The sequence below is a fragment of the Adiantum capillus-veneris genome, chromosome 12, assembly GCF_014529385.1.
Source record: "Adiantum capillus-veneris isolate H3 chromosome 12, ASM1452938v2, whole genome shotgun sequence".
NCBI classification, from domain to species: domain Eukaryota; kingdom Viridiplantae; phylum Streptophyta; class Polypodiopsida; order Polypodiales; family Pteridaceae; genus Adiantum; species Adiantum capillus-veneris.
The window spans coordinates 34,927,963-35,177,911 of NC_140942.1; the positions used below are offsets into that span (position 1 = coordinate 34,927,963).

The 249,949-nt window shown below is 43.4% G+C and overlaps 3 protein-coding genes across 3 annotated transcripts; 1 reads left to right on the forward strand and 2 right to left on the reverse strand.

The window, feature by feature from the left end:
• Nucleotides 1–34,655: 34,655 nt before the first annotated feature.
• On the reverse strand, nucleotides 34,656–35,234 carry LOC147445565 (dirigent protein 2-like). The gene has a single exon (XM_086524602.1). The coding sequence runs from the start codon at nucleotides 35,232–35,234 to the stop codon at nucleotides 34,656–34,658; it is 579 nt and encodes a 192-aa protein (XP_086380728.1).
• A 41,023-nt stretch (nucleotides 35,235–76,257) lies between these two features.
• On the forward strand, nucleotides 76,258–210,005 carry LOC147445566 (aminopeptidase P1-like). The gene is made up of 16 exons (XM_086525037.1): nucleotides 76,258–76,446; nucleotides 130,049–130,112; nucleotides 161,932–162,071; nucleotides 162,150–162,434; nucleotides 162,544–162,666; nucleotides 162,749–163,072; nucleotides 163,390–163,476; nucleotides 163,570–163,637; nucleotides 203,308–203,374; nucleotides 208,348–208,482; nucleotides 208,553–208,633; nucleotides 208,709–208,763; nucleotides 208,844–208,948; nucleotides 209,069–209,140; nucleotides 209,424–209,548; nucleotides 209,686–210,005. Exons 1-16 carry the CDS (start codon nucleotides 76,357–76,359, stop codon nucleotides 209,848–209,850), a joined length of 1,986 nt encoding a protein of 661 aa, XP_086381163.1. The 5' UTR covers nucleotides 76,258–76,356; the 3' UTR covers nucleotides 209,851–210,005.
• A 5,596-nt stretch (nucleotides 210,006–215,601) lies between these two features.
• On the reverse strand, nucleotides 215,602–223,833 carry LOC147445567 (uncharacterized). The gene is made up of 4 exons (XM_086524603.1): nucleotides 223,590–223,833; nucleotides 217,295–217,443; nucleotides 216,995–217,209; nucleotides 215,602–216,541 (listed from the first exon to the last, which is right to left on the reverse strand). Exons 1-4 carry the CDS (start codon nucleotides 223,831–223,833, stop codon nucleotides 215,887–215,889), a joined length of 1,263 nt encoding a protein of 420 aa, XP_086380729.1. The 3' UTR covers nucleotides 215,602–215,886.
• Nucleotides 223,834–249,949: the final 26,116 nt, after the last annotated feature.

The window sequence follows — 249,949 nt, forward strand, 5'->3', positions numbered from 1 at the left end:
CTGCTTAAATAGGCATGTCTGCACGCATCCAAAGGAATGGCGATGAATGTGCTTGGCCGCCCCTTATTGTGAGAATCACATATTCGTCATGCGATTGCCATTTTCTGCGCGGTCTAGAGAGTAGAAGAGAGTGGTAGTCGGGGCTGCCTTTCCCATGTGATGATCTCAATATATTCTCGCTTCCATTAGGCAAGGGCTTAGCCCCACTATAAGGAAAGTTTTTATAAAGTCAGAGCAAAGAAAGCTCTACAATGCCAATGGGGGGGGGGACCCAAGGGGGGTGAGAGATTGAAATGTTGCAAGCATTATCTAGTACTTTAGTGTGTGTGTGTGTGTGTGTGTGTGTGTGTGTGTGTGTGTGTGTGTGTGTGTGTGTGTGTGTGTGTGTGTGTGTGTGTGTGTGTGTGTGTGTACCCGCCCTAACCCAGGCACCACACACAATGGGTCGGTAGTAGGCCCATTGTGTATGGACATACTACCTTATAAGAGAGATGAGATTCTCTTTCTAAAATAATAGTCCAAGCCAGTCATGCCGAATGAGAGCCTGTATGATGATGTTTCGGATCTGATTCCGATTAAAGCCGTTACAGCAATATTTCTCAAATAGTAAAAAGACCTCTTCCCAGGCCAAGGAAGGGGTAGAGGAAGAGTAGCAGAATAAGTAAAGAAGGCCAATACAGGAGCTAGTAGCGGCTTTGTATGCCCTTACTGCTATGTCTTTTAATGAATTCCAAGCTAGGTATAATAGTGGGACAGTTTGAGTTTTTGTCAAGCCTGACCAAAACCCACTTATCAGAGATTTCTTAAGCATAGAAAAATAGGAGTGATCCTCAAAAGGGAACATTTGTCTGTAGATAAAGTCCTCAAGGAAGACATTACTCCTGTAGGAGTTTTAAGGCTTTGTTAGCCAGTTTGAAGTAAGTATGGTTGTCATTGAGTAGCTGTTGGAAGAAAAACATAAGGCAAGTCATCTTGATCCGAAAAGTCATCTCGTTCCATATATGAGTAGCATGTACCTGTAAATAACAGTTCAAGAACCCAAATTGCCAAAACGTGAGCAGTCCTGAAACAGAGGTGACATAACAATTAGTAAAGTGTCAAAATTGTAATGTTTATTTGGGCCTGCAAACCTTCAACAGGCAAAGTCAAAGACTATGGTAGCCCTGAGCAGGGAACCAGAAAAAGAGTCTAAAAGGGGCCACCTAACACCAGTCTACCAATAAAGGATTCACAAACTCTGGGTCCAATTTAGAGCTCAATTTCAAAGACAATTTCCCAGGCCAGCATCCCGGTTTCCCCCAGAAAGGAAAAACCTTATGTATAGGATGTGTGTGTAGCTGTTTAAATCTTAATTAATAAGACATAATTGAATTTTTACATTCAAAATACAGCTAGCCAAGGAACAATGAACAGATAAGTACAAAAATAACTCAGTATCAAAATTATTTAGGTACAATGATTGTAGGAAAGAGATCCTCTTTCAGCTAGACCAATAGTAAAAGAACTTCCACATTCCTCAGTGAATACTTCATTAAAGTAAGGTTGCTTGCCAAAGAAGAGAAAACCCTCCAAGATAGGATAGAGTCCTTACCTGCATTCATCCAAACAAGACAACAATTCAGTTAGCCTTGGATGTGTTTTACAGGTATCAATGGACCATATCAATTGTTATCCATGTCCATCTTATAGGTTTTAGTTACTTTAGACAAGCTAGGTTATTCATTAGAACTGGTATGTTAGCAGTCTTTTCTTATTACATCACAAATGAGTGTTACATTCTACTTTCTAAATGGTGAAGTCCATCAAGAGTCAAACTATTTCAAGAGCCATAGCTCAGTAGCTATGGCTCACAAATGAGTGTTACATTCTACTTTCTAAATGGTGAAGTCCATCAAGAGTCAAACTATTTCAAGAGCCATAGCTCAGTAGCTATGCTTAAGCCAAAAAAGCAGCCATATACTTACCTTCAGAATTAGTAATCCCATGGTATCAAAGGTACCCCTTTAGACAAAGAGATGTGAAATCCGACTACTTTTTGTCAACCAAAGGTATCAGATGAGGGTGATGACTACCTCATTTTTTATAACCAATAAGACACCAGTATAACCAGTCAGCAGAGCAGCAAGACTCCTTCTTCTTAATGTGGAACCTCATTTTTAAGAGCAATAGCTTGGAAGCTATACCAAAGCAGAAAAAAATCGGCCATATACTTACCTTCATAATCCCAAGATATCCATAAGTCATTTAGCAACTTTTAAGAACAGTACTGTCCGGCCCTGCCTGAGTAAGATATCCTACTTATCCCATAACCAAAAGGTACTAGATGAAATAACACCCCAACCAATTGCTTCATATGAAATTTCAAAGGTGAGACTGGTCTTAAGCCTAGTTGTGATAGCAGTTTTATCAAACCAAAATAACAAAACCCAATTACCTTCAACTCTGCAAACCTTACAACATGTCATACTACTAAATGGTGAGATTAAATTAACGTCCTTCAGCGGCAAGGAACCGAACCCATGTGACATCCAATATGCACATAGATGTAAATGCTACAACCAGCAGCGCATAACCTATAGCGGCTGAAAATAGAGCCATAACATCTAGTAACAATAACACCTGCAATGGCTTGAAAAAAACCAATACAACCACCTGATAGCTCCAAACATTCCATGCATGTGTCTGACAACACGTCAGCCCCCCCTTTTTTTTAGGCATAAGAGGTAACAAGGCATAATGCTAAACCTACTTGGTACAGTAGTATAATTCAAGACCATTAACCATGTTTATACCAACTGGCTCCTAATCAAAGACAACCATGCTTATTACCACAACCGAATTAGTCAAAAACTGGTAGAACAAAAGCAACTAAGATGTTTTGAGCAGCAAGCTCCATCACTCAGCAAAATCAAAACGACACACAGTAGAGAGAGAAAAAACCTAAACCAAGGCTAAGTGAGGGCCAAGGTGTGCCCTCACCCCTACTTAAATAGGCATGTGTGCACGCATCCAAAGGAATGGCGATGAATGTGCTTGGCCGCCCCTTACTATGAGAATCACATATTCGTCATGCGATTGCCATTGTCTGCGCGGTCTAGAGAGTAGAAGAGAGTGGTAGTCGGGGCCGCCTTCCCCATGTGATGATCTCAATATATTCACGCTTCGATTATGCAGGGGCTTAGACCCACTATAAGGAAATTTTTTATAAAGGCAGAGCAAAGAAAGCTCTACAATGCCAATGGGGGGGGGGGGGGGGGGAACCCAAGGGGGTGAGAGATTGAAATGTAGCAAGCATTAGCTAGTACTTTAGTGTGTGTGTGTGTGTGTGTGTGTGTGTGTGTGTGTGTGTGTGTGTGTGTGTGTGTGTGTGTGTGTGTGTGTGTGTGTGTGTGTGTGTGTGTGTGTGATTTATTTGCGGCTATGGCGTATGCTACATAGCGAGGCTCTGTCACGCAAGAATAGTATATACTTTTATATATATATATATAAAACCGAGCGTGCTGCGTTTATACACGTGTGTTAGTGTGTGTGTGTGTGTGTGTGTGTGTGTGTGTGTGTGTGTGTGTGTGTGTGTGTGTGTGTGTGTGTGTGTGTGTGTGTGTGTGTGTGTGTGTGTGTGTGTGTGTGTGTGTGTGTGTGTGTGTGTGTGTGTGTTTTGAGATGCCAATGCTTCAGGCTACCTGGTTTGTTAAAGGGCATCATTAAGCGGAGCAGCCAAGTGCAGTCGTTTACGAGTTTTTATTAAAAAACAAATTTATGCACTAGTTCCCACATGATCATATTCAACTAAGCTAGGGAAGAAAGTGTAGCAGAAAACCGAAACACCCCGGTTTTGAGGATAAGGGTACTGGAAAAATTTCCTAATTTTCAAAGAGCTTCTTTAATGTAGAATTAAAAAAGGAGTATAGCTCCTCTCTAAAGAATTGTCTGTTTGACGGGCTTTACAGACAAATTTGCTATGTCATTTAGGGCCTTAAGCGATCCCCTTATCTTTGCAAGGTAAGATCTTACCCTTAACGAAGGCGTCCAAATATTTCGGAATTATTTATGAGTAGTCTAAGTATCGTGTATCCTTGTGTACTTTTGTTTTAGCATTTTAAAATTCGATGTAAGAATAGGAGTTATCTTACACTCTGTGTGTGTGTGTGTGTGTGTGTGTGTGTGTGTGTGTGTGTGTGTGTGTGTGTGTGTGTGTGTGTGTGAGAGAGAGAGAGAGAGAGAGGTGCACGTTGTGGAATTGCTGGAGTCGGAAAAAATTGGTGTGGTAAGTTGTCTGTTGATAGTGTGAAGCATGTGTGCATTTGTATGCGTGCAAATGATGATGTGCTTGTTGTAATGTGTGGTTGTGATGGTGATTTCTAGTGGACGGGGGTGTTGTGAGTACCCTGGGCTATAGAGAGGCATTTGTGTTGTGTTTTTGGATGTGTTCTCATTCCCCCTCTCCAACGCCTTCCACTTGACTGATGTGGAGCAAGGTGGGAGGAAGATGTGGGAAAGGAGGTTCAGGATTCTACCAACAAGGACGTCTTCATGGAGAGGGACATGATATTGACCTCTTTCAATCGCTCCAAAGACTAGCATCTTCCTTCCTGATGGTTCCTCTTTGATGGTTTCACAAAGAGGCTAGGATGACAAATCCTTTGTTGTTGAGTCATCTTGGAATCTTTATCCAATAGAGATCAACAAAAAAATTTGTAAAATGGGGTCCCAAGGACACCATAGAACTATTTTTCTAGTATCTGGTCTTTTCATCCCAGATGAGTGTGGAGGTAGCTTTGCAACATTTTCCAATGAATTTAGCAAAGTGAAACCTTTGAGCTCTAGCTACACTCCTTTGGGTGGCAAAAGTCTATTTTGCATATTAAGATCTAACCATTTGTCCCCTCTAACCTTTGAGCTCTAACTACACTCCTTTGGGTGGCAAAAGTCTATTTTGCATATTAAGATTTAACCATTCGTCCCCTCTAGATTTCAAATTTGAATTCATCACCACTTCCCTAGCCATATAAGCTGAGCCAGATTCAACCAAAGTCCAAAACAATTTTGCACAAAGGGCCTCACTGTGAATGGAAGGGTCAAGGATGCCCAGACCTCCTTGACTCTTTGGCTTGGCTATGGCCTCCCACTTACCCCATTGCCACATCCTCCTTCGAGTTGTTGTGTTTCTCCATAGGAACTCCTTGATGGGCTTGAATAATGCCTTCCCATTCATGTGAGATAATTGGAGGAATGAGAGGCAAAGGTAATGTACGGTATTAGGAATGTTTTGATGAGTCTTGCGTGACAATGAAATAGGAGGATGAATTCCCATATTTTCATCTTTTGTTCAATCCTATCTTGAAACCAATCAAAATCTTGTTTGAAGGTCATCCCCTCCCCCACAGGTACTCCCAAGTGTCTGAAAATGTTGTGCCTCTTAACAATCTCTTTGGTCCACCTAACATAGTCAAAATTTTCATCCTCAGAGACAGATCAATCTCGACTTCTCAATACTACATTAGGACCCAGATGCTATAGCAAAATATTAAACTAGTTCCAAGATCTTTCTAGCATTGTTCAATTTAGATTGCAAAAATAGTGTTGAGTTGTCTACAAACATCTCAATTAGTAGTTGGTTACCATTTTGGATTTTCAATCCTCCGATCTAGCCTCTTTCTACTACCTGCTCCAGCAAATCTATTAGGGGATGGGTGCATGTAGCAAACCAAAGAGGGGCCAAGGGGCAGCCTTGACAAATGGATCTCTTGACATCATATGAACTGACCAATATTGAGTTGAAGAGAAGCTCAAACAAGCTACCTTTGCCAAGGGTGAGAAAAGCCTAGAAAATTGTCCAAACCCCAAGTGGCTCAATGTTTCTTACACAAAGGACCACATTATTCAGTCTTTAGCCTTGTCCAGATCTACTTAATTTTGTATACATTCTTACTTAGAGAACCTGGCATAGTCCATTCCAACCATGGCATAGATTGATCTTCTCTTAATAAATTGAGAGAATCATGTAGAGTCCAGATGATTATGAGAGCATTATGGCATTTGGGTCTCGATGATTATGAGATCATCATCATCATAGATTTCATCTCTAAAATGAGTACCAATGTCATCTATAGAGTCAGTAGCTCCTGCTCTACTACGCATTGTCTCCATGATGCTCTCATAATCATTTGGACCCAAACGCCATCGAGTGGTGCTCCCTTTCTTCTTTCTAAAAATCCTCTCGAGCCGTAGCTTCACAGCAAGGACAAGATGGGAGTAGTGTATGGCCACCTTCTGCTAGTCATATTTTACAAAATGGATATAATGCCCACATCCATGCACCTACTAAAAATAGTACCTTAAGACAACCATACTATGAGCATCATATACCTCATCCATAATGAAGCACAAAATTTGCCTTGGTGCATCTAAGAATATAGTGGTCAATTCGCCCTACATTCCCCTCCTCAACAATAATTGCAAAATTGTCTCCCGTCACCGAGTAATCTGTGAGAGTATCAACATCATCTTTGAGGACTGTGTGATCTTGCTCTCAATGGAGCTACACGATGTGATCATAACTTGTGATGGGGTGAAAGAGGCTGTAGTGTCCACCTGTCACCCCACTTTGTCATGGTGCAATCTACCCACTTTCCATGTACGCAGACATCGCAGAAGCATGAGTAGCACCAAGTAAAGATTGTGGGATCCCTATCTGCAATGCTCCAAATAATGTGCAACTAGTGTGTACTTGCTACAGTGTTAAAATCCCAGATGGTGAGATCAATATCCTGACTATCCACACACCAAAAGAACCTCCTCACTCATCGGCTAGAGATGAGTAACATGCCATGTGTTGTGAGCACCACTCCATAATCTGTCTAGCATCTCTAAATTAGTCATTGACCTACCAAAGCAATGCATTTACATCATGTGACTAAAAATGCTAAGGAAATGTAAATTTATCCAACTGTTATCATTTGTCCCTGCTTAGAGAAGTAATATTCGGACTAGATCTCCTGCTATGGGAAAAAGGTGTAGTTCTCTGCAAAATCCACGACAAAGATCACAGTGACAATGGGGAAGGAGGCAAGGCAAGCACGAAACTGACAATCCTTCCACTTTGTGTGATGCACATGCTGCACATATGGATACACAAAGGACCTAGAATCCTGCATGAAAAAGGGATGTGGCGCACTATGAGATGTAAGCTACAACCTATAAGATGTTCTATCTCAAATCCCTATGTATGTTTGGTAGTCATGATTCTTCCATGTAACTGTCTCATCCGCATCACTCCCCATCTACATGTTTACATAACAAAGAGTAGATAAAGACTCGTGGTCCCATTGGTATCTCTCCAGCACTCCTCAAAAGAGTACGAAACACATCATACATCATCTGAAATTGCACATGATATCTGCAACAACATGTCTCTCTCTCGTGCATGAATCGCATGTATTAAGGCTTGCATAACTCGCACTGACCAATGGTGATCTTGGGGTGGCCATCCTAGAATGCATGAAAGAGATGACTCTATGAAATCTCTAGAATCATAGTACCATACTCTATGTATTGCTTGAGGCCAATCCTATGTTGAATTGCCTTTTTGAAGTCTACAAAGGCCCGACAATTTGCCTCCCAAAACTGTCCTATGAGCTCCCTCATGAGTGAATCTAGAATGGGTGAGCATCGTGGAGCACACCCACTGCTTGCCCAAAGCTCCTCACTATATCCCAAATCAATTCATCGTCTCCTGAGATGTTTGGCATGTAAGGTGGGACGATGAATACACAACACACGAGAAGTGGCCCAAGAAATACTTGTGATGGATGTAGCTGCCACCATTGCGGTGATTGTGTGATGAGGTGCAAGTGCATCCCTGGAGCCCCATTGGGATAGCGCAATGTAAGAGTGTCTGACATTATCTTCAATTGCCGTTGTAGCTTAACAGGTTCTCAGACTATGGATCTCAATAGATGTGGGGGCCTCAACGATGCAAGGGTGTCACGACAAATGCTCAAGCACTTGAGTATGTGAGGGAAGATCAATGACGTTGAGGTAGGTCTCCGCAATGATGAATGCACGATATCTGACTCCAGATGTGCTAAGTGAGCATCCCATCACCAAAGGACCAGGCCCTAAAGCTAAAGTAGGGTCCACACATGCCTCCATGCCAAATTAAGAGGGTGCTCCAAGAGCAAGCGAGGGAGATACACTTGAAGAAATGGGGTGACTGTGTTGCATTGATAGATTGTTGAAATGCTCCATAGCTAGTGATACCATGTGAGACTTGCTAAAGGGACCCACTGTGGGAGGTCTGAGCTCACCAGTGGGTGACGCCTCTCTTGGTGGGACTGTAGATGTTGAGACCAATGGTAGAGGGACCGAGGAAGGGGAAGAAGGCGAATAGCTAGGCGATAGAGGGAGAGAAGAAGTGTCACCCTCATACTGTGATATATGCATGTGAACATCCCCAAAATCCTCGATCATAGGCACGTCCACATGTTTTGAACTTTGTGGATGGGGTCTTTGAGATGTCTATTGTGCTTTTGAGACCTTCGTGATGACTGTGAACCCATGCTTAGTTATGGAAATGAGTATTAGAATAGTCAGTGATTGAATCAAAGAGACATACAAGCTCTAAAACTCACTCACGCTCAAATTCTCAAATGAAGTGAACTCAAAATAAAAGGTTTATATACAATTGCTCCCTAATGTGATTTAAAAAGGGGTAAATCTTGATAAGATCACACCAATCAAATTATAGAAAACTAATTTACATAAAATTTAATTATCTCTTGAGCTATATGACTCAAGTGAAATTATTTTCTGTTGAAAAAAAAACCTAATGTTTAAGTTATCATCCAATAATAATTTAATTAACTAGAATTTTATTAATAATTTATTATCTTATAAAATAAACAACTAGATAATAAATAAAAATTATTTTTCTTTGAGTGGAACTTTAAGAAAAATGAAATATAATCTATATTTTTATTCATTTATATTAATTTCTTAAAGTTAAAAATAAATGATGTGGTTGTTGAGGTGGCCATGCATGGATGATATGGTCGTCTATGTGGTGGGGTGATGTGGATGATTGATGACATGGACTCCAAGGTGGAAAGATGATGTGGTGGACGAGATCCTCCTCATTTGCCATGTCATATGATGACATGGCAAAATGGTGACATGGAATGTTTAGGTGAAAAAAAGATAGATGGTAAGTTGGAGAGCTGATGATGTGGCATGCTTAGTGGCTGGTGGGGTGTTGAGTGATGTGGCAAGTCATGCAAGCACCACGGACAAGTGCACATGAGGTGTTGAATGACATGGCATCTAATGTGAGATGGCACTTGAGGGTGGTGGGTGAGGTGGCGGTTAGGGTGACGTGGCAAGCCAAGTGTAAGGTCAAACTTTTGATTGTGGTGATGTGGAAGGTGACATGGGGTGATGACATGGACTTTTGGTTATGTGGTAGACTCTTTGTATGAGGTGGAATAGACAAGTAGGATTAGGAGAGAGAGACCCAGCCATGGTATATGGACAAGTGTCAAAATTTCTACGCTTGACACTTTACCAAACCTAACAGGGCACACCTTAAGTGAATTATGCAAGTGAAAAAAATTAAAAAGGTGGAAAAGTGCCTTTCCCTGACTCAAATTGACTCACATTTTTTTGCCATGAGGACATTATGGTAAAATTCATAAGATATATGAAAATAAAATTGAGTGATAGTGTACATTATTTATTAAAATTTTTAAAAAACTCTCTCAAGATCCTTTAAGCAGTCTTTGTTATTTTTTGAGCTAGATCTTTTAAAAAATGAACCGTTAAAGATTCCACCTTTTGCATGGTCACACTCCTTGGGTCATAATCTACCAAATGATCATTAGATCTTGCAAAATAATCTACAAATAATTAGATATCTGGTGTAAAAAATTAAGGCTTTTCTAAACAATGATTCTAACAAAGAAAAACAAAAAATAATTACATAAAGACCCAAAAAATTATCAAAAAATAAAGTTAGATTTCTTGTCACATGAATAGTTGATATGAAAAACGGCAAGTCCATATAAAGATATAGGCAAATATTCATTAAGGTCACAGTGTTGTAACAGGGTATGACAGGTTGAACTAGAATAGTCCTTGCACACTAAAATTTCCATTTTAATTTGGAATCGAAGATCAAAACTTTTCATATTGTTTTGTGTGGCCACCAAATCTTGTCTCTTCAAAGTACTTACAAGTCAAATATACATAGTACTATCAAAAAACTGACTGTTTTTTGGTAATTCTAATGGGGGAGACTGTTAAAAGTGGGTACACCTTATCATGCATACACCCTGAACCTTTTGTCTGGGATCAGATACTAGCTACTCTAGATGTGTGCATAAATGAAATAATGCCTACAAAGTTTTGTAATGAGGAAGGCCATGACATATCTCCCTACTTTATAATAAAGGTGCTAAAAGAAGCTAATGAACATTTAGAGAATGAAAGTAGAATAGGTGAGACAGGTAGCTACGTCATGGAGCGTGATGCAAAAGCACAAAGAAAGAAATAAGAGTGACCACGATACTATGTCATCATTGACATACCTGAAGAAGCAACAAAAGTTTCTTCAAAGAAGTCGACTTTGAAAAATACATGAGTGAAAGTAGATGAGAAAGTAGTGTTTCGAAGTTCCACATCAGATGTTCAACAAAGTCAAGATCAAGAGAAAAACAAGGATAAGGCAAAAGATCAATTGTCTCATACATTGATCAAATTCAACATACGTGGAGAAACAGGACTCAAGTTCACATGTTTAGTTGTGATAGATCCTTACACTACAAAGAATCTGATGTCTTATGGCACATGGATAATGGTGTAAAAGCCATTAATCAAAGAGCTAGAAGAAACAGTGTACACAAGTTTGAAAAGTCTGATTCCTAGCTTTTGAGTGGCACAAAATGTACTCACGTTGAGTACTGAGGAGTATAAGGACACATTCTACATAATCAACTCCCATCACATCAAAGAGATTCTAGTCTTGACAAAAATTTGGATGAACATCTTTTTTCAAAAATAAGAAAAAACTTCAACAACAACAATTGCAATAGTCCCAGAGGCATCTCAAATCCATGCAGAGAAGAAACAACCAACCATAGCAGAAATGTAAGAAATGCGGAATACAATAAGGATCTAGTAGCAAGGAGAGTAGAGAGAGTATGATGCAAAGTAGATTAGTGACAAATCAAAAACTTTAGATTAGCACACTATTACAAAGTGATGGCGTCATCCACCCATTCGCTCTCAAGGTAGAGCTTAGATGGCAATTTAGACCACTAGAGCAAGTAGGAATACAAGGGATTAACAATCCTTCAACAAGGATGTGTTGTGTGCGTCAAGTGTGCACACCATTCTACTGAGTTACTCATGGAAAGGTCTCCTTATATAGATGCAAGGGAGCCTCTAAACGCCCATGTGCAGCGACCCTTAGATATCCAAGTCCAAGTAGGACTCTCCCATGCGCCCATGTGTAGCCCCTTTTGGGTAGACAAGTCCTCCTAGAACTCGACCACCGGCCGTCGATCATCACCGACCAAAGACCACGGACAACCGGTCACCGAATGGCCATTTTCCGATTGTCTTTCGATCATCGTCCGCCGGCCAAGATATTTCGACAAAAAGGAATATTCCGGTGATGAATTTGCTATGTACCATCCATGATCACAAATAGAGATCTCATTAGCGTGCAAAGCTAGAATCCACCAAATATATGTGCAACATTGGCTTCTCCTCATATAGGGGCCTTAGAAACTGTGCAGCATATATTGTGGTGGAAAAGCTGAGAGAGGTGGGCATTGCAAGTATACCAACACCCCCCCCCCTCAATGAACACCCAAAGATGCTCTATATTGGTTATGTGCCAACTCCAAGCTGATGAAGATGTCGAACTAGTTGGTCTTTCCCTAGAGCTTTGGTGAAGATATCTTCACAATTATCTTCAGTAGGAAAATATTCTAGCTCCACAATTTCATCCTCAATTAGCTCTTAAGCATAATGATATTGAACCTCAATATGCTTTGTGCGTGCATGGAAGATGGGTTCTTGGCAATCGCCATGCAACTCTGGTTGTCGCATTGAAGTGTTGTTGTTGAATCAAGAGAAACACCTAAGTCCATGAGAACTCATCTTAGTCAAACTACTTCACAAGCTATAAAACAAGCAGCTTTTGATACTACGCTTCCATTGAAGAAAGAGTGATGGATGGCTGCTTCTTGCTGATCCAAGAAAACACTCTAGAACCAAGTGAGAATCAAAATCCAGAGTTACGATCTCCTGCCCAATCGGAGTCACAATACCCACTAAGACTATTTGTGCCAATGCCATAGGCAATGCCATGGCCCAAAGTACCTTTGATGTACTTAAAAACTTGCATACCTGCCTTCTAGTGAGATTCTCTTGGTCGGTTGGAAAACCTACTTAAATCACCTACTGCAAAAGAAGTATCTGGCCTAGTGTTGCACAAGAAAATTAAGCTTCCCACAAGTTTTTTGTACTTTTTAATGTTGACTAAGGGAGAAAAATCTTCCATGGAGAGTTTTGCCTTTACCTCCATTGGAGTGCTCCACAGGTTTGCAATCCATCATGCCAAAAGCTTTTCGGATCTATGTTGCATACTTTTGTTGAGAGATGAAGATGCCTTTTGAGGATTGCCAAATGTTAACCCTCACGGCACACGGACACCGATCACCTACGACGGACGTGTATTATGTATTTGGTAGAGTCAGGTACCGGGCTTGTCGGACCAATAGGGAAAGGTAGAGTGATCGCCGATGAGAGGCGCACTTTAACTTGGACATTCAAGGGATTAGTTGGTTAAGCATGGGCGCCCAAGTGTGAATGGGGTGAGCTCCTATAAAAGCCAACTAAACCTAATTTTTACTCATTCTCTCATTTGTGCAATTGAAGAGTGCTCTTGCTCCATCTCCATCTTCTTCTTCTTCACCTCCTTGTGTGTGTGTGTGAGAGAGAGAGAGAGAGGGAGAGTGTGTGTGCGATCGAGCATTACGAAGGCACGACGGCGGCGAAGCGGTTGAGCGCGGCACGACTGCAGCTTCTTCTTCATCGCGGCGAGGAATCCACCACGAAGGCGAGCGTAGAGCGGTGAGTGACACACCCTTTGTTTTCTTGAGCTTGCTAGTTTAGGCTTGTTGTGTGCTTGGAGCCGTTTGTGGCTCGCATACGGTGTATTGGCAAGTCCCTTGCTTCGACAGTGCGGCAAGGAGCGCACATTTTTGGCGCCGTTGCCGGGGATATGCCCTACACTAAGCTCGGTTAGCACTTTACGCTTCCTTGTGGTGCAATTTCTATCATAGGAAAGGCAGGGAAGGAGTGTGTGGAAGATTTCTGTTTTTTGCGTTTTTTGCAATTGCTGTCAAGTTTCAATTTCTGCTATTGTCTGCGTTTTTTCAAGTTCGGCGTTTTCAATTTCTGCATTTTCTGTCAATTTGCTGCAATTTCTGCGTTTTTTCTGCAATTTCTGCAATTTTGAAAAAAAAAATTTAAAAGGAAAAAAAATCGGAAATTAAAAACGCGAGCGAGTGGGTGGCGAAATTTTTCGAAAATAAAAAACGTGACTCTTAAAACGGACGGGTTGGTTTGTATAAAAGATAGATCGGGATCGTGACTCTTAAAACGGACGGGTTGGTTTGTATAAAAGATAGATCGGGATCGGTTTCCCAAGCCCAAGCCCAAGCCCAAACCCAGGCCTCAGTCCTCAGTCTTATGATATATACTAGACTCACTTTTATATATATACCTTACTCCCTCAAGAGAGAATGAGAGCATGTGGGACAAGTCCTCCACTCTCCTCCTTTCTCTTCCCACTTGCACCCTTAGACTTTCTAGTTTGGGCCTAGTTCCCTACTGGAAATTGACAGTTTTAGGGATTCCGAGGGCATAGAGTGACCAAACGGAGGGCTGTAAAGCACGGCACGACCCTCTGACCGATACGCTCGTTTTGAGCTATCACCACGGCCCATTCCACGACATGCTCTAAAAATTCTAGCAAAAAAACAAACAAAAAACACGCTAAAAACTAGTCACAAGGCCTCCTAGAGCAGCTTTTTGACACCTTAGGGTATCAAAAGCACATGCACTTACGCTCTGGGCGGGTGCTAGAACACGAGCATATTGAGGGTGCCTCTGTTCATACGGACACCCATTACCCATCCACGATAAGCTCTATACCCTCAGCGGGGACACAAGGTAGCACCACCCAAGACCCTAAAATAGCCGCTAGTGATTCCTCCTCCGACTCAGAATTCATGGAAGCATACCCTACCCAAAACACTGAGAGAGAAGGCCATGCACCTCCCGAAGCTCCACAGCCTAGTACTAGTATGTTTAGCCGTTTCATGGAAACATTAGGTAGAGCTACTCGCTCGGAACCTGATGCAAATGAAGCACACGAAGGGGGTGGGGAAGTGGACTCTCCTTTCACATCGCACGTGGACCCCACACCCCCAAAGAGTGTCCATGTGGATATCCTACCAACTTCTTACCAAGAAGGCCCTGTTGAGCTGCCTCCTTCAGAAGTTCCCTCTAGAGTACCGTTGGTGGCAAGTAAAACCACGGGGAGCAACATTGCTTCTACCTCACAAGAAACCATTAACACGTCGACTCTAGAAGGATTGTTCATTAATGATCATTGGACATACGACCTCCACACTGAGGTGTTGACGGATCTACACTCTGGCCACGCCTACCATGTAGGATGGATAGAGATCGTACAATCCACCTCTAGTGCCACGAGCATCGAAGATCAACAGAAAATGATCTGTAATGTTATCCATGGCATTATTCAATTAGAAAGGCAAAACCGAGGGGTAAATATACTCTCTAATGGCCCCATGAGATTTCTGGATACGAGCAAGGCTCAACAGCCTACTCTATCACAAATGGAGACTCCTCTAATGAGCCCCATGGACCCATCTTACGTCATTTCACCTGGGGTCTCTATGCAATCTGAGCCTCCGAGCGAAAGCTTTAGCTTCCCTAAATTGGCTCAACCCTCTATCAAGGAAAACACAGTGCTCACTCCAGGGATAAGCCTGACAGAGAATGTACCGATGACATCTACGGTTAGTGCAGTGCCACTACCTAGTGTCGTAGTACCTAATATGGGGCCTCGACCATATGTGCCTCTAGCCCCTTATGCACACATGGCCCCCACACCTCCAATTGTACCACTTGCTTATGCTCCTCGAGTGCCGCTCCCTAGCTCTTATCCGAGTGGACCTATGCCCGGTTATGTTCCATATCCTGCATCATCCACACATATGCCAAGACCGGTACCCGTTCCTCTCCCACATATGATTCCAAGAGTACCTCCACCGGCCCTACCTCCTCACATAGGTGACTTGGCAGCGTTTGCTCAAACCATAGGTCGATCTATCGCGGAAAATATGCGTCATGCATCTGATAGAGAGCCTAGAAGTAAGGCAGTACAAATTGCCAAACTCACGCAAAAATTCAATGGGGACGAAGATGCTAGAAAACACATTGAAGTGTTTGAACAAGTATGTGATTCCTTAGGGGAACGCAACGAACTACATAAGTGCAATGCCTTAAGCTTGACATTAAGTGGGAAGGCTGGAGATTGGTATAGGACCCTAAGGGTGGACGAGAAAACAATCTACCCTACCCTTCGAAGGTTGTTTCTAAAGGAGTACATACGAGAAGGTGTGCTTTGGGGTGTAGCATCTCAGCTACAGAAGGCCGAACGTAAGGAAGGAGAGTCAGTAAGGGACTTCATTAGTCGTCTAAAGCACTTAAACTCTCGTTGCCCTGTAAATGAGCGCTTCAACAATAACCAACTGCTTGATCGATTCATTCGAGGGTTGAGGAATGAAGGAATCTATAATGGACTAGTGATTAGAGGTATCATAACCTGGGAAGATGTCACTGCCAATGCAATCCAATTAGAGGACAACTTGATGATAGCAGGCATGAGGGTGTCTACTGACACGAGATCCACTAGCTCACAAGCCATTGAGTATGAACCCATGACTGCAAAGCCCATTGCCAATGAGCCAAAGATATTTGAGACATTCTTGACAGACCTCACCAAGGCAATCCAAGAGTCTCTTAAGGATAATCGACCCCCTCAAAATAGTCACATGTATCCAAGAAGGGAGCAACAATGGTGTTCCATTTGCTTAGGTCCACATAGCACTAGTGAGTGCCCTACGTTTAGAGTAAAATTTAATGGAACTTGCAACGCATGTGGTAGGTATGGTCACCAAGCTAAGGATTGTTTAATGATCAAACGTATGATGGCAAATAGACCACCTGTAGCCTGGACGGATGCGCCTCGAGCTCCTGTATTGATGCCTACTCCACCTGTTGAGCAACTACCGCAACACATGGTCCCTAGATCTCAAAATGTTGTACAAGCTACACCGCTACCACCTCCTGTGCTAGGACCGCAGCCCCCGCATCCAAGAGTCGCCCCTATGAACCAAGTGGGTTGCGAGCCATCAAATGCTTATGCAGATGGTTGTGAGGAGGAAATAGACACTAGTATTGCCTACGGACTTGATACATTGGAAGAGTGTCCTATATACTACATGGAAGATTGTTGGGGACAAGTCAAGCCGGTTTATCAAGCTGCTGCTCTCGCACCCAGAGGTCAAAATATCAACACCCAGGCTAGGAGGCCACCTCTTCAATGCTACGAGTGTGGTGGACCACATCGAGTAGCGGAGTGCCCTATTAGGCTGCAAAAGAATGCTGCACAGATGCAAGTGAATCAAGGGAGCACGTCTGCAATGCCAATACTCACATGTAATCGTTGTGGCATAGATCACTTGATTGCCCAATGCCCCTATAACCCAAATGCGCCTAAAATCACACCCCTGAATTTGGTCGAAATTGCTACTCTGACATCACCAATACCACCCGTCACACCCGCTTATGCGATTACACGGTCCATGCTTCAAGGGCCAGGACATATCCTCGAAGAGAGAGATACCGCATCAATTATCCAAGCAAAGAAAAAGAAGACACGAAGGAAGAAGTCGCAGAATACGGAAAATTCAAAGCCAAGTTCCAAAACAAACATAGGAACAGGAGATGACCCCGTGTATATGAATGACCTCGAGGATGATTCAGATTCAGTCGAGACAATGGAGACTAGAACCAATACCACAAAGGGAAAGACCGACAAAGAAAACCGTAACATGGAACCAAATGAAAACCGAATAAGAGAAAACCATAAAGAGCCTCTGAAAACACCACAAGTGTTTCCAAATCCAATCCAAGACCCCCAAGATAAATCGCAGGGGCAAAAAGGGAAAAATCGTAAAAAGAAGATTGGGACGTACCCAAACCCAGTAGACGAGATTGAGCAGGTGAAACATCTAAGAGGTTTAGTGGAGGAGACTCAAAGGAAACTAGAACCAGAACCCATGCATGTCAAAATTCATGACACAGTGTTTCCCACGCAAGTTCATCCACCCCACATGAACCATAGACCGTTAGCCATATCTAGTATCATCCACGAAGGGAGTGAGGACAGGACATCAGAAAGTGAGCATACACCCTTCTTGTTGGAAAGGATGTTTAACGAAGGAATACCTGATCCCATTGAGGAATATGAGATTCCATCCTCACCAGTTCCTAGTGAAGGACCTACACCCTGTAAAACGCCAATGAATGTTGCCAAACTAGTGGACTTCATGTCTTCTGAGGTCCGAACCACGATCATAGCAAAGCTGTATGGAGATCCTGAGTTATTCCTTGCACTTCGAGCATTCCTTAACGGAGAGCTACGAACGGGATTACCGCAGTTTGCGCAACCAAATAGGCCTGACTCGATTATGATTGATGAGGAAAATCATGTGCAATCACTTGACTTAGATGGACACGAATCTGTGATCGAGGTACCCATTAACGAATTAGGGCAGTATTTTGAAGGCGACGAGTCTAATGCGACCCTACCCATCACTACCAAGGGATTAACTATAAAGGGAATTCTTGATGGTGGTGCGGGAGTTAGCATCGTTACAAAAGATTGTTGGGAATCCATGGGAAAACCCCGCCTCAGTGTTACTAACATTGTGGTAAAGATGGCAAATGGTACCATAGCCAAACCTATGGGGATGCTCAAGGATCTTAAGATCAAAGTTCTAGGACACAAGGTACGACATACGTTCATTGTAATGGATTTCTCTAAACACCTTATGTCATATGAAATGATTTTAGGACGACCATTCATGAGGGAAGCACAAATGGTTCACGATTGGTCTAAAAATCATGTCTATTTGCAATTCCAAGACTCTGTCCTTAGAGTGGATTTGGTGACTGGTAAGGTACACCCCTTAGGGAGTAAAACCATTATTGATCATCGCTCTGACACCACAGTTCACTCGGCCCCACTACAATATTGTTACACTTGTAAGAAGGATACAGACATTGGCCAAGATTCTCCTTATATGGATATCCTACCGGGTATGACGGAATCAGACAATGTGGATTGGGTCCACCTAGCATCAACCATAGACACTTGGGGAAATAGGGGGACGACCTGGGTAACACCTGAGGGGGATGAAATGACTATACCCTTAAATATGCTACAAGCAATGCATATCGCTTTCGACAAGACTCATCCTAATGTAAGGAAGAAAACATACAAGTGGGTCCCTAAAGCTTCTTTAGCGACCATAGCTAGTGCTAAAAAACAGAAGCCTTGTAAGAAACGTACCACTCGCTCCAAGAAAAGTAAGAAAATGTTGCGATGGATCCCTAAACGACTATTGGAAGCCCAAGGCTACTATCAAGGAAATGATCAAATCTGGGTGCCAAAACGTAGATTGTGCTCTTACCTATCACCTGACCCAAGTGAGCCCAATCCCGTAGCTCCAAAACAAATTGAAAATCGCGGAAAGAAAAAAATCACAGAATGTTACACACCCGCTCCCGAGCTAGTTTGGGTACCAAAGAAAGAACGATTTGTTCCACCTAGCTCAAGAAGGGGGGAGTCCCATGAAGATTCTAGCTCATCATGTAATACATCCATAGAGGTAAAAGATTCTACACAGCCTCCATCTATAGTAGTGGACCTCCATGAAGCTACAAAAGAATCCACACCTCCGAGTGTTCAAGAATCACCTAATGAACCACTTCAAGTTCAATCCTGGGAGAGTACCTTACCACCGTTGCAGCTTGACAAGGCACCTAGGGTAATAGAAAACTACTGGCAAAAATCCTCACCTATTACCAACTGGAACAATTGGTTTCAAAGGGTGACAAGCTCATTTCAAACGGTATGATCTACCCAAGGAAGGGGGGAGTGTTTGCTGACAGTCATCATTCATTTGTTTCCCTCTCAACCTTTTTCCCTGACCTCTTAATCTCCGATCTTAGGGAATGTATATATATAGCCTTATACTCGCAAAAAAACAAAAATAGTAAAGAGCAAGAGCGCCTAGCAATGAGGGAGCACCCTATCAGATCTTACATATAAGTCCAAATTCACCGTGTCAAGTCAAGCAACACACAAAAACAACTCTTATGTTTTAAAGGCCTAACCAAATCTATCTGTCTTGTCAGAAATGGCTACTTCACCAGAGGCATGCACTTCTATTTTTGATGAAAGGTACCCCTTGTCTTTTCAACAAGTGTTCTACGTATGCTACCCTATACTTTCTTGCGAATGGGATTTGATAGAGAGCCTTGCATGTGAGAGAAATTTTGAGGAGTTAGAATGGCTGATACGTCTATGGCTAACTAGTGATCCCTACCCAGTGGCGAATGTGTCTCCAATGGCACATGCTTATTCTTTTGCACAAGATGAGTATCCACGCATCACGAGGTTCTTGATTAGCATGCTTGCACAAGAGGATGATGAAGAGGAACTAATAGAGACCGAGGAAGACTATGGTCTCACGGACAACGATTTTATTTATCTAGATGATGAGGATAGAGGCCTAGCCTTAGGGTGGCCACCCGGTTTATATAATATCCTCTTTCGTTGATTCTAAAAGGGGTGACAGATAGGTAGGTTAGGGGTCTAGATTGTGTTTTGAGTTTGTTTTTTAGGAGTTTTAATTTTTCCCACTGATGTGCCTCCTGGAGGTATTCCTTTTGTTTCCTAGTGTGTACAGGAGCGTGTTTCTATTGATAGTATTTGGACCTTCATGGAACCTTCAAATCAAGCGCGACCATCAACACAAACAGGTGTTTCTTGTCCATTAGCATTGCCCTTATCTTTTTGCATCTATGATTGTCTGCTTTGATTGTGATTGGTAGCATAATATTCAGCGCATTTGCTTAGTATCCAACATTTAATTCAATGTAATGTTTTGTCATAATCACTTGTTTAGGTGTAAAAATCAAGCAGTCCGACTAAGCTAGTTTGACCAAGCTAGGTATTAGAGATCTTCTCTTAATACCATGGGGAATGCCTTCCTAATAATCAATGGTTACTTAGGTTCTTAATCCGATTTAGGCAGCATTGTATGAAATGTACTAGGGCTTTCTAGTGGGCTTAACCCTATTGACCTTTCGCTTAAGTATTATAAAGGGAGTTTACTAATGTGATGAGCCTGGGGAGTGTAACAATGTTATATGACCCCCCAAAGTTACAAATTTAAATGCTGAAAATGAACAAGAAAAAAATCAAAGTGCCACAATGTAAAATTTTAAGCTGGAAGAGAAATCTCGGCTTGATTTGGTACTTCACTCACATGTATCGCCTATGGTACTAGAGCCCTAGAGGTTCCCAGTGTGGGCGCTTTTCCTTGAAAAGCAAAAAACCCAAGGCATACAAAATAAGCACACGCATCAAAATTGAATCAATGTGAAAAGACCTTGGGGGGTCAAAGAAAAAGTAATCAGTCAGGCGATGATTTCATGAGAAATTCCTTTTATGGTAGCTTAACTACAAGGTTTTCTAGATATAGCCTCTAGTCAGCCCTCGAACATGAATACTTGGCTCTCGCGATTAAACAACTTAATTGACCACAGAAAATTAAGAAGCTTACCCACGGTATTAATATTCGATCTCTAGTGCTTTTCGACCGTCAAATTAGCGACCCCAGACTTGTTTAATTTTTTACCTTTACATCTGTTTATGCATTTGATTACATTGCAATTTAATGTTCATTGCTAACAAATTGTTTGAAATTCTTTTACCAATCAATGTGTCTACCTAAAACTGCATATGCTTTTTAAGAGAATGCAATTACTGTGCCAATGTTGTTTGATTTTGCAGTGACTGAAAAAGGCTAAGGACATTCATCTCAAATGCTCTTCCACCTCGACGAACCAGCTTCAACTCAATAGCTTCCGAGGACGGAATCTACATCAAGAAGGGGGGCATGTTAACCCTCACGGCACACGGACACCGATCACCTACGACGGACGTGTATTATGTATTTGGTAGAGTCAGGTACCAGGCTTGTCGGACCAATAGGGAAAGGTAGAGTGATCGCCGATGAGAGGCGCACTTTAACTTGGACATTCAAGGGATTAGTTGGTTAAGCATGGGCGCCCAAGTGTGAATGGGGTGAGCTCCTATAAAAGCCAACTAAACCTAATTTTTACTCATTCTCTCATTTGTGCAATTGAAGAGTGCTCTTGCTCCATCTCCATCTTCTTCTTCTTCACCTCCTTGTGTGTGTGTGTGTGAGAGAGAGAGAGAGGGAGAGTGTGTGTGCGATCGAGCATTACGAAGGCACGACGGCGGCGAAGCGGTTGAGCGCGGCACGACTGCAGCTTCTTCTTCATCGCGGCGAGGAATCCACCACGAAGGCGAGCGTAGAGCGGTGAGTGACACACCCTTTGTTTTCTTGAGCTTGCTAGTTTAGGCTTGTTGTGTGCTTGGAGCCGTTTGTGGCTCGCATACGGTGTATTGGCAAGTCCCTTGCTTCGACAGTGCGGCAAGGAGCGCACACCAAACCTCAATCCCCAAACAGTAATGCAACAAACCCAAGTTTGTCATTTCAAATTCAAAACTCAAACTCTCACGAGTTTGTTGGATGAGCTCTTTGTGGTCACCTGTGATTGTCAAGTCATCGACATACAAAATAATGATGACTTGTTTTCCATTCTCTCTAAGTACATATAAATTCACTTCAGAAGCACTTCTTCTAAAGCCAAGTTTTATAAAAAAACTTATCAATTCTGACATACCATGCTCTTACAGATTGTTTGAGGCCATATAAAGCCTTATTCAATCTACAAACCTTCTGTTTTGAATGAGGCGTCTCAAACCCTGATGGTTGCTCAATATACACGTCCTCCTTGAGAAGTCCATTCAAAAATACAGACAATATTTATTTGGTAAACAACCCACAAATAGATAGCAACAAGAGCAAGCACAAGACGAATAGTTGTCATTCGAGCTGTGGGAGTGAAGGTGTCACTAACATCAAACCCTTCGACTTGAGAAAATCCTTGTGCTACTAACGTGGCTTTGTACTTTTGCAAAGAACCATCAGCTTTATGCTCGAGCTTGTACACCCATTTTGTGCCAATGACTTTCTTCTTTGGAGACGGATAAATGAGCGAGGCACTAGTCCCAAAGCTTCACGTAATATTATATGTGGTCTAAGAATCTTAGGTATTCTAGGTAATGCTCAAGCTGGAAGAGTTGGGCATATTTATGTTTTGTCGCTCATGCTTGAATAGGTGAGCATAAGAGTCAAAGTTTAGGTATTTTAAGTCTGGTGAAGTGAAAGAGGAAGTCCAGAAGACACTCACACTCTGAGCACAGTGAGGTAAGAGTGGAGAAGCTTCTACATCAAAAACCCTTTTTGGAAATGTAAAAGCTATTGTGATGTCCTTTGATATCACATGTGCTACATTTGTTCCTTGAACCACCCATCAACTCCATCTTTCACATTGCATGCTTTTTCTTTACAAATTTCTCGTGTGTATATAGAGTGTCCCATAATTGGCAGTTGTATTAGATAATCAATCTTCCTTTGTTTCTCCCAATCACTCACCTTGCATGAACAGGTACTTCAAGTCCAATGGCTCAACTCCAATAAGAGTGTATACCAAAGGCACTTTTTCCCACCGGGTTTTTTTCCTTTGGTCATCCAAGTTTTAGACCCTAGTCTAGAAACACTCATCACTATCTTCTTATATATATTTCTTCTACATTAGCAATAAGAATAATGATACACATATCAATCATAAACATATCGGAGCAACGGTTGAGGATCTCAACCATGCTTGTTGTAAGCAACTCATATTTTCAAACGAGGACAAGTTGAAGAAGGACATACAAAAACCACGGACAAGCAATGACAAATTCAGCCAGAGAGCTACCAACAACAATCATAAGGAGCTCATACATACATCAAAGTGGTGATATGTTGCAGCAGAATATTACAGTGGAATCCGCAGGCAAGACCCAGCATAAATTCAACAACCCAAAGAATCTCAATTTTCGACAAGATAGGTAACATCAACTCATTGCCAAAAGTGGCAACCAAAAGGAGAATCCACAACAAGATGCAAAGCTATGTCAACAACAACCTTAACAACAAGATTTCACTTGGTCGTGTCAAGGGACGACATGAAATAGGAAGGGGAGAATGTTAACCGGATTCACTATACATATGCCCACCTAGCCAAATACCACATTTTTAATGAATTTGTACTCCATTATTTTTCCAAGCTAGTGTAGCTACATTGTGTAAATCTTGATTTGAGAGTCGTAGGTCAATTCTCTAAGTTGTAATCTGTCATGATATCTATATGTGAGCCGGCCATTGGCCATTTAGAAATCCCTAGGTATAAAAGTCAATAACCTTAATGTGAAAGGAGGGCTTGTCTTTTGGAGAACAAAGAAGTTTGTTGTACGTACGCTCAAGTGGCCAAGCAGCTTTGATTTGTAATCAACATAACTAATGATTGGGTAATCCATTGAGCATCTCCGATTTGTAATCAACCTAACTAATGATTGGGTAATCCGATTTCAATTCCAAAACTTGCATTGTGTTCCTCTTTCCTTGCTTTTTAATTAAGTGTAAGCATTGCAAGCTCCATTGTGGTTTGTGACTACGTGTCTACAAGCCTAATGTTCATATTTGAGTGCTTAACTAACTTTTTATGACATTTTGACCTTAGGAGAGTGTTATTAGACCTTAGGATGACCTATCTGGACTATTTTGTTGCAATTTTTGTGACCTTGATCATGATGGATCATGATTATGGTGCCTTGCCGGATTGCAACCAAACTTTGTATACATATCCCCTTAGTCCTAACATAGCTTCCCTTAAAATTTTGTGACAATCTAAGTCCGTTTAGTTGACAAAATGGCATGATGACCTAGATCGGTGAGAAAGGACATATACAGGTTTTACTATCATTGAGAAGTGATTTTCTTGTCGAGTTGATGTGTTTTCTTGTTAAGTTGATGTGTTTTCTTGTTAGGTTCACTTCTTGAGGACTGACAAACTCAAAGATTCTCCATGCCCCATCCGAGTCGCTTCCCTCAACATTGACATTATGTTAGTGCCAGACAACTATGTTACAGACATACATCACGGTGACCATCTAACAGAGTGCCAGATGTTATCTAGTACATGGCTCCATTTGATCATGCTTCACATTTTGGACAAAGTTTTGTTGAGATGTCCATTCCACTGCTCAAAGAAAGTGAGCTTTTTGTAAATGCCCTTTGTTGAGGGAGAAGCAAATGACCTTCCCACAGGCCACTTCCACGCTTTCCATTCATCTATCGTTGAATACAATGGGAGGAAAATGTGTGAGATTGCATCCAAGAGTCTACCCATAAAGACCTCTTCTTGAAGGAAAAGGTTATCGATCTCTTTTAAACTTTCTAAAGGCTTCCATCCTCCTTCAGAATGGTTCCATAAAGAGGCTAGAGTATCAAATCATTTTCTGTATGGTGGTCTTGCAATCTCGGTCCAATGGATATCAAGAACTAATCCTTGAACAATGGGCCCCAAAGAGACCAGTGTAGAGCTATGTTTTTCCAGTATCTGATCTCTTCATTCTAGAAGAGAGTGGAGGTGACTTTGCAACAATTACCTATGTGTTTGGAATTTGATGGATTATCTTTGATCTCGGTGTGTGAATGACCATTTGATAATTCAACAAGACTTTGAAAACACTAGCACTCTCTTATCAAAAAATGTGATATATTCTAGGCCAACTCATTTGCACATGTGAAGTTGGCAAAAGGGTGGCACTAAAGTTTCTTTTGTCAAGACCGTTAGAACTATTGTGGTATATGGCTACCTACAATAGACGAAAGAGGGGTAGCATGCTAGCATGGAAAGGATCCCAACTAGAAGGTAGAGACCTAGAAACAATTTAGTGCTTAGCCCATTTTTTATGATTTGAGCATTAGAACCTAGTTGTGTTTGATCTCCCACACAAAGGGGTCATTTACATGAATACCTTAACTCATCTTTGTAGTCAAAGTAACTTGCATTCGAGTAGCACGCTAATATGGAAGATGGCCACGGTGTCAAACAAGATTCTAGCACTTGGTCGGACGTCCCTCAAGCTTGGTGGCTGCACAGGGGAACTAGCGCAGAAGTGTAACAAAGCAGCCTCAACTTTGGTATGGGGAGAGAATATCAGATAATTCAAGGATACCTCCCACAATTGGTCCCCATGGCTCTCCAAACTTGGAAGGGGCTCCTTGAACCCCTTCTGGAGGGAAATTGCACGGCAGGTGAACAACAAAGGAATCACTAAGCTTTCGCATCTCTAGGATGACAGAAGCTTTTGCTGAAAGGTTGTGGAGGTCATGGTGATGCAACATAAATTGGGGATTTACGAAAGGCTTTTGATTTTAGACTCTTGGAAGTGTTGGCATCCTCATTTCCTTATGTTTGCGGATTAGAAATTGATTGTAGAACCTGGCATTATCCAAAAGACAAAGTGTTCTCGCTTCCCAAGTCCTGGGGATTTACGAAAGGCTTTTGATTGTAGACTCTTGAAAGTGTTGGCATCCTCATTTTCTTATGTCTGCGGATTAGAAATTGATTGAAGAGTTTGGCACTAACTGAAAGACAAAGTGTTCTCGTTTCCCAAGACCCGGAGTACATATAATGTGCCAGTGTATAAAGTTAATTGGTTTGCCCCACTCAACAGAATTTGGAAGAAAAACTGGTCAAAAGAATGGTGGAAAAAGAGGGTTACTACCATCTGGAAGACTAAAGGATCGGACTACATAAAGGTATTCATCTAGAAAGTGCTCTAGGGAGCTTTGCCCACTGGGATTAAGGTGCAAGATAGAGGGTTTGGCTATGGCACTTGCTCAGGCTGCAAGTCAGTCTCAGAAGACCCCTTCATTTGTTCTGCAAGTGCCCTAATTTGCGGCGAGGACTAGTCGCTAGGGTGTGCAAGTGGGTAAGAAGGACTTGGAAGATCATCTTTTTTACGGATGACCTGATCTTGGGAGGGAGTGGTATCCAAATCCGGGCAATTTTGGTATGCACTCAAATAATCAAATTCCGCTACCTAAACCAAGTATGGAAGTCCAAGAACCTTTGAGTCTTTGAGGGCAAGTTGGAGGTATCTCTTTTTGATGATATTGTGCGGTTGAGCACTGAGCTCATTCACATGGTAGGAGCAAGAAGAGGGGTAGTTGACAAAGATGAAGGATGGATGCATGCTTTGAGATGTTTAGAACACTCAAGAGGGTAGGAGTAACATACCTAGTAGGCTTTCTCTATGTACAAGTCTCTGATGGAACCCTAGCTCCCTCAAGGCACATGTAGTGCTTGAGGGATTTTTTTTTATTTGCTGGTTAATATAAATTCTCTCAAGTCACAATTGTGAGTGCTAAGCTTTGCCACCACCGATCGTGATCCATCCTACAGATCACGATCGATTACCTGAAGGTTGGGGATCACGTGAAGGTTAGGGAGTACACAGAGGTGACCTTGCTAATGTGCTTACAGACAGTTGATCGATCATCGCCTAGGAGGGGTGTGCCTGCATTGGATCGCGATCCATTTGATTGCCTTGAGATTTTTTTGTGATCGATCATGATCGATTGTTTCTAATACTTTATCCAAAGCCGACTGCCTTGTCACTAGATTGGAGTCCATTTAGTTAGGTTTAAAGCCCAGCCCAGCATGGATCGTGATCCGTGGGGAGGGAAGAGAGAAGAGAGAAGGGAAAAAAAAAAGAGAAGAAAAAAAAAGGGAGAGAGAGAAAAAAAAGGGTTAGGGGTTGGGTTCTTTCCCATGGGGCTTGCAAGGTGGCTTTAGCTCGGGAGCCCATGGAGGAAGTGCACAAGCCATCGTACGCGGAAGCAGTGATGGGGAGCCGGGGTGAGGCCGAGGTCTCCTCTTTAGGCAGGAATGGTAAAGGCCTAGGAATGGTCGAGGGCGATCTAGGCGGAGGAGGTTGTAGTCTAAGAAAACGGGCTTTACAAGCAACAATAAGGAGCAAGGGAAGTGGCAAAAAGGTTTTACTAGGAAGAGTAGGTCATCCAAGTAGAGTCCAAAGAAGGGTGTTGCCCTCAACTTTTCACACTTGGCTACCACAAAAAGTCAAACTTCTAAGAATATTAGAAAAAGTTTGGACTCAAAAATGGGCCTTGTAAGAATTGTTGATGTGGCATAGCTTTCAAAAAGTGGGGATCGGTAAATTTTTTGCAAATAAGATCCAAAATTTTCGGAGGTTGGATATTTAGAATCTACTCTTCAAATGCTATCTATTGATATATAGCATGCATGTATCAGACATTGCCTTCATGTAGATCTAGAAAAAGGTGATTTTAGATTACCGTAACGGTAACAAAACCTGGCTGATTGAAAAAAAATGGCATAACTTTCATAGAAGTCATCCAAACTTTTCGAACCTTGGCTCTTAGAATCCAATTTTCAAGAACTTTCCAATGATAGGTCATATCATGGGGTTCTAAGCAATATTTAGAGGGGTCTACTGGGTTGCTTTCTTTTGTACAACTTTGATGATGTGGCACTCTTAAAAGGCCCAAAAATGAGTTCAAAATTTTCCTAATGAGGAGATTACAAGTCCCCCAAGCAAACTTGCAGTGCCAACAATCAAAGTCCAAAGATTTCAAAATCCACAATCCGTACAAATTCTCAGTTTAGAATGGGAGAAAAGCATCCCATCAAAGGCAAAAAGAGCATGCAATTTCCACCAAACCACTGACTAACCATATATTTCCCTCTTGTAAAACCTTTTGTGTAGTCCATGTGGTGCTAACCACCAAATTAAATCCACTTGGAGTAGACTTTGCATGTAATTCAAAAGAAAGCTTCTCTTTATTCGTTCTTATCTATTTGTCAATGGGCCGAAAATTGCAATGGAAGCAGCACACACCTTGCACAACTGAAAGAAATCGTGGACTTCTTCCAATAGTATTTCTTCAAAACTTAAATTCAAATATAAAAGTATAGTCAAGAAAATAGTTAGTCTCTAACATAATTTCTTCGTCTAATTTCCATTAACAACCAGTTTCATAGACACTTCAATAAGGATATTGAAATTTAAAGCTGAAATTTGGGAAAATTCTCCTAGGAAACCAAAGGGGGACTCAGGTCCCGTAGGGTTCTTATCCATCACTTATAATCATACCCAAGAAAGATGGGTTCCCTCCCAATATGGTATATAATAAAGCAAAGATATTGGGGTTAGTTTGGCATCGGAAAGAGTAACCAAGAAATAGCACTCTTACCATTACGTTGGTAACCTAACAAGACATAAAAGTGTCCTTTGGAGGATTTAGGAAAAAACTCAGAACTCCTAAATCCTGGGTACATATTGTATTGGGTACATTCTCATCTCATTAATTAATTCGTAGTCGGTATTCTCTCTCGTTAACCTTAGGAAATGTAAAGGTTGCCGCTTATGTCCGGTTCTCGCGCCCATCGCTCCTGCCCGATAGGAGACCTCTCGACGAAGATGACGATGGACGCACGCCAACCTTCATGTCTACCCTGCACTTCCTTGAGCACATCATGTCGTCCATGCTCCATGCTCATCTTGCAGTTCCTGTCTCTACGCACAGTTCTCCCGTGGGGCCTTCAGTAGATGTCCTATCACCAGGCGTCTGCATTGAAGGGGTCGCCACTACTGGTGAATCTAACGCAGCAAGTCCAACAGCAAGACAGTGTGATGGTGGAGAGAGAGAGAGAGAGAAAGTCGCATGCGTGCACTCTATCCCATTGCAAGCCATCGTGACGCTGCAAGCATGATATCTCTCTTGCGGCACCAACCCCGTGTCCATGTAGTCTAGCCAGCGGACCTGCAATCTGCGCAGCCTGAGGGAACCGCCCAACTGGAGAACACCCATCTAGAGAGAGAGAGAGAGAGAGAGAGAGAGAGAGAGAGAGAGAGAGAGAGAGAGGACACCTGCAAAGAGACCTCTACACATGCCAGCTCCTCCGTTTTTCTCCTCAAAGGTTTGAGAGGATCTTGCTAGATTCCTACTAACGAGAGCAGCTTGCAAAATCGTAGGGACATACTCCTTGCAAAGGACTTCAGTTCCAAAATCCTTCATTGAGTGTATTCACAAGACCCATGTGCTTTAGGGAAGATTATAAAAGAGTGCTTTTGTATAGATGAGTATCTATAGCCTCAAAAAATCTATTACAAGTGTTACCACATACATGTGGTAGTGATGTGTGTGAACACAGTAGGACCGTTGGGGCATTTTTTCTCTCTTTAGGAGGTTTTTTCTCCATGCATCGTATATACACCCATCACTCTAGGGCTATCTATCTTTCATTGCGCACTAAGTAATACACTCTTTGTTGTGTGCATTGAGCTTCCTTCATCTTCTCCAAGCTGTGTGTGTTTCCCCCCGCAACCCTAATTGGTATCAGAGCAGGTTGCATCCTCTCGGGCTTAGTCGCCAGCAGCTCCAGCATTTGCCTGCTCACTTTCTCCGATTTCAGTGATCTTTGGCGAGCGTTTGCAGGTCGACAAAAATTTCAAGAGAGCTCGTAGAGATTAGGGGTCATTGCCGCCAGACTTACATGCTTTTTCGGACTCAGATTGGGATGATGTTTTGACACGCGAGTGTCCACAAGTAGTTTTTGTTTCATGCTTGGCAGTTCATGTATATCATGGTTGAGCAAGAAGCAACCTACTATGGCCACTTCTAGTTGTGATGCTGAGTATAGGGCAATCTTCACAGCTACTATTGAGTGTGTATGGTTCAGACGTCTTATGGCTGATTTGGGTGTTGGACAAGACATTGCCAACGAGCGCATTGGCAGTTGCGAGAAACCTAGTTTTTCATGCTCGCACAAAGCACATTGAGGTGCATTACCATTATGTCAGGGAGAGGCTCTCAGCAGGAGAGATCAGCTTGGCTTATGTGCCAACACAGGACAACCTTGCAGATCTTTATTGTCTCGTGATCAGAAGTTCGAAGCTTTCCGCAAAGCTTTGGGCTTGCTCTCCTTTGTGGACTGATTCTGTTCTCAGGTCCTAGTACTTCTCTTTACTCTTTGTGCCAGCCCTCATTCACCGCATCACTCCCAAGGGGGATTTGTTACCATATACGTGTGGTAGTGATGGGTGTGAACACCGTCGGGGAATTTTTTTCCCTCTTTAGGAAGGGTTTTCCCCCGTGCATTGTATATATGCCCATCACTCTAACGCTATCTATATTTCCATTGTACACTAAGTAATACACTCTCTGTTGTGTGCCTTGAGCTTCCTTCGTCTTCTCCAAGCTGTGTGTGTTTCCCTGCAACCCTAATTCCAACAACAAGTTCTACATTTTTGTCAATATTAGCATCTTAGACAAATTGGGGTAGAAGCATATGAAAGACTACAAGTAACAATATTAGATTTCAATTTACCACACCAAACACCACAAGTCCTTTCTAGTTGTCACCAACACAAAGAAGCCACTTATTGCCATTCTCCATCCATCTCATGAGAAGGAGAGCATTTCATGACCCAATATTTCCAATTTACACATCACTAATGCTAATAAGTTATACCATGGATTGCCAAAATTTTGTGTTGAATAAGCCCTATGAGAATGAAGTTTTAGAGAAACAAGCGGTTTTGTCCAAAGCCAAACATGCATGTGCCAACAAAAAAGGCAAGGCATAAGCACCTCCTACACTAGAGTTCCAAAAATTCATCTTAAAGAAGAAGATGAAACAAGATATGAGATTGAAAGCAATTCCTACCCTCCACATGCTACCTGGTAATGATGATGTGGGATCATCTTTAGGCTTACAAATCGTCACCAAGATTTCTACGTTTTAATTATGGCCTTTCATAGGTAATTAACAAGGTAGTTTTTATTATAGTTGATTGTGAGGTAAACAAACAAACTCAAAGCTAATAACATTGCCATAATAAATTTTGGCCAATCATAATATATAAATATCCTAAATAGAGATCAACATTATATGGCTAAAGATTGCCATCTATAGAGACAAAGCAATGTCATAGAGCATGTTTGAGATGATATAAGGACACATTGATCATCTTCATTCTTCCTAAGATATGCATAGAGACCACAACCATAGCCATACTTGTGACAAAAAGAATACAATGACCAAAACCATACTTGAGATGGAACATCCCCATAACAGCACTTTGACCAAAAGGATTGCCATAAACAAAAGGGCAATGAGCAACACCTCACTCTTGAAATTGCAAATCAAAGCCTTATGGTAAGTATGGGCTACATGAATATCAGCATCACTATTGAAGGTCATCAATGCCCACATCAATTCCATATCATGGTAAACAAAGATATTAATGAGGCCATAGTTCTTGGATTACTTTGGATGTGCACCTACAAAGCTACACCAATGTGCTTCAAGGATTCCCTACAATTTAGCAACAATGGCCAGACAAATGAAGTTCCCTTGACAACAACAGACTATGAATGCCTAGTACTTCAAGACAAACCCCCTCAATCAACTCCACGACAACTACAACCGCAACAACTTCAAGTATGCAAGAAACCATGCAAATTTTGGTTACCCAAAAAGATACTTCAAACATCCTCTGCGACTATTTAGGTTCCCAAAAACAAACTCAACCAATCTCCTCACACAGCCTCGCCATATTCAATATTGCAACTTACCTCACAAATCTTGAAATTTTAAAAGTTCCCCACAAACTCCAACAAAACAATGGATTTGGTGATCCAAACACCAATTGCATCCTTGCATGAACAACCACAGGCTCAGAGAGTCAAACAAATATGGAAATCCAAACCTCGATGTCACACTAAATTGCCAAAACAATTCACCAACCATCAAAGAACACGCTATATACTTGCCAACAAAAGCAATTGAGTGCATCGCTCACAAGACCCGCTTCTTAGACTACATAGTGTTACCATGTGCATTGACTTCATTCGCATAATAGGACCACATTACAAAGCCTTGCAAGAGCACTTTTTAAACGCCCATGCACGCACCCCCACCCTTGACTCACTATCGTTCAAGACGAGTCCCAATAGGAGTGAAAGAAATGCTAGTAAATCGTGAAATCAATGTGTAGAGAGTGTAAAAAGTGTGTTTTCTTTTGACTTTTTCTTAGTCTTTTGCTTGTTTTTGTATAATAATGGGCCATATAAGGCTAAAACTTCATCACCAAAAAACCATCAAGAATTAGAGTAGTTAGGAATTAAGAGGATGATTTTGACCAATTCTTGGGCCAATTATGATAATGCTTAGATTTATTTATTTTATTTTTTGCATAATAATAATAAATAAATGTCAAAATTTAATATAATTATCACTAGGAAGGTCAAAAGCAAACATAGAATCTACAATGCAAGCACTTCAAGCATGTCTAATTTGGGGAAAAATGGAGGATGCCAAAATATTGGGCTCAACCAAATTTGGCACGGACGGCCAAAATGTCGAGTCAAAATCATGAATCGTTTGAATTGCGGGTAATGTAACCCATGAAATGAAGCCAAGATGGGTGAAAAGCATAAAGTGACGTCCAAATAAGTGGAATAAATATAGGCAAAAATGGGGATTGGCCAAGCTCATTTGCAATTTCTCTCTCTCTCTCTCTCTCTCTCTCTCTCTCTCTCTCTCTCTCTCTCTCTCTCTCTCTCACACACACACACACACACACAGCGTTTGTGCCTTTGAAAGATGTATTTGCTCTACGTTCTCTGGACAACCCACCAAATCAAATAGGTATGCTCCTAATACAATACTTGTTGAAAGCTACATGTGTTCTACTTCCTATGAACTACCTAGGCCACCACCACCCACCACATTGGATATGCATGAAGGGGTTAGGGACATCCAAACCCTTCTCATATAGCATAATTACCAAGCCCATCATAACGCCTACATATTGCCATGGTCAATAGTCCAAAATTTGTAGGTACATGGATTGCGATCCATGTACCTCTGCAAAGTGGAAACAGCAGAGTGCCAGGAACAAGATGGAGGTATTTAAAATGCAAGTCACTGATATCACCCAAGAAAAATCCACCCCAAGGCTTTCAAATTCAAAAATTCTAGGGAGAACACCGCGAATTTGGGCAACCAACTTCCCAGATTTAGGACCACCCTAGCAAGAACTAATCACCAAGGCCGAGAAAGTGCACGGTACAAGTCTTGTAAAATTTGGCCGAGTAACGTGAATCACAATTCATGTACCTTGCCATCACTCACGAGGAAAATTGCTATTTGGTCCAAGACCAAGCCATAAAGAGGCCCTTATTAACACTAACAGATGCTAGAATTGCCTGGAAAAGCCAGTAACTTTTTGGCACTCATATCAAAGAATTTAGGAGTCCAATTGCCAAGCTGAAAACTGGTATAGATGAAACTCTAGCACACCTACATAAAGATGTCAGGAAAACTATATTCATAGAAAGGCAAAATATTATGGAGATAGAGAAGGACAACAAACAAGCTCGTGGGACCTCTTCAATGACAGGGACTTAGGCCAAGAAAGGCCCAAAGCATAATCCGAAGAAATGGTACATTTTGTAATTATAAAGACCTCCTCTTCTTTGTAAAGAAATTTCCTCTTAATAGACTTAGGCAATGTTCAGACGGCATGCCAAAGAGGTGAGATTGTGGTGCACTTCCCTTGTAGATTGGGTAGCAAAAGAGGATTTCACTATTTTCGGGCCAAGTAAAAGTATGGGTGCCATTCCCCCTCAGAACGTGTGTTTCACCATTCCACTGGGCAGCAAAAAGAGTATGAGAGTCAAAATCTGCCCCACCGATAACAACCAATGCGTGGATCTCGATGGCATAAGCTGATTGGTTTATACACAATTTGTTAGCTTTTTTGTTCATGGAGTCCTTTTGGCTCATGCATAGTCAAAACAAGCCCATGATGTGTTGTGATGGGAAAAAAGTGGAAATTCATTGTACAATTCGTAAATTTGAGGGTGGGAACAAAAAAAGAGAGAAACATTTGAGTGTTGATGTGTGAAATTTCCTAAGCATGAACATTAGCTAGTTGTGAGAGTGTAAGGAATTGTGAAGATACTTAGGAGGACTTGTACTTGGGAAAAAGATAAATTTGGGAGCTTTTGTTTTTAGAGTTTCTCATACATGAAAAGATGGGGGCTCAACTTAGAGAGAGCATGGTATGAAGAGCTAGAGATTTTCTCAAAATAAAAGACAACAAGGCTGAGACGAGTTATATTAGTTTCGGGGGAGAGGAGAAAGAAAGAGTTGGGGAGCTACCACTGAGGGAAGGAAGGCAGGCGACGAGGGCACAGGAGGTGGAGGGAGAAGCGGAAGACGGAGTTGAGGGCGCCGGTGAGCTGGCAGGTTTGAACGCGGGCCGCCCCACGGCACAAATAAAAGCGAGAGGTGCCGGCCACCAGCGGCAGGAAGCGGCGACGATCGGCAATCGCGTCCTGCCCAAAAAACGCCAGATTGCTGCCATTCAGCCGCCCCTCCGTAAACCGCACCGTGAACGCCATCAGCACGCTTATTGGCTGCCCATCCGCCGCATCCTCTACGAAGAAGCCACGTGCTCTCCCCATCTCCTTTGATTGGTATTCCTGCCCACGCGTCACCTTGTCGTCGAACACCACCACTGAGCCGAAGAAGCGATTACCGTCCGGTCCCCCCGCCGGCCCCGCCACTGATTTTGCCGTCGGCTTGCTGAAGTTCGTCGGCGTGATTATGTCGTGCATGTAAAATGTCATCCGTTCTACCCTCATTTTACTGCCCTCCACCACCACAGCGCAAAAGCAGAGAAAAGCAAGCGGTGGGCGAAAATGCAGAGAAAACGTCCGGTTGGCTTTAGCCATATCTCTCTCTCTCTCTCTCTCTCTCTCTCTCTCTCTCTCTCTCACACACACACACACAGCTGGCCGCTACCACCTAGGCGGCTCTCTTATAGGGCCCCGGACCAGCCTTTAACTCGTGCTCCCTCTCTCTCTCTCTCTCTCTCTCTCTCACACACACACACACAGTATAATTCGACACACTATCTTCCATTTTCAAGTTCCTACCCATCTGCTTTATTCCTCGCGTGAGCGCATTAAGTAGTTGAATCTTCCATTTTCTTTTGCTAAAAGACAATTTGAATCAACGACCACTACAGATTTGCATTTTCCATATGAATCCCACGTGGCACATTTTCAGAAAATTGCCACACCCAAACTCGCCTCCACGTGGCTTTTATTGATTTCTAATAAGGTTTACATTCGTATTTCTTAGAGGGGTTTTTTTTTTTTTCAAAACTCACAATTGTGAGTGAATTATATTGAACATCCCAAAAAATTACAAGGTCTTGCCATGCTCTTGTTGAGCCATGACATCATCCAGGAACTTCAATTACAACGGCTATCAGGGCAACCACCCCCACCAACCCGCCCTCTCCTCCTCGAAACACAAGGTCCATAAACTTGTCCTTATGAGATCTTTTATTTACCGATGGCCAAGACTTTCCCCCGTCCTAGGCATTCCATCTGCTGACAACAAGGCACACGTAGTCGTAGACCAATCCTTTGAGTGTTGCTTGCGCCCTAGCATCCACATTAGCAACTTGCTTTCTTGAGTGATTTCTGCAAAGGTTGCCACCTCATAACCTCCTTCAAACACACGGCGGTTCCTTGTCTGCCATACATTATGTAAGAAGAAGTATCTGACGATTTGAGTGCTGACGAGGAGGGCAGGACTTCCTGAATTCTTACCTCCAAGGAATAGGTCAGTCTTGAAGAAACTAATTTTCCATGTTCTTTGGACCCACTTGCATATTTTTCCTACGAGGCCTTTAATAGTTGGGCAATCCATGAATAGGTGGGCCAAATCTTCACTAGCCATCCTGCACCCCAAGCATCTATCTGACCCAATCCCTCTCTCTTGAATCTTCACCCCCATCGGTAGAGCACCCCAAATTACCTTCCATAGAAAAACCTTCATGTGTTGCGGAGCCTTTGGCTTCCATATGGTCTCCATTACTTGCTCCCACCTTTCCTCCGGCCATTGCTTTTTCCATAGCTTGTTAAGGGGGCTAGACCAATTCTTCTTATGCATCATTGTCTGATAAATTCTTTTAGGATGGGGTTTCCATAAGAGACTGCTTCCGGGCCATTTCCAGGCATTCCAGTCAACCTCCGAATCACAGATTGGCATCACTAAATTGTCAAGCTCTTTCATCACTTTGTGGACAAGCAAGACCTCCAAGCTATTGAGTTGGTACTGGGTAACCATATGGTCAATGGTTTTCCAGCTCTTGTTGCCACTGTCCCAGAAGTCCCCAAGTCGCTTCAGACCCTTATTATTCAGTTTCCTCGTTGTCTCAATCCAATAGGGAGTTTGTGGCGGATCTACAACTTTGGACAGCCAGGGGGACCAATGTAAAATGGAGTTCTTGAAGTATCTGACTTCTTCCCCCCACTTTAGGACTCATGCTGCTCTATTGCATTTTCTTATCAATTCACCTGAACTGCCCCCCAGTTTTAAGGTAGACCACGCCAGGGCTAATAGTTTGTCATGAACCTCCGCCCCTCTCCACTTTCCACCATTCAAGCCAAGTTTAGCTGCTTCTATCATATCTCTGACCATGACAGCCCAAACTTGATCCTGTTTCGCCAAGGAAACAACAAACTTGGCGCAACAAGCTTCTGCATGGGCCACAGGGTTGAGAATTCCGAGGCCTCCTTGATTCACCGGCCAAGCAACTAATTCCCACCGGGCCCATTTCCATGGCCTGGAGGATTTCGTGTTGTTTTTCCATAAAAACCTTTTTACTGGTTTTAAGAACTCTTTCCGGTGACACTTAGCCATCTTGAGAAGCGGGCTAGTGAAGGCAATATATGGAATCATAAAGGCCTTCATCACTTTAATCCGACTTGGGAATGGGAGAAGAGCATACTCCCACCTACTCATTTTTGTTTTGACTTTTTCCAGCACCCACTCAAATCTTTGCTTGTGAGATACGTCCACCCCCAAGGGGGGTCCCAGATGCTTGAATATATTCCCTTTTGTGACAATCTCCCCCGACCAGATAGAAGGGTCAAATGAGTCATTTTCCGATAGGGAGATCAGACTTGACTTCTCTATATTACACTGGGACCCCGAAGCTACTGAGAATATTTGTACAATCTCCAGAGCTTTTCTGATGACCTGGGGGCACGCCTTCAAGAAGAGAAGAGAATCGTCTGCAAAGAGTTTTGCTAGGAGTTGGCTATTTCCTGGCAAAGCAAGGCCTTGCAACTCCCCTCGTTCCGCACTAGCTCGAGCGCCGTGAGTAAAGGATGTGATCCTATGGCGAACAGTAGGGGGGCTAGGGGGCATCCCTGCTTAAAAGACCTTTTGACCTCAAAAGATCCCACAATTCTACCATTGAATAGGAGCTCAGACTCGCTTCCAGCCCCCAGTACGTGTACCAACCGACATAGGCAAGGCCCAAAGCCCAGAGCTTCCATGACGGCTTCTATATATGTCCATGTTATTCTGTCATAAGCCTTGTCCAGGTCCAACTACAGCAGAATACACTCCTGCTTTGTGATAGTTGCGTATTTGATGCCCACCATTGCTGCGAAGATGTTATCGTATATGGACCTTCCTTTTATGAACCCATGTTGATGGGGAGAGATGATTTTGGTTAGTAAGGGGGCTAGTCTGAGGGCTACTGCTTTAGCTATAATTTTGTAAGCCACCGACATCATCGTTATAGGGCGCCAATGTTTCAGTTGAGAACAGCAGATGTGTTTTGGTATGGGTTTGATAAGCCCTCTCTTTACACTTACCTCCAACGACCCTTCAACCATGGCTTTATTGGCCAACCTAGTGATTGGGCCCTTGAGATCATCCCAAAATTCTCTATAGAATTCCACCGTCATCCCATCCCAGCCAAGGGGATTTTCCTTGCCAAGGGCTTGCAATGCTAGTGAACATTCGTCTTCGGAGAATGCCCATTCCAAGAAATTAGCTTCTGAGTGGGGGATATCCTTCTTGACACTCTGCAGTAAGGTCCCTCTGGCTTCTTCCACTTCTTGGGACTGGATCTCTAGCCGTCCAATGATTTGACTAAGATAGTTCAACATCAGACCAGCCATCTCATCCTGGTTATGAACTGCTATCCCTTTCTCATCATAGAGTGAGCGGACATGGCCCCGGCTCTTCGTGATTTTTAAAGCCCTAAAAAACTGAGTTTGATTGGAGGCTTCAGGTTGCAGGAAAGTCTCCCTCGAGAGAAGCCTTGCCTTTTTGATATCTTCTAACTGCTCATTAGCAAGGTTAGCTTTGGCTTCGAGCCATCATTTGTGCTCCTCCTCCGTAGCATGCCCATTGGCTTTTATGGAGGTAGGCAATTGTACCTCCGCTTTAAGATGCAGAAGGTGTACCTCCCTAGCTTTCTTGAATCGGGGGCCTGAGGTTTTGATTGCTTTCTGGATGCTCCGAGCAAAGAGGTCCCACGCATTGTGTTTGTTGAGGTCAACATCTTTTTTGAGCTTACCCAGTGCCTTCTTGGTTAGATTCTTGAAAAGAGGGTCTTTGAATAGGTGTGCCCCTGTTACTAACAGTTTTTTCTCACCTCTTGGGTCTGCTCCTCCCCTTTATTCTTCTTAAAATGTATGTGCAGAGGAATGTGATCCGAAAGGCTTTTTGTTGGGACTACCTTCATCTCCATCAACGACGGTATCTAGTCAGCTTGGTGTGAGCAATAGCATTTGTCCAGCCTGGAGGCAGTGCGGGCATACTTGAGGCTTGTGTAGGTGAAACCAGGCATGCTGTTCCATGGGCCAACTTCCCATAAGTCGATCATCGCCCACTTTTCTCACAAACTTTTCCATTTGGACCTTTCCGAGCCAGCCAACATACTGGAGGATCCACTTCTATCCCTACTCTTTTCTACCATATTGAAGTCACCAACCAACAACCACTCCCCTTCAATAGAAGTATCCCTAAGATGCATCCATAGTTTAGCTCTTTCTTTTGCATTGCAAGGGCCATACACATTCACAATGGTGAAGGGATGTCCTTCCCATCTGATTCTAATCCCTAGGATTCTACCGGATGGGTGGTTGAGAACCAACTTCGGCTCCAATTCTCTGTCCGCAATGCTAAGGACGCCACTGAAACCGTTACTTCCTTCTCCATAGAATGCCAGTTTCTTTCCTATAATTTGCTTTCTCTTGCTATGGGCATCCAAGTGGTATTCTTGGATGGCCCAGCAGTTGACTGCCTTCTCCTTTTTTACAGGTTTTCAACCCCTTTACGTTCCAAGATTGGATAGTGAGAGACTCCATCCTTAATGAGGGGTTCATTGGGATAGAGGAACGAATTCTTCAGCATCCAAATCATCCCCCCCCCTCCCCCCTCCCCCCTCCTTGGTCGCAGGAGAATTCGGGGGTTCCAAGTCAGGGGATTTCTTTTCATGAAGTGCTGCAAATGGATTGTGCATTGGGACAATGAAACCCCCTCCTTTCACCTCAAGTGTTCTCACGACTTGAAGCACTTTGGAGTCTCTTGCCACTGACTTCACTCTTATGGCTCTTTTCAGACAAGGGACTTGGACATCCGTCACCGTTGTCACTGTGATAAATTTAGGGGTGGCAGCGGGAGTGATGATCCTCTTATTATTGCCTGCACCTTCAGAAGTTCATTGTATGGGAATCAATTCCTCCACAATCTTATCTTGCATCATAATATCCATTTTTTCACATACCATACCTCCTTTATCCTTCTCTGCATTTACCCCTTCGTTACTGCCCCCTTGCTTCTCCAGCCCTTCCATCGGGGATTCCATTTTACTGGGGGCCTGTGCTACCGGAGCTGCAGTATCATTAGACTTCAAGGGGCAGTCCTTGGCGAAGTGTCCAAAGTTGTTGCATTCAAAACATGCCCCAAAGTATGTTCCAAAGTTTAGCGGAATAGTAACTAGCCCTGCTCCGACATTCATAACCATGCTCTTAGGTGGCGTTTTAGACACATCCGAGCCTATACAAACCCTGTTTGAGGTTCTGCCAAACCCTCTCTTGCTAGGTATAAATAGGGGAGTGCCCAGTTGGCTAGGAAGCATCTGGAGATTATCCCACAGCCAGTTAGGCAGACCCACAAACTCAACCCAGACCGGATGAAACCCTTGTAGAGATTCAGCTGAGTCGAAAACTGGCTCCCAAGGCACCACACAAACCGTAGTCCTATTAAATACTAGGGGCCCTTTGTCAAGGATTTTTTCCACATCGGAGGCCTCTTTGAATCTCACTGAACAGAATCCTTTAGCTAGGTAAAAAGTACTTTCAATTGCTCCTCCATGCCCAAGAATTTGAGGGCCCTGAAGCCATTGAGTCATCTCAAACCTGTTCGGGATTCTTCCACTGAACCCAAATACAAGCGTTAGCTGAGCTTGCCTGGCTAACTGTTTTTTGATAAGTGCTGGTGGAATCGCTACAGTAATAGCCTCGGCAACCTCCACTTGCTGGGGCAAAGACTTTTTTAAAGCAGAAAAGACCCGATCTGCCAACCCGTCTTCCACCAGCTCACTGTAGTCTGTTTGGGAGCTAGTTCTTTTGTTGTTGTTAGGGCCGGACTCAATCATTTTGTTGACTTCCTTGAGCTCTTGCTGAAGTCTAGCTCTTGTATTCTGCGGTTTTTCGATATATCCTTCAATTGACAACCCTTCTGCTGAGCCTTTACCACAATCCTTAGAGTTAGGCCCCTTGAGTATGCTAGCAAACGAGATGCCTGGCCTGCGAGCTGCAGATGCACTTGATGCCTTATTTACATTCGTACAGATGGGACCCTGAGGAACCCCGTCTTTGAGGGATTTAACCTCGAATTTGAACCCTTGAGTTGAGCCCATTCTCTCTCTTGTTTCCTCAGAAGGCACTTTTCCAATCGATACAATTTTGTCCTCTTTCATGGTTGAAGCCTTTGGCAAATTGGGGCTCGACATTTCCGCATCATATAACGGTTTCGAGACCGAGCTGTCGCCTTCCTCCATCGGCACTACTACCTCCATTTCGGATAATTTACCCGCTGCTAACATCTGCGAAAATTTTACAATATCTTCGCCTACGACTAAAACGTCGGGTTCCATTACCATCTGTAAAGTTCTAAGGCCCTTAACAGTAAAAGGGTAAGGCCCTTAACGGCAAAAGGGTAAGGAGAGCTTGAGGTGTAGGTCTCAAAAAATAAAAAATAAAAACCTTACGTGGGTGACATGAAGACTAACACGAGGAAGCAAAAACGATTATTGTCGGATAATAATCGCGATTTAGGCAAAGGAAATAATCGCTTGCGAGAAAGATGCTAATGTCACTCGCAGCAGAGAGCTTTGAACCAACAAAGGCTCACAGTTGTGGGCAGGGAGGGAAACACCAGGGTTGGAGAGTGTAGACGACGAAGCGAACAAGGGAAGGAGCTGGGGTGGTAGTACAAGTAGCCGAAACATAAGCTCAGCTCGCCTTCAGATGCCAGTCTTGTGGCATAGCTCGTACCTTGCTTTACCCTCACCCTCACACAGAAGCGAACACAGAACCAACAGAAGCACACCCCCTATTAAGCAAAACTCCCCGTGATGAATGTGTGTGGACAAAAAATCACACTCGCTCGGTGAGGAAGTATACAAATACAAATTACCTTCGGAATAATTAAACTAAAGGAAAAGTCAAGAAAGGATGATGTAATAGACACAAATTACACACATTCTGGAGAGATTCATTATATTGTTGTGTGCACCAGTCATAGAGTAGATAGGACCAAATGAGAGTGTCTTTCCCAAGAGAGGCCACCTCCTTATATTAGGAACAAAGAATACATGCCAAGATGGCTACACATCAAGATTTACTAGGTGTCCTCGATCAGACACACACACCACACCTCCCGCCTTAGGGAGAAAAAGATGGACATCTATTTATAAGCTTGTGCTAAGGAATCAGGTCTGATGCCTCATCCGACGGGAGTGATTATACAACGGCTTAAAGACTTGGGACGGTACTTGGGGGTTAGATTCGACATCATGTCGAACATTATCAAGGCATGGAACTCGTACATCTTGCTCATGTAAACATTAGGTCGATATCTCAATGTAATGGACAAGACGAGGAAGAACTAACTAAGGAATGGGCACGATATTTTTGTGACATACATCCATCTCCATAAGGGGCTCTGTGAGCTTGAGTTGATGCTTTATTGAACACAAACCACTACTAAGAGCTAAATTCAACAAGTGTTCAAAGAAATTAGTAATGAGTTAAGGCACCCGTACAGTGGTTTCCGTAAGGCTTGCAAGAAAGAACCTTGACATACAAGTGATGTCTGGTCCACTTTCTCTCTAGTTACTGGCGTGGAAAAGCAAATACATCTCAACCAGCTAGAAGGCCCAAGCAATGAGTAGAAGTAGCGACACATGCCAACACATGGGAGAATATTCTGTGATTAGCATTTGCATGTATTCCTGAAACTAGAACACTAAAAGATGAGCGAATCATGTAGCTGCCATTGCGGCTTGTCCTTGAAATTGAGCATTCATTGCCCCAGCTTGGGGTTTGATTAAAACGAATATACTCGGTCGGGACTTTGAGGGACTTGGAACACGCCTTTGGACTTGTGAGCCTTCTTGACAGGCGGCTTTGTAGGAGTTTCCAACTTTGGATGTGCAACTTTTGCAGCAATTTTAACTACGTCTTTGGAAACAAGTGGTTGAGGGCCTCTACAGGTGTTGACAAGGAAGACTTAATGTAGGTAAAACCAGAAAACAACGAACCCAATGGCAATAATAAAGCAAGGTTTTGGAGAAACAAAACAGTAAGGTATCACTGATTGGCGATTGATAGCGACCATAAGATTGCATAAGATTTTGTGGCACCATCATGCAAATGAATGCAGTATGGGTGACCGAACAACTTGGATTCTTCCAAGCGCATGTATTGGCACTCAAGCTCCCAAGCTAGTGGACTTCCCCCACCACCCAAATGAGGGTAAAGACGAGCATGAGAAGGATCTATCTTGTTTCAAAACAAAACGCCATGTCTAGCCTAAGGAAAATTCAAGAAATTAAAGAAAATTACCCCAAGAAGATTGTGATGCCAGTCTCCTCCACTAATGTGGTGTACATGAGTGAGAGAGTAGATAGGACCAAATGAGTGTGCCTTTCCCAAGAGAGAGAACCTCCTTATATTAGAAACAAAGGATACATGCCAAGATGGCTACACATCAAAAACTACTAAATGTGATCAAGTCGATTAGTAAGACACTTTTGTAAAATCAATTCAAGAAACCATCAAGTTTCCTCTTTTTTTGTAATAAGGCATCTAGAGACAGGCATTGGCATTGCCTTTCACTTCGATTGAAGAAAGAGAGAGAGAGAGAGAGAGAGAGAGAGAGAGAGAGAGAAAGAAACAAAGACAAAGAGAAACTATAGATTAAAGAGAAGAAAAATAAAAAAAAATTCTTCCAAAATTTAAAGGGTGCTCCATTGTACATGGGCTAAAACTCCCTTGACATTTACCCTCCCTTTCTACCGAAAGGCATTGCCAACAAAGAAATTGATGAGAAGGAATAATTATATTAATTAGCAAAGTTTACATCAAAGGCATTGTCGATTGCATTTACATTACTACAAGCAAAACTCAAAACAAGTTTATACATCATCCTTAGACATAGACAAGTCATGAATTGTTGGTATGGAATCAACTCACCACCCAACCTTATTTACTCCTTTGGATGACCTTCTTGGACCTTGTTCTCACCATGTCTAACCACCCCTTGAAATAGTACCCCCGAGCAATTGATAATTTATCCTCTAACTTGCCATGCCCACTCCTAGTTATCAGAAACCTCTAACAACCTTTTCTATTTAATACCAATGTTGTACACCTCATCCTTTATCGACACATGCCTGAAGCAAATCTTGTTGACCATCAAGACTCGATCCTCATATTCAAGGTCTTCTTCATTTAACATTCTCTCCTCCTTCAACAAAATCATTGTCCTCAATAAACAATGGAGGGAATTGTTGATGAATGAAGTCCTCGTGTTGCCAGGTAGCATCAATACATGGGAGACCTTTCCAAGAAGCAATAAATTCTTGGATGATCTCCATCGTTTTTTTTTTCTCCTATCTAGTGATAGCCGTTTTTCGGCTCTCCATAATTGCCATAGTAAGCTACCTCACCCTACCAAAATCACCCAAACACTATGGCTATCCCTACCATTTCACTGTAAATAGGCGTGTGTGAGTTAGGGGGCTTTTCCCATATCTTCTTAAAAACCCTCAGCTAGCTAGTCACTGGGCTAGGTGAGCCAAAAAATTTAAAAAAAAATAAAAAAATAAAAGTATATTATGGCCTCTTTGTGTGTAAATATTTCATTGTATATATGGCCTAAATATAGGGATTTTTTATAATTATTTTGGTATTTTATTTAAATATTTCTACTTAGGTGTGTGTTTTATTAAACCTATGTACACCTTCTTTCATTCTCTTACACCATAATTATATTTTTTGCCAATATGTACATACTCTAACCTCATATTTTTTCTTTATACAAATCACTCCCACATTTTCACCCTCACCCTCGTGAAAACAAAAAATTGATTTCTACTCATTGGTTACTTTTATTATATTATTTACTTGCATACCTTTTCCTCTTTCACCCAAAATAATTCAAGGAGGGACCATATCATATGATTCCAATATCTTTCCATATCCATAACTCCTCCATATTTTTATTATTATTTTTACTCATTATTCTAACACCATGTGCTCATTGAGCTAAAGTCCATGAATAGTCCATACACTAGTCCCACCATGTATATATTTCTTATTTCACCAATAATCCTCCTCCATGCATGAGTCAAGGGCAACTTGAATGCTTTGTATTATAATATGATAAAGGAGGGGCTCACTTTTGGATGCATTGTACAAATTCAACAAAGGAGGGGGCCACTAAAAGACTTTTGCAGGCATAAAAATAGGCTTTTTGGTGAGAATTTTGGCACCTATCTCCACTCTGAATTTGGAGCGGTGGTCAAAAGAGAAAATGTAGCCCACGCTTTGAATAATCACCTCAAATTTTTTCATGATTTTTGGAGCTACCAGCGGTGAGCTATGATGTTTTGAGTGGACCCCAGCCTGCCCACTTTTCTCACAAGTAGCCCTTAGTCTTCTCTCACCCTTCCACACACCTACTCACTCTTACACATCCCTCCCTCTCCTTCCCTCACTCAAACCTGCAATTTCCATGGCTTCTCCCACCCTCTTCACCATTACCCTTCTCTCTCATCCCTATAGTTCTTTTATGAACCTCTACATCTCCATGTCTCTCTCTATTGCTTCTATGTTACAATTTCATTTACCTCTCCTAAAATATCTAAAATTCAGCATCTTAACCATGATAACTTCTGCAAATTGAGGATTTTTCATCAACAAATCCTCTTTTCATCGTGGTGGTCAACCGTGGCGGCGGCGTAAAGAAACGAAGAAGAAGAAGAAGAAGACCAGCGGTCATTTTTTCCACAATCTACACAAGGGTGAGTTCAAGCTTCTTCAAAGCTTCACCATCTCAATGATTCTCTTTTAATTCACCCCTCTTACGCCAACCATCCACCCCATTCTACCCATTGTAAATATATCATTAACTTTCTAGTGATTACTAACACTAACCACTAACATACTAACACAAAATAGTATTGACCTAACCATAAAAGACACCTCACCTCAAGACATGTACAAAGTAACTCTCTCTCTCTCTCTCTCTCTCTCTCTCTCCCCTTGATTAAAACTCTACTTTCATATTATTTACCATCAATAATGCTCTCTTTTGAGCCCACATCCATGACTCAAGCAGACAAAGAAGGCCCGCAATGTTTTGATATTCAAAAAAATCATAATCTTGATTTGTTAGCTTGTAAATTAGGATTTCTAATAATCTTAATGAGGGGTATCCAACCTATAAATAGGCCCCTCTCCTTCTTGTAAAACAACCTCCAATATCTCACATAGCACCCCAACACTCTATGCGTGAGGAGAGACTTAGGTGTAGCAACCACTTGTGAGCTTCACTCTTGGTGTGAGAGAAGCCTTCAAGCTACACATTGCAAGTGAGAGAGCGTGAGTTCCACAAATCTCAAAACCACTATTGTACATGCTCCTTCATCATCAATAGATTGAGGTTTGGTGCATCAAAGGCGTGATTCGACGTTCAAATCTTCGTCCTTCCATTTGTGCAATACGGTTTTGTGAATTCAAGGTGACTTGTGTATTTTGAGTTTTTATCGGTTGATCTTGATTTTAGAAAGTGTTTTAGTGTGTTTTTTCATTGCCAGTTTTGTGTCCATTGTAAGAGGGTATTGTGGTGAGAGGTCTCCCACACCCTAAGACAGTGTGTGTGTGTTTTGGCAATGATTAGCAATCACTAAGCATTGAGTGAGTTTTGTACAAGTTCTACGATAGCATCATAACGAACCATCTCCATTTGCAAGTCACAAATAAGGTATTACGCAAGATCCTTTCCTCTCTCTCTTCCCTTTTCTCTAGCTCTCTCTGGTCCATTTCGTGTGTGTCTTGGTGTGAGGTTGCTTGTGTGTGTTGTGTGGTGCATCTTCTTGGTTGTGCCAAAATCTCTCTTGCGTCCTAGTTCGCATACCATAACTAGGTGGTGCCCCTATCTTGTTTGGGTTTGGCTGTGGGTTTGTTGTTTTGTTGTGCTTGTGGTTGCCCCAGCCCCAATTGAGCATCACGGGAGCCTTGAGGGGTGTTTAGAGGTCGCCTCTCTTGTTGCCCGCCCCGGACCGCCTCACTAGCATCATGTTTAGACTATCGTCATACACGTGACTCATTCCTATAAAAGAACAATTCCATCAATAGTTTAGGTTCTTAGTTTAGCTCAAAGTTATGAGCATAATTCCCTTCAATTCTTTGCCAATAGTAGACATGTTTTCTTGCTAGAAGAAAAGGAGGTACCTCAATCTTTACTCATATTTTCTATGGAATTTTTTAAGTTGTATGACGATAATGAAGTCTTGTTGTGTTACTTGCTGCCTCATTCTCTTTCAAAATTTTCTCTTTCAAATCATGGACTTTCCTTAGTGATGCACTCTTACTCTCTCTATGGCTTCTCACACGAGCACACTAAGGAATAGTTTTTGAGCATGTTACACATCTACTCTTACACGAACGTTTCCTAGAGATTTTCTTATAGCGTTACCACTAGAACATTTAATGCAACATGGCATTGATTTGGTATCTAGTTGTAAACGTATAAGTAAGCCTCCTTACAAGCTTAGTCACACGGAAGCCATGGAAGTAAAATAGTAGCCTGCCGACTACTTAATCATTGGCCTCATGTGACCACGTCCTTCATCGTGGGCAACACCAATTCTATTGGTTAAGAAAAAAGACGGTTCTATTTGCATCTCTATAGATTATTGTGCTTTAAATGCAATGACTGTTAAGGACCAGTATCCTCTTCCAAGGATGGGTGAGTTAGCTAATCAATTAAAGGGGGATAATTCTATCTCTAAAACAGATTTAAATTTTACGCTTAGCAAATATTCTGAAGATTGCTTTGTGTACACAATATAGGCATTATGAGTTGTCAGTTATGCCTTTTGATTTAACTAGCTCTCCTGCCACTTTCATGGCCACGATGGATGATATGTTGAAAGCATAATCAAGAAAATTTGTCATGGCTTTTGTGGATGACATTTTGGTCTATAGTGTCATTGAAGAAGATCACTTGCATCACTCAAGTCGGTATTTGACTTTCTAAGAGAGCACAAGTTTTATGCAAATCTCAACAAGTGTGATTTTTTAAAATTTGAAATCAACTACTTGGAGCATGTTATGTTCTATGTTAGCCTTCAAATGGATCCCGTTAAGGTAGATTTCATCTTACAATGGCCTCATCCAACTAATCTCAAAGACCTTCAAATTTTTCTAGGTATGGCAAGCCATTACCATAAATTCATCAAGGATTATACTAAGATAGAAATTCCTATGACATATTAATCAAAGGTTAAAGGAGAGACCTCTCTTAGGGCAAAGCGCAACAACGTAGTTTAATTAAGCTGAGAAACCATTTTAGCTATTATTGATCCTCCCAAACCATTTGTGCTTGAAACAATGCAAGTAACAAATCTATTAGAGAAGTGGTATTGCAAGAAGGATTGCATGTTGCTTTTGAAAGGAAACCACTGCATTCTACTCAACAGAATTATTAGATACTTATGAGTGTGAGCTTTACGACATCACTCATGCTTTAAGCAATGGTGAAATTATCTATATGGTGCTCAATTTGAGTTTTTTAAAATCATGAAAGCGTCAAATGGTTTACACAACAGAAAGATTTGAAGGCATGTAAGGCCATGTGGATAGAAATCCTTCAAGAATATCACTATTGAGTTACAATATTGTAAAGGTTGATACAATGTTGTGACCAATGCTTTAAGTCACATGAGGTGTGGAGTCGTGTTATACATAGAGATGTCACCCTCTAGTGTTCAAGATGACTCAACACAAAGTTCCGCTTTAACTAGTGATAAACTTAATCATTGGAAGCATTTTTCCATGTATAAGGGGTACTTACCCCACAAGTTGAGAGTATTAGTGATGAACTTAACTGTTGAAAGCATTTTTCCATCAATAAGGGGTACTTACCCCACAAGCCAAGAGTATGTACAACCAAACACTGACATTAGGCATCAAATCCTTTACAAGTGTCATGATACTCCTATTGCAAGTCATTTTGGGGGATAAGAAATACCTATGCACTTGTATATTATCAATTCTACTGGCCACACTTGCATAAATATGTACAATATTATGTGATTAATTGCCAAAAGTTCTAGCTTAATAAGGCAAAATGTATAAAAGTAGCACAGCTACTTTATCCTTTAGAGATTCTGGCTAGTCTTATTAAATTTATATGATTATTTCTACAAGACTACAATCAAAACTCTAGAATTAGCCAGGCTATTTGTGGAGAACCTTTATAAGCGGTACGGCTTACATAACAATATTGCAAGTGTTTGCAATCATAAGTTCAACATTCATTTTTGGCAATCAGTATTCCAAAAGTTGGGTACTAAGTTAAGTTTAAGTACGACTAATAATCTTGAGTTGTTGGTCAAATTGAATGAGTCAATCAAGTCATAAACAAACATTCATATCAGGAAGATTATCTACCAGTAAGATATTTGCTTACAATACAACCAAACATGTTTCTACATGGTTTGATCCCTTATGTTATGTATGGCTTTCAACCCGTTCACCAATCTGCTTATAATAGTGCCAAACGTGTGCCTACAAGGTTCAGTCTCTCATATGGATTTCAAACTTGTTCATCAAATTTGGTTCCCTTTTGGTTTGGTTAGCCAATGAAACGATCCAGCAAGCCAAGAATTCCTACAAAATGACATGTCCATGTTACGTGATGCTCGTTTAAATGTTAAACAAGCACAAGATAGATATCAAAAGTAATCTACTGAAAACTGAAGGCTTGCTACTTTTGGAAAAAGATTATCAAGTTTTTCTACATGTATCAAAACATTTTGAAAGTCTGAAGACTGGTCTAGATTGTCTCCTTGTTATTGTTATCCATTCAAGATCATAAAACGCATTGGTGAAGTTGCTGATAAGTTGAAATTGCCTTCCTCTCAAGTGTGCATCTAGTTTTTCTTGTTAGTCTTTTGAGGAAAAGGCTAGGTACCCATGACCATATTGTGGACCCACCATAACAAGGACATCTCATGCCATCTATGAGCAAGAGTAGGAAAACACTCTATTTGTGGCTTGTACAAGGTAAAGGTTATTCCCCCTTGATTATACAATTTTTCATAAAATAATTTTTTATACCCAAATTTTAAACATAAAGTAATGTATGGTCTCTATGTGGGAAAATATGAGCTATTAAATCACAAATTATGATTAAAAAACTATATAACTTCTATTTCGGTACAAACTCAATTTATAATTGGGTTTGATAACTAGTAGAAGGAGAAAGTGAAGTAGCATTCACAAAAAAAAACTTTGATAGGAGTTTTTATGATCCTTTATCTTTCGCTTTGCATTTTGCATAGAAAATTCACCAAAGAAAAATTAAATAAATCAAGTGCAATTTCAAAACCACATGAGAAATTATTTATACACTACAATAAGTGCAATGTTTGATTATCTCTAATAAAATAACATTCCACTATTGTATTATTGAGCACATTTGAAAGTGGTTCTCTCTCTTTTTTAAGTTTGGAAGGGGGGGGGGGGGTAAAATTGTTTGGGGCTACCTGTAATGTATTGCTTATATGAACTTTCAAAACTCCTTCCAAGCTTCCACCCTAATTAATATACTTATTTATTTTTTTAGAAAACTCCCCTCCCTTGTAGTTATGTGATTCAATAAGTTTTCCATGGTTGATTTGAGAAGAGGAGTCGGGAGCACAGCGGAAGAGGAAGATGAATTGTACACACACACCACCATAGCCACACTCACAGGTTGGAGAGGGAGAGCCAACACACACTGTGTGCCCCTTTTCTTTTTTCTCTATCTTATGCACTAAGGCACAATACACATTGTACTTAGTGTTAGTGGCTCACACAAGTGTATAGATGTACACTTAGGGTTAGTAGCAATTAGTGATGGACGGTCGGCCACATGGCCATTAAACCTAACATTTCTGATACCAGATGAAGGAGAGGATCCGGGAGCACATCGAAAGAGGAAGATGAATCGCACACTCTCTCTCTCTCTCTCTCACACACACACACACCACCATAACCACACTCACAGGTTTAAGGGGGAGAGCCAACACACACGGTGTGCCCCCTTTCTTTGTTCTCTATCTTGTGCACTAAGGCATGATACACATTGTACTTAGTGTTAGTGGCTCACACAAATGTATAGTTGCACACTTAGGGTTAGTAGCAGTTAGTGATGGGCGGTCGGCCACATGGCCATTAAACCTAACATTTGTGAAGATAATGAGGATCAAATAGGTGATATCCATAGCATCAAACCATGCTTGGTCTAGAAGAGACACTTAAAAAGGTTTTACCCCACATATAGGATATATAGTTTTAACCATAGGAAGATGAGCAAGAGATTGTTGTGGAATTGGTAGTTCTTGATTTTGCTACTTTGATCATCTAAAGTGACAACCAAGGATTGATGATTAGAAATGTAAGAAACATGGCTAGGTTTGACCTTTTCTCTATCGATACTTGAAGAATGGGGACAAATCATATGTAAATACGATGAGCTTTTCTAGCATTTTTCTGCTACCCTTCGCAAACATGATGTTGGATGAGATAGCTCCTCATGAAATGTATAGCTTTTTGGATGGGTAAATTGGGTATAATCAGTTGAAGATAGCAGTTGAAGATTGAGCAAAAACAATGTTAGTTATTGAATGGGGAGCTTTTATGTCGGTTGATCTATGTAATGCTCCAACATCATTTCGACGTTGTATGAGGGAGATTTTCAATGAGTTCTTGCATAAATTTTGAGAGATTTTTGTGGATGAATTCACAATATTCTCATCTAAAGTTATGCATCTCCTATTTTTGGAGATGGTATTCATAAGATGCAGAGAGAAGAAGAGCAATCTGAATCCCTTTAAGTCAGTATTCATGGTATGGAAGAAACTACTACTTGGACATGCTGTGTCCAAAAATGGTATTGAGATGGATGAAGATAAGATTCAAAGTATCCAATAGGCCAGAGCACCAACAAATGTATCTAAATTTAGTTCATTTCTAGGATACATCAATTTCTATTAAAGATTTATTCACATGTTGCAAATTCCATTTCATCATATGAAGTAACCTAGAAAGAAGTTAAGTTAATCTGGACTCATGAATGTGAAGCCACTTTCTACACTTTAAAAAAGGCCATCAATATGAAGCCGATTCTTCGCTAGCCAAATTGGGATATCATTTTTCATGTTCATGTAGATGCTTTTGGCATGGCGATGGGAGCATTTTGGCTCAACCCAATGGAAGAACTAATTTGAAAGGGTTAGGGGGATAGCAAGGCTAGCAGTCATCTTATCAAACTTGGTAATCATTAATTATTCCACTATTTACTCAATGCACACGAGAGAGAGAGAGAGAGAGTAGACTCAAATGATAATGATAAACTAGCAACATTCTTGAAGTGTACAAAAAATGGCTACTTATATAGTAGCTGCAAGTGGCTAGGTGCACCTCTAAAGGGTCACATAGGTATCTTTCCCAAGGATCAAGGGGCAACTTCCAAAGGGCAAGAGTGGCTCCATAGAATGTGGAAAACTAGGGTGATTGGGATACCTTTTTGGAATCTTGTGAAACTCACCGACCATTTGTGCAAGGCCATGTGCCCTCACTTGTTCATATGATCATTGGGCTGCTAACTAAAAAAGAGTTGGTTCATGCACCAGCTGTCATTATAGGCCAAAGGCCATAATCCCAACAAACCTCCCCTTGGGCTTTAGACTAGACTAGTGATAAACTACAAAGAGCTCATCTACCACACAGGTTATAATGACTCAATGGATTATGGTGCCATGAAGGCCAAGGACACCTCCCCTCAAATCATGAGTCTCTTAGGACCAAGCTATCACATGCACCAAGCTATTGTCAAAGATGACTCCAAAAATGAGGTTGGGGTTCAACCATATTTTGCCGACAATTTGTCACTATCACTACCAAGTCACAGGACACTGGCTTTGCATCCATCCCTTCTACAACACTACTCTCTTGATTTTGTTGCTACTTCTACGCTTGGAAGCGGGATGCACCATCTTTCCACAATGTATACACTATTTAGATCTTCAGAATCCTTTGCTAAATGTCCGGGCTCGTAGCTTTTCTTAACGCTTTTATTGGATAGATATGCACTGCTAAGAATTTCTAATGGAAAAGATCTAATGTGGTTGCTAATGCTAATTCTCCTCCGCTTGAATAGAATTTTCTCTTTTCTCTCTCTTTTGTGTGCATAGTTGTACTCCAAGAGCCCTAGCATGCACCACTTGTTCCTTCTAATGGCAAGAGATTTGATCTAATGTGGTTGCTAATGCTAATTCTCCTCCGCTTGAATAGAATTTTCTCTTTTCTCTCTCTTTTGTGTGCATAGTTGTACTCCAAGAGCCCTAGCATGCACCACTTGTTCCTTCTAATGGCAAGAGATTTGACATACATATTATTCCCCTCACTTTCCCCATTGTGTGCTATGGAGCGTTCTTAGCATGGGGTTTATATGTATGAATCCCATACACTTGCACAATCACCTCTAAAAGTGCATGGCGGTCTATATTTCTTTAGTTGTGATTGAAAGCGAGAATAATTAAATTTTATGTGTACAAGTGAGAGGGAGACAAAAAAAATTATTCCTTTGCTTGAGTCTTGATTTGATGAAGAAGCTTTCAAGCTTTGGAGACTAAAGCCCTTTGATGCTTATGTGTTACATTTGAATGCCCTTTTGAAGCTTCTTATTGAAGTCCCCTTGAAAATTTGCAAATTCTGCTACTCTTTTGCTTGCAAGAACTCCCCCTTATAGGAGCATGAAGCTTGTGCTCTTCTGCTCGCATGGAATTGTACCCTTGAGGCTTGCACTCTTTTGCTCACATGGTATGGGACCCTTGAGAGGGAGGTGCCAATGAAGAGTAGCAGTAAGAGAATGGCCCGAGATTACCTACTTGTAGACCCAACAGTGAGATGATGAATTAGAGTTAATCGCTTGGGTTGAGGTCCGCTTCCAAAAAAGGCATGGAAATTTGGTCTACAAACCCAAAAATGAGTTATATTGTAGCTTGGCACCCACCCTTGAGATCCACCTACCTTGCCCTTTGATACGGTACTCATTTGAACTCACAACCATGTGCTACCCCACAAGAATAGGTTCAATGAGCTAGCCATTGGCCTTCCTTGTCCAATGCTCTAGAAAACGAATTTAAAAACCAGCTTTGGTAGTGTTGCACACACATACACACCTATTAATAGCAAACTTATTGGATAGGCATATGGCATTGGATTGGGGGTCTTGAGCGCTCGTCAAAGAGACCTCGGAGAGCAGTACCTCCTCATGCAATCAATGTAATGATTCGATGCTTAAGGAGTGAATAATTAGGAGAAATAATAGAGAAGCAATAACACACATAATATACAATCGTGTACACTAAATGCAACCTAAATGTGATGCAATAAACACACACTAATTTCTATTGATCGTGTTCTTCTCTCATAGATGCCTGTAGTGGCTTGCAATGACTTGCCCAAAATCTATGCACCTTGCAAGATGATCCTGTAGCTACTAGCACTTATAGGCAAGGAGAGATCAAGTGAGTAATTAATGAAGATCAAGTGAGTAATTAATGAAAATCAAGAGAGAGATTAGGGAATGCTAATCATGCCAACCTGGTGCTCTAATACCAATTGAAAGGGTTAGTGGCTAGCATTCATCTTAGCATACTTGGTAATTACTAATTATTACACTAATTACTCAACACAAGAGAGAGAGAGAGAGGGAGAGTAGGTCACATTATAATTTTAAAAAATTCATCACTCTTTCCATGAGAAATAATCCATGACCGAAAAAATTCATGAGACCCCAATACCAATCCTTAAGCATTTTATATCACAAAAAAGAAAAGTTGTTTCACAAAATATAGAGCCAAAGCAGAGAGAGAGAGTGGTGGATTTGAGTATTGGTGAATATGCATTAGAAAAATGTGTCCCCTATTGCGTGCCACTATCACCAAAAACACAACATGTAATGGAAATGGCCTATGAACTTTGAGAGTAGCGGAATTAGGAAATTAGGTGAAACACTTTTGTGAGATTACTTTGTGAGCATAGCAGGTGAACTTAATTGATGGTAGCAGCATAAACATGGCACTTAGTTACTTGGCATGAACAATACTTTTGCAAGAGAGAGAATCTAGAGAACATGACAACAGTTGAGGACCAGATTCATACAGAGCCGGTCCCCCCTCCAATAGGCATTTGTATTATAGTTTCTCCCATCAAGAGAGACTTGGTACAATACAATCTTTGTGTTCCTTGTGACCTAAGTGATGCAATGAAGATGGAAAGCTTCATGCATCACAAGCATAACATAAACTTTGTAGAAAGCATTAACTATCCCAAGCCTCAGTCCCAAGGCCTCAAACACCTTCGAAGGTGGAAAGAGCTAGCGGGGAATGAGGGTAGGGAAGAGGAAGAAGAAACATTCCATAGGAGAAAGAAATAGTTCCTCACTTGTCATCACTCTTCTTGCTAGCATATATAATAGCATAGTAATGAAGATGGAGAAGATGGCAAGCTTAAGCATTGAAGCATGGTTCTTGGTTGGATTTGCATTCCATAGCCAAGAGTGTTAGTGTAGGCTCTCACTTCTCACAAGCTTGAAGAAGGAGGTGGAGTTCCTCAACTTTCACCAAGTGAGAATGAATCCACAAAATGAGTGTGTGTGTGTGTGTGTGTGTGTGTGTGTGTGTGTGTGTGTGTGTGTGTGTGTGTGTGTGTGTGTGTGTGTGTGTGTGTGTGTATCCCCCCCAGCACCCCCTTGCTTGCTTGGGGCGAGTTGTAGCTTTTACACATGTTTCAAGCTCATTGGACCCCTCTACCCCTAGCCAATCACATTCAGCATGCATTCAGGTACATGGGTAGTCTTTTGACAAGTGTCCTCCTTACCCCTTAGAGAGAGAGAGAGAGCTTGAAAATATCTAGATATTTGCTGGATGGAACTAGAATCTCATTGGACCCCTCTTTAGCCCAACCAATAGCATTCAAGCACACCATGCGGTTAAGCATAGGGAGAGTTTGACATGTGTCCCATGTGCCCTTTGGGAAAAGGGATGCCCTTTGGGTGAGTGGAAGGTTAAGTCAAAGATTCCCCTAACTTTGGGACTTTCATGCATAGGAAGCTTCTCAAGCACCTTTCTCATTAAGTTTGTAGGGTCTCTTTTTGACTCAAGCACCCTACCCCACCATGCATGGGAAGCCTATCAAGCACCTTCCTCATTAAGTTTGTAGGGTCTCTTTTTTACTCAAGCACCTTACCCCCCATGCATGGGAAGCTTCTCAACCACCTTCCTCATTAAGTATGACAAGCACCTCAAGTACCTTAGTCATCAAGCATGACAAGCATCTCAAGCACCTTAGTCATCACGCACCTTAGTCATCAAGAACCTCAAGCACCTTAGTCATCAAGCACGCAGCTTAGACATCAAGCACGACAAGCGCCTCAAGCTTAGGTCAGGTTCCCACCTCGGGTTCCCACCTCAAGCTCAGCCCTAGCTTGCCTAAGGTCAAAGGACTTTTAACACTAACCATTGGAGGTCTTTAATGAAGCTAACCTTAAGGTCTTTTAAGCTCCATTAGATGCACATTGCTCTTTGATAGACTACCTCCTTTTGGACCCCTATTGAGATGTAACCATCTCTCATCTTGTTCTCCTACTGAGGTAAGTCTAGAAGCACTTATTGCACATTGCTCTTTGATAGACCATCTCCTTTTGGACCCCTATTGAGATGCAACCATCTCTCCTTTTGGTCGTGTGTTGAGATAGGTCTAGAAGCATATGTCTCTATTCTAACTCTTGTTTCCGTTTATTCTCCCACATTAAATGATCAGTTTGGTATGAGAAAATCATTTGGTAAAGTTAGATATTATATTTTATGACATTACCTCTCTCTTGAAATCATAGTCGTCCTCGACTATGAGGTAGAGAAGATAAAGTTGAGTCATTAGTCCATGTTTCTTAGCGGGTAGAGGATCCCTTTCTACCCTACGACATCATTCCAAGATGGATGACTAGTCCATTTGGTGCTTGGGAGACGTAGCTGCCGCAAGCATGTCTGCTCTTTAGTCCATATCATACTTCCAAAGTAGAGTGACAAGTTCTACTTGGTGTTTGGGAGACGTCGTCACCAAAACATGGTTCTAAGCATGCATACTATCTCTCAATGTGTGCCCATTACATGACTTAACAAAAAAGGATGTTAAGTATTCATGGACTGCAAAATAGCAAGAAGCTTTTGAGAAGCTTATCTCCCAATGTGTGCTCACACTATTAAATCTCTCAACGACATTTGAGGTCCAATGTGATGCTTGTGGTGATTGTCTTTGAGCTATTTTGCTTCATGAAGGGCATACCATAGCATATGAGAGTCAAAGACTCGACTTCGATAAGTGAGTATTGGGCAAATAAGAAAAAGAGCTACTAGCTATTCTATATGCCCTAAACACATAGAAACACTATCTCTTGGGGACTCCATTCATCCTACGAATGGTCACAAAGCCTCAAGAACTTCATGACGCACACCAAGCTCTCCGACAAAAAAAAGAGGTGGGCAAGTTTTCTTTTGCAATTTAAATTTCATATTGCTCACATTGTTGGCAAGCACAATCAAGTGGTCGATGCACTTTCACAACGACCAAGGGTAAATGTGTTGTCTATAGCATCTCACAATGATCTATCTTTTATGATAGATGAGTATGCTACTGACCAAGACTTTAAGTATATAATTACAGCCTTTGCATTAGGGTAGAAAATATAACCATTCACCTTGAAGGATGGTTATCTTCCAAACGGCAATAGGCTATGTGTTACTCACACATACAATAAGAAAGTCATGTGTGAATGCCATACTTCTCCTTATGCGGGGCAAAAAGGAAATCCATACTCTACTCTTCAAGGAGTAGAGATGTATTTTTGTTGGTCTACCATGAAAAGTAAACATACTAGAGTATGTTTCAAAATGCGTGGTATACCAAAAGTTGAAATTTGATCGGGAGGAAGCAACTTGGATTGTTTGAGTCAACAGGCTTAACAAGAAAACACACCCTATGCCTGTCAAAAAGACTATTAAGGCACATCAAATGGCAACCCTCTTCAGATCTCAAATTTTCAACCATCACGGCTTTCCAACATCCACATTGTTGGACAAAGATCCTAGAATGACCAATAATTTCTAGAAGGGTCTCTTTTGGAATCTAAGAGGTAGATTAAATTTCTCTTTCGGCCTATCATCCACAAACGGATTACCAAAGCTAAATAACGAATCTAATGATTCTTGAATCTACTAAAAACCTATGTCATGGAAGTAGATCAATGTTCTCAATGATAAAGGTACCTACCTCTTATAGAGTATGCGTACAATAACATTGTACATACTTCTATGAGAAAAGCACCTTTCGAGGTTAAAGAGGGAAGATCCAAAAGTCCTTTACTACTTAAAGTACATGGGAAGATTTTCGCCTGCTGATGAATATAGCCGCGACTCACAAGAATCTTTTCCAAAGATCAAAGAGGTTATATCCATCTCAAAGAAAAGGCAAAAAGGGTCAAAGATTCAAGCACCTTACCCCCCATGCATGGGAAGCTTCTCAAGCACCTTCCTCATTAAGTATGACAAGCACCTCAAGTACCTTAGTCATCAAGCATGACAAGCACCTCAAGAACCTTAGTCATCAAGCACGACAAGCACCTCAAGCACCTTAGTCATCAAGCACGCACCTTAGTCATCAAGCATGACAAGCACCTCAAGCTTAGGTTGGGTTCCCACCTTAAGCTCAGCCCTAGCTTGCCTAAGGTCAAAGGACTTTTAACACTAACCATTGGAGGTCTTTAATGAAGCTAACCCTAAGGTCTTTTAAGCTCCATTAGATGCACATTGCTCTTTGATAGACTACCTCCTTTTGGACCCCTATTGAGATGTAACCATCTCTCCTCTCCGTCCCCTACTGAGGTAAGTCTAGAAGCACTTATTGCACATTGCTCTTTGATAGACCATCTCCTTTTGGACCCCTATTGAGATGCAACCATCTCTCCTTTTGGCCATGTGTTGATATAGGTCTAGAAGCACATGTCTCTATTCTAAGTTTTGTTCCCATTTATTCTCCCACATTAAACTGATCAGTTTAATATGAGAAAATCATTTGGTAAAGTTAGATATTATATTTTATGACACAACACAAAAATGTAAGTATTAGCTAGTGGAAGACAGGTGTCTTAGAAGATTCCTACTTGTCATAGATTTCCTTCTAATGACTAAACTCTAAATTAACCATCACTTGTATAAAGGCATCCATTAGGAATTTGTAGGGGGGGTGGTGTTGGTAATTGTGCTCCCTTGGAATTGGTGGTTTGATAAATGCCATCTCTCAAGGAGCCTCACCTATTATACTATGACCCTTTGTTTTCAAAGACCATGTACGATCGGTTTGGTTAGAGAGGAGTGGGTTAGTGGTAAGGCTTCTTGCTATATTTTTTATAAAAGGAAAAGGGGTAGTGCTTAGAGTTAGTTATGAACCCCTTCTCAAGAAGGCCTTTCTAAAGGGGAGTGAGCCCCCTCCTCATCTTTTTGAATTTTTTATGGGAGGGGAATCTTTTGGGGTGCTCACAACTTTATTAGCTTGAGAAAAGGTGGTTCTTTGAGAAAGAGGCCCTCCTCCACCCACGCTAGGATAAAGAGATATATCCTCCTTTGGAGGCACTAGGCCCCCAAAGGGATCCTACTGCCCTTCAATTTTTATGAGGTTGAAAATGTGAAGACGGTGACATGCATATTTAGAAGCTACACATTATCATAAGAAACCTCTAACAAGTCTCCATAATTTGGCTCTTTCAAAACCATTGGTGCAAAAAGCATTGATAAATGTTCTGATTTCTTTGTAGCTTCATGCGGATTGATAATACAAAATAGAATGGGTTTTAGTTGGGATATGATAACCTTGTGAGCCCATTCTGAGGGTTTTTTGCTAGATCTTCTAATGCATTGAATGGGAGTCTGTCAAAGGTTTTCCTCCTTTTTGGCCAAGCGTTTGATGATATGAGCATTTTGAATGGATAAGAATAAGTTAAGAAATTTGGTATGTGTTCCTCTGGGTGTGACTTCCAAAGAGAGACAACTGGGATACATCCTTTGTTGATCTATGAAATAAGAAGGGTCTTGAGAGTTGATCAATAAAATGTCATCAAAATGTATGTTCCGAGTCTAGAGAGAGTAAGTTGCGGATTAGGAGATCTCAAAGTTTTTTTGATAAAGTCAAACTCAAGGGAATGGAGGTAGAGATTACACCTCAACTGGAAACATGCTAATCCCATGGGGATCCCATTGATTTTTTTGTAGACCATACCTTGGCATTGTATATACATATCAACTAGCCAAGTGTTGAGAGGGATTACTTCTTCTAATTTGGATGTATATGGTTGGGAAGACCAAGTGCCTTCAATGCATTGAGATGGGATTTTTCTAAAAGAGATGAAGGTTTTTTTGGGTGGACGAAAAACCATGGGTTATTAGGTTGTTCAAGTGATGTAACAAACCTTGCACTCCTTGGCGTGGAATATTTTCATAACATCTTTTATGTCCCTTGAAAAAAGTGGTGGCGTCTCCTTTGGGCAATCATATATGGACTCTACAATCTAGGATGATTGTAAATGAATGTTGTGGCATAACAGGGCTTTTTGATTTGACCATTTAGCCCAAGCCTTAAGTTGGGGAATGCAAATTTTCAAAAGACAAGCCATTAGAAGATAAATTTCTTAGTGGCAACAAGAAGAACCACAAGTAATCCATCAAAAAGTTGAATTATGACGCTTGTAGATAGCAGTGAGGTAAGGGAGGGATGAGCAAACTGGTGTCACAAATCCCTTAACAACATTGGTGATCATATTACTAGTTTCATCAATCCCTTTCTGCACTTGGGGTAAAATGTGCTTCTTGTAGACGTTTATTTGCTTCCACTAAGATGAGTTCTCTACAAATGAGAATCACATTATTAGGAGCTTTGTCAACACATGTGATGAAAAGTTTTGAATGAAGATTTTCAATCTCTAGAGTAAGATAAGGGTGGGGTTGGTGTCATCTTTTGGGTGGTAAGTGAATCACAAAATATGCATAAAGAAGTCAAGATATTTCTTGAGAAGAGATATGCAGGGTATCACAATACACCCCATTTCGTGTAAAGAATTTGTCACATTGTTTAGTTCCAAGAAATCAAACATCATGTTAGGAGGTTTTGTGGGGATGTGCCCTAACCCTTGTTTGCACAAGAAAGCAAGAGAGGGACTCATAAAATCATCAATCTTAGTGGAGATTATATGCTCATTCCCATGGCCGTGGTCTTGAAACATGGCACGAAAACATTCTTGATTGTCTTCAGAGTTGAATACCTCTTTGGCATTACATAATGTTACGTTCCGAGGAGGGTCAAAATACCAACTGAAAATGAATCCCAAATAGGTGTGGCTTGGTTAGAAATAGATTTTGCTCCAAGACGTGAAGTTGAGGGTTGGGTAAGAATGGTGGGATAAGTAAATGAGGTTTGAGGAGTACGATTGCTGCTGGATGAATCCACAGGTGAAGTGATATTCCATTGCATTGGGGGAGTTCAGCTTGTAATTTGTTATGGGGTGTATTGACATCCCTGCCCTCTTCCAACTCAATTTCCTTCATTGTGAGTTTTCTTGTATTGTCGAGTATCATTTCCTTCTTTGCCAGGTTCCAAGGAAAGCTTAATGAAGTTATCACAGTTTGAACGGGGATTGAACGATGGTGAAGCTTGATTAAACAACACTTAGTGGGTAATCTTTAAGTTTCTACCTGTAGTAGGATTGCACAAGCATGGCCTTAATGGCTTCTTTAGCTATCCAACTCATAAAAGCTATGGTAGATCTCTTGAGACTAGATCTTGAGAAAAAGGTGGGAATTTGGTTCAAGATCAGCCACAATGCATGACCAAACCAGAGAACATTATTATCTCGACAATGGTCTCCTTGACCCACATGTTCACGCCCACACTTGAGAAAAGGCCGATGCACATTCTAGGTTTGAGTGGTGTAGCGAAGGGGAGGAGTCGAGAGCACAGTGAAAGAGGAAGAGGAATACGCACACACACGGCCACCATAGCCACACACACAGGTTGGAGGGGGAGAGCCGACACACACTGTGTGCCCCCTTTCTTTCTTCTCTATCGTATGCACTTAGGCACAATACACACTACTTAGTGTTAGTGGCTCACACAAGTGTATAGTTGTACACTTAGGGTTAGTAGCAGTTAGTGATGGGTGGTCGGCCACATGGACATTAAACCTAACATTCTCCCACATGATGGCCAATGTGGGAGACCACAAGAATGGAAGAGAACCACTCTTCACCCAATGCCCATCAACTCACGACAATGTTGAAACTGATGGCTGAAGAGACTTTTAGTGAGTGCATCCCTTGTGTTCTCTGATGTAGGAATCTTCACTAAATCAAGGCTCTTGTTTGCCCGGCATTCATGAGATTGAAGTGATAACGCACATCAATGTGTTTAATTCTAGAATGAAACAGTGGATTTCTAGCCAAGATAATAGTACTCTGACTGTCACAATGAAGAACTGGTGTACACTGCTCCAATCCAAGATCTTTCACTAGGCGAGCAAGCCAAATAGCTTTGCATGCCTCACTCAATGCAACATACTCTACCTTTGTGGTAGAAATGGATATACAGTCTTGAAGAACGGATCTCCAAGAAATAGCAGAACCAACAAATGTGTAAATCCAACCTGTTGTTGATTTACGATTGTCAACATAGCCTACATAATCACTGTCTACAAATCCCTGAATGGTGACTCTCCACAACCATAGAATACTTGTCTATCTGCACTGCCACTCAAGTATCTAAGAATCAACTTGACAGCATCCCAATGCTTTTTACCAGGGTTAGACATAAATCTACTGACAACTCCGACTGCATGTGCAATGTCAGGTCTTGTAGCCACCATGGCATTCATGAGACTACAACAAGCTGCAGCATAACGAACCTTATCCATTGCAGCTTTTTCCGTAGCAGATTTGGGACAGTCGTTCTTGCTAAGTTTCAAATATGCAGGCCATGGCGTACTCAAAGTCTTCCCCTTCTGCATGTTGAAACTATCAAGAACCTTGTGCACATACTCTTTTTGAGAAAGATACAACAACCTCTTCCTACGGTCACAAGTAATGAGCATACCCAAAATGTGATTGGCTTCACCCAAATCTTTCATGTCAAATTGACTTTTCAGCTTGGTTTTCAAGTCAGCAATGTCCTTTTTGGAATGACCAGCAATAAGCATGTCATCGACATAAAGGATAAGCATAATAAGTTGTCCATTGGGTTGTCTTTTCAAGTAAAGACATAGATCCTCATTACTGCGCTTATAGCCTAGGGAACGCATAAATGCATCAAAAATTTGATACCATTGTCTGGATGATTGTCAAGCCATAGAGACTTTTCAAAAGCTTACAGATCAAATATTCCTTGCCCTTTAGCACAAACCCTTTAGGTTGCCGCATATAAATCACTTCCTCGAGATCACCATGTAAGAAAGTTGTAATGACATCCATTTGATCGAGCTCCATATCTTCAGTGGCAACCAAAGCAAGCAACATTCTCAGTGTGGTCATCTTAACCATTGGAGAAAAGATTTCCTGGAAATCGACACCATATTCTTGCTTGAAACCTTTAGCCACTAAACGAGCTTTGTAATTGTCAATCTTCTTCTTGTAAACCCATTTACAAGGCAATGCTTTCCTACCTTTTGGCAATGGAACAAGTTCCCATGTTTTGTTCTTTGCAATACTGGACAGCTCTGCATGTTCCCACTGAACCTTGTTATTGGCTAGCATAGCCTCTTTTAACAAGAAGGCTCACCATTATCTGTCAACAAAACAAAATCCAAGTCTGGAGCAAAACGTTCTGGCGGATGTGAGCCTCTTTCATATCTCCGCGGTTGATCAGAACTCATACTAGCATGTGTAGTAATTGGATCGGGAGTTGTCTGGACAGGAGGTGATACATCAAAAAACATCACTTTTCAAAATTCAACCTCTTTCACTGGTTGTCTATGCATCTTAGTCTCCATTAAAGACAACATCACTACTACGGATCACTGATCAACTTTCCAGATCCCATAAACGATAGCCAAATTGACCATCTACACCATAGCCAATGAGATGCATTTCTCTGGACTTAGGATCTAGTTTAGCATGCAACTCCTTGGGTACCTGTGTATAAGCTTCAAAGCCAACTGTGCGGAGTTTACACAAGCTTCACAGCCAAATGTGCGGAGTTTTTCATAAGACAGTTTATATCCTGACCATAACTCCAAAGGTACACGAAACTGTAATGAAGCATGTGGTGATCTATTGATCAAGTACATAGCTGTGTATAATGCTTCAGCCCAAAACGCTTGCGGTAAATTAGCATGTGATAGCATAGACATAATCCTCTCTTGGATGGTCCTATTCATTCGTTTCACAAGACCATTTTGTGTAGGGGTATAAGGAGCTGTAAACTCACGCTTAATTCCCCTACTTGAATAGAAGTCTGTAAACTCTTTGGAGACATATTCTCCAACATTGTCTGAGCACAAAGCTTTCAACTTATGTTCAGACTGAGTTTCAACACTAGATAAGAACTTCTTGAAGCAAGAAAAGGTCTCATCTTTAGACTTCATGGCGTAAAAAACATGCCGTGTTGCATCGTCAATGACTGTAACATAATAGGACGCACCACCATGGGATTTAGAAGGCATAAGCCCACATAAATCACTCTGCACAAGCTCTAAGGCTTTTCTTTCTTTGTCAAAAGAATGTGTACAATGTGTCTGTGTTTTCTTTCCATATTGACAGTGCTCACAAAAGGGAAAATCAGAAAATGACAAAGACGGTAAGTAGCCCAAACGAGAGAGTGTCTCCATTCCCTTCTTTGACATATGTCCTAACCGGCTATGCCACAAAGAAACAGTTGGCAGCTCGGTTACAGAAAGAATACTGTTTTTATCAGATACATAAAGAGGATAAAGTGAACCAACTTTAGAACCATGGGCTATAATAAGATGAACCTTCGCATGCTAAGACTGCTAATGAAAAGTGACTTTGTAACCCAAGTCATCAAGATGTCCAACCGAAATCGGATTGCATGTCAAGGTTGGAACATGACGCACATTATGGATGATAAAATTCACCCCATTTGCCATAACCATGGCAATGTCACCTACACCAACAATGTCACAAGAGTAATTGTCACCAAGTGTAACAGAGCCAATGGTTTCCTCGTATGTAATAAACCAATGCCTATGAGGTCTGACATGCAACTAAGCACCCGAAGCAAGAATCCATGTATGGGATACTTCACCACTAAGAAGGAGTTCAACTGGCATAGAACTCTGCAAGGATAGAGTTTCCTGTGCATCATAAAAGACATCATTATTTTCAGTCAACATATTAATGTCTTGTGCATCACTGTCATCCTGAACTATGTTCAGCTCTTCAATCTTAACCGAACTCTTTGGTTTCTCCTCTTTATCATCATGATCTTTGCCTTTACCTTTGCCCTTCTCTTTGTCGTGCTTCCAAGCATAACAATCCTTCTTTATGTGACCAAACTTATCACAATAATGGCATTGAACATTGCTGCGACCACGAGACTTTGATCAACTCTTTGATGCATCTCTATTGCCCTCTTATCATCCCTTTCCACATAATGAGCTTCGCCATAATGCGAGCTAGTCATGGTCGTCCGACGCATCTCCTCTGACAAAAGTGCACTAGTAACATCATCGTATTTTAGCATACCATTAGGAGCAGAGTTACTAATATCTGTGCAAAAGATATCCCAAGAGGATGGCAACAAACAAAGCAAAAAGATTACTTTCATCTCAGCATCAATGGTCATAGAATCAAGATCATTGTTATGGCTGGCAACACTAGATGACTTCTTCATACGAAGGTTGAAAAGTTTTCGCATCATGAAAACCTTATTGCTAGTCGTATCCTTTTTGTAAATGTCCCATAATTTTTGCCATAAAGCATGAGCAGTCTCGCATTCTAACATTGAAAAGTACATCGACTCACCAAGGTGCAGTCTAATCGTAGACCTGCATAGCTCATCAAGCTCCTCCCACTAAAACTGAGTCATTTGCATATCTTCAGTTCTATCTGCTTAAACAATAGGCAACTTTTTCTTCTTTTGGACAAGCACATCATGCATTTTGGTTCCTCCAAAGCTGAAAATTAGTGCCATCAAACTTCTTTATGTCATAAATGTCACAGTCTTTGCTAGTAGACATGGTGACAAAACTACCAAAAGATTCTGGGAAAATTTTCGCAGAGTCTCCTTTGTATATGGGACTATGTCAACCGAAATACAAAACAAAATGACCAACTATGTCACTCACAAAGCATAAAAGAGGGCAATGCCTCTCAAAACACAATGTATAAAGACCAACTGAGGCGCATAAACTGTCAAACTGACCATAGACTACCAACTCGGCGTCAAAAGCACCTATACCACTCTATACATGTCCTATGGAGAGGCCTCATAAGGGATGCTCCAGCTACCTGTATCACCGAAGGTATCTCCACATTTGAGAATACACCAACTCAATGAAAACCTCATGCTATCGACCCTCAACAATGTAGGTTATGCAAAAAAATGTATAGCCAAGTCTCAGAAATGGCTATCATTCGGACCAAGTCTCAAAAATGGACGAGACTGCCGTACTAGTCAAAAGATGGCTCCACAAAAGCGTATAATAGCAGTATCCACAAGAGACGTACAAGTCTGTCATGACGCTCAAACACGCACCTAAAGCATGTGCATGCAAAGAAATATCCCTGCGAGGAGTCAAACTGCTCCCAAAAGAGTTCAAACACTGTCAAAAGTGCCAACATATACATATACGCCAAAAGAAACTGCTCCCACTGGAATCAGAATATCACAAGCACTGAAACCTGTAGTTTGTGAGTCGATGCCGATGCCGTAGTTGAAGCCAAAATCAAGGCCGAGAAGCATAGAGGAAGCTAACCAAGCCGCTCTATGTACCTGTATCAGTACCTATAGTCGAAGAAGACAATGGCGTCAAACTCCCACTCTATGTGTGTGTATGAGGCCACTCCAAAAGAGGCCACACACTCCCGAATGGACCGTGGGCTCTCGTAGATGGAAGAGACTGTAACAATGGTACCTATAATGGTTATGGAAGCTCTACAGCACAAACTACCAAAAGAGAGCTGAAAAATATAGCTCCTAATCCAGAGCTCGAATACTGTTTCTGATGGCATGAATGGATCCGAAAGGGGGGTAAAACCAAAGACAACTGATAAAAACACTCTCGAAATGTTGAATTTGCCGATGCCAAAGTCGGAACCATGTTTACACTCTTGGAAGTGCACGCACGCGAAAGCGATTTTGGGAATGAAATAGCTCTGATACCAGATGAAGGAGAGGAGCCGAGAGCACAACGGAAGAGGAAGAGGAATACACACAGACATTCACACACCACAACCACCATAGCCACACACACAGGTTTGAGGGGGAGAGCCGACACACACTATGTGCCCCCTTTCTTTCTTCTCTATCTTATGCACTTAGGCACAATACACACTACTTAGTCTTAGTGGCTCACACAAGTGTATAAATGTACACTTAGGGTTAGTAGCAGTTAGTGATGGGCTGTCATCCACATGGCCATTAAACCTAACATGTAGTTGGTGTCTCTTCCTATAGTGGATATGGCACCCTTAACACCAACAATGCAACCAAGAGTTACATTGCACCGCTTAACCTCAAAACAAGACATAGTGAATGGGGTGGCTATCAAGGTGTTTTCAAAAAGACTAGAAGTGTTTGCATCAAAAAACTGGTGTAGGACAATCTTAATAGCTCCCTTGTCCACATCATTGAGCAAGGTGAGGAGATGATGCTCAGTGAGGGGGCTAGATGGGTGAAGTTACTAAAATCCCAAGATCTGTGATGGGCTTCTCTTAAGTATGCTTCCGACAATCTACTTGGTATGAATGGGTTATCTATATCTCAAAAGGCTTTTTGGTAGAGAGACCTTGAAAAGAAGTTTTGACAAAAAAAACCTTTGTTAGCAATTAGTTCCTCTTGTTCATCAAGATCTACTGGTAGTAAGGGGTTGTCTATGGTAGAGGGAGGAGACATGCAGATTTCAAAGAATCCATTGAGTAAGTGGTGCTTCCTTTGTCGAGCCATGGGGGGACATTTTGTAGCTTCCTCCCATGCCTATCCATAAACCTACGCATGATGTTAGGAGTGTTTCTAAGCCATTCCTTCTATTCCTTAGTATCATTGTCCACAATGGCTTGTAGATTAGCATTAATCTCCCCCAAGCGTTTCATGGAAACATTTGGGTTTGCCTCCGCCATTACGTATAGCCGAAACCATGTTGTGATATCCAATGTTGTGATATGAGCATCTCACTTTCCTCTTTCTCCAGGGTTGCATTATCAAATTGCACAAGAGTACTATGGAAGGAGGCATGGATGATGCATAGCACCAGGCCTTGTACAACCGAAGCATGTGATGGTGTAAGGAGTTCATACCCAAGTGCCCAAAGGTCTAAGTCTCGTCCTACCAAATTCTGTGATGATCAACAGAGTAAACATTTGTTATATTTTAGGACTATGTAAAAGCGTATGCAAAGAACCTTTGGCAAGAATAGAAGTGCTTGCATGAAAGCTTTTTAGAAGCGAGTAAGTAAACAAGAGTGTAGCTACATCTTGGTGGTACCTTACAAAGAACATCATAAACATCACAGATCATGGTTATAGTCAATTCTTAGAGTTTTACAAGAAAAAAACTTCATGATAATGCTCCAACGGATTTCAATTAGGGTAACACTCCTGCAGTGATGGTAGAACTATGCAAATCAGGTGTCTCCATAAAAAGTTCTCTTAAGACTTGAGATTTTTACTAAAATACAACCACGGTATTTTCATGGTGTGTAAACAGAGCAGATCTACAACCAAGAGGCATAAGCCACAAAAATCAACAAAAATCTAAAGTTTCTAATCTTTCCAATGCACAAACTTTCATGGTAATACACTTGAGGTTCAGAGAAGACAAGATTCAAGATTAGTCAGTTTATAATCCTCTCCAATGCACAAACTTTCATGGTAATACACCTGAGGTTCATAGAAGACAAGCTTCAAGGTTAACCAGATTTTTGTTGCCTTTAAAGCTCAACAATCAAAGATATTATTGCGTATGTATATTGATGAAAGAGAGTCACATAATATCGCGATGTAGTTAAGAAGGCGAGGATTCATGTATACTAAGGAGTGTACCCACCGCTCTATGATATGGGCCTACCAAAGTAATGTAAATTGGTGAAAGAGAGTCACATAATATCGCGATGTAGTTAAGAAGGCGAGGATTCATGTTAAATACCGAGGAGTGCACCCACCGCTCTATAATATGGGCCTACCAAAGTAATGTAGTGCCAAGGGTGTCACTTGCTTTTGTTTGTGTGCAGTCGTTGCAAGCCATGTTGATCAATAAAATGCACATCTCTCAAAAAAACTCCATGTTGAGAGAGTAGACTTAAATGATACCTTGATTAATGACAAACTAACAACATGATTGAAGTGTACAAGAAATGGCTACTTGTATAGTAGTTTGCAAGTGGCTAGATTCACTTCTCAAGTGTCACATAGGCATCATTCCCGAGGGTCAAGGGGCAACTCTCAAAGGGCAAGAGTAGCTGCATAGAATGTGGAAAGCTAGGGGGCTAGGATACCTTTTTCGACTCTTGTGCAACTCACGTACCATGTGTGCAAGGCCATGTTCCTTCACATGTTCATATGATGACTAGGTAGTTAAATGTATAAGAGATGATTCACATGCCAGCTATTGGTATAGGCCAAAGGACACAATCTCATGGTTACCCAATATAATTTGCTAGTCAACAAGGTAGACCAAGGGGTTTAAACCATAGAAAGAGAGGCATTGCAAATAGTACTCAAGGCCACAAAGTTCAAAGCATTATTTGTTGGGGAAGCTATATTATTTCTATGTTTGTTATCATGATTAATTTATCTGATTAATAAGGTCATCATCCAAGGAAGATTGATGTTTTCATCTATAATATGATTTTGAGATCTTCCATAAGCTTGGCAAGGCTCACGGTGGTGCACATTTTCTATCTAGAAGTATATACGGTATCTCATTGATGTCATGATAACAAAGAGCTTAGCAAAAGAACAACCACATACAACAATTTCATATCAAGATATAGACAGGTACTCCTTTAAGGACAACGAAACAGAACTGCTCCAAAATTGGGGCATGAGAGTCCTAGGTAGCAAAAATTCCAATTGACATGGCTATCATAGGCAGGTAGTCAACACATTCAATGCTGACACAATCATAGTAACAATGAATGAAAGACACATCTAGTTAACTAAAGTAGCAATCTGCCCCATCTTCAAATTAGCCTTTGATCAGAAAGTCCAACCTTGTATAGAATCAACAATTTTTTGAATGAGACACCCGACTCAAGAAAGAAGAGGAAATCAAGAGCCAAAAAACTCCAAGTTAAAAAATCAGCTAACTAATTTGCAAGCTGAAGCCATTAGTATGAAGAAAGATCCCACATATGTGTCAGAGAAACTCTTCACCATGCTACTGGTCAGAGCCCTAAACAAAAAATTTCCAATCAATCTAATTTTTATTCTATACCACAATGTAGTGATGAAAACAACCAAAGTGGAAAACCAACACTTGTTGAAAGCCTGGTACATTTGGAAATATTTTTACTGAATTTCCTGTGTACCAGACTAGATCATGCAAATGTAGACTAGGACAACCAAAAGATCCAAAAGGTTAGACACTGTCTTTAGCAACACCAAAGGAACAAAGAAATGGCAACACAGCTAAGCAAGAAGCAGGTTAAACCAAAAGTGTAGCAGAGGTTTTTGGGTTGTCTAAGAAACCCAGTGAAGTTTGGGACTAGCTAACTATCAAGACCAAGAAAGAAACATGAGCATTTGAAGAGAAAGAGTCTGAAGTAACCAATACACACACTGAGGGAACATTCATATCCACGACCACGATACTGCTAGGTACTACCCCAGAGACTGCTATTGATCTTCAAAAAATCCCAACTTAGACAACTGAAGAGATAGAGACCTTTGGATAGGCCACCACTCGCATGAGACAAGCAACAATAGTCACCACAGTGGTGATTCAAAGGGCACCAAACCGACTATAAGACATTCAAAAGCAACTGTTGATGGGTGATCTGATCATAGATACTTCTAGACAAATGTTGGTGCCATACACCGTCCCAATAGTTAGGTATGAAACTGAAAAGAATAATCTAGAAACCATTACACATGGCTATACAACCACAACCAAATAGGGTGGAACACCATTGTCAATGCTATGGGGGCAAATGATGGAGGTTTAGGCCAACATTCACGGCTTTGATATGGCTCGCCTTGAGCAACAATTACTACAAGAGAGAATAAATGCCAACCAATATAAAACACATGCTCTCAAACTCAAAGAAATTTTGATTGAAGAAGAATTTGAAGAGCACAACATACCAAGGCTATTAAGGAGTTTCAAAAAGAATCGATCATTTGAAGATGATCAATTCCAAACTCAATGGTGAGAATTGGAAATTTAGCAAAGGGCACCAAGAACACGTCTCTGTTAAATAAAATATAAGCCATCAATGATAGTCCAAAAGAGGTACACAATGTAATCAAACATTGTATTATGGACAAATATATCTACTAGTCTTTGGTAGACATTATTGATTGTGAAGGCAACCTCACTTTGAACCTAGAAGATCTACAAAATCTAGTTGCAAACATGAAAGAAGATCTAGCGGATAAAAACACCAGATATACCAGTGCCTTAGCTAATCAAGCACTATTGGAGCATATTAAACAAGCTAGGACAAAGATGATGAAGAGGATGATGATAAGAAGGATGACGAATAGGAAGATGATACCATAGAGGGAAACCCAAATTCAAAGAAAGATGAAAACGACGACGATGATGATGATCTTGTAGATGCTGCAAACTAGATCCAGGGAGGGGGTCAAGCCGTTCAAACGCCAATCAATCACAATACCCACATGATAGGACCCCAAACAACGAGCATGATTAGACACTTAAGATCCGCGCAAACCAACCCCAAGAACAACAAACTAAATTTAATCGATAAGGGAGAGTCCATTCAAGTGGAGCCAAACTCAGCCCATAACTCTAAATTTTCAAATCAATGTTTGAGTCTCAGCAAGTCGCTAAGGAAAGAGAAGCAACTCCATATTTGAACCTACCTACATGATGATGATGCCTATTCAGACCTAGAGAGGTACTAGATACTCTTTGTTGGTGCCAAGAGGATGGTACAACAGTGAAAGGCTATGATATCATGATCATTTAACTCTGCCAATTTCCTTCACATCTCAATGTATTCCACGTATAATTGAATATTTGAGTATATACTCACATAAGATGACATTGCAATAAGCCCTTAGACACAAAAGCTTACAATGATGCATGTACAAAGTCTGAAAATTCAACAGGAAGTGTTGTTGGGCAATAGACCAACCTAACCATGCATGCAATACATCAGGAATGAAGTCAAAGTGGTCCTATTGAAGTTACAAATTGCTAGGAAAAATCTAGACCATTGAGTTGTTTCTCTTTTAGAAAACAATGCGTTTGACAGCAGGGGTGCCTCAGCAAAATGATGATCAAATAATAAGATCAAGTTCAGAGAAGTTTATTCCATTTAATTTGAATCCTACAAATATGATGCAACAAGAGAACCGGATTGTATTGAACTACATTGAACAGACTCCCCAATCCTCATTCATGTATGCAATACCAATGAAAGAGGATAAACTATCCAAGTTCTATTTAGCTTTATACCTAGTCTACAATAAACCCATAGATCAAATGAGATACATCCACATAGTAGACCAGGCCAAGGCGTGGTACGGTCAATGCAAGGCCTTATGGGTGGCCTAGAAGTATGTACTCTTACCTTGAACAAAAAAGTACACTTGTAGAGCTCAAGAATGGCCTTGTCAATTTCAGAGGAATGATGGGTCAATGGAAATCTCACATCAGCCTTCTAATCAAATACACAAATGAGCTATTGAAATTGTCAGCTGAAGCTTCAAAAATTCCTAAAAAGGATTTTTCCAACAAAGCGAGCTCAGAACCTAAATTCAAAGAAGTGTATGAGGTCCTTTATAATGTCTGGATTAAAGCTAACCAACCAGCTTGAGCTAGGTGGATATAGACGATATCTATTTGCCATAAGTTGGCCAAACACGACTAGCAAAAGGCAAGAATACTTTCTATGACCTCGACACAAAAACCTGACATGCACTAACACATTACAAGGTGGAGATGCTCACCGAAAGGAGGGAGCAACTAGAGCAAGAGGCCATCTAGAGAATTATCTAGAAGGGGAGCACAACCTCCAGTACTCCCCAACAACAAGTGATGGCCAGAGCCGCTCAACCCCTAGTTTAAAAAGTGCAGAAACCTGAGAAAAAGAAGGCCCTAGATAGACCAAAGCGCAAGCGGAAGAAGTAATCTTAAAATTTTGTACATGAAAAATTTCAAGAAAAGGGACGAGGATGTAAAAGGTGGGAATTGTTTACTCTAGGAATACCTTGAACGAGGGTTTACCTAGACAAGTTACCTAACAGAGTTATCGACAATTATGTGACACTGTATGACTATACGATTAATTAGACCCCATTGTGGATACCTATAAATAGAACCCATTAATCCCATTTTGGGAATTGAAACTTTTGTATCTACTGGAACTCTAGCCGGTAGACATCCTATAGAGCTTGCATGAGTAGTGAGTGATGTACCAATTTTACTTTTGAATTTTGTACTTCTGAACTAGTTTATAAATCCGAATCTATATTTTTAGTTGTCTTAGTCCATGTCATCTGAAGTATTTCATTCCAATTCATTGTCCATCTAAGTTCTCAATCTGGTCCTCTTAAAGTCTGATTCTGTTCATCTAATCTGGTCCTTTTAATTCTCAATCTGGTCCTCTAAAGTTTGATTCTCTTCATCTAATCTGGTCCTTCTAAGTTCTCAATCTGGTCCTCTAAAGTCCAATTTTTTTCATCTAATCTGATTTGAGATTTGGCATATGACTCTGAATCTCTAACTCTAGAATGGCTATCAAGTGACCAACTCATTGCATTGTTTCAAATGCGGGGATAATGGAAATGGTCTTTAATTTTGCCCCTACCCCAAAAGAAATGTGCACGATAGAGGTCCTTGGGAGCAGGTGTCATTGCCAAGCATGGATGCAAGAACCAACCTTGCAAATGTAGTAAGCATGACCTCCAAGGCTGCTACAACCATCTTCGCAATTGTTGCCTATGCCTACACTAGTACCACCTTTGCCAACCATGCCTAAAATAGCGTTGCTGATGTGATCAACCTAGAGGACAAAGGTAAAGCCAAGGGGGATGGAAAGTATACAAACAATGACACAGGTAAGGCTAAAGTGGTAAAAATGGATGCTGTGCCTATTTAGAAAGCAATGCAAGAAGAGAGACTGGATAACAAAGTGGTTTATAGAAGGAAGAAAAATGAATTTAACAAGAGGGAGGCAAAGCTATGTTATAAAATTGGCATTAAAGACTTTTCTTTATGCGAGTCGTCTCAATCTAATGACTTGATTGATAATGTGTCTCGTAGGATCCAAAGATTTTGTGGCCCCAATTTCTTCATCTAATGTGAAAAGTGCTTAAACAATGGTCTAAAATGGTAATCATGTGTAAAAACAAAGGGTATGGATTTTATCTCTGAGAGGATTCTAAAGGATATCATCCTTGTGATAGATGTGCAAGTGAAGGGCGAGTGGGTCTTGAATGTCTACATCAACAATGGAGGGAAGAATTATGTTGTGTGAAACAAGTGATTCATTGGTTTGGGAGATTAGTGGACAATCACCTCACAAAGACAAGATGGCCGAACAATGTAAAGGTAAAGTGTTTAGTAGTTGGGAATATGCTGAAGGTTAAGGTGTGTGAAATGGAGGTTGTGATACATATGTATGTGATTTCCACTGGGGGGGGGGGGGGGGACTGCCCTTTAATTTTGGGACATAGAGTTGAACCCACACAAGTGGAGTGAACAATTAAGATTTAGTCATCACTTTGCATCCTTTGATGACAAAGAAACAATTCTATGCCCTAGCCCTTGCCCTTCCCATGCCTTTGTCGGGCAATCAATGCACTCCATGAGATGACATTCCAAATAGAAAGCACCTATTGTGACATCGGTGCATTTGGCATACATGTAGACCTAAGCATTGCTAATCCCAATGTTGTTTTCAAGAGCCCTTGCCTTATAATTTTACCATGCACTTGTTCAATAATGTCCATTGTTTGTGCAAGGCCATAAAACTTCAAGATGCAAACATGAGTGCAGTCCCCGTGCAATCATAATTTGCCCTAATACCTATACACGACAAAATCACTTATGTTGCATGCTTACAATTATGTGGGCCTTCTTACATCATTTGCGTCTCAAGTGCCCTACTAGGACAAAACTCAAGTGCTTTCTCATGATACTGTATTGCCCATAGTGAAAGAAACTATCCCCTCCTTGCTCAATTACTAGTGTAGCGTCATTCGTCTGCCAATCTTATAATAGAAATGGAATTGTTATTGCGTGCAAGCTTTTCAAAAAACTCTCTTAGACAATCAAGGTAATGCTTTTTTTTTTTTTTTGGAAGAGAGAGCTACAACTTGACTCACACACCCGACTCCATGACAAGGAGCATCCCATCTGGATAAGGTAGGCCAACCAATCATGTAGACTGGAGGAACAACCCCAAAGGCTACATGTCACACGACCTATCAAGGGGGTTTGAACCCAAGACCTTGGATAGAAGAGGCTCTTGCACTATCAACTGAGCTAGCACTTGTTGACAATTTTATTTTTTTTTGGTTTGGGCGAGCATTTTGTAGATATAGATAGATAATTTATAATTCTTTCACACGGAAGGATAAAAAACGGACCCACAACTTACAAGCACTCGGTGGGACGGTGCTCTAACAACGAGCTGCTTTTTTGTTAGCACTGTGAATCTACGCTAGTATTGCGTTAGCAGACATATTGACCGGAACAGGACAAAATAGCAGACGAGAAAGCCATGGATCCTCTTGATGCTCTGCGGTCTCTGATGCTCTCGCACTGCCCCCCACTCGACGCGCTAATTGTGCCATCTGAAGATGCTCACCAGGTAGAGAGAGAGAGAGAGAGAGAGAGAGAGAGAGAGAGAGAGAGAGGAAACTATCTAAAGAGACCTTAAAGACCTAGCCGACAAGGAGGAGGAGGAGAAGAGAGAGAGAGAGAGAGAGAGAGAGAGAGAGAGAGAGAGAGAGAGAGAGAGATAGAGGGGCGATAGGCCAGCTGGTAAAGTACTGTTGAAATATGAAACCGGTGAACTAGGTAAAACCTACAAGTCCAAGTCAAACATTTGAGGTTGTATCCGTAAGGCTTGTTTTAGCAAGCCACAACATAGAATAAAGCAAGGAAATAAAGATATGGAGCTATAGATAAATGTGCATCCTCCTTCCTAAGAGTATATGTTGTTGGAATAGACATTGAACATTCACGGATACTCATAATAGCAGTTAGACATAGAAATATGACTTGACGTATATAAATCGCACGGTTCGGTAGCATGTCCAATGCACATACCCTGCTCAAGCATGTCCGTACATTGTTAACACATCTCATGATTGCAAGAGTATGTCTAGAGCACGGTCTCTTCTCTTTTTTTGTAAAGGAGGACGACTCTAGGAAGATACGGGAAGAAGCCATGAAAACTCAAGAGAGAAGCAAGCAGATTGAACTTCAAGAACTGCAAGAAAAGCTCGTAGAGTTGGAAATTATTTTCTCTTTGCAAGAAGTCGACAAGACATGGATTCTTTGAGAAGGCGACGAGAGCATGATGCTCAAGAACCTCGAGAATTTGAGGAGTGTGATGCGCGAGATTCTTCAAAATCAATTCCGAGAAGTCCGAAAGAACTTTCTCTATCATCCACAATTTCACCTCACTCCTCTTTCAGAATACCATGAACATGCAGCTCAAAACCATAGCCAAGAAATCCCACCATTTTGGAAAGGATATAAAGAAGGTCTCTCGACCTGAGAACACTCCAATCATGTTTGGTACTTTTGACGGAAGAAGAGATGCCCCGAAAGCTACCTCTTCCATTCAACAGTTTGAAGTTGCCTTTGCAAACGGCGATTTCCCACGAGTCTTGAAGATGAGGCATGTGACCAAGCACCTCAAGGGGATTGCGAGAACTTGGTGGTATACCAAAGCTCTACAAGGAACTCAAGAAAAGACCTTCATTCAATTCAAGGCTGAGTTTTTGGATAAATTTTGTCCTCTAAACTTTGAGAAAAGTATTAGAGAAGATTGGGATTAGTTTTCCCAAAAGGAGCACTGTCACGTGCGTACTTCACTTGCGCTGCGTACACATGTTCTGCCACAGTCTAGCATAATCCAGTAGCTTGGGACCGAGCCTGGCACCTTTGTGAGCCTCTAGCAGGACGTGCATGCCCATGCCGGTTACACTTTCTTACCCTCTCTTGCACAAGAACAGTCATTTCACCATGCAGGTTTTTTGACCGTGTGAACCACCTCTTATGAGGAACTTAATTAATAAGTGACAATTGGGGTCAATTTAATGAAATCGTGCGCTGCCCTTGAGCTTGCTCGATCCAGCCTTCTGGCATCTATAAAGGGGGCAGCCTTGGCGCTTGTAGAGGTAGAGAACCCAGGGACTTGGCGAGGCACGAGACCGTGCCGCAAGACCAGCCAGTAGCCTAGAGGCTACTAGCGTTTTCTCAGATGTATGGCCAGTGTTTTCAGTAAAGCATGGCCAGCGTTTTCAGTTTTAAACAGCTAACGTTTCAGCTTTGAAGTGTTGCAGATTCCAGCATTAGCTTCGTTGTGGTTGCATTCCCCTTACGATCGACATAGATAGCAGATCCCGCATTCGGCCATATAACCGTCGTCGTCGTTGTCGTCTTCATCACCATCGTCGTCGGCATCACCTTCGTCGACATAGACCCAGTAGTACCCAACACCAACATCAGTAGCATCAATACCCATTAGCATCAGTATCTCAAAATTTAGTAATTGTATGAGTATTTGTGCAAGAATAAAGAAAGTACTTGCTCTGGCAACAGAGAAAGGGGGCCCTTGAGGGTTGGGACCCGACAGCGCGTGTCGTCTCTCCTCTCTCTCTCTCTCTCTTGTGTCTCTTTCTATTAGTTCAGTTCAGTTCTTTCAAGTGCAGTAAAGTGTCCCTTGTGTTTGTGCGGAGTACTAGATCGGAGCTAAATCCATAAAGACTTCCGTTGCACTTGACAAGGATGAGCAAGTCATGGATTACGTGAACATGTATTGGTCCACTCTTTCCAAGGTGGCTCCATTCTTAAACCTCTTTGATGAAGAAAAGATGAAGAAATTTAATGGAGGACTTCTACCCGAACTTCACAGAAACATGCAGATATATCGACAAGATACTTTGCGGCGGATGATGGCACCAACAACATGTATTTTCCTTAGTGTATAAAGAATGTAATAATGTCCTTCTGATATCTAGCCGAATCAAATCCTGATGTACGAGTCTTAGTGATCTCTGTTCGTGTGAGATAGGGAGGGGGTGCATCTACGGAGTACTGGAACGGAGGCAATTTGTCCATGTTGAAACCATGTAATTGAAACCATTATGTCATCTGTCCATACCTGCATGTATCACCGTGTGGCGTGGTGTTAGGAGGACTCAAGGGCTAGCCGAACATATGTGTCTTTGGGGAGGTCCCCTAAATTGTGCATAAAGGAGACTGATCTAGTAAGTGCCTCAACGACGTGGGGAGGGGCAACTAGCTCGACTTGAATAATCTCATGTGGCACTGACGCCTTGGCCCGAATCATTCATAGAGGCTAAACTTGTTGCTAAATTGGCTTTATCTAACAGAAAAATATTTCTAAATGAATTATTGGATTTATAAGTGAGGGTTTTCTCGCTTGGAACACCAAGGAAAAATAATTCTAAATGAATTATTGGAATTTTGAGTGAGAGGGTTTTTCTCACTGGAGACATCCGAGTACAGAGTATTCCTAGTGCGTCATTCAAAGTAATGACGGGAGCACTGAGAACGGGAATATCTGTAAGGCCACACAAGGAACGGGTACTTCTGATGCACTCACATCGGATGGGTGACAAGAAGCATCGGAAAGAAGTGTCCGACCATCCGGGAACGGACATCTTTGATGCGTCATAGGATGGGTGACAGAGCATCGTGAAGGAGATTGTACCGTAAGTTCGGTAGGAAAGGATCAGGTGATGGGTATTCTTGGTGCGTCACAAGGTGGGTGACGGGTGCATCGGAAAGGGAATATCCATAGTCAAGAGGAAATTCCGAACTGTGTTAGAATTGTGCACAAGGAAAAGCAAGCACTTGAATGAAGATGGGTTCAGAGGAAACTTTGAGGAAAAACGGATGCTTTCTGAGAAAGCGAGATTGCTTTTCGTGAAAGCAGATGCTTTCCCGTGAGGAAGTTTATGTCTGCATTGCAATTGTGCATGTGATTGCATCCAGGGACGCCTGGGAAGTGCTGTGAAAGCATTGTTTTTAACTTATAAGGTTTTATTGAGTTTTTGGGCAGATTCAGACTATTTTTAAAATATACCGGCCGTCCACTTAATAAGTGGGCAGACATCTGATAAATAAGGCAACAGATGAGCCAGCGTTTTCTCTCTCTTTGTTTGGTAGAATAGCTGTTAGGTGCAACGGAATGAATGTTTGCGCTTTGCTCAAGATGAGTGCTCCGAACTGTGCTCAAGGTTCCTTTTGTTCTTATGGAAGGTAGAGCCTTCTGTTCTTAATGAGAGAATGCTATTCTCACAAACATAGTGAATGGATATTGTGTGTGCAAGTGAATGAGACTGAGAGAAGGAGAGAGAAGAGATACGACACCGAGAGGTTGTAAAACCCTCCTCCGAAGGTCCCACTCTCGTCGGCGAGAGTGGTCTACTTTGATTGCACAAAGGTGTACAATGCGTATGCAATGGACTGATGTAATGGGACTATGCTGCTGACGATGACGGTGATGACGATGGCGACTTGATGGCTGAAATCTGAGTTCTTCTAATCGCTGAATTTCGGGACTGTTTTGGTGGCTGAAAATGATTGTTTTGGCTGCGTTTTTATGGCTGAAAATGGGGGAACATCTGCAACCGTCTAGGGGCTGATCTGCTACTGTGTCATAGGCTGAAAACTGTGAGAATCCAATTGCTGAATTCTGCGTTTTTGCTACTGTTGAGCTGGCGTTTTTGACAAGGCTGAAAAAACGGTGAATCTGCAAGTGATGCTGGCGTTTTTTTCAAGGCTGAAAAATGCTGGCTGGGATGTATCTGTTGAGGTTGGAAAACCCCAGGCAAGAGGACTTGTAGGCGATGGCTTGCTGGGAGGAAACACCAAAGGGAAGGAGTGGATGGCGAGGGTCTACTGCTGAGGGGGGTATTGCTGAGAAGTTGCCTGTTAAGCGGGAAGCTCCTGCTGCCTCTTCTACCATTGAGTGCTAACTTGGGTTTGCTTATATATTAACTTAGCAAAATTGCCCTACCTACTTTTGTTGGAAAGTCACTTAAAAATAATAAGTGAAAAATACCAAAAATAGGGAAAATAGGCTAAATGCACTGGGAAATTCCCCTAACTGATTCTAATGGATTCTGATGATCATGCTGTGTGCAACCGGAGGATATGCATCTATGCTAAGTGACTGGGCATGCACGGTCTACGAATAGACTCACAAAAGTGTCAGATCACTGCTAATCTAAACTGACTAAACTGACTGAACCCTGTTGTGGTGTAGCTTGTCCACGGACACATAGGGTTGGGATGTGTCACGTGACAATAGCGCAAAAAAAAAAAAAAAAACCGGCCGCGATCTCAACGCGAGCAGCTATTCGTGCCCATGGCGAGGAGCTATAAAAGCATCACATGCCCTCACTTAGAGGGGAGGATCAGTTTTTGCAAGGAGATGCTGCTGCAGAGTTCACCCGTAAAGAAGATGTTTGCCGGTGATGCCCATGACTGTCCCAAGTGTACCCGATGTCGCCAAGACGCCTATGGAGCGCTCGAGAACACATCTCTTTTGTGTGTAGGATTGGAAGAGAGGATTTTCTACGTAGAGATTTCTTCCGGGGAGTTGCTTTTCGAGAACCGAGTTGCGTTTCGAGCGTCGAGACTTTGAAGGTAACGATTTTCATGTTATGATCTCTGAGTATTTGATTGCAAGTGTACTTCCTCTTTGTGAGGGAGTAGGAGCATAGTAAGGCATGAGCCTCTGTAGGAGAAAAGCGCTTTGAGGAACTAGAGCCAGATCATCCCAAGGGTTTCGTACCCGAGTTTGGGAAATAGATCCACGGATCGGAGAGGGGTAGTCTCTCAAGTTGTGATCCGGAAGTTGGGATTCCCAAGTAAGGACTTCGTGTCCGGGAAAGCAGAGTTGTTCTGTGGGAAGAGGACTCTGGAAACAGAGTTGAAAAAGAGAGTTGCAGGGATGTCATGCCGTGAGTCTGGAAGGTGAGATCCAGAGGCGAGAACCTTGGTTCTCAAGGATTTGGAATAAGGAACGGACGTTCCTTGGAATAGGGTTTTGCCCTAGGAATCGGAAGCTGAGGCTTTTGAGAACCATCAAGTCTTTTTCTAGAACGAACGTGGTATATGTTCGGTTCAAGTGCTTGTATAGACTTCTCGTTAGTAATAAAGATACTATCACCGGGGGAGGACCAGCCCATCTCCTGGTTCCCAGTACTGTGTCGATCTTCTCACTCTCTCTCTCTCTCTCTCTCTCTATTTCTTTCTAAATCCTTTGGCTTCAGTAATAAGTGATAAATCCTATTTATCCGAATGTATTTTATATTGCTATGCGCTCCCGATTGTGATAGTGGTATCAGAGCATTGTCTCCTCTCTTTCTCTGTAAAGGAGGACGATTCTGGAAAGATACGGGAAGAAGCCATGACAAGCCAAGAGAGAAGTAAGCAGGTGGAACCCTAAGCCGTGCAGGAAAAGCTCGAAGAGTTGGGAGAAAAAATTTCTTCTGCAAGAAGTCGACACAAGACTTGTGATTCTCTGAGAAGGCGACAAGAGCATGATGCTCAAGAACCTAGAGAATCCAAGGAGCGGAATGCTCAAGATCCTTCAGAATCCTGAAAATATCCATGAACATCAATCCAGAACCATAGCCATGAAATTCCGTCATTCCGGGAAGGATATGAAGGTCTTTAGACCTAAGAACACTCCGGTCAAGTTTCATACTTTTGACAGGAGGGAAGATGTTCCGAAAGCTACCGCTTTCATTCGACAGTTTGAAGTTGCCTTTGCAAACGGCAATTTCTGAGAAGCGTCGAAGGTGAGGCATTGTGACCAAACACCTCAAGGGGATTGCAAGTACTTGGTGGTATACCAAGGCTCCTCAAGGAACTTACAACAAGACTTGGATTCAATTCAAGGCTGAATTTTCCGACAAATTTTTTTCCTCTACGCTTTGAGAAAGGCATCCAAGAAGATTGGGATTGGTTTGTCCAATAGGAACATGAGTGAGTCAAAGCAAGTAGTGGTTCACTCTTGCCAAGGTAGCTCCACTCTCGACCCTCTCTGAGGGCGGAAAGATGAAGAAATTCAACAAAGGACTTTTGCCCGAATTTTGTAGACGCATTTGCAAAATACTTTGCAGCAGATGGTAGAGTCAGCAATAAATGTTGAAAGTGTACAGCTTAGTGTACATAGAATCCAATCCCTGTAGTGGGGCGGTAACCATTGAACACAGAAAGTTTGGAGTAAGGGAATTCAATCTAACTCCTGAGTTCTTGAATAGAAGACCCTCGAACTTTAAGTTAGAGGGCAGGTTTTCGATCAAAGTTACATCTCTGCGGAAATCATAAAGTGCATTGTTCTTGTTTGCTCTTTTGCATGAGGTATGGTTATGTGTAACCGGGACCACTCACTCTTGAGTGTTTATGAGAGCAGGATCAAATTGAAACATTGTTTTCTGAGATGACTTGGTTTGCTTAACTAGCCGGAAGGTCAACTATTCATCTGGTATCCAGTAATTCTCAAGCAGATTACCTGCTACTACGGGTAGGAAATTATGAAGGAACCATTCTGAGCTTTCCAACAAAGAAAAGCTTTCATTAAGCTTGAATACTCTTGCTTTCATTAAGCTTGAATACTCTTGCTTTCATTAAGCTTGAATACTCTTTAAGCCCACACCCCCTACCCGGTAAGGGAAGATATGGTAGTGCTTTTCGCACAAGTGAATGAACACTCTTTTTACGAGGGAAGGAACAAGCGACGACTACGGCTTGTGCTCGAGGAATCCAAGGATTGAAATCCTAGATTATTTGATGAGCGGGTATTGCTCTAAGATCGAGCCAAGGGATCGTCAAGTTGAGCGTCTATGCCCTAAGGATCTTACGAAGGGAAGGTAATTTTCCAGGTTCATTGAAACTCTAACACAGCTTAAGAATTATGTACACTTTTGAGTACATGGATAACACACGAAGATGCAGACCTATCCAAGGAACTGGACGAGAGTTTGTTATACTCTCTTGAGCGCCTTTTTGCGCGCAAGGATATTCCGACACGAGAATCTCTATTTGAGATGTGTTCGGTAGAAGGAATTTGAGTTTCTCTACGGAGAAGAGGTTTTCTGATGGTCGTTGATCATTGAGTACGCTATGTGCTTTTACCATTACAGTAGCAACTTTTGGTTGCAATATATGTTTCTCCATGAGCAGGTCAAGTAGCATTTACACGCTGCTGGAATAAATTCGAACTAATATGTTCGTAAGAATATAGTTCGCCAACCGTTTCAAAATGGTAAGAATTACATATGGGAGAATATCCCTGAGAATCAAAGAGGGTTCGCTCTATTGTGAACTGGGTTTGAACGTACGTTCAGAAAATGCTATGGCTAGAATCCTATCTACCTGAGATTTTGCAAGGCGTCATTGATGCTGCTCGGAAGGTGAATCATTTGTTATGATTCTGTAAAGAAGAGACTCTTAAGGGCGTCTGGAAAACACTGCTGGTGGTAATAACTCGCAGGAGGAAAAAATTGGAAGGAAGTGCCGCTGTGCACAAGGAATCGTCGGATTGGAACTGTCCGCCTACGTTGAGCGACGGTCCCAAACAAGAACCTTCTTTAAGGTGATCGCAAATTGTGAAAGAAAGACATCGAGCTTAATGCTCTATGACTTGGGCATTCCCTATGTGGGAGGACACAAGAGGTTTAATACCCTCTGGACTAACAGCGCAGGATTATGCGCAAGGACAAATACCTAGATTGATTTCTAGAAAGATTATTCTTCTAGACGGAATCAAGTTAATAGTCTCGGATAAGGAAACTTTGGATCAGAACAATTGGCCTACCCAAAGCAAAGGCCCGAAATAAGAACTTACTTTGGTAAGATGATAAACTTTGTCTGCCGTAGGAAGATTCACATGAGCTTAATGCTCTCGACATGCCCTATGTGGGAGGACACAAGAGCTTTAATATCCTCGGGACTAATAGTGCAAGGTTATGCGCAAGGACATAGACCTAGATTGATTTCTAGGAGGATTATTCTTCTCGGAATTGAGAATGTAGAATTGAGTTAACAGATTCTCGGATGAGGAAACTTCCAATCTGTTGGAAAGACGCGAATGACAAGTTCTTACATGGCTCGTAACTTTAATGAAAGGTGAAGGATATCCTCGAGGTATTAGAGGAAAGACATGAGGTAAGGTAAGTATTGAATTATTGAATTTTTGTTTAATTTCATTTTTAAGTTCTCTTTTGAGAAAGGACTTAGCTCAACTCACCATTTAGCAAGATTTGGAAGCTTTCCGGTTTCACCCCGATAGTTCAGTTGGACCTCTACAATTGAGGACAACTGTTTATAAGTGAGAGGATGTTGCTAAATTGGCTTTATCTTACAGAAAAATAATTCTAAATGAATTATTGGATTTATAAGTGAGAGGGTTTTCTCGCTTGGAACACCAAGGAAAAATAATTCTAAATGAATTATTGGAATTTTAAGTGAGAGGGTTTTTCTCACTGGAGACATCCGAGTACAGAGTATTCTTAGTGCGTCATTCAAAGTAATGACGGGAGCACTGAGAACTGGAATATCTGTAAGGCCACCAGGAACGGGTACTTCTGATGCACTCACATCAGATGGGTGACAGGGAGCATCGGAAAGAAGTATCCGACCATCCGGGAACGGACATCTCTGATGCGTCATAGGATGGGTGACAGAGCATCGTGAAGGAGATTGTACCGTAAGTTCGGTAGGAAAGGACTAGGTGATGGGTATTCTTGATGCGTCACAAGGTGGGTGACGGGTGCATCGTAAAGGGAATATCCATAGTCAGGAGGAAATTCCGAATTGTGTTAGAATTGTGCACAAGGAAAAGCAAGCACTTGAATGAAGATGGGTTCAGAGGAAACTTTGAGGAAAAATGAATGCTTTCTGAGAAAGCGGGATTGCTTTTCGTGAAAGCAGATGCTTTCCCGTGAGGAAGTTTATGTTTGCATTGCAATTGTGCATGTGATTGCATCCAGGGACTCCTGGGAAGTGCTGTGAAAGCATTGTTTTTACTTATAAGGTTTTATTGAGTTTTTGGGCAGATTCAGACTATTTTTAAAATATGCCAGCCGCCCACTTAATAAGTGGGCAGCCATCTGAAATAAGGCAACAGATGAGCTAGCATTTTCTCTCTCTCTTTTTCTGGCAGAACAGTGCGGGAAAAAAAAAAAAAAAAACTAGTTGCGATCTCTACGTGAGCAGCTATTTGTGCCCGTGGCGAGGAGCTATACAAGCATCACATGCCCTCACTCAGAGGGGAGGATCAGTTTTTGCAAGAAGGAGATGCTGCTGCAGAGTTCACCCGCAAAGAAGATGTTTGCCGGTGATGCCCATGGCTGTCTCAAGTGTACCCAATGTCGCCAAGACCCAGTGCGCGAGTTCCCTCGCGAAGAAGTGCCTACGGAGCGCTCGAGAACACACCTCTTTTGTGTGTAGGATTGGAAGAGAGGATTTTCTATGTAGAGATCTCTTCCGAGGAATTGCTTTTCGAGAACCGAGTTGTGTTTCGAGCGTCGAGACTTTGAAGGTAACGATTTTCATGTTATGATCTCTAAGTATTTGATTGCAGGTGTACTTCCTCTTCATGAGGGAGTAGGAGCAGAGGAAGGCACGAGCCTCTGCAGGAGAAAAGCTCTCTGAGGAACTAGAGCCAGATCAGCCGAAGGGTTTCGTACCCGAGTTTGGAAAGTAGATCCACGGATCGGAGAGAGGTAGTCTCTCAAGTTGTGATCCGGAAGTTGGGGTTCCTAAGTAAGGACTTCGTGCCCGGGAAAGCAAAGTTGTTCTGCGGGAAGAGGATTGTAGAAACAGAGTTGAAAAAGAGAGTTGCAGGGATGTTATGCCCTGAGTCTGGAAGGTGAGATCCAGAGGCGAGAACCTTGGTTCTCAAGGATTTGGAATAAGGAACGGAAGTTCCTTGCAATAGGGTTTTGCCCTAGGAATTGGAAGCTGAGGCTTCCGAGAATCATCAAATCTTATTCTAGAACGAACGTGGTAATACGTTCGGTTCATGTGCTTGTATAGACTTCTCCTCAGTAATAAAGATACTATTACCGGGGGGGGGACCAGCCCATCTTCTAGCTTCCAGTACTGTGTCGATCTTCTCACTCTCTCTCTCTCTCTCTATTTCTTTCTATATCCTTTAGCTTCAGTAATAAGTGATAAATCCTATTTATCCAAATGTATTTTATATTGCTATGCGCTCCCGATTGTGACAAAAGTCCTCTTCATACATCTCCAGCCATTAATGCTACCAGATCTACCAGAGGGTCCTCATATCTGAACTCCGTAAATCATAGCTAGAGCCACTAGAGTGTCAAAAAGTCTGAGCTTTGTTGGTTCCTGAAACTGAACGTGCGAACACGTTCTCTCTAATCCTCCCGAGGTTCCATAAGCTCTTGTCAATCTAGTCTTTGCGGCTCTCCTCAATGAAAACACCGGGCCACTGAAGACTACCAAGGTTGCTGTCACAAACTGTTGACGTGTCAACGCCCTGTAGAAGAGAGCCAACTTGTTGATGGCGGCCGAGGGGCCTAAACCCTAAGAAGAACAAGTAACAGAAGAAGAAGTCCTACCAACTTATGGGGCACCCATCTGAAGGGGCCCCATGTCACGTGACACATCCAACCCTATGTGTCCGTGGACAAGCTACAGCATGAAAAGGTTCAGTTCTATCAAGTCAGTATATAATAGGAAGTGATCTGGCACTTTTGTGAGTCTGCTCGCAGACCGTGCATGCCCAGTCACTTAGTGTAGATGCATATCCTTTGGTTGCATACAACATGATCATAAGCATTCCCATCAGAATCCTTCAGGGGAATTTTCGAGTGCATTTAGCCTAATTTACCTATTTTTGACATTTTTCACTTATTATTTTTAAGTGACTTTTGTTGAAAAGTAGGTAGGGCGAATTGAGTAAGTTTGTATATAAGCAAACCTAGACTAGCACTAATTGGGAGAAGAGGCAACAGGAGCCAAGCTCAGCAGACAACTTCTCAAGCAAGACCTTGGCGGTTCTCCCCTCCAAGCAAGACTTAGTATCTGGTGTTTTCTTCATCAAGCACCATCGCCAAGCAAGTCCCAGTCCTTGGCATTTTTGCATCAGGATATCATCGCCACATACCCCCCGACCTAGCGTTTCCAGATTGCAGCCCTGGCGTTTTTCATGAGGATTAGCGTTTCCAGATTTGCAGCAGTAGACATGGCGATTTTCAGCAATGAAAGACCATCAGTTTCAGCCGTGAAAGAGTAGCAGATTCAGCCCAAGAAACCTTAGTTTTTAGCCTAAAGTAGATGCAGATTTTCAGCCCTAAAGACCAGCAGAATCAGCGTTTTCCTTAGCGTTTTCGGCAACAGCAGATTTCAGCCATAGCGTTTTTGGACAGCAGATAAAAGATTGCAGATTTCAGCCCTTAGGTCGGTGTCACCATCCTTGTCGTCATCGTCGACCTACCCTAGACTTGCATCAGTCACATGCATTCAATTTGTACCTGTTTGTGCAATCATAAGTAGACCACTCTCGCCGACGAGAGTGGGGCCTTCGGAGGAGGGTTTTACAACGTCTCTGGTGTCTTATCTCTCTTCTCTCTCTATCTCTCTTCTCTCTGGTGTCTTATCTCTCTTCTCTCTCTCTCTCTCAGTCTCATACACTTGCACGCGCAGTGTCCATTCACTTTGTTTGTGATTATAGCACTCTCTCATTAAGAACGGAAGGCTCTACCTTCCATAAGAACAAAAGGAACCTTGAGCACAATTCGGAGCACTCATCTTGAGCAAAAGCGCAAACATTCATTCTGTTGCACCTAACAAATGACCCTTGGAAATATTTGAGCTAACTTGAGTTGTTTTGCAGATATGCTGTAATCGCGGACGATTACTCTTTCAAGAAGGGGAGATGTCACAAACTGCTGACGTGTCAAAGCCCTGAAGAAGAGAGCCAACTTGCAGATGCCGGCCAAGGTGCCTAAACCCTAAGAAGAACAAGTAACAGAAGAAGAAGTCCTACCAACTTATGGGGACCCTGTCCGATGGGGCCCCCAGAGACATAAAGGATTTAAATAAAGCAGGACCCACACATACAGAGAAAGACTTGCGTCCATACTGATGACGTGGCAGCTGTATGGTCAAAACCCGAAAATTGCGTTGACATGATGACGTGGCAAGCTGTACGGATTTCCGCGTTTGCGTTGACTGATGACGTGGCATGCTATACGGATTTCCGTAAATTACGTTGGCAGCTTTTTGGCATTGCTTTTGGACCAGATGCTTTTGAGTTTGAAGGCTTTTCATTGTAAACTGCTTTGGGGGCCTAGGGCCTTTAAATATGAGGTTAGGGCTCATTCTCTGGCATGCTTCTTGGAGAATGTGCAGAGTCTGGAGGACCGGCTTGTTGTGTTGATGCAATATAAAGAAATACCGAAAGGGGCGCCAAGGTTTGGGGCCAATACTCTCTGGGTGGAATTCGGCCACTCCGTGTCGCGTGTCGTCTCTCTTTCAATTCGGTTGTTATTGAAGTGCTAAAAGTCTGTTCAGTCTGTTCTTTCCTATTGGCACGTGGTGCCCGTCTTGTGACAATTGCATAAGCTTTGGTCAATCTAGTCTCTGGTGCACTCAATGAAAACATCAGTCCAAGATAGGTGTATGCGTCTGTATACACTAGTGTCTCTTAACCATATGTAAATGTGGGTGCTGACCTCGTGACCCACTACGGTGTGGTGTTAGACATCATAACCTTGGTTTGGCCAAGGTTAACAAACAATCCACTATCATGGGCAAATGTTTATAAAGCATTTAACTGCAGCTGCATCCCCTTTGGAGAGCTAGAAATCAACACAACATAATCAACATATAACAATAGCGGGATCCATGTCCTTGCTAACAATGCTCCTCTATCACCATCCCTCTCAATATAGTCAAAAACCTTGTCACAAATGAAAAGCCTTCAAACTCAAAAGCTTCTGGTCCCAAAAGCAATGCCAAAAGCTGCTAGCGTAATTTACGGAAATCCGTGTAGCCTGCCACGTCATCAGCCAGCGTAATTTTCGAAAATCTGCCACGTCATCACCAGCTACGCAATTTCTTGTGTGTGTGTGTGGGTCCTGCTTTATTTCCTTTATGTCACTTCGGGCCCCATCGGACAGGGTCCCCATAAGTTGGTAGGACTCCTTCTGTTACTTGTTCTTCTTAGGGTTTAGGCCCCTTGGCCGGCATCTACAAGTTGGCTCCATTCTTCGGGACTTTGACACGTCAACAGTTTGTGACATCTCCCCTTCTTGAAAGAGAGTAATTGTCCGCGATTATAGCATATCTGCAAAACAACTCAAGTTAGCTCAAAAAAATAATCCGAGGGTCATTCCGAGAGACATTTCGAGGGACAATCAATTTGCTCTTTTTGTTAAGGAGTTAGCTTCTCCTTTCGGCTCTTTTGATCAAGGAGTTAGCTTCTCCTTTCGTCTAGATCGGAACTCTTGATATTCCGGCGTAGTAAAATTAGCCATCACACCTAGACCGTACTGATCTTCCCGGGTGTCTTGATGCACTAAAATTACATATCCAGGCAATCTCATCCAATTAGGAACATTCAATAGTTGACACATCACAATGCAACACAAATGCTTACATATGCATATTACAAGACACAACAAACAGCGCCGTTGAGCACTCCCTCGAGACAAACGGTCTGCGGTATGAAGCTGTCACCAGCTAGTGGCAATTCCATTTCTGTTTATTTTCTCTTTCTTTGGGGAATTTCGTTTGTTTTACCTTTTGGAAACACCCCTCTGGAAATCTAACTGCCCTGCATTGCATAGCCAGTGTGGAATTGTTCAGGTCCAGGCCTGAGGGCTAAAGAGCACTAAGGTTGGACAAGGACTATGGTTAGCCAAAGTGGGGTCATTGGCCAGCCAAAACGGAATCCTTTGCTACATAGGCTACATTTCAGTTCTGGGTGTGGCTGCAGTGTACAAAGAGGGTCAGATGACCTAGAAGAATGTAATGGTAGAAACTCCTAAATTTTAGGGATTGCTATTTTTGGATGGCAAAATGTCTTCACGTCATTACGTGCAGTTTGACATGGGGATCATTTTGTTACTCTGTGGCCAAGTCAACAGAGGCTGCAGGTGAGATATTTTTAGACCCGAGGGTCTAAAGCGGGAAATACACAAATGAGTGATACTTGGCACTCCGAGGCCAGTTTACTACTTAAAGAGAAGGCAAAAACGTGATTTTCAGCTGTGAGCTCGTTTTTGAGTGCTGTCACAAGTGGGAGAGCTTCAATGGAGTGCTGGCTTACCCTCTATGTACAGTGAGGTGCAGGATGTCATGACCTGCACACCTCTCACTAATCTCTCTCCCCTATTCTTTATGGTTATGCCCCTCTAGTGGGCTTTTCATTTGACCAATGTACAGTTGTGTGGGTTCATGCGCGATTGCCGAGGCAAGAGCCTCTTGCACAGGTACTGGATTAGCTAGCGGCTAATCCCCCGCAGGTACAGGTGAATTCGGAGAGGTTTCACGTGCGAAATCCTGTCCGATTCAAAGGGCAAGTAGCTCTACAGGTGCGGGAGCTCGAGGACTTGCTACGGATGCGACCGGCACGCGAAACGGAGCCCGAAACAGTGAATTACAGCCTGCTGTGTATTTTTGCAGGTTTAGGGTTTTGGCCCTAAACGGACCCTAATACCCCCAGGAGGTTCGGGGACGCAAGGGGACCGTTGTACAGGTGATCTGGCGCATTTTCAGGGCAGAAAACAGAGAATTCAGCGTGCTGCAGATTCTCGCCAGGTTTTGCAAAGTGTCTGTATGCGTCGGGAAAGTCATTTGATGCGTGGGAATACTGACTGTGAAGGGTCCTAGTACAGTTATGTTGCTGAAATCGGGCCAGAACAGAAGAAATTCAGCCCAGATTGTGCGAGGCAGCTTGTAGGGAACCACAACTTTTATTCCCTCTTTTAAAGAATAAAGAAATACCGAAAGGGGCACCTATTTAGGGGCCAATCTAGTGTCTGACTCGCATATAGATGCATTCTAGCATCTGTATCCCATTCCCCTCTCTTGTGTCATTATAGCACAGGTAGAATAGACGACTAATAATGGGTGAAAGCTAAATCAAGGTTTGAAGTAAAGTCTACCGTCCTATTTGAAGTTAACAGGCCGGTTACATGGTTCCATCGACGGGATTAAATCACTTTTTCCTCAAGAAGTGAGCCTTGGTCAGTTTGGGTTAAAGACACAGAGAGAGTTTGGGATAACCTTGAAAACACAGAGAGTTTGAAAGTAGATCGAGTGGATTTATAGGTGCGAAAGGCTACGAGAGTCTTTCTTTGGATACAGGTGAGAAAGGCTACGAGTCTTTCTTTGGATTTAAAGGTGAGAAAGGCTGCGAGTCTTTCTTTGGATACAGGATGGATGGCAACAAGGAAGAGGGTTCCTCTTCAGAGGATAGACAGCCTATTCCAATTGCACATGAAATTGGCGAGAGTTCAGGCCAAGCAGAGAAAGCTTTGCAAGTTGTTACTGCTGTGATCATGTTCAAGCAATTGATGGAGAATCCAAGATTTATGGAGTTCATACGATCTTCATCAATAGCAAATCAAGTTCAAGGCAGTTTTGGCATGCTAGGAACAGTGTTTAGGGGTATGCAAGGCATGATGCCCAACCCCATGTATGCAAACATTGGTTTGCACCCAGGATGTCAGGGCACACAAGGTCTGTCTGGGGTGTCACAAGGCAACTTGGGTATGGCTGGTTTTTCAATCCCATCAGTGAATATGAGACCTGGACATCAACATGTTATGGCCAGGGAGTACAGATGGCTCCCACAGGTGTACCCATTATGCAAACTGTCTCTTTTGACAATTTGGAGTCAATGGATAAGCTAAAGCCATACAAAGAAGATGATCAGTGAGTCCATTGACACATTCAATGGCTTTGATGAGAGACAAAGATTTCCTCTTTTCTCGAACAGTTTGACAAAGCATTTGTTGGAAGGAGCATTTAAAGTCAGGAAAGCTGCCACTTTTGTGAAAAAAATGCAAGTCAGTGGTGGAATACACTGTTGTTACAAGGACAGACTCCTTCCACTTGGAATGATTTCATACAGGTACCGAATTAGCTAAAGGCTAATTCAAAATAGGTACAGGATGATTTAACAAGATTTCTTGCGAGAAATCTCGTGTAAATCAAAGGGCAAGTAGTCCTATTGATGTAGAAGATCAAAGGCTACGAATTGGTGCGATTGGCACGCAAAACAGAGCCCGAAAGAAGAAAATACAGCTTGCTGTATTTTTTTGCAGATTTAGGGTTTTGACCCTATTTGATGCCTTTTTGTCCCAAGAGCTTCGGGGAAGCTAGAGGACAGTAATACAAGTGATCTGGAGCATTTTAGGAGCTAAAAACAGAGAATTCAGCATGCTGAATTTCCAGGATAGGTTTGCAAAAGTGCTCTATTATGCGTGGATAATCACTTGGATATGTGGATTTTTGGTTGTGAAGGTTTCTACTACAATTATGCTGCCAAAATTGGGTCAAAAAGAGAATTCTCAGCCCAATAAAAGTGACAGCATAAGGGTAGATCACAAGTTAATCTCCAAAGATCAAGATGAAGAGCAGAGAAAGATTGTTTTCGATGCTCAGTATGCAAATCAGTGATATTGCATAAAGGCTGAAATTGCCTGAGAGTTGGAAGATTCACAATGCGTTTCACGTGAGTCTTCTCAGACCCTATGTGGGTGATGTGCCAGAAGATATGCCAGCTGAAGATCAGCCGGAAGTCGAGGAACTTGACGAGATCTTGGTCCCGGAATAGATTTTGGCACATAAAGAAAGAAAAGAAAAGGCAAGGTTGCAAGGTGCTGTTTGGTAAAGTTCAAAAGCTATTCACCTCTGGGCGTCAAGTGAATGGAAAAAAGTGAACTTGCAGAGTCACTAAAAGTATGGGAACATAAAACCTTGGTTTGCAACCTACCTTGACCCCTTGAGATTCAGAGCTACATGGATTGTCAGTGTGACAATGGCTTCTGAAAGAAATGATGTACATGTTACTTACAGTGAGCTCAAATGAAATGCATGTTACATGAATGTTAGAGCTGTACAGATTGTCAGTTTGGCAATCGCTCTTATGGAATGTCCAAAAGTTTGTTTAGTGCTATAGAAGTGAGTATTTCTTGTCAGTTTGTCAAGGGTACAACAATTATTTCTATTGAAGAGTACATGTGTAACTGCATTCTTAAACTGTCGGTTTGGGTATGCTCGAAAGGTTACTGGATCCAACGTGTACTAAAAGACAGTGGCAAAATGTGACGCTTCCATTTTGTCATCGGAAAGTTATTCCAAGTCAACAGAGGCTGCAGGTGAGATATTTTTAGACCCGAGGGTCTAAAGCGGGAAAATACACAAATGAGTGACACTTGGCACTCTGAGGCCAGTTTACTACTTAAAGAGAAGGCAAAAACGTGATTTTCAGCTGTGAGCTCGTTTTTGAGTGCTGTCACAGGTGGGAGAGCTTCAATGGAGTGCTGGCTTACCTCTATGTACAGTGAGGTGCAGGATGTCATGACCTGCACACCTCTCACTACTCTCTCTCTCCCATATTCTTTATGGTTATGCCCCTCTAGTGGGCTTTTCATTTGACCAATGTACAGTTATGTGGGTTCATGCGCGATTGCCGAGGCAAGAGCCTCTTGCATAGGTACTGGATTAGCTAGCGGCTAATCCCCCGTAGGTACAGGTGAATTCGGAGAGGTTTCACGTGCGAAATCTTGTCCGATTCAAAGGGCAAGTAGCCGTACAGGTGCGGGAGCTTGAGGACTTGTTACGGATGCGACCGGCACGCGAAACGGAGCCCGAAACAGTGAATTACAGCTTGCTGTGTATTTTTGCAGGTTTAGGGTTTTGGCCCTAAACAGACCCTAATACCCCCAGGAGGTTCGGGGACGCAAGGGGACCGCTGTACAGGTGATCTGGCGCATTTTCAGGGCAGAAAACAGAGAATTCAGCGTGCTGCAGATTCTCGCCAAGTTTTGCAAAGTGTCCGTATGCGTCGGGAAAGTCATCTGATGCGTGGGAATACTGACTGTGAAGGGTCCTAGTACAGTTATGTTGCTGAAATCGGGCCAGAACAGAAGAAATTCAGCCCAGATTGTGCGAGGCAGCTTGTAGGGAACCACAGCTTTTATTCCCTCTTTTAAAGAATAAAGAAATACCGAAAGGGGCGCCTATTTAGGGGCCAATCTGGGAAGCTACTCAACGACTACCTCGTCACCCCCCCCCGCAAATAACTTAAAAAGGTCCGGGCCATGAGCTCAGAGGACTGTAGACCGCAATCTGCGTCGCTTGGAGGTTCAAGCATACAACCAAATGCTCCCGAGGCATCGCCTTCGTCGTTCGAACGTTTTCTAGCATACAACAGAACGCTCCCCAGGCATCGGCCTGCGTTGTTCCGCGGTTCAGACAATACCAAAATAGTACTTCTCACTTCTCCACCCGGGAGTAAAATCACCAATTATTGAAACCAGTATTAAAACCAGAGTCAAACAATTCAAATCGGCACCAAGACAAGTTTAAAACAAATAGCATCCATTTTAAACAAATCAAACAATACTTTCTTAAACAATGTTCAAAAGTATCTAACTAGAAAACAACTAGAAAGGTCATTCAGGGTTTTGTTCGGACAACCGAACTTTGAGGACAACAGGCTTGCCCTTAGGCATCATGGTGATGGTTCGGTTCCGGACCTAGGGCATACGTTCAATACATGTCTTGAGCGAGCCTCGACGTCCTCAGTGCAACCTTTTGCTCCCACATCAGACAGATCCCTTGGGCCATCTCCGGCCAAGAAGGCTAGACCTGCTATTAGTATACACCTCAAGAGTTTTAATGAATTATGCAGAGCTTATGGAAAAGTCAACGGCTTGAAAGCCCTTATTTTCTTTGACTCCGGAGCTATGGAGAACTTCATCCATCCAAAATTCTTGACGCAGATGCACTTTGATTATGATGCGGAGGGTGGAGAAATTGAAGCTGAGCTAGCCACGAGGCAAACTCAGAAAGTGGTACCGCTCATTGGTGCACTTCCAGTGACTATACAAGATTATCATGGAAAAGCCGATTTCCACATTATGAAGTTGGACAATTGCGACGTTCTCTTGGGCAGGCCCTGGCACTACAAGAATGATGCAACTCTCCGTTTGGAAACATTTGAAGCATCGACCTTCTTGTAACAAGGTGTCTCGTTGACGTTGTGTCATACGAGGCCGTTGAGGTTGGTTTTCACGGGATTCCCAAGAATTTGTTCGTTGTTGCCGGGAGTTCTGGTTAGTGGCCGGAGGTTCTTCTGTGGTAAACTTCAACTTTCCTTTCATGAGCTTGTAGATGACCACGGCATGGTCCATAAGCTCTTGCATGGTAGAGACTTGCTTGGAGAGACAATATTCCTGCAACGGTGATGGTAGTCCAATGGTGTAGCGCTCGCACTGGTCCTCCAAGGGAATGAACTTAAAGAAGGACACCGGAAGGTATACGTCAAGAAACCTTTGGTTATAGTCGTCCATGGTTTCGGTGGCAAGCATTTTCAAGTTGCCCCACTCTACCAAAATTCTGGCTTTAAACACCAAAGTCATATAACTACGTGCAAATATTGTCTTGAAAGCTTGCCAGGTCCTTGGCGCATGCGGTTGTGTCGCGATTGAACTCCACCATTGCATAGCATTATCTTTAAGAAATCGTGCTGCTTGAGAAACCTTAGATTCTTCTGTATAGTTCCCCAAAGCATAGATATTGTCGAATTGCTATAGGAACTGCAATGCTTTCTTGCGATCTTTCACCTTGGAAAAAGTGAAAAATTTGATTGTCATGCCTCCATCTTTGAAATCTTTGGGTTGTTAGGCGCATATCCCGGGTATGGATAATAAGGGTATCCATATAGGCTCCAACCATTGTAGCCTGGTGGCGGTGGCGGTGGCGGTGGAGGTGGGGGCAATGGCGGTGGCAAAGGTGGTTGCACTGGATCAGGGTCAGATGGCTGCACCATATTCCTGAAGACTCCCACGATCGGAACAGACGGTTGAGAAGATTGCCAGTTGGAAGCTCTCGTACTTTCTGGTGCCGGAGGAGGAGTTACCACCAGGGGCATCAGAGGGGGTAACATGTAGCTCAAAAATTGTTGAAAACTTTGCAGCATTGGAAGCTTCTGCTGAGGATGCCATGAAAGAATGTCGTGAAGCTCGTTGAGCAAAAAATGCAAATATTTTGCTGAATCCATGAATTCCAAGTGTTGGGTTCTTTATGGCTTATGCCCTGTAAGACACAACGATGAAGACGGGAGCACGCCCGATGCGCGATGAAGTAAGGGTGGGAGTCGCTAATAAGTCCGGGGTCGGAACACGAAGATAAAATTCCAATAGCTCTGTCTGCTCTTTTGTAGGACCGGTATGCTTTCAGAAAAGCACACGCCTGATGCTCTGATACCACTGTCACAAGACGGGCACCACGTGCCAATAGAAAAGAACAAACTGAACAGACTTTTAGCACTTCATTAACAACTGAATTGAAAGAGAGAGACGACACGCGACACGGAGTGACGGAATTCCACCCCAGAGAGTATTGGCCCCAAACCTTGGTGCCCTTTTTCGTATTTCTTTATATTGCATCAACACAGTATAAGCCGGTACTCCAGACTCTGCACCTTCTCCAAGAAGCATGCCAGAGAATGAGACCTTAGCACATATTTAAAGGCCCTTGGCCTATGAAAAGCAGTTTATATAAAAAGCCTTCAAACTCAAAAGCTTATGGTCCCAAAAGCAATGCCAAAACCTGCCAACGTAAGTTACAGAAATCCGTACAGCCTGCCACATCATTAGCCAGCGCAAAACACTGAAATCCGTACAGCCTGCCACGTCATCAGCCATCGTAATTTTCAAAAATTTGCCACGTCATCAGCAATTGGCTACTCCTCTGTCTGTTCTTCTGGGTGTACAATATCTAGTGTAAAGAAATTTGTGATCTGTCTCTGGGGTTGTCGCTCTTCAGCTCTCCTCAGTAAAGTTTCTCTATGCCTGTGTAACTCAAGTAGATATAGCCCAAGACATCTCTGGTCCTCATAACTCATGACCCTAGATAGAGGCCCAAAACCTTCTCTGAATAGACAATGAAAACGGCCTCGTATCTCATAGTACACTGTGCAATGACATATGTAATGTACTTCTATCTCTGGCTCTAGATGACATAGGTGGCATATCCTGCTATCTGCTGGTGTCCCTCTGAATCTGCCAGTCTCAATCTCGAGTTGATGTGATGACGTGCGTATCTGGCCAATGGCACAGCGCAGACCATGAGAAAGATGCGTGTCCATATAGCTAGGTCGAATCACAAACCCATCCCTCGTGAGGTGGAGAAGATGCTCTCTGTAGAAAGCCATCTTTGTGCCCAACTCCTGTAACGGCTCTATCCACGTCCTCCTCGTGTCCAATTGGATCAGATCCTGACGAATAAGTCTATTAATCTCTACCCGTGTCAGAGACCTCAAGGGTGCCTGTAGAGAGTATTGAAAAGGAGGCAACCTGTCCATGGTGAAACCATGTGTCTGAAACCATGATGCCATTTGTGCAAACCAGCATGATGTATCCCCATTAAGAGCTAATTGTCTGGAGGACTCTAGAGCCACTTTGGCATATCTGTCTCTAGTAGTATCTTACAGACTGTGTACAAAGGAGACTGATCTGGTAAGCGCCTCAATCTCCATAGGGGGGACAGCTAATTCCGCTCGAATGATATCATGCGGTACGGAAGCCTTGGCTCTAATCAGCCGAGAGATCATAGACACCAGGGGCTTCTCCATACGCCTCTAGCCATCTTGGCCTATAGAAGGTCCCCAAACCTGCACCCCATATAACATAGTAGAAGCAACCAAAGTATCAAAGAGCCATAACTTTGTCCTAGGTTCCTGGAACTGAACCTGCGAACACATCCTCTCCATTCCTCCCAGAGCCACACCAGCTCTAGTTAGTCTAGTCTCTGCTGCTCTTCTCAAAGAAAATCTCGGCCCAGTAAAGACTACCCCCAGGTAAGTGTATGCATCTGTATACTCCACAATCTCCTGACCATATTTGAAGGTAGGTACTGATCTCCTAATCCATTGCGGTGTGGCATAACCTTGGTTTTACCTAGGTTTACACACAGTCCACTATCCTCTGCAAAACTGCGTAGTGCATCCAAATGTCGTTGCATACCTTCTGGTGAGTCAGATATCAACACAATATCATCAGCATATAGTAGCAATGGGATCCACGTCCCTACCAGCTAGGCACCCCTGTCACCCTCTCTGTCAATGTACTCAGACACCTCATCAACATACATACCAAATAGAGTAGGAGACAATGGGCAGCCCTGTTTCACTCCAATAGTAGAGTGAACTAAATCAGATACCCCTTCCGGAGTGCGTACATGTCCTACCACTGATCTGTACAAAGCCATAATCCCCCAAATCACCTCTATGGGCACCCCCATCTCCTGCAATCTACGCATCAATCGGGCTCTTGGTACCATGTCAAATGCTTTGCGAAAATCCACAAAGCTACAATAGATCCGTCTCCCATGTGCTCTACCCTCCTCAATGATGGCCCTGAGCGTCAGAATATGATCAAGAGTGGAGAAACCCCTCTTGAAGCCGGCTTGACCCTTTGCTCGTACACCTCGCCCTCTGCCCAATTACTCAAGCGTTGCTCCAGAATAGATGCATACAACCGTGCCAATGTGTGTCCAACCATAATAGTGCGGTAGTTCCCAGGCTCTGTGGGGTCCCCAGCCTTGAAGATGGGCACAATATTAGACAGCCTCCAAGTCTCAGGTAATCCCTCACACATGGCACGATTGAACAACACTGCGAGAACCTCCATCAACATATCCCTGGCATGTATAAAGTGCTCCGCTACTAGACCGTCATGATCATATGCCTTCCCGGTCCTCATCTTGTCGATGGCTCTTTGTACCATCTCAGGTGTAAAGAAAGTGCTCGCAGCTGGGCAAGGCTTGGTAGGGTCTGGAAGGGGTTCCTGTCCAGGAACTGTATATAATGATGTCGCATATTGCCCCCACACATCAGGTGAAGTAATCACTGGGGGAGGGGAGTGCTCATGGAAGAGTCGCCATGCCTCTCCTGAGTCCCTACTCAAGAACATCTGATATAGGTCTCGTTCCATCTGAGCTAGGTAAGCTCGCTTCTTCCGTCGCACAAGGCGTCGGAAAGCAATCCGAGACTGTCTGTAAGTGATGACTCCTAAAAGAAGATCCCTCTGAAGTTGAGTTCTCATCTCTCTGCATTCCTCATCATACCAACTATTATGGGGCATGCTCCCAGAATGTCGTCTCTTGCCCGGCTGAGTGTGTGGGTATGCCACTGATGCAGCCCCATGTAGTGTCTTAGTCAGTAGAGTGGTGCACTCCTCCACTGAGAGGCCTGTACCATTTGTACCAGCTGTGCCTTCCAATAGACGGTCCCAGATCTCCTCCGTATAAACGAAATCAGTCTCTGGAGTGAATGTATAGCGGGTGTGTGACTTGCCTCCTGATGTATGGGTTGTACTATATTGAAATTTGACGGACAGTGTCAAGAGAGCATGATCTACTGCTATGCCCACTGGCCTGGCTCCCACTATGAAATCCTGAATGTAGGGGATAAAGCTCGGTCGTGTCATAACATAATCCACTGTACTGGCCCCATGTCTGTGTGGAAAGTGTGAAACCGGCTGCTCCAGGAAATCGCTGTAAACCATTAAGTATAGCTAATCCATGTGTAGTCGTCATTTCCATGAGGTATCTCCCATACTCCGTCTGCTCTCTATCATCTGAGCATCTGTCAAGTCCCAACTCACCCCCATCCAGCTCTCTAAGCACCTCATCTGAAGTGTCGTAGAAGACTGTCTGCGAGTTGCCCGTTCGGGCATTGAAGTCCCCTAGGAGAATGATATCACCATCCCTAGAAAACTCCCAAATGTCATCATCTAGGATAGAGAAAGGCGCCTGCCCTCTGGATGCGGCATACATTGATGTACTGGGAGGAAAGTAACATATGGCAATATATAGAAATCGACCTGTGTCAGGTCTCAGTCTCACCCACATATATCTAGCATGATCATCTCTTCGTACAATATGCAGTAATGGTTGTAGTTCCTCTTTGAATAGCATTGCTACTCCTCCTGAACCTCTACTCCTGTGCTCAGATCTCGCATTTGTCCTGTGAGCTGTTTCCCATCTGTATCCCACCACATGTGGCATCACCTGTCCAGGGGCCTGATGAGTCTCTGAAAGAACACAATATCCTTGTCTTTGAAACTCTCCTCAAATGCACCCACGTCCAACCTCATAGACCCATTACAATTCCAGGTAGCCATCTTCAGTGTGGTCCCATAGGTCTCGCACCGTCATGCAGTACGCCGCTCTAAAATCACCACCCGTCCATCTCTATAGAAGGCTATCTTTCCCTTCTCCCTTGCCGCTGTAATTTCCGGCATTACCTCTCTCATATGTGCGAGCTGTGAGAGAGTCAGGTCATCACCGAGGAAAATACCTGTCTTTTTGAGAGTAGGCCTCTTCCTCAAGAATTCCTTCTTCTCTTCCAACGAGGGGAAGCGTAGTATGAGAGATCTCCCCTTTGAAGACTCTCCCGTGCCATCACTTTTCTTACCTACCCTCCATGCCTTTGTGTGCAAAGGCTTCTCCATCCCCATCATGGATGTAAGGCTTGTGACCTCTTTCTCCACATTGTTTATATCCTTGAGACCGGTCACTCTCACATGCAGTGCTCGCATCCGCCTTCTTTGTTCCTCTTCGAGAGTCATGTTGATAAGCGTCGGTGTACAAGGAGTTTCTTGACCTTTCCCTTTCTTGGCGACCTCAATCCATTTTTTAGCCTCGTCCGCCTTTTTCTGTGTCCTTGTTATCATCTCCGCCCATGAAGATGTCTTTGCCACACTCAGTTTCTCTTCCTCTGTGATCATCCTTACCTGTTCCTTAATTTCCTTGATTTCATCTATTACCGAGGATTGAAATTCGCCTTCCTCTAGTCCATTGCTTACTCTATCAGCAAGCTCCTGTTTAAGGGCTGAGACTTCTTTTTTGAGTACCCGTATCTCGTCGTTTGGGTTCTCCTGTTTGAGGACTGAGACTTCTTCGTTGAGTGTCTGTATTTCTGCGTTAAGGCTCTCTTTCTCCTTCTTCCACTTTGCGCCTTCATTGAAGACCATCTGAAGGAGGTTGGCCTTCTCCTTCCACCATCCTTCTATCTCTGTTTTCCACTCCTTCATTTCCCTCTCCATCTGCGCCATCCGCTTATCATGAGCATGAAGGTTGCCTTTGCTCGCGGCTTGCAAACAGGTGAGACATTGGCGGCTTCCGTGTCCTGTGCAGGGTCTTCTTCAAGTGTGACAGTTTGTGCAACACCCATCAAGCCTTCATGGCCTTGATGTTGATCCATTACGGTGAGGTCCAAAGAATGAGAGAGAGAGAGAGAGAGAGAGAGAGAGAGAGGTGGGGGGGGGGGGGTTGCGATAGGCAGAGGAGGGGGGGGTAGCGCGCGAGAGAGAGAGAGTTGACACGACACGGCAGAGTTCCAAGCCAAGACGCACTGGCCCCAAGGACCTTTGCTCCTTCCTATATATGTTGGAAATAAGTTGCAGGGAAACACATAGAGCTTGGAGAAGACGAAGGAAGCTCAAGGCACACAATAGACAGTAGTATTACTTAGTGTGCAGTGGAAAGATAAGTTCACCCTAGAATGATGGGCGTATATATAATGCACGAGGGAAAAAAACCTCCTATGTAAGGTGCAGCGGAAGTGAATGTTGAACTTTGCTCAAGATGAGTGCTCCGAACTGTGCTCAAGGTTCCTTTTACCTACGGAAAGGAGAGCCTTCCGTTCCTTAAGTGAGAGAGTGCAATGGACACAAACAAAGTGGATGAAACGCTGTGAATGAAGGTACATGAGACTGAGAGATAGAGAGAGAAGAATACGACACCAGAGTGTTGTCAAACCCTCCTCCGAAGGCCCCACTCTCTATGGCGAGAGCGGTCTACTATTAATTGCATAAATCTCTACAATGCTTGGACTTGCCGATGATGTCGAATACGATGAGGACGACGACGAGACGGGCTGCAATCTGAAATGCTAATGGCTGAAATCTGCAAATCTTTATCTGCTGAATTCTTACTCTATGTCGTTGACGATGTCGATGACGACGATGCGACGACGACGCACTGAAAACGCAGATGCTGAAATCTGTGTTTTCTGGGCTGAAACTGTAAACCTTGATGAATCTCACCGTGCGGCGAGGATCCGCTGCGGGAAGGTGAGGTTTGCGAGGTTCGGGGGTTCTACTGCGGGTATTGGCTGCTGAAAACTGAAAACGCTGATGCTAACCGAGGTCTTGTCGCGAAGATCTACAAAAACGTTGATGGTCTCAGGTTGATGCAAAAACGCTAGGGTTGAAAACTGCTATCTGCTGTGGAATCTGCTAATGCTAGGGGATCTGTTGCCATCTGTTTTTGCCGGGGCTGATCTGCTGTGCAAAACTCCAAGGCTGGTCTTGAATTTAAAAACGCTAGGTTCTGTTGTCTCTTGCAAAAACGCTAGGCCTCTGTGGGGGTCTTGCTGAGAAGTTGCTTGTTGAACAAGATGCTCCTGCCGCCTCTTCTGCCAGAAAGTGCTAGCACTAGGTTTCTATTTATACATGCTTAGTGGATTTGTCCTACCCAGTTTCCAACAAAAGTCACTTAAAAATAATAAGTGAAAAATGTCAAAAATAGGGAAAATAGGTCTATGCACTGTAAAAATGCTCTTGATGGGTTCTAATGGAAATCTGATGATCATGCTGTGTGCAACCAGAGGATGTGCATCTACTCTAAGTGCCTGGACATGCACGGTCTGCGAACAGACTCACAAAAGTACCAGATCACTTCCTATTCTAGACTAACTTGACTGAACTGAACCTTGGTCATGTTGTAACTTGTCCACGGACACATAGGGTTGGATGTGTCACGTGACATCCCCTCCTTTTCAAAGTGAGGTACTGGTACTGAACTGTATGGCGTCGAGGGAGATCGCCAACAACCTCCAGGAATCCTCGAAAGGAATCTTCCCCGGCCCACTCTGTTGTGTGGGTCGTGCGATACTGGAACTTCATAAAGGTCTGCAATGTCTCCTTCTTTGGGCTGCGCCGAAAGCGACACAAAGTCATCTTCAATTCTTTCACTTCGTCTATAGTCATGCGTCTACCTTCTTCAAGAATCTCCGAGGCTGAAAATTCCTGAAACCAGTTCCAACACAAAAACATGAACATACCTATTCCATGTAAAGTGACTGGAAAAAGACTATTCTTTCGAAAAAACTGTGTATGCAATGCAGATGAACAAAGTGACGGAGTGCCAAACCGTTCATCAAACAAACGCAAACAATGGGTCGAATCTTGACTTTCTGATCTGAATTAATCAACTGCGGCAAAAAACAATGGAAATGCCTATGCTTGATGCTCAATCTTTCTTGTGCTCTTTCTACGGTTGTGTCATGCCAAGGAAGAGACATGGAACGTGACTTACTTGAATGCATACTTTTCAGCTTCTCATGAGAATCATGAGAAATCCGCTTACATCCGTGCGCATTCATGAGTGAATCGTGCTCAACGTACAATATGGCATGCCTATGAAAAGGGATCACATAAAGACGCTGACTAAAATACAGGAAACGATCACGAATAAAACACTCGAACAATGAGTGCCGACTAATCATTCGTACACATAATACTTCCTGTGGGGGTTCTTTAGACCTAGGCTCGAGAGACAAGATCGGTTCTTTCTGAGCAGGTTCTGTAGACCTCGACTCAAGAGTCAAGATCGGTTCTTCGTGATTGATCGAATGTGCAATGAGGTTAGCTTCACTAGAAAAAGCGGGAACTAACCCATCATCCTTGTGAACAATCACGTCGTGATCATACAAATCATCGTGCTCGTGAGAAATCACATCTTGATCATGCAAATCATCATGCTTATCATTGTCATTTAGTTCATCATGCTCATCATTATCATTCAAATCATCATGCTTATCATCATGCAAATCCTGTGTGTCTTGCTTTGGAAAAGAAGAGATTGAGAGAGTCTCCTTTTCTTGAATCTCTTGCATCTGTGCGTGCACTTGAGAAAAGAGTCGCAACATCTCTTTCATGTGTCCGTCGTTCATTGCTTGTCTTGCTTTGTTCTCGCGATCAAATGTTGCTTGTCTTTCTTTGTTCTCGCAATCAAAGTCTGCTTCTCTTTCTTTGTTCTCACAATCCAACTTTGCTTCTCGTGCTTTGGCTTCCAAGCGTGCTTGCTCGTGCTCACGCTCTATGGTTGCCATTCTTTCTTCGTGTTAACGCTCTATTTCTGCGGCCTCCAAGCGTGCTTGCTCGCGCTCACGCTCAAAGTCGGCCATTCTTTCTACTTTTCTTGCATCGCGTTCTAACTTCCTTTCCATAAACAACTGCTTCAACTCCTCCATAGGAGTTAGTGCAATCCTTGGCGTAGATGGGGAAGGGGGAGGTCGGAAAAACCTCCTGGTGGGGAAAATTCCTCTTCGCCTCTCTCATGCTCATCACCTCCAAGCGAAGTATCCATTCCACTTCGAGTGATGGCCATCCACTGAAGTCGTGGGTTCTTGTGGTCTTGGGTTCTTAAGTTCACAAGGAACTTGGGTTCTTGGGGGTCTTGGTTCTTGGGGTTCTTGAGTTCTTGAGGTTCTTGCGGGTCTTGAGGTTCTCGAGGTTCTTGAGGTTCTTCTTTAGCTTGCAATTTGTGTTAGAGAAGGATCTTCTCATACCCGTGTTTTGCTCTTTTCCGCGGGCGCACCCCTTGGCGGCCTTGCGCTCACACCAAGGTTGCTTTTTCCCACCTCACGTCCATTGGCCGGCCGTTAAGTGCACGGTCCGCTCGCAATGAGTGAAAAGAGAACAAGGGGAGGCTGGACAAGCCCTTCTTTCTTGGGTTTTTTGTCACTAAAACACGATTAGGTTTTGACACGCCCAAGAGGACTTGGGTTACGTGCGACCGCAACAAGCAAAAATATAAATAAATTATGTGGTTCTTTCCTTGGGTGATACAGAACACTGCCAAAGCTTTGATACCAATGTAAGGTGTAGCGGAAGTGAATATTGAACTTTGCTCAAGATGAGTGCTCCGAACTGTGCTCAAGGTTCCTTTTACTTACGGAAGAGAGAGCCTTCCGTTCCTTTAGTGAGAGAGTGCAATGGACACAAACAAAGTGGATGAACACTGTGAATGAAGGTACATGAGACTGAGAGATAGAGAGAGAAGAATACGACACCAGAGTGTTGTCAAACCCTCCTCCGAAGGCCCCACTCTCTATGGCGAGAGTGGTCTACTATTAATTGCACAAATCTCTACAATGCTTGGATTTGCCGACGATGTCGACGACGATGAGGACGATGAGGAGACGGGCTGAAATCTGAAATGCTAATGGCTGAAATCTGCAAATCTTTATCTGCTGAATTCTGACTCTATGTCGGTGCGATGTCGATGACGACGATGCGACGACGACGCGTTGAAAATGCAGATGTTGAAATCTGTGTTTTTCGGGCTGAAACTGTAAACCTTGATGAATCTCACCGTGCAGCGAGGATCTGTCGCGGGAAGGTGAGATCTACGAGGTTCGGGGTTCTACTGCGGGTACTGACTACTGAAAACTGAAAACGCTGATGCTAACTGAGGTCTTGTCGCGAAGGTCTACAAAAACGCTGATGGTCTCAGGTTGATGCAAAAACGTTAGGGCTGAAAATTGCTATCTGCTGTGGAATCTACTAACGCTAGGGAATCTGCTGTCTTTTGTTGTCGCCGAGGCTTATCTACTGTGCAAAACGCCAGGGCTGGTCTTGAATTTAAAAACGCTAGGTTCTGCTGTCTCTTGCAAAAACGCTAGGCCTCTGTGGGGGTCTTGCTGAGAAGTTGCCTGTTGAACAAGATGCTCCTGTCGCGTCTTCTGCCAGAAAGTGCTAGCGCTAGGTTTCTATTTATACATGCTTAGTGGATTTGCCCTACCCAGTTTCCAACAAAAGTCACTTAAAAATAATAAGTGAAAAATGTCAAAAATAGGGAAAATAGGTCTATGCACTGTAAAAATGCTCCTGATAAGTTCTAATGGAAATTTGATGATCATGCTGTGTGCAACCAGAGGATATGCATCTACTCTAAGTGCCTGGCCATGCACGGTTTGCGAACAGACTCACAAAAGTGGTAGATCACTTCCTATTCTAGACTGACTTGACTGAACTGAACCTTGGTCATGCTGTAGCTTGTCCACGGACACACAGGGTTGGATGTGTCACGTGACATCCTAGCGAGGGAAAAATGCCCTGGTGGTCCTAAGTGTGTTCACACACATCACTACCACATATGTATGGGGTCAAATCCCCCTTGGGAGTGATGTAGTGAATGAGAGCTGGCACATAGAGTATAGGGAAGTGCCATGCCTTGAGGATAGGATCAGTCCAAAAACGGGAGTAAGCCCAAAGCTTTGCGGAAAGCTTCAAACTTTTCACGAGACAATGCCTTTGCGAAAAGATTTGCAAGTTGGCACATAAGCCAAGCTGATATCTCCTGTTGAGAGTCTCTCTCTGACATAGTGGTAATGCACCTCAATGTACTTTGTGCGAGCATGGAAAACTGGGTCTCTCGCAACTGTCAATGCGCTCCAACTGTCAGTGTAGATGATGTTGGCAGTGTCTTATCCAACACCCAAATCTACCATAAGGCATCTGAGCCATACACACTCAACCGTAGGTAGCCTCACAATTGGAAGTGGCCATAGTAGGTTGCTTCTTGCTCAACCATGATATGCATGAACTACCGAGCACGAAACAAAAACCACTCGTGGACACTCACGTGTCATAACAATCAACTCAACCTGAGTCCGAAAAAGCATGTAAATTGGGCGGCAATGATCCCCCCTTGGGATAAAATAATCCAAGATGTAAAGTGCCACTCAAGTAGTGAAAGATCTGCTTGACATTTTTCCAATGCTTAGACCCTGGGCTATGCATAAATCTGCTCTTGCGTGCAGCATGATCATCGGCATTACAATCAGTAGCCATCATGAGAATTTTACAGTGCACAGAATCCATTTTCCCTATTTTAGCTGTCACGTGACACATCCCAACCCTATGTGTCCGTGGACAAGCTACACCACAACAGGGTTTAGTCAGTTCAGTCAAGTCTAGATTAGCAGTGATCTGACACTTTTGTGAGTCTATTCGTAGACCGTGCATGCCCAGTCACTTAGCATAGATGCATATCCTCCAGTTGCACACAGCATGATCATCGGAATTCCCATCAGAATCCATTCGCATCAGTTAGGGGAATTTCCCAGTGCATTTAGCCTATTTTCCTATTTATTGGGATTTTCACTTATTATTTTTAAGCGACTTTCCAACAAAAGTAGAAAGAGCAATTTTGCTAAGTTTCTATATAAGCAAATGTCACAAAGTGATGACGTGGCGGACAGCAAAAACCCTAATTTTTGCCAAAAACCCTAAATTCCGGAAATCGTGGAGGCGGATTATTTATTAAAAAAAAAATTAAAAAAAATAATAAAATTTTTTGGAAAATGATGAGCGACGCGAATTTTGCTTTTGCTTTTTTTTATTAAAAAAAAAAGAGAAAAGACTCTCTAAGAGAGAGAGAGAACTGATGCTTTTGATTTTAAAAGCTTTTGGGGCTCTGCTTTTGGGCATCCCTTGTAACCTTTAAATTAGTGGTGAGGGCCTCACTTCTCAGAGCATCTGGACGCAGAGTCTGAGAGTGAAACCCTAAACGCTCTCTTGTACTTTGATGATTGATTAATACAAAAAGAAATACCGAAAGGGGCGCCAGTCTTTGGGGCCAATATCTCTAGGCACGGAGCTCCGTCGGGCCAGTGCAAATCTATTGTGATCTGTGAATTGTTTTGAAGTGGTTATTTGGTGCTGTCGCGGTTGATTCTTGACTTGGAGTGTCCAAGTTTGTTACAGTGGTATCAGAGCACGGCCGATTTCTCTTCTACGGGAAATCCGATCCCCGAATTCTTTTTTCCGCGGCACCTATGGCTTCAGGCAATGATCAGTCGACTCCCTCTGCATCTGGAGATGCGGGTTGGGATCACAACGAAGATTCAGACAGAGAGTATGGCCCGCCTTGGCCTACTTAGGCGGAGCGGCGAGAGATAGAGCGTCGCCAGTTGATCAGCGATGCAACAATGATGATGCTCAATTTTGCCAAGGACCCGAAGATGGCAAAATATATGAACCAGACCTCTTTGAAAGAGCTACAGATGGAGTGGCAGAGAACCACAACACCACTCCTGAAACCCGCTCTCAAGAAACCTTCTGCCTCCAAGAAATATACGGAGAAGGAACTGGAGAACGTGGTTGATGCACGGATTGCTCAGCTTTTCGACGTGCAAAAGAAAGGCAAAAAGCACGGCAAAAAGCAGAACAAAGGTATTGACTTCCCGGGATATTTGGGTCGTCAGTCGACATTCGACAAAGCAAAGAAACGGAAGAAGCGTGTTCGATTTGAAGGAGTACCCAGTTCTTCTTCTTCTTCTTCTGACAGTTCTTCTAGCTCCTCGGATTAGAGCGAAGAAGACAGAAAAAAGCAAAAAGCGAAGCAAGACACAAAGCTTCGGAACGGGCAAGAAAAAGGCAAAGAAGGCTACATCTCGCCCAGAGACTGACAGTTCTACTGAGGACTCGTCTACAGACAGCTCAGATTCTGATGACGGAAAGTTTTATGCGAACAAGAAGAATTTTTACAAAGCCAACCAGTATGACTTTCTCGAAGATAAAAGCAAGAAAGTCCGAGAGTTTAAGGAAGGTGGCCACTCGATCAAGTTTGATACTTTTTCAGGATACTCAGATGCTTCGAAGGCTTTGTCTTTTATACAGCAGTTTGACATCGCTTTCGCGGGAGGACGCTATTCAGAGCACTCCAAGATTCGGAGAGCTGTCTCTTACTTTAAGGGGAATGCCCGTACTTGGTGGTCCACGCTTCTATTAAGCAAGATTGTGCCAGTTACATGGCTGAAATTCAAGAGGCTTTTTATTTCTTCTTGGTTGACTCAAGAGTTTGAGCGAGATATACGAGCTGCTTGGAACCATCTCCGGATGACCAAGAGCGATACAGTGAATTCTTATTGTGAAAGATTCTGGAGCTCTTTTCTACCCGCATCTTCATTCAAGAAGATCTCATTCAGAGAATAGATTGAGCGGTTTACCTTGGGTCTACCTACAGAGATCCGAGACCACTGCTTGGAACAGAAGTCAGCTTCTATTCAGGAGTTGATGAGTCATGCGAACCGGGGCTTTGCAATTCACTCTGGCAGTCTGACCTACCCCACAGATGAGGCCATGACACAACGAGCCGAACAGACTTCTGGGAATGAAAGTAGAATGAAAAAGAGCAACCCAAAGAAAAAAAAAAAAAGGATGCACGACCCAAGCTTACTCCTGAGGAGAGAGCTCGCTTCATCAGAGAGGGGAAGTGCTTTGGATGCGGGGAACATGGACATATTTCCGCAAAGTGCCCTGATAAGGCACAGAAAGAACAGAATGATAAAGACGACGACAGGTCTGAGAGTTCGAGAGCAGCTGAGGAATGTGGCAGAAAAGGCAGATAGAAAAGCAGAACTGGTACCACATGGCGTGGGACTTGCACCGAATCAAATGAATGAAAGTACAAACTTTGCCGTTTTTTTTTTGGGGCGAAGTGAAGGATCAGGAAGCTCTTTTGAAGGAGCCAAGGCCAACTTTTCACTTGGAATTGGCGGCTCGATTTGGAACTGCGCCCGACAGACTGACGCCACTGGCGGAGGTAGTTCGACTGGCACCCGGATGGGATGTTGCCATTACACCGAGCATTGGCAAACTTCGTTTGCAATGACAGGGGTGTTCAGGGCACGTGAGTGACGTTCTACTCGGGATCCCTTGGTACCACAAGAACTACGTCGTGGTTGACTACCGGGCCGAGAAAGCGACTTTGATAAATGAAGGGCTTAGAGATTGTACTTGATGAACTTCAGTTTTCTTACTCATTCTTTTGGGAGAACTGAACGATGGATAAAGGTTGAATATGTTTTGACCTGAAGAAAAGAACGCCAAGATTTTTTTCTCCATGCTCATGCCGATTGCTTTCGAGAGGGCCTGAAGATCATACCATTGATCTGATATCTGGAAGCACGCCACCGAATCGGCCACCTTATCGTGTGAGCCGAGTACAGAATGAAAAGATTATGAACTCAGTGAAAGACCTCTTGGAAAAGGGTCTTGTCCAGCCTAGTACTTCACCGTATTGCTCTCCAGTGTTGTTGGTTTTGAAGAAAGACGGATCTTGGAGAATGTGCATCGATTATAGCACTCTCAACGAAATCACCATCAAGAACAGATTTCCGATTCCTAGGATCGATGATATACTCGACAGGTTACAGGGATCCTCGTGCTTTAGCAGGATTGACTTGAAGAGTGGATATCATCAGATCAGGATAGCACCAGGAGATGTCTACAAGACAGCTTTTCGGACGACTTTTGGGTTATTTGAGTTTTTGGTGATGCCTTTTGGCTTAACCAATGCTCCTGCGACATTTAACCGGATGATGGATAGGATTTTTCGAGAGTACAGGCTATTTGTTGGCACTTTCTTTGACGACATCATTGTTTTCTCCAAGAATGAGGCAGAACACAGAGATCATCTGTTTCAGGTCTTTCAGGCATTACGAGATCACAAGTTAGTGATTAATGCAAAGAAAAGTGAATTTTTCCTACCAGAGATACACTTTTTGGGACACATTGTGTCAGCAGCAGGAGTGCGAATGGACCCGGCCAAGATAGAGACTATCCGTGATTGGCCCGATTTGAGGAATGTCCATGAAGTTAGAAGCTTCTTGGGACTGTGTTCGTACTACAGGCGGTTCATACGAAACTTTGCAGAGGTTGCTTCCCCTTTGCATACCTTGACACAGAAAGGAGTACCTTTTTCGTGGGGACCCACAGAGGTGACTGCCTTTCGGACATTGAAAGAGAAATTGACTACGGGACCTATTTTGACTTTGCCGGACTTGCAGAAGTCATTTGAAGTATTTTGTGATACTTGTGGTCGTAGTCTGGGTACGGTCTTGATGCAAGAAGGCCATGTCATAGCTTACGAGAGCCGTTTGTTCTCTAGGCCGAAGATGACAGCACAGATCTATGGGAAAGAACTTTTGGCGGTTATCCATGCTCTTACTCAGTGGCGGCATTACCTACTCGGAGCGGATTTTACTGTCTTTACAAACCATCAGAGTTTGCGCTACTTCTTGTCACAGAAGCAGCTTTCGGAAAAGCAGATGCGGTGGGTGAACATCGTGTCACAGTTCCACTTCCAGATTGTCCATGTGCAGGGACGGTAGAATGTGGTGGCAGATGCTTTGTCTCGGAAATCGTTGGTTCTGGCTATTTCCGCGATACATCATAGGAGCTTCGAGGATATGGTCGATCAGTATGCCACAGATACAGGTTTTGCAGATATTTTCACACGGATACGGGATGGGGAGACAATAGCTGGATACACCCTTCGGGAAGGCTACTTGATGAAAAAGACTATGTTGTGCGTTACACAGCCGTTGAGGGAAAAGGTTATGACTGATTGCCACTGTCCACCTTTTACGGGTCACCGCGGCATTGCTACCACCATGAAAGGGGTAGAGAGAGATTTCTTTTGGCGGAGACTGAAGAAGGATGTGGAAGAGTTTGTGCGCAGTTGCTTGGTATGCCAGAAGGTCAAGTTTGACAGGCATAAAGCACAGGGATTGTTACAGCCTTTACCCATACCCACCCGCCCCTGGGAAAGTATTGAAATGGATTTCATTTTTTTTGATCTCCCGAGAATACAGAATGATCACGATGATTTTCCGATTACATGGCACGCCTGAGACGATTGTCTCCGACAGAGACCCCAGATTTATGAGTTTGTTTTGGAAGGCAATTTGGGAGAACATTGGTACGCGGTTGCAGTTCTCGTCATCGTTCCACTTGCAGACTGACGGGCAATCTGAGATTGCCAATTCAGTGATTTTAGATTTATTGAAGTCTTGTATCTCGCATCAGAAGACTCAATGGGAAAAAAACTTACCTTTGGTGGAATTTGCCTACAATAACACGATACACTCTTCGACGGGGAAGACGCCATGAGAGATTGTTGAAACTGCTGCGAAGGTTCCATCCTTCCTGAGCACGAAAGATTAGAAATTTGAAGCGGATGAATATTCGCGAGATTTGGATACGGCTTTTGCCAAGGTTCGCGAGACTTTACAGAAGTCTCAAGAACGACAGAAAAAGGCAGCGGATCGCCATCGTCGCGACTGGAAACTGAAGGAGGATGATTGGGTGCTCTTACTTTTGAGAAGGCACGCCTAAGAAAGAAAAAGGGAAAGGAGAGGCTTTTTCCAAAGCTTAGTATGTGATACTACGGACCTTTCCAGATTACTGACAAGATAAATGATGTCTCCTTCCGATTGAAACTGCCAGATACTTGGAGGATTCATAATGCATTGCATGTGAGTCTCTTGAACCCTGTTAAGGGTGATGTGCCTGATGATGGGGAGCCTGATGAGCAACCCAAAGTGGAAGAAAACGAGGAGATCCTTGTTCTTGAACAGATTTTGGCCCATAATGATACGAAGAAAGGTAAAGTCCGAAGGCGGTTCTTGGTTAAGAATTTTCCTGCATTTGATGCGAAGTGGATGGAGGAGGAGGACCTAGCAGATACTCCTCGGATTGTGAAACTTTACCTCGATGTTTTGGTTTAGCATAGTCTACTCCAAACGGAACCTAGAATTCAGCTTGGCCGGAGATCTGGTGCAGTGGGATGCACAAGAGGGGAGTCACTCCACTCCTTTGTCAACAGATGCCTCGATTTTGATACTAAAGTCACTGATGTCTCTTTGAGCTTCAGGGATACTGAGAGCTGACAGTATTCTGCTGGATGACTTTATGAAATGGAATTCTTGATTATGATACTGATTTGTTCTTGACTTCTTGTGAGTGCAGGAACTGATAGCCGAAATGACTGCAGCATTTTGGTCTGATTGATCTCGAATAGACATGGTTGCAATAGGGGTTAGTCAATCGGACATCGTTGAGGTCCCGATTGGACCTAGATGTGATTGCTAGCTACATTGCCGATAAATCATGGTCTAAGATCCGAATGAATGTTGAATGTCATGTGATGTCCTGTGATGTCTGGTGATGTCCTGTGATGTCATGTGATGTGACTGTCGATTTTGTACATGTGCTAGATGTGTGTTCCTAGTACGTAGGTACTAACAGTCAGTGTCTGCTAAGACGGTTTATGGCTTTTGTCGGTTTTGCAGGCGTAATCGCGGTCGATTACAATGCTTTCAAGAGGGGGGTATGTCACAAAGTGATGACGTGACGGACAGCAAAAACCCTAATTTTTGCCAAAAACCCTAAATTCCGGAAATCGCGGAGGCGGATTATTATTTTAAAAAAAAAAAAAAAAAAGGAAAATGATGAGCGACGCGAATTTTGCTTTTGCTTTTTTTTATTAAAAAAAAAAGAGAAAAGACTCTCTAAGAGAGAGAGAGAACTGATGCTTTTGATTTTAAAAGCTTTTGGGGCTCTGCTTTTGGGCATCCCTTGTAACCTTTAAATTAGTGGTGAGGGCCTCACTTCTCAGAGCATCTGGACGCAGAGTCTGAGAGTGAAACCCTAACCGCTCTCTTGTACTTTGATGATTGATTAATACAAAAAGAAATACCGAAAGGGGCGCCAGTCTTTGGGGCCAATATCTCTAGGCACGGAGCTCCGTCGGGCCAGTGCAAATCTATTGTGATCTGTGAATTGTTTTGAAGTGGTTATTTGGTGCTGTCGCGGTTGATTCTTGACTTGGAGTGTCCAAGTTTGTTACAGCAAACCCAAGTTAGCACTAAATGGCACAAGAGGCAGCAGGAGCTTCTCGCTCAACAGGCAACTTCTCAGCAGTACCCCCCCTCAGCACCCCTAGCGTTTTTGGACCTCCATCATCGCGGGCAAGTTCCCATCCCTGGCGTTTTCCACAGCAGGCCATCGCCATCACCCTCAGCATCATAGCGACAGCAGATGCTCATGATCGCCATCAGAATTCCCAGATTTGCTTGCGTTTCCCCCCAGATCAGCATGGGCGTTTTTGCAAGCATCATAGCATTTTTGATTTGCGGTCCCAGATCAGCAGCCAGCGTTTTTGGATCAGAAATTCAGCAGTCGAAACGCAGGTTTTCAGCCTTAGCAAAGGTAGTAGATCAGCCCAAAAAGGTTGCAGATGGTTCCCCATTTTCAGCCATAAAAACACAGCCCAAAACAGTCATTTTCAGCCCTAAAACAGTCCCAGAAATTCAGCATCAAGAAGATCCCAGATTTCCGCCCAAGTCGCCGTCGTCACCATCGTCGTCGTCATCGGCATAGTCCCATTGCATCAGTCCGTTGCATTCGCATTGTACATCTTTGTGCAATCAAAGTAGACCACTCTCGCCGACGAGAGTGGGGCCTTCGGAGGAGGGTTTTACAACCCCTCGGTGTCGTATCTCTTCTCTCTCCTTCTCTCAGTCTCATTCACTTGCACGCACAATATCCACTCACTTTGTTCGTGACCACAGCACTCTACAAGACGGAAAGCTCTCTCTTTCCCTAAAGAACTAAAATGAACCTTGAGCAATAAAGATCACTAATCTTGAGAAAATACAACATTCATTCCGTTGCACCTAACATTGGTATCAGAGCTTTGGAAGTGTTCTGCATTACTCAAGGGAAGAACCACAAGAACCACAAGAATTTTTTTTGCTTGTTGCGATCGCACGAAACCAAGTTTACTTGGGCGTGGCGATTCCTAATCGTTTTTTGTTGAAGAGTGACAGGAATCCGAAGAAAGAAGGGCTTGTCCAGCCTCCCCTCGTGTCTCTTTTCACTCATTGAGAGCGGACCGTGCACTTAGCGGCCGGCCAATCGACGTGAGGTGGGAAAAAGCAACCTTGGTGTGAGCGCAAGGCCGCCAAGGGGTGCGCCCGCAGAAAGGAGTAGAACTCGAGTGAAGAGAAGATCCTTCTCCAACGCGATTTGCAAGCGAAAGAAAACCTCAAGAACCTCAAGAACCCAAGATTCTCACGAGTCAAGGACCTCAAGAACCTCAAGACCCCCAAGAACCCAAGTTCCTCGTGAACTTAAGAACCCAAGACCCGCAAGAACCCAAGTCCCTCGTGGACTTAAGAACACACGAACCCACACGAACCCACAAGAACCCACGATTGTAGAATGATCATCACTCGTGGATTGGATACTTCGCTTGGAAGTAATGAGCATGAGAGAGACGAAGAAGAATTTTCCCCACTAGGAGGTTTTTCCGACCCTTCCCCATCTACGACAAAGATTGCACTAACTCCTATGGAGAAGTTGGACCAAGAAAGAGAAGCAGAAAGAAAAGCCTACGAAGAAGATATGGCAGCCATCGAGTGTAAGTACCAAGAAAGAAGGGCAGCCATAGAAGCAGAATTTTATCGCGAGAACAAAGCACAAATGCAAGAGTTATTGCGACTCTTTTCTCAAGCTCAGGCACAGATGCAACAGAATCGGAAAAAGGAGACTCTCTCAGTCTCTTCTTCTCCAAAGCAGGATACACAGGATTTGCATGATTGTTTGAAGCATGATGATGAATTGAATGATAATGACTTGCATGATGATTTGAAGCACAATGATAAGCATGATGATTTGGATGCCAATGATTTGCATAATGATTTGGATGACAATGACAAGCATGATGATTTGCATGATCAAGATGTGATTTCTCACAAGCATGATGAAATGCATGAAGAAGATGTGATTGTTCACAAGGATGATGTGTTAGTTGATGCTTTTTCTAGCGAAACTAACCTCGTTGTAGATTCGATCAATCACGAAGATCCGATCTTGGCTTTCGAGTCGAGGTCTAATGAACCCCCACAGGACGATTCGATCATTCAGGAAGAATCGATCTTGGCTTTCGAGTCGAGGTTCACAGATCCCCCACAAGAAGATTCGATAGATCCCGAAGAAGCGATCTTGGCTCTTGAGCCTTGGTCCAAAGAGCCCTTACAGGAAGTATTATGTGTTCGCATGATTGATATGCACGCATTGTTCGAGTGTTTCATTCGTGAAGGTTTCCTGTATTTTAGTCAGCATTGTTATGTGATCCCTTTTCCTAGGCATGACATATTGTATACTGAGCACGTTTCTCTCATGGATGAGCACGAATGTATGCGGATTGTTCATGAAAAGCTGAGAAGTTTGTATGTAAGGAAGTCACATTCCATGTTTCTTCCTTGGCATGACACAGTTTCACATGATAGTATGAGCACCAAGCATGGGCATTTCCATTGGGATTTGCAACAATTGATTGATTTCGATCAAACAGAAAAGATTCGACCTCATTGTTTGCATGTGTTTGATGAACGGGTTGTCACTCCGTCTATATGTTCATCTACATTGCATGCACAGTCTTTGAGAAAGACAAGATTTTTTCCTTCACTTTACATGGAATGGGTATGTTCATGGTTTTGTGTTGGAGATGGTTTCAGGAATTTTCAGCCATGGAGATTCTTGAAGACAAAGGAAGCAGGACTCTAGACGAAGTTGAAGCAAGAAAGGAGATTCAGAAGACTTTGTGTCGCTTTCGGCGCAGCCCAAAGAAGCAAGCGTTGCAGACCTTTATGAAGTTCAAGTATCGCTCGACCCACACAGCAGAGTGGGCCAGCAAAGAGTCCCTTCCACAATTCCGGATGCTGTTTGGCGATCTCCCTCGACACCATACAGTTCAGTACTAGTACCTCACTTTGAAAAGGAGGGGATGTCATGTGACACATCCCAACCCTATGTGTCCGTGGACAAGCTACACCACAGCAGGGTTCAGTCAGTTCAGTCAAGTCTAGATTAGCAGTGATCTGGCACTTTTGTGAGTCTATTCGTAGATCGTGCATGCCCAGTCACTTAGCATAGATGCATATCCTCCAGTTGCACACATCATGATCATCGGAATTCCCATCAGAATCCATTCACATCAGTTAGGGGTATTTTCCAGTGCATTTAGCCTATTTTCCTATTTATTGGGATTTTCACTTATTATTTTTAAGTGACTTTCCAACAAAAGTAGGTAGGGCAATTTTGCTAAGTTTCTATATAAGCAAACCCAAGTTAGCACTAAATGGCAGAAGAGGCAGCAGGAGCTTCCCGCTCAACAGGCAACTTCTCAGCAGTACCCCCCCTCAGCACCCCGAGCGTTTTTGGACCTCCATCATCGCGGGTAAGTTCCCATCCCTGGCGTTTTCCACAGCAGGCCATCGCCATCACCCTCAGCATCATAGCGACAGCAGATGCTCATGATCGCCATCAGAATTCCCAGATTTGCTTGCGTTTTCCCCCAGATCATCATGGGTGTTTTTGCAAGCATCATAGCATTTTTGATTTGCGGTCCCAGATCAGCAGCCAGCGTTTTTGGATCAGAAATTCAGCAGTCGAAACGCAGGTTTTCAGCCTTAGCAAAGGTAGCAGATCAGCCCAAAAAGGTTGCAGATGGTTCCCCATTTTCAGCCATAAAAACACAGCCCAAAACAGTCATTTTCAGCCCTAAAACAGTCCCAGAAATTCAGCATCAAGAAGATCCCAGATTTCCGCCCAAGTCGCCGTCGTCACCATCGTCGTCGTCATCGGCATAGTCCCATTGCATCAGTCCATTGCATTCGCATTGTACATCTTTGTGCAATCAAAGTAGACCACCCTCGCCGACGAGAGTGGGGCCTTCGGAGGAGGGTTTGACAACCCCTCGGTGTTGTATCTCTTCTCTCTCCTTCTCTCAGTCTCATTCACTTGCACGCACAATATCCACTCACTTTGTTCGTGACCACAACACTCTACAAGACGGAAAGCTCTCTCTTTCCCTAAAGAACTAAAATGAACCTTGAGCAATAAAGATCACTAATCTTGAGAAAATACAAAATTCATTCCGTTGCACCTAACATTAGCATTTTTCACTTATTATTAATTAGTGACTTTGTTGGGAAATTGGGTAGGGCAAAATTGCTAATCTCTATAAAAGAAACCTAGCACTAGCACTTTTTGGCAAAAGAGGCAGCAGAGTACCTACACTTGCAGTGCACCTTCTCAGCAAGAACCGGAAAGCTGCTTCTGTGACAAGAAGTAGCGTAAACTTTGATGATCAGTAAAGACCGTGAAATCGGCTCCAAGTAGGTAATGTCGCCATATTGTAAGAGCATGGATAACTGCCAATAGCTCTTTCTCATAAATCTGTACTACCAATTCTGGCCTTGAAAACATTCTGCTTTCATAAGCAATCACATGGCCTTCTTCCATTAAGACCGCTCCCAGACTACGATCACAAGCATCACAATATACTGCGAATGGCTTTTGCAGGTCTGACAAAGCCAACTCTGGTCCAATAGTCAATTTTTCCTTAAGTGTCTGAAAGGCAGTCACCTCTTTCAGTCCCAACGAGAAAGGGACTCCTTTCTGAGTCAATAAGTGCAAAGACGAAGCTATCTGTGCAAACTTCCGAAGGAACCTCCGGTAGTAAGAACACAAGCCCAAAAAGCTTCTAACTTCATAAACATTCTTCAAGTCAAGCCAATCCTGAATAGTGTCACTTTTGGCGGGATCCATCTGTACCCTTTCTGCTGAGACGATGTGTCCCCAAGAAATGTATCTCAGGCAAGAAAAACTCGCTCTTTTTCACATTTATAAGTAATTTATGCTTCCTCAGTTTCTGGAAAACCCACAAATGATCCGTACTCTCTAAAAATCCAAAAAGTCGCTCTGAAAGCTGTCTTGTAGACGTCTCTAGGAGCAATACAGATCTGATGATAATCAATCTTAAGATCAATTCGGCATGTAGAATTCTGAAGTCTGTCGAGTATATCATCGATCCTCGTAATGTGGAAATTTGTTCTGGTTCATTATTTTTTTATTTTGGCCTCGGCTAACTGTGTAAGATGGCCGATTCGGTGGTGTACTACCAGGAATCAATCATGTGATCTTTAGGGCGTAAAGGAGGCAACTCGCTTTGTACGCCTTTAGAGAATTAGTCAGCCTCTATTGCAGAAAATCTTGTCGTTCCTTTTCGAAGTCAAACATAATCGATCTTCAATTCATCATTCAGTTCTCTCAAGAAAATCGAGTAAAGAAATTGAATTTCATCAAGTTCAATCTCTTTGCCCTTCATTTGTCAAAGTCGCTTTCTTAGCCCGATAGTCAACCACGGCGTTGTTCTTGTGGTACCAAGGGATTAGAGGACATCACACCCTTCCAAAGGCATGATATATAAGTCCTCGTGCCCTAAACACCCCTGACATTGCAAACGAAGTTTGCCGATGATCGGTGTAATGGCAACATCCTGTCCGGGTGCTGCTAGAACTACCTCCGCCTGTGGCCTCAGCCTGCCGGGCGTAATTCCAAGTCGAGCCGCCAATTCAAGTGAAAAGAAGTTGACCTTGGCTCCTCCATGAAAGAAAATGAGGGCTTCCTGATCTTTCACTTTGTCCCTTGTGCGACAAAGTTTTGTACTTTCGTTCATCTGATTCGGGTCGGACCCCACGCAATATGGTACCAGTTCTGCTTTCATCTTTCCTTTTCTTCCGCACTCTGCTGCTCCTTCGTAACTCTCAAGTTTATCTCCCGGTGGTCCTTTGGTTCATCTTCTTTTCAAGAGTTCTTGTCCATCTCTTTTTGCGAGTAGAGGTTCCGCTTTTCTGCACTCATCTGTCCTTTCAGCTTTCCTCCCTACCTGAGAGGAGAAGCAATGGCCACACACCATCTCGAGTAAATCTTATCAATCGGGTAATTCTTCAGGTGTTTCGCCAATCTCGGGTCCGTGGAGTACTTAATCAACCTGTTCACACATATGCCAATCTGCAGTTGACGTTTGTACTCCGTTCTGGCAAACTTGTCCGTCGAAAAAAATTTTGCCCAAATCTTCATTCTTTTCTTCAATTCCTGCGCCGGATTTTCAACTTTTCTTTGCCTTCCCACTGAGAGGTGTCATCTCTGTCAGATTCTCCACAAGAACCCACATGTAATCTGGGATTCTTTATGGCTTTATACCTTGTAAGATAGAGCGATGAAGACGAAAGGGCGCCCGATGCGTGATGTATGAAGGGTGGGAGTCGCTAATAAGTCCGGGGTCGGGACACAAAGATTCTTTTACAGAAAACTGCGTGTACTGCAAAAAAGGATCGGATCCTACGTAGAGAAGAATCTTTCTGAGCTCTGATACCAATGTAACCTGCTTGGACACTCCAAGCGAGAAATCAATAGCAACACACGAACAAAACTTCATAATCACTGAACTTTAATGGAGAGAAAAAGAGAGAGAGTGGACACGGCCCGACGGACTTCCGTGCCCAGAGGTATTGGCCCCAAAGACTAGCGCCCTTTTTGGTATTTCTTTTAATATTAATCTTTGAGCAAAGTACAACTTTCCACGGGTGCTCACTCTCAGACTCTACGTCGAGATGCTCTAAGAAGTGAGCCCCCCTTGGGTCACTTATAAACATTACAAGGGATGCCGAAAGTAGAGCCCCAAAAGCAACTGGCTCAAAAATCTGCCAGTAAAAGCAATCAGCATGATTTGCGGAAATGCGTACAGCTTACCACGTCAACAATTGTCAGCGCAAAACGCGGAAATCCGTACTGTCAGCATGTCAGTGCAGATTTCAGAAATCTGTACAGTCAGCCACGTTACTTGTCTGTACAATGACCACGCGGTCAGTCATGCCACGTCATCATTTTGTGACAGTCCGTGTAGTCGGGGGTCTCCGAGTGTTCGTTTGAGAGTTAGATAGATAGATAGATAAATATATTATCGTCCACTGAGGTCACATATGACCCATGGGACCAAAGACTTGTACAAAACCGATCTTCCTCTCTAGAAGGGGAGGGTGGAAAGTGTCTCCTCTTCACATGAGAGAGGGCGGTGCCCACAACCTATGATGGAGACGTCTTTCCACTATTCGTCTCCTGGACTGACTTAGCAGCAATGTCTAACTCCATTTTACAAGCTAAAGAGAAACTACTAGTTATGTGGTATCATTAAGGGCCTTGGTAGATCGAAAGTCCTCAACGATTGCACGTCCTTCACGATAGACTGCCCATTTCCGAGCTGCTTTGGCTTCACGGACCTTGGTAAGCTCTTCTCTCTTACATCGGAGTTGCAAAGGAGTCAACTCCTCTGCAAACCAAAACTCGGTGTCCTTGGGATTCTTTGATTGGTACAACATAGTATCATGGGCTACTTTGGACTTGAATGTTATGATTCCATGAGAGCCACCATCTTTGGTGACATGTGAGGCTATGGACTGAACTTGTGATGTGTCGAGCACTGTATCCCACTAAACTGTTGGTATTAAACTAGCAAGCTGACGTACTGAAGCGTGGAAATTACCTGCTATGTACCACTCTTGAGGCAGTCCTCCAATTTGCAGATTGAGGGATGCAACATCTTGACGTTTGAACTCGTGTATCTCTTTGTTGACATGAGATTGGATCTGGGATGGAAGACTTGTGGAGATCTCTTGAACCTGTGCTTGAACGGTATTTAAGGCCTTTGCCTCCATCCCTGCTTCAACGGTATAATGCTTCTGTTCGAGTCGTGAGACGTGCTTCAAGTGTATCTAGGCGTTGTGGAAGGAGGAGGTTCTCCTCTTGTAACGCGTGGATTTGTGCTTGGAGGGCATCCCAATTCGAGGCTCAAACAGCGGGCGGTTTCTTTGGGCTACGCAGTACAGATGCAAAAGACTTTATCCCAGCCGAGATGATGGCGCTAGAAAAGGGTGTACTTGGAGGTATAAGACTAGGCGAGGCTCTGTTCAGTGCTCAAGTGAGGGAGACGGCTGCGTTATTGTGTGTCGGCATGGGAACAAGTGCTTGTTCAACCTTGATAGGCTTTTTGGTTGCCATGTTATGTAGCTCGTGAGCAGAGAGCGGGTACTTGGCCGTGCGAGGAGGAGGCAGCAACAAGTAGCCCCGGCCTCTGTGGCTGATGGCACTGCTGTAGTACAGCTCGCAGGTCGACTATGGTGAGCTGGCGAGAGTAAAGCTTCGGCCTAGTTCAGGCTTGTCCTGAGGGGGACGACGAATGCCCACCCACGCGCCCTCATCGCGTGAGCAGACCTGCCGATCGTTCTCGCTTGTGTGTGTGTGTGTGTGTGTGTGTGTGTGTGTGTGTGTGTGTGAGTGTGAGAGAGAGAGAGAGAGAGAGAGAGAGAGAGAGAGAGAGAGAGAGAGAGAGAGAGAGAGAGAGAGAGAGAGAGAGAGAGAGAGAGATGAAATGAAATGTAATATTAACGTCTTCAAAAGGGCAAAATGACCTATGAGACCCAAAGGTTACATGTGGTGAATCTAATACCAGGTCTGGGTACAAAAAGTACAAAGAACTGAAAACAAAATAGTGGGTAGGGGTGGGGTGAAAGCTGATACAAGGGGAATACAAAGGGTGAGCTGATACAATGGAGCTCTCTGACAGTCGGGGCATCATATACATATACATTAGTATCCAAAAGGCTATATACATTCAATGTCCTCCAAGGTAGGCACTCTGTCAGGACGACTCCTATGTTGCGCCAGTATCCCCGGCCTCTGTGGCTGATGGCACTTGCTATAGCAGGTCGACTATGGCGAGCCGCGGGCAGAGACGCGACGGGGCAGCCGGCGAGAGTGAAGCTTCTGCCTAGTTCAGGCTTGTCCTGAGGGAGACGACGAACGCCCACCCACGCGCCCTCATCGCGTGAGCAGACTTGCGGGTCGTTCTTGCTTGAGAGAGAGAGAGAGAGAGAGAGAGAGAGAGAGAGAGAGAGAGAGAGAGAGAGAGAGAGAGAGAGAGAGAGAGAGAGAGAGAGAGAGAGAGAGAGAGAGAGAGAGAGAGAAATGAAATGAAATGTTATATTAACGTCTTCAAAAGGCCAAACTGACCTATGAGACCAGAAAGTTACAAGGTGGTGGATCTGATACAAAGTCACAAAATAACAACGGTACAAAACAAAGATATATACTATGGGATCCTAAACTGGTCGATGTGAACTAGGGCGGCTTGCTAGGATAGCTGAATCACAGGAGATCTAGCATCGGTCGTTGGCGGATCTCATCAATCTCCTCCATGGTTAGTAGTCTGACCGAGTGTCGTGCATGCCTGGCCAGAGTGCTCCGAATCTTCTGACGTAGCCTCCGTCGATGCTGTGTGGTCCTCCGCAGTCGTGGGCGCCTTGATTTCCCCAGTTCAGTCGCTCGGTCGCTCAGTGTGCCTCTGGTGTGAGACGAGGGGGAGCTCTGCTGTGGAAGTGGCTCTTGCGGCTGTCCCGTGTCTGCTCGAGCAAGAACAAACCAGGCATCTCTGATCCTCGTATCCCATGACTCTTGAGAGTGGTCCAAAACCTTATCTGAACAAGCAATGGAAGCGGCCTCGTATCTCATAGTAGACGGGGCAGCGGCATGTGTAGTGCAACTCTGTCTCAGGCTCCATGTCACACAAGGGGCATGTCCTGGCCTCTGTTGGTACTCCGCTGTATCTCCCAGTCTCAATCCGCAGCTGGTGAGAAGATGTGCGTAACTGGCCAATAGCACATCGTATCCCATGAGACAAGTGGGTGTCCATGTATCTGGGTCTCGTCACAAAACTATCCTCCGTAAGCTGGAGAAGATGGTCTCTGTAGAAAGCCATCTTCGTGCCCAATTCCTGTGCTGGCTGTATCCATGTCCTCCTGGTGTCTAGCTGGGTCAGGTCTTGGCGGATGAGCTTGGTGATCTCTGACTGTGTAAGAGTGAGAGATGGTGCATCCAATGAGTATTGGAATGGTGGCAGGTTGTCTATGCTGAACCCATGCGCCTGAAACCATGATGCCATCTCCCCATACCAGCATGTTGTATCTCCTTGCATGGATAACTGTAGAGAGGACTCAAGTGCAATGCGAGCATATCTGTCTCTAGGAAGTTCCCATGTGCGGTTTATGAAGGAGACTGATCTGGTGAGCGCCTCAACCACTAGTGGGGAGGCCGCTAGCTCTGCTCGGATAATGGCCCGTGGTACTGATTACTTGGCTCTAATGAGCCGCGAGATCATAGAGACGAGAGGTTTCTTCATGTTCCCCCATCCATCTGTGCGACCCGGCCTCCCGTGGTGATCCAATGAAGGTCCCCATATCTCAGCTCCATAGAGCAATGCTGAAGCCACCAAAGTGTCAAAGAGCCAGAGCTTCGTCCGGGGCTCCTGAAATTGAACCTGCGAACACATTTTCTCCAATCTACCCAATGCTGCGTGTTCTCTACTCAGTCTGGTCTTTGCTGCTTTTTTGAGTGAGAATGCAGGTCCGCTAAAAACCACTCCAAGGTAAGTGTAAGCATCTGTGTACTCCATAGTCTCCTGGCCGTATGTGAATGTAGGTGCTGACCTCTTGATCCACTGTGGGGTGGTATTAAACACCATAACCTTGGTTTTACCAAGGTTGACAGACAAACCACTTTCGTGGGCAAACCTATGCAAAGCATCCAATTGACGTTGCATTCCCTTTGGGGATTCGGAGATCAACACTATATCATCAGCATATAACAAAAGTGGAATCCATGTCCCTGCCAATTGTGCACCTCTATCACCATCGCTCTTAATGTAGTCAGAAACCTCATCCACATACATACCGAAAAGAGTAGGACAGAGCGGGCAGCCCTGCTTCACCCCAATAGTGGAGTGAACCGGTGTAGAAAGTCCCTCAGGGGTGCGTACATGCCCTACTACTGATCTGTACAATGCCATGCTCCCCCAAATGAGCTCTGTGGGTACTCCCATTTCCTGTAATCTGCGCATCAATCTAGCTTTGGGTACTGTGTCAAAAGCTTTGCGAAAGTCCACAAAGCTACAATAGATCCGTCTCCCATGAGATTTGCCCTCCTCGATGATGGCCCTTAGTGTCAAGATATGGTCAAGAGTAGAGAAGCCTCTCTTGAACCCTGCCTGCCCAGCTGCACGCATTCCTTCCCTCTCTGCCCATCTACTCAGCTGCTGCTCAAGAATGGATGCATACAACCGTGCTAGTGTGTGTCCAATCATGATAGTGAGATAATTCCCGGGCTCCATGGGGTCTCCTGACTTGAAGATAGGTATAATCGTAGATAGGCTCTAAGTGTCCGGTAGGCCCTCACACATGGCACGGTTAAACATAACTGCTAGAAGCTCTGCTAGTAGGTCTTTGGCATGCATGAAATGCTCAACGACTAAGCGATCATGATCATATGCTCTCCCAGTCCTCATCCTGTCAATGGATTTCTTCACCATCTCAGCGATGAAAAAAGCACATGTGTGTGGGCATGGATCGGGGGGGTTGGGAAGGGGCGGCTGTCCAGGTACTATATACAAAGATGATGCGTACTGACCCCAGGTCTCTGTGGAGGTAACAGCAGGGGGGGGGGGGGGGGGGGGGGGGGGGGGGGGCGGGGACTGCTCATGAAAGAGCCGCCACGCCTCGCGCGAGTCCTGACTCAAGAATAGCTGGTATAGATCCTGCTCGAGTCAAGCCAAAAAGGCCCTCTTCTTCTTCCGCCACTAGGCGTCGGAAGTCAATCTGTGACTGTCTGTGAGTGACGTCCCCCCAAAAGCACCTCCCTCTGAAGTCTAGCTCTAGTCTAGCGGCACTCCTCATCGTACCAGCTTTTTTGAGGCATGCTCCCTGATCGACGTCTCTGCTCAAGCTAGGTGTGTGGGTATGCCTCTTCTGCTGCATCATGTAATGTCTGTGTCAGTATAGTAGTTAGCTCCTCCAGAGGTCGCCCCGGATCCTCAGTGCATAGGCGTGTGTAGATCCCGTCTATGTATACAGAATCCGTCTCCCGTGTGACGGTGTAGCGAGCAGGGGCTGCTACCCGTGGCCTGTGTGCTACACTGAACTGGAAGGAGATGGTCATCGACACAAGAGCATGATCCACTGCCACCCCGACCGGTCTGGGCCCAACTATGAGATCTTGGATACTAGAGATGAGATTCGGCTGTGCCATGACATAGTCCACTGTGCTGGCTCCATGTCTGTGTGGGAAGCATGTAAAACCTCCCGCAGTAGGAAATCTCTGTAGGCCATTCAAGATGGCCAATCCATGTGCGGTGCCCATGTCTATCAGGTGTCGCCCATACTCAGTATATTCCACATCGTGTGATAGTCTGGACAGGCCCGTCTCTACAACATCTAGCTCTCTCAACATCTCCTCTGAAGTATCATAAAACACTGTCTGGTGATGGGCAGTCCTAGCATTGAAGTCCCCTAGAATGATAATGTCACCATCTCTAGAGAACTCCCATATGTCATCATCGAGAGTAGAAAAAGGGGACTGTCCTCTGGGTGATGCATAGACTGATGTACTCGGGGGAAAGTAGCAAATAGCAATGTAGAGATATCTGTCTGTCTCTGCTTTCAATCTCACCCACATGTACCTAGCCTGCTCATCCCTACGGGCTATATGTATCAATGGCTGCAGATCCTCTCTAAATAACACTGCCACTCCCCCCAAGCCCCGTCCTCTGTGCTTTGAGCGTGTCTCCTGTCTGTAAGTTGTCTTCCACCTGTATCCACTGATGTGAGGCATGGATTGCCCAGGGGCCTAGTGTGTCTCAGAGTAAAAGATAATGTCTCTTCCAGTAAAGCTATCCTCAAAAGCACCCACATCAAGAGGCATAGATCCATTACAGTTCCATCCAGCCACTTTGAGTGTGGTCCCATAAGTCTCGCACCGTCATGTGGAGCGTCGCTCTAGTATCACCACTCTTCCATCTCGGTAAAAGGCAATCTTGCCTTTTCCCCTTGCCGCTCTAATCTTTGGCATTACTTCCTGCATATGAGCGATCTTCGAGAGGGTGAGATCATCCCCGAGCAAGATGCCCGTCTCTTTAAGAGTTGGTCTTTTCTTCAAGGACTTCTTCGCTTCCATGGAGGGAAAACGGAGGATGAGTGCTCTTTCTTTTGAGGTTTCCCCACTGTTTCCATTTTTCTTTATGTTGCCCACTCTCCAGGCCACCTTGATCCATTTCTCGGCTTCATCCGCCTTCTGTTGAGTTTTGGTGAGAACATCCACCCAAGAAGTCATCTCTTTGTGTTGCTCTTCTCCCTCTTTGATGGCCCGCACTTGCTCCTTGAATGTGTTGATTTCTTCGATTACTGAGGGTTGCAGTTCGCCTTCTTCCAAGTGTGTTTCTTGATCGTGCTTCGGCGAGATCTTTCTTGAGTGACGCAATCTCTTCATCCTGAGTCGTCACTCGGTCTTCTAGTGTATTTATCTTGCTCTCTTGGATCAGCACGTGTCCTTTGAGCATTTTTATTGTGCCCAAGAGATTGCGGTTCATCTTGGTAATGGTCTCCGTCATTTCCTCTGCACTTTTGAATGGCATCCTCTAGGGGGTCGGCTTGAGCTTCCTCATGCTTGATCGTCGTCCGAAAAAGAGCCACTAAGCACACGTGTGCATCCACACTAGCAGCGGGCGTGGTAGCTGGGCGAGTGGGGGAGCGTGAGGAGGTATGGCAAGGGAGGGGTAGCGCAAGGGCATGGCGAGCGGGGGGGGGACAGCGCGCGGGGCGGGACCATGCTACAGAGGGCAGCACGATAGAGTTGAGAGGGAGAGAGTATGATAGGCCAAAAGTTAAAAAATTAAATTAAAGAGAGAGCGCGATAGGAGAGAGAGAGAGAGAGAGAGAGAGAGAGAGAGAGAGAGAGAGAGAGAGAGAGAGAGCACGATAGGCAAAAGAAAAAAAGAAAAAGATGGAAAAATGCGATAGACTACGAGAGAGAGAGAGAGAGAGAGAGAGAGAGAGAGAGAGAGAGAGAGAGAGAGGCAGCACGATAGAGATAGGCCAAAAGTTAAAAAGTTGAAAAATTAAAGAGAGCGATAGAGAAAAGAGAAAAAGAGAAAGCGCGATAGGATAGTGAGAGAGAGCAAACGAAAAAATGCGATAGAGTGAGGGGGGGGGGGGGGGGGGGGGGGGGGGGGGGGGGGGGGGGGACAGCGGGCGGGGTAGGGGGGAGAGAAATGAAATGAAATGTTATATTAAAGTCTTTAAAAGGCCAAAGTGACCTATGAGACCAGAAAGTTACAATGTGGTGGATCTGATACAAAGTCAGAGTTAAGAGTAACAAGATGACAACGATGACAAAAATGAAATGACAAATGTCACCATAAAATACTATGGAATCCTAAACTACTAGGTGTGAACAGCAGCTAGCTGGGATAGCTAGATCACAAGAGATCCAGCATTGGTTGCTGGCGGATCTCATCAATCTCCTCCATGGTCAGTAGTCTGACTGGGCGTCGTGCATGTCGAGCCAAAGTGATCTGAATCCTCTTGTGCAGCCTCCGCCGATGCTGTGTAGTCCTCCGCAGTCGTGGGCGTCTGGATCTTCCCAGCTCAGTCGCTCGGTCGATCACTGTGCCTCTGGTGTGAGACGACGAGCTCTGCTGTGGTAGTAACTCCTTCGGGTGTCCAGTGGTAGCTCTAAAGAAATCTGTGATCTGTCTCTGGGACTGGCTAGCCTCTCCTCTCATTAGGCTCTCTCTGTGTCTGTGTAGCTCGAGCAAAAACAAACCCAAGCATCTCTGATCCTCGTATTGCATGACTCTGGAGAATGGTCCAAAGCCCTCTCTGAACAAGCAATGGAAGCGGCCTCGTATCTCATAGTAGACGGGGCAGTGGCATGTGTAGTGCAACTCTGTCTCAGGCTCGATGTCACACAGGGGGCATGTCCTGGCCTCTGATGGTACTCCGCTGTATCTCCCAGTCTCGATCCGCAGCTGGTGTGAAGATGTACGTATCTGGCCGATAGCACATCGTATCCCATGAGACAAGTGGGTGTCCATGTATCTGGGCCTCGTCACAAAACCATCAACCGTAAGCTGGAGGAGATGCTCTCTGTAGAAAGCCATCTTCGTGCCCAGCTGTGGATCGAGCTGAGAGAGAGAGAGAGAGAGAGAGAGAGAGAGAGAGAGAGAGAGAGAGAGAGAGAGAGAGAGAGAGAGAGAGAGAGAGAGAGAGAGAGAGAGAGAGAGAGAGTTTTCACTAGATTTTGATTTATGTATACATTTGGTTGTAGAGTGAATATGTAGCAGATCGTGATAGGCAGCGTGCATTTGTGTCGGGCTTCACAGGAAGTGCTGGTGAGTAATTTTTTTTATAGCTGATTCCTTTTGCTTGTAGTTTCATAATAAGGAATGCTCAAAACAAATGAAAAGTCTGCAACGGACTTGCTCAACATTTATTTATTATTTTCAATTGTCACAAGGCAAATTTGCAGAAAAGAAGAAGATTCTCATCACACTCCTCGTATGCTTACAATTGCGACATGTAGTGATTTGCCTTGTTTTGCTCATTTTAGACGGTCTCCGGAAAAGCCTTCTACTGGTATTGACTGATGCGAACCTGGTGTTTTACCATCAGATTGTACCACTTGCATGAGATGTTTATTTGTACAGGCCATTCTTTTATAGGCACGCAGGCTCTCCCTCAGCTTATAAATTCCCAAAAGTTACAGAAGTCAACTGCTTTCCATAATTGATGCAAGTGCCATGTCGTCTAGTCCGTAAGACTCCGTCGTCAGCCCGTGTTTTCCGTTGCAAAATATGGCATGAATCCTGCCACAAATCACTGGCCTGCCATGTCAGATTTAGCTCCTTTGTCTCCGTGCCGGTTCTTTTCAACGTCCTCTCATGGGTCCGGTCTAGGTCATGCCACGCCACCTATTGTGACCATCATCCCCCCCCCCGCCTAGAGAGAAGTAATCAGCCTTGATTACTCTTGCAAAAATTTGTAGACACGGACTTCATGCATACATGCCAATGGCCATCCCCTCTAGATAAGTACATTCTCTAGCATGAATCAACACAAATCCAGCTCCACATTGAGATTTTATCTATCTTACAGGGACTTCCGAGTGACAAACTTGATATAGACCCTATGACCGCTGGCCAAGTTCTCTGTGACACCGCCTGATGCAGCAGGATGTAGACACGTTTAGGGATACTTTTTCGTAGACACCCAGAGTGCGCCTTGCTTTGTATATGTACATGAGGATATCTGGACAGCTCTACGGACTTTACGCTTATCTTGGGCATGGATTGGACATACACTACAGACATGCCTATCTCGGGGTCGTTTGGACGTGGATTACTCCACATCCAAACCAGCCTCGAAGATTGTGTGGTTGGTTGATCTGTTTTCTCTCACTGACCCCATGAGGATTGTCTCATGGAATGTGCAAGGGCTAGGTGGAACCTAGTTTCTACGCCAGAGGGGTCGAGTGAGAGAGGAGCTTTGGGTGGCATGATAGATATACTTATGCTTCAAGAGCATCATCTTTGTGAGAGCCGTATTCGGCATTCTGGACGGATCTGCTGGTCGCTATAAGAAATTTTGGTCAGCTGCCTTTGGGCCTAGAGGCATTCAGTGAGGTGTATGTACAACTATTGCATACTCATGGCAGATGGCCATTGTGGGCAAAGGTATTATTGTGCGAGACAGGGCCCAATGGATTACCATGCAGTTTCAGGATTGATTTGTGGGCTTCTTGAACATCTATGTGCCGAATCATGCGGGGGCACGGGCTGAGTTTTGGTCACAAATTGTGGAGTCCCTGCCTCGTGCAAAGCAGTGGTGCATTTGGGGGGGTGGGGTGGGGGGGGCGTCACGAGTTTCCCTTCTATAGTTAGGCATCTTAGTGGACTCAGGTGGGAGACACGGTTATTGGTGAGTTTTTAGAGATGGTGGGTCCTTGTCATGTGCACACCAGTGTTTGCCAGTTGAGGAGATTGAATGGGTTTATTGCCACAGAGCCCGATGATATGGGTGCAATTGCTATTGACTTTTATCGAGAGTTGCTTTCAGCCGAGCCACAGTCAGAGCATTGGGATGCATGTAGACTCTAGAGAGCAGGTGTGGGCACAGATGTCTTCCTTGGTCATTGAGGAGATGCGTTAGAGACTTGAGAGCCCACTCCAGCCAAAGGAGCTTTAGGAGGCTCTTTCCCTGTGGTAGGTGCAGAGAGGAGAATAGTTCGACTCCCAGCTTCGTCTTGGAGTAGTGGGAGGTTCTTGATTGAGACTTATGTAGTGCATACCAGCACATTCTGCACACTGTGGAGATGCCAGATAGCATTTGGGAGGGTTTGATTGGTCTTGTCCCCAAGGAATGGGGCTCTTTGGACGAGATTCGGTAGTGGCCACCCATTACCATTCTCATCTCAGCCTACAAAATCCTAACAAAGGCTTTGAGTTTGATAATTCAGCGGCTACTTGAGAGCATCATACATGAGACACATACGGTTTTTGTCAAAGGAGTATAATATCGTGGACAACATTTTCACCTTTTGGGAGGCGATTGCTCTCGCTCGTCTTGAGGAGAGGATCTTGTGATGCTTTGAGAAGTCTTATGACAGAGTTGACGGGGGCTTCCTTGAGGGCACTATGTGTCGGATGGGCTTTTCAAATGCATGGATTAGAGGGGTTTCGTCTTTACAGGTGTGCGCACAATCAGGTGTTGTTGGCAGGGTGACGAGGGGAACGGTACATGCTCACACGGTCAGTATGAGAGGGGTGTCCTATGCTGAGGTGATGTTAGGTGTAACCGAATTGAAACGGTGATGATCTAGACTTTACGCTTCCACAAATCTTTGCTTCTTTTCTTGCTTGAATTTGTGCAACTTAGCACAAATGATGGTTCCTTTTGTTTCCGTGTAGAGAGAGAATGAGAGAGACATAGAGATGTGTAGATGGAGCTCTCAAGGCCCCCCCACACCATTGCCGATGTGGTATTTTCTTTTGATTGCATAAATGGAATGTACACACATGCAATACCTCAATGCAAACTCTACTAACTCGAATGGGGAATGTCGCTGCGGTAACTCTTCCAAATGAGGCACCTCCGGGGGTGATTTGATGCACTTTTGGATTTGTCTCGATGAGGGGTTGGTAATGGCCACCAAGGGGTAGATCTGGGGCTGATTTGTGCTCCAATATGAGAGGAAACAAGGGCTGATGTCACAAATTGTTGACGTGTCAAGTGACTGAAGAATGGAGCTGACTTGCAGATCTCAGTCGTGGGGCCTAAACCCTAGAAGAAGCAGAAGAAGAATTGCGCGGGGAATTCATGACGTAGCAAAGCTGTACGGAATCCCGGATTTCACACTAGCATGCTAATGTGGCAACTGTACGGATTTTCACAATTTCTACTGATAGTGTTGACGTGGCAGTTGTACAGATTTCTGCGTTTTACGTTGATGACGTGGCAATAGTACGGATTTCCGCAAAACGTGTTGGCAGCTTTTGGCACTTTTTGACCAGTTGCTTTTGAGTTTAAAGCTTTTCATGTAAATTGCTTTTAATGGCCAAGGGCCTTTAAATATGAGGCTAGGGCTTCTCTGACACACTTCTGGGAGAAGGTGTAGAGCGTGGCGTACCGGCTTGTACTATGTTGATGCAATATAAAGAAATACCGAAAGGGGCGCCAAGGTTTGGGGCCAATACTCTTTGGGGTGGAATTCTGCCACTCCGTGTCGTGTGTCGTCTCTCTCTTTCAATTCAGTTGTTATTGAAGTGCTAAAAGTCTGTTCTTTTCTATTGGCACGTGGTGCTCAGTCTTGTGACGGTGGTATCAGAGCATCAGGCACGTGCTTTTCTGAAAGCATACCGGTCCTACAAAAGAGCAGACAGAACAAACTAGAAGTATCTTCGGAACTTTATTTGAAGAATCTTCGTGCTCCGACCTTGGACTTATTAGCCACTCCCACCCTTACTTCATCGCGCATCGGACGCGCTCACGTCTTCACCACTCTATCTTACAGGGCATAAGCCATAAAGAACCCAAGACATGGCGTTCATGGATTCAACAGAATATTTGCAGTTTCTTCTCGACGAGCTTAACGACATTCTTTCGGGGCATCCTCAGCAGAATCTTCCGATGCTGCAAAGTTTTCAACAATTTTTGAACTACATGTTACCCCCTCTGATGCCCAGGTGGTACCTCCTCCTCCGGCACCAGAAAGTATAAGAGCTTCCAACCGGCAATCTTCTCAGCCGTCTGTTCCGATCCGGGGAGTCTTCAAGAATATGGTGCAGCCATCTGACCTTGATCCAGTGCAACCGCCTTTGCCACCGCCATTGCCCCCACCTCCCCCACCACCATCGTCACTAGGCTACAATGGTTGGATATCCGTACTTGGGATACACGCCCAACCAACCCAAAGATTTCAAGAATGGCGGCACGACAATCAAAATTTTCACTTTTTCCGGGGTGAAAGATCGCAAGAAAGCATTGCAGTTCCTACAGCAATTCGACAACATCTATGCTTTGGGAAACTATATGGAAGAATCCAAGATCTCTCGAGCAACGGGATTTCTTAAAGATAATGCTATGCAATGGTGGAGTTCAATTGCGACACAACCGCATGCTCCAAGGACCTGGCAAGCTTTCAAGACAGTTTTTGCACGTTGCTACGTGACTTCTATGTTTGAAGTTCGGATTTTGGTAAAGTGGGGCAACTTGAAAATGCTTGCCACCGAAACCATGGACGACTATAACCAAAAGCTTCTCAACGTGTACCTTCTAGTGTCCTTCTTTAGATTTGTTCCCTTGGAGGCCCAATGCGAGCGATACACCATTAGACTACCATCACCATTGCATGAATATTGTCTCTCCAAGCAAGTCTCCACCATGCAAGAGCTTATGAACCATGCCGGGGTCGGCTACAAACTCATGAAGGAAAAGTTGGAGTTTACCAGAGAAGAACCTCCGGCCACTAACCACAACTCTTGACAACAACGAACGAATTCTTGGGAGTCTCGTGACACCCAACCTCAAAGGCCTCGTCTGACACAACGTCAACGAGAAACCCTTTTACAAGAAGGCCGATGCTTTGAATGCTTTCAAACAGGACATACATTTACTACATGTCTTGAGCGAGCCTCGACGTCTCCAGAGCAACCTTCTGCTCCCACGACAGAACGATCCTCAGGGCCACCGCCAGCCAAGAGAGATAGACCCGCTATTGCATTAGGAAAAATATGAACCCTCTAGGGGCCCTTTGGGATTAAGGTTAATTAGAGGCCAGCCAATGAGAAGAGGGTGGTGGACACACTCTATGCCCTCAAAAATGTAGGGGGACGAAGTAGTCTTACACTTCTTAAATGGACTCCTACCTAGTGAGAAGGGGGGGGGGGGGGGGGTTGTGGGCCATATGGAACCTCGAACTTCCCTCCTTTTTGATCCGGTTTTGAAAAAATCCCAAAAATTTGAAATTTTTCAAAATTTTCAACATTTTCAAAACTCAAATTTCATCTTCTGAAAACCCCCGTAAAACTATTTTATGGTCAAAAAAGCATTTTTTGATCTCAAAAGTCAAAACGTGTATCCAAAAACCCTAAAATTCAAAATTTTTAAAAAACTTTTGAAAAATCTTTTTTTGCTATCCAGAGCTCCCCCAAAAGTAGTTATTAGGCAAAAAGTGATTTTCTCTCTCTAGAACCCCTTTTCCAACCCCTCCTTGGTTGCAACCGTCACACTCATCCTCTACTCCAACACTCTCTCTCTCTCTACACCATCTCCATTGCTGCAGCAAGGAAGCTCCTCTCTCCTCCCCTACCACCTTCCATTGCCACACCAAGCAAGGGTTATCCACCTTCTCCTCCCATTGCCACACCAAGCAAGGGTTATCCACCTTCTCCTCGCATTGCCACAAGGGTTAACCACCTTCTCATATCACTTTATCCCACCTACATTGTAGCAACAAGCAAGGTCCTTCTCCTCCTCCTAGTTTTCTTTGCTCAACCATGGCCAACTCTACTTCGCAAAGGCGGCCAAAGGATGAGGTCACAGCAGTTGCATGCCACAACACTAGAGGTGTAGATGATGAGTGGGTGCCACAAGAGTTCACCAAAGTTGCTTGGGTATACATGCAACTATCTGCTATTGGCCCTCATCGTGTGCGGAATCGAGCAAACTTGGATCTTCATTGGAAAGGAAAGCTCCTTGGCTTCAAGAACCGCAAAGACAAGGGGACCGTAGCCATTGTGCAACATGTTTTCTCAATGTCAACCATGCACTTGCAACAATCACCTCGATTTCCAACACATTGTAAGTACATGTTTTGAGAATACAAAGCTAGGTGCGAAATCACAGTGTAATGTTATTATGGATTCATACTTAACATTTGTCATGCATTTATAGTCATATTTCCATCCACGTTGGTGGAGGAGCAGCCACTACATAGTCTCTCCGGCACATTCAATGCTATACATGCGGATATTGGAGCAATAATGTTCCCACATCTTTGCCCAACCAAACTGGTTCAAAGAAGGATTTTCTTCTATTCTCACTCCTATATTGTCCCTACTTCTACACAAGCGTTTGGAACGCTTGAACCCATCAAAGTAACTTCCTTATTAAGTATGGAGTGGCCGGTCCCAGATTTGTGGTCGGTAGCATCTTTCAAGCAAAAGATGATAATGGATGTCCGAAACTCTTTGAAATACTCTAAAGCTTTTAGGTCTGTGGGCTTGAGTTGGTGTTTGCCTATTCATTGTTTTGTGCACATTTTTAAAGAGTTTGGATTTGTGGAGACTACCACAATGCTTGTATGTAAAGATGCGCATTACGAGGAATTAGGAAGGCTTTTAGAAGAGGACTGGGGTTTTGTGGAGGGCATGCACAACGGGGACCGGTATCGTTGTAAGGTTGGAGCTTCAGGTATTGGAATGCGCTATTTGAAATCCCGCACCTCCTTGTACATACGATTTCACTATGATCGTTGGATGTGCAAGTTTGGAGTGTGGACTCCCTTACAGAGTGTAGACGGCGCTATTGCAAGCTTTGACATTGCAGTGAAGATGTCCAACGATGCTTTGGAGGCAGTCCAAGTGAACAAGCATTGGACTCTCAGTAATGTTCAAGAACATTTGGTTATTATGGGTTTTGAGGCCCTTTAACAAGCACAATTTCGTTTACAAGGTCACAAGGTGAGAATCCTTCCATCACATTTTCAATACATCATGGTTTGTCGATCATTGGATGCTTATTGTAATGAATGTCCGCAGATTGGGAAGAGAATGGAAGACAAATTGAAGGTCGAGGAGGACTCGGAGATAGATGGAACTATGCTATCGATCTTATAACTTTGTAACTCTTGCAATTTTCATATTGATCCCCGCTGTAATCAACATGATTTGCTTCGGCAAATCATGCCTTTGAATATAATTTTTTGCATTGGGATGAGAAATCATTTTTTGGTGAAAGTGCCTTTTTTTTTTACTGTCTTAAAAAAAGGGTCCATTATAAAATGGGGGCCACCTAACTCATTCACTATTTTCACTTTTGCAACTCTTGAGCTCCTCCGCTCTCTATCTACACCCCAGGCTAGACATGGATGCTGCCACAGCCTCTGCATCTGCATCCACATCCACCCCTTTGTCACGCTTCATCCTCTTCCTCGAGGACACCAAATACAAAGGGAAGTTGGACCTCCACACCTTTTTTACTCGTCTCCCTGACCTTGACGCCACAGTTGCCCTTCACATGGATTCATTTGAGGAGATTTTTGCGTTCATGGAGGAGCACATCATAAAATATTTTGTATCTATCCCCCCACATGCAGGGATCTGGGTGCCTTGCGATCTTTTGCGCTATATACACAAAGGTGATCGCCCATTCTCCAAGCGGTTGCAACGATTCCAAGAAATTGCAACCGATGCAGGCCATTACTTGGACGAGCAAGCCCCTGGGGTGTCAGCGCTCAAGAAGCGCAAGTTGGGGGTGGAGTACCTTTCTCGGCTCGCAACATTTATCTTCTTGATGAGCGAGGAACCTGATCTGGAGGAGCTCCGCTTACCACACCTTCAAGTTGGGTCCTTTATCAAGGACACCAAGGAGCAGTAGGTTATACCCATGAACCCTGCAGCGGAAGGAAAAGCACACCGGCTCGAGTACCCTAGGGGTCTTGAGGAAGTGGTTGAGAAATCCATAGTTGCGGCTGGCCCTAGTGACACTCCAGTGCCACTACCACTGACGGATGTGGCTATCCTAGAGGTAGAAATAAGCCGCTTCTCCTCAGTGTTAGTAGATGGGGAGGAGTATGTGTTCCTGCATGATTTGGAGAAAGCATTTGGCCTGCGCATGGATGAATGCTTGAGCGTGTTATGCAACAGCAGCAATTGTCCCTTAGACAATACGCCAGATGCCCTAGAAAGCAAGCTCTTGCCAGATGGGGACTCTGTTGCTGATACTATTGCAGTTTTATGTGCGGAGGTCCTGGCAGCAGAGCAGTTGCACGTGGCCGATGAAGATTTCCAAGTCATGCAAGCCAAGGTTGAGGCTGCTAGGATGCCTATGCCATTATGCAACCTCCCATCTGATGATCCAAAGCTCGTATCTGTGGTGCATGGGAGCATTGACTTGGATGCAAAGGGCAACAGGGAGGAGGACGACAAGGAGCAGGAGGTAAACTGTATCCTAATTTTCATGTTACTATTTTATCCTTCATTGTCTTTTTTCTCAACCTTCATCGGTTTATGACAGGATGTTGTGGAGGTTGATGATTTTGCTGCAAGGACGGGTGGCAAGCGGACGGGCTTTGGACCTCAAGCTTCCCTTGCGCATTACCTAGGACAACTCCCCCCTGGTGATGTGGCCATTATCCATAATGAATTTACTCCCCAAGCCCATTTTATGACTTGGTCGTTAAAAGCTTTGAGCAAGTTTTTGTGTTTGAACACCATTGCTCAAACTGCGCATCAAGTGTTCCTAGTGCGTAGATCCCTTGTATGCACCGCGTTTGGCACTGGCTTTCATGGTAAAGTGCTTGCCGAGATAGGGATACATGCTTCCATTTGCTCAACTGACCCAAAGGCCATAGCGCAGTCCCTCTTGACTGGGGAGTTGCCTTACGCGCAAAATAAGCGCCAGGAAATGATCAAAAAAATTATGAACTCCTCAGATACATGATGTAAAATCACCATTTTGGAAGGAATAAAAAATATTTGAAATTGTCTCTCTATATTGCAAATTCTTTTGAATGTGATTTGTCAATCTTCAAAATTGTTTCAATTGGTGATATGAATTTTTTTTTGATTGGTGACTTTGTAATTTCAAGTTCTGTATGTAATTGCAGTCAATTTCAGTAAATTTGTGCTTTTTAAGTACCCTTGGGGGTAGATAAGCCTATAAGGGCCAAAAAAAAGCCTGGCCACAAGGGCGCGCAAATGGCCCATCCATCAGTTTTGAATGGGCCATTTGCGCGTCCTTGTGGCCAGGCTTTTTTTTGCCCCTATTAGGCTAATCTACCCCCTAGGATACCTACAAAGCACAAATTGATTGCAATGGATTGGTTTTGCATCACTCATTTAGATGCACCCTTTTTATGGCAATTCCAGCATATGTTCACACTCAAGGACACTAGAAAAGGTGAAATCAATTATGAGATGAAGTTTCCAGCACACTATCACCTGCTTCAACGATACCTAGTACACCCCTGCACCAAAAAGTCCAATTACATTGGACATTTGAAAAATCCAAATTACTGTTGCATAGACACTTGGTTTCACAATATGTTATTTATTTTTATATCCTATAGGGAATTCAAAGCTTGAAATGGCCAAAAAAGGGTGTCCACAAGGATCCATGTAAAATAATGATGCAAAATCAATAGGTTTTAGTAAATTTGTGCTTTGTAGGTATCCTAGGGGATAGATAAGCCTACAAGGGGCAAAAACAAGCCTGGCCACAAGGGCGCGCAAATGGCCCATCCATCAGTTTTGGATGGGCCATTTGCGCGCCCTTGTGGCCAGGCTTTTTTTTGTCCCTAGTAGGCTAATCTACCCCCTAGGATACCTACAAAGCACAAATTGATTGCAATGGATTGGTTTTGCATCACTCATTTAGATGCACCCTTTTTATGGCAATTCCAGCATATGTTCACACTCAAGGACACTAGAAAAGGTGAAATCAATTATGAGATGAAGTTTCCAGCACACTATCACCTGCTTCAGCTATACCTAGTACACCCTTGCACCAAAAAGTCCAATTACATTGGACATTTGAAAAATCCAAATTACTCTTGCATAGACACTTGGTTTCACAATATGTTATTTATTTTTATATCCTGTAGGGAATTCAAAGCTTGAAATGGCCAAAAAAGGGTGTCCACAAGGATCCATGTAAAATAATGATGCAAAACCAATAGGTTTTAGTAAATTTATGTTTTGTAGGTATCCTAGGGGGTAGATAAGCCTACAAGGGGCAAAAAAAAGCTTGGCCACAAGGGCGCGCAAATGGCCCATCCATCAGTTTTGGATGGGCCATTTGCGCGTCCTTGTGGCCAGGCTTTTTTTTGCCCCTAGTAGGCTAATCTACCCCCTAGGATACCTACAAAGCACAAATTTATTGCAATGGATTGGTTTTGTATCATTCATTTAGATGCACCTTATAGGTTTATCTATCCTCAAGCGTACTTAAAAAGTACAAATTTACTGAAATTGACTGCAATTACATACAGAACTTGAAATTACAAAGTCATTTCATTACAAAGATAATAGACACAGTAGACACAACTGTTGATCATATTGTCATTGGAAAGTCAAATCATTACAAAGATAAGGGTGTGCAATACAAAAAGAGAGGTAACTTCGGCTAATGCTCGAAGTCTCGTCGCAATCGACGTGCAAGCTGCATATCTTTTAGCTGTATTGTCACTCGCTTTGCATGTATGGCGCATAGGTTGGTATCTTCCAACACCGAAATGATGTGGGCCTCTGCAGCTTCTTGAATAACCTCTAGCGCTATTGCTTGCATTCTATACTGATTTCCATAGCTTTGAAGCACCTCCTTCACAGTACGAGCAAAGGGGGCGCGTCGAATCAAAAGCTCCGTCGTCTTCTAGTAGTGGCGGATTTCTGCAAATGCCCTTGCTATTTTTCGGCGCCGTTGCAGTTGTCTTGGGGGCACTTGCACATTTGCTAGCGGGCGGCGTTTAGGCTTCTTGAAAAACTTAGACTTGCGCCTGTTTACATGCTTTAGGGGCTGGTTCTGGAGTCTCTTCTGATTCTTCCTCTTCCCTTGGTTGCCGATCTTGTCGTGTGGGGAGAGCTCCCTGGCCTCCAGGCAATGTCTTTCCCCCAACGGCCACCCGGTGTGTGCGCGGTATTTTTTCTCGTAGCCATGGTGGCTCACTCTCTGATTCAGTGTCTGTATGGACCACCCGAGTCTTGGATGGTCCTGCTTGTGATTGGTGGCGCGACGGCTGCTCCCTATCGGACTCTGTTGTTTGCTGGCCCTCTTCTTCTCTCCAGCGCTGGGCACGTTGCTTCATTCTCCTTCTAGGTGTTATATCTTGAGGAGGTGGAGATTCAACAGTCCTCGATGAATCTCGTGCCCTACCACCATGTCCACTACCAGATGAGTTCCTGGAACGGCCAGGCGTTCGTGGCCGTTTTCTTGTGCCTTTAAGCCATGACGGCTTCTCACAGGCTTCTCACATCCTTGGAGGGTGTTTTTGTTGGCAGGTGGATGCTCTTTCGTAGTTTGTTTGGTGCGCGCCTGCAACATTTATAAGGGCCCATTTAAAAAGGTCCTTGTTCATACTAATTTTTTTTTAAAAAGTATTATTTTTTAAATAAACATGTCGCTAAGAGTTGGACCTTGCGTTCACGTTTAGTGACTCGCGCAGTATCCACTTTGATCCTTGTCGCACTCTGCATCGTCGCCATGCAGCATGCTTGGTGAGACCTTGCGACATTTGCCACTTGTTGCTATGCTCTTGACGACTCCATTTCCGCACTTCAATAGCAATCTTGGATTGTCACGCACGCTCCATTGTGAGCTTACGAGCAAATGTTGTGTGAAAAAACCAATTGAACATCTCCTCCAAATAATTGGATTGCACCATTCCACCACCATGTCGAGTATTTTTGAAGTACACTCCCCTTGCTCGATAATGGGACTTCTCCATGCCTTGAGTGCTAAAAATTTCAAGCGATCCATACTTGTGCATAAAAAATGCACCATGCCTAAACAAGATATGCTGTTCACATGAGTAAACGATCCACATTATTAAATAAAAACAATCCCTTGTAATGAATACACCATGTAAAATGACTTACCATGTAATGTGTGATGTTATTTTCACCCCAAGAAAGGGTGAAGACCTTGGTAAAATCCGCCAAGGCTTCTTGAAATGATTGGCGTTGTTCTTCTATTGTGCTGTTAAAGCCCATAAGCTTGACCATTTTATCAAAATGTACCCAAACTTGCTTACGCTTGTTTGCAAGCTCGCCATTTGAATCATTGTCGGTAGTAGCTTTGCATAACTCCTTCCAAAGCTCCCAAAGGTTACCTGCCTGCTGGTTGGAGCTGTTTTGAGCATCATATCGACTTGGCTTTCCTTGGGAAACTTTCTTCAAAAAGTGTCTAGCTTTTGTCCACTCATTGACACTTGTTGAGCAATTTCATGGGCCTCCCCTGTGTTTTTTGCAGCAACGATAGACACATTTCCACCGTGACAGCCAATGGAATTCAAGAGTACCTCCACTCTTTCGATCGCTTCCTGAGACTTTTCCAACGGTTTCATTGTGAAAGCATAGTCAATGTGGAGATTCAATAGCCTATCAAAAATGCGCATGAATGCGTGTAATGTACAAAAATGTACATTCGATAGAGGAAATCGAAAGATTGGATTCCAAGCGTGGTCCTTTTGATCACGGTCTGGGGCATTTAGCATGGGACATCTCAGAATAGACGCTTCCCATTCTCTACCTTCACTCCGACATCACGACAATCTAACCCTTGTTCTCCATGCCCTTGCCATGGTAGCATGGAACCGGCCTTTGCAGTGCTCTTATGGGATTTGTTTCCATTAGGTTTGTACCCTCAAGTGCAAAATGGACAAGGCATGAGAGAAGAAGCCCCTTGTTTGCAGCAAAGCAAACACTTTATGGTCTTCAGATCCCCACCTAAGTGCCACTCCACATCATAACTACCAAAACCCTCAATCTCCAACTTCTGACCTGCAATTTGGGAGTGTATTACTTCTGTGATCCATGGAGTTCTCTCAAAAATCCATGAAAGTACTCCATTGGTCTCTTTGGGCACCTCAATAGCACCCAACCACCAAATGTCTTTCTCTGATTGCACGCTAAAAGATGGGGTGGGAGATGGCTCGATTGAATCCATTCGCTTGGTTTGCAGAAGGGCCTCGTTCATTAGAGTGACACTTAGCCTCTCTAACCTTCGGCTTTTCACTATTTGACACTCATCGAGTTTCAGCACAAAAGTGACTTTTGTGCCAAGCACTACAAAATAAATAGTGCTAAGACCTTAAACTTCAGAGTTATAATAAGAATAATACCAAAGAAAAAAGTAAAGTGTGTCACCTTCTTCAGGTAACGCGTAAAATCTAAGCATGGCTTCTTGAAGCCTTCTAAGATCCATGAAAATATTGTTCCACATTGTGTAAGGAAAGCCCTTCTCCGAAGGTCTTATGGATTGTTTCTTACCTTTTCCCCTTGTCTTTGTTGCGCACGAAGCATAAAGAGAAGTTGGCATTGTGTCCTCAATGTGTAGGTATGTCCCAATGCGGGAGAACACATCTTCGTTTGTGGCCTTCTTTGCGAGCTTGACCTTGTGAGGAACGAGAAATAGGTTTTCCACAATGCCATGTTCTTTGAGGGCATCCTTTAGGAGTTGGAAAATAGCCTGATAGGCTTTGGTGCTGATTCCAGCCTCATCACAAGCTTGTTGAACGTCATCATCACTAACCGCATTTCTTAATTTACGCATAAGGTCCTTGGTGACTGCATCCTTAATGTGCTTACCTCCAGGTGATTGTAAGATAGAAATCACGTCCTGGGTATTGAGACAACTAGTGAGAAGGTTGACTCGATCATCTTGGCTTGTTCCACCGCATGCCTCCTGGATGAAGTTTCTAGCAACAAATAAACATAAATGTTAGAAAATAGTGTGAAGTAAGAATGCATCATGCAAGTAAAGACGAAATCACCTTGTGGCTGTAACTCGTCGTTTGCGTGCTTCTCCCGAATGTGCAAGAGTTTCAATGGATGAATACGTGCGTTTGCGTTCCCTTGTACCAAGGGGTGTTTCTTTCAAATATGTGATGGTGTTGGTAAGCTTCTGGATGTGGGACTCCTTTTCTTGCATTTGTTGATCAAGAGTTTTAACTACCCTCTCCGAAGAGGCAACACTCTCTTGTAATGCGGTCGTCTTGAGGTGAAGAGCTTGACATTCGTGCATCCACATATGCAAAGAAGCACCTGCACCCATACACAACCGCTTGCAATAGCCTAACAAACCTGCTTCTCCCCTCCCAAGAAATTGAAGAAATGTGGAAAGGCTATTAAATGGTGGATGGAAGCGGCTTATAGGATCGTAAGGGTACAAATGGCCATCCACCCAAATGTCAACATTGGTCTCACAAGCGGTGCGACGTTCCTGTGATGACTTTTGATCACCTTCACTAGTGGTCTTCGGTGCAAATGCCGTGGGTAAGCGAATATGTATGCTTTTGGTGTGTGGAGTACGTGGTGGTGGAAGCAAACCATTTGTGATGTCCGTGAGCACCATGGAAGCTGTTGCGTGAGGAAGCAAATGATGAAAAGATAGAGGGGGAAGGGTAGAGAGGTTGAGAAAGATGGGAGGAGAGAAGGAGGGAGGGGGGGGAGGGAGAGATTGGAGAGGAGGAGGAAGGTAGGGGCAAGGAGGGAGAGGAGAGGGAGAGAGAGAGAGGAGGGAGGAGGGAGGAGAGAACAAAATGTTTATTACTTTTTGGGGAAAAAGAGTTTTGAAAAAATAGACTTTCTAAGTTTGTGGGCTAAAAAATGGGTCAAAAAATGATTTTTGGATATGTATATATGTTGGGAGGGAGTTTTAAGTTAGAAACAAGTAAGAATGATTTTTTTAAAAAAAAGTCAAATTTTGTCTCTTTGTGACCCACGTTTTTGTTGATGTGGACACACCCCTATGCTTCCTTCACTTTAAAAAAAGCTAGAGAGAGAAAGTAACCCTTTAGGTCCACATCCTATATTTGTCTAAAAAAAAGGCTAAAAAAGCCTACTCAAAACTACCTTCTTCAATGCCCTTGCCCCCTAAACCCCACACAACATTAGCCTTAATCCCTCAAAATTAGGATTCCTTACAAGGCCTTTCACCAGCGTGTGACTACTATCTATCCTTTTTGTTGATTTCTTTCTTATTATCTATTTACTTTCACTTTTTGGAAACACCCCTCGGGAAATCTAACTGCCTTGCATTGCATAGCTAGTGTGGAACTGTCCAGAGGGAGTCCAGGCCTGAGGGCAAGAGAGCACTAAGGTTGGACAAGGACTATGGTTAGCCAAGTGGGGTCATTGACTAGCTAAAGTGGAATCCTTTGCTACAGAGGCTACATTTCAGTTCTGGATGTGGCCGCAGTGTACAAAGAGGGTCGGATGACCTAGAAAGATACAATGGCAGCATCTCCTAAAATTTAGGGAACTGCTATTTTGGGACCTGAAAATGTGTTGACGTCATTACCTCCGGAATGACAATGGGGAACATTTTCTTACTCTGCCGTGAAGTCAACTGGGCAACCGGTTGGGATATTTTTAGACGGCAACCCCGAAACGGGAAAATGCTTATAAATGTGCCAAGTGGCACCTTCTGGTGCACTTGCCTCATGCAACAAGAAGTGGCGCTGAATTTAGGAGGGGGAGAGCCTCATTTTCAGATTTGTCAGAGGTTAAGAGCTATGGAGTGCTTGCTTTCCCTCTTATGCATAGTGCGGTGCCAGGAGTGATGCCCTGCACGCTACGCACTGCCCTCTCTCTCCCCTTTGGCAGTATGTGATGCCCCTCTAGTGGGCTCTTCATTTGACCAATGTACAGTTGTGTGGGTTCATGCGCGATTGCCGAGGCAAGAGCCTCTTGCACAGGTACTGGATTAGCTAGCGGCTAATCCCCCCGCAGGTACAGGTGAATTCGGAGAGGTTTCACGCCAGAAATCTCGTCCGATTCAAAGGGCAAGTAGCCCTACAGGTGCGGGAGCTCGAGGACTTGCTACGGATGCGACCGGCACGCGAAACGGAGCCCGAAACAGTAAATTACAGCCTGCTGTGTATTTTTGCAGGTTTAGGGTTTTGGCCCTAAACAGACCCTAATACCCCCAGGAGGTTCGGGGACGCAAGGGGACCGCTGTCCAGGTGATCTGGCGCATTTTCGGGGCTGAAAACAGAGAATTCAGCGTGCTGCAGATTCTCGCCAGGTTTTGCAAAGTGCCCGTATGCGTCGGGAAAGTCAGTCAATGCGTGGGAATACTGATTGTGAAGGGTCCTAGTACAGTTTTGCTGCCGAAATCAGGCCGGAACAGTTGAAATTCAGCCAAATTTGTGCGGGGCAGCTTGTAGGGATCCACAGCATTTATTCCCTCTTTTAAAGAATAAAGAAATACCGAAAGGGGCGCCTAAGTTAGGGGCCAATCTGGTGTCGGTCTTCTCATACAGGTGCATTCTAGCATCTGTATCCCATTCCCCTCTCTTGTGTCCCTATAGCGCAGGTAAAATAGACGACTAATAATGGGTGAAAGCTAAATCAAGGTTTGAAGTAAAGTCTACCGCCCTTTTTGGAAAGAACAGGCCGGTTACATGGTTCCATCGACGGGATTAAATCACTTTTTCCCATAGAAGTGAGCCTTGGTCAGTTTTGGGCTTGAAGACACAGGGGATCATAGACCAGACACAGGGAATTGCAATTATGGTTGACAGACCAGATGATGTGACTGAAGAGGTTTCCTCTTCACAGGGTCAACAGACACATGAAGTGGGTGAGTCCTCAAGACCACCACAGACAGATGACGATATATTCAGGACCCAGTTGGCTACTGCTGTGGCTATGTTCACACAAGTAATGCAGAACCCGAGGTTTTTAGCCTTTCTGCAACCTCCTGTTCCGTCTCAGCAAGTTGGGTCACTGGATCATATTCAAAAGCCTGTCAAGGCTCGAGCACAGGCGATTCATACCGCACAGTCAATGGAAACACCTGTACACTTGACGGAGAACATGCAGTCTCCACAACCTATGCCTAAGGTGCAAGAACAGGTGGCTGAGATGCCAGCCTTTCAAGCTGTACCAGTTCAGCCCGCCACCTTTCAGCAGCCTATAGCTGGTTCTAATGGGCAGGGAAGCAACCTACAGGCTATGCGACAGGTCTTCCCACCACCTTCAATACACCCTGGCTATTTTGGAGGTGGATCCGTATTCCAGAGCATGGCTGGTCATGCACCTGGAAATCAGTTTCATACGCCAGGAACAGTGTTTGGGGTTGCTCAAACGATGATGCCTAACCCCATGTACAGTGTCATGGGTATGCAACCAGGGTTTCAGAGCACTCAGGGCCAATTTGGGATGCCACAAGCAAATTTTGGTATGGCTGGAATTACAAATCAGCAGCCAAATATGGCATTTCTAGGTCAAGTTAATAGCGGCCAAGGAACACGGATGAACCCTAATAGTGTTCCCATGTTTCAGTCACTTCCATATGACAATTTAACGCCGCTGGAGAGGCCAACTCCGTACAAAGAAGGTGGCAAAGGTGTGTCATTCACGACCTTTACAGGGTTTGATGACAGGAAGAAGGCTCTTTCATTCCTCCAGCAGTTTGACAAGGCCTATGCAGGGGGAAACTTTACAGAGGCTTCAAAGGTCTGCAAGGCAGCCACTTTCTTGACAGGGAATGCGGGACAATGGTGGACAACTTTATTGCTTCAAGGGCAAGCTCCGTCCACATGGATTTACTTCAAGCAGATTTTTGCAGCAGCATGGGTATCTGATGATTTCGAAGCAGATGTCATGACAGAATGGCACCAGCTAAATGCTGCCACTTGCAGAAATCTGGATGATTACAATCGGAAGTTTTGGAAAGCTCTACTTCCAGTAACTTCCTATAGGTTTGTGCCATTGACAGAACAGATTGAAAAATACTGTTGTGGCCTACCCAAAGGATTGAGAAAATACTGCACGAAGACAAAAGTCACTACTTTGACGCAGCTCATCGAGGTAGCAAACACTGGCAATGGTTTGCTCAAGGGAGAAGATTGTGAATTTAACACTGGCGTCAAGGCAGGATCAGGCAAGAAAAATTCAGCAAGAAGCACGTTCCCAATGAGGCTCCTAAAGGGACTCAGGAGTCCGCCAACGCAGGGAAAGACAGAGCTACGGCTGAATCAGAAAAAGGACCAGCAAAGAAATGGAAAAGAAGTTTTCCTCGCAAGTCAGAAGAGCAAGAAAAGGTGCTGAGGACAGAGAACAAATGCTTTATATGTGAGCAGCCTGGCCACATTGCTTACTATTGTCCTACAAAGAAAAGGCCAGCTGATTCTGATGACAAGGAAGACAAGAAAGGAAAGAAGCCCATGGCTGGTCTAGTGCCAGATATGGTGGGCGACAAGCCAAATTCAGATGCAAGTGAGCTTTGCAGAGCATGGGGAAAGGTCAGGGATCAAACAGTGCTTATCTTCTTTGATCCAGGTGCCAAAGCCAACTTCATTTCCCCAGAATTGGCTTCAAAGTTGGGAATCAGACCTGAAGAGATGGGGTATACAGCAGAGGCAGGTTTGGCATGTCCTGGCCATACAGAGGCTGTGACACCCATCATCGGAAAGTTGCGCCTACATATCCAGTCCTATGTAGATGCTGAAGAATTTTACATCATGCCACTGGACGGATGTGATGTGTTGTTAGGTATTCCTTGGTTTTTTCGTGTACAGGGAATCCTGGATGCCTACAACAAAAAGATCACTGTATAGAGCAAGGGAAAGACTCACATTCTGGATGTAAAGCTTAAAGGGGAGTCTATTCCTATTGTATCAGCTTCTGCTATTACTTCTGTAATGAAAAAGCATCTTTCTGCGTACTTGGTTTTTGCACGTGAAGTGTCAGATTGTGATGAATCAAATTTATCTGTGCTAGATAAAGAAAGGTCAATGTTTTTACAACAGTATAGTGACTGTTTTTCCGATTCATTACCGTCTCAATTACCGCCAGAGAGACCCGAGGACCATGCGATAGATTTGGTGCCAGGCAGCAGCCCACCAAATAAGCCTCCGTATAGGGTTAGTGCGGCTCAGCAAAAAGAGATAATGGGCCAAGTACAGGAGTTGTTAGAAAAGGGGCTGATTCAGCCTAGTTCATCTCCATTCTGTTCTCCAGTGTTGTTGGTGTAGAAAAAGGATGGCTCATGGTGTATGTGCATCGACTACCGTGCACTGAACAAGAATACCATCAAGAATAGGTTCCCTATACCTAGAATTGATGATATTATGGACAAATTAGAAGGAGCAGCTATGTTTAGTAGGATAGATCTAAAGAGTGGGTACCATCAGATCCGCATTAGATCAGAGGATGTGCACAAGACTGCTTTTAGAACGACGTTTGGCCTTTACGAATTTTTAGTGATGCCCTTTGGTCTCACAAATGCTCCTGCTACGTTCAATAGGATGATGGACAGAATTTTCCGTCCACACTAGCAGTTTGTTGGTACGTTCTTTGATGACATGATAGTCTATTCAAAGAATGAAGAGGAGCATAGGCATCACTTGGCCATTGTGTTCAAAGAGCTACGCAGTCATAGGTTGCTCATCAATGCAAAGAAAAGTGAGTTTTTTCTGGAAGAGATTCACTTTCTGGGACACATTGTCTCGAAGGATGGTGTCAGAATGGATCGTGCAAAAGTTGAAGCGATCAAGTCATGGCCAAATTTGAAGACGGTGCATGATGTCTGAAGCTTCTTGGGACTATGCTCCTATTACAGAAGGTTTATCCGAAATTTCGCTGAGATTGCTTCACCTTTACATGCTCTTCAAAAGAAGGCAGTCACTTTTAGATGGACACAAAAAGAGATTTCAGCTTTTAATCTCTTAAAGGAAAAGATGACTTCAAATCCAGTCATTGTCTTGCCAAATCTTAGGAAGTCATTTGTGGTCCAGTGTGATGCCTGCGGTAGTAGCATTGGTGCAGTGCTAATGCAAGATGGCAGGGTAGTAGCCTATGAGAGCAGAATTTTGCAAGGGCCAGAGATGACCATGCAGGTCTATGAGAAAGAGTTACTGGCTGTGATTCATGCGCTCTTAAGTTGGAAACACTACCTGCTAGGTGCAGATTTCGTTGTCCAAACGGATCATCAGACCTTGTGATACTTCTTGACACAAACAAAGTTATCTGAGAAGCATATGCGATGGGCAAATATCTTGTCTATGTTCCATTTTCAGATTGTGCATGTGGAAGGCAAGAAGAATGTTGTGGTTGATGCCTTGTCAAGGAAGCCACAAATTTCAGCTGTGTCAATTCCTTATCATCATGAGCTTGATGATATGAGGGAACAGTATGCAAATGATGAAGATTTTGCAAGGGTCTTCGAGCAGCTAATGGATGGACAACGTCATGAACACTATCTTCTCAAAGATGGCTTTATGATGATGCATGGCAGATTGTGTGTCACAAAGCCATTGCGACGCAAAGTTATGGAAGAGAGTCATGTCCCACCGTATGCAGGGCATCGTGGTATCGATGCTACAGTTAAAGCGGTTGAGACATTCTTCTACTGGCCTACATTGAGAAGAGATGTGGATGCCTTTGCGCGAGAATACCTAATATGCCAGAAGGTCAAGTTTGACAGGCAAAAGGCACTAGGGTTATTGCAACCACTGCCTATTCCAGATAAACCATGGGAAAGTATTGCTATGGATTTTATCTTTGATCTTCTAAGAACGCAGACAGGAAATGATGGTATTTGGACCATCATTTGCAGATTCAGCAAGTAGGCTCATTTTATTCCTATCAGGAAGAAGATAAAGCTTGATCAGATGGCACGCTTGTTTATGAGCAATATTTTCAAGTATCATGGCATGCCACAGTCGATTGTTAGCGACCGTGATCCACGCATGACAAGTTTGTTCTGGAGAGGCTTGTTTGAGAATATGGGCACAACGCTCAAATTCTCTTCGTCATTTCATCCTCAAACAGATGGGCAGTCAGAATAGGCAAATTCTACTGTCCTAGATCTGCTGAAGTGCTATGTGTCAGAGCATAAAGGAAAGTGGGAGCAGTATTTGCCATTGGTGGAGTATGCATACAATAATACAGTGCATTCATCAACTGGCAAGGCACCCTTTGAGATAGTTGAAGGTGGCAAGAAAGTTCCTCCCATACTGCATACAAAGGACAAGATATTTGAAGCAGATAAGTATGTTCAGGACATGGATGAAATGTACAAGAAGGTCAAAGTGGCCTTAGAAAGGACTCAGGCAAAGCAAAAGAAAGCAGCTGATCGTCACCGTCGTGAAGTGGTATATTCACTTGGTGATTGGGTGCTTTTACGCTTTGAAAAGGCAAGGTTAAAGAAGATGAAGGGCAAGGAAAGACTGTTTCCAAAGCTCAGCATGCGTTACTATGGGCCTTTTCAAGTGTGCGACATAATCAGTGATGTTGCATATAGGCTGAAATTGCCTGACAGTTAGAAGATTCACAATGCGTTTCATGTGAGTCTTCTCAGACCCTATGTGGGTGATGTGCCAGAAGATATGCCAGCTGAAGATCAGTCGGAAGTCGAGGAACTTGACGAGATCTTGGTCCCTGAACAAATTTTGGCACACAAAGAAAGGAAAGTGAAAGGCAAGGTTGCTAGGCGTTACTTGGTAAAGTTCAGAACCTATCCACCAATGGATGCTAAGTGGATGGAAGAAGGTGAACTTGCAGAGTCACCAACTGTGTTATCACTTTACCTTGAAGCCTTCGATTTGCAACCTACCTTGACCCCTTGAGTTTCAAAGCTACATGGATTGTCAGTGTGACAATGGCTTCTGAAACAAATGATGTACATGGTATTTAAAGTGAGCTCAAATCAAATACCTGTTACATGAATGTTAGAGCTGTACAAATTGTCAGTTTGGCAATTGCTCTTATGGAATGTCCCAAAGTTTCGTTATTGCTATAGAAGTGAGTATTTCTTGTCAGTTTGTCAAGGATACAGTGATTGCTTCTATTGAAGAGTACATATGTAACTGCATTCTTAAACTGTCGGTTTGGGTATGCTCGAAAGTGTTACGGGATCCAACGTGTACTACAAGACAGTGGCAAAATGTGCAGCTACCATTTTGTCATTGGAAAGTTAGTGACTCAAAGCAATGGCAGAGTGCGCAGCTACCACTATGTCATTGGGACAGAGTTCACACGCAGGCAATACATGAGTCGACGAGGTGTTGAATACACCAGGGTTGACAATGAGCATGTATGTGTCGTATATGTGTCGACAGGTGTTGAATACATCAGTGTTGACAGTAAGCATGTACAACATAGATGCAAACGAGGACGTTTGAGATTTCAAGAGGGGGGTATGTCACCAACGTGTGACTACTATCTATCCTTTTTGTTGATTTCTTTCTTATTATCTATTTACTTTCACTTTTTGGAAACACCCCTCGGGAAATCTAACTGCCCTGCATTGCATAGCTAGTGTGGAACTGTCCAGAGGGAGTCCAGGCCTGAGGGCAAGAGAGCACTAAGGTTGGACAAGGACTATGGTTAGCCAAGTGGGGTCATTGACTAGCCAAAGTGGAATCCTTTGCTACAGAGGCTACATTTCAGTTTTGGATGTGGCCGCAGTGTACAAAGAGGGTCGGATGACCTAGAAAGATACAATGGCAGCATCTCCTAAAATTTAGGGAACTGCTATTTTGGGACCTGAAAATGTGTTGACGTCATTACCTCCGGAATGACAAGGGGAACATTTTCTTACTCTGCCGTGAAGTCAACTGGGCAACCGGTTGGGATATTTTTAGACGGCAACCCCGAAACGGGAAAATGCTTATAAATGTGCCAAGTGGCACCTTCTGGTGCACTTGCCTCATGCAACAAGAAGTGGCGCTGAATTTAGGAGGGGGAGAGCCTCATTTTCAGATTTGTCAGAGGTTAAGAGCTATGGAGTGCTTGCTTTCCCTCTTATGCACAGTGCGGTGCCAGGAGTGATGCCCTGCACGCTACGCACTGCCCTCTCTCTCCCCTTTGACCAATGTACAGTTGTGTGGGTTCATGCGCGATTGCCGAGGCAAGAGCCTCTTGCACAGGTACTGGATTAGCTAGCGGCTAATCCCCCCGCAGGTACAGGTGAATTCGGAGAGGTTTCACGCCAGAAATCTCGTCTGATTCAAAGGGCAAGTAGCCCTACAGGTGCGGGAGCTCGAGGACTTGCTACGGATGCGACCGGCACGCGAAACGGAGCCCGAAACAGTAAATTACAGCCTGCTGTGTATTTTTGCAGGTTTAGGGTTTTGGCCCTAAACGGACCCTAATACCCCCAGGAGGTTCGGGGACGCAAGGGGACCGCTGTACAGGTGATCTGGCGCATTTTCGGGGCTGAAAACAGAGAATTCAGCGTGCTGCAGATTCTCGCCAGGTTTTGCAAAGTGCCCGTATGCGTCGGGAAAGTCAGTCAATGCGTGGGAATACTGATTGTGAAGGGTCCTAGTACAGTTTTGCTGCCGAAATCAGGCCGGCACAGTTGAAATTCAGCCAAATTTGTGCGGGGCAGCTTGTAGGGATCCACAGCATTTATTCCCTCTTTTAAAGAATAAAGAAATACCGAAAGGGGCGCCTAAGTTAGGGGCCAATCTGGTGTCGGTCTTCTCATACAGGTGCATTCTAGCATCTGTATCCCATTCCCCTCTCTTGTGTCCCTATAGCGCAGGTAAAATAGACGACTAATAATGGGTGAAAGCTAAATCACTGAGAACGGGAATATCTGTAAGGCCACCAGGAACGGGTACTTCTGATGCGTCACATCGGATGGGTGACAGGGAGCATCGGAAAGAAGTATCCGACTATCCGAGAACGGACATCTCTGATGCGTCATAGGATGGGTGACGTAGAGCATCGTGAAGGGGATTGTACCGTAAGTTCGGTAGGAAAGGACTAGGTGATGGGTATTCCTGATGCGTCACAAGGTGGGTGACGGGTGCATCGGAAAGGGGATATCCATAGTCGAGAGGAAATCTGAACTGGAAAGAGGAATACGTGTACAGACGCAAGCACAAGAATAAAGATGGGTTCTGAGAAGCTTTTCTTAAAAATCGGAAAATTTAAACGAGTTTTCCGGGAAGAGCAAACGCTTTCCCGCGAGGAATCTGTCTGCATTGCATTTGTGCATGTGGTTGCATCCAGGGACGCCTGGGAAGTGCTGTGAAAGCATTGTTTTTAACTTATAAGGTTTTATTGAGTTTTTGGGAGATTCATACTATTTTTAAAATACGTCGGCCGCCCATTTAATAAGTGGGCAGCCATCTGACAAATAAGGCAACAGATCAGCCAGCGTTTTCTCTTTCTCTTTTTCTGGCAGAACAGTGAAAAAAAAATGAACAAAAAATTGAAAAAAAAAAAAAATTGCCGCGATCTCTACGCGAGCAGCTATTCGTACCGTGGCGAAGAAGCTATAAAAACACCATATGCCCTCACTGAAAGGGAGTTACTAACGTCAGCAAGAGAAGACTCTGCCGCCAGATAACACAAGAGATCGTGAGACTACAAAGCATGGAAGTCACTCTTCCCGCGCAAGAGCGACAGGTATCTATTGTGGATTCGCCATACGAATTGTTGTCGCGTGTTTGTGTGTGTGTTTGCAGGTACTTCATCGCGAAGGAGAAGCGAGAAGGATTCGGCCTACGCTTGGGAATTCCGGGAACGGAATTTGGAAATTGTCTGTGGAGTTTCGACTCCGAGTACATACGGAAAAAGGATTGAGAGCTCGTCTCTCGGATTTCCCTTACGAGAAGGAATGACCATCGAGTCAGAGATTTAGAACGGAGGGGTTTTCTCCGGTTCTTGTTCTTGTAAAAAGATTCTCCCTAATAAAGGATTCTCTTTAAGGGGGGGGACCAGCCCATCTTCTGGTCCCTAGTACTGTGTCGATCTTCTCACACTCTCTCTCTCTATATTTATTTCCTATATCCTTTGGCTTCAGTATCAAGTGATAAATTCTATTTATCCGAGTATATTTTATATTGTTGTGCGCTCCCGTTTGTGACAGTGGTATCAGAGCATGGTCTCCTCTCTTTCTCTGTAAAGGAGGACGACTCTGGGAAGATACGGGAAGAAGTCATGACAAGCCAAGAGAGAAGTAAGCAGGCGGAAACCTAATTCCTGCAGGAAAAGCTCGCAGAGTTGGAAATTTTTTTCTCTCTGCAAGAAGTTGACACAAGACTTGGGATTCTTTGAGAAGGCGACAAGAGCATGATGCTCAAGAACCTAGAGAATCCAAGGAGCGGAATTCTCAAGATCGTTCAGAACCCAGAAGATATCCATGAACATCAATCCAGAACCATAGCCAAGAAATCCCGTCATCTCGGGAAGGGTATGAAGAAGGTCTCTAGACCTAGGAACACTCCAGTGAAGTTTGATACTTTTGACGGAAGGGAAGATGTCTTAAAAGCTACTGCTTTCATTTGACAGTTTGAAGTTGCCTTTGCAAACGGAAATTTCTGAGAAGCGTCGAAGGTGAGGCATGTGACCAAACACCTCAAGGGGGATTGCAAGTACTTGGTGGTATACCAAAGCTCTGCAAGGAACTTACAATAACAATTCAAGGCTGAATTCTCCGGCAAATATTTTTTTCCTCTACACTTTGAGGAAGGTATTCAAGAAGATTGGGATTGGTTTGCCCAATAGGAACATGAGCGAGTCAAAGCAAGTAGTGGTTCACTCTTGCCAAGGTAGCTCCATTCTTGATCCTCTCTGAGGAAGGAAAGATGAACAAATTCAACAAAGGACTTTTGCTCGAATTTTGTAAACACATCTGCAAGATACTTTGCAGCAGATGATGGAGTCAGCAATAAAAGCTGAAAGTGTACACCTTAGTGTACATAGAATACAATCCCCGCAGTGGGACGAGAACCATTGAACACAGAAACAACGAATTTTTGTTACCTCTCCTCGAAGGATACATTGCTATCCGGAGAAAGTTTGGAGTAAGGGAATTCAATCTAACTCCTGAGTTCTTGAATAGAAGACCCTCAAACTTTAAGTGAGAGGGTAGGTCTTTGATTAAAGTTACATCTTTGAGGAAATCATAAAGTGCATGGTGCTTGTTTGCTCTTTTGCACGAGGTATTGTTATGTCTGACCAAGACTACTCACTCTCGAGTGTTTATGAGAGTAGGATCAATTTGAAACATTGTTTTCTAAGATGAATTGGTTTGCTCAACTAGCCGGACGGTCAACTATTGATCTGGTATTTAGTAATTCTCGAATAGATTACCTGCTACTGCAGGTAGGAAAATTATGAAGGAACCATTCTGAGCTTTCCAGCAAAGAAAAGCTTTCACTAAGCTTGAGTACCTTGTGAACCAACACCCCCTACCCGGTAAGGGAAGATATGGTAGTGCTTTTTGCACAAGTGAATGTACACTCTCTTTACGAGGGGAGGAACAAGCGACGACTACGGCGTGTGCTCGAGGAATCCAAGGATTGAAATCCTAGATTATTTGATGAACGAGTTTTGCTCTAAGATCGAGCCAAAGGATCGTCAAGTTGAGCGTCTTCGCTCTAAGGATCTTACGAAGGGAAGGTAATTTCCCAAGTTCACCGAAACTCTAACACAGCTTAAGAATTATGTACACTTTTGAGTACATGGATAACACACGAAGATGCAAACCTATGCCGAGGAACTGGATGAGAGTTTGTTATACTCTCTTGAGCGCCTTTTTGCGCGCAAGGATATTCCGACACGAGAATCTCTATTTGAGATGTGCTCGGTAGAAGAAATTTGAGTTTCTCTACGGAGAAGAGGTTTTTTGATGGTCGTTGATCATTGAGTATGCTATGTGCTTTTACCATTATAGTAGCAACTTTTGGTTGCGATATATGTTTCTCCATGAGCAGGTCAAGTAGCATTTACACGCTGCTGGAATAAATTCGAACTCTTATGTTCGTAAGACTATAGTTCGCCAACCGTTTCAAAATTGTAAGAATTACTTATGGGAGAACATCCCTGAGAATCAAAGAGGGTTCGCTCTATTATGAACCGGGTTTGAACGTACGTTCAGAAAATGCTATGGCTAGAATCCTATCTACTTGAGATTTTGCAAGGCGTCATTGATGCTCGCAAGGTGAATCATTTTTTTATGATTCTTTAAGGAAGAGATTCTAATGGGCGTCTGGAAAACACTGCTGGTGGTAATAACTTGCAGGAGGAAAAGATTGGAAGGAAGTGCCGCCGTGGACAAGGAATCTTCGGATTGGAACCGTCCGCTTACGTTGAGCGATAGCCTGGAATACAGAACCTTCTTTAAGGTGATCGCAAAATTTGTTTGTGAAAGAAAGACATCGAGGTTAATGCTCTATGATTTGGACATTCCCTATGTGGGAGGACACAAGAGGTTTAATATCCTCAGAACTAATATCGCAAGGTTATGGGCAAGGACATAGACCTAAATTGATTTTTAGGAGGATTATTCTTCTCGGGATTGAGAAGGTGGAATTGAGTTAACAGATTCTCGGAAAGACGCGAATGACGAGTTCTTACATGGCTCGTAAGTTTGATGAATGGTGAAGGATATCCTCGAAGTATTAGAGGAAGGACATCAACTGGTAAGGTAAGTATTGAATTATGAAGTTTTTGTTTAATTTACTTTTTAAGTTCTGTACTGAGAAAGGACTAGCTCAACTCACCATTGAGCAAGATTTGAAATTTTTCCGGCTTCTCCCCGGCATTTCAGTTGGACCTTTACAGTTGAGGACAATTGTTTATAAGTGAGAGGGATGTTGTTAAATTGGCTTTATCTGACATAAAAATAATTCTAAATGAATTATTGGATTTATAAGTGAGAGGGTTTTCTCAGCCCAAGGCAAGAGCCTTCTGTACAGGAGCCGGATTAGCTAATTGCTAATCCCCTTCAGGTACGCACAATTCCATGGCGAAGGAATGCGAAAACCGAAAATTTTCTCGCGTGAAAACTCGTCCAATTTAGAGGGGAATTGTCCCATTGCGTGCGGAAGCTTCTGAGACACACGTAGATGTCTTTCCTCCGCTCAAAATGATGCGAAACAGGGAATTACAGCCTGCTGTGTTTTTTGGCAGGTTTAGGGTCTCGCACCTAAACTGCAATGTAATGTCAGGGGAGCCTCGGGAAAGCCTTGGGTGCTTGTACAAGACAATTTAGAGGGATATCCTGCGAGAAAACTCGTCCAATTCAAAGGGCAAGTGACCCTCTAGGTGTGAGAGCTTGAGGGCTACCCATAAAAGTGATTGGCACGCAAATCGGAACGCAAAATAGGGAATTTCAGCTTGCTGTAATTTTTTGCAGGTGTAGGGTTTTGACCAGTTTTGATGCCTACGAGTCCTAGGAGCTTCAAGGAAGCTAGGGAATCATTAAATAGGTGTTCTGGTGCAAATTGGAGACCAAAAACAGAGATTTCAGCGTGCTGTAATTTCTCACCATGTTTTGTAAAGTGCTCTAAAGTGCGTGGAAAGTCACTGTTTACTTGGGATTTTGTACGTGGAGACTTCTACTGTGGTTATGCTACCGAAGTCAGGTTAGAGTAGGGGAATTTCAGCTCGATAAAGTGGGACAGCTAGTAGAATAGGTTTTTCTCAAGTGTAATAAGAAAAAAGAAATACCGAAAGGGGAGCCAACATGGTGTCATTGTCTGCTTGGAAGCACTCTAGCTGCCAAGCCGTGGTTTTTTGAAGTGTAATTCCCAGTCATAGGTTTATTCGTGAAGTTCCTTTGTGTCGTAAAGTTAAAGTAATGATCGGGTGAAAGCTAAAGTATATCGCCCTACAGGCCGGTTTCATGGTTCCGTTTCTGGGACAGAATCACTTTTTTCTTAAAGAGTGAGCCTTGGTTGGTTTGCGGTGAAGACACAGAGCATAGGAACTTGGAATTACTGGACAAACGACGCCATGGAAGAGGGTTCCTCTGCACCGGACAGACAGGCTATTCCTCCAGTAATTGAGGCTGGCGAGAGTTGACAGTCGCCCCTGTCTGTACCTTTTGTTGATTTGAATGCTCCACAAGGTCAATGGTATATGACTTGGCAACTAGACGAGGATGTGTTTAGGACACAATTGGTTGCCGTTGTGAATGTGTTTTCTCGGTTGGTGCAGAATCCTAGTTTATGGAATATATACAAGCGCCACCAGTGTCACAGCAGACAAGGCAACTGTCTCATGCTAGAGCCTGTTGAGGCTCAAGCCCAGGTCCCTTATGCGTCGCAGCAGGGCAAGAAGCACTCTCATGTTGAGGAGTCTCCTTCTGTCCACAAACAGGTGGTTAGGACGCCTAATCCGCAGGCTTTGCCAGTTCAGCCAACCACCTTTCAAAGCCCAAATGTTGCATTAAATGTGCGGGGAACTAGTTTCTAGGCTATCCAATGGGTTTTTCCACCACCCACGGTACATCTTGGGTATTTTGGGGGTGGGTCAGTGTTTCAAAGCATGGCTGGCTATACGCCTGGAAACCAGCAATATATGCCAAGAACAATGTTTGGTGGTATGCAAGGCATGATGCCAAACCCCATGTATGGTAACATTGGCATGCAGCAAGGGTTTTGGTGCAACCAGGGCCAGTTTGGGGTGTCACAGGGCTATTTTGGCATGGCTTATTTTTCCGACCAGCAGGCACATATGGCACCAGTGACGCAAAATGTCAATGGCCAAGGGGCACCGATGATCCCTATTACAATGCCCATGTTGCAGACAATTCCCTATGACAATTTGGGGGCATTGGAAAAGCCAAAACATTGTCTAGTGCCAAGTGAAGATGACCATGGTGGAGGTTATCAAACATGGAAGCTGGAAAAAAAGGAACAAGTTGTGGAAGCTGGAAAAAAAGGAACAAGTTGTGAAAGAGGATGAAATGGAAGTGCCAAAGATGAGTGTATTATAGTCCATCGGCTAATGGTGAAGCAGGCGGAGGAATGGAAGCCCCCTGAAGCAGAGTTGCCGAGGTCAAAAGAACCAGCAACACGTCAAGTCCAAAGGAACTGGCATAGAAGGGCAAATTAAGAGGCTAAAAGGCAATGTTGGTATTCAATATCTAGGCTGAGGCATTAGGAGTTGGAGGAGTGAACCATCATCTCTGCGACTATCACAGTCTCATATAACATCTAGCTCATGTATGTCCATATTTTCACAATAGGTCATGTAACATCGGGTTGATTCTGCTGCGTAGCGGTTTTGGGCTGACCTTGCGGAGTAGCTCCACCTCCACTAGTGGTTGCTAAAGCGGTGCCACCCGCAAAAGTGTCCAAGGAATCTCGATCCTAAAGATGCTGAGAAATATGCTGCAAAGCAGCTAGAAGATTCTCCCAAATGGTAGCACAAGCAGAGGATACAGGGGAATGGTAAAGAAATTCATACTGCAAGGAAGGCTTGGCCAAAAGTTTAGTAGGTATGTTCTCTAAACTGATCACCTTGCCACATATGGCAAGCTCACCTCAAAGCTACTGTATGTGAGAACTAAGAGCAATTCGAACTAAAAGTGATGCAGCAAAGGAAAGAGAGTACTCGGCTGAAATATGCAAGCTCAAAGAGTCCAGGTAACGGTGATGAGGCCACAGAAGAGAGGAAGCAATTGGGAACAGGGAATTTGCCACTGCTGAGGCATGAGAAGCCGGCAAGAGGCTAGAGCTAAGCTCCTAATACCAGCAATGGGAAGGAGGTGAAGATTGCATAGAACACAAAACATTGGCAATAACAGTATTGTAAAACATAAATGCTAGCAAGCGTTAGAAAACATAAACGTTAGGCATTAGTATTGTAGGAAAATTGGAAACAGTGGCTCGCACTAGTTTCCAATTATTTTCCACCTACGGGCAATTTTCTAGGGTTTTCCAGTTTTTTCCAATTATCCCTCTATTTTGGGATGCAAGGTTTTTTTTGGGGGAGGTAGGGAAATTTGGCAAGCTCCCTATATAGGGAGAGGGTGTGCCCACTCCAGAGTTACCAGTTGTGTTATAAGTATAGCTTGCCAGCGTTTTGGGTCTCTCTTTAGCACTTCTCTCTCTTCCTTGCAGAGTTTTTCTCTCTAGCGTTTCTGCCAGATCATCCTCCCTCTTTCTTCTGCCTTTGCGTTTTTGTAGGTCCTCTCTCCTGTATGTCATCTCTTGCCCTAGGCAACACTCCAACTCTGCATATTCTGTAGATCTAGGAGTTCTCCGTGACGGAATTGCTCTGAGAGGTTACACATTCAGAGGTTGCTACTATCCACCATCAGATACAAGAGATTGTGCACCTGTTACCGCTGTTTTCAGCCATATCTATCCATCTTCCACTTCCCCACATGGTATCAGAATTCCAATGTCGAGATCTGACCTTGGAGCGTTTTTGCAGTGTGTTTGAGTTTTTAGAGAAGATTAGCGTGCTGTTTTTTCAGTTTCAGATCCGGTATTATGGCATCTAGTGTGAGTTTTGAAGGATCTGGAACGAGTTTTGCAAATACAGAGAGAGGTTGTCTATCGGCTACGGTAAATTTTCTAATTTGGAGCGGTCATTTTGATCGAGTATAGATGAAATGCTTGCACTACCCATTGTCATGAACGATATGCGGAGTAAATCTTTGCAGTGTATGCTATGGCCTTCTTCAAGCATTATGAAGACTATACAAGAACTACAAAGCTTGTCGCATGCTTGAATTTGTGTGATCAGTGCAGCTGTTCTTGTTTATTGCATTTTAAGCAAATGAAGATTCATCATTACTTGCTGTTGTTATTTTGTTCAAGCGATAATTGATGATGCAATTTTAGCTATGGGGGAGATGCATAGGGGCTGCCTCATCTTATTTTGGGTTTTGTATAGCAATTCATTATAAGACAATAGTGGAGGTTGGTTTTTATTTTATAAGAAATTTGAGGAGTATGTTAAAACAGAAAACACTCATACTGATCTGTTTTCTGTGTACATGTTAATGCAGGACTTGCTCTTATTACTCACAAAGAGGCACTGCTATGGACAGATGGCAGGTACTTCTTGCAAGCAACTCAACAGCTAAGCAGCCGTTGGAAGCTTATGCGAATTGGAGAAGATCCTGTAGTTGAAGCTTGGATTGCTGATGTAAGGTGTTAGAGCACGCTTAAAACCATGTATAATGAATATAAGGGGTGTAATTACATAAGTTGCATGCACGTACAGAATTTGGAAAACGATGCGGCTGTAGGAGTCAATCCTTGGTGTGTGTCAGTTGAAAGCGCCCAACAATGGCAGCAGGCATTCAGCAAGAAAAACCAGCGCCTTGTCCAACTCGAGAAGGACTTGATTGACGAAGTTTGGAAAGACCGGCCTCAATCTTCTGTCTATCCAGTAGCAGTTCATCCTATTCAATTTGCCGGCAAACCATCTGAAAACAAACTAGCAGAGCTACGTGCTAAGCTTTCAGAAAACAAAGCCAGTGCTTTGGTCATTACAGCACTTGATGAGGTGCAATTTTGCACTTGCAGCTTGGGTCAAATTTATCAGTCTACTGAAATAACAGCTTTGTCTGTGTCAAGAAAACTGAGATGAAGGTTCATTTACACTGTGCTTCCAGGTAGCATGGCTTTACAATTTGCGAGGTCGTGATGTCCCATACAACCCAGTTGTACATTCATATGCAGTAGTTACAACTCATGAGGCTTTTCTCTATGTTGACGGTCGCAAACTTACACCAGAAGTTAGTTGTTACCATGAGAGATTATTATTTTGATTCAAAAAGTTATCCAGTAGCTCTGAGGCTGACCATTGCTTATTTATAGGTGAAAGAATACTTGACCTCAATAGGTGTGCAATCAAGAGAATACTCTGATGTTCTAGATGGTATACGCTTGCTCACTGCTGGGGAGTCTTGTTCAAGGTTAAGAGAGGAAAGTGGCGGTGAAATTTCTTGTCCCGATGGCAATGGGGAATTGGAAAGAAGTACTGGAGTTGCAGATGATACTGCTATAGAAGAGAAACTGAAAGGTAAAGGTGGTCTTGTCTGGATAAATCCTGGAAATTGCTCCTTTGCTATTTATAAGGCACTTCCTGCCGAGCAAGTTTTGCTACAACAATCACCTTTGGTCTTGGCAAAAGCATTGAAGGTAATTTTATCATTTGGGTTATTTCAGTTTTAAGCTCAATCTGATCTTTTTTTTTGTGCAGTTTTTAAAATTTAACTGTTGTAAGAAGAGGTCCTGTGTTTTACCCTATTAAACTCTTTTCGCACCGTAGCATGAAGCATCTTACACGCTGTGGCTTTTTCAAAAGAACTTACTAGTTTAGTATGCAAAACCAGTGTGAGAAGGCCATGTCAATCAGTGTGTCTTCTAGCATTGATTGAAAGATTTTTGTCGACCTTGTTTTAAGAATAACTTCAAGTTCTGAAAATTGCTCTGAATAAGAAGTGTGCTCGCTACAGCATCCAATAGAGCTTGATGGATTTCGTAAATCACATATAAGAGATGGTGCTGCTGTGGTCTCGTATCTAGCTTGGCTGGACGAAAAGGTACATTGAAGAATGGAAAGTTTGTTCTTTGCCCTCAAGTTGTGGGTGTGTACGTGTGGGCGTATTGATGCCTTGTATTGTTTTGAACCTCAGATGCAGGAAGTCTATGGAGCAGGAGGCTACTTCTCTGAAAGCAAATGCTCAAACAAAAGAAAACGCTTGTGAGTTCCTTTTTGGGTACATTTGTAGTATGCAATAAATGGTGACCTAGGTTGTAAGAGTTAGACTACTTTGAACATGTAACTGTAGCTTTGTTTGCATATTTGCCGATTGCTGATCTTCATTATTCTGGATTGATTAAATTCATGCTACACTTAAACGATCCAACTCGCATGTACAAGGTCATCGGTCCCCACAAGTTTTGCGTCTGAACTTGCCTTTTGAACGTGACCTTGTTGTTGGTAGCATAATCCATAATAAAACCTATAGCAATATGAGAAAGGAAAAATATTTTGCATAAATTCCTGATGTGACAGAAATGTGTTATTTATCATGTATACAATAGGGTAAAGAGGGTATAGCATGTCAACATACAACACAGCCTAGCATCTTGAATTAAAACGCCAAAAATTGGGGATAACATCATGCGTAGCTGGTGACAATTACAGCACAAGAACCTTCATCATGCAGAACGCAATACCCTTAGCTTGGTTCCTTCTACCTAGTTGCCCTTAATTTTGTCTGCAAAGGGCCTAAAATACCTACCAGAGAATTATATCATCGTCATATGAGTCATCAGATTACTGAGGCCTGGAAATTGAAATGGCCATTAATCTTGCGTCATAACTGCCGTATTGATGCCATGTCATCAGCTTACAGAGGCCTGGAAATTGCGCAGCAATTCTTGGTGTGTTTCATGGTCTATATGGACAGCCACCAAACTTTCTGGCTTCTGCTCCAGTGGGGTCTGATATGGTGGGCCCATGTCATCATCTTGTGACATACCCCTTTCGGTAAAAGAAGAGTAATCGCCCTCAATTACATCTGCAAACCAACAGAGCACCAAAGATCAATAAACGGTGACTCCATGCAAACATGCCAATGACCATCCACGCAAGACAGTTTACTCACAAAACATGCTCTACCACATATCCTAATCCACACTAGACTTAGGATAACAAACATCAATCTCATTCACATCTTGGTCCGCACTAAGCGCACTTGACTTCATATTCGCACGCTAAATATTCCTATTCATCACATCCAAGGCCATGCTGACCTCTAAACTGATGTCTCCAATGCAATATAATCATCATCACAGGTGAACATAGATGAAATGCTGCATACATTCTACCTCACATACGCTCAAATCAAACATGGCAATTTTGAAGAGTAGACATCTTTGTTGCACCAATCATTTTGTATGTACATTTATAGAAGTCACCAGGCATAGTACCGTTAGTTGAACACTCCCAAAGACTATGAAAGACATAATTGGTTGACTCTATTCACAATCGTGTTCAATGAGTTGCCAAGAGAGTGGAGTGGCTCTCCTTAATGCAGCAAGCATTGCATCGGCCTTAAATCTGCCTTAAATGCCAAGACAAAAGCCTCGAGGTAAAGTTTTAACAACTAAGGAGCATGTGCCTAGTCCTCGTCTAGCCACTTGACATCAAAAGCAGGGTAATCCTTGAACTTGACCGAGTGTTTCCGGACCAGCTTTCCCTTCACTTTCCTTGTGAGCCAAGATCTTCTCAAGTTGAAGGGTTCTGATTTCTTCTTGTTATGTCCCCAGACATCAGGATGGGTGCTTGCAATATGTCTGGCCAATGTGAACTTGGACCTTAGGTTGTAAAGTCCTATAAATAGGACTTGGGTCTCATTTGTGAGACATCTTCACACTTGGACTCTTGACCCTTGGCAGCTATGCCGGCACACCCATACTGGTGTGGGCTTGGTGGTATGGAAGACCAGCCCTTGTGGTAGAGGCTTGCCCGCTTGGCTACAGGCTCCCAGGCTCGGGATGCCTGGGAGGTGGGCCTGATGTCCGCTCACTACGTGTGTCTAGGTGTGAGTTTGGCTTGTTTCATGTCATGTGTGCAGGATGGATCCGGCTAGGGACTAACATTGGTATCAAAGATTCTTTCAACTCGTCTGCACGACATGGCAACAAAAACCCACTAGAGCTCATGAGGCCGTGATAGCCTAGCTTGACGTATCCGACGCTATCCGTTACCTCGTATGGATGACCTTATGGATCGACTCTTAGGTGCGCGTTATTTCACCAAGATCGATCTACGTTCTAGGTACCATCAGGTATGGATACATCCACGTGATGTCCCAAAAACCACATTTCGTACACGATATGGGACATTACTAGTTTGGTTTTACCCTTTGAGTTAACTGCTCCCGCCACTTTCCAACAAATGATGAATGATCTCTTCGTCCGTATTTGGGAAAGTGGGTTGTCGTGTTCCTCAACAATATCTTAATTCACAACAAAACACTCGAGGAACATTTGCAACACCTTCGTCTCGTCTTGCGTATTTTAAGCGGAAAAAGTTGTATGCGAAGCAAACTAAGTGCGAAATTTCCGGCATGGAGTTACTGTATTTGGGTCACGTCATCTTGGTCGATGACATTCGCATTGACCTCAACAAGAGCCCATTCTTCGTACAATTAGGTAAGAAAAATCCTTTTTGGGTTTTACGAGTGTCACAAGATGGGCACCACGTGCCAACGGAAAAGAACAGACTGAACAGACTTTTAGCACTTCAATAACAACTGAGCTGAAAGAGAGAGATGGCACATGACACGGAGAGTATTGGCCCCAAACCTTGGCGCCCCTTTCGTTATTTCTTTATATTGCATCAACATAGTACAAGCTGGTACCCCATGCTCTACACCTTCTCCCAGAAGTGTGCAAGAGAATGAGCCCATGGCCTCATATTTAAAGGCCCTTGGCCTGAAAAGCAATTACAGTGAAAAGCCTTCAAACTCAAAAGCATCTGGTTCAAAAGCTGTCAGCGTAAATCACGAAAATCCGTACAATTGCCACGCCAGTAGTTAGCGCAAAACACGAAAATCCGTACAGTTTGCCACGTCATCAGTTAGCCGAAAATCTGGAATTCCGTACAGCTGCCACGTAAGCATGTCACCACGAATTGCGGGCGTCTGTACAATCTGCTGTTTTTGCTTCTTCACTTAGCGTTTAGGCCCCTCAACTGGGATCTGCAAGTTGGCTTAGGTCTTCAGTGGCTTGACACGTCAGCAGTTTGTGACATCCCCCCTTCTTGAAAGAAAGTAATCGTGGACGATTACAACATATCTGCAAAACAACTCAAGTTAGCTTAAAATTTCTGAGGGACAATCAGTTTGCTCTTTTTGTTAAGGAGTTGGCTTCTCTTTTCGGCTCTTTTGATCAAGGAGTTGGCTTCTCCTTTCATCGAGATTGGAACTCTTTGTATTCCAGCGTATTAAAATTAGCCATCACACCCAGACCGCATTGATCTTCCATGGGTGTCTTAATGCACTAAAATTACATACCCAGGTAATCTCATCCAATTAGGAAAATTTTGTAGTTGGCACATCACAATGCAACACAAATGCTTACATATGTATGTTACAAGACACAACAAACAGCACCGCTGAGCACTCCCCCAAGACAAATAGTCTGCGGTATGAAGCTACTCAACGACTACCTCGTCACTCCCCCCGCAAATAACCAAAAAAGGTCTGGGCCATGAGCTCAGAGGACTGTACAACCAAACGCTCCACAGATCGGAGTTTGCGTTGCTTGGAGGTTCAAGCATACAACCAAACGCTCCCCAGACATCCCGTCTGCATCGTTTGGAGGTTTTCTAGCATAAACGAAACACTCCCCAGACATCCCGTCTGTGTCGTTCCGAGGTTCAAACAATACCAAAACAACATTTCTCATTTCTTCACCCGGGAGTAAAATCACCAATCAATGAAACCAATATTAAAGCCAGAGTCAAATATTTCAAATCGGCATCAAGACAGGTTTAAAACAGATAGCATCCATTTCAAACAAATTCCAAACAGGATCACCAAACAAGTTCTCATTCAAAATTCAAACTTAAACAGCAATCTCGACATTAGCCGAGCTCGAAAAGTCAATTGACTTTCCATCCTGAAACCTGCACCAAAGATTAAGGTTAGATTCCTTAAGGTCATAGCCGACCACAGTATGGTCCATCAGCTCGTGAAGAGACATCTACTGAGAGATGTCGAGAAATTTCAAGATATAATCTGCTAGGGTTTCCATGGCAAGTATTTTAGGATACCCCACTCTGCCAGAACTTGCACTCCGAAGGAACCTTCCAGAAACCATATAACTTCGGACAAAAAATTTCTTGAAAGCTTGCCAAGTCCTTGGAGTGTGCGGCTTGGTAGCTATAGACTTCCACATCTGCATCATGGCACTGCTTTTGAGAAAAACAGTGACTCGAAACAAATATTGGATCCTTCTCTTGCAAGTGATCTTTTCGCTTATGCCCTGTAAGACATGAGCGGTGAAGACCGGAAAAGGTGGGAGTGGCTAATAAGTTCGGGGTTGTGACTCGAGATACTTCAAGTAAAATTCCAGTAGCTCTGTTTGCTCTTTTGTAGGATCGGTATGCTTTCAGAAAAGCACATGCCTGATGCTCAGATACCACTGTCACAAGACGGGCGCCACGTGCTATTGGAAAAGAACAGACTGAACAGACTTTTAGCACTTCAATAACAAGTGAACTGAACAAGAGAGATGACACGTGACACGGAGTGGCGGAATTCCTTATATTGCATCAACACAGTACAAGCCGGTACTCCACGCTCTGCACCTTCTCCTAGAAGTGTGCCAGAGAATGAACCCATGGCCTCATATTTAAAGGCCCTTGGCCTAAAAAGCAATTACAGTGAAAAGCCTTCAAACCGAAAAGCAATGCCCAAAAGCTGCCAACGTAAATCACGGAAATCCGTACAACTGCCACGTCAGCAGTAAGCGGAAAATCCGGATTTCTATACAATTGCCACGTCAGCATGTCAACACGAATTCCGGGGTCCGTACAATCTGCTGCTTTTACTTCTTCACTTAGGGTTTAGGCCCCTCGGTCGGGATCATTCATCAAGGACTACGCTGGTATTGTCGAACCCTTTACTCTTTTGTTTTCAAACATTGAAGCGGCTCGTTACTACTGCACCAATGTTGCGGATTGTGGATCCGAACAAACCCTTTGTTGTGGAAACGGATGCCAGTGATTATGCAATCGGCATTGTCCTATACCACGATGGGCAGCCTGTAGCATTCGAGAGTCCCAAGCTCACGGACGTACAGACACATACATTATTTCACACAGGAGAAGGAATTGCTGGTGGTCATTCATGCCTTTAAGGTTTTGCGCCATTACCGCTTTAGTGCCCACTCCATGGTATGGACACACCACATTCTTTGAAATATCTCTTTGATGAGCCCAACCTTCATGGTCGAAAGGCAAGGTGGGCCAAACTCATGCAAGAGTTCAATTTTGAGATACGTTATCATAAGGGTGCTACCAATATTGTAGCCGATGCCCTTAGTAGAATCTATGAGGTAAATACTCTTTCGTTTGCTGACATTTCGATTGACTTCTACCTTTCTCTCAAAGGACACTGCGAAAATGATCGTCACTTTGGTGCAATTTGGCAACGGATCCAAGAGAGATTACATAACCCGGAAAGCTATGGTGGTCTAGATGCTCTTAAGCTGGTTACGGAGAGAAAGGTAGTGGAGAAGTATTCCATTCATAATGGATTACTTTTCAAGCAAGGCAAAGTGTGTGTGCCCGTTGATGAGGATATCCGCAAGCAAATTTTGTTCGAGTGTCATGATGCACAAGTGCAGGACGCCCTAGCATATATCGTACTCTAGCCTTGGTTGGCCGGTATTTCTATTGGCCGCACATGAAAGCTTTTGTTGAAAGGTATGTGCGAGAACGCGCGCAATGTCAGCTCAACAAAGTTGAACGACAAAAACGTGTTGGGTTGTTATATCCTTTGCAAATTCCCGATAGCAAATGGACAAGCATTTCTATGGATTTTGTAGTTGGATTACCTTGAACCAACCATGGGCACGACGCCATTTGGGTCGTCGTCGATTGACTCACGAAGATTGTGCGATTTATCCCTACATGTTTCACCATAAAGAGGCAGGAGTTAGCCCAGCTCTTTGTGGAGCATTTATACAAACTATATGGTTTGCTCGACGAGATTGTCAGTGATCGTGATTCCAAATTCACGGGCAATTTTTGGCAAACGGTCTTCTAGAAATCGGAGACCCATCTGTGCATGTCATCCTCGGATCATCCTGAAACTGATGGATAGATCAAACGCACAAATCAAACTATGGAGGACATGATACGAGCAGACGTCTCTTGTCGTCAATCTGATTGGGCATGCTATCTCTCGCAAATCGAGGTTGCTTATAATAGTACAAAGCACTCAGCTACTGGCTATAGCTCGTTTATGCTTATGTACGACTATGAGCCGAAATCACCCATCGCCACCGGATTCGAAGGGATCAAGGTGCGATTAGTAGCCGATTTCTTACACGACATGCAAGAAATGCTCTAGATCGGAAAAGAGAGCATAAAAACAGCACAAGATCGTGCCACCTTTCACGCTAATCAGCATCGACAACCCCGCGAACTTTAAGGATTTGAAAATGATTCGAATTGGTCCATACTCAAAATTATCTTCTGGTTATTGCGGTTCGTTTTAGATCACAAAGAAGATAAGTGGTGTTTCTTATAAGTTGGACGTGCCTCAAGGCATTGTTGTACATCCAGTGTTCCACGTAAGTCGTCTAAAGGCACGGTTAGGGCAGGTGACTTAGTAATTCCTCCTGAGCAAGTCCCAAACTTGGAAGACACCACCCGCTACGTTCCACTTGAACTTGAATCGGTCTCCGCAAATCTCGCAAGACTTCGTATTCCGAATATTTGGTCTAGTGGAAGCATCGTCTTGAATCCCAAGCCACTTGGGAATTAGTTAGATCGTTAAGAAATCGCTTTCCTGGTTTCATAACCAAGGACATTGCTGAGGACAGTAATTAAAAATAAGGGGGGAAGTGCTACGTCCCTAGACATCAGGATAGGCGAGCTAGTGCGAGCCTAGCCCTTACGTTATGAAGTCCTATAAAGAGGACTTGGGTCTCATTTGTGAGACATCTTGTGTGATCACCACACTTGGACTCTTGACCCTTGGCAACTCTGTCCGCACACCCGTACTAGTGTGGGCTTGGTGGTATGGGACACCGGCCCTTGTGGCAAAGGCTTGCCCGCTTGGTCCCAGGCTCGGGGGTGAGCTCGTATTGGCTCTGTGGCTGGGAGGTGAGCCTGATGTCCGCTCACTACATGTGTCTAGGTGTGAGTTTGTTGGCTTGTTTCATGCCATGTGTGCAGGAAGGATTTGGCTAGGGACTAACACTTCTACCTTTGCTACTCCTCAAGCACCATATCCTATGGCACTTGTCCCTTGAAAGTTTGTAGAGGACTCATTTGAAATGCGTTGTGAATTCTTTAATAGTGTGGTCTATACTAATGCATATTGAGCTTTTGGTAAAGTATCGAACTTAAGAAGCACACAGTCTTCTTTCTTCAAGTGCAAGTCGCGTCTATGCTTATCTGTTGCTCTCTTATGCCCACCTTTAATTCAAGAATTGTGGACCTCAGGTGGGGGTGGGACTGTAACCACTTCATGGATGATAGATTGCTGCATCGCTATGCACAAGATAGGCAGAACCTTCTTGCCACCCTCGACTTGTTCAAAAGGTGCCTTCTCGGCAAATGTAGGAACCATCTTGTATTATGCAAACTCCACCAAAGGCAAATATTATCCCTCTCTAGACATAAAGCTTCAACAGGTCCAATACCACTGTTGACTTGGTAATATGTGTGCCTATTGGTCAGTGGATGGAATGATAGGAAAAACTCTAGTGTTGTACCCAAATTCTCACACAATGCCTCCAATGCAAACTAATCATCACATGGTCTTCGCGTGACACAATATACTGTGGCATCTCATGATATTTGAAAATCTTGGCAATGAGTAACATAGACATATGATCAACTTGATTGTCGTCTTCATCGAAACAAAGAGAGCTTTCTTGTTGAAACTAGCCACAATAGTCTAGATGCCATCATGCCCACTCCGAGTCTTCAGGAGGTCAAATTTTAATTTATAGCAATACTCTCCCAGGGTCGGAGTAAAGGTTGCAAGAGTCGACGAGCCTACATATCATGGAGGTGCACACAAACACATCCACGTTTGACTTGAGCTAAGGTTGAAGAAAGTAGCTCTTTACTGCCCTGAGAGTTACCCTCAATGTCGCAAAGTGACGATGTGGCATTATCGTATCAGATGGGATGTGAAGACAGAGAGGTGTGGGACAAAAGCAAAGGATCCAAGTTTGCATGCTAGTGCGCGGAACGTGTGGCAGAAACTCCGACGCAAAATGTGTCGCATTTTGTAGGTAGTCGCACGACGATGCTACAGTGGCAATATGGATGTTGGGTTGCTCTCCGGCCGAGTTAATAAGAGCATTGACTTTTTGAGACGCTAGAGCTTTTGGGCTTGGTTTTTAATTGCTTTTTCTATTGTATGTGTTGCCTTTATAAACAAGCCTAGAGGGTCACGTTTGCAAATCATTGCTTGATAGCACACACTTGAGTGACTCCCAACCAGTTGTATTGTGGAATTATCAATACAAAAAGTACCATGTGGGGCTCTTGACTTAAAGGTCAATGGATCTGTGTAGAGAACTACACTCTATTGTGTCTCGTCTCTAGTGCTCTTTTGACTTCAAGTGTTTAAGTTGTTCAAGTCGCAAGTGGCTGCCGGTTGCAGACCAAGAAGGTGAAATTTTAACCGTAGCACCACTATCCTTAAAGGGTTAAGGACCAAAAAACACTACCAGGGGTATTAATAATAATAGCGATGATGGTGCCCATGCGATGAATAAGAGGATGGAGGAGGAGCACTAGGTGGTGGTGGTGGAACATAGGGTGGAGGTGCAGAAGGCAACGATAGTGGTACTTCGAAAGCAACATGCGGACGTTCTCCTGAAGCCATATGCTTGAAAATTCCTCCCTGAAACTGAGAGACTTCTCCAAAGCTCTATCGTGAAGAGGAAACAAGGGGATTTTGAGAAAGGACAGGAGCAAGAGAAGAGTAGATTTGAGAAGGTTGGGGAGGCTCCTATGTCGTGCCAGTATGGTATGGATCCTTTGTCGTAGTCTATGTCGATGTCGAGAGGGCCCCCTCATCCGTGGGCGATGGGACCGCCCCAACTCTATCTCCCGATCAAGTAGTATGCCTCTAGTGCCTCTGGTGCTGTTATGCTGTTGGGGCTGCTCGGACTCCTCTGTCTGTGACTGAAAGAACTGTAATCTTCCGTTGTTGCTGGATCTCTCTCATTGTGCCCCTCTTCAAGAGGTCCTCTTTGTGTTTGCGAATCTCCAGTAAGTATAATCCGAGGCATCTCTGATCCTAGTATCTCATGACTCTAGAAAGTGGCCCAAAACCCTCTCTGAATAGACAATGAAAGCAGCCTCGTATCTCATAGTATACTAGGCAGTGACACATGTAATGTAGCTCTGTCTCTGGCTTTATCTGGCACACCTGGCAAATCCTGGACTCAGCGGGTACTCCTCTAAATCTACCTGTCTCGATCTCTAGCTGATGTGAGGACGTGCGTATCTAACCAATAGCACATCGGATCCTGTGGGATAGATGAGTGTCCATGTATCCTGGTCTGATCATAAAACCATCCTCCGTGCGTTGGAGAAGATGCTCTCTATAGAAAGTCATCTTCGTGCCTTGCTCATGTGTAGGTTGTATCCATGTCCTCTTCGTATCCAGCTGAATCAAGTCCTGTCTGATAAGCCTAGTAATCTCTGCCCTAGTGAGGGAGATGGAGGGTGCATCTCGAGAGTATTGAAATGGGGGTGCCCGATCCATACTAAAGCCATGTAACATGATCTATCTCCCTGCAATGCCAGCTGTCGGGAAGATTCTAGTGCTAATCGAGCATATCTGTCTCTGGGGAGAGCCCAAGTGCTATGCATAAACGAAACTGATCGAGTGAGTGCCTCCACTACCAATGAAGGAGCAGCGAGCTCCGCCCTAACAATGTCATGTGGTACTGAGGCCTTGGCCCTAATCATCCGAGAAATCATAGACACCAAGGGCTTCTCCATACATCTCCATCCATCAGTACTGTCAGCTCTGCTATGGTGATCAACTGAGGGGCCCCATATCTCCACTCCGTACAGCATGGTCGAAGTGACCAAAGTGTCAAAGAGCCAAAGCTTTGTCCGAGGTTCCTGGAACTGAACCTGCGAACATATCCTCTCAAGTCTCCCCAATGCTGCATAGGCTCTGGTCAATCGCGTATCTGCTGCATGCCTCAGGGAAAATACTTGATCACTAAAAACCGCCCCAAGATAAGTGTATGGATCTGCATATTCCAGAGTCTCTCGACCATATGTAAAAGTGGGGGCAGACCTCCTTACCCACTGCGCCATGGTGTTAAACACCATTACCTTGGTCTTACCAAGGTTCACAGACAATCCACTGTCCCGTGCAAATCCATGCAATGCATCCAAATGACGTTGCATCCCCTCTGGAGAATCGGGGATCAACACAATATCATCAGCATATAATAGCAACGGAATCCATGTCCCTGCAAGCTGGGCACCTCTATCACCCTCTGTATGTACATAATCTAAAAACTCATCTACATATATCCCAAAGAGAGTTGGACATAGGGGACAACCCTACTTCACCCCAATGGTGGAGTCAACCATGTCGGACATGCCCTAAGTAGTGTGTACCTGTCCTACCACTGTCCTTTATAAAGCTAAGATTGTAACAGACTTGGACACTCCAAGTCAAGAATCAATCACGACAGCACCAAATAACCACTTGAAACAATTCACAGATCACAATAGATTTGCACTGGCCCGGCGGAGTTCCGTGCCTAGAGATATCGGCCCCAAAGATTGGCGCCCCTTTCGGTATTTCTTTTTATATTCATCATATCAAAGTACAAGAGAGTGGCTAGGGTTTCACTCTCAGACTCTGCGTCCAGATGCTCTGAGAAGTGAAGCCCTCACCACTTATTTAAAGATACAAGGGATGCCCAAAAGCAGAGCCCCAAAAGCTTTTAAAATAAAAAGTATCAATTCTCTCTCTTAGAGTCTTTTCTCTTTTTTTTAATAAAAAAAGCAAAATTCGCGTCGCTACTCATTTAAAAGAAAAGAAAAAAAAAAACAATTCAGCCTCCGTGATTTCCAGAAATTAGGGTTTGCAAGAATTTTAGGGTTTTGGCAGAAATTAGGGTTTTTGCTGTCAGCCACGTCATCACTTTGTGACATACCACCCTCTTGAAAGCATTGTAATCGACCGCGATTACGCCTGCAAAACCGACAAAAGCCATAAACTGTCTTAGCAGACACTGACTGTTAATACCTACGTACTAGGAACACACATCTAGCACATGTACAAAACCGACAGTCACATCACACGACATCACAGGACATCACATGATAGTCAACATTCATTCGGATCTTAGACCATGATTTATCGGCAATGTAGCTAGCAATCACATCTAGGTCCAATCGGGACCTCATCGATGTCCAATTGACTAACCCCTATTGCAACCATATCTATTCGAGATCAATCAGACCAAAATGCTGCAGTCATTTCGGCTATCAGTTCCTGCACTCACAAGAAGTCAAGAACAAATTAGTATCATTATCAGGAATTCCATTTCATAAAGTCATCCAGCAGAATACTGTCAGCTCTCAATATCCCTGAAGCTCAGAGAGACATCAGTGACTTCAGTATCAAAATCAAGGCATCTGTTGACAAAGGAGCGGAGTGACTCTCCTCTTGTGCATCCCACTGCACCAGATCTCCGGCCAAGCTGAATTCTGGGTTCCGTTTGGAGTAGACTATGCTAAACCAAAACATCGAGGTAAAGTTTCATAATCCGAGGAGTATCTGCTAGGTCCTCCTCCTCCATCCACTTCCCATCAAATGCAGGAAAGTTCTTGAACTTAACCAAGAACCGCCTTCGGACTTTACCTTTCTTCGTATCGTTATGTGCCAAAATCTGTTCAGGAACAAGGATCTCCTCGTTTTCTTCCACTTCGGGTTGCTCATCAGGCTCCCCATCATCAGGCACATCACCCTTAACAGGTTTCAAGAGACTCACATGCAATGCATTGTGAATCCTCCAAGTATCTGGCAGTTTCAATCGGAAGGAGATATCATTTATCTTGTCAGTGATCTGGAAAGGTCCGTAGTATCGCATACTAACCTTTGGAAAAAGCCTCTCCTTTCCCTTTTCCTTTCGTAGGCATGCCTTCTCAAAACGTAAGAGCACCCAATCATCCTCCTTCAATTTCAAGTCGCGACGATGGCGATCCGCTGCCTTTTTCTGTCGTTCTTGAGACTCCTGCAAAGTCTCGCGAACCTTGGCAAAAGCCGTGTCCAAATCTTGCGAATATTCATCCGCTTCAAATATCTAATCTTTCGTGTTCAGGAAGGATGGAACCTTCGCAGCACTTTCAACAATCTCACATGGCGTCTTCCCTGTCAAAGAGTGTATCGTGTTATTGTAGGCAAATTCCACCAAAGGTAAGTTCTTTTCCCATTGAGTCTTCTGATCCGAGATACAAGACTTCAATAAATCTAAAACCACTGAATTGGCAATCTCAGATTGCCCGTCCGTCTGCAAGTGAAAACGATGACGAGAACTGCAACCGTGTGCCAATGTCTCTGTCGAAGACAATCGTCTCAGACGTGCCATGTAATCGGAAAATCATTGTGATCATTCTGTGTTCTCGGGAGATCAAAAATGAAATCCATTTCAATATTTTCCCAGGGGCGGGTGGGTATGGGTAAAGGCTGTAACAATTCCTGTGCCTTATGCGTGTCAAACTTGACCTTCTGGCATACTGCGCACAAACTCTTTCACATCCTGTTTTGAGTCTCAGCCAAAAGAAGTATCTCTCTACCCCTTCATGGTGGTAGCAATGTCGCGGTGACCCGTAAAAGGTGGACAGTGGCATTCAGTCATAACCTTTTCCCTCAACGGTTGTGTAACGAACAACATAGTCTTTTTTCGTCAAGTAGCCTTCTCGAAGGGAGTATCCCGCTATTGTCTCCCCATCCCGTATCCGTGTGAAAGTATCTGCAAAATCTGTATCTGTGGCATACTAATTGATTATATCCTCGAAGCTCCTATGATGTATCGCGGAAATAGCCAGAACCAACGGTTTCCGAGACAAAGCATGTGCCACCACATTCTTCTGTCCCTGCACATGGACAATCTGGAAGTGGAACTGCGACAAGATGTTCACCCACCGCATCTGCTTTTCCGAAAGCTGCTTCTATGACAAGAAGTAGCGCAAACTCTGATGGTTTGTAAAGACAGTAAAATCCGCTCCCAGTAGGTAATGCCGCCACTGAGTAAGAGCATGGATAACCGCCAAAAGCTCTTTCTCATAGATCTGTGCTGTCATCTCCGGCTTAGAGAACAAACGGCTCTCGTAAGCTATGACATGGCCTTCTTGCATCAAGACCGCACCCAGACTACGACCACAAGCATCACAATATACTTCAGCTGTTCTCGAACTCTCAGGCCTGTCGTCGTTCTTATCATTCTAATCTTTCTGTGCCTTTTTAGGGCACTTCGCGGAGATATGTCCATGTTCCCCGTATCCAAAGCACTTCTCCTCTCTAATGAAGCGAGCTCTCTCCTCAGGAGTAAGCTTGGGTCGTGCATCCTTTTTCTCTGGGTTGCTCTTCTTTCTACTTTCATTCACAAAAGTCTGTTCGGCTCGTTGTGTCATGGCCTCATCTGTGGGGTAGGTCAGACTGCCAGAGTGAATGGCAAAGCCCCGCTTCGCATGAATCATCAACTCCTGAATAGAAGCTGAATTCTGTTCCAAGCAGTGATCTCGGATCTCTGTAGGTAGACCCAAGGTAAACCGCTCAATCTGTTCTCTGAACGAGATTATCTTGAATGAAGAGGCGGGTAGAAAAGAGCTCGAGAATCTTTCACAATAAGCATTGATTGTATCTTTCTTGGTCATCCGAAGATGGTTCTAAGCAGCTCGTATATCTCATTCATATTCTTGCGTCAACCAAGAAGAAATAAAAAGCTTCTTAAATTTCAGCCATTTAACTGGCGTAGTCTTGTGTAAAAGAAGAGTGGACCACCAAGTACGAGCATTCCCCTTAAAGTAAGAGGTAGCTCTCCGAATCTTGGAGTGCTCTGAATAGCGTCCTCCCGCGAAAGCGATGTCAAACTGCTGTATAAGAGACAAAGCCTTCGAAGCATCGGAGTATCCTGAAAAAGTATCAAACTTAAGTGCTTGGCCACCTTCCTTAAACTCTCTGACTCTCTTGCTTTTATCTTCGAGAAAGTCCTATTGGTTGGCTTTGTAAAGATTCTTCTTGTTCGCATAAAAGTTCCCGTTGTCAGAGTCTGAACTGTCCGTAGACGAGTCCTCTGTAGAAGTGTCAGTCACTGGGCGAGACTTAGACTTCCTTGCCTTTTTCTTGCCCTTTCCGAAGCGTTGTTTCTTGCTTCGCTTTTTGCTTTTCCTATCTTCTTCGCTCAACTCTGAAGAGTTAGAAGAACTGTCAGAAGAAGAACAAGAAGAAGAACTGGGTAGGCCTTCAAACTTGACGCGCTTCTTCGGTTTCTTTGCCTTGTCGAATGTCGACCGACGAACCAAATATCCCGGGAAGTCAGTGCCTTTCTTCTGCTTTTTGCCGTGCTTTTTGTCCTTCTTTTGCACGTCGAAAAGTTGAGCAATCCGTGCATCAACCACGTTCTCCAGTTCCTTCTCCGTATATTTCTTGGAGGCAGAAGATTTCTTGAGAGCGGGTTTCGGGAGTGGTGTTGTGGTTCTCTGCCACTCCGTCTGTACCTCTTCCAAAGAGATCTGGTTCATATATTTTGCCATGTTCGGGTCCTTGGCAAAATTGAGCATCATCTTTGTTGCATCGCCAATCAATTGACGACGCTCCATCTCTTGCTGCTCCGTCTGAGTAGGCCTAGGTGGGCCATACTCTGTGCCGGAATCTTCGTTGTGATCCCTGCCCGCATCTCCAGATGCAGAGGGAGTCGACTGATCATTGCTTGAAGCCATAGGTGCCGCGGAAAAAAAAATTGGGGATCGGATTTCCCGTAGAAGAGAAATGGGCCGTGCTCTGATACCACTGTAACAGACTTGGACACTCCAAGTCAAGAATCAATCACGACAGCACCAAATAACCACTTCAAACAATTCACAGATCACAATAGATTTGCACTAGCCCGGCGGAGTTCCGTGCCTAGAGATATTGGCCCCAAAGACTGGTGCCCCTTTCGGTATTTCTTTTTATATTCATCAGATCAAAGTACAAGAGAGTGGCTAGGGTTTCACTCTCAGACTCTGTGTCCAGATGCTCTAAGAAGTGAAGCCCTCACCACTTATTTAAAGATACAAGGGATGCCCAAAAGCAGAGCCCCAAAAGCTTTTAAAATAAAAAGCATCAGTTCTCTCTCTCTTAGAGAGTCTTTTCTCTTTTTTTTAATAAAAAAAAGCAAAATTCGCGTCACTCATCATTTTTTTTTAACTATTAATTTATTTATTTTTTCAGCCTCCGCGATTTCCGGAAATTAGGGTTTCTGGCAGAAATTAGGGTTTGCAAGAATTTTAGGGTTTTTGGCAGAAATTAGGGTTTTTGCTGTCCACCACGTCATCACTTTGTGACATAGATCCCCCAGATCAGCTCTGTGGGCACCCCCATGCCCTACAATCTGCGTATGAGTCTAGCTCGTGGCATTGTATCAAAGGCTTTGCGGAAATCCACAACGCTACAATATATCCTCTTGCCATGGTGTCTACCTTCCTCAATAATGGCTGTGAGTGTCAAAATCTGGTCGAGAGTGGAGAAACCTCTTCTGAGCCCTGCCTGTCCTGTTGCCCGTATGCCCTCCCTCTCTGCCCATCCAATCAGCTCATGCTCAAGAATTGATGCATATAGCCTAGCCAGAGTGTGACCAACCATGATGGTTCGGTAATTCCCGAGAAGCATAGGGTCTCCCGACTTGAAGATAGGCACGATAGTGGACATACTCAAGGTCTTAGGGAAACCCTCATACATGGCTCTATTAAACATCAATAGCAAGAGGCTCTGCAAGCATATCTCTGGCATGGATAAAGTGCTTTGCTACCAGACCATCATGATCCTGTGCTCTTCTTGTCTTCATCTTGTCAATGGCTTTCCTTACCCTCTCAGCAGTAAAGAAAGTACATGTTTCTGGGCATGCCTCTAGAGGGTCTGTAGGGTCAGGCAAAGGTGGCTGCCCTGATGCTGTGTAGAGAGATGTAACATATTCCCCCCATGTCTGTGGAAGTGATGGCTGGCGGTGGAGAGTGCTCATTGAAAATCCTCCATGCTTCACTAGAGTCCTGACTCTGTCACAAAGTAATGACGTGGCTACTGACAGCAGAAACCCAAATTTTTGCCAGAAACCCTAATTTCTGGAAAGCCCTAGAGTGGCTGAAACCCTAAATTGGCGGCTGAAAATGCCACGTGGCGAGTGTACGGAAATTCCGGATTTTTAGGGTTGAAAAAAGGCTACCAGCGACGCAAGTGGGGCTGATTTTTTCTACGCAATTTTTACTTTATGACTCCATCCAAGGGAGAGAGAGAGAGAGAAAAAAAAAGTTGCTCTGCTCTATTTTTACAAAAAGCCATAGAGAGAGCTTGTGAGAGAGAAGAGAACACTTGCTTTTGATTTGCAGCTTTTGGGGCTCTGATTTTGGGCATCCCTTGTAATCTTTAAATTAGTGGTTTAGGGCTCACTTTGGAGAGCATCTGGACGCAGAGTCTGAGAGTGAAACCCTAACCGCTCTTTGTACTTTGACATTGATTTAATACATAAAGAAATACCGAAAGGGGCGCCAGTCTTTGGGGCCAATATCTCTAGGCACGGAACTCCGCCGGGCCAGTGCAAATCTTTTGTGATCTGTGAATTGTTTTGAAGTGGTTATTTGGTGCTGTGGTGTTGATTCTTGACTTGGAGTGTCCAAGTCTGTTACGGTGGTATCAGAGCACGGCCGATTTCTCTTCTACGGGAAATCCGATCCCCATTTTTTTTTTTCACTCAAGGATCAGTCAACTCCCTCTGCATCTGGAGATGCGGGGAGGGATCACAACGAAGATTCCGGCAGAGAGTATGGCTCGCCTCGCCCTACTCGGGCGGAGTGACGAGAGATTGAGCGTCGTAAGTTGATTGGCGATGCAACGAAGATGATGCTCAATTTTGCGAAGGACCCAAAATTTGCAAAGTATATGAGCGAGACTTCTTTTCAGGAAGTGCATGAGCAGTGGCTGAAAACCACTACACCACCCCCGAAACCCGCTCTCAAGAAACCTTCTGCTCACAAGAAATATTCAAAGAAGGAATTAGAAGAGGTGGTTGATGCACGGATTGCTCAGCTTTTTGACGCGCAAAGGAAAGCCAAAAAGCACGGCAAAAAGCAGAAGAAAAGCACTGACTTCCCGGGTTATTTGGGTCGTCAGTCGACATTTGACAAAGCAAAGAAACAGAAGAAGCGTGTTCACTTTGAAGAAGTACCCAGTTCTTCTTCTTCTTCTTCTTCTGACAATTCGTCTAGCTCTTCAAATTCGATCGAAGAAGACAGAAAAGGTAAAAAGCGAAGCAAGAAACAACGCCAGATATGGTGGGCGACAAGCCAAATTCAGATGCAGTGAGCTTTGCAGAGCATGGGGAAAGGTCAGGGATCAAACAGTGCTTATCTTCTTTGATCCAGGTGCCAAAGCCAACTTCATTTCCCCATAATTGGCTTCAAAGCTGGGAATCAGACCTGAAGAGATAGGGTATACAGTAGAGGCAGGTTTGGCATGTCGTGGCCATACAGAGGCTGTGACACCCATCATCGGAAAGTTGCGCCTACATATCTAGTCCTATGTAGATGCTGAAGAATTTTACATCATGCCACTGGACGGATGTGATGTGTTGCTAGGCATTCCTTGGTTGTTTCGTGTACAGGGAATCATGGATGCCTACAACAAAAAGATCACTGTACAGAGCAGGGAAAGACTCACATTCTGGATGTAAAGCTTAAAGGGGAGTCTATTCCCACTGTATCAGCTTCTGCTATTACTTCTATAATGAAAAAGCATCTTTCTGCGTACTTGATTTGTGCACGTGAAGTGTCAGATTGTGATGAATCAAATTTATCTGTGATAGATAAAGAAAGGTCAATGTTTTTACAACAGTATAGTGACTGTTTTTCCAATTCATTACCGTCTCAATTACCGCCAGAGAGACCCAAGGACCATGTGATAGATTTGGTGCCAGGCAGTAGCCCACCAAATAGGCCTCCATACAGGGTTAGTGCGGCTCAGCAGAAAGAGATAATGACCCAAGTACAGGAGCTGTTAGAAAAGGGGCTGATTCAGCCGAGTTCATCTCCATTCTGTTCTCCAGTGCTGTTGGTGCAGAAAAAGGATGGCTCATGGCGTATGCGCATCGACTTCCGTGCACTGAACAAGAATACCATGAAGAATAGGTTCCCTATACCTAGAATTGATGATATTCTGGACAAATTAGGAGGAGCAGCTATGTTTAGCAGGATAGACCTAAAGAGTGGGTACCATCAAATCCGCATTAGATCAGAGGATGTGCACAAGACTGCTTTTAGAGCGACGTTTGGCCTTTACGAATTTTTAGTGATGCCCTTTGGTCTCACAAATGCTCTTGCTACGTTCAATAGGATGATGGACAGAATTCTCCGTCCACACCAGCAGTTTGTTGGTACATTCTTTGACGACATGATAGTCTACTCAAAGAATGAAGAGGAGCATAGGCATCACTTGGCCATTGTGTTCAAAGAGCTACGCAGCCATAGGTTGCTCATCAATGCCAAGAAAAGTGAATTTTTTCTGGAAGAGATTCACTTTCTGGGACACATTATCTCAAAGGATGGTGTCAGAATGGATCCTGCTAAAGTTGAAGCGATCAAGTAATGGCCAGATTTGAAGACGGTGCACGATGTCCGAAGCTTCTTGGGACTATGCTCGTATTACAGAAGGTTTATCCGAAATTTCGTTGAGATTGCTTCACCTTTACATGCTCTTGAGAAGAAGGCAGTCACCATCAGATGGACACAAAAAGAGATTTCACTTTTAATCTCTTAAAGGAAAAGATGACTTTAGATCCAGTCATTGTGTTGTCAGATCTTAGGAAGTCATTTGTGGTCCAGTCTGACGCTTGCGGTAGTAGCATTGGTGCAGTGCTAATGCAAGATGGCAGGGTAGTAGCCTATGAGAGTAGAATCTTGCAAGGGCAAGAAAAGACTATGCAAGTCTATGAAAAAAAGAATTGCAAGCCGTGATTCATGCGCTCTTAAGTTGGGAACACTACTTGCTAGGTGCAGATTTCGTTGTTCAAACAGATCATCAGACCTTGCGATACTTCTTGACACAGGCAAAGTTATCCGAGAAGCATATGCGATGGGCAAACATCTTGTCCATGTTCCATTTTCAGATTGTGCATGTGGAAGGCAAGAAGAACGTTGTGGTTGATGCCTTGTCAAGGAAGCCACAAATTTCAGCTGTGTCAATTCCTTATCATCATGAGCTTGATGATATGAGGGAAGAGTATGCAAATGATGAAGATTTTGCAAGGGTCTTCGAGCAGCTAATGGATGGACAACGTCATGAACACTATCTTCTCAAAGATGGCTTTATGATGATGCATGGCAGATTGTGTGTCACAAAGCCATTGCGACGCAAAGTTATGGAAGAGAGTCATGTCCCACCGTATGCAGGGCATCGTGGTATCGATGCTACAGTTAAAGCGGTTGAGACATTCTTCTACTGGCCTACATTGAGAAGAGATGTGGATGCCTTTGCGCGAGAATACCTAATATGCCAGAAGGTCAAGTTTGACAGGCAAAAGGCACTAGGGTTATTGCAACCACTGCCTATTCCAGATAAACCATGGGAAAGTATTGCTATGGATTTTATCTTTGATCTTCTGAGAACGCAGACAGGAAATGATGGTATTTGGACCATCATTTGCAGATTCAGCAAGTAGGCTCATTTTATTCCTATCAGGAAGAAGATAAAGCCAGATCAGATGGCACGCTTGTTTATGAGCAATATTTTCAAGTATCATGGCATGCCACAGTCGATTGTTAGCGACCGTGATCCACGCATGACAAGTTTGTTCTGGAGAGGCTTGTTTGAGAATATGGGCACAACGCTCAAATTCTCTTCGTCATTTCATCCTCAAACAGATGGGCAGTCAGAAGAAGCAAATTCTACTGTCCTAGATCTGCTGAAGTGCTATGTGTCAGAGCATAAAGGAAAGTGGGAGCAGTATTTGCCATTGGTGGAGTATGCATACAATAATACAGTGCATTCATCAACTGGCAAGGCACCTTTTGAGATAGTTGAAGGTGGCAAGAAAGTTCCTCCCATACTGCATACAAAGGACAAGATACTTGAAGCATATAAGTATGTTCAGGACATGGATGAAATGTACAAGAAAGTCAAAGTGGCCTTAGAAAAGACTCGGGCAAAGCAAAAGAAAGCAGCTGATCGTCACCGTCGTGAAGTGGTATTTTCACTTGGTGATTGTGTCACAACACGAGAGCGTACACGAGTACTTAGAAATCTGAAAAATAAAATACTTTGCAAATGTGAGAGAAGGGAGAAGATCGACACAGTATTGGGGACCAGAAGATGGGCTGCCCCCCCGCCCCCCCCGCCCCCCCCCCCCGTCAAGAGTATTCTTTATTCAGGGAGAATTCGTATACAAGCACAAGAACCCGAGGAAACCCTTCCGTTTTGTAATCTTAGACCCGAAGGTCGTTCTTTCTCGTAAAGGGCTTAGGCACAAGGCCGTACTTTCCCGTAAGGGACTTAGGCGTGAAGCCGTACTTCCCGTGAGTGACTTTCCCGTAAGAAGGGAGATTCCTGCAAAACAAACCACACAAAGCAACAACTCGCAATGCGTATCAACAAATTATACTTGTCGCTCCTTGCTCGGAAAAGCGACCTCCGTACTCAGTCGTCACACGAACACTTGCAGATTTCCGTCGTCAGCACTTGCTCCAGAATCCTCAGCGCTAGGACTTCTACTGCTCCTTGCGTTCTGTAAAAACTGAACGCTGGCTGCTACTTTATAGCGCCTGGCACCCGGCGGGAATAGAGGGCCCAAAAGCAAAAGCATCTAGCGCCCTAGTGAGAGGAGAGAGAGATCGTTGCCCTCAGCCCTGTCCGTACAGTTCCCAGCGTAGGCTTTTTACGTAGAGTTTTTTTAACGTAGGATTTTTGAAGAGCATTGCTTTATTTTATTATAAGAAGTGACCGGCCACTTTATAAAATAAAGTGTGAACTTGTTTAAACTTAAAAAACTCACTCAGTTAGTGAAAACAATGCTACACGAACACATTCCAGGCGTCCCCGGGTGCAGAACACGGCACAGATGCAATGCAGACATAGATTCCTCGCGGGAAATCATCTGCCCTCCCGCGAATGTTCGTGCTTTTCGTAAAAAGCTTCTTTGAACCCATCTTTATTCTTGTGCTTGCGTTCTTACGCGTATTTTCTTACTCAGTTCGGATTTCCTCCTCAGCCTACGGAATGCCCCCTTTCTGATGCACCCGTCACCCATCATGTGACGCATCAGGGGCATTCATAACCCGGCCCTTTCCACCGAACTTACAGAAACTCCTTCGCGATGTTTACCGTCACCCATCAAATGACACATCAGAGTTGTCCGTTCTTGATGGCATTTCCTGTAGCTACAATCTTTTAACAGTTCTTAGTGTACACAATAAAATATCTTAGAAAAAGAAATTAATCATTAAAAATAAGAAAATAGTCCAATTAGCAACATCCCTCTGGCTTCTAAACAGTTGACCTCAACTGTAGTGCTTGGACATATACCTCCAGTATCTCGGGATAAGCTGCTAATTGCGTCATCCACTGAGCATCTAGATTCGAATAGTTCTTAAACTTAACCAAATACTTCCGTGTTATTTTTCCGGACTTGAGGGGTTACTCCTGATGACTTACTATCTGCTCCGGTTGGAGTATTTCTTCTATTTCCTCAACCTCAGGAGGTTCCTCAGCACTAGGCTGACTCAGAGGCGGTCCCACATACGGCCGGAGTAAACTGACATGGAAAGCATTATGGATCCTCCAATTAGGCGGTAGCTCTAATCGGAATGTGACATCATTCACTTGTTTAGTGATCTTAAACGACCCATAATAACGGGTAGAAAGTTTTACCACCTTCCCCTTATGAGACACTTGTTTCTTAAGTCTTGCCTTCTCAAACTTGAGTAAGACTAATTGTCCGACTGTTAAGTCTAGATTCCTCCTGTGCTTGTCTGCAGCTTTCTTGTGCTTTTCCTAAGAGCGTAGAATAGCTCTCCTAACTTGCCCATAGGCTATGTCCAAATCCCGGACAAATTCATCTGCTGCAAAGATCTTATCCTTAGTTAAAAGGATCGGTGGAAGCAAAGGCTTACCATAGAGAATCTCAAAAGGTGCTTTCTCCGTCGATGAGTGTATGGTATTGTTATACGCATACTCGACAAGAGGCTCCCAGTCAGATTGCCGGTCTGACACATAAGATTTTAACATATCCAATACTGTGGAATTGGCTATCTCACTTTGCCCGTCCGTTTGAGGATGGTAGGCAAATGAAAAATTCAACTTCGTACCAAGATTATCCATCAAGGCATGCCAAAAATTTCCTATCATGCGAGGATCTCGATCACTCACAATAGACTTAGGCATTCCATGATGCTTAAAGATCTGTGCCAGAAAGACCCTAGCCATATGATCTACTTTGATCGTTTTCTTGACTGGTATAAAGTGTGCTTGCTTGCTAAGCCTATCCACAATGGTCCAGATCGCGTTATTTTTAGTCTGAGTTCTAGGGAGGTCCATGATGAAGTCCATGGCAATACTTTCCCAAGGTTCATTAGGCACAGGCAATGGTTGTAGCAACCCAGGCGTCTTATGCCAATCATACTTCACTTTTTGGCAAACCAAGCATTCCCTGACATACTTATCAATGTCTGCTTTAAGGCTAGGCCAAAAGAAATATCTTTCCATTGCTAAGGTCGTAGGGAGAATACCCCGATGACCCGCATAAGGCGAAGCGTGTGCTTCATCCATGATCTTCTTTCTTAATGGTTCCGCCACACATATGGTCTGATGGTGGTAGAGATAACCGTCCCAAATGGAATAGGGAAACTCATTCTCTCCACGATGTAGCTTTTCCCAAACGGTGGAGAAGTCTGGGTCATTCGGATACAACTCCGGTAGTGCTTCTAATTCTTGGTGATACACCGAAGTGATAGCGTTCACCCTTGGCCGCCTAGACAATGCGTCCGCGACCACATTCTTACTCCCAGCCGTGTGAAGGATCTGGAAGTGAAACATAGACAAAAAGTTTGCCCATCTCATCTGCTTCTCAGATAGTTTCCTTTGCGTAAGAAAATACCGCAAACTCTGGTGATCAGTCTTGATCACAAAATCCGCTCCTAGAAGATAGTGCTTCCAGTTGGATAAGGCGTGAATCACAGCCGTGAGTTCCTTTTCGTAGATTGATGCATGCAACTTTGCATCCTTAAGACATCTTCTTCCGTAGACCACTGCATGGCCTTCTTGGTTTAACACTGCTCCGATGCAATCGCCTGAAGCATCGCAGTGAACCTCAAATGGTTTCCTTAAGTCAGGCACTATCAAAATAGGTCCATGGCTTAGCAAGTACTTGAGCCGATCAAAAGCTCCTTGTTGTCTCGATCCCCATCTGAAAGGAATCTTCTTCTTTGTCAAGTCATGAAGTGGTCTTGCTACATGGGCAAATCCTCGGACAAACCTTTGATAATACGAACATAATCCCAAGAAGCTACGTACATCATGTACCGTAGTGGGAATAGGCCAATCTTCTACCACTCGGATCTTGGCAGGATCCATACTCACTTGATTGTGAGAGACTATATGGCCGAGATAGTGTATCTCTGAGAGAAAGAACTCGCTCTTCTTTGCATTCACATGCAACTCATGCTTTCGCAATTCTTGAAATACTAGGTCCAAGTGCTTCCGATGTTCCTCTTCTAACTTAGAGAAGATGAGTATGTCGTCAAAGAATACTCCCGTAAAAGCTCGATACGGGCTGAAAATGCGGTCCATCATGCGATTGAACGTCGCAGGAGCATTGGTCAAGCCGAAAGGCATTACCAAAAATTCATATAGTCCAAAGGTTGTGCGAAAGCAGTCTTATGGACATCCTCAGGGGCGATCCGTATCTGATGATACCCACTCTTTAAGTCTATGCGACTAAAGACACTTGCACCCTGCAACTTATCAAGTATATCATCAATCCGGGGGATCGAAAAGCGATTCTTGACCGTGATCTTGTTTAAAGACCTATAGTCTATGCACATTCGAAACGTGCCATCTTTCTTCTGCACCAATAGAACTGGAGAGCAGTAGGGTGAAGCATTTGGCCGTACTAACCCTTTCTCTAGAAGCTCGTTGACTTGCTTCAAAATTTCCTCTTGCTGAGCAAGACTCACCCGATAAGGGGGTTGATTGGGAGGTGAGCTACCCGGTATGAGATCTATGCGGTGATCTTCCGGGCGTACCGGAGGTAGTTCATCAGGGAGTGTTTCCGTGAAACAATCTTTGTACTTTTCAATAAATTGAAAACGCTTAATTTCCAGACTAGAGAGTGAATCCCCACTAGTTTTATCCTTCTCACGTGCAAAAATCAAGTAAGCAAAAACACACTTCTTGATTTCTTTCTTAATGGAGATATGACTTACAATTGGGAACTGCCAATCTCCTACATCAGCATGAATCTTTATTTTCTTACCCCCATGATCAAAAGTGAGGGTCTTTTCCACATAATCGGGGACAGGTCGCATGTGGAAGTGCCATGGCATACCCAAGATGATATTACATCCCTCGATGGGTGCCATCAAAAATGATTCGCGGTCCTTGTACTCGCCAATCCGAAGATTGAGCTGTCCTTGCACGGGAGTCGCATTGGTTGTCAACCCCTCGAATGCCGATCCGGATGTAATCGGTGTGCCAAGCTGAGCCGGTGTGAGGCACAAACGTTCCGCAGTATCCAGGGAGATGAAATTATCCGTGGATCCTGGATCATAAAGAATCAGTACTCGCTGGTTGTTCAAAGACCCCCAGCCCTTCAGAAGCTGACGCTTCCCTTTCTCCGTTTCTGTGTTTCCTTGAACATCTGGAATTGAGTTCGAGCTTGGTGGAGCGGGTTCCTTCCTTGCTTTATCTTGCCTCGTAGAGGCTTGTTCTTGCCGTTGCTGCTTTAGAGGGCAGTCCGGCTTCATATGTCCTTTCTCTCCACAGTAGAAGCATCTTCCTTCCTCTCTGAAGGTTTGGAGTTGAGTAGGAGAGAGATACTTAGTTCGCTTGCCATTGCCCTCTGGCTTCTTAGAATGATCATGGTCCCTAGATGGAGGACGTTTTCTTCCTTGGCCCCCTAGGTCATCGTAGACCCCTCTTTGTCTCGCAGGGTAAGTGCTATGCTCCATTTTTCTGGGCGTCCCAGTTGAGTGCAAATCCTCAGCAATGATTGCTGACTCCATCATCCTCTGAAGAGTGTCATGCGGATACACTTTCATACTCTTTCGAAGCTGCGGTTGGAGACCCGCTTCGAACTTTCGTTTCTTTTCCTCGTCGGCAATCTTCATGAAGGGAGTGACCTTCAGAAGAACCGACCAATACTTGTCCACATAGGTCGTGACTCTCTCATGTTCCTTCTGGGCGAGCCAGTCCCATTCCTTCCGTATGTCCTGCTCGAAGTTGGGTGGAAGAAGCTGTTCATAAAATTCAGATTTGAATCTCTCCCAAGTTCTGGCCTGAGAACCTTCCAGAATCTTGGCTAACCACCAATTACTTGTCGTTTCCTTGAGGTGCATCCCCACATGGCGCAATTTGGATCTTTCTGTGAAGTGTCCATTGGTAAAGGCGACTTCAAACTGTCTGATGAAGGACAGTGCTTTGGAGATATCTCTCCGTCCGTTGTAGGTTTCGAACTTGATGTCCTTGTCGCCTGATTTGAAGACTCTCATGCGATGTTGAGACTTGCGACCATGCTTCTTGAATCGATTCTTATCTTTAGGTTGATGTAGGGTAGTAGTAGTAGCGGCTTCCTTCTTCAGGCAAGACGATTGAGAAGTAGAAGTATAATCAGGAGAGTAAGATGAAGATGAGATAGAGATGTCCTTGCTCTCGTCTAGCAAAGAGAGTGCTTTTTCCTCGCCTTTCCTTGGAGTAGGCCGTTCATTCCGATCCGAAGATCCTTTGTGCACCTCGGCACGTTCTTCTCTTTCTTCCTGTGGTCTCACACCAACAGTGTGGTCTGGATGCCCAGCTGCATCGGTTCCATTCGTTCTCTTCATTCTGCCCAAGAGCTTTTGAACTTCTGGCAATAGTAAGATTTGTTGCAAATCCGCAAGCTGAGCTCGCACTTGTTGAAGCTCCTCTTCAACGCTTCTCCCTTGGCTCGACATGGTTCTTCCCGTTCTTCCCGGAATCGTCCTTCTTTGCAGAGAAAGAGAGGAGTCCGAGCTCTGATACCATTGTGTCACCAGCGTGTGACTACTATCTATCCTTTTTGTTGATTTCTTTCTTATTATCTATTTACTTTCACTTTTTGGAAACACCCCTCGGGAAATCTAACTGCCCTGCATTGCATAGCTAGTGTGGAACTGTCCAGAGGGAGTCCAAGCCTGAGGGCAAGAGAGCACTAAGGTTGGACAAGGACTATGGTTAGCCAAGTGGGGTCATTGACTAGCCAAAGTGGAATCCTTTGCTACAGAGGCTACATTTCAGTTCTGGATGTGGCCGCAGTGTACAAAGAGGGTCGGATGACCTAGAAAGATACAATGGCAGCATCTCCTAAAATTTAGGGAACTGCTATTTTGGGACCTGAAAATGTCTTCGCGTCATTACGTGCAGTTTGACATGGGGATCATTTTGTTACTCTCTGGCCAAGTCAACAGAGGCTACAGGTGAGATATTTTTAGACCGGAGGGTCTAAAGCGGGAAAATGCACAAATGAGTGACACTTGGCACTCTGAGGCCAGTTTACTACTTATAGAGAAGGCAAAAACGTGATTTATAGTTGGGAGGCTCATTCTGCAAGTTCCTGTCACAGGTTAAGAGCTATGGAGTGCTTGCTTTCTCTCTTATGCACAGTGCGGTGCCAGGAGTGATGCCCTGCACGCTACGCACTGCCCTCTCTCTCCCCTTTGGCAGTATGTTATGCCCCTCTAGTGGGCTCTTCATTTGACCAATGTACAGTTGTGTGGGTTCATGCGCGATTGCCGAGGCAAGAGCCTCTTGCACAGGTACTGGATTAGCTAGCGGCTAATCCCCCCGCAGGTACAGGTGAATTCGGAGAGGTTTCACGCCAGAAATCTCGTCCGATTCAAAGGGCAAGTAGCCCTACAGGTGCGGGAGCTCGAGGACTTGCTAGGGATGCGACCGGCACGCGAAACGGAGCCCGAAACAGTGAATTACAGCCTGCTGTGTATTTTTGCAGGTTTAGGGTTTTGGCCCTAAACGGACCCTAATACCCCCAGGAGGTTCGGGGACGCAAGGGAACCGCTGTACAGGCGATCTGGCGCATTTTCAGGGCTGAAAACAGAGAATTCAGCGTGCTGCAGATTCTCGCCAGGTTTTGCAAAGTGCCCGTATGCTTCGGGAAAGTCGGTCAATGCGTGGGAATACTGACCGTGAAGGGTTCTAGTACAGTTATGCTGCCGAAATCGGGCTGGAACAGTGGAAATTCAGCCGAGTTTGTGCGGGGCAGCTTGTAGGAACCACAGCGTTTATTCCCTCTTTTGAACAATAAAGAAATACCGAAAGGGGCGCCTAAGTTAGGGGCCAATCTGGTGTCTGTCCACTCATACAGGTGCAATCTAGCAGCCTGTATCCCTCTCCCCTTTGTTGTGTCTTGAAAGTACAGGTAAAATAGACGACTAATAATGGGTGAAAGCTAAATCAAGGTTTAAAGTAAAGTCTACCGCCCTTTTTGGATTGAACAGGCCGGTTTCATGGTTCCATCGACGGGATTAAATCACTTTTTCCCATAGAAGTGAGCCTTGGTCAGTTTTGGGCTTGAAGACACAGGGGATCATAGACCAGACACAGGGAATTGCAATTATGGCTGACAGACCAGATGATGTGACTGAAGAGGTTTCCTCTTCACAGGGTCAACAGACACATGAAGTGGGTGAGTCCTCAAGACCACCACAGACTGATGATGATATATTCAGGACCCAGTTGGCTACTGCTGTGGCTATGTTCACACAAGTAATGCAGAATCCGAGGTTTTTAGCCTTTCTGCAACCTCCGGTTCCGTCTCAGCAAGTTGGGTCACTGGATCATATTCAAAAGCCTGTTAAGGCTCGAACACAGGTGATTCATACCGCACAGTCAATGGAAACACCTGTACACTTGACGGAGAACATGCAGTCTCCACAACGTATGCCTAAGGTGCAAGAACAGGTGGCTGAGATGCCAGTCTTTCAAGCTGTACCAGTTCAGCCCGCCACCTTTCAGCAGCCTATAGCTGGTTCTAATGGGCAGGGAAGCAACCTACAGGCTATGCAACAGGTCTTCCCACCACCTTCAGTACACCCTGGCTATTTTGGAGGTGGATCGGTATTCCAGAGCATGGCTGGTCATGCACCTGGAAATCAGTTTTACACGCCAGGAACAGTGTTTGGGGGTGCTCAAACGATGATGCCTAACCCCATGTACAGTGTCATGGGTATGCAACCAGGGTTTCAGAGCACTCAGGGCCAATTTGGGATGCCGCAGGCAAATTTTGGTATGGCTGGAATTACAAATCAGCAGCCAAATATGGCATTTCCAGGTCAAGTTAATAGCGGCCAAGGAACACAGATGAACCCTAATAGTGTTCCCATGTTTCAGTCACTTCCATATGACAATTTAACGCCGCTGGAGAGGCCAACTCCGTACAAAGAAGGTGGCAAAGGTGTGTCATTCACGACCTTTACAGGGTTTGATGACAGGAAGAAGGCTCTTTCATTCCTCCAGCAGTTTGATAAGGCCTATGCAGGGGGAAACTTTACAGAGGCTTCAAAGGTCCGCAAGGCAGCCACTTTCTTGACAGGGAATGCGGGACAATGGTGGACAACTTTATTGCTTCAAGGGCAAGCTCCGTCCACATGGATTTACTTTAAGCAGATTTTTGCAGCAGCATGGTTATCTGATGATTTCGAAGCAGATGTCATGACAGAATGGCACCAGCTTAATGCTGCCACTTGCAGAAATCTGGATGATTACAATCGGAAGTTTTGGAAAGCTCTACTTCCAGTAACTTCCTATAGGTTTGTGCCATTGACAGAACAGATTGAAAAATACTGTTGTGGCCTACCCAAAGGATTGAGAAAATACTGCACGAAGACAAAAGTCACTACTTTGACGCAGCTCATCGAGGTAGCAAACACTGGCAATGGTTTGCTCAAGGGAGAAGATTGTGAATTTAACACTGGCGTCAAGGCAGGATCAGGCAAGAAAAATTCAGCCAAGAAGCACGTTCCCAATGAGGCTCCTAAAGGGACTCAGGAGTCAGCCAACGCAGGGAAAGACAAAGCTACGGCTGAATTAGAAAAAGGACCAGCAAAGAAATGGAAAAGACGTTTTCCTCGCAAGTCAGAAGAGCAAAAGAAGGTCCTGAGGACAGAGAACAAATGCTTTATATGTGAGCAGCCTGGCCACATTGCTTACAACTGTCCTACAAAGAAAAGGCCAGCTGATTCTGAAGACAAGGAAGACAAGAAAGGAAAGAAGCCCATGGCTGGTCTAGTGCCAGATATGGTGGGCGACAAGCCAAATTCAGATGCAAGTGAGCTTTGCAGAGCATGGGGAAAGGTTAGGGATCAAACAGTGCTTATCTTCTTTGATCCAGGTGCCAAAGCCAACTTCATTTCCCCAGAATTGGCTTCAAAGTTGGGAATCAGACTTGAAGAGATGGGGTATACAGCAGAGGCAGGTTTGGCATGTCCTGGCCATACAGAGGCTGTGACACCCATCATTGGAAGGTTGCGTCTACATATCCAGTCCTATGTAGATGCTGAAGAATTTTACATCATGCCACTGGACGGATGTGATGTGTTGTTAGGTATTCCTTGGTTATTTCGTGTACAGGGAATCATGGATGCCTACAACAAAAAGATCACTGTACAGAGCAGGGGAAAGACTCACATTCTGGATGTAAAGCTTAAAGGGGAGTCTATTCCTACTGTATCAGCTTCTGCTATTACTTCTGTAATGAAAAAGCATCTTTCTGCGTACTTGGTTTTTGCACGTGAAGTGTCAGATTGTGATGAATCAAATTTATCTGTGCTAGATAAAGAAAGGTCAATGTTTTTACAACAGTATAGTGACTGCTTTTCCGATTCATTACCGTCTCAATTACCGCCAGAGAGACCCGAGGACCATGCGATAGATTTGGTGCCAGGCAGTAGCCCACCAAATAAGCCTCCGTACAGGGTTAGTGCGGCTCAGCAGAAAGAGATAATGGGCCAAGTACAGGAGTTGTTAGAAAAGGGGCTGATTCAGCCCAGTTCATCTCCATTCTGTTCTCCAGTGTTGTTGGTGCAGAAAAAGGATGGCTCATGGCGTATGTGCATCGACTACCGTGCACTAAACAAGAATACCATCAAGAATAGGTTTCCTATACCTAGAATTGATGATATTATGGACAAATTAGAAGGAGCAGCTATGTTTAGCAGGATAGATCTAAAGAGTGGGTATCATCAGATCCGCATTAGATCAGAGGATGTGCACAAGACTGCTTTTAGAACGACGTTTGGTCTTTACGAATTTTTAGTGATGCCCTTTGGTCTCACAAATGCTCCTGCTACGTTCAATAGGATGATGGACAGAATTTTCCGTCCACACCAGCAGTTTGTTGGTACGTTCTTTGATGACATGATAGTCTATTCAAAGAATGAAGAGGAGCATAGGCATCACTTGGCCATTGTGTTCAAAGAGCTACGCAGTCATAGGTTGCTCATCAATGCAAAGAAAAGTGAGTTTTTTCTGGAAGAGATTCACTTTTTGGGACACATTGTCTCAAAGGACGGTGTCAGAATGGATCCTGCAAAAGTCGAAGCGATCAAGTCATGGCCAAATTTGAAGACGGTGCATGATGTCCGAAGCTTTTTGGGACTATGCTCCTATTACAGAAGGTTTATCCGAAATTTCGCTGAGATTGCTTCACCTTTACATGCTCTTCAAAAGAAGGCAGTCACCTTTAGATGGACACAGAAAGAGATTTCAGCTTTTAATCTCTTAAAGGAAAAGATGACTTCAGATCCAGTCATTGTGTTGCCAGATCTTAGGAAGTCATTTGTGGTCCAGTGTGACGCCTGCGGTAGTAGCATTGGTGCAGTGCTAATGCAAGATGGCAGGGTAGTAGCCTATGAGAGCAGAATTTTGCAAGGGCCAGAGATGACCATGCAGGTCTATGAGAAAGAGTGACTGGCTGTGATTCATGCGCTCTTAAGTTGGAAACACTACCTGCTAGGTGCAGATTTCGTTGTCTAAACGGACCATCAGACCTTGCGATACTTCGTGACACAAACAAAGTTATCTGAGAAGCATATGCGATGGGCAAATATCTTGTCCATGTTCCATTTTCAGATTGTGCATGTGGAAGGCAAGAAGAACGTTGTGGCTGATGCCTTGTCAAGGAAGCCACAAATTTCAGCTGTGTCGATTCCTTATCATCATGAACTTGATGATATGAGAGAACAGTATGCAAATGATGAAGATTTTGCAAGGGTCTTCGAGCAACTAATGGATGGACAACGTCATGAACACTATCTTCTTAAAGACGGGTTCATGATGATGCATGGCAGATTGTGTGTCACAAAGCCATTGCGACGCAAAGTTATGGAAGAGAGTCATGTCCCACCGTATGCAGGGCATCGTGGTATCGATGCTACAGTTAAAGCGGTTGAGACATTCTTCTACTAGCCTACATTGACAAGGGATGTGGATGCCTTTGTGCGAGAATGCCTAATATGCCAAAAGGTCAAGTTTGACAGGCAAAAGGCACCAGGGTTATTGCAACCACTACCTATTCCAGATAAACCATGGGAAAGTATTGCTATGGATTTTATCTTTGATCTTCCGAGAACGCAGACAGGAAATGATGGTATTTGGACCATTATTTGCAGATTCAGCAAACAGGCTCATTTTATTCCTGTCAGGAAGAAGATAAAGCCAGATCAGATGGCACGCTTGTTTATGAGCAATATTTTCAAGTATCATGGCATGCCACAATCGATTGTTAGCGACCGTGATCCACGCATGACAAGTTTGTTCTGGAGAGGCTTGTTTGAGAATATGGGCACCACGCTCAAATTCTCTTCGTCATTTCATCCTCAAACAGATGGGCAGTCAGAAGAGGCAAATTCTACTGTCCTAGATCTGCTGGAGTGTTATGTGTCAGAGCATAAAGGAAAGTGGGAGCAGTATTTGCCATGGGTGGAGTATGCATACAATAATACAGTGCATTCATCAACTGGCAAGGCACCCTTTGAGATAGTTGAAGGTGGCAAGAAAGTTCCTCCCATACTTCATACAAAGGACAAGATATTTGAAGCAGATAAGTATGTTCAGGACATGGATGAATTGTACAAGAAGGTCAAAGTGGCCTTAGAAAGGACTCAGGCAAAACAAAAGAAAGCAGCTGATCGTCACCGTCGTGAAGTGGTATATTCACTTGGTGATTGGGTGCTTCTTCGGTTTGAAAAGGCAAGGTTAAAGAAGATGAAGGGCAAGGAAAGACTGTTTCCAAAGCTCAGCATGCGTTACTATGGGCCTTTTCAAGTATGCGACATAATCAGTGATGTTGCATATAGGCTGAAATTACCTGACAGTTGGAAGATTCACAATGCGTTTCATGTGAGTCTTCTCAGACCCTATGTGGGTGATGTGCCAGAAGATATGCCAGCTGAAGATCAGCCGGAAGTCGAGGAACTTGACGAGATCTTGGTCCCTGAACAGATTTTGGCACACAAAGAAAGGAAAGTGAAAGGCAAGGTTACTAGGCGTTACTTGGTAAAGTTCAGAAACTATCCACCAATGGATGCTAAGTGGATGGAAGAAGGTGAACTTGCAGAGTCACCAACTGTGTTATCACTTTACCTGGAAGCCTTCGATTTGCAACCTACCTTGACCCCTTGAGTTTCAAAGCTAAATGGATTGTCAGTGTGACAATGGCTTCTGAAACAAATGATGTACAAGGTATTTAAAGTGAGCTCAAATCAAATACCTGTTACATGAATGTTAGAGCTGTATAGATTGTCAGTTTGGCAATTGCTCTTATGGAATGTCCAAAAGTTTGATTAGTGCTATAGAAGTGAGTATTTCTTGTCAGTTTGTCAAGGATACAGTGATTGCTTCTATTGAAGAGTACATGTGTAACTGCATTCTTAAACTGTCGGTTTGGGTATGCTCGAAAGTGTTACGGGATCCAACGTGTACTATAAGACAGTGGCAAAATGTGCAACTACCATTTTGTCATTGGAAAGTTAGTGACTCAAAGTAATGGCAGAGTGCGAAGCTACCACTATGTCATTGGGACAGGGTTCACACGCAGGCAATACATGAGTCGACGAGGTGTTGAATACACCAGGGTTGACAATCAGCATGTATGTGTCGTATATGTGTTGACAGGTGTTGAATACATCAGTGTTGACAGTAAGCATGTACGACATAGATGCAAACGAGGACGTTTGAGATTTCAAGAGGGGGGTATGTCACCAGCGTGTGACTACTATCTATCCTTTTTGTTGATTTCTTTCTTATTATCTATTTACTTTCACTTTTTGGAAACACCCCTCGGGAAATCTAACTGCCCTGCATTGCATAGCTAGTGTGGAACTGTCCAGAGGGAGTCCAAGCCTGAGGGCAAGAGAGCACTAAGGTTGGACAAGGACTATGGTTAGCCAAGTGGGGTCATTGACTAGCCAAAGTGGAATCCTTTGCTACAGAGGCTACATTTCAGTTCTGGATGTGGCCGCAGTGTACAAAGAGGGTCGGATGACCTAGAAAGATACAATGGCAGCATCTCCTAAAATTTAGGGAACTGCTATTTTGGGACCTGAAAATGTCTTCGCGTCATTACGTGCAGTTTGACATGGGGATCATTTTGTTACTCTCTGGCCAAGTCAACAGAGGCTACAGGTGAGATATTTTTAGACCGGAGGGTCTAAAGCGGGAAAATGCACAAATGAGTGACACTTGGCACTCTGAGGCCAGTTTACTACTTATAGAGAAGGCAAAAACGTGATTTATAGTTGGGAGGCTCATTCTGCAAGTTCCTGTCACAGGTTAAGAGCTATGGAGTGCTTGCTTTCTCTCTTATGCACAGTGCGGTGCCAGGAGTGATGCCCTGCACGCTACGCACTGCCCTCTCTCTCCCCTTTGGCAGTATGTTATGCCCCTCTAGTGGGCTCTTCATTTGACCAATGTACAGTTGTGTGGGTTCATGCGCGATTGCCGAGGCAAGAGCCTCTTGCACAGGTACTGGATTAGCTAGCGGCTAATCCCCCCGCAGGTACAGGTGAATTCGGAGAGGTTTCACGCCAGAAATCTCGTCCGATTCAAAGGGCAAGTAGCCCTACAGGTGCGGGAGCTCGAGGACTTGCTAGGGATGCGACCGGCACGCGAAACGGAGCCCGAAACAGTGAATTACAGCCTGCTGTGTATTTTTGCAGGTTTAGGGTTTTGGCCCTAAACGGACCCTAATACCCCCAGGAGGTTCGGGGACGCAAGGGAACCGCTGTACAGGCGATCTGGCGCATTTTCAGGGCTGAAAACAGAGAATTCAGCGTGCTGCAGATTCTCGCCAGGTTTTGCAAAGTGCCCGTATGCTTCGGGAAAGTCGGTCAATGCGTGGGAATACTGACCGTGAAGGGTTCTAGTACAGTTATGCTGCCGAAATCGGGCTGGAACAGTGGAAATTCAGCCGAGTTTGTGCGGGGCAGCTTGTAGGAACCACAGCGTTTATTCCCTCTTTTGAACAATAAAGAAATACCGAAAGGGGCGCCTAAGTTAGGGGCCAATCTGGTGTCTGTCCACTCATACAGGTGCAATCTAGCAGCCTGTATCCCTCTCCCCTTTGTTGTGTCTTGAAAGTACAGGTAAAATAGACGACTAATAATGGGTGAAAGCTAAATCAAGGTTTAAAGTAAAGTCTACCGCCCTTTTTGGATTGAACAGGCCGGTTTCAATTGTCACAACACGGGAGCGTACACGAGTACTTAGAAATCTGAAAAATAAAATACTTGGCAAATGTGAGAGAAGGGAGAAGATCGACACAGTATTGGGAACCAGAAGATGGGCTGGTCCCCCCCCCCCCGTCAAGAGTATTCTTTATTTAGGGAGAATTCGTATACAAGCACAAGAACCCGAGGAAACCCTTCCGTTCTGTAATCTTAGACCCGAAGGTCGTTCTTTCCCGTAAAGGGCTGAGGCACAAGGCCGTACTTTCCCGTAAGGGACTTAGGCATGAAGCCGTACTTCCCGTGAGGGACTTTCCCGTAAGAAGGGAGATTCCTGCAAAACAAACCACACAAAGCAACAACTTGCAATGCGTATCGACAAATTATACCTGTCGCTCCTTGCTCGGAAAAGCGACCTTCGTACTCGGTCGTCACATGAACACTTGCAGATTTCCGTCGTCAGCACTTGCTCCAGAATCCTCAGCGCTGGGACTTCTGCTGCTCCTTGCGTTCTGTAAAAACTGAACGCTGGTTGCTACTTTATAGGGCCTGGCACCCGGCGGGAATAGAGGGCCCAAAAGCAAAAGCATCTGGCGCCCTAGTGAGAGGAGAGAGAGAGATTGCTGCCCTCAGCCCTGTCCGTACAGTTCCCAACGTAGGCTTTTTACGTAGAGTTTTTTTAACGTAGGATTTTTGAAGAGCATTGCTTTATATTATTATAAGAGGGCTGGTCACTTAAAAGTGATCGGCCACTTTATAAAATAAAGTGTCAACTTGTTTAAACTTTAAAAACTCACTCAGTTAGTGAAAACAATGCTACACAAACACATTCCAGGCGTCCCCGGGTGCAGAACAGGGCACAGATGCAATGCAGACATAGATTCCTCAAGGGAAAGCATCTGCCCTCCCGCGAATGTTCCTGCTTTTCGTAAAAAGCTTCTTTGAACCCATCTTTATTCTTGTGCTTGCGTTCTTACGCGTATTTTCTTACTCAGTTCGGATTTCCTCCTCAGCCTACGGAATGCCCCCTTTCTGATGCACCCGTCATCCATCATGTGACGCATCAGGGGCATTCGTAACTCGGCCCTTTCCACCGAACTTACAGAAACTCCTTCGCGATGTTTACCGTCACCCATCAAATGACACATCAGAGTTGTCCGTTCTTGATGGCATTTCCTGTAGCTACAATCTTTTAACAATTCTTACTGTACACAATAAAATATCCTAGAAAAAGAAATTAATCATTAAAAATAAGAAAATAGTCCAATTAGCAACAAATTGGGTGCTTCTGCGCTTTGAAAAGGCAAGGTTAAAGAAGATGAAGGGCAAGGAAAGACTGTTTCCAAAGCTCAGCATGCGTTACTATGGGCCTTTTAAAGTATGCGACATAATCAATGATGTTGCATATAGGCTGAAATTGCCTGAGAGTTGGAAGATTCACAATGCGTTTCATGTGAGTATTCTCAGACCCTATGTGGGTGATGTGCCAGATGATATACCAGCTGAAGTTCAGCCGGAAGTCGAGGAACTTGACAAGATCTTGGTCCTGGAACAGATTTTGCCACATAAAGAAAGAAAAGTGAAAGGCAAGGTTGCTAGGCATTATTTGGTGAAGTTCAGAAACTATCCATCAATGGATACTAAGTGGATGGAAGAAGGTGAACTTGCAGAGTCACCAATTGTGTTATCACTTTACCTTGAAGCCTTCGATTTGCAACCTACCTTGACCCCTTGAGTTTCAGAGCTACATGGATTGTTAGTGTGACAATGGCTTCTGAAAGAAATGATGTACATGTTATTTAAAGTGAGCTCAAATGAAGTACATGTTACATGAATGTTAGAGCTGTACAGATTGTCAGTTTGGCAATTGCTCTTATGGAATGTCCAAAAGTTTGGTTAGTGCTATAGAAGTGAGTATGTCTTGTCAGTTTGTCAAGGATATAGCAATTGCTTCTATTAAAGACTACATGTGTAACTGCATTCTTAAACTGTCGGTTTGAGTATACTCGAAAGTGTTACTGGATCCAACGTGTACTAAAAGACAGTGGCAAAATGCGTGGCTACCATTTTGTCATTGGAAAGTTATTGACTCAAAGCAATGGCAGAGTACGAAGCTACCACTATGTCATTTGGAAAGGGTTCACATGCAAGCAATACATGTGTCAACGAGGTGTTGAATACACCAGGGTTGACAATGAGCATGTATGTGTCGTACATGTGTCGACAGGTGTACACATACCTGAGTGTTGACTGTGAGCATGTACAACATAGATGCAAACGAGGACGTTTGAGATTTCAAGAGGGGGGTATGTCACCAGCATGTGACTACTATCTATCCTTTTTGTTGATTTCTTTCTTATTATTTATTTATTTTAACTTTTTGGAAACACCGCTCTAGAAATCTAACTGCCCTGCATTGCATAGCTAGTGTGGAACTGTTCAGAGGGAGTCCAGGCCTGAGGGCAAGAGAGCACCAAGGTTGGACAAGGACTAGCCAAAGTGGAATCCTTTGCTTCATAGGCTACATTTCAGTTCTTGGTGTGGCTGCAGTGTACAAAGAGGGTCAGATGACTTAGAAAGATACAATGGCAGCATCTCCTAAAATTTAGGGAATTGCTATTTTGGACTTGAAAATGTGTTCGCGTCATTAGATCTGGAATGACAAGAGGAACATTTTATTGCTCTACTGCAAAGTCAACTGATGCACCAGTTGAGATATTTTTATCCGGGAATGCCCAAAGTCGGAAATTGTGCCATGTGGCAGTCCGTGAGCATTCTACTACTCCTGGCCAGAGAGGGGGCGCCTAAACTGAGAGAGGAGACTCATTTGCAGCTTTGTCACAAGTTAAGAGCTATGGAGTGCTTCCTTTCCCTCTTATGTACAGTGCGGTGCCAGGAGTGATGCACTGCACGCTACGCACTACTCTCTCTCTCCCCTATGAGCAGTATGTTATGCCTCTCTAGTGGGCTTTTCATTTGACCAATGTACAATTATGTGGGTTCATGCACGATTGCCGAGGCAAGAGTCTCTTGCAGAGGTACTGGATTAGCTAGCGGCTAATCCCCCGCAGGTACAGGTGAATTCGGAGAGGTTTCACGTGCGAAATCCCGTCCGATTCAAAGGGCAAGTAGCCCTACAGGTGCGGGAGCTCGAGGACTTGCTACGGATGCGACCGGCACGCGAAACAAAGCCCGAAACAGTGAATTACAGCCTGCTGTGTATTTTTACAGGTTTAGGGTTTCGGCCCTAAACGGACCCTAATACCCTCAGGAGGTTCGGGGACGCAAGGGGACCGCTGTACAAGTGATTTGACGCATTTTCGGGGCAGAAAACAGAGAATTCAGCGTGCTGCAGATTCTCGCCAGGTTTTGCAAAGTGTCCGTATGCGTCGGGAAAGTCATCTAATGCGTGGGGATACTGACTATGAAGGGTCCTAGTACAGTTTTTTTGCCGAAATCGGGCCAGAACATATGAAATTCAGCCCAGATTGTGCGGGGCAGCTTGTAGGGAACCACAGCTTTTATTCCCTCTTTTAAAGAATAAAGAAATACCGAAAGGGGCGCCTATTTAGGGGCCAATCTGGTGTCGGTCTTTTCATACAGGTGCAATCTAGCAACCTGTATCCCTTTCCCCTTTGTTATGTCTTGAAAGTACAGGTAAAGTGGGCGACAAATTAAATGGGTGAAAGCAAATAAAGTTTAAGTCTAAGGTCTACCGCCCTTTTTGGATTAAACGGGCCGGTTTCAGGAAACATCCTATATCCTAAAACAATCCAGGTAGGAAAGGTAATGAAACTGGTGGAGAAAGGGCACACTTGGAGGGGCTGGTGAGGAGCGGGACAAGAATTCTAAGTAAGCACGCAGGAAAGCGATCCTAAAACAATCCTGGTAGGAAAGGTAATGAAAATGGTGGAGAGAGGGCACTGAAGGAAGGGCTGGCGAGGAGCAAAACAGGAGTTCTAAGTAAGCACGTAGGAGGTCACACATGTTCTTTTTATGGGCCTTCGTCTTCAGAGTTTGTTTGAAAATGTGTTCTTTTAGTGCTAGGCTTCATGCATTTCTAGGGTTATGACAGAAAATCAGTACGCAGATCTTTGTATTGATGTATGGTCGGGTCATGGGTGTGTGTGTGGTGTGGGTCTGGGAGCATGTATTGGTACCTAGTTCTACACTCACTATTGGGCACTAAAAACATTAGTGGGGATGTAGTGTTTAGTCAATACTATGCATGATGGAGCTGATGGTTATATTGTCTTGTGGGTGACTACTATGAGTCTATACTTAGCACTTTCCTTTAAGGGTGAATCTGGGCTTATCTTGGATTCATCAAGGAATATATATTTGTTGGAAAATGTGAGAAACTGAAGACAGTTCATGCTTACCAATATATTGAAAATTTCTCACATTGAATGGGATGCAGATTTCAAGCCAAAATTCCTTTTTACCTCACCTTTTCTGTTGTTTTTTGTAGAGAAAGTGATAAACTGACTGAGTTTTCTGTGAGCGAGAAATTGGAACAATTTCGTGCAAAACAGGAGGTAACAACGTTTTGTGAAAACTCGCTCCATTTGTTAAAGTCTTTTTGTTTCTTTCAGCTGCTGATAGCGTTATTTTGAGTCGGTAAAATATCATTTTCATAATTGCTGCCATTTTTGCTTGGGTGTGCAATCCATCATTGTTTTCCAACATTTACACACAAAGTTGCACTATTATGGCATTGTCTCTTTAGTGTGGTTTTGCTCCACAAAGTTTCCAACCATTATGGCATTGTCTCTTTAGTGTGGTTTTGCTCCACAAAGTACCTATGATGACACATCAATACAAAGATCTGCGTACTGAGTTTCTGTCATTGACTCCATGTCATGTTCAATGTGCTTTACATCTTTCCAGTGGAAGGTTTGCTTTCAAGGGTCTCCTCTCATTGGGTTTTGACCACCACTCCTAAAGATTCAAGTTTTCCAGTAATCGGATGGTGATGAAGACTCTTTGCAAAGCAGTTGCATGTATTGGAGTTTCTCAATGATAGTAAGGCCCACGGAATCACCTATAAGGGCTCTCTTAAATTTGAATGGCCTACTGAAATTTTATTTGAGTGCCCATACACCCTTCAAAACCAAGTTTCCAGGTCACTATACACCTCTATTTATAGTGCATTATAGGGAAAAAGTCTTTGCGTCCTTTGGTTTTGTTGTGAGTTTATTTAGACTTGAGTTCTTGTTCCCTTAAGCAGATACGATGCATATGAATTTATCTTGCTCCATGGTCCTCTTTCTTTGCGTGTAATATTTGGGTTTTGTTAAGTGTTTTAGTACCTCTTTTAGTTCAGAAGTTGGACCTTATGAAGGTATATAACTGCTGGCATCATTTGGTTCCAAGATTGTCTTGAAAGTTGAGTACACCTCTCAACTTTGACTATACGCCTTAATTTTACACACATATTAGGTAGTTTTATGTATTGGATATAGATCGTGTTGCTACATATTTGGCATCCATGTAAGGGATAGGTTACAGATGTGCACCTGATACGTACCTTTCGTACCTGACCACTTTGCTACAGGGCCCCATGCAGTTGTTTCTCTCATGATTCATCATTCAAAACCCCTTTCTCGAAGTGTGACACGTTTCCTTTGTTAGGCGAGGATGGCTATGGTGGATCGTACTGAAGCAAAGCCATGAGATGAAGGGCGTGCAGCAAAAGAGAACGAGAGAGGATAAGCTAGAGTTGCACACGATGGGAGCAAATGAAAAGGAGTTTCAATTAGGTTTTTCTCGAGCCTTTACAGGCATTACAACATGTTCACACCATATGGACACTGGAGTGAGACAAAGCTCACCCAACAATCCTCCCCTTGAGCTTTGTAGCACTCACACAATATCCTCCCTCAAACACAAAAGAGGATAGAGGTACACAATTGCCTTTCCCTAAATACAAAAGGGTGTAGCCGCACAAATCCTCCCCTCACTCAATTGTAGGTTGGCAAATACAAGCCTTCCCTACACACACAAGGGTGAGTGCGCACGTCTCCCAGACACAAGGTGAGACACACATGCTTCCGTACACAAATGAGGGTTTTGGAGGCACACATATTGAGTGCTCACAATGGGTAGGTCTTACCTCTAGGTGAAGATGCTAGGGTAGTGTCTAAACCCGCACATAAGTGGGTATGGAGTACACAAGGGAAGGTCTTACCTCCAGCCTCTTATTCTTTAGCCGGGGGAGTGTCTAGTCCCTTACAAATTTATTTGGATTAAAAAACTGACAAATGACAAAATAAAACAAACTTGTGACGTAGACAACAAGAAAAACTTTTTTTTTTTTTTTGGAAATCTGTGTTGATGTACCACCTTCTTGAAGCAAATCTTTGTGTTCTGCATCAGTTGCCTTATTGCCAATTGTATCATCTATTGGTCGAAAGTACCTGAGATCAATCCGCTTATGGTCTCTTTATATCAGTTCCACATGTCCGAATGCCACTTCTAACAATTCTTCCACCGTATGCGAGTCCTTTGGTGATAGCATTTTGAGATGCTTGCTAACAAAAGTTGCTCCACTTGTTGACTTCACAGCTTAGCACATGCAGCCAGGGGGCATTCTGAAATGCTTGAAAATCTTGTGAAGCTACTCACCATTGCCAAGGAGCCCATTGCAGCATTTTGAGAAGCTTGCAAAAAAAAACCGTCAACAAACTCACCCTATAATAACTAATTGCCTCGTCCTTGTCGACTAGCTTCTGCAGGCAGTGTTTCAAAACGCTGAAGTATAATTGCATTTCCTAGCCTTCGAGTGGTTGTCAAAAGGCTTTAACCACTGTGATACTGTAACTACTTAGTCTATAGCAGAACTGCTATTTTCTAATAATGAAAAACGATTATGATTTTTAAGACTTAAATGTGTACATATGAATTAAAGGATCCATAGTTTTTAAAACGGGACAAGACCGTTTTGAATTTTCCTGTTGTTCTGGCAACGGAGAATAACGGGACACAAAACAGAGCGCGCCAGAATGACCATTCACATAATGAAGATGGATTTCTAAGAACATTGAGTGCATTCTCGGTCAGAAACAGATTAATATGTTAAGTTTTGGGGATGCCCGAGTAATATTTTTAAATGTTCATGTTCCTCTTATTTTATGCAGGAAATTACCAGATAAAGTTCTCGGGGAAGTCTGTGAAGTTGAATGCATGAAAATGTGATTCTAATATATGTTTTTGCAAGGGAGGTCAAAAACCTTTTGAAATTGGGAGTTTTTAAAAGGTTTTGGCCCACTTAATGTGGAAGGGCCAAAGTTTAATTAAGGCCCAAAACTCAAAAACGTGGAGACTTTCCTAGAGCAAGCGTGGGTTATTTTCGAGCACTTTCGTGGCAAGCATTGGGTGATTTTTACACCTGTACACTTAGTAGATACCATCGATTTCACACTCCCTTTCTATGGTGAGTGCTATATAGTGGAGAGGGTGACGATTTCTCTCACGATAGAAAGGGAGTGTGAAATCGATGGTATCTGCCAAGTGTAGAGGTGTAAAAATCACCCAATGCTCACCACGAAAGTGCTTGAAAATAACCCACGTTGGCTCTGGGAAAGTCTCCACGTTTTTTAGTTTTGGGCCTTAATTAAACTTAGGCCCTTTCACATTAAGTGGTCAAAACCTTTTAAAAACTCTCAATTTGAAAAGGTTTTTGACCCCCCTTGCAAAAACATACATTAGAATCACATTTTCATGCAATTAACTTCACAAACCTCCCCAAGAACTTTACCTCGTAATTTCCTGCATAAAATAACGAGAACATGAACATTTAAAAATACTTAAAAATATTACTCGGGCGTCCCCGAAACTTAACATATTAATCTGTTTCTAACCGAGAATGCACTCGGTGTTCTTAAAAACTCGTCTTCAATCATGTGCTTGGTCATTCCAACGCGCTCTGTTTTGTGTCCGGTTATTCTGTATTGCCCGAACAACAGGAAAATTCGTAACGATCTTGTCCCGTTTTAAAAACTATGGATCCATTAATTCATATGTGCACATTAAGTCTTAAAAATCATAAAAACCCTTTTTCATTATTAGAAAATAGCAGTTCTGCTATGATTAAGTAGTTACAGATACCACAGAGAATTGTAGCGTTTTAAAAGGCTGCCTCCAAGGGTCTATTCCTTAGAAGCATTCAGGTATGCTGTTGTAGGACCGTGGCATTGGAGCACCTACCTTTTGAGATGCCGCTGACAAGGGCCTTCTTCACCGCCTAAGCTTGCCGACGCCCACCACAGCAAGCGTTGTGATATGCCGCCTGGGCTCTGATACCACGGGCAAGGATCCCTATGATGGATGACGGCAGTGAGTGGCCATGGCAAGAGGGAAATGCGTGCATTAGAAACTAACGAGACAAGAGAGAGGATTAAGAAGATAAGGTTGCATGTGTGGGAGCAAATGAAAAGGAGTTAAGGGCAAGGATGCCTATGGGGGATGATGGCAGTGAGTGGCCATGGCAAGAGGGAAATGTGCGCATTAGAAACTAACGAGACAAGAGAGAGGATTAAGAAGATAAGGTTGCACGTGTGGGAGCAAATGAAAAGGAGTTTCAATTAGGTTTTTCTTGAGCCTTCATAGGCATTACAACATGTTCACACCATATGGACACTCCAGTTGTCTGTCTCACTATGCTTGTGGCACCATCCCTAGATTGTAGAATTTTTTTGAACAGCTCAGATTTGACAAACATTGTTATGAGTTTTAGCCTCACCTGTCAGTTAGGATGTTTGAAGGTTTTTAGTATGAAGCTTTTTTCTCTCTTGTGAGCCAGCATAAATTCATATAAAAATCCTCTGGTTGACGAGCAATCCTGTTTGTAAACTATTAACAGAGTACGATCATAGAATGTCCCTTGTGAGTTGTGTGGTGTTCTCTCTTGTGCAACATCATCTGAACAAATAGCAAGGAGACCAAAATATCATGGAGAAGACTCTCTCGTCTCTTAATGATGCTTGCTAGCTCGGGTGATAGTTGTACCATCAGCAGGGACTTCTCATGAAGTGTTAAGACCCCATGTACCATGTCAAAAAGCTTCATGGAAATGCACATAGCAACGACCTGATTGATATTTGGAAATGCAGAACTGCCCCTTTGCAATGCTGATAGATCTCATAAGTATAGATATTGGGCCAGGAACCAAGTCTACTTGATAGTAGTTTTGGCTGATGCAATGTACCGTTCCTGCTACTTTCTATTCCACCGTACATGGAGAGGCTTATGAATTTTTTATTCATGCCACCAAAAAAGGGTAGAGCCAAGCAGGGCTATTACTGTGTACATGTCCTTTAATTCAGTTTTTGGTGCTAGTTTTAGCAAGTTTATTATTTTTGTCATCTTTTGCCTCAATTTAGAGGAGTGCTTTCAACTGTTCAAAAGACCATGTGTCGGTCTTTACGAGTATTTCTCTTACTTGAAGTATACATAGCAAGTTAATTGAAGTCTTTTCTGGTAAGCTTACAAATTGCTCACAATGAAACAGTTCTTTATGGGTCCCAGCTTTGAGACCATTTCTTCAGTGGGTGCAAATGCAGCCATTATTCATTATGCGCCGGATGCTGATCAATGTGCAGAAATGGAACCAGAGAGTATCTACTTGTGTGATTCTGGAGGACAGGTACAATTTCTAATCTTTCTTCAGAGCAATTATCCTCAAGGAGCAGATTAACAATCGAGCATTTTGGCAGTACCTGGACGGTACGACGGATGTCACAAGGACGGTGCATTTTGGCAAGCCTTCTCCTCACGAAAGGACCTGCTATACTCAGGTAAATAATTAGTGCAATGTTCTTGCGTTTATTTTTGTCATCTGTATCTACTTGTTAAGGTGTGAGCATTGGCAGGTGCTGAAAGGTCATATAGCCCTAGACATAGCAGTGTTTCCAAATGGCACCACTGGTAAGCCTTCACAACAAGCTTTGATAGCTCTCTCTCTCTTCTACCATTAATCTTGCTGTGATGCTTTGTTTGGGTTGTAGGGTATGCTCTTGATATTCTAGCAAGAATTCCTTTGTGGCGAAGTGGTTTGGACTACAGGCATGGGACAGGCCATGGAGTAGGCTCTTTTCTCAATGTGCATGAAGGTAAAGTGTACTGCAGAATTATGGGTTTTCTGACCACATATACAGGGGTAGATCCATTAGAATTGAGTCCTCCATAACATCATGAGCAACATGTTAACTTGGCTCGTGATTCTGTTTTAGGCCCGCAATGGATAAGTTTCCGACCTCGAGCTCGAAATGCTGCCCTTCAGAAGTCGATGACTGTGACAGATGGTAAGTCAGCACCCATAACACATTAATTGCCTTGGTTCCACCATCTATGGAAGTGCATTCATTGGAGGGACACCTGGTCAATTCGCTTTCCGTTTTCCAAGCAACTGAAACACTGACAAGATTATTTTGATTGTAGAGACAAAACAAAATGTTAATTATTTCAAGTGTGATAAATCTCACCATTATCTTTTGCTTCATCTTCTCTCAGTTATATCTGCCTTTAATGCTGTGTCTTGCAGAGTCTCATCTGTTAATTGATGCTTGTTGGATGGTCTAATGACAGAACCAGGTTACTATGAAGACGGAAATTTTGGCATCCGGCTTGAAAATGTTCTGATTGTTAAAGAGGCTCATACAGAATTCAATTTTGGAGATAAGGGATACCTAGCTTTTGAGCACATTACTTGGGTAGGAAACAGTACAATTATATGGTGTTTGTGTTGCAACCCCCCCGCCGCGGCCCAGCACGTGGCAAGAAAAAAATAACCTTTTTGCATTTTACTTTCTGTATTGCTTAATCAAAGTACACACTCTTCTCTTAGCAGGTTCCTTACCAGAAAAAGTTGATTGATGAATCGCTCCTGACTGGAGAAGAAAAACAGTGGGTTGACAATTATCATCAGGAATGTTTCAAGCATCTTAGCCCTCTTGTCTCGGGATCAGATTTAGAGTGGTTGACTAAGGCAACAGAGCCTTTAAGTGTCCGGTGAAATACAAAGAGTAATCTTAAAGAGAGGAATTACATCTATTCTTATGATCTTGCTTATACGTATAAAAGAACCAAGTGTATAGCCAATAAGCCTGGAAAGGCGGAAGTGTACATTCATTGATTTGATATAGAAACATCTTGATCATTTGTGGCCAATGCAAGAACACGATACACCTGCCTTTGAAGTTTGGCAGAAATTGCAAGAAAGAGAGGCGTTTATATGCATCCTCATGGATGCATTAGCATTAGTATAGGTAGGTTTTGGTAAGGCGGTGTGGCCAGATAGAGGTTGGACATAGTTTCAATTGCCAATGTTTAATTTCTTGCTGATCTAATTTGCTGTGGATTGGAATGGTCTCACCATTGTGGGTAGTTCTTCCACATCATGTCAAACAACACATTAGCGTTTTATGGGCAGCGTGGCACTTTAAATTGGGTGCCTTCCTGTATGTACACATACGCAGATGCAAATATGCATGTATCTACGTCCATATGAGGAGCAGGTCTACCTCATGAAAGCTGCATATGTGAAGTATTAGAGCACTTCATATCACTGACACACAGCCCATCTGCATTGGCAGCTCGCTAACACATTTTACATAGCAAAATGATCCATCAGTACTTTCTTCTCTTCATGTATTTGTGAGAACGGCATTAAGCTTTGCAAGAGCTCGCTGAGGTAGCAAAACAGTACCTAGATAAAGATGCTTGGGTGATACTAGAGTTTTTGTCCTCATAGAGCTTTTAGAGGGTAGACCATGGTTCAGAGCAGCTAAAACTGAAACATGTTGGAGGCAAAAAGTGTGTAGTCGTATGTGTAGAGAAAGGCTGCATCATGCATGTGCTAGATGAATGGGAGACATGCTTATGAAAGTGGTAATGGTGCACTTAATCACATGAGGTTAATAAAAAGATAATGCTTGAATCTTGCTCCACAATTTGCCATCCTTGCTTGTTACTTATTAAACAAGAGAACCTTGATGGAAAAAGCCCTTACCCACACTGCTCAAGACTCCCATTCTACAAAGCATTAATGTTTCTCATGCCTTGATTGAGTTTCATGATAAGGCCACATTTCAAGGTCACGAATAGCCATGTGTGGTGAATTCCACTCACAAAGCACAACCTTATACATTTAGGATGACTCGGACTAAGGGCATACCATGCAACCCTTTAAAAAGACTACATAATGCTCATATAGATATAAAATGGGTAACATTTGAGTGTGTTTTTGTTAGATGTTGATACAATTTTGCCAAATCTTGGCTAATTCATGCCAACTGATAAAAGATTGTACCCATTTCTTTTGTAAGGATAAGAAGGGGACAATATCACCCATGAGCTTGTACATTTGTAAATAAGTTGTAATTGTCATCAAGTTGGCACTAACGTCTTTTCTACCATAGAAGGGGTAATAATTGGCATAAAAAATCATGTTGAGTGTCAATTGTCTTTAATCCTAGAACATTTTCTTTTGACTTATAAACAATTTTTCTTTTTTTTTTGCGTTTTTGGAGTACTTTTATGCACTTTGCATAATCAATCTTCACATCTCTCAATATATGGTGAATATCGCATAATTAAAGATGGACTACAAATGACTAAATGACATACTATTAAGAAACATTAAAATTTTATGTCGTCCTTGTAAAAATGTCCACGAGACTACCACTTGTGAGACCAAGCCACCTGTGGGAAATTGCAACAACTTGGTCATATAAAGCCAAATTTTCAACCAAAGAGCAAGTTGATGCTTAAGTGGAATCAGTGGGTGTGAGAGTGCACATAGTGGCCAGGTGTCGAGGGATACTTCTGTTCTCAAGTGTAGAAGTAAGTTGATGTTGAAGGCACATAATCGCATTCTAGGCTAGAACCTTCCATAGGAAAAAGAGGGCCACCTTGTAAAAATTAAGGCTTTTGAGAGAGAGAGAGAGAGAGAGAGAGAGAGAGAGAGAGGGAGAGAGAGAGAGAGATTCTAGCAATCCATGTGCACTCCACACTCATCGTTTTGACCCGGACTCTTTTAGAGGTGAGTTCTACTTGGTCAATAGAACTGTTTGTACTTGGTTAGGTCAAGTTTATATGAGCACACACAAGACACAATCGTTTTGATGCAGACTCTTGGAGGTGAGTTCTACTTGGTCAATAGACTCGTTTTGTACTTGGTTAGGTCAAGTTTACATGAACACGGACCATGCACAAAATGCAAACACGATGGAAAAATCAGCAATATAAATGGGTTCTAGCACACATAAAGGGCTTCAAAACTAGAGACCAAGCATAGCATAGGGTAGAAAGAGGGTAGGGATCAATGGGAGTAGGTGTAGGTCAAGATCACCAAAACCCTAAAACCTCTCTATGGCTCAAATCATGGTTTGAGTCATAGTTGTCAAATGGCACTAGAGGCATATCAATAGGTTCCATTGAGTGAGAGGACTTTATTTATGCATCTACATTCTCAATTGGGCCTCTGATGGGGTTAAAAACAGCAAATTAGAGACTTCTTAGCCATGGAGGATCACTTGTCTATACTCAAAATACCATCATCTTTGCTTATGGTGCATGTATATCAGTCAGGGAAATAGAGATGAGAGTTAAAATCTTCTACAGCTAGAACCACTCAAAGTCATACACATGATATTCAAAAATTCAAATGGAACACCTTAAATGCATATGGCCATTGCCATATCTTCTAGGCTCCATTTCAAAGATTTCAAAGTTTGAAAGTCTGATTGGACCAACACTACAGCAAGGTGTCTAAAGGAGGCTTTTAGGGGTCCATCACTAATAAGGTCTCATTCTTATGCCCAAAATCAAGTTCAAGTCAAAGTTCGAAATTTCCTATGGCAGAAAAGGAAATAATTTTGAAAGTTGACAAGAGTCTTTCATGTGATACCCATCAGGTTTGGTGGAATTTGAATCTCTAAACATGATAACCTCAATAAGCGATGGGAGAAATTGACGGTACCACCTACATGCAAAAGTTCCACTATTGTACAAATCACAATGTGAGCCATGGTTTTAATTGCTCTAAATTTAGCAAACAACATCATTAGCATGTACACATTGCATTTACATCCTTTTGACATCAAATCAACATCATCATTGGCATCATAACACTCTACATCATCAAAAATTAGCCAAAAGAGGGGTCAATTCACATCCAAATCACATGAAATGGGGATCAGGGGTTGGTGACATGTAGTAGATGCACGCATCAACATGGTCAATTGTGAAAAAACCTTAGATGGCACAGATCACAAGTTGTCTTACGAGCCATTTCATGCCAAACTTAAGGGTAGCTTTTACAAAGTCTTACCAACCATTTGGTGCAATCCCATCTCAAAATTATTATCTCAGAAAGAGTTAGAGCCAATACACAGATTCAAAATCTTGATGCATAAACTTTTTGGCTTCTATTCTCACTTTTAGAGGTTCAAATTCCACCAAACCTTGGGGACACCATCCAAGATGTATACATTTATAGAGCACACATCCCTAGGTGACAAATCTCAATTTTGGTCACCTAGGGATGTGGGATATGTGCTCTATAAATGTACTTGCATGTTATGCATGGTTCATTTATTCCATTGGTCTTATTTTCATCAAATTTGGATTCCATTTCTTCAAGTGACGATCAATTTTGTGTTATGGCCAAAGCAACAATAAGCAAAAAAACATGCAACTTTGACTCTGATTTTTAAGCTTGAATAGGTGTTGGTGGAAACAAATCTTTTCTTCCTACACATACAAGTTATCATGGCAAAGCCACATGGCAAGTCAAAGTATGGTTTGATAGCCATGAGCCCTTCTATCTAGATGAAAAGAATATCCACCAAGTTATAGCATGATGGATCAAGACTGCAAACCTCAAGCATTGGACACCATGGTTTTCAGCACGGCATCTAAAGATGAAAGTGAAAAGAGGTTTGAAGCTCGTGCTGAGACAAAACTTCCAAAGATTGCAACTATATGCAAACGTTCAAAGAGTATGGAATTTAGTAGGTCTTACATTATATTTCCTGCAAAGGTCATCTAGAGTTGACTACAGACAAGCTTACAAGGTTTTGACAGCCTTGAAGAAAGATGACACAACAATGTTGACAACTAATGACACTAAAAAGGTAGAAGTACACGTCATTGAGCTATTATACATGAGGCTTTGCTCTTGCTTGCCTCTCCTAGAGACATAAAGAACCAAGAAACAACTTCTACAAGTCAAATTATTATAGGCTACCACCCACTAGTAGGGATGAAGAATGGGCAATCAAGCTGAGGTTTAACAATTGTAAGTTAAGCAACGACTCCAAAAAGCAAGAAGTCGACATCCTCATCCTCTACAAAATACCAAACTAAATCGGCTTACCAAGATTCAAAGGAGGATACAACATCCATTGAGGAGACCACCAAAGACGAGGGACACAAGAAGAATATTAACGAATTTGAAAAAGATTTTGCAATGAGGAAGACAATGTATTGGCAATGATTCCACAATTGTTCTTGGCTTGCCATATTCAGGTAATTTTAATAGCTTTGTAAGTGCAGGGAGAATAACTTAGAACAATATACAACCTTGCTATAAAATTAATGGTAAAAGCTTTATAGTACCAACGTCCTTCTCATTGTTTTACATTCTAAATTGGAACTTCCATCCCATAGTCACATTTTCAATCTTATTGATCATGTACCAACATCCTTTTCACATTCTTAGGAAACTTCCATCCGGTGAAGTCGAAGTTTCAATCTTATTGTTGCTCAAGTTTATGGAAAGGTTGGACAATGCATATTTGATTTATAGTGTTAGCATATGCACACACAACTTACAGAAGGAGAAACTTCAGAGCATAGAGCATGTAATACATTACGTCGTGTCAATGTACAATGATTAAGTAGCCCTAAAGAGATGGCATCTATACAGTGCTTGATGGACAATAATCTCTTTATGAGGGAGACAATAAGTGCCTTGTGCATGTAAGTGTGTTGACACCTATCACTACTATTGCGGCTAGAGTGCTCATGTGGTGGCTGGTTGGTCACCATTTCAATGTGTGTTTTAAACTGTAAGTGTGGACTACTACTAGTTCATGGCATCTTTGCAATTCTGTTGCAGAGAAGGGGGTGTAGCCTTCGTAGTATGTAGATCCTACACCATACATGTTTTATATTAGATGTAGTCATCTCATAAATTGTACATCTACAGGCCGCCTTTTCTGGCTTTTTTTATATTAATCTGCTCTTTGAGTATTACGGAATCAATTTTCGTGTTGTCGTCAGAGCGCACCTGCTCGCGGTTAACTTTTGCGTTAAGTCAGCTAGTTCAAAAGTTGACGATGGCTGTGAACTTGCCAATCACCTACTACTACTTACACTTCCAACACTCCCGAGGTCACAATGTTTGAAGTATACTGACAACTAACCGTCTTCGCAAAATTTGCACGTAATAGCAAACATCAGCCAGGGCTTGTCTAATATGAAGACCATGCGGAGTACATGTGAAGACCATGCGGGGTACATCCACGCACATCAGCAGCATATTTGATCAATACTTCAAAATAAGGCAATTAACCTAATGCACACTACCAACATTTTTGCGGCACATACTCTGTAGTAACATCCTTACTAATGCACATCACCGACATTTCTGCGGCACATACTCTGTAGTAGCATCCGCAGTAACATCTCTAATACATCTTCATCAGGCAGAATGCCTGTCACCACAGTCCAAAAACTGCCCATTTGAACTTACAACAACTTTCCCATCCAATCACTCCACACACATTCCTTTCAACTGATTCCAAATAATGTCATCATATATACAAATCTTCCTTTTGAATCCATGTAAGGCCCATGACTTCCTTGGGCACTATATGCACAAGGGTACGACATGACATACCGACATACCCATAGAAAGAATGTCTCTGTACAAGGACTTTTGCCCTAATCCCATGTGCTGATTCATCACCAGAAGCACATGTCTAAAACAAAATATAAATGTACATCATGTACAACAATGTGAATCAGAGAATACTCGTACCCATCACATGCTAAAACAGGTAAATTTCTCCATGCCCAGCAATTTCAGTAAAGAAAGCTTGCCTTCCATGTCTTGCTTGTCAAGCTTTGTTTCTGCCAAAGGGGATGTCTTTGCGTAAACCCCACCATCATTTTCGACATCCTCTCTTAAATCTGCAAGCTTCAAATATGCTTCATTGTGCTTGCCACTTACCACAAAGGAGGCAGACCAATGATGCCCCTTGCGAGGAAAAGGCTTTGGACGGCCATTGAAATCTGGTAAGAACATCTCAAGCTCGGTTGGTGTCCATGGAGGGCATTTCAAATTGGAACTCTCGTGTCTTTGCATGCGAGGTAAGGGTGCAATATACCCATTTCGCACAATAGTCCACTCTTGCTCATGTGGAATGGGTATGGACATGCTAAAACTAAAGTTGGAAGCAGGGTTAGACCTAATGCTGGGATCCAAGGCAGCGTTAGAATTGTTGATTTCTTTTGGGCTTTGGATGGAACTAGCCCTTTGATTATGGCCAACATGTGTGCTTGCAACCGATACAATGGTTGTGCTATTCACATCGACCTCCGCAGCTAAGGCAAAACCATCGATGGAGAGAATTGATAAACCAAATGCGGTGGTAGCTGCAATCGCAAAGCCTGATATTACCACACCTTTGCGAGATCTGCAACCAGAAGAAGACAAGTGACAATGAGACTAGGCACATGTGAAGGGCTCGAGCACCGCACTACACAGTCGCAGAAACTCTCATCATCAATCGCATCAAGGACCAACAACGAGCCCCTCTTGGCTCAATTTCTCAAATCGAGGTGATATTTAGTGAGCCTTCACAGGTAGACACAACCTCCCTCCTGCATCAGTTGCATCCACAAGGGACAACCCTCTTGGCTCACTTTCTCGAATAGTGGTGATGTTTTGTGAGCGTTTGCAAAGTGACACAATCAACACAGAGCATCCATGAGCTCATCCACGCTCATGCATCAATCACATCAAGGATGTGTATGACATGCTTACAATCATGTGCAAGCTACACAAGTAAAAAAATACAAGCACGTGACAGAACCTGAAAAGAAGGAGTACCCAAGTACCTGAAACTCACGACTCTATTCGCACATACCTTGAAACAAAAGAGCCTGCTTGCGGATCGCAACTCAACTTCTGTGAGTCCGTAGAGCCGCTTAAGGGTTGCATGGAGAGGCTATGTGGGTTTCTGCCAAGCCCAAGGGCTTGATCGGATGATAACAGGCAATTTCCGTCATGTGGGCTCGATGAAGAGATGTCTGAGCGAATCAGAGCAGAATTAAAAGTGGAGGAGGAGGCCATTGCTGCCTTCTGTGTTGTTGGCAGAGGGAAAGAAAGCTTGTCCAATCAGCGCATATAAACAAAAACAAAACCAGAGATTCCTACAGAATCTTACTTGGCCAAAAACTATAAATATTTCTGTATAACTTCTCCACTGAGGCAGGACTTCAACGGTTGAAAGTGTGTCCGCGTGGTGCTGAGAGAAGCGTGCCCGGCAGGGCTTTGTATTGTGGGGACACAGTGATACACTCTCTCTCTCACTCACTCATTCACTGCAAGTCTTCTCATAAGGAAGAGAATTAGAGAAGAAAAGGTTTTGAGTTTTGAACTCAAGACGTTTTGTCAAGAAAAAGGAGAAGAAAAACTTTTTTTTGGGGAGCAAAAGGAGGAGTATGTTGAAAAAGGAGAAAAAAAACTTTTTTTTGAGGGAGCAAAAGGAGAAGGATGTCGCACCCATTTCAGAAAACAATCTATTTATGGGAATCTACATTAGATATCGTTTCAGATTGACAAGCGAAAAGTAATTGACAGGCAGCGTACGCACGCATTTGGGGTGTTTGATGAGCGGCGGGCCGAAGGTCCCCCGTTTGTCGAAAACCAGAGCAAGATGATGGCTTGGGAGCTGGGGAGAGGGGGGTTGCGCACACTTTTTTCAAAATCCAAGGGCACCGTTAGCTGCAATACAAGCACTCGAATGAGGTGGTTAGCGTAAAAAACATCCTTCCCATGCATTTGAGTTCACACCCGAGCTGTGGAAAATGGTTTTTGATGCCTGGTGCGTTGTTGCAAGTAGATGCAGGATATGATCTCAAAAGATTCGATCTAATATAATATGCAAGCTACCAGTAAGATCCAATGATAGTATGTTGGACACAATTTTAAAAAAGAAAATAGAGAAGAATCTACACACATTCTCTCTCTCTCTCTCTCTCTCTCTCTCTCTCTCTCTCTCTCTCTCTAAAAGACATAGTCAAAGCACTGATTCTTTTGCTCTTTATCAAAGTTGTTAAACTACAAGTTCTCTCTATGTCTGCATAGCAAGGTGCACATTTGTGTTGCTCTCTCTCTCTCTCTCTCTCTCTCTCTCTCTCTCTCTCCGACAGATAAGTTAAGGCACACGATGTTGCCATGGCTGAGAGAATCCAGGAGGAGATTGCAAGGTAAGGGCTCTTTCAAGAATGAGGCTTGGTGTTTGGGGGATGGACGCGAGCATTATAGGGAAAAACCTTAGATGGCCCTTTGATGGAAATATCTAAGCCATAGTCTTTGATGACAACCCGTTTCTTTGCTTGCCATGTGTGTCTTTAACTCTATATCTGTATCTTCACCTACACATGTTTCTCTTCACTTCCAACTCCATTCTTGCTCATGCAAGAGTATTTCGGGAAATAAATGGGGGTGACTAACAAGGATCTGTTGGAGTTGGGGCAAAGCATTGGGGTAGAAGGGTGCATCATGGAGTATGGGTGTAGCCACGATGTCATAAAATCTAATATCTAACCAACCCAAATGATTTTGTCATACTAAACTGATCATTTAATGTGGGAGAATAAACGGGAACAAGGGTTAGAATATAGACGTGTGCTTATGGATCTGTCTCAACATGGGGGCAAGGTTAAAGGGGTCCAAATGAGAGATGGTATGTTAAAGAGCAATGCTACCTAATGGAGCTTAAAGACCTTAGGTTTAGCTTCATTAAAGACCTCCAAATGTTAGTGTTAAAAAGTCCTTTGACCTTAAGCAAACTAAGGCTGACCTTGAGGTGGGAACCCTATCCAAGCATGAGGTGCTTGTCGACTTGCTAGCTAAAGTGCTTAAAGTGTTTGTGGGAACCTTGCCCAAAGCTTGAGGTGATTTTTATGCTTAAAATTACTAAGGTTCTTGAAGTGTTCAATTCAAAGATAAACTCTCAAGAGGCATAGACGTTTTCCAAGCTTGATTGACTAAGTGCTTGAAGTGTTCAATTTAAACCAAATGATTTAAGAAGCATAAAAGACACATGGCAAAATTCTCCACATTTGGCCCTCATGATGTGCTTGAATCCTATTGGATAGGCTTTAAAGGGGTCCAATGAGAATTTAGATGCATAAAAATAAATAATTAAGTTCTTTTTCTCAGAGAGAAAAAAGAGGACACATGTCCCAAATGATATAATTAAATATTACTAGAGAGAGAGAGAGAGGTGTGGACCAAGCATGAGAGGGAGTATACTCTCCCACACACACACACACACATTCTCTCATTGTGTAGAGTGCAAAGTGCAAGAGCTCCATCTCCTTCTCCAAGCTTGTTGAGAAGTGGAGAGCCTACACCAACACTCTTGGCTATGGAATGCAAATTGTTGGGATGAAGAAAGGGGAGACCGGTTGCTTAAACTATTCAACACATGCTCACAAACATCACCATCAACCTGTCCACCTCTTTTCTCAATTTCCAAACACACACACACACACCTAAACTATGACACACACACACACACACACACAGAGAACATAGAATTGATATAGACAAAATTGTAAGAGTGTGTAAGATAATTGTAAGGAATAGAGACTTGATTAGAGAGTACACAGCAAATAGAGCATAGCATAAGAGAGTAGAGAAGAGAATTTGCAAGAGAAAAACCTAAATCTAACCCAAACTCCACGGCACCTCTCTTGTGGAGTTGGTATTTAATATATTATTTGTGAGTTTAAGGTGTCAAAATTTAAGCCCCTTTTTTACAACCACTTCACTTTTGTAAATGAGTGAAGCTCATTAGTTCTTGCATGACCCATAAGGGGAGTTCACACTACAATTATTTACAGAGCCATAGTGTCTTATTGGAATGAAAATCTAAAATACTGTACGAGTATAAAATGGCCAAGAGTAATTGTCGACGCCTCTTTGTCAACTCCCCGCATTCCACTCTACAAAATCATCATCATCAACTCAATTAGAAAAATAAATAGATAGCACATAATTAACCATTCCACCAGTTATCCCAATTGCAGTTATCCACTACAACAAGAGGATGCCCAGTCTCGTAACATCCCTCCCACCAGGGATAGCAACTGTCCTCGGTTGCTCAATAGAGAAATCAACTGGACCATGAGTGATGGAAACTTTGAAGAAGGTCTGGGAAGTTGTGAAAGAACTTTTCAGGCATCTATTTGGCATCCTCTCTAGGATGGCCCTTGCAAGTCAAAAGGTAACGATTATAAACCATATCAGTGCGTGTAGTGGTGGTCTCGTGATCAACTATTTTGTCAAGGATGAGTTGCTCTTCTTGGTCTACAAGTGAAGTTGGGTTTTCGTAAATGTGGTGTGTAGGTAGGGGTCCTCTCGGAATGGTCATAAAAGACTAATGTGAAATGCATTGTGAATGTGCCAATGTGCAGGTAGGTCTAAACGGAAAGAAACATCATTAATGACAACTGAAATTTTAAAAGGTCCATAAAAATGAGAAGCAAGTTTAACAAAGACATTGGTATCAACACTTTTGATCCTTCGTTTTTCAATGCGAAGTAAAACATAATCACCTTCTTTGAATTGGTGTGCCTTGCGGTGCTTGTTAGCATGCTTAGTGTAAACTTCTTGTGAGTGTTTAATGACATAATGCACACTTGTATAAACATCATGAAAGTCAGTAGTGAAATCATCAACGACAGGCATAACATTAGAAAGACGTGTAGCAGGAGTAGAAAGAGAGTGACTATATACAACTTCAAATGGAGATTTACCCGTGGTTGTGTGAGTGGTGTTGTTATATACAAATTGTAGAATATGCAGGTAATCATCCCATTTCTTAGGTTGAGAAGAAACATAAGCCTTTAACAAATCTATGATAGTGTGATTGGTGACTTTGGTTTGACCATTAGATTCAGGATGAGATGTAGAAGTGAAGTCAAGTGTAGTGCCAAGATTTTCAAACACAGTAGTCCAGAAAGCACTGCAGAATTTTGAGTCTCAATCAGAAATAATGACTTTAGGCAAACCATGATGTGGGAAAACAGTCTTAAGAAACAAAAGTGTAGCTTGATGTGTTGTGAGTGTTTTTTTATAAGGAATGAAATACGCTTGTTTAGAAAAACGATCAATAACATTCCAAATCATGTCATGCTTGTGCACTGAGTGGAAAACCAGTAACAAAATCCATTGAAATGTGTTCCCAAGGTCTTTCAGGAATGGGGAGAAGGTATAAAAATCCCAATTTCTTACCTGTTGTTGTTGCTTTGATCTTTTGACAAATCAAACAAGTTGAGACATACTATTTAACATAAATTTCTCATAGTAGGCCAATAGAAGTCACGACATAAATTTTGAAAAGTTGTAGCAAATCCTCTATGTCCAGCATAGGGTGGTTTGTGCAATTCTTCAATAATTAATGTACGAAAAGATTTAGTCACACACAATTTTTTTTTGAAGTAAAGGAAGTTTTCTTGAATAGTGTATTCGAGAAATGTGTGCACAAAATTGTCAAGCATATGCAACCATGTCGTTTTGAAGTCATCACCATGTGCATAAGTGTCAGGCATAGTGTCAAATGTAGTTTTCGTAATGATTGATAGATGATTAAGTGAGGATCTTCTACTCAAAGCATCAGCTACAACGTTTTCTTGACCAAGCTGGTATTGAATGTTGGGCTGAAAACTTTGAATAAAAGCGGCCCACTTAATATGTCTATCATCTATTAAGAGCTAAGAAAGTAAATATTTGATACTTTGTTGATCGATTTTAATGATCAAGTCATTACCCATTACATAGTGTTTCCAGATTTTCAATGCATATACCACAACAGTCAATTCTTTATCATAAGTACTGAACTTTGTTTCAGAATGTTTGAACTACGACTTTCAAAAGCAAGTGGATGGTTATCTTGCATAAGAACTGCATCGATAACTTTTCCACTAGCATCAGTGACTACAACAAAGAATGGTCTTTCAAAATCAAGCAATTGCAATACACGTGCATTGGTCAAAGCATGTTTAAGTGCATTAAATGAGATTTCTTGCAAGGTGTATTTTCCTTTAACAGGAGAGTCAAATAATGTGACTTGTAAGCAAAGTTACGAACAAATTTCTTGTAATAGCTACAAAGACCAATGAAAGAACGTAGCTCATGCAAGTTTTTGGCTCTAAGCCTTGATTGAATGGCTTTAATTTTCTTGGGGTCTACATGTATTCCCTTACCCGGTACGATGTGTCCCAAATATTCAATTTCAGATTGGAAAAAATTAACTCTTTTCAGGATTCAAATACAAGTGATTTTGTGCAAGCAGATCAAATACATGTGTTAAGTGTTCTTTATGCTCTTCTTCAGATTTACTGAATACCAAAATGTCATCAAAATATACAATCACAAAATCTTGATGGTCGATAAAAAAATTATGTTCATCATGCGTGTGAATGTGGCTGGTCCATTTTTCAAACTAAATGGCATGACAAGAAATTCATAGTATCCAGTTTGTGTTCTGAAAGCAGTTTTGTAGACATCATGTTCAAACATTTTAACTTGGTGATACCCTGATTTAAGATCAATTTTGCTAAATATTTTTGCCCCTTTCAATTCTCTAACAGATAATCCACTCTAGGAATAAGAAACCTATTCTTAATGGTGATCTAGTTTATAGCCTTGTAGTCGATACACATACGAAAGGTTCCATTTTTCTTCTTGACAAGAAGTACTGGAGCTCCGTATGGTGAACTACTAGGTCGGATTAGGCCTCGGTCAAGTAAATCAGTGATTTGAGTTTGTATCTCCTTGTGTGTGGTTGGATTTACATAATAAGGTGCTCTACAAGGAGGTTCACTACCCGGTACAATATCTATTTTGTGTTCTTTTGGGTGTGATGGTGAAATTCCAGGTGGCAGATCATGCATGAAACAATCTTTAAATTGTAAGAGAAATTCATCGTGTGTAGAGTTGTGTGAAGCTTCAGTTTCAACAGAAATTTGATTTACCAACACTAGATATGTTTTCCCCTGTTGTTTTCAAATTGCTCTTTTGGATTGACTGTGAGAGAGGAGTGGAAATTTTTTATATGCTAGTGTTGTTAGGAATGGAGAAATTTTTATTATTATGAGTGAGAGACATAGTACATGTTTTGTAATTAATCAACGGGTCAAATTCATGACGAAATGGCATTCCCAATATCATATCAAGACCATGCAATGGTGCTACCAGAAATGTACGTGCTTGTGTAAATTCACCAATGCAAACTTCAACAATGACTTGAGTTTTACAATTAAAACGTTGATTATTAAAAGCAATTTTGACTTTGTGAGGTGATGAGATTTAACAGAGAGATAGTTGATATACCAAGCGTGTAGAAATGAAATCATGGCTACTACCATCATCTAACAGAATGGTGACACTTTCACTCTTAACAGTGCCTTGCACTTTAAACAAAGTGTGGCGAGATATAGGAGTACCTGGAGATGGGTTTTCATTGTTATTATACTCAGGATCATATCCCTCACCGTAATTAGCTTCCACTTCATTATCGTCGAGATTAGCATCTTCGATGAGGTTAAGAGTAGCACCATTGGGGCGTTTGTAGTTGAAGGGTTTTTTGCTTGAATTTTGGTTGACTCCATTGGAGCGGCCATTGGATTGACCATTGCCCTTAGCAGGACCATTTGGACACTTGTCTGCATAGTGACCTACTGAAAACATTTAAAACAGTACTTCACCTTTTTGTTACCTTTAGAGTTTGGAGCGGGACGTTGGTTGAAAGAATTTTGGTTGCCTCGTTGGTGCATATTGTTGTTGTTGTTGGTATTGTTGCTTTAAGGTTGAGCAGTTGTAGGAGAATTGTCAAATCTGCATCTCTTGAAAAAAGTACGGCTTTGATGTTTGTTTCTATCAAAGTTAGTAGAGAAAGGGAGCCTCTTGTTACGGTTAGTGTTAGCAGCTTGATCAATGTGAGAGGGTTGTCCACCTTTCTTCTTTTCTGCATTGAGAGCCAAATTAATAGCTTTTGACAGAGAATCTAGCTCGAACATATCCACCTCAGTACCAATTTGTAGTGCCAAGCCTGATATGTACTTACGTTTCAATTTCCTGCGACTAACATGTTTAATAGCTTGCAATTGAATTAAACAGTTCCAAAAACGATTAGTGTAACCCTGTACATCTTCATTTCGACCCTCTCGAATTTAATCCCATTGACGTCGTGCTTTAGCTTTGTACTGTGTGGGCAAAAATTGAGGTAAAAACACACTTTTTAATGCATGCAAGGTACGTGGTCTTTTACCGTGTTGTTTGGTGGCGTTCCACCACAATGCAGCACTGCTAGTGAGATGATTTGATGCACATTTTACCATTTCACATTCGGAGAAGTCTTCATCATGAAAATAGTCATCTAGCTGACTAACCCATGCTAGCCATGCTGGCATCTTTAGTGCCATCAAAATCCTTGAAAGTGAAGGCTTTTTTGTTAATTTCGTTTCACTTAGGAGTAGGTGCAATTTTAGTGCGTGCAGAATGCAGTAATTTGTCTTCAAGTTCTTGCCTTCGCATGCGTTTATACGTGAGGGATTGTTGCAGATTGACAAGCTATTCAGCAATTGTGGGTGCTTGTGAAAGGTGTGCCATGATTGCGTGCTTTTTATATTTTTCTCTTTTTAAAAAATAATAATGTTTAAAAGGAATATATGGTGATATTTACAGATGCAATATGCGGAATAACGTTCTTGCCTTCACATGCGTTCATACATGAGGGATTGTTGCAGATTGGCAAGCTGTTGAGCAATTGTGGATGCTTGTGAAAAGTGTGTTATTAAAAATAATAATATTTAAAAGGGCTATATGGTGATATTTACAGATGCAATATGCGGAATAAGTAAAAGAGAGTAAAATAAATAACAAAAATGAAATGTACTTAGCTGAGAAATTGTGTTGGCGTCAAGTCCGGAATGGCGATGCACTAGGAAATTGCTGAAAAAGTGAGCGGTCAGACGGTTCGTCTGCGAGTCGGTCGAGTTTTGTGGCACCCGATCTCCCGTATCCCAGAAATAATGGCAATACAATCGGCACTGTAAGTTACTGTTCACTGTAAAATCATATTGGCCGAATCGACGATAATTAAAGATGGCATAACTTGAGCAGTCTTTGAATTTTTAACCGTGGTCGAAAAATAATTGATGAGTATATCGTTGAAGATATCCTCCAACGACTGTGGCTGATAAACGGCCAGGTTCCCATTCAAATCAGCAAATGAAATATATTAATGCCGAGCGTCCGATCAAGTTGATAGTTTTATGCCATTTGAGAGGTTAAGTTGGAAGCATTTTTGGGAGAAGGGGGTGAATGGAGGTTAAGTGAGGTTTTTTTTTGTTGCAATGGGTGGCCGGCCAATAACTTTTTGTTGGGGTGTAGGCCAGGTGGCCGTGGGAAAACACCCTTGTACACTTGATTTCACCTAATCAATATAGGGAGAAAAAGAGGAAGGGTTGACCCCTGCTCTTTCTTCTCCACTAACCCACACAGTGGCTGCCCGTGTATCTCCCCCTTCCCCATTTCTCTTCTTCCCCTCTCTTGCACACACTCCGTACACACACACACACGTACTCGACAATTGGTATCAGAGCTACGGCAGCGATTGGTGCGTGCAACGCTTTCCCGGCGATCAACACGGAAGCGACAGAGCTCACCGGCTATGGCGAAACTCGGAGCTCGAACCTGAGCTCGGCAGTGGGAGATCTGAAGCGGATCGGCAAGATCTTGAACTCCGGCATGCGCAGCCCCTCTCAAGGAGAGGGAAGCTTGAGAGTCTTGAAGGAATCTTAGCAAGAAACTAGATCCGCAGAGGAGAACTGAGCAGCAGATAGACAATCAGTAGAGCATTGTGAACTTTGAACAAAGCTTTTGAGCTCGAGTGCACAGTCCGAGAGATTGGCTATGTGATGCTCGTACAAACGAAGACAAAATCGGGCTGCAGCAGGTCGAGCTGGTGAGCAGGGGAATTAAAGCACTGGAAAATTTGGGTGCTCTTGGGCAGTGACAAGAGGCCTGAGTCGGGAAGGGCTGAGAATTGAAGCAACACATTGCAAGTGAACATTTGTAGGCAGCAGAGCTCACGCGCTGAGCATCTCGGGTAGCGTTGGGCATTCAACAAGCAGCAGCAGACAAGAGCTTTGGAGAGTTGAATTAAGCAAAGCTTTAATCGGAAACATTGGAGTGACCGAGCAAGATCTGCGAACGATACTGATACGACTCGGTATTGGCCGCTCGAGCATTGGCGTTTTACGGCTACTCGGCTAGCCACTTCCGCACGGCGGCAGAAGACGACATCGACATCGACACCGCTCATGCGCACCGGCTCGACACTCCTCATTGCGGCAGATCTCCGACATCCGACCTACACACCGGGCGCTTCCCCACACGAGCGTGTTCTCAGGATCAACGACCGTGCTTGCGACATGCGCGAGTGAGGTACCTCTATCATAGAGGAGTGACACCCGGCATTGGCACCGAGCGCACCGATCGCGCAGTACGACACAGTTTACGGATACGACACCTTCGGTGGCTATTCGACTAGCATATTTCTGCCCGGCGGCAGATATCGGCACATAGTGACACCGACACGCAGGTTACAGGTTACAGGGGGGGTTTTTCAGCCCATTCACTCACAAATTCTCCAGGTTACCAGACACAGCACTTTCACAGGCGATTTGGCAGTCATTTCGACAGCAGATTCTCTGCGGACACATGCGTTGACAGATATTTTTATTGTGAGCACACATAGTGCTACTGAGCTCTTTTGAGAGCAGATATCCCCGCAGGGATCACTTTCACTGCATGCAGCAGTTCTTGGCACTTGTTTGAGCGCGATTTTACTCATGTACGTTGAGTTGCGGACACTGCCCATTGTACTACCTGTGGAGCCATTTTTGGCTATTTTGGCAGTTTTTCCCGGCCGTTTCTGAGACTCGGACCGGAAGAGCCCTTTCTGAGACTGTGGCTAGTCCATTTGTGTCTGCATTAGCCTTTTGGAGGGTCGATAGCGTGAGGTTTTCTTTGAGCTGGTGTGTGCTCGAATGTTGAGACACTTTCACTGATACAGGTAGCTGGAGTTCCCCTTTTCGGTACCCTCGTGATAGGATATGTATCTGGACGGTTATTTATGCTTTTGACGCCAAGTTCGCACTTACATAGCAGTTGTTTTGTGCAGCAGATGCCCAGTTAGTGCAGTTGGCACATTTATATGCATTTTGAGTTGAGTTTTGACTCCTCATACAAAGGAGACTCTGCCGGATTTACTTCCCGTGAGTCGTACCTTCCATAGTTGGCACTTTTGAGTCTATTTCGGTTGAGATTTTACTCCCGATACAAAGGTTACTCTGCCCAAATTTCTACAGCGTCTCGCCATAGTTTGGCACCTCTCAAACCCTCTTATTAGCAATGGCTTCTTCTTCAAAAAAGGAAGAGTATTTCATTCGGAAGTTCGATGGCAGCAACTTCACCATGTGGAAAGAGCGCATGAAAGATGTTTTGATAAACAAAGGCCTCTCAGAACCGTTGAAAGAGCGCGCAGAGGATGATGATTATACACAAGCTCAATGGGAGCTTTTGGATGCAAAAGCCATGGCTACGATATGTCTACATCTAGCCGAATCAGTCTTCTTCACTATCATAGGGAAGAAAACAACCAAGGAACTTTGGGATAGCTTATGTTCAGCATGGGAGAGCAAAAGTGCATCCAACAAAGTTTTTCTTATGAAAAAGCTTATGAAGCTCAACATGAAAGAAGGTAGCACAGTTTCCAGTCATTTAAATGAGTTCAACTCCTTGTTCAGTCAGCTGGTATCTCAGGGCTTTAAGGAGTTTGACGATGAACTCAAGTCTATCTTCTTATTATGCTCTCTACCCAGTTCATGGGATATCTTTTGCACAGCCATTAGCAATTCGGCTCCGAATGGCAAGTTAGAATTTAATGTTGTCACAGATGCGTTGCTCACTGAAGAGATTCGTCGTAAATCTCTTGATAATGCTAGTCATGGAGATGCATATATGGCTGGAAGTTCAACAAATCCAAGAGGCCGTGACAGGAACAAATACAAAAGTAAAAGTAGAGAGCGGAATCCTCGTAGTCCTAGCAGACACAGGAACCAAAGTAGAGACCGCAATGCCAAAAATGTCGAGTGTTACTATTGCCACAAGAAGGGTCATTACAAAAAGGATTGTCGCAGTTTCCTAAGAGATGAGAAAAACATGCAGAAGGATAATTCTGGCAAAGGCAAAAGTACAGTAAAGATTGAGGAGCTCAACATTGTTGAGTCTCCCATGCCTACCACTGCAGTAGAGGATTCTCCTCCTCCAGTGATGCTTATTATGCCCACAGAGATTCATACCGGGTGACAACAGATGCCTCAGATGTTCTCATTTTCACTTCAGATCTCACTCCAGATGCTTTGGTTGCACAGGATGAGGGTTATGCACAGAATTGGATCCTTGATTCTGGTGCAAGTTTTCATGTCACACCGCATAGAGAGTGGTTTTCCTCTTATGCATCCATGCATGGAATTGTCAAGCTTGGTAATTCCTATGAGCTTGACATTATTGGCATTGGTGATATGAAACTTCAGATGCATAATGGCACTACTTATGTGCTACAGAATGTCAGACATGTGCCCAAGTTTACGAAAAGCTTGCTTTCTATAGGGCAATTGGATGACATTGGCTACACTACAGTTTTTGGTAATCGTTCTTGGATGATCCGCAAGAACAAACTTATCATGATGAAAGGCAATAAAACGGATCCATGTACTCTTTGTTTGTTTCGAGTGTCGACGAACACTCTATCTATGTTGCCAAGCTGCCGTCTTCTGAGTTGTGGCATAGCCGGCTAGGGCATATTAGCCAAAAGGGAATGAAAACACTTCAGCGTTTTGGCTACTTACCTGTGTTAGATTACACGGACTTTCCATTGTGTGAGCATTGTCTGTATGGCAAACAGACTAGATTGACATCTTTGCCATTGAATAAGAAACTAGGCGAACCTCTAGACTTGGTGCACAGTGATTTGTGTGGTCCAATGCCACATAAAACTCTAGGGGGGGCGAACTACTTTCTCACGTTCATAGATGATTCTACCAGAAAGGTGTGGGTGTATCTCCTTAAGCGTAAGGAAGAAGTTTTTTCGACATTCCAAAAATTCATCGCCATGGTTGAGAACCAATCAGGCACAAAGCTCAAAGCTTTTCGCACGGACAATGGTGGAGAATACGTCTCCACAGAGTTCAAGGATTTTTGCAATAGAAGAGGCATTCGGCGGCAGTTTACTGCTCTATACACACCTGCACAAAATGGGATAGTTGAAAGAATGAATCGTACGATTCAAGAGCGAGTTGTCTCTATGATGTCTATGGCGAAGCTTACTCCCGAATTTTGGGGGGAAGCTGTTCTGACAGGAGTGCACATCATCAACAGGTCTCCTAGTTCTCCTTTGAATTTCAAAATTCCAGAGCAATTATGGACTGGCAAAAGGCCAAGCTATGAGCATTTACGTGTATTTGGATGTGAAGCATATGCACATGTGCCCAAAGAACTTCGTCGGAAGTTAGATCCCAAATCACACAAATGCATCTTTATTGGCTATGGTGCAAACGGAGAGATGGGATATCATCTCTGACACCAAGAATCAAACAAAGTCATTCGTAGCTCACATGTGATTTTCAATGAATCAAAAATGCACAAGAAGCCCATCAAAGATGTTGAGTACAGACGTGTTCGTTTTGAGGATGTAGCCTCTGAACCAACTCAGTTCAGTAGTGTTGCACCCGCACCCACTCCTCAAGTGCAAGATACTACTATTGCTCCAGAGAGAGCGGAGTCCAGCAGTCAGGCACTGAGACACTCTGAGAGAGTATCACGTGCGCCCGAGCGGTTTGAGCCGGGTATACACCACATTTTGGTCACTGACAGTGGAGAGCCAACCTGCTACAAAGAAGCTATACAAATGGAGGATAGCGTTAAGTGGGAGCAGGCTATGCAATCAAAATACAATTCGATTGTGGCTAATGAGACATGGGATTTGGTTGAATTACCAAAAAGCAAAAATGCTTTACCTTGCAAGTGGGTATACAAAAAGAAGTATACAACGGCAGATCCCGAGCCTAGATACAAGGCTCGTCTAGTTGCCAAGGGTTTCAAGCAGCAAAAAGGTGTGGATTTTGATGAGATTTTCTCTCCAGTAGTCAAGATGACTACACTTCGCACCGTGCTTGGCTTGGTTGCTATCCAGGACATGCAACTTGTCCAAATGGATGTGAACACAGCATTTCTTTACGGGGATCTAGATGAAGATGTCTACATGAAACAACCAGAGGGCTTCGTATGTGAAACCCAAAAACCTGCGAGGAACGAATTGGTTTGTAGACTTAAAAAGGCACTCTATGGCCTCAAGCAAGGTTCAAGGCAATGGTATCAAAAATTCGACAAATTCATGCAGTCTCAGGGTTACATTAGAAGTCAAGAGGATCACTGCTTATACACAAAAAGGTTGAACGATGGTTCTTTAATCATCTTGATCTTGTATGTAGATGTGCTTATCGCAGGCAAATCAATTGATGAAATCAATCAGTTGAAAAAGATGCTAAGCACTCAATTTTCCATGAAGGATTTGGGAGATGCCAATCACTTTCTTGGTATGCACATCAAGAGAGACAGGCAACGTGGAATTCTTGAATTATCTCAAGAAAAGTACATTCACAAAGTCTTGCAACGTTTTAGTATGCAGGGGGGGAAGTCATTGAGTACCCCAATGCAAGCATACTCCAAATTAGCAAGGAAGACTCTCCCAAGACAATGGCTGAAAAAGAGGAAATGGCGAAAGTACCATATTCTTCAGCAGTTGGCAATTTGATGTACGCTATGGTAGCCACAAGACCAGACATTGCACATGCAGTGGAAGTGGTTAGTAGGTACATGGCAAACCTTGGCAAGAAGCATTGGGAAGCAGTGAAGAAAATCCTCAGATATTTGAAAGGTACAGCTAGCAAGTGTTTATGCTTCGGAAACAGTGATGCATCTATTGTAGGTTACACGGATGCGGATTATGCGGGTTGCGTGGATCGTAGAAGATCCACATATGGCTATGTGTTCATGTTTGCTGGAGCAGCTATCTCTTGGATATCGTGTCTCCAAGATTGCACGTCTTCATCTACCACTGAGGCAGAATATGTTGCTGCGTCTGACGCCAGTAAGGAAGCCATATGGTTGGCTCGTCTAGTGGGAGATTTGGACATTCACGAGGTTCCAGTACTACATTGTGATAGTCAGAGTGCCATTGCTTTGGCAAAGAATCCAGTGTTTCACTCAAAGCCGAAACACATAGAGGTCAGATACCATGTCATATGAGATGCATTGGCTGGCAAGCGTATCGAGCTTGTCAAGGTTCACACTAACGACAACCCCGCAGATGCTCTCACAAAGAGCCTAGCCTCGGAGCGATTTACACATTGTATAGAACTTATGGGTGTAGGATGAAGCCTCGGCAATGCTTCATCAATTTTGTATAGACTAACTATACTAATGCCACTATTGGCCACCATGACCTTCAAGTGGGAGGTTGTTGGGGTGTAGGCCAGGTGGCGGTGGGAAAACACCCTTGTACACTTGATTTCCCCTAATCAATATAGGGAGAAAAAGAGGAAGGGTTGACCCCTCTCTTTCTTCTCCACTAACCCACACAGTGGCTGCCTGTGTATCTCCCCCTTCCCCATTTCTCTTCTTCCCCTCTCTTGCACACACTCCGTACATGCACACGAGTACTCGACACTTTTTACCAAAGCCACACCTTTTTACAAAAGGTGTGTACTCTCTTGCATGGTGGCGTGCAGGAAGGCTGGGAGGAAAGAGGGAGAAGTCACCAGTAGACCAGGGCGCCCCTACTCGGGCTGACAATGTCGGATTTGGTGAAGGTTGACAGAGAGGTCTTTTTCTCGACAGAGGTGGATTCCACGCCCAAACGGACAAAAATTGGTTAACAAGGCTTGGAGTGTGTATGTAGGCGGGCCTTCTCACGGCCGTAGAGACCCGACAAATTCAGTTTTTGCTTAGCCTTTGGATTGATTTTCCTTTGCTTCTTGTCTGCTTTTCACTTTTCCTTCTCTTCCTTAACGCCTCCCGATGTCGAGTTTCTTGTCTTGACTTTCTCTCAAACTCTTTCTAAGCCTTCTCAACGTCAAGCCCGAATCATCGACTTGATTCCAACTCCTTTGCTTTCTTCAACTACTGCTCTCTCTCGCCTTCCCAAACCGCAATTTTTAGGCATTAACTTGGAACTTGAGACTCGACATACCGTATCGTGACCATCATGAAACCGAAACTGGAAAACAGTTACCGATTAGTTGCCAATTTGCCGCCAATTAACGGTCGAGCAGAATTTCTTTTGCAAACTTGATCGATTAAACTTTGAATTTCAACAAATCCTTGAATCTTTGAATTGCAAATTCGATGAATTGCAATTTGGAGTTTGTCAATTTGAGGAATTCCTTCTTCAGATTGAAATCTGGTGCCGATTAAATCAAACCTGTTTGCTCTAATACCACTGTTGGGATGAAGAAAGGGGAGACCGATTGCTTAAATTATTCAACACATGCTCACAAACATCACCATCAACCTGTCCACCTCTTTTCCCAATTTTCAAGCACACGCACACACACACACACACACACAGAGAACATGGAATTGACATAGACAAGATTGTAAGAGTGTGTAAGAGAATTGTAAGTGATAGAGACTTGATTAAAGAGTACACAGCAAATAGAGCATAGCATAAGAGAGTAGAGAAGAGAATCTACAAGAGAAACGCCTAAATCTAGCCCCAAACTCCACGGCACCTCTTTTGTGGAGTTGGTATTTAATATATTATTTGTGAGTTTAAGGTACCAAAATTTGAGGTCCCTCTTTTACAACCACTTCACTTTTGTAAATGAGTGAAGCTCATTAGTTCTTGCATGACCTATAAGGGGAGTTCCCACTACAATTATTTACAGAGCCATAGTGGCTTATTAGAATGAAAATCTAAAATACTGTGCGAGTATAAAATGGTAAGGAGTAATTGACGGCGCCTCTTTGTAAACTCCCCGCATTCCACTCTACAAAATCACCATCATCAAGTCAATTAGAAAAATAAATAGACAGCACATAATCAACCATTACCCTAGTTATCCTGATTGCAGCTAACCACTACAACAAGAGGGTGTGCAGTCTCATAACACAAATCCAACCAAGAGCCATGCTTCAATGCTTAAGCTTGTCATCTTCTTCATCTTCATTACTATGCTATTATGTTATTTTAAGCAAGAAGAGTGATGATAAGTGAGGAACTTTTTTTTTCTCCTATGGATGATTCTTCTTCCTCTTCCCTACCCTCATTCCCCGCTAGTTCTCTGCACCTTCGAAGGTCTTTGAGGCCTTGGGACTGAGGCTTGGGATAGTTAATGCTTTTTGCAAAGTTTATGTTATGCTCATGATGCATGAAGCTTTCCATCTTCATAGCATCACCAAGGTCACAAGGAACATAAAGATTGTATTGTAACAAGTTTCTCCTCTTGGGAGAATCTATAATACAAACGCCTTTTGGAGGGGGGACCGGCTCCAAGTAAATCTGGCCCTCAGCTATTGTCATGTTCTCTAATACTCTCTCTCTTGCAAAAGTATTGTTCATGCCAAGTTAATTAAGTACTAGGTTTATGTTGCTACCATCAATTAAGTTCACCCCCCATGTTCTCAAAGTAATCTCACAAAAATGTTCACTCTAATTCTCTTAATTCCGCTATTCTCAAAGTTCATAGGCCATTTCCATTACATTGGTATCACAGCATTTGGTTCTCTTTTCTTGCTTAAGAAGAGAGGTCCGTAAGTAGCCTATTAATGGTTGATTTTGTTAATTATATTAGGGTAAGTGGGACTGGGATCTATTATCGATTTTGTTGAGCCCACTATGTGGGATATAGTGCACACCTCGGGAGCTTTGGTCTTAATAATGGGGTCTTTTTAGATTTGCCTACGACTTTACCATTATTGAGCTATAAGAAGTCCAAAAAGATCTATCCCTCGGCAATTCTGCTATGTTAGACCCACCCCACTACTCTCTATAATTAACCAATTCGAACCGTGGGTATAGATACTTAGGTGCTTATTTTCAAAGGGTAAGAGGAGTAGCAAGTAAGGTTTTGAATTGCCAAAGAATATACTAAGTAAACACATAAGTATAATTAGCATAGCTGACAATAACCAAGAGTGTAGAATGAACATTGATAAGTTTGATTTTGCACATGAAGGTGCTAACAATGATGCCCCCCATGTTTATCAATTATCTTGTTACTAGGTTGCATCAAGCTATGGGTAGCCCTACTTTGCAAGCTGAAGTTACTCAATAACTTCGTGCTAATGGGATTTCTCTTCCTCTCCAAGAGGAGAGAGAGCTTAGGAGGCCTCTTGATGAGACCCCCAAAAGAAGACTCTCTCTCATACGAGAGGAGAAATTCAAAGAACAAGAAAGTACTGAATCCCTAAGTTCCTCTGAAGATGTGGCTCTATGAAGACGGCGGTCTAGACGATCGCCAAGTCCTCCCATGAGGAAACGATCAACACACAGTCCTTCTCCTTGTCACTTTGAAAGGGAAGAGAGGAAACAAAGGAAGAAAAGGTCAAGAAAGAGGTCCCCCTCTTCTCCTTCTTCTTGACCTTCCTCCTCTCTCGATGAAAGCTATGGCTATTCTCCTAGAGAATACAAGAGGACATCGCAAATCATACCCTACATGGCGAAGATCACAAAAGCTCAAGAAGTTCAAAGAGGGAGGAAAGAGTATTGTTTTTCTCACCTATGATGGCACCTTTGGTGCCACCGACAAAGTATTGGCCTTCATCAAGTAATTTGATGTGGCCTTTGGAGATGAGCGCTTTGTGGAGTCCTCCAAGCTACGCCATGTAGCTATGCACTTCTAAAAATCGGCTCGTCAATGGTGGGCTAGCCTTCATGGCAATGGTGAAGCCCCAAAGACATGGAAAACTCTACGAGTTTCCATCATGAAGCAATTCCTTGCAAGCGATACAAAGGACAAAGTACTTACCGAATGGCGTTGTTTGAAGCTTCTCTCACATGAGCCTATTCACAAATATGTGGACAAGTTTTGGGATTTACATCTCAAGGCTATTGTCTTCCAAAAGATAGACTTTGTCGAGCAAAAGCAACAATTTGTGCGGGATTACCTGAAGAAATGGCCGAGTATGTCAACTCCCAACAGCTTGGTTTTATCACCGAAGTAATCCACCACACCGTGGTTGCTTTCCGCATCAATTTCCAACAAGGGGCTAGATGGAATGTCAAACCCATGGAAAACAAAGACAAAAATGATGCAAAGGGGAAAACCAATGCCCAAAATTCTTCCCAAGGCACTTCCTACAACAACAACTACAACAACAATAGGTCAAAGGAGAAGGGAGTTTACAAAGGTAAAAAAGAACTCTCTCATGAAGAGCTTGAAGCTTTTTGCAAGGACCATAAGTGTTTTAAGTGTGGGGAGCAAGGACATGGCTATTGTTCTTGCCCCAAGAAAAATGCTCGCAATGAGACTCCTAGGGCTTCCACCACTAAGCTCCAAAAGAGGATGCTCATTGCAAAGAATCATCTCTCTCCTATGCTTGGGGAAAGGTAAGGGAGCATGATGCCTTCATCTTGTTTGACCCTAGCTCTACTCATAACTTCATATCAATGGAGTTGGCCACCAAGTTGGGCATTCAAGCTTTCGAGATGGGAGATATTGTAACGGCTGACACAGCTTTCAAGGGACAGTAAGCCTCCGTTACTCCCTTGACTGGGAAGTTGAACAAGGGGATGATGCCCATCAAATTGAGCTCCTATGAGGAAGCTCACCGCCTAACAAGCCTCCTTATTGAGTTTCCCATGCTCAACAAGATGAGATCATGAGGCAAATACAAGAATTGGTAGACAAAGGGATGGTGAGGCCTAGCTCCTCTCCCTTTTGTTCTCCGGTCCTTTTAGTGCAAAAGAAAGATGGTACATACCGTATGTGTGTGGACTATTGAGCACTAAACCATATCACTATTAAAAACAGAGTTCCCGTGCCTCGGGTAGAAGATATGTTTGATAAGCTACAAGTCTCTAACCTACTTCAGTAGGATTGACCTTAAAAGTGGCTATCATCAAATAAGGATAGTGGATGAAGATATCATAAAGACCGCGTTTCGTACAACGTTTGGTCTTTATGAATATCTAGTCATGCCTTTTGGCTTGACCAATGCACCAGCCATATTCAATTGTTTGATGGAGAAAATATTTAGACCCTACTGCAAGTTCACTTTGATGATATCATCATCTACTCCAAGTCCTTGGAGGAACACAAGCAACATCTCCAAGTGATTTTTCAAGCATTGAGGGGGAACAAGCTTTTTCTCAACCAAAAGAAAAGCGAATTTTTCCTTCAAGAGATTCGATACCTAGGTCATATTATCTCTCAAGATGGTATCTGTATGGATCCATCGAAGTTAGCAGTAATAAAAGCATGGCCTAATCCAAGGAATCTACATGAGCTATGAAGAAGTTGTTTGACCTTCGTATGAAGGAAGAGGGCACTATTTCTACTCACATTAATGAGTTCAATATCATTTTCACTCAGTTGACCACTCAGGGTTTGGTCTTTGATGAGGAAATCAAATGTATCTTCTTGCTATGCAGTTTACCCTCGTCTTGGGATACGTTCTGTACTGCGATTAGCAACTCAGCACTTGGTACCGGTCTAGTGTACAATGACGTCCTTGGGAGTCTGCTTACCGAGGAGATTCATAGGAAATCTCTCGAAGGCAAGAAGGATGGTGATGCGTATGTTGCTAGTGATAGATAGAGGGGTCGCACTCGGGGGCTCACGTAGTAAGTCTCGGGGTTCTATGCGTAATGTCAAGTGCTATCACTGCCATAAAAAAGGGCATGTGAAGAAGGATTGCAAGAAATGGCAACAAAACAAGAAGGATAAACAATCTGGTGACACTTCTAAGTTTGATGATTCAAACAAGGGCAAAGCAAAGTTAGAGGAGATCAATGTGCTAGAGTCTTCAAATGTTCCTATTGTAGAAACTCTTCCAGTGGTTGTTATGCCACTTACCTCTGACGTATTGGTCTTCAGAGTAGATCTACCTGTCGAGGCTCTTATTACAGAAGATGCACAGTATGCACAGAATTGGATAGTAGATTCTGGTGCGAGTTTCCATGTGACACCACATAGAGAGTGGTTCTTTACTTATTTTCATTCTTGTGGCAAAGTGAGACTTGGTGATGCTTATGAACTAGACATTGAGGGTGTTGAAAACGTCAAATTGCATATAAGGAATGGCACGCACTTTACTTTATGTAATGTTAGACATGTGTCCAAGTGGACTAAAAGCTTGATTTATGTTGGCCAGCTTGATGATTTGGGCTACAACACCACGTTTGGCAATGGTTCGTGGATAGTACTCAAAGGTAATCTTGGTTTACTGAGAGGTCAGAAGCATGGTACCTTGTATTTCATGCATGTGTCAGATGTTGGTCATGATTACATATCTATAGCCGAGGTGCCGTCTACTGAGTTGTGGCATTGTCGGCTAGGTCATATTAGCCAAAAAGGAATGAGAACTCTGACTCGTTTTGGCTACTTACCTGTCTTGTCTTATGTTGACTTTCCTGTTTTTGAGCACTGTATCTACGGCAAACAGACTAGGTCTGTGCACTTATCATCGAGTCAAAAGCGCGTTGAACCTCTAGATTTAGTACATAGTGATGTTTGTGGTCCTATGTCAACCAAATCTCTAGGGGGGGGGGGGGCAGCTATTTTGTGACATTCATAGATGTCTCTACTCAAAAGGTGTGGGCATATCCTTTGAAACATAAGGATCAAGTTCTTCCTGTGTTCCAGAAATTCTTAGCACTTGTTGAGAATCAATCTGGCAAGAAACTCAAGAGGTTGCGGACTGACAACGGCGGAGAATGTCTCCAAGGAGTTTGACAATTTTTGTGCTAAATGGGGGATTAAAAGGCAGCTTACTGCACCATACACACCAGCTCAGAATGGAGTTGCTAAGTGCATGAATCGTACAATTCAAAAAAGAGTCACAGCCATGCTTTCTAGGGCAAATCTCACACAAGGCTTTTGGGCAGAAGCCGTTTTGACCACAGTGCACATTATAAATCGTTCACCTAGTATGCCATTGAATTATGAGATTCCAGAAGAGTTATGGTCTAAACGTAAGCCCCACTATGACCATCTACGTGTTTTTGGTTGTGAAGCTTATGCTCACGTGCCTAAACAACTTCGACAGAAGTTAGAGCCAAAGTCACACAGATGTATTTTCATTGGATATGGTGCAGATGGAAAGATGGGATATCATCTCTGGCACCCGGAATCTCGTCGAGTCATCCGTAGTTTAGATGTGATCTTTAATGAGTCGAAGATGCATAAACAACCTATCAAGGAAATAGAGGTTTGGAGAGTCACTTTTGAGGATGCTGCCTTAGAGACAATGAAATCAACTCAGTGGGCTAGTGATGTACCTTCCAGTAGCAACGTTTTAGAGGGAGTGGATAGCAATGGTCAAGAAGTGAGACGGTCTACTAGAGTCTCTCATCCACCTGCGCGTTTCGAGCCAGGTCTTGATTACATCATGTTGACCGATTGCGGTGAGCCAAGCTGCTACCAAGAAGCCATCATGACGGATGATGTGGTGAAGTGGGAGCAGGCTATGGAATCTGAGTATAACTCGATTCTGGCTAATGACACTTGGGACTTGGTAGAACTGTCAAATGATGCAAAAGCTTTACTTTGCAAATGGATTTACACGAATAAATTTACCTCTGGTGATCCAAATCCAAAGTACAAGGCTAGACTTGTAGCCAAAGGGTTCAAACAGCAAAAGGGAGTCGATTTTGATGAAATCTTCTCGCCTGTGGTCAAGATGACAACACTTAGAACCGTACTTGGTCTTGTAGCGATTGAGGACATGGAACTTGTCCAAATGGATGTGAAGACAACATTTCTTCATGGGGATCTCGATGAGGATGTTTACATGCAGCAGCCTGAAGGGTGTGTTCAGGAGAACGCATCTCATGAGGAGCTAGTATGTAAGCTCAAAAAGGCACTTTATGGCTTAAAGCAGGGTTCAAGGCAGTGGTATCATAAATTTGATGCATGTATGAGGTCTCAAGGATATAAAAGGAGCGAAGAGGATCAGTGCTTGTACATAAGAAAGCTAGATGATGGCTCGATGATCGTTCTAGTTCTGTATGTTGATGACATGCTTATAGCTGGAAATCCATTTTGGAGATTGCCAACTTGAAGAAAACACTTAGCAACAATTTTGCAATGAAAGAATTGGGGGAAACTACAAATTTCTTGGCATGCGAATCAAAAGAGATCGCAAACGTTGTATTCTTGAGTTATCTCAGGAAACATACATTGAGAAAGTTTTGCAGCGTTTCAATATGCAGGGGGGGAAAGCATTGAGTACCCCAATGCAGGCATTCTTGAAACTCAGCAAGGAAGATGCACCCAAATCTGATGTTGAGAGAGCAAAAATGGCTAAGGTACCATATTCTTTGGCAGTGGGTAGTCTCATGTATGCTATGGTGGCCACAAGACCAGACATTGCTTTTGTAGTGGGAGTGGTGAGCCGATATATGGCAAATCCTGGCAGCAAGCATTTGGAACCAATGAAGCACATTCTTAGGTACCTCAAAGGTACGGTTCACAGGTGTTTACGCTTTGGGAACAATGATGCATCCATCGTGGGTTATGCGGATGTAGACTATGCAGGTTGTGTCGACAATAGGAGATCGACATCTGGCTATGTCTTCATATTTGCTGGAGCAGCAGTATCTTGGAGTTCATGTCTTCAAGATTGTACGTCGTCGCTGTATGGTTATCTTGCTTGGTCATAAATCTTGGTATTGACGAGACTCCATTGATATATTGTGATAGTTAGAGTGCTCTTGCATTGGCAAGGAATCCCGTGTTTCACTCCAAATCGAAGCACATTGAAGTCAAGTATCATCTCATGAGAGATTTCTTGGCCAAAAAGCTCATTGATTTGTTCAAGGTACACACCGACAACAACCCAGCAGATGCTTTGACAAAAGGCTTAGCTTTGGAGTGGTTTACACATTGCAGTGAGTTGATGGGTATAGTTTGAAGCCACTAGATTGCTTCACGGTTGTACATACCAAGTCACTTGGGCTACGCTGGCCTTCAAGTGGGAGTTTGTTGGGATTCAGCCGGACATCCCACTTACTACTAACCCATCTACTAACTTAACCTATATACACTTATTCTTTAATACAAAAGAATAAGGAGCTGCAACAGGATAATGTTGCTGTGTGCTCCACCCAAAGCAGGTCTCTCTCTCTCTCTCTCTCTCTCTCTCTCTCTCTCTCTCTCTCTCTCTCTCTCTCTCTCTCTCTCTCTCTCTCTCTCTCTCTCGCACTTGCACTCACACACGCTTCCCACGGCACCTTCAATGGCAACCATCTTCATATCTCAAATTTTCAAACACCATGGATTACCAACATCCATCGTGTCATATAGAGATCCTAGAATGACCAGTAATTTTTGGAAAGGTCTTGAAAATCGAGGTACAAGATTGAATTTCTCTTCGGCCTACCACCCACAAACAGATGGCCAAAGTGAGATAGTCAATCTTACAATACTCAATCTACTAGACTTATGTTACAGAATTAGATCAACGATCACAATGGGAGAAGTACTACCCCTTGTAGAGTATGCGTACAATATTACTGTCCATACTACTACAGGAAAAGCACCTTTTGAGATCATAGAGGGAAGACCTAAAAGTCCCTTGCTACTTAAAGTACATGGGAAGATCTCGTTGTTGATGAGTATAGCTGTGACCTACAAGAATCTTTTCAAAAGGTTAAGGAGGCTATATCCATCTCTCAACAAAGGCAAAAAGCTGTTGCTGACAAGCATAGAAGGGCCTTCACATTTAAAGAAAATGACTGGATCTTACTTAAGTTTCCCAAGGCTCAATTGAGGCAAACAACGGGCAAAAATCCTACGGGCCATCAAAATTATTATGCTAAATTAGCAAAAAGATACTATGGTCCTTTTCAAATCTTGAAACCAATCAATGACATGGCTTATCAACTCAAGTTGCCCAACCATTGGCTCATACACAATGCTTTTCATGTGAGCCTACTTAAGCCCTACAAAGGAGAGCCAACAAGGGAACCAATTATTGAAGACCCTCTAGAAATCGAAGACCAAGAAGAGGTGCTACAACCCGAAGCTATCCTTCGGCATGAAGACAAGGTACTCCGGCTATCAGGACAAGGGTAGGACCAGTCCGGGCCAAGCGCCAGGACGGACATGCAGTCAAGGGGGTCCCTATATTTAGAAGGCCAAGGGCCTATATAGGGCATGGCTGGGTGGTGATGAGAATGTTCAGTTCCCCTGCCCTTTCACTGGTATCAGAGCTCAGGGAGGGAGGTGAGAGCTATGGAGGAAGGGGAAGGACTCTCTTTGGCCTCTCTCTCTCTCTCTCTCTCTCTCTCTCTCTCTCTCTCTCTCTCTCTCTCTCTCTCTCTCTCTCTCTCTCTCTCTCTCTCTCTCTCTCTCTCTCTCTCTCTCTCTCTCTCTCTCTTCATGAGAGTTTCCATGGTGGGCAAGAGGCCGATCCAGGCCATGGGTAGGATCCCTTAGCAGTTGAGGCCGGGAAAGAAGAGCACGCAGGGCTGCGGGAAGCACCGCTTGCACACACACAGTGGGCGGAATTGCCTAGCGGGAAAACGGCCCTTGATGGGCTTGATGGAGTCGCATTGGCGGTGCCAAGACATCTCGTCACAGGCTCGCCGGCAAGGAAGACCCATGGAGGGCACCATCACCGGTTTACAGCAACTCGCCGACGGCTCTGTGCAACGCGCCATGGCCAGGTAAAATTATACGTTAAATTTTATTTTTTTTGGAATCCAAGGTTGGGCGCCCTATTTTGGGCACCCACTTTTGCTACGGGGTGCAGCCCATGCTATGCAAGGCCGCACCCCATGGATGAACCAAACACCCATGCTTGTTGCATGGCATCATGCGGGCCAAGGGCCACCATCTTGGGCTCTCAGATTTTCTACAGAAATCTGAGCATGCATCCATGTTGGCATGCTACACTTGTTGACGGTGTCTCATCAATTGCGGGCACATTAAAGTATGGAACATTCGAGCCAGTAGTTAGCGGACATGGTTCCACGCCGTGATTATCCCAGGTATGGTAGCGAATATGGTTCTCCGCTACGGTGCTCACAGGAAGATCAGATTTGGGGAAGCCAACCGCTCAGGTAGGCTTTGTCTGTGCTATTGATGTAAATGTTTTATGCTTTGAGTATGGAAATTATCAGGGAGCACATGTTAAAGTGTCCTCGAGTTGACAAGGTCGCGGGCCACGACCGAAGACTTGAGGATGAGGTAACTTCTTTTAGTTTCTCTTCTTTAAATCCCTCAAATTATAGCTAACGCTTGTAGATGAGGTTGCCTGGAAACAAAGGCAAGCCATGCAGGGCCTGTGACTTGTCCGATCAAGTTATGCGACAAGGGCATTGTTCTCCAAACTGCATGTCCAACCCAAACTGCATGGCAATGGATGCACATCGCCAGAGGCAGCTACATGTAATCAAGAAGATAAAGACATGCAAAGGCTATGAGCTGAAATCAAGATGGGAAAGTCACCATCTTGAATTTGTAACAAATGCCAAGGCTAGGAGCCGCATTCGAGACGGGACAAGTCCCCGTTCCAGCTTGAGAAGTCGACAGGGGTTTCTCTCTGTCGCATTCTAGATCTTCATTGTTGCTCAGATATGGTTCCTCGACAAAGTTTTCCAGAGGATCTGTCAATTGAGACAAATCTATCAGGTCAAGGATAACCGAAATCAAGACAAGCAGGTACACAGTACTTATTTTGCAAGTTTTTTTTGCTTCTCAATACATGGGGCCAATTCAACAAGGTCGATTATCAGTAAATGCTCAACAACGTTGATTTTTTTTTTTCCTTTGTAAATTGGCAAGCATATATCTACGCTATGAGCATAGAAGTATTTCTGCGAAGCACGGCTTTTACAATTGCTCAATTTTGTATTGAACCTTCGCACGTTTGGCATATGGTTTGACCATACAAAATTGCGAAGAAATAGGCAATGTGGTTGCAGGTTAATTCATATTGTAGGTTATTTCATTATGTACCAGACAGGTGTATAGGATATACGATGGAGTCTGTGCAAATATGGCTATAAGCCGTTTTGGAACGACTTTTTTCCTTCCACATTTCATGACAACTGGTTACAGCAACGACCAAGTTAGCCAAGTTTAAGTTTTTTACTGTTTACACTTTACTTGGCAATTACTGTCGTTCTGCAAAGCAAAGTGCTCTGGCAATTTTATATGAAACCAGGATTCAGAGAACTGGCCAAATAGGGAATCACAGCTCACTGCATCCCTACCAATCTAAAAACTGTGCAAGGCACTAAAGAATCCCTACCAGTCTACATTGTGCAAGGCACTTACAGTTTTGGTTCTCACGCTGGAGGCCACCATTCTCCACACGGGCTTACAATTCTGCATGCAAGGCATGCTAGGGTGATGGATTCAATTCTACCGCTTCATGCATTACGCTTCCGCTATCACACTCGCAACTCTTTCAAGTGCAGACTAAGTAATGGATTGTTTACTATGATTATCGGTTGCCAAGACTAAGTTGTCCTCATACAATTACGACCCCTGTAGGGTAGGGGGGTCGGAATGAGTTTCTGTTTTTCTATTACCTCTTTTGATGAGAGCGTCATACCGGTAAACTATGGAATGCTTATACGATAAGCTGCAATTTAGGCATAAGATGCGTAAGAGCACATAGCTTGGGTACACACTCTTAAACATTAAGGAAAGTTCCTCAGCTCAACATGCTCTTGTTCTCTTCCTCTCTCTCTTTACGGGAATAATGAAAATCTTCTAAGAAGCTTTGATACATGTTTTGTTTGGGAGTTAACATGAGCCAAGATGCTCTAACTCTCATGGCCAAGATGCTATTCACATTAGTTTTCATCAGTTTATCGATTGAACACTAATTGCTGTAAGAGCTAGGGGCCACATACAGGCTGGCTAAGAGCCATTGTCAGATTTTGGGTAGGACCCAACTATTGGCATTCCTTGGGTGATTGTTCTTAGGATCGAACAGATTTGCCCAGTGGAGTACACATCGAACATATTGACGTTAATGGACAAGCAAGAGTCTTGTTATTTCGGAGGATTCGGGTATCATTTTTGCACTACATGTTTCTAGTGAGATTGAGTTTTTGATACTCTTACACTTACATCAGCTGATCTATACCATGGAGTCTAGAGGCAGCAAACGGTTGAGACAACATGGCTGTTGACACGAGCTAGGCATCTTACTTGTGTGGATTTCTTGCTCTCTCTATAGCACTACGGAGTGTCTATGGACATATTGTTTTGGGGTAAGACCCGGCGGGTGATGCTACATCACCCCATAGGCATTAAGAATCACAGTTTGATATGCATTGAGGATCACAGTTGATCTCTCCCAGTTATATTTTCAAGGAAATAATTCCACAATCTACCATACGCGGTAGTGGACGGACACACTTTTCAAGTTGATTCCAATCATTCTGTACACGGTTGACTCTGTTGGTTATCGTTATCTGCTAGTTGAGTAGCCTTACCAAGGGGTTTGACTACGTAGATTCTAATCCCAGAGTTTGGATTGCAAAGGCAACACCCAGGCTTCCCAGTGCAATACTGTTTGATTTTTCAGGTAGAGAACGTGCTCCTCTCCATTTGACTACGTGTAAGTGAACATTACGTTCAAATCTCCAGGTATGCATCTACTGCTTTGGTGTTATTCCATTTTTAGTATGCTTTGCTTGGTTTTTCAAGACGTATAAGTACACTTGAATGTTACAGAGTCATGCCAAGGGCATGTCGGCACAAAGTATTTTGGGCCAAGTATCCAATCTATTTTTCTGCCTTATGTTGTTACGAACCTACTTGTAGGGTTCAATTTGGCACATGTTGTCACATGGGATACAACATGGTCTAGGAACTCAAGGAGTTCGGTTTAGCCAGTGTGGAGCAATGAATGAGGGTCCCTCTCACTCTTGTCGTAAAGTGTTTAGAGCTACCTCCACACACAAGTACATCTTGTACTTGAAGGATGTTCCTTTTTACACATCCTTACATGAGACATATTCCACATGTGGAGAATATGAGTCTCTGGACTGACACTGGCGCCGTTATTTCAATTATGTGTCACAACAAAGTCCCTAGGTGCTGGTCACATCTGTTTTCTAGACCATTTTTTAGCACGACGTATCAGGAGCAATTTCGTGGCCAAAAATTGTCGGATACTCAGAATGACTTGTTAAGGTACAAGTACTGCTAAACAACATTACAGATGGTTGTTTATACGAATAGCAAGGCTATAAGTTGTTAATGAAAAGTTTCATTGTCTGTACCTAGAAGTGATCACTATTTCACCTTCTATTATGGTTCAGACGTTTACGCAAAGCTTACAAAAGATTGCAAATGAAAGTACTTAGTTTCTTTTCAAAACTATTTATATTCTTTTTAATGTGTGCTAGGCGATGGCATGCATATTCCTCACGTTGCTGCTTATGAAGCATTTTGCACTCTAAGTGCAGTAACTCTATGAGATTACTTTTGGGTCTACTAATCCCAACAGAGGTCATGGCTCGGTTTGGGGGTTTGTGCATTTTTTAAGTTAACCACGCTGGTTATTCCGCACATTGTTGATTCCTCAACAATGTTATACGCTATTGTGATTTCCCGTTTACCAGTCATTTGGGAAGACTGTCTGTAAACCGTGGGGGAACACACCTCAGTACTATCAGTATCCAAGGGGATTGACAGATTACAAAGTGTAATCTTGGGCTAAAGGATATGCAAAGTGTGTACATTAGCTTCATAAGCATTTATTGCTCTTTTTGGAGTTTACTTACTATCAGTTAACGCATGTTGCAACTAGGTAGTCTCTTCATGTATAACTCAGGTTCTCAACCTTGAACACTCGTTAGGGTGGGGTTGTTTACTGATGATGAAGAAGAAGGCCAAGTCAAGGACTTAAAATTGGCTGATGAGTTATGTCAGCAAATTACTTTCATGGAAAGTGACAAGAGATACTCTTTTTGGTACACCTATGTTGTGATAAACTCGTTTACGATGCTCATGAGAGTTCTAAATGGAGTCTACACACTGTGTTTGGATAGGAACCGGTACCATCAGATGATTACAAATGGACAACAATGTAGAAAATCAAGATGTTACTCTTGGATTCATTGAACCTCCTATTGAACCAGGTTTCGCTCAAATGAACCGTTGGATCCATGTGGGATGTTACGGTAGAAAACATTAGTGTTCTTATGAAGATACCATCACTTGTGTTTTCGCAGACGAAAACGCTTCTCCAAGGGGGGAGTAATGTCAGGACAAGGTAGGACCAGTCCGGACCAAGGGCTAGGACGGACATGCAGTCAAGGGGGTCCCTATATTTAGAAGGCCAAGGGCCTATATAGGGCATGGCTGGGTGGTGATGAGCATGTTCAGTTCCCCTGTCCTTTCAACGGCATGGTAAGATTATCCGCCGGTATCTTATTAAGTTCAAAAATTGTCCTTTTGAAGATGCTAGATGTATGAAAGGAATACAACTTAAGGATAGTATGAACCTTGTCAATGTTTACAATGCTGCACTAGAGTAAGCAAATGTAAATGCTTTCTAAATGAACAATGTTTTTGTCTTATAAGACTAATCCTCTCTTGTGCACAAATTTAAATAGTATGCATGCTTAGAATCATGTTTGTGATGACGAAGTCACTAAAACACCAAGTAGAATTTGACACTCTACTTTGGGAGTATGATATGGACTAAAGAGCAAACATGCTTATGGTAGCTACATCTCCCAAGCACAAAATGGACTAGTCATCCATTCTGGAATGATGTCACAGGGTGAAAAGGGATCCTCTATCCGCCAAGAAACGTAGACTAATGACTAAAACTTTATCTCTTCTACCTAATAGTCGAGGACGACTATGATTTCAAGAGAGTAGTAATGTCATAAAATCTAATATCTAGCCAACCCAAATGATTTTCTTATATTAAACTGATCATTTAATGTGGGAGAATAAACGAGAACAAGGGTTAGAATATAGACATGTGCTTATGGATCTGTCTCAACACGGGGCCAAGGTTAAAGGGGTCCAAATGAGAAATGGTATGTTAAAGAGCAATGCTACCTAATGGAGCTTAAAGACCTTAGGGTTAGCTTCATTAAAGAACTCCAAAAGTTAGTGTTAAAAAGTCCTTTGACCTTAAGCAAGCTAGGGCTGACCTTGAGGTGGGAACCCTATCCAAGCATGAGGTGCTTATCGGCTTGCTAACTAAAGAGCTTAAAGTGTTTGTGGGAACCTTGCCCAAAGCTTGAGGTGATTTTTATGCTTAAAATTACTAAGGTTCTTGAAGTATTCAATTCAAAGATAAAACTCTCAAGAGGCATAGACGGTTTCCATGCTTGATTGACTAAGTGCTTGAAGTGTTCAATTCAAACCAAATGACTTAAGAAGCATAAAAGACACATGGAAAAATTCTCCACATGTGGGCTCTCATGATGTGCTTGAATCCTATTGGATAGGCTTTAAAGGAGTTCAATGAGAATTTAGATGCATAAAAATAAATAATTAAGTTCTTTCTCTCAAAGAGGAAAAAGAGGACACGTGTTCCAAATGATATAATTAAATATTACTATAGAGAGAGAGGGGTATACTCTCCCACACACACACACACACACACATTCTCTCATTACGTGGAGTGCAAAGTGCAAGAGCTCCATCTCCTTCTCCAAGCTTGTTGAGAAGTGGAGAGCCTACACCGACACTCTTGGCTATGGAATTCAAATCCAACCAAGAGCCATGCTTCAATGCTTAAGCTTGTCATCTTCTTCACCTTCATTACTATGCTATTATGCTATGCTAAGCAAGAAGAATGCTAATAAGTGAGGAACTATTTCTTTCTCCTATGGATGATTCTTCTTCCTCTTCTCTACCCTCATTCCTCGCTAGCTCTCTCCACCTACAAAGGTGTTTGAGGCCTTGGGACTGAGGCTTGGGATAGTTAATGCTTTTTGCAAAGTTTATGTTATGCTCCTAATGCATGAAGCTTTCCATCTTCATAGCATCACCAAGGTCACAAGGGACATAAAGATTGTATTGTAACAAGTCTCTCTTGATGGGATAATTGTTGAGATGTCGAGCTCTACACCTTGAGCTGGCATCCACTACGGGTCTTGGCCGCTTACGGCATTTACTCACTGGCGCGTTAGGTGACCGACACGGAGGATCTCTGTCAGTGATTCTACAGCTGGACTACACTTATAGTGCCAGCCTAGTACGCTTCTAGCGAGTTCACACTTAGTGACCGCATGTACATATGTGCTACTTTTCAGCTTTAGCACTTAGTCATTTTGTACTCTCTTTTCTGTGAAGAAGAAGAAGAAGCTTTCCATCTCTGTGTGCTTTGTGCTTGTCTTGTGTAGCTCTCTTGCATCCTCATTCTTTACATGGTATCAGAGCCTGGTGCAGGCAAGAGAGGCTAAGAGAGCAAGAGCATCACAATCCCTTCGCTCGCAATCCACGACCAGATGCCATACAAGTTTCTGAACAGGTCTCCAAAGTGCAGTATACAGAGATTTACTGTACAAGTACAGTGGTTGTATGTACGCTTGATTGTGGACACTCGTTGAGTGTAGAAAGCGTTACAGGTACCACGATAGCAGGTTCAGCAGATTTGCAGGTTTTTGCAGATTGCAGCTATTTTGTCTTAGTGCTTCAAGATGTCTGACGGTTTCAGTCAGATTGTTACTGAGAAGCTTGAGAAAAATAACTACCCTGCATGGAAGTTCAGAATAACAAATTTCCTAAAAGGAAAAGGTTATTGGGACTATGTAGAAGGAGACAATGAAAAGGAACCCGAGATTCCCGAGGCAAATGCTACAGCAGAACAAAGGAAAGCTTTGAGGGACTGGCAACAAGGCCAGAGCAAAGTGATGTATTGGCTTTCTATGAGCATCACAGATGGCATGATGGGCTATCTACAGGATGCTGAAACCCCCGCCATTGCATGGAGAAACTTAGGCAGAGTGTTCGAGGTGAACACCAAGGCCAGGAAGCTTCAACTAAAGTCGGAGCTAAATCAGGTTAAGAGGAACAACCTCTCAATCAATGATTATGCCTTGAAGATCAAGAGTATCATTGAGGCTCTTGGATCTATTAAAGTCTTAGTGGAAGACGATGACATTGTCCGTGCATGCTTGGATGGTCTAGGAGATGAGTATGTACATTTTAGGTCTTCCATGAATACAAGAGACGACATCCCCGTGTTCCAAGATTTGATTTCTATGCTTATTCTTGAGGAGAAGAACCTTGACAAACCTTCTTCTCATGGAAGAAATAATTCTGAACAGGCATTCTATTCTAACTCCAACAGAGGTAGAGGTAGAGGTCGTGGTCGAGGCCCAAGGGGTTGTAGGGGCCAATTTCTGGAAGGCCAATCAAATCAAAACAATACAGGTGGCAGGGGAAACCAGTCTCAAGGCAGGGGGAGTTAAAGAGGTCGTGGTGCAGGATCAAGCACGCAGCAACATACTCCAGATAGCAGAGAATGTTGGACTTGTGGTGAAAGAGGTCACATGTCACGTGACTGTCCAAAGGGA

What these genes read in the sequence shown, in the direction of transcription:
- LOC147445565 (XM_086524602.1), bottom strand. Translation starts at nt 35,234, where the DNA reads ATGGCTAAAGCCAACCGGACGTTTTCTCTGCATTTTCGCCCACCGCTT.
- LOC147445566 (XM_086525037.1), top strand. Translation starts at nt 76,357, where the DNA reads ATGGATCCTCTTGATGCTCTGCGGTCTCTGATGCTCTCGCACTGCCCC. An exon ending in AATTTCGTGCAAAACAGGAG is followed by an intron (nt 203,375 to 208,347) that starts GTAACAACGTTT and finishes ACAATGAAACAG; the next exon opens with TTCTTTATGGGTCCCAGCTT. An exon ending in GTCGATGACTGTGACAGATG is followed by an intron (nt 209,141 to 209,423) that starts GTAAGTCAGCAC and finishes GTCTAATGACAG; the next exon opens with AACCAGGTTACTATGAAGAC.
- LOC147445567 (XM_086524603.1), bottom strand. Translation starts at nt 223,833, where the DNA reads ATGTTTTCAGTAGGTCACTATGCAGACAAGTGTCCAAATGGTCCTGCT. An exon ending in TATTTATAGTTTTTGGCCAA is followed by an intron (nt 217,210 to 217,294) that starts GTAAGATTCTGT and finishes CCAACAACACAG; the next exon opens with AAGGCAGCAATGGCCTCCTC. An exon ending in GCAGGCTCTTTTGTTTCAAG is followed by an intron (nt 216,542 to 216,994) that starts GTATGTGCGAAT and finishes TTCTGGTTGCAG; the next exon opens with ATCTCGCAAAGGTGTGGTAA.